Raw genomic sequence first — 216,384 nt, forward strand, 5'->3', positions numbered from 1 at the left:
ATAAAAATATTTGTAAAATTAAATAAGTTTTTTTTTTATTTGAATTTATATAATAGAAATATGCTTATAAATGTATACAAATAAAAGTATTAAAATCAAAATTACAAAATTTCAAACATCATAGAAAACGTATCCAATACATAGTATTCCCAAAATAGTTTTGACAAATTTTAAAAACGTTTTTCAATAATTCTTTAACAAAAAAAGAGCGCAAAAAGTGTTTTCAATAATTCTTTAAAAAAATGTTATCTGAGTCGACTTTGCTGAAGATCTCCATTAAGTTATTTTCCTGGTAGTGTTTCAGCCAGATCTGCTCAAAGTCCTCACAGCCTGTCAGTGTGTAAGGTTTTTGACATGTTATACAAATTGGTGCTGCTTCTTTCAGTAAATATAAGTGGATGGAATGTGCCTTATTCAGTGTCTAGTTATTACCAATTCGTTTGTTCGAAATCCTTTTATTCTAATGGTTAATGTCGCTTTGTATAATTTATTGTTTTATACAGGAGTTGTGATTATCGCCACCTTTTTTTAGAATGGATTTTATATATATATATATATACATATAAATAATGGTTTTATAGTTTTTTCCTAGATGTCAATCCACAGAAACTCCTGTGTTTAAGGACAGAGCAAGCATATATAATATGTTTCTTATACAAACATTATTGGTTGCATATGTTTCAGTAGAACCTCTACTTAGAGGGACTACTTCATCAGACCGAAGGAAGGGATAATATTATGGAACTGGTGCACTAGTGTGAAGGTACAAGTAACCAATAATGTTTGTATAATAAACATACCGTATATATAAATAATAATTATTCTTTTACATCTACAGACACTTATGCAATCATCAGTGTAGGATGACAATTTCTGCCAGTCGAGAGATCCGAATTCAGCCAGGAAGCCACCGTTGACTCCATTTGCTAAGCCTCTACCTCCGGGTCACCAAATAATTGCTACGAGAATAAAGGGAATTAATAACTAATAAACTCTCAATTCAGCTGCAGACAGATAATTCATGTTCGAACGGCAGGAAGTCATGAACATCGCATAAACGCAAGTTGATTGCCTCTTAGTTCATACTTCAGACAGTACCCATCCTTAAGTATTCTTGATAATTATAATTAAATGATAATTACCTACAGATAGTAGTGTTTCATGTTTACGCAATCATCAGTGCAAGAAGAGTAATGTACAAAGCCAAAAAAGAGGCTGAGCAATCCAGGTTTTCAGAGATACTACAAAGGGATGATCAAAAGAACAAAGTAACCAGAATAGCTAAATCAATAGCAAAGACAAATATGGATATTGTTATCGAGAAATGCAAATCTCAATTGTTCTACACATTTCCTGATACTGTGCAGATTTAATCTTCCTCTAAGGTCATCAGATCTAAGCCTGTCTTTAAAATTCACATTACACATCTATCATATTATTTCTTTTCATGCAACGCATTTCCTCAACTCTTTTTGAATAGGTTTCATTTCCATACATTATCACATTGCATGCACATTAGGGATGAGACGATTTCAAAATTTTTCCCTGATTCCGATACAATTACAGATTCTGTTTTAAATCCCCGATTCTGATACAATTACCAATTCCGATTCTTTGAAAAAAAATCACTAAATATTTAGCTGTAGAGTTGTTTTTCTTTAGATTACCATAAAAATAAACGTGATATATTTTTGTAAAATACATTTGTGTGGGTGATCTATAGATTTTTATTTTATTTGTAAGTAAACATTTATTGATTTTAATCAATAAATGTTTACCATTTTATCTTTAGTAGCAGTGATGGAAAATCAAGTTTTAAACAAATCCAAATCATAAACAATTTCAATAATCGTTTTTGGCATTGGAGAGTAGGCACAATTTTCTCTGATACAGATTCCAATATCTTAAAAAGTTTTCATTTTCTTGACTCCTGATTCTGATTAATCGTCCCAACACGAATACATATGCTTGGTAGACTCTTCCCTTGGTTGACAGTGGTAATACTCTGCCGATTAGTAATGGCAGAAGTTTCCTGAACTTATTCCATATACCCCTAAATCTTGCAATTACACTAGCACTTGCACAACCCTGTGCTCCAACGGTACCACCAACTAATGTACAACCTCAATATCTTCACCATTCAAATATACTTCGTCCACATCTGAATTCTAAACCATAGCCATTGTTTTATACTTCTTGCACACAAATTTATCATTTTTCAATTTACCCATAATTCATTGCACTTCTTATGCAGACAAAAATAAATCGGTTAAGTTAAAGAACTTATCGTTTTGACTTCTGCTTTCTGTTTACTGGAAGTCATGACGGGGTTTACTAAAAAAAAAAGTCTCTTGATTAATGTTTATGTAATTTCAGTTTAATTTTAAATATTCACACAAAAGTCATCACACACACAGTCATCATTTTGAAATACTTTTTCAGAATGATCATATTTTTAATAAAATATGTTATCAAAATATATATTTTTTAGTCTTTACTTTAAAATGGTTCCTTTTCAGAAGATATACAAATATATTTTTATAACACGATATTAAAAATACTTAAAAGTAAAGTCTATTTTTATGTAAACTTTTAAAATATATTTTATTATATAAAACAATTTTAGAAAAAAAAAAAAACATTCTAAAAAAGAAGCATTTCAAAATATTTTTTATATAAACTTTTAAAATTAAACTGAAATTACTCAAACATTAATCAGAAGAGATATAAACAGGTATGACTTCCACTACACAGAAAGCAGAATTAAAAATGACATAAGGTTTAACTTCACAAAAAAAATAAATAAATAAATAAAATGGATTTGAGAAATTACAAATTTTTTATTTCAAGACAAAATGGTTTTGAATCATTCATCAAAATATACTTTTGTGTTTTCTGTGTTGAGTTTTTCAATTTTTTCCATCAGCTGAAAAATAAAAATGAAGAGAAAATTTAGATAATTAAAACAAAGACAAAATTATAAAAAAAAAAAACAATAAAAAATAAAAATATAATTTCATGAATTAAGAACAAAATTTTAATTTGAATATACCACCTCAGCAGATAAGTTACACATGTATGCTATCAACACTTTTGTGCTTAAAGAGCATAAAATTAATTGTTGCATCTTCTTCAGCAGTTATTTTATTTTATTTTATTTTTTTTTTTTTTATTACATTTTCACCCCAAACAAGGCAAATTGCCACTTTGGTGTAGGGGGCTACTATCAGGGGCAACAACTACTGAGGTACTATGTAGGGATTTGGGCAGCAAGGTGTCGGTTCATGTTACACTTGAACTTCTGCATGTCAGTACTGTTGGGGAAGCAGGGACCTGGAATGGAATTCCAGAGTCTAGCGGTTCTGGGGAAGAAACTATTGGAGTAAAAAGATCTTTTACATCTAGGGATCTCTACAGTGTAGGGGTGGGATTTAGCAGCCTGTCGGGTTTGTCGAGGGTGCACACGTCGTGGGGGCACAAGTGATTGCAGTTCGTCAGAGCATTCACCATTAAAATACTTGTAGAAAAGGCAGAGGGATGCAACATTTTGTCGATGGGACAGAGGCTGAAGCTTAGATGCCAGTTCAGGGCCTATCAGGTTTGCGACTCTCTTTTGAACCTTGTCAAGGAGCGAGAGACTAGTAGCAGATGCACCAGCCCAGATATGGCAGCAATACTCCATACATGGGCGAATGGTGGCCTTATAGAGGTACAGGATACTTTCGGGTGTTAGTAGTTTTCTAGCACGGTAGAGAGAGCCCACGTTCTTGCAGCAGCCCTGGCAATGCCTTCAATGTAATTGTTCCAACTCATGTTTCCTGTGAACGTTAGGCCAAGGAGTTTGAAAGATGGACTCTCAGATAAAGAGTCGTTGGCCATTGCTATGGGTGGTAGAGAGGGTTTCTTGTAATTATTGAATGAAACTAGTTTAGTCTTGGCAGCATTGAACGCGACCAACCACTTTTGTCCCCATTCCACTACAGATTGGAGGTCTTCCTCTAGTGTTTCTGCCATTTCTTTAGAAATGTGTTCATTCGTCTTCCTGTCGTGCCTGCCATAGAGTGTAGTGTCATCAGCATATATACCCATCTCAGAGGCAATGTTGTCGGGGAGGTCATTTATGAATATCAGGAACAATAGAGATCCAAGGATAGAACCCTGGGGCACCCCCGCATTTATATCATATTGTTTAGATGTACGACCGTCGAGGACAACCTGGATTTTTCTCTTATCTTATACATGGTTTTCAAAATGCCATCTATTTTAAAATTATTTTTCAAGATTTCTGGAGTTCTCAAACTTTGTTCTTCAAAAGATCACTTTAATTAATCAATAGTTTATGTTTAACACTTCGTCAATGATTACATAAGAAAATTTTTAGTGTGCTGTGGAAGTCATTCACGGTTCGATCGTGTTCACAACATCAAATATGGTCCAATGCTACAATGATCACATGCATTCTGACTGGTTGCTTTGTAAATTTCTCATATGTTTAGACTTGGGTAATTGATTGGTCTGGTCAGAAACAAGAAAAACCTGCCATGAGAAATAGTAGATATTTATTGGATCACAACTGAGTCATCGTTTTAATGTTTGTTTTACATGCTGGCATGTGTTGGACAGTTTCTAGAAACTGACTTCCAAAATAATATATCCCTGCTTAGGTCTTTATTACTCTTTCTTTTAAGCTCATTCTTAGCATACCTTTCTCCCGAACACCATCACACTGCATATACATCCTTGATAAACTATTCCCTTAGTCAACAGTGGTAATGCTTTACTGGCAGACTTTCTCATGAATTGAACTACAACCAAAAGAAACGTTGTTATGAAGTGTAATCTTCCCTTTTGCACAACAAGAATGACACGTTTTTCGACCTGGTTGTAACTTGCGATGAAAAGTGGGTTTTTTACAACAACCGGCAATGCTCAGTTCAGTGGTTAGATGCTGATGAAACTCTACAACACTTCCTGAAACTAGTGTTGCACCAAAAGGTGGTCATGCTGACTGTTTGGTGGTTTGCGACTGGTCTCATCCATCAGTTTTTTTGAATGCAGGCGAAACCATTACAGCAGAAAAGTACTGTGAACAAATGGATGAAATGCATCAGAAACTTTGACAACAACACCCAGCATTAGTCAACAGAAAAGGACCAATTCTCCTCCATGACAATACCCGATCGCACTTTCCTAAATTGACCCTGCAGAAGTTGAATGAATTGGACTACTCTTATTCCATCCACTCCTAATTTTTGCAATTACACTATTCCTTTTTGTGCTCCAATGGTATCACCTCTTGAAAAATATTTGAGTAAAAATATTATGTACAAAGTTTTTTTTTCTTTTTGTACTTCTGTTCTTTGGATGAAGTTGTATTGAAGAAATTTTCTTCTTTATCTTTATATCTATTTTCAATCCATCACCGACTTCTGTTTCTCTAAAGAACCCCTAACAAGCTAGTTCTTTTATTGAGAACTTTTCCTTGAGGCGATTATTCTGATAGGTTCACAGATCACTTGGTCAATCAATGAAAGTCTTTGTTTCACACATGTAAGAGAAGCCTCCAGTAAAATAGGTAAATATATCATGTTGACAAGAAAGTTCTTGCAGTTTAAACTTTTAAATTCAGATGGACATATCTTAGCTCCAACAAAAATTTACTGATCGAAATAAGCACCATCAGAATCAACACTTTTGCTAACGCAAAACAAGTGTATTTCTGCCAGTAACGTAAAAATCTTGTGTTCTGATGGCAATGAAGTCACGGAGGTGTTTTTGGTATCACTTAGGTTTTTGAAGCATTTTTCATGCAGAAAGTTGTTGAAATGCTTGAAAAAGTGGTAGTTGTTAGGTGAGAGGTCTAGAGAGTATGGCAAATAAGGCAGAGTAGTCCAATTCATTCAACTTCTGCTGGGTCAATTTAGCAAAGTGCGATCGGGCATTGTCATGGAGGAGAATTGGACCTTTTCTGTTGACTAATGCTGGGTATTGTTGTCAAAGTTTCTGATGCATTTCATCCATTTGTTCACAGTACTTTTCTGCTGTAATGGTTTCGCCTGCATTCAAAAAAATATAATGGATGAGACCAGTTGCAAACCACCAAACAGTCAGCATGACCACCTTTTGGTGCAACACTAGTTTCAGGAAGTGTTGTAGAGTTTCATCAGCATCTAACCACTGAACTGAGCATCGTCGGTTGTTGTAAAAAATCCACTTTTCATCACAAGTTACAACCAGGTCGAAAAACGGGTCATTCTTGTTGTGCAAAAGGGAAGATTACACTTCATAGCAACGTTTCTTTTAGTTGTAGTTCAATTCATGAGGCGTTCATTTATCAAGATTTTTGTTTTTTCAATCTCTCTTAAGTGGTTGGAAATCATTGTATACATTACATCTAATTCAGAAGCAAGTTCTTAAACAGTTGTGCGTGGATTGGCTCCGACTAATTGATCGTTGTCAGCATCTTATAGCTAACCATTACATTCATCATCTTCAAGGCTCTCATCGCTCCAACGAAATTTCTTAAACCACCATGGGGACCGAGCGATGCCAAGTGACCTTGCTAGTCAACACGAATTCAGAGGAATTCGCATGGCTGAATTCTAATGATGATGATGATGATGGTTTGATGTTGTTTTAAACAGAAATGTCTATGAGATTTTGTCAGAAAGAGAAAAAACAAATAATTGTTTTTATCTCATTGTTGTTATATATCTGTTAACAACGAAAAGGTTGTTTTTAAAACCTCTGTTGAGCGATATGAAGAGACCCAGATATCTTAGCTGACAGCTTGGGGTGGGGGTCGGGGGTGAGGGTCGCCGCCGAGCATTGTTCGACCGGGGTGACTAATCACCCCTAATTTGATAAGTAGAAACACCTCAGTGCAAATGGGGGTTAAAAATTGGGTAGAGATAAGTTCAAGAGGAGGAGTAGAAATTTATAGGATAAAAAAAAGAGAGGGAGAGGAAAAGAAAGAATAACTCCAAAAAGGCAGAGGGAGGAATTACTGATTTGATAAAAACGAGACACTTGGCTAATCGGGGTCTTCTTTTCGCTCTGGCAGCTGATCCCTTCTCGTGGACTGACGGTAGATGAAGAACGGAGAACTTGGTAAAGGAAAGAAAACTGCCAGCCCCCTAAGTTGCATGACTAGGCCAGTGTGTAACTATTATTTGTAAAGTCGAAGACAATAATCAATTCTATGTTAAGGAAAACCAATTAAGTTTTGACTTTCTTTTCTTTAATTGGAAACGCTGTTGTGAATGCAATATATTTTTCCAATAGCCCAGGTGACGTTTGGAAGCTGATTTGAAAGCGGAACCGGAGAGCGACTGATGACGACGAAGACGAATTCGACCACTAGACGAAAACACGGGTGACGCCACAGGTATCGGCTACAGGTGCATCTCAACCTCGAGCTTATGCACCTGAGCTGCTCTGTAGGGGTTACAATTATTCTGTGTGTTCAAGTAAAGGTTCCCGGGTCCAAACGCTTTGCTGATATCACAAGCTGTTTCAGCAGCTTTTTGGCCTAGCTTTAATTGAAATAAGAAAATTGTGCAGAATTTGCTTTTTTTCTATCTTGTATTCAATGTTCTGAAAAGAAGACATAATTGTTTTAAAATGAATGTAATTTAAACAATTAGAGCAAAAACGCTCTTTAAAATGAGATATAAAATAAAGGTATTATAACAAAATCTTATTTGAAATCAAAATTAAAAATTCCGCAAGAACTTTCTCGTCAACCTAATATTATCAGACATTGGACAAGGGTACTCAGTAATCTTTTAAATCATAAATCATGCATGTACTATTTTTGTTAAGAATTTGGTATGACTCAACTGAGGATTGAATCCTGGTTTCTCAATCTATGAGTGAATACTTGTGTAATTTATTGTGGATGCGCATATGCAAATGTATGTGAAAGGATGTCATTGGTAGGAAAAAATAAAGACTTTAAAAACGAGATCATGTTAGACACGTGAATAACATTCGCGATCACATGTGAGGTGTGAATGACGCTAGAGAAGATGATTACGTGAGAGAGGTCACAGTGATAACGAGAGAATGAGGAAATAAATGTTGCTGTACAAACTAAAAAGTGAGTTGAAGTTCTTTCCTATTCTTGGTCTTCTTTGTGACAGAATATACTCGTTGGTCCTTGAACAACATAACACTTGTACCATTATGCCACATGGATTAGGTAAAGTAGTTACATATAATGTAACAAAATAAATAATGTATAAAAAAAATTAGAATTAGTAAATTTACATGTTAGTTAAATGGAATTTTCTAATTAGAATTCAAGTAAAGCTATGTGTCCCGGCAGTGATGTCACAGGAAGCAGATGGCCATACATGGTTAATGAGGAGGGAGAAAGTCTTTCTCTTTCGATGGAACAATTAAAGAGAACAGTCAGGCTTTTGGAGAGCAGCTGCTTCTTTTATTCATATACATCTATGCTATAAAGAGAGAATAAAACCCTAAAAAAATTTATAAAACCCAATTGCACTTGTGAATTTTTTAGATGAGGATTGATAATTTGTATTATTTGGACTCATGCATTCATCTTGAGTGTTATTTTCACAACATTTCCGTTGATGTAACCTCCAACCTGCTTCAGGTGTATCTTGTCAAACTCCGAAATCTGCAGAAAATTTTGAATGGAATGTTTTATTTAATTCATGGGGGTAGCCTGCTCTTATTCCATCAGCCATGACTGGGTAGAAGTGCTAAGTAATTCGCAATTGTATTTTGAGTGCAGTGAACACTTAACATTCAACCTCCAAAGGAATGTAACTTACAAATGAATTTTACAAAGTATGTTATCCGCTATGCCATCTTTGGTTAGATTAAATAAAGGATTCTATTTGAAATTCGTGGAGATTCCAGAGTTTGACAGAAACGTTTCAGAGTTTGACAGAAATGTTTCACAGTTTGACAAAATACACCAGAAGATGGTTGAAATGTTTTGAAAAATAACATTCAAGATGAGAACAGCAGTCTGGAAACTCTAAAGAATATGGAACCACATTTCATTACTCAATGTTTCTTTAATAACGTTTATGAAGAAGAAAAATAAAGAATTTACACAATGACAGAAAGAAGAAAAGATGAAAAGTTTGTCATATCACTGCAGTAACGTTTGTTTAGGCCTCTTGGTTCCTTGGAGAACATAGGGACGCAACAACGCTCCTCCAACGGACTCAGTTCTGGCTGGTCCTCTTCAGCTTGGCCCATGTCATTCTGACAGCCCTGGTCTCAGCCTCAATGCTTCTTTTCCATGTCTGATCACCACAGTAATATGACCAACTTATTCTGCCAATGAATCAAACACACTGTGAGGTTCGAGGAACATTCCATTACACTATAATCTATTTTTATAATTAGGATTTTTTTTGTTTATGAATGTTATCACATTTCTTTATATGCTTTCTATTTTTAATATTATATCCCAATTCCCATGAATGTTTGTGTGTTGATCAGAATTGCAGAGAAATGCATGATCAAATAAAAAAAAAAAAACGTTACCTTTGAAGTGCCTCGCTTCTTTAAACGATGTTTCGAGTTCATTTTCATATCTCTGTCAGCTTTTAATTTCTCCCAGTACCATTTTTCTTCTTCACCTGAAAGTAAATAAGTTTCAGAAAATGTTTTTAAAATAAATTAAAAAAAATAAAAATTGAACAATTTAAAAAAGAAAATTGAAAGAAAAAAAAATTTATTTGTTTAAGTTAACAAAAAAATAAACTGAAGGAAAAAAAATGAGAAATTGAAAAAATTGGAAGGAAAAACATTATTTTCAATTTTTAGCACTTACGTTGACATAGGTGATTATCTAGGCGGAAAACTAGCTTTTACTAAGCAAAAATAAGCAAATTTTGCAGAAGATAATTTGGGACGCTAAAATAATCCATTGAACATTAAAACAATTTTAAATAAAAAAAGACCTTGTCTCCACAAGAGACTAATCCCAGAAATTGTCAAGGTAGTTTACAAAAAGGAAAAGTGTTTAAAAAATTCACTAAAGAATAAACTGAAAAATAAATCAGCAATCATAATTTCAATAATAACAAAAATGAATACGCGCAAAATACACCTGAATAATGATTTCCATAAGAGTTGTTAGTCCTGCAAATTCCCAAAAGAGTTTACAAAAAGGAAACAAATTAATTCACAATCTAAAAATGAAAAATAATAATACACAAATACTATACCCGAACAATTAATCAATCGAAAAAGAAAACAAGTTAATTAACAAACTAAGAATGAAACAATATTAAATAACAAAATAATTAAACTTGTTAACGTACACAAAACCAAAAGTAAATAAACAATGGGCTTGACCTTTACTCCTGATCTGAAATGGAACACATACATCAAATCCGTTGCCAAGGTTGCTGGAAAAATGGTAGGATCCTTCTACCACTCCAGTAGATATTTCACTCCTGATGCAATTCTCTACCTATATAAAAGCCAGGTACGGCCAATGATGGAGTACTGTTGCCACATCTGGGCAGAATCTACTAGAAGCAGCTTATCCTGCCTTGACAGAGTTCAAAATAGACTTTGTAGCTTAGTGGGGGATGCCCTTTTCTCTTCCCTGCAACCTCTTTCCCACAGAAGAGACATTGCAAGCCTGTCTCTGCTTTATCGTTATTTTGATGGCAAATGCTCGTCTGAGCTTCAATCTATGGCCCCCCTCACCAAACTTTCACAAAAAACACTTGTCTAGCCAAAACCACTATCAATAATTTCCCACACTCTTTATCTGTGCCTAAACTTAAACGTAGATTCCATGAACAAAGCTTCTTTCTTAGAACTGCATGTCTGTGGAACTTTCTTCTATTTGCCTGCTTTCCAGCTGACTACAATTTGAATGTCTTCAAGTCCACGTAAACAAGTTCTTGATGAACCGCCCCCCCCCTCCAAGCAAATCCAATTTACAAAATTTCCACTACTTATGATTACAACGTAATAATCCCATTGACTAACGGATACTCATTAACCCTTATCCTCGAGTGGCCTCAAGGTCTTGATAAGTGGTGACTCCTTTGTAAAGAAAAAAAAACAATGTTAAATCTACAAAAATGAAATAAACTTGTTAATGAAAAAAAATCATACCACATATTGATCCCTGATCGCAAGAATTTGTGGAGATCATTGTTTATGTATTCATTTTTGTTATTTAAGTTCCTAATAATTAGAATTGCTAATTTATTTTCAGTTTAATCTTTAGTGAATTTTTCAAACTTTTTCCTTTTTGTAAACTGACTCTGTAATTTTCAGGACTATGCTCTAGTAAAGACAAGGTCATTTTTTTTTTTTTTTTACTTAAAATCGTTTTATTGTTCGATGGATTATTTTAGCAGCCCAAATTGTCTCTAGCAAAATATACTTATTTTTGCTTAGTTAATGCCCGCTGGATAATCGTTTATGTCAACATAAGCACCCAATTTTTTTTCTTCTTCTTTAAATTAGAAAATAAATATTTAAAGGAAAAAATATAAAAAGAAAAATATTTTGAGAAAAATTCTTTTATAATTATTTAAATCCAAATTGACTGAATCATATGCCATGTACACTGCTCCCAAATAATAAAATAAAAATAATAGTGAGAGAGAGAAAGAAAGACTTACCTTGTAAGAGAGAAAACTTGTAATGAGGAAAAATAGAATCACAAATTGTGCGTGCACTTTCCTGATCCTTACATCGAACATAAGCTTGCATATCAACTTCTTTCAGATCAATGTAGGCAATTTTGGCAATTGGATTGAGTTTCTCCTGGAATTAAATTAAATAAAAATAAAATTCAACTTTCACGAAAAAATTCTCTTTAAGTTACATCAAAAGAAATAATTTTTTTTAATTGTTAAAAGTCTACACCGTTCATTTATATTAGATATACCAAACTAGACTACTTATCCTGTAAAAATGGATAAAGAGTAAAATTTTCATAAAATTTAACTTACAACATTTTGGCTATTTTTGGGGTTATATCTATAGAATTAGCATGTAAATAAAATTTATTCTTTTCTCTTTCTAATTATCTTTTTTACTTGTACAATAATAATTTTTATTTGCAGGTTGAATTATGTAACAATTTTAATTTCTATCCTTAGGTAGCCCATTGGCCTTTATAAGCAGCGATTAAAACTAAAAAAACAATTTGTATTTAGTTATCTTTTTCCTTTAACTTCTGTTTAGTTAGACATCATTGAAGATTGACTACAACTTGATGATGTCAGACCAAAGAATATGCTATTTCAAACTTGATTATGACAGATCAAAGAATATGCTATTTTAAACATGATCACAACAGATTCAAAAATCATTTGACGACTTAACCATAATGGCAAAATTAACATTTTCAGTTTTTAGGGTGAATTGACTAAAGATGTAAAAGAAAAGCAAGACAAGACCAAGAGGGGAAAAACAGGAAAAGAGAAAGAAAGATAAAGTGAGAGAGAAGAAAGGGAACAAAAAATAAAATCCAGCTAAATAGCGACAAAAATATAAGGAGGTAAGGCTTTAGTAATTTGGCAGAAATCAGCCTTTTCTTATTAAATAAAATGATGTCAGCTAAAAAGCAGAGAACTTAATAGGAAGAGGCTTAAATGATTTCTGGATAAAAAAGAAAAGCAGAATTTTGCTAAAAAGTGGGAAATCCACATCTTTGCCTACAAATGAATGCAGTTTCAAAAGTTTTACACTCACCTTTAATTCTATCACGCGTAATAACAAATGAATCAGGAGAGACAATTGTTTGTTGCTAAGCCAATTTCAGTTGTGTATTAGAAAATACTCCTGTTTCAACTTCTCACTTGATCACGGTATTTATTTCTCAGCCACAGTTAGAAATGTGACACAAGAGTCAGAAAGTGGGATTGAAAAGTCGGTCTCCCAGGAGAAATACTCTGACCTGCAAAAAGTACTTGAGCAGCCCCGTCGACATTCCTTACATGATTAGCTATAAAGCACATTTTTAAAGAGAGAAGGCAAAGCCTGAGAGGGTGAATCTCCTAGAACTGCACCGGACCTGCATTTCTCCACAATCAACAGAGAAAAGGTCATTACAAAAATAATCTAGACCAGTGTTTCTCAACTACTATGCTGCAGAACAATTACTGGAGTGCCACAAAGTTATAGATAGAAATTACAAGTTGTTATCGGTGAAAAACAGCTTTCATTTTGCCCGTAATCACTTGTATTAATAAATAATTACACATTATTACTTACATAATACTGATGTTTAAATATAACAATGAAATAAAATGGATAATTGTTTGTTTAAATTGTTAGATACTGTGAACTTAGCAATCTTGTTTATAATATTAACATGTTCTTTATAGGTATTTTTTATGTAATATTATATTAATATTATGTATTGAGAATTTAGATTTCAACCAGAAAAAATTGGATTATGGGAAAATACTGAATAACTGATGATTTATTCATATGAATAAAAAATTTTCCTTATATAATCTTTATTTTTTATTATTTCATTGCAAAAAGACTTTCAATAGAATATATTCATTTTTTTGTGATAGGTGTACTGCAAAAATTTAAAGAGCTCAATCATGTGCAGCCATATAAAAAAGGTTGGGAATCACTGGTCTAGATTGTTGATTGTGGTGCTGAGGTAAAAACTCCAGCAGCACAAATTATCTTTTAAAATAACTTATGGCAAGGGAGATAATACCTTCCATTAAACAGATTTTCTAGATGGATTCAATTATCCATATAACAATATATATATATATATATATATATATAACAAACGAAAAGACTATTGTAATCTTAAGCTTGACCGATTAACAAGCTTCACAGAGATGCTAGTATGCATCAACAAATAAGAAGAATTCAGTTTTACAAGTTTTAAGCTTACCTTTAATTCTTTCACGTTTAATAATAAATCAGATTTAACGTTGATGATTACATTTGGAATAAATTCATAATTCTCTCTCGTCTGATTCAGCTGAGGTTTTGGCTCTAAAAAAGCAAAGAGGATGAACTGACATCAAAACAAAATTAAAAAGAAAATAAATTAAAATTAAGAGATTAGTAAATCGTAAAGATTTTGAAAATTGAAACTATTAAAAAAATAATATAGGAAAATATAGAAATAAATTTTTTGAATGCTAAAATTAAAACTTTAAAAAAATATATAAATAAAAAATAATAAAACAAGAATGTAAGTTATGAGATTGCATACCTCCACATGACAATGTAAAGATTGTAAAAGGTCTTATCTATGAAGTATTCATAAAGTTATGCTATAAAAACGTTGATAACTCAAAACTATTTATTCAATCAGGCCGAGATTTTACATGGTGGTTACTGTTATCCAAGAAAATCAAATCCATACTTCACATTTGAGAAAATCAGAAGTTAAAATTCTGTCCAAATTTTGATTGTGAACAAACTTGTCAAGATTAGACGAAAGAATTCATTGGCTACAATACGAGACAAGCAACTAGACTTTACGATTAACAGAACTGAAGTTATACATTATTTTCATTATTTTTTTATTGGAATCCTTTGATATGAGTAATTTGTGTATTTATTCTTTTCTTTTTTTGCAGACTGTTAAAATAAAAAAAATAAAAAATACACAAATTATTCATCTCAAAGGATTCTATTGAAAAATAATATATAATACCATTTTGTACAGACCCGACAATGAAAGAGCAGACAAGAACGAAAACTTGGGATTTATAAGGCCAAAAAATCCAACCATGATCGTCCTTCGGGGCTCGTGACGCAGTGAATAGAGAGGCATTATCTGTACAGTTCCAGGTGAGTATTGTTTGAAGATAGTGGTTTCAATCCTACTCAAAGCAGGCCAGGGGATAAGTTGGTCAAAAACATGGTGAGACAACAACTATGGAAGTACTGGGGATACAGTTACAAAACTCAGTATTCCTATTCCATCATGGTAAATCACCTGAAGAAGGCCAAAGTTGGCTGAAATGTGGTAAAACAACAACTACAAAAATGAGGATAACAATCCGCTAAAAAAAAGAAAAAAAAAAAAGGAAGAACTGAAGTTATTGTCAAAAATATAATTTGCACCTTTTCTGTTACTTTGACCATTAATTAATATATTCTAAAATATATTCAGTTCAAAGTTAGAGTGTGATCGATATTCTGAACATGTTTGGTGACGATTGGTCAAGCAATGGGGGTACTGGGTTGTACTAGTGTTAGGAGGATTCATCGGAATCAGAATTGGGAATCGAAATAAAAAGATCAGAACTTTTTGAGATATCGAAATCGGAAAAATTTTAGCCTAATTTTAAATTATAAAACAATTCTTTTATTCGTATTCTTTTATTTTTTTGTTAAAAACTTAAATTTCTAAATCATAAATAAAAAATTATAACTCATAATAATGCACTTATGTAAAAATGGTACCAGAAAATAACCCAGTGAATATGGCATAGATAAAAATGTCACAAGTGAAAAATTAAGATGAAAATGTCACAATGAGTTTATTAAAATTTTAGCAGCAATAAATGAGAGGAAAACATTAAAATGTTTGTCAAACTAAATAAAAATTTATAAATCACATTTAAAAATTTATAAATCATAAATAAAAATTTATAAATCACATTTAAAAGTAGATGAGAATTCTCCACTAAATTCCTCCTCCTCAAACAATAAAATTCTACGTTTTAGGTGACGATGCGATTTTAAAATCGCAATAATTGTATCAGAATCAGGAATTTAGAACAGACTCAGAAACTGTATTGGAATCGAGAAAAATATCATTAGGCTGTAGAGACCCAAATATAATGACAAACCAATAAACTAGACTGAAAAGATAACCTTGAAAGAGCTAAAAAATTGAAACAAATTAAATTTTTAAGATCTAAATTGTTTTTATTAAATTAATGTCATTTTGCTCTAATGTAATATTTTGTGATTTGCAAAAACAAAGAGAAAAAGAAAACAAATGTTTTTTTTTTGTTTTTTTTACCATGGAGGCAGCAGAATAAATGAATAAGAATGATTAAAATTTAAAAAGAAGACAGGCAGAAAAAATGAAAAGTTTTAAATTATAATTTTAACATTCTATGAAGTGTATTATTTGAATTATTCAGACTACTATTCTCATCTTGAGTGTTATTTTCACAATGTTTCAGCCAATGTAACTTCCAATCTTAACTTTCTTCAGACGCATCTTGTTGAATTCAGGAATCTATACAGAATTTCAAACTGAACCCTTTATTTAATCTTTGGTGGTAGATTGTTTTCATCCTGTCAGCCATGATCAGGTAGAAATCTTAAACAATTTTATTCTTAAACTAATATATAAAAGGCTATATGTCTGCCTCTCTGTCTCCATATTTTCAAATTCTATCTCTTCCAAAAATAAAAGTTGCAGAGCAACGTTAGGGGCCTCAAATGATTGGATTTTTTATAGACTGTTATGGGTTTTTAGCCAGTTAAAATAGTTTTTTTAAGGAGTCAAAATTGAAAAAAAATTGTTATACATTTTGTACATTAATCTTAGTTTATTTTTTGATCAGTTCATATGCATGTCATGTTGGTACAGTGGTAACGTCACCAGTTTTAAATGATACAGTTTTGCTATTTTAATTCTAGCTGATGGCAGCCAAATACTTTTTTTTACTTTTGAAATCATGACTATATAATAATATACACGAAATCTGGACAAATTAAAATATCATATTTAAGCGTATTTTACAACTGGGCGACCCCCCCTCCCCCACTAGTACCACCTATAGCGAGGATTGAACTCTCAACCTCAAGAAAACTGTCACTCAGCGCTGATCAATGCAACTTAACACCTTTAGCCGTTGTGCCACATATTTACGCGGACATGTGGCAAAATATAAAAATAACATCCAAGATGAGAACAATAATCCAAATTATCAATCCTCATCTCAAAACTTATTTCACTTTCTCAGCCATCATTCATAAAGAATGACACATACACTTATTCTCAATATTTCCTACACATATAACAGTTTGAAAGACTTACCAAAAACTTTGTTTTTTTCATGCAACATTTTCTTCAATGTTGCCATGTTAGACCTCTGTGTATTCAAGTAATCAGTCTTGTACTGGAGCCATTCGTTTCTGGTTTAAAAGAAAAAAAAAACGATAAGATCACAATACATTTTTTTAAGGTGGTATAATAAATGGGTTATAGTCAGCTAACATACTTCCTAACTTCCGGTGTAGCACTATGGAAGCACTCTGACAAGGAAAATCAGTTCCTTCATTTTTATTATTCTTCAGTATTTCTATTGAAGAAATTTATTGAAATAAAATATAAGAAAAGGACATTATTGACAAGTATACAATAAAAATTAACAAAATTTTGCAGATAAAAATAACAGTATTTATTTGCACTTTTATTAACAAAATTAAAAAAAAATGAAAGTTTATTTTATTTGAAATCTTATAAGAAATAATATGTTTATGAAATTATAGAGATAAAAGGTTTGCTTTTTTAATTTTAAAAATAAGTTTCTTTATTTTAAAGTTGAATTTATATAATAAATATATGTAAATGAAAGTATAAAAATATCTGAAAAACATAATAAAAAAAAGAAAAAAAAAGAAAGAAAAAAAGAAGAAAAAAAAGAAAGAAAAAAAAGAAAGAAAAAAGAAGAAAAAAAAGAAAGAAAAAAAGAAGAAAAAAAAGAGTACATGCACAGGGGAGATAAAGGCATGAGAGAAAAGAGCGAAGGAACTGATTTTACTTGTCACCGCTTCCGTAGTGTTATGCTGGAAATTAGCTGACTATAACCAATAAATGCTTTCTCTTTTTTTCCATTTCATATGGAAATTCCATGAAGCGTTCTACATCAACTTGTATAATTTACTTCCAATAATAATATTCATTTGGAAATAATAGTATTGATCATGACAGACATTAAGACAAAAATTACTTTTTATGTTTGTAAACATTAACTGTCATTGTTGACTAAATATATTAATAATAATCTCCATATATAATATTTTGATTGCAGAAATTCCCCTCAGGACCAAAGTACATAGATATGCAACAACAGATGACACATACAAATTTATTAGGTCTAGACTATTAGCCACTATCTTATGTAACTTTAGAACACTATTTTAGACATATTTAGTCGTTATAATAAAATCCTACATTTCGTCCTAAGAGCAACATCACAATCGCAACCATCTTTAGAGGAAGTAGTTCTTATTTTTCTTTCTAAATATCAAGTCCTACACGAATTCTGCATTTTTGACAGTTATGGGGTTTCACCCTTCGTAACTGGATCATAAACTCAGACATAACATAATCTTTCCCTTTTCCAATTTGACACTTGTACAGTTCAATCAAGACATTAAAAAATGAAAATATCAAAAAAAAGGTTATATTGTACGTATCTGTTTTGAACTGAAGATCTCAGAAAAAAAATTTCACTTAATTTGATTGAGTAGTTTTTTTTTTTTACGCGGAAAAACATGTTTTTATGACAGCATGTTGAAGGTAGACATCTTTGAATTTTTTTAATTTTTGTTTGGATTTTTAGGACACGCCATAGGGAAATAACTCAATTTAAAGCACCGACACTTCCTCCCCATCTTTAATTCTAGCTTTTCTTCCTAAAAATTGAACCTTTTGCTCAATATCATAAATTGTTTTGTCCCTGTAAAAAAATAAAAAACTACTTGATGAAATTAAGTAAAAATTTTTTTCAGAGCACTTCATTCCATAACGGATACATACAATTTAAACTTTTTTCGATATTTTCATTTTTAATGTCTTGTTTAAACTGTACAAGTACCTCCAATTCAAATACATACACATACATATACATATACACACACACACACAACTGACCATGTTGATCTGTCTGTGTGGGGAATGGTCTCTACTAAACCATTTAGTCAATTTTTGGTCTACAGACTTGAAACTTGATATATAGGAGATTTGAATCTGCGGAACAAATTTGATTTGTTTTTTTGCTGGTAAAAATAGCTGCTACAGGATCAAAATTAAAAAGAATTGCAACTTGGCAAGTATAAGTCGATTAAATGTGTTACTTCAATACATGCACAAATATACATTTATATCTTTGACAACGTTTTTTTTTTTTTTAATTTTTTGTATGCGAATGGATTTAGTTCAGACGGTAATGAATAGAGCTGGAGAGCTTTATGTTTTGCTTTCAATTCTTACTGATGACCCCCAAGTCATTTTTTTCTAAAACTTTTGAAATCACTACTATATATTGGGTACAATATAATAACCAATAAAATATTGGCTCTATAATAATAAATATGAGATCTGCATAAATTAAAATATTATATTTAAGCATATTTTATGCCCAGGCCATGCTGGTGGGGGCAAAACCATATATTGGGTACAATATAATAATCAATACATTATTGGCTCTATAGTAATAATTATGAAATCTGCATAAATTAAAACTCCATATTTAAATATATTTTACGACCAGACAATGTCAGGTGGCCTGCTAGTATATATATAAAAGTGGCCTTGTCTGTCTGCTTGTGTGAGGAACAGTCTCTACCAAACTACTTTGTCAAATTTTGGTCTACAGACTTGAAACTTGAGATATATATATATATATATATATAGGGAATTCAAACTTGTGGAACAAATTTGATTTTGTTTTTAGCCAGTAAAAATAGCTGCTAAGGGGTCAAAATTGATCAAAGTTAAACTTCACAGGCGTAAGTTGATTTAAAATGCTTCTCTATGCATGCACAAATATATATACATTTTTATGAAAGGAGTTGTGTTTGAAGGCTATGCCAATGCAGTTTGTGGGGAATACTCTGGACACGAGTTAGTGTAGAAAAGAATAATGACAATATGAGGAGGAATTTCAACAATTTCCAATTATATTATGTTTATATACCAACATAATGTGTCGTACAGGATGGTTGGTAGTGATATCCCGAATTTTTGAGAATAAAATTTCTTTATCAGAGGAGAAAAGAAACGCCTGAAACTGTTCAGCAAGGCTTTCCTTTGTCCGTTTTATTTTTTATTTATTTCTTTATATCGGTGCCAGAAGTCAGTCACACAGTCGAACTGTCAAATCAATTTTAAGGACAAGAGTTGTAATGAATATTAAATATTGTCAGCAATTATTATAGCTTTTTTTTTCTTTTTTTTTATACATATAAATGATAAGTTGTTGTGCGTTACACTTACAAGTGTGTACTTGATAGTGTTAATGCCTGCTGTGTTTATGCAGCATTTATATACATCTTGGAGAATGCAAATGTTCTAAGGGAGATAACTACGAGTTAGTAGATTGGTTTCCTTTGCATGACAATGTTTTGGTCAGTCAATTACAAATAACTAATAATCTCATCAGGTGACTTTGAAAGGTTTTGTCTTTGAATGGAGACGAAAAACAACTAAATTACTTAAATATTACAATTAAAAGAGAAAGCCATGTGTTTACAAATCATAGAATGAAAAATACAGGGAAATCTAAATGGGAAAGGTAAAAAGAAAGAGGAAAAATGACAGAAAAGGTAGAGAGAAGGTGAAACAGAAGGAAAAGAAAAAAGAATAATGTAAATGTAAAATGTTTTTCTGAATAAAAGTAAAAGCATATCTTGCTCTTTTTTATTGAGCACTATTAATAACCTCATTAAAATTATTAATAACCTCATTAAAATTATTAATAACCTCATTAAAATTATTAATAACCTCATTAAAATTATTGGTTTTCATCTTTGAATATCTTTAACCTGGAAAAATATAGAAATGTGTTTGAATTAATGTTTTCAAAACATGATGTAACATTAAAGCTATAAGTATTTTGTCAATGTAATGTTTTAAGATCTATGTATACGAAAATCTAAATAGCTCAGTTCATAGAACATCAAACTGAAGATCTCAAGGTTTCGGTTTTGATTTCTGGTCATGGCATCCACTTTATTTAAGAATTTATTTACTATTAATACAATATTTTCCATTTCTAAAAGATATTTGTTTTAAAACATTGTGACTGATGAACACATACAGAGAGAAAATGTTCCTTATATTATGAGTGGATGAGGAATTGGCTAGTCTCGATCAAACCAAATTTTATAAAACAATCCAAATTAACATACAAATAATAATTTTTACCATAACACTTATAAGCTCCAAAGTTAGAATTGCATCAAATTTTGCATAAAGAGCCCTTGCGATGCCAAATATAATAAAACTAAGAATACTAATTATGATTTTTAAATAAAACTTTAATAATCTTCTGCAGGTGTTAGATTAAACCTGTTCCTAAAGTGGTGTTGGTAGTGTATCTGTATAATTTCCATCTTTATTTTGCCTCTATTTTCTAGTGCTTATAAAAAAAAAATATTTGTGAAATTTTGCAGATAAAAATACGCCACTTAGATGAGGGAGTAAGTAACTATGATGAATATATATTTACATATTGTTTTTATTGATTAAAAAAAATTTGTTTCATACATGTGCCAAATACCTTTCATGTTTACTTAGGTATGGATTATCAAACAATAAAGTTACTTAGTTTTTAAATAAAACATTTATGTTTTATTTTATGTAAATTTCTTTAAATTTATAAAAATCGGGTATCCAGTTAAAAAAGAACATCCTTTAGAGTTATGTGAGATTTTAAGTTTGGTATTTAAATCATAAAAACTACTGCCTTAGTAATCTGCACTCTGCCTATTTCTTTTGTGTCAACCAATCACATATTTCTATTAAGGTTTTAATTTAAAAAAATATTTTTTAATATTATAAATTGATAAATTACTTACTTTGAAATTACTCTCAGGTGTGGAATTGGCTTTTTAGGTTTCCTGTGTTGGTGTCGTCGTTTTTTTAAATCTTTCTTTTTCCCCTCTTTTTCTGGGACATCATTATGGACTTTTTGATGTTTTGGTACATTTTCGAGATCACTGCTAACACCGTCAAGACTCTCTTTCTTGCGCTTACACTTGAGCCGTCTGCTTTCTGTTTCGGAATCAGCTTCTGCCTTGCAATCGAGGTCCGGCTTCTCTTCCTCGACAGCCTGAGCATTGGAGGGATCGTCAGTCTTTCCTGGTTCTTCCTTTGCTGGTTCCTTTTCCAAATCTACTTGCTCTCCAGTTTCAGGCTTAAACTCAGGCTCTGTCTTTGATTCTGGACTTGTCTTTGATTCTGGACTTGTCTTTGATTCAGGTTCAATCTTTGGATCAGTATCTTTAGCTGCCAATTCTGTATCAGTCAGTTTCGAACAACTGTATGCCCTACGTCTATACTTGCTCTTAGTGCTGGCTTCTGTGTCATGTAATTTACTGAAACTGTCAGATCTAGGCCGGGATTTATCTGATGCCTCATCTTCCTGGGATTTTGTCTCAGATGACTCAGATTGTTGGCGTTGTTTCCTCTTCTTTTTCTTCTTGCTGCTTCCACTGGAGATCTTGTCCTCATCTTCAGATTTGGCACTCTCAACTACAGACTCGTTCTGGTGTTCAGTCAATATTTTAGTACTGCCTTCCTCCAATGATGCTCCACCTAGAGAATCTAATCGGGACCTCTTGACAGCATGGGGATCTTTGACATCTTTACCGTCTGCACTGCAGCCGCTTATTTTTCTCTTCCGCCTCGGTCGGTGTGCCTTGCCTTTCTCGCTGTTAGATAAGTCACATTCTTTCGCGTCGTTTACATGAAGGCCAACTTTAAAATATAAGAAAGTTTAGAAAAGAGATAATGCATTAATGAAACCAATGGGAATTCCTTGATTAATTAAAGTGGAATCAAGTTTCAACATTATTTTTATGTACTACTAGATGTACCCATGACCCAACAGGTCATAACCACTATCACTATATATTCTATTTTGATTTCATTTGAAAATTTATAAACTTTTACCAACAAATATATGCTCTTTCCTGGAAGGATAGTATCATAATTAATGAATATATACTACCAAAAGGAGGAGGTAATGACTGAGAGATGGGTATCATGACGAACTAGTATATACACCACTACCCACCCTCTCAAAAAAGGAGGATTGTATTATGACAATAGAACAGATACTATATTACTTTACCACCCCCCACCCAAAAAAAAAAGAGAAGGTAATACTGTGAAGATGATATTATGAGGAATGGAAAGGAAGTAATGCCTGGGAGGAATGTATCATGACATATGAAAACATTTTACACTATCATCCAAAGAAAGAGGTAAAATCTGGAAGGATCCATACCTCCTTCAAACAGAGGTGGCAATGTCTGGGGAGAGGTATCATGATAACATATTCTACACTATCCCTCAAAAGAGGATGTAATGCCTGGTAAAATGATATAATAGCAGAATAGATACTCCATTACCCACAACAAAAAACAGTCATATTTGAGAGGGTCCCCTGAAAAGGAGAAGGTAATGCTTGCAAGTATGTTATCATAAAAACTGAACAGATACTATACTCCCTATATAAAAAATAAGATAAAAATATAATAAGAAGGTTTATAACAACAGAACAGATAATACATTACCCCCTCCCCAGAAGAGGATGCAATCCCTGGGTTGGTTGGTTGGTTGGTTGGTTGGTTGGTTGGTTGGTTTTGTTTTACGGCATATCAACCCTTTTTGGGTTATTTAATGCAGAATCCAAAGATTTTGAAGAAAAAATATTTTTAATAGAATATATTTGTTGTTTTCACGTCGGTTTCTATTTAACCCATAGTTGGAACCCTAACAGGTACTACCACTCCGGGTCAGAGTGGACCTGGGAGCAATGGTAATTAAAGGGTGGCTCCACACTCCACAAAGCCCACAAGTTGGGGCCTCACCACTGGATATAGTTTAAGGTCATATCCAGGACCCCGATTGAGGGACTTTTACCCTCTGCAGGGGGGCAGTCAGCGTATTCTAATGCCCCACCGACAGGGCCGCAATCCCTGGGAGTATTTCTTTCAACCTCTTAAAATAAAAAAGGATAATTTCTGGAAAGACAACTTTATGACAACAGAACAGATACTACACTATTCACCCCTATTAAAATATATCTTGATTAAATTAGGTTTTTCCATTCATTTAAAAATGTCTAGTCATAAAACATTTTTTATGGTACATTGACCTCTTGGCTATGAGCAAAGTGTAGTATCCATTAGGTCAACGTGAGACAGAGACAAAAGGTGTTTTACATGATCTTGGCCATTATGTGAAAACGCGTATGGATGTCACGTCTGGAAGCAAACCAAGAGTTGAATCTTTTGCTGATCAGGATCTGATCACGTTCTTCAAGCAGCAACTGAAGATCAAGATTGATAGAAAAAGATTTCTTTCCTTCTCATTAAAGTATGAATGTCTTTCCTGCCTGAGCATAGTGCATGCGTTTTCCGGCCCTGTCAGATCCCAGCCCTTCAGGTAAGTTTAGCCTGTTAGTGAGCCTAGTGAATGAATTACTCCTTTCTCCCGATAATAGAAATCCCACGAGATACCTATTCCCCACTTTCATTTTCTTGTTCTCAGCTTTCCCAAAATTGTATCTATCTTGGAAAAACACCAACCATTTTCCATTTTTTTTAGATTTTTTATTTTGGATCCCACTTAGATTCCACTCCCATTTAGAGATCAACTTGCTTGTTTTCGGTTCTGGACAAACCAGAAAACTGTAGGTAGACTATAATTTAGAAAAAGTTGGAATTCTCTTACTAACCAAATTATTTTATTATTTGTTCTATCCTCACTCCCCATTTTATTCTAGTGAAATCTTTGTAATTATATATATTTATGAAAAATAAAATTTCCAACAAACTTAGGGTTATCATAAGTAGGATGGCTACGATGTAAATGTGGTATTGTGATGACTAAGATGATTCTAGTGTGGGATTGACATTTCTATCATTATAGATCAAGGATGACCAAAAACACCCATTTTTTCACACTTTTGATGGCCTTGTGCCTAATTTAATGCAAAAGTCAATTTTAAAAATGTTTTTTGCAAATCAATAATTCAAAATATAAGAGCTGTTCTCAACATCCCAGTGAAATCAAACGTTTTACTAATGCTGTGAAATTTAAAATGAAAGTTATAATACCTGGGAGGATTCTTCTCACTCCCTTAAAAAAAAAAAGGAGATAATTCCTGGGATGGACGATTTTACTGACACTTCACACTTCCATATTATTTAAAATATATATATATATATATATATATATATATATATATATATATATATAATTTTGTTATTGTTTTTTATTAGTAATAATAGTAGCATGGGAACACTGTTATTGTTTTTCAAATTCAATTACCTGGGTTTTTGCTCTCTTGTATGCAAATGCATAAATTAAGTTGCCACTCTTTGATGGAAAACATTTTATATAATTGTAATTCCAGGTTAAGAATATTCAAAGATAAAAACCAATGCTGCCAAGACTAAACTTGTTTCATTCAATAATTACAAGAAACCTTCTCTACCACCAATAGCAATGGCCAATGACTCTTTATCTGAAAGTACATCTTTTAAACTCCTCGGCCTAACATCCACATTAAACATGAGTTGGAACAATTACATTGAGAACATTGCCAGGACCGCTGCAAAGAAGGTAGGTTCTCTCTACCGTGCTAAAAAGCTACTAATGCCCGAAAGTATCCTGTACCTTTATAAGGCCACCATTCGCCCATGTATGGAGTATTGTTGTCATATTTGCGCTGATGCATCTGCTACTAGTCTCTCACTCCTAGACAAGGTTCAAAAGAGAGTCGCCAACCTGATAGGTCCTGAGCTGTCATCTAAGCTTCAGCCTCTGTCCCATCGACGAAATGTAGCATCCCTCTGCCTGTTCTACAAGTACTTTAACGGTGAATGCTCCAACGAACTGCAAACACTCGTACCCCCTCAACGTAAATACCCCCGACAAACCCGACAAGCAGCTAAATCCCACCCCTTCACAGTAGAGATCCCTAGATGTAAGAGAGCCTTCTACTCCAGTAGTTTCTTCCTTCGAACCACTAGACTTTGGAATTCCCTTCCGGGTTCCTGCTTCCCCAACTGTACTGACATGCAGAAGTTCAAGTGTAATGTGAACCGACATCTTGCTGCTCGACTCCCCACATAATACTCCTGTAGATTATGTCATTCATAGTTGCCCCCTACATCAAAGTGGCAATGTGCCTTGTTTGGGGTGAAAATGTAATAAAAAAATTTTTTTTTAATTAATTTAATGAGACATATAATAATGCTCAATAATCAAGGCGTACCTCTATTTATATTCAAATAAAAATTACTTCATAATGTCACTATACAATAAAAATTATATTTCAGTTCAATTAGTTATTGTTATAACCAATTGACTCATCAAGTGACAGAAAAAAGTTCTTATTCTTTCAAAAAGTCATTCTCAAACGAAGACAAAAACACTAATCATACAAAACATTGAGGCTGAGAAAGTCATGTGTTTAAACTATAAAGAAGATAAAACAGAGAGAAGAAGAGAATGGGAGGGGAGTGGGTCAGAAGACGTCACCTACTTCAACTGGCCAATTTTGGCAAATTAATCGATTTTAAGAGAAGTGGGGGTGCAATTATATTTATCAGTTTTATTGTTAATCATTTGTTTATTTATTTTTCTCTTTGGTAAGACAGCATTAAATATTTAATATGCTATATTTTATTTGTATTTCAACCAACTTTAATTTTATTTTCTTTCATTAGTTGAAAAATCTGAATTTAAAGGCTAATTACATCTGTAGTGAACTACTACTATGATGCTGCTACGGTATGCTTCCCTTATTTCTCTCTTTCTCCCTACTCTTCTACTTTTCCCTTCCTTTCTTCTCTCAATGTCACCAGAGGTTTCAGCCAATCGGAATAGAGGACTGTCTCGAAGGGAGATACAAAGAAGAAATCTCTCTCAAACATGCGGAAACGATAGAAGCATCAACATGCGACGGACCAGTTTCCCTGGGTAAAGACTTATCAAAGAAATGTACCATCCTCTTTGTACCCCTATATCTTGGAAACCTTTATAAAACATCATCAATCCTAAAGTCTCGTCGCACTTAATTATAACCCGATGTTTTCTTTTCCACAACCGTTCCTTTTCAGCACTCTTGTTCTCTCTCTAATGTCGGAGGTGCTCCAAAAAAGGGGACCGACCGAAATGGTGACCCTTTTTCAAACGTCGTTAAAATCTATGGTAACCGCCATACATCTAAGGAGTATCAAAAGTCATAGAGATTTAAAAAATAAGAAAGATCCAAACCATAAAAACTATTATATCAAAGAGGAATTAATATTAATTTTAACCTTAATCAAAACTGTAGTGATGATAAATCTATTTGTTCAAGGTGACAGGAGGTTAATAATATGATATAATAAAATACCAATAATAATATAATAATGTTTTAAATAGTAAAAGTAAGTAAGATATATAAATGAATAGATAAATAATAAAGAAATAAGGGATAATAAAGAAAGAAAATAAAAAATAATATGAAAATAAAGATAAAATAAATATCAATAAAAATTTAAAATACAGAAATATAAAATGTATATAAGAAAAATTAAGTCATTAAAAAATAGATAAGTAATATATAAAAAGGGGAAAAATAGGAATAAAGTGTTGATTTCTATAGTAAAAACGATAAAGTGCTGCTATATAAACAGAGCATGAAATTAGCAACATACAAAGTTAATGTTAGAGATAAAAATAGAAATATTAACAGTAAGATAAAAGTAAAAAATAAAGTATAAGATAAAAAAGTATGGTAAATAAGATAAAAATAATAGAAATAAAAATAAAAAATAAATATGAAAAATAATATAAAATATTACATTGATTAAACATTAAAAAACATAAGAACTCATGGAACAGTAAAATACAAAATGAAATTATTTCATCTATATATTAATACGATAGCGTGTGTGTTCTTTTGTGTGTCACGCTTACATCTTTTTTCCCTGAGCAACTGCGTTTAATTGTTATGACTCATTTCTTCTAATAAATAATTTCACCAAGAATTCTTAAAAAGTTTTGGTTCTGGTTTCGATTATAACTAAAAAAAAATCAAGTTTTATATTATATATGTATATATCTTCATAAATTTTAGTTTCAGTTTCGATTAAAGCTTATGCATCCAAGTCATATGGATATATATTTCTTTTGACATCGCAACTTAAAAATATATAAGAATCAATAGAAAATTGATTCTATAATAATATATACGAAATATGTATGAATTAGAATATAATACTTAAGCGTATTTTACGACCGTGCTACGCCGGGCATCCCTGCTAGATTAGATAAATACTTTTGCAGTTTTAACAAAAGCACTACAATAAAAGTAGGACATCTTCATTTATGCTGAACTTCCATAGAATGCCAATCTCTATATATTACATATAAAAGAGTCCGCTGTGGAATGTTCACAGGTCCCCCTAGTAGAGTATTAAAACCATAAGCTAATAGAGTACCATAATATTGATTAAGGTAGTTAAGTGACAAGGAGCTGTAAAGAAGCCTGGTATATAAAAATTTAATATGGACAAGTTAAGTGGAGGTAATTATAAAAATATAGTGGTATTACTAATAGTAATATTAGCAATAGACACAATGGAAGTACAGATTAACAAAATGAAAAAGCAAACAAAAATAAAGAAAAATTGTTAACTTTTAAAATATAAAAAAGTGGCAGAGAAAACAAAGATGTGAAAACAGAAATATTAGCTTCACCTTACTTTAGCCCTGGACGGTTTTATGTAGGATATTCACAGGAAGGCTCCCTGCAATGTTTATATATATTTAACACCAGAAGGTACAACATCAAATATTGCCTATCCAAGAAATTTATATAAATAACAAAGCCAAGGCTCCATTCAATTAACATATTTGCTTACAAAAACTCATTTAACTTTAAATTTCATATTTATATGTACTTATTGACTGAATATATAGATTTGACTTGAACGAACACAAACAATTGCTAGGCATGAATAGCCAACCCCGTTATTGATCAACTTTTTTTTTTTAACAAAAATGATCGGAACTACTATTCCAGAATACATTCTTAACGAACAACTCGTACTTTTAATAATATCAGATTCATAAATTTCTAATGAACACTATTCATTAATGATAATTATAAGGCAGTTTAAAATGTTTAAAAAGTCTTATCCCAGTCACCTAAACATTTTACTTCTTTACATATTACATTACTTTATACAATCAAAATTAAAAAAAATATATTTCGGTCACCTAAACTACAAAACAATTTTACTGGTAAGAATAACTTTCTTTCAAAAATACACATGTTTGTTTGAACCCAATAATCATATTTTCATTTGTTTTGGAAAAACAATTCCATTGATAACTTTCATTTACTTTTCAAAGATTACATGCTCCATGAGGTTTTGGGATTTGTGGAACAGGTCGGCATATTTGGTTAGAGCAGTATAGAGAGGGAAAGGAAGAGAGAAAAAGACAGGAAATTTTTTTTTTTTTGTAGCACACGAAAAGGTAAAGCCGTAACAATTACCCACTAACCTAACAGAATAATAGAGCTTCATCTTTATAATTAAAATCCAATAATTAACTTTTATCAATTTGTAAAGTCGGCTTAATATTAATTTACATTCGAGTTTAGATAATTATTCAAGGTTTTAATTTAGGAGGTTCGTTTTCATAGGTGACTTTTTCTTTACTAATGTCACTATTATATTTCGAATATAATAGAAAATAAGACTAACTATATTAGATGGTTTGATTGGCTAGCATGGAAGCAAGACTTTTCAATATAGGCAAGCTTGCAGTAATAATATATATTAAGTACATTACTTAAATAAAGTCCTAACTTTATCTACTCTAATAGAGAAAAATGCCCAAAAAACACAATCTCTGGCCAATTAGTGTTGCTGGTAGACCCAGTATGTGTTCCGATACTACACTTCATCTTTTCTGTCCTCAGTCAGTGAAGAAATCTTTCTAGACTGAAGCAATTTTTGCCACAATCTAGTATGCCAATTTTTAAGAACTGAATTTTTCCTGCATAAAAAACCCATCTGGTTTCCTTGGAAAGAAGCAAGTAAATAGCGATGTTATATAAATAAAAAAAACTTTTGTGGCATAAAGCTCCCATTATTATGTTTTAAATAAGCGGAATTTGTTTAAAGAATTACAATTGATAGAATTTTGTGCTGGTTGCTTAACTTGTGTCGGTGACTTAATTACTGCTTGTCACTTAAAACTTATGGTTTGATTTGGTTGTTTTACAGAATATCATCTCTTTTCCAATCCAGTTATTTTGGAAAAAGTGCTTCAAGTTTTATATATCTGTATATCAAGTTTTATATATCTGTATATCAAGTTTTATATATCTGTATATCAAGTTTTATATATCTGTATATCAAGTTTTATATATCTGTATATCAAGTTTTATATATCTGTATATCAAGTTTTATATATCTGTATATCAAGTTTTATATATCTGTATATCAAGTTTTATATATCTGTATATCAAGTTTTATATATCTGTATATCAAGTTTTATATATCTGTATATCAAGTTTTATATATCTGTATATCAAGTTTTATATATCTGTATATCAAGTTTTATATATCTGTATCTGATGTTTATCAATAAAGTTTGATTTGGTTGTTTTATGGCATATCAACTCTTATATTTAATGCAGAATCCAATAATTTTGGAAAAAGTTTTTATGTTTCAAGTTAAAATATTTATTCATAGTATTTGGTTTGGTTGTTTTTTTTATGGCATATCCACCCCTTTTGAGACTATTTAATACTGAATCTGATCATTTTGGTAAAAGTTTTTTTGTTTCAAATTTTTTATATCTTAAAATATGGCCAGTTTAGTTTAGTCATTTTGTAGATGAAAATTGTTTTTGACTTTGGAAGATATGATTGAGTTTTGCAAAGGGAAAGGAAAAAAAAACAAAACAATAACATCAATGTTTGGTGCATTATAGATCAGGAAACCAGTATCTTCAGATAACTTAACCTGGTAGCACAAAGACTTATGGTCCTGTACTTAAATCTTATTGAAATTGATGGTAAAAAAAATAAATGTTAGTTGGCAAAGGGCATGCATGCTCTCAAAGACTTTTTTAAAGATAAATAAAGTATCAGGTCTCAAAATACCTTGCAGCAATAAAAAAAGAATCGCTTTGACAAAAATATATATAAAATACAGCATTCATAAGTGGAGTTATGAGCTTAAAAAAAATCTTCATATGAATTCCCTATTCGAATGCTCAAAAGTTGTTCAAATTTTAAAAATGTGTTCATGTTAGTTTAATTATGGATAGATCTTATTAAAATAAGCTGTAAGGTGGTGGTGGGGGGGGGGGGCATTCTCCTTTGAAGATCTCTTTAAAGAAAGATGAGAGCCTGAAGACAGTTTGTCTAAGTCGGATATCAATTATCAAATTTCACATTTGTGGGTCTAATAACTAAAAAGTCATTACATTTATATTCATAGATGTGATACAGACCATTCATTTTCTTCTTTAATTGGATCATCGTTTTGTTATTTTTGGGAAATTTTCCAGGTTTCAGTTCAGTTTCGCTTGGTGGATTGTTTAAAACCTGGAAAAGAAATTGTACAAAACAAAACAAAAAATCGTTGGGTTATAATTAGCTAACTGAAAACCAGCATGGATCATCATGGGATGAGCAAAGAAATAGAGAGAAAAGGCTAAAAGATTCAGATGTAAGGATGTAGAATTAGGCATGAAGAGGTAGCTGGCTGAGACAGAGTCAAACATGACAAGGCAGTCAACTGAGATAAAGGCATGTGTGATGAAAGGGTAAATTGATACTAGGTATGAAAACCAGTTACAAGCTGGGTGCAGTTGAGGTGAATGTTGGGTAGATCATAAGGAGACAGAAATGGCCGATGCTTACAAACTAAAAAAAAAGGATATTAAAAGACAGACAAATCATAAATCCAATGTGAACTAATATATGTACAGATGTTATGTAGTGATCGGCACAAAACATGACATGGTTGCCAGTTGGGGTGAAAGTAGGTTATAGGTTAATAAGACTAAAACATATGGTAGACAAAGACAAATCATATATTTGATGTGAACTAATATGTACAAATGTTACATAGCAGTCGACATGAAAAGTTGTCACAAGTTGGGATGAGGGTAGGATATATCATAAGTAGATAGAAAATGCCAGATGCTAACTAACTAAAAAGCATGGAGGTCAATAGGCCAAAACAAATCATTGATAAACATTTTAAATCCAATTATTTAGGAGGTCTCACCGCGCAGGCTTTTTTGGCTCCTTCTATCGTTTCAAATTCAACAAATGCAAAGGATTTGGGGTCACCAGTTGATTTATATCTTGGAATGCTGATATATGAGATGGTCCCACAACGAGAGAAAACACGTTTGATCCAATCATGGTCAACATTTGATGGCAACAATTCCTACAAAATAAATAAATAAATAAATAAAATAAATAAATAAAATATGTCCATTCGATACAAGAATTTGCAAATGAAAATGCCGTTTCAAACTTCAATGTGACAGAATGAAAAAATCATATTTCATTTTTAAATAACTTAAAAGTTCTGAACTCAAATTTTAGAAACATAACACAGCACTCAATAATTCCTGGTCTTAATATACAGATAGCACCACTAATAAAAATAAAAAAATTATAAAAATTCATAAATTTTTATAAAGTACTAATCTTCAAATGGCATGTACTAAAATTTGAGCCCCATGAAGTAATTAGTTTATACATTACCATTCTTTAAGTGGCGTGACTGTTGCAAAAAACAAAGAATGAGGTATTTTTAAGATGTTTCCATTCGATATAAGCATTCATTGATGAAAATGTTATTTCAAACTTGTGTGACAAACCAAAAGAAAATCATTTTGGTGCTTGTGCATTTCAAAAAATACACTTTAAGTAAAAACACAATTACTGGACATATCATGTCGAAATTACAAAGCATTTGAAAAATGATTGAGTAGAAGATATGCTAGAACTATTTTTTTATAAAAGAACATAGATATTAGCAATCCACCATTTTCTACTTTGAAATGATGGATTTTCAAGAATTACAATTATTTTGTCAAAATCACAATTTGCAGTTATCTCCTGTGGATTTTAATAAGTCTTCAATATTAGCAAATATGAAAAAAACTTTATAATTTGGTAAGTTTTATTTTTACTTGTATTTATTTTTCTATTTGACCATTTTTTGTAATTTTTGCAATTTTTATTTCGACATGACATGTAAGTACATAATAGTGTTTTACTTAAAAAGCATTTTTTGAAATCAAATTATACGACACAATCATTATTTTTTTTCTTTTTTAACTCGAAAAAATGTGCTCTGGTGAACTTACTGTGCTTTTACCCCCTCAACAACAAAGCCGACAAGCAGCAAAATCCCACCCTTTCACTATAGAGGTCTCCCAGATGTTAGAAAACTTTCTACTCTAATAGTTTATTATTACCCTCACCTCCACCCATTTGACCCAAAAAATAATGGGTAACTCTTCTTTGATAAACACCATTTGTCAATTTCTAAAATGAAAAGACATCACCGTAGCTGTCTCTTTAACCAGCAAAAAAATACTATGGAGTCAATCCAACTCAAATTTAAACAAAAAAAAAAAAATGCAAACTGATCATCAAAATCAATAAACTTTTATTCATAAAAGCTTAACAGTGTAATTAAAAAAATTTAAAAAAAAGATTTATTAAATTACTATCTGTACCCTGATCTGAAATGGAACACGTACATTAACTCTGTTGCCAAGGTCGCTGGAAAGATAGTGGGATCCTTCTACCGCTCCAGAAGATATCTCACTACTGATGCAATTCTCTATCTATATAAAAGCCAAGTACGTCCAAGGATGGAATACTGCTACCATATCTGGGCAGGAGCTGCTAAAAACAACCTATCCTGCCTTGACAGAGTACAAAATAGACTTCGTGGCGGATGCCCTTTTCTCTACCCTGCAACCTCTCTCCCACAGAAGAGACGTTGCGAGCCTATCCTTGTTTTATCATTATTTCCATGGCAGGTGCTCGTCTGAACTCCAATCTCTGGTCCCCCCTCGCCAATCTTTCACGAAAAACACCAGTCTAGCTGAATCCACTGTGAAAAATTTTCCCCACTCTTTATCTGTGCCTAAATCAAAACGTGGATTCCATGAACAAAGCTTCTTTCTTAGAACTGCACGTTTGTGGAACTCTGTTCCGTCTGCCTGCTTCCCACCTGACTACAACTCGGATGTGTTCAAGTCCAACGTTAACAAATTCCTAATGAACTGCCCCCTTAAGTAAACACTTGATCAAATCTCCACACTAACGTAATGTACTTACAATAACCCTTATCCCTGAGTGGCTTCCAGGCCTTGATAAGTGGTGACCACTGTGTAAAAAAAAACCAAAAAAAAAACCAGCCACACGTTGCTGTGGTTCAGTTTGTTTAAATGGAAAACAAAAGACACAATGTATGTTTCTTATGTTTATGTTCTCAATACTTGTGGATACACAATGGTTTGAGATTTGTTAATGATTATTGCAAACACCAGCGAATTGTGAATTCTTAAATAAAAAAAGTGTATCTGTTGAAGTCATTCAATACACATTCGCTGCCCGTTATTTCTGAAGTTAACAGAGGGGAAAACATGAGGGTATAATTTTACTATGGGCATGTTTGTGAGCATGCACTCGTATGAATCTCGTAAATCCAAAAATTTAGCCGATTTTCTTTTTGTATAAAAGTATAGTTTTATCATAAATAAATTGATGGAAAAATTGAAAAGAAACCTTTTCAGAGATTAAACCAACAAAGAAGTGGGAGACTGATGCTTAATAAACTGGAAATGAAACATTAACAGAATAGAAGAGTCACCAAGCAGCAAATGAAGAAAAATGAAATTTTATGACAAATGATTTTTATACAAGAGATAAGAATATAAAAGTTACTTTTCAGTCATTTTCATACAAACACGTTTGGTGAAGAAAGTTGAACTAATCACAAGGCTTAGAAATGCGTAGGTCAATATGTCCATAGAGTAAATATGCATGTATAATAATATACGTATGTGCATATTTGGCAGTTTAGCATTGTGTATGTGTGTTTACCTTGTTCTCGTTAGTGTATGAAGGAGGGATTGAAGAGACATTTTTGTGTTCTTCTGTGCATGTGCGGCTGGTGAAGTCTGAAGAAAATTGATTTTGTTGATCAAGTCTTGTAGGATTTTCTAAATTAGCACTGGCTAATTTACTTTCACATTTTCACACTGACATGTTACGTTTGTGGTTTGGAATGATTTTCATTGGTTGAAAATAATTGAAGTTCACACATTCCTGTGAAAACTTCCTTGCTTTCTGAGTAAGGAGAAAACTTAATTCTAACAAGAAAAAGTATAGCAATTACGGCTATTTGCTTTTTAGTATTTGTAGAAATCACTTTGCAATTAAGTTGTCACACATTATTATCATGCCAATAACACAATACAACAGCAAAAAATAAGAAAGATAAAAGTTACCACCACCTATTTGTATTATTCGGATATGAAGGTGCATATCATCAGATGATGGCCATCATTATCTTTCATTTCACAACGGACAACAATGGCAGAACTTCTTAGATTCTTTTTTGGTGAAATATGCATATTTCATGCTGAGGCAGTTAAGATGTTAGATAAGCATCTCCATTTCAGTGTCCAATCATCGTCTGTTTTTAGCCAGCTATAGTAGCTCACCTTCTCAACAGTTTCTTGTAGTTATTTCTCATTACAGAAAATCCAGATTCTTATGTAATAATAAACATTATATGCAAATGAATCCTCTAGTTTCTATTTCAATTGGTAAATAGAACTGATAGAATGATTCAAATATTTTCCCAGATTCCGATACAATTACTGATTCTGTTTAAATTATAGACCACACATATTTATCCTTTCATCATTACTACAAACAATGGAAAATCAAGTTTTAAATAAAAACAAAAACAAAGAAAACAAGCTGCGCGTGCGTGGACCCCCTCTGGTGCTGCATATGAGATAACGCCACAAAAAATACTGAAGAAATGATGAATGTGAGAAGTGTGAAGAGCCAACATTGCCTTCACATTTTCACCAAGTTTCAGAAAAATCTAATAGAGCAAAAGTTAAGCGGTAAAAGTGTCATTTTTTGCGATTTTGGGGCATTTGTAACCCCTTTTGAACTCCTGGGAATGACAAATCCCAATGAAAATCAACTAATGGTGCAGTTTCACACCTTAAGACATGTATATTTTAATTCAGTACCATGGAAAACCTCTATATAGACATACATATCAAGTTTTTGAGTAATATGAAAAAAGAGCTCCAAAAAGGCATGTGTTTTTAGCCCTAAAAGTCCCAGAGGGATGCGAACCAGAATTTTGCCAGGTTCACCCATACTGAATTTATATTAAGAACAATGGGCTCCACATTTTGGCCAAGTTTCAGAAAAATCTAATGAATGGATCAAAAGTTATGGGGCAAAATGTGTAATTTTGGGGCATTTTGGGACATTTTTTGACCTCGTTTGAGTCCCTGGATTGCAACGGGAATTTTTGCAAAAAAAATCTTTTTACTGTGCACATCTATTTAATGAAATATAATTTGTGGCAAAATTTCAGGAAAAACTAATGGACAGTTATCTGGCAATCATCCGGACTAATGGACGCACGTATGGATGCCATTGAAAACATAGATCCCTCTCTGATAAATCAGGGAACCAATAATTGTTTCTAGCATTGAAAAATAGGCAAAATTTTTCTGATTCCAATATTCTAAAAAGTTCCAATTTTTCCAATTCCAATTAATTGTCCCAACACTAGCAAATAGTAAACAGTCCAGCCAGAATCATTGCATTACTCCACTAGTTTATAATATTCATCGTTTCTAATCCTCATGCTTTATCAAAGTTTGTCTCCCAAAGGATTGTAAACTCAATTCAATGAACTTCCATTTTTTTAACATGGCCATATTATTGAAGTCTCTTATTCTGAACATATTTTACTACATTGTCTAGATTTAATCTACATAATTTTTTTGCTTCTACAATTATTTTTTAAATATGACTAATTCTCTGCCTTCTCCCATTTTACAAACCAGTAATTAAAAATGGTCAAATAAATGTAGCAGATGGATTCAAAACTATTTTGGCAAAATATGATCAAGCATTTAAAGAGGATGATTCAAGGCACATTTTTGGAGGGGGGGGTGTAATGAATTAAGTAGCAATACCAGACCATTTTTTTCTTTACATCCAAGAAACTAAAATTAAGCATTATTGAAAAAAGCATTAAAACCAAAAAAATATGGTCTTTAGTTTTTTTTTTTTTCAAATCTGTCCATTAGAACTAGAGTTATGACCATTTAAATATTGGAAAAAGCATGGTTCACTAGACATTTTGTCTTAAGTCAGTTCTATTCAAATGTATATAAGCTTGTGACTAAAAAATGGTAGAAAATTTGCAGAATTTACAGAAATATCCAACTTTAAAAGGCTGTATCTTCAGATCTTTTTAAGATATGAAATTTTGAACACATTATTACATTTTGAAAGTTCAGATGGCTGTATTTACGACCATCTCACTTAGTAACTTATGGACTAATTAGCATATGTAAGTTTTATTTTAATAACTTTAAGAAATATCATAAAAACAGCTTAAAAGTGAAATATTCTTTTGCTGGACATTACCATTTGTCATCATCACACTGTGAAAAATCCAAGATGGCGACCAGGATATCCAAGATGGTCACCATGATAAGATTCATAGAAAGTATTAACAAAATATGGCTTGTAGTATATCAAATTAACGGAAGTTTTATATACATTACAATTATAATGTTTCCAACCACATTAAACTATATCTCATCATTAAAAATTGCAGTCCTGTAAGTATTTTTAGTTTTATATATGACTTTGAAGGAAACATCATGACTGACGAATAAAAGCTGTGAACCATTATCAAGCAGCTTGAGAGTTTGTAGCAAGCATAATCCAAAAGTACTAGGATTTGTAAAAGTCAGAGGTTTTGCAGCTCATTTTACAAGGAATTCCTATTTTTCTAGTCCCTCAATTTTGGCAAGATTTCTTAATTTTGCTCTTTTTTTTTTTTTTTTTTTTAAATCAGTCTATGAACTTTGACAATGTATCCAGTTGTTGAACAGAATATTGTGAAATTTCCAGCACATTGAAAATTTTGGAAACTGAATGATTTGTGACAAGAGAAAATGAAAGGTGCTAATGCAAGGAGGATAACATGCAGTTTTTTTAATAGTATTTTCAAGTTAAATTCAAATTGTACGGTAACTTGTTTATTAAATTGTTACATGACAGTACAGAATAGTTACAAGACACCCTCCTCTCTCCATTTTAAGAATGGGTTCTTAAATAATAACGTTATTATTTCAGCATGGTACCTTCTCTGCATAAGTATTGAAAAAAATACTTCAAACATTATAATTAAATATTGTTTTAATATTTCTAAAGTATGCCAGCAGATAATAATAATAATAATAATAATAATAAAAATAATAATAATAAAAGAACATAAAAGAATACTTCATTGTTGTAAGTCAGTTCGAACATACATCATCATTTTGTTTATGAATTTTTGTGCATGTGTCACGGCATACAAAATCATGTTATTGGCGCTCGTCACCATTTTTATCGATGCATACGTAAAAATTGTTCAACTAATTCTCTTCAAATTTTAAGACAAAAAAAATTAATATATTGGCTATTAAATACTGTTTGAATGAAGTTTCTATCTTGGCTTAACTTTGTCTTACAAAGTACTAATTTTGAGATGTTTCAACTTTTGACTGGAAGTCACCTGTGTTTCGTTCAAATTCTGTGGCAAAGACAATTCTTTTCCCTGATTGACTAAAAAAATATGAAACTTCAATTGGCAGAATTTCTGTATTGAGTGCATATGTGAAGAGACCCTGACCGTACGCAAAAAATCATCTACTGCTAGCAGGCATGCTATGCCGACATGTTTTGTTGTTAATAGTCAGATTTAAATACTGATTTCTTAGAATATACAAATCACAAAAATACTAAACTATCATTTTAAAGAAAAATTTATTGTGAATTGAGTTGTATAAGTTTTATTTTGATGGACGTGGGAGAAATTTACTAATTATTGATTTAAAGACTATGACTGTCAAATTAAGTAACAGTGTGTGTCTTGTCCAGCATGTTTTCTGGTATTGCTCATTTAAGGTGATTGGCGTGTTTTTGATGTTTACAGAATTCACTATTATTGATAGTGAGAAAAAGAGAAAAAAAGAAGAACTTACCACATAAACTGTTCGCTTATCTACATCTACAGGTTTTGAGTAAGGAGTAACTCTTCGGACAGACCCTTTATCTTCACTAAGCTACAAGAAAAATTTTTTCAGAATATTAACCATTAATATATATATACACACACACAAAAAAAAAAAATTATGGAAATAATATTCCGATATGATGGAAAAATAAAAAGTAAAATTATTTATATATTCATCAACGTTTCATCTTTAAGACATCCTCTTGACCGATTTCAAGAAATGAAATACAAGTACAATAGGTACTTGTACAGTTTAATCAAGACATTAAAAAATGAAAATATCAAAAAAAAAAAAAAAAAAAAAGGTTATATTGTATGTATCTGTTATGCAATGAAGTTCTCCGAAAAAAATTTCACTTAATTTCATCAAGTAGTTTGTTTTTTTTTTACAGCGAAAAAACAAGCAAGCAAAAGATTCGATTTTTAGGAAGAAAAGCTACTATTAAAGATGGGTAGGGAGTATTGGCGCTTTAAACTGAGTTATCTCCCTGTGGCGTGTTAAAAAGATTTCAGGGTGGCTACCTTCAATGCATTGTCATAAAAACGTGTTTTTCCACTGTAAAAAAAAAAAAAAAAAAACTACTCGATCAAATTAAGTGAAATTTTTTTCTGGAAATCTTCAGTTCGAAACGGATATGTATAATGTAACCTTTTTTCAATATTTTCATTTTTTAATGTCTTGATTAAATTGTACAAACACCATACAATATTTGAAAATGTCATGCAAAAGGGATGGGTTTTTTCGTTTTTTCTTTTGAATGAGACAGCTTAGAATTCAAAATATGTATGTTTACGATATGGAATGAATGTTTTTCTCAAATGACACAGCTTTTAAAATTAAAATTCTAATTCAGCATAAAGCCACTTGATGTATGGAGCTTAGGAAAAAAATAAAAGTATATATATATACTACTTCAAGATCAAAAACTACCTAATGATCAGCATTAGTTGGAATCGATTCCAACCAAGAAAACAGCAATTCACATGCCTCCTCGCAGTGACTTAGTCCACAATACATTGCACTGTAGAGAACTTTCTGTTGATTTTATAAAATTATCTTTGAATAATAGCTTGAATTAAAGTTTAAAATGCAAAAGTGAAGTATCATGGTTCAATAGTGCTCTAAACAGAAACATCAATTTTGAACATGCCCTGTCTTATCAAAGGAATAACTGTTGATTTTATGAAATTATTTTTACATAATCACTTGAATTAAAGTTAAATGTACAAAAGTATCATGGTTCAATCATGCTCTAAAAAGAAACCTTTATTTTGAATGCGCCTCTGTCTTATAAAAGAATCTACAGTAGATTTTATAGGCTGAGCCTTTCTACTTGCGTGGTGATAAAACGTCTCAAATGCACTTGTGATGTTAAGCTGTATAAAAGTGTTAACTTTGTTCGAAATTGGACTTTCTTTAATTGGGTTGTTTTGAATATCAATTTTCAATCCGTAAGAACACTCTCAGACACATCAAGTACATTCGTGTGAAATTAAAAAAAAAAATAATAATCCCAGCCATTTTGAAGCACATAGAGAACTCATTCACACACAAAGTTCCTTTTATATATAGTACAGATAGAGATTATATATTTTTTAGTTTATTAAAAACAAGAAATTGATTTCATAATTCATTTTTTTAATTAAACAGAAATTTTGTAGAGTTCTTAAAATAAGAGCACCAAGTAGTATATATGAAAAAATAGATAAAATTTTAACAAACAATTATTACAATGACTAACCTTATAAAATATTAATGTCCATTTTCTCTAACTGTAACTTCCCGGAGTTGTTGAGTAGTTTGGTTTTACTTTTAACTTCATGGTCTTAATATGACTTTAAAACAGCTTGTTTCAATTGTTTGTCTTCTTTTATTAGATCGGTGCAAAAGTTTTTGCCCGTCTGTAGAAAGGGCATTTTAAAACCATCGTAATTTATTTTATGCATATTGTTATTAATCATATCACCATTTTAATTTATAATTTTTTTTTTTTCACATTATTAAAGCATCTTTCATATTTTTCTGCAATATTCTCGCTTATGTTAATCAAAAAACAACCTTCTTTAGTCAACAGAAAGGAAGTCATCTTCATCATGATAATACTCATCCTCACACAGCATTACTGAGCAAAAGTCTAATAGAAGAATTTGGTTGCAAAATCTTACCCCATACTGCATATTTTCCTGACTTAGCTCCCACAGATTATCAGTTATTTCAAGGATTACAAAACCATTTAGAGGACCTCGAGTTAACATAACGAGAGAAGAGTGAATATGAATTAAATTCATATTTCACATCAAAACTGAAATGATTTTACAAGGCATTTAAAAGCTCATTGAAAGATGGAATCAAGTTATAGAAAGCAAAGATCATTATTGTTATGAGTAAAGATATTAAAAAACAGTTTTTAATTTTCAAAATGAAATTTTTAAAATTGCCAAAAACTTTTGCACTGACCCAATAGTTGAATATTATATGAAGATTTGTTTTCTGTGACAAAAGCATTAAGTATGAATTCAAAATGTAAGTCTAATAAGCCAATTCAATGCAGATTTTTTTTTTTAATAAACAAACATTTATTTGTTTGTAAATTGAACTTTTCAACACCATTACATATTCATCAGAATAAACAGTTTTTTTGTTAACATTAAATCAAGTTAAATATTAAACTATTTCTAGAGTTGTCTTTACAATAATACTGAATGACAATGAATGTCAGATAAACGTTTTGTTAAAAATGCATTTTAATGGATTTTTACACAATTATTTTTAAATGGGATTTTAAAATTTCATTTTAATTTACGCTATTGTATTTTTTTTTATTTCAATGATCAATTGATTAATAGTAAATAAAATGCGGTAGAAATTGTCATTTATATTATATTTCTCTTAGTTTGCATGTCTATTCCATTTATTTTTTTTGGAACTACTGAGCCAATCTGTCTGAAATTTTGTATGAACTTTTGTTATAATAAACTGCATCAAACTAAGTATCATGGTATCCATTTGATGCACAGTTAGGGATTAATGAAGATCAATCACCACAATACCACATTTACTCTAGAAGTTTGGCATGAAGCACTCATTCTAAGTAAATGGACTGTAGCATTTGTTCATTTTTAACAGGCTAAAAAGTCTAGTGCAATTTTATTAATATAGAGATCAAAGTCTCATTATTTATAGCGTTATAATACAGACAAAACAGAAAAAGGAGAAAAAAGAAAGTAGATTGTCTCACCTTGAGCATTGTCGATGTTGAAAGAGCTTTTTCCAATACTGTAATGTCTTCTGTTAATGACTTCACCCGATTAAAGGATAAAAGCAATGATAAAGCAATACCTGAAAACAAAGAATTAAATAAACAAAAAGTATTTTTATTAAGAAAAAATAATAAAAAAAATTTTAATTAAGGAATTTTTTTAAATGAAAAAAAAAAAAAAAAAAAAAAACTGAATTTATGTTTCTGAATTTTTAAATATATCTGTTATGAGTATTTGGTGTAATTGGTAAAATTCAGTTGTAAGTGAAACTCTTTTGGAGGTTGGAAGTTTAATCTCCAGCAATACTCAAAAAACAATTGTTAAATACAATTAAATACACTTCTATCCAGTCATGGTTCATGGAATTTGGATTAAATAAAGGGTTCCACTCAAAATTCCAAAGATTTCTGAGTTCAACAAAATACACTTGAGGGTTACATTAGATAAAATGTGTAAATAACACTCAAGATGAGAACAGCAGCCCAAATGATGTGAACCCTTATTTTATTCCCAGCATTTTAGATGAAAAATCATGTTTACGAAACAGTTTCTAACAGAAAACGTATTTCAGAATTTTTGAGATGAGGATTAAGAATTTGTATGATTTGGACTATTATTCTTGGTTGTTATTTTCATATTTTGGCTGATGTAACTAATATGGATAGATTGTTCTTATTCAGTCAACCATGAAAGGGTATATGTTAAGTAATTTTTTTATATTTTATTTTTAGCCTGTAGTGAGACTTGAACTTCCAACTTTCAGACAATTGTCATTTAGAACTGATTGTAACTCTACACCGTTAACCATTGTACCATGGGTCGGGAGTTACATCAACCAAAATGTTATAGAAGTTACAGCCAAGATGAGAATATGGATCCAAAAAATCTAAAAAAAATGTATAGTAGTCTTTTTTTGTTTTTGCTTATTATGTACTTATTATAAGATAAAAATATAGATTGACACCCCCACCAAGTTAATTTACCTCCTCTTTTGGAGGTTAGACACAAGATCAAGTGAGATTTCGAAAAACTAGCACACTAGGAGAAATGTACACTGGCCTACAAAAAATGCCCAAGCAGTCTTGTTGGCATTCTTCAGTAGGGACACCTCAAGTGATTGGCAATAAAAAAAACCTCTTCTCAATGAAAGAAGGTAAAGCCTGGGAGAGAGTACCTCCAAGTACTGAATAGAACCATACTTCAGCCCAACAGTAACAAAGCCACTGTCAGACTAATTGTCAAGGACATATCCTCAACTGATTTGAATAACATCAACTCAAGTCATGTCAGATAAAAAAATAAAAATATTTTATCTTAGTTTAACTTTTGTACAATAGAATTTTTTTGCACAAGAATTCCAATATTTATTAGTTTAGTTAAAAATAAATTTATGCTCTAGCAGGGAGACCTGACGCTGCCTAGGATTGAATAAGGATGAACAAATGTTCCACACTTCCAATACTTATATTGCCATTGAAATTGGTGAAATTACTCATTTTTCAATCAAATTAATTGATTGCCTGCTCTAATCAAGGATCCACCACGATGCAATGGGAAGAAGCTTCACATGCCCCCCCTCTTCGTAGCGACTTACTCCATAATACATTGTAGTGTACATTATACTATAGTAAACCTACTGTTAATTTTATAAAATTATTTTTATATAGTGAATTAAAATTTTAAATGCAAAAGGCAAATATCATGGTTCAGTTGTGCTCTAAACAGAAACATTTATTGTGAACACGCCCCTGTATTATCAACTCTTTTGAACTCTTCTGCTTCTGTAGTGATAAAACTTCTCAAAATGCACTTGTGATGTTGTCATATAAGTTGTTAAATTTGGTCAAAATCAGACTTCCTTCTTTAATCAAATTTTTTTGATTATTGATACTTATCGGAGGTATTCTAACACAGAACCTATCTAAGAACACTTCCAGACACATAACGTACATTTGTGCGAAATTACTAAAAATCGACTTAGTTTTTTCAGAGTCCATAGAAAACTCACATACAAAGTACCTTTTATATATAAGTTATAAGATGTATCAGAATTTTTGGTTTGTATTATTTAGCTTACTCAGACTACCATTCTCATTTTGGCTGTTTATATTCACAAGTTAACTTCTGGACTCCTTTAGGTGCATTTTTTCAAAATTAAGAATTCATATAGAATTTCAAATTATCTGATTTTCATTTTTACACAGGTCTTATTTAAAAATACACACGTGAAATCACATTGGACAGTGTTCTATGACAAAGAGATACAGGTGGGCAGATACATAAAAGACAAGGCCATCAAGCCAGACACTGTAATATAGAACAAGCCCGAAAGAACTGTGTTCATTATCATTGTCCCAAATGATTTTGGCCTTAATAGAGCTGAACGGGAAAAGATAGCAAAATATCAGGACCTAAAAAATGATCTAAGAACGACATGTTTTCTGAAAGAAATAAACATTATACCGATTATGATTAGAGCAACAGGCCTAATAAGAAAGAATCTTCTGGGATACTTTAAAGCAATCCCTGGAAGACCAAGCTTTAACGAAATATGGATAGTAGCCATAAAGGGAACAGCGTCTATTCTTAAAAGAGCCCTCGGATATAAATTTAAATCATAACAGAATCAAGTGTAAGCTTCAGGAGGGAGTCCCGTGATCTCTTACAACTAACTGAAGTAAATAAAAAATTTTAAAAAACTAGCAAATATACCCAGTGAACCAAGTGCAAGTGAGATACAAACACTTGCACTTAAAAAGAGGGTTAAAATCTTTAAAAAAATCTCTCAGTTAGAATGTATGAGATAGCAGGCTAATTTCTGTCACCCGGTAGGATGCTCCATCCAAGCTAGAACAAAATAACATTTTAAAAAGGGAGAGAATGCTTTATTTGATCGACAAGGCTAGATTGTTCTTGTTTTATCAGCCATGAGAGTAAAAGTATTAATTTATGTTATTCTTAGTTAGTATCACCTGTAGTAAGGATTGAACCTTCACCCCTCAGAAAACTCATTTAAAACTGATAGCTAACCAATGCTTTTAACTATTAGGCCATATATGGACAATACAAGTATAAATTTGAGAATCTTTAAACCTAATATTATCTAGATGTGTAATATGATTATCAGGTTTCTGGAAAGTTTATATTAAATTTTAAAGGAAATAAAAAATCCCGAAAATATATATGCCATGAAATAAGCCAATACTCATGAATGGTGGATTTTGATATGTTAAGCTTTTTTGCTATTTTTGTTTTTGCTAGTAATTTTGGTTATTCTCAATTAATGTCTAATTTAGAAATGTTAAGAAATGTATATTTTATTCTTAGCTTGAACTTTCAACCACTAGAGAACTGTTATTTAGAACTAATTCTTATTGAACACCTTTAACTATTGCACTGATATTCATAATTTTTTTTTTCCAAGTGAACAAAAATATTAGAAGATAATGTGCATGTAAACATGTTCTCTTCCTCCTCCTGTGCATAGTGTATGTAAACATAAGTTCTTTCATAACTTTCCCAATAATAGTAGTAACGGCAAGATATTTCCTCCTTTCTTTTACTTTCTCTTCTCCCATTTTTTTTTCGAAATAAATATTCATTTTATGCTACTTTCCATGTTTAGAAGAATTCTGTCCAACTTTTACTTTGAAAAATATTTCATTAAATTAGGTTCCCATTCTATATTTGATGATCCATGATCTTTTTCAACCAACCGATGGAAGGATATGACATATCCCTTATATATTGGCTATAAAAGAAGCATATAATCAAATTCAAGCAACATAAAATAAGTGAAATAGCCTGTAAAATCTTCCATTATGCAATAAGTATATTTTAACTTTACACATTATTTAGAATAAAAAAATCTTTTTTTAAATTTAAAGCTTTATAATAAGCTTTTGTTAAAAAATTAAAGGATTTCTTGGTACTTGTACAGTTTAATCAAGACATAAAAATATGAAAATATCAAAAAAAAAAAAAAAGGTTATATTGTACGTACATATCTGTTATGGAATGAAGTTGTCCAAAAAAAAAAAAATTTCACTTAATTTCATCAAGTAGCTTTTTTTTTTACAGCAAAAAAAAAAATTTGCTAAGCGTTTATTCAGTTCTAAAAAGAAAGTGTCAACATGATAAGTCACAGCTTTGAAGCCTAGGTAATCGGTCAAAAATATAAAATTAAATCAAATTGTCAACAGGAATAAAAAATGAAAAAAAGAAAAAAACAAACAAACACATATAGCATCATTAAAGTCTTGATAATCACTCAAAAAACAGAAAGTTAACTATTGGTACCTGTAAAAGAAATCTTTTTTAGGGCTGTTGGGGGGGGGGGAGTAGTGGTGTGTCGATATTTTATGCATATTTACATTCCCAAACCAATGCATTTTAAGAGTGTTCCATCTGTGCAAGGAAAGAGCAATATGTGCTTGTTTATATTTTATGGTAGTTAGTTCAGTCTGCGCAAAGAAAGAGTCAGCAATGCGTGTTAAAATGCCAATAATTCTCAAACATTTTGTTAGAGCTCACCGTAGTAAAATTTTAAGGGTTCCAGTATATAATTTTTATAATTTTGAGCGATTATCAAGACTTCAAAGATGCTATATAGGTTTTTAGCAGAATTGCATCACGTTTAGAAGTTGATTTAATTTATATGTTTGTGCGATTATTGAGTGTTAACAAGATGTTATGTATATTTTCTTTTTACTTATGCATATATGTTAACATGCTGAATTGTTAAAAAGTTTTTGTTTTTTTTAAAAGAAGTTACCAGCATTTATGAAACATTAGGATAATTTTAAGGTTACCAGTATTTAATTTTCTGTTTTTGAATGATTATTATGTTTGTATTTGTTTTTTTTAACACTTTTTATGTTAGAATGTATTCTCAGAATCCACTATACAATTATTTTACCGCAGTAATCATTAAAAAGTATATTTCAGTTAAATGTAAGCTTTACAACCTCTGTTATTAATTTGTTAGGTGAAAGTATGCAATTGTTTCAAAACACTATCCCCTCCTCACGTTTGTAATGGGTTTCTAAATAATCACATTATTATTTCAGTGAGCTTCAATAAATGCATAAGTGCAAAAAAATATAATGCATGTCAAAAAAGAAAAATGTGATATGTAAATGTATGCATCTATAAATAATTAAAAGATCAGGGAACATTATTCATCAAACCACAGCATATATGTTTTGTGCAAACATCATCCTCCACTTGTAGGCGATCAGAATGAGAAAAGAAAGTATTATCCTAACAAATTAGCTAATGTGTAAAATCAGATATGTAAAGGGAAAACATAAGCAAATATTCTTTATTAAACCACGACTGATATAATATCAGTCAACATTGTTCCTCGCTTCTAAACAGTTATGGCTGTCTTGATACTAATCATATTTTGTTTACATCTGACGGTGACGACCGCAAAGTAAGAAAGAAGAATGTAGAAGATACATATTGTATCTAGTAGTAAATGTATGTTTTAGTTTTCCCATAAAAGCTAAACAGTCATTAGTTACTTAAAAGGAGTGGACGATTCGTTTGTTGTTATATGTTGAAAATTAAGTGAAATTGAAGCCGTGCGAATAAGTATTTGTCCTAGCGATGCCATATTTTAATGTTCTGAAGTGTTCGCCTAGAATGATCTAATTCAGGAATAAAAGAATTAGCGGGCAACCAATCAGAAGCAGCAGACTTTCCCCGAGGGAGACTTTATTATTTTTTTTATTCTATTATGGGAAAGATAATGGTATATCTATGTATGTATGAGCCAGTTACGGCTGATGTAAGCACAGAATCTGTGGAACGTGTAGACTTCCTCCTGGTGTCGACTGGTTGCAGTGGTAGGTCTAAATATTTAGAGGGAAAAATAGGTACCCCTTCCTCTAACAATGTTGCGATTGTGATGGTGTTGCCCCTGGGATGTAATGTAGTATTTTATCATCACAATTGAATGTATTCGCAAAGGTGTTTGAAAGCTACATAAGATAGTAGTTATTAGCCTAGCTGTATTGAATTTGTATATGGCATCTGTTGTTGCAAACCTACAATACGTTTTTCCAGAGGGGAATTCCTGAGGCTACGTTATTAATATAGAGAAAATAAACAGTCACAAAACATCAGAACAACTGACCTCTGGTATATGTGTGAGAGATAGCTTGTCTCACTATACTCGACCACATTGCATGCTTTTCTTCATTAGGGACAGCACCAATAATATGTCTTTTCTGCTGGAAGTCTCATCAGTTAAAGAGAAAGAAAATCCCTGGGAGTAAGTTATACGGTTTCATTGACTTCCATTCCAAGGACCGTTGATCCTCAAGATGTCGCTCAAACTTTTCCATTCAAATCCAACCCTCATCATGTAATACGAGTGCTGAAGTACTAAACATTGCTAAGTAGAAACTAGTTTTGTTAATGTGTATAAAATTTTGATCTGAAATACACAATATCATGCCAACCTTTAATTTTCATTTATGTACTTAGTGTTTCATGAAATATCTTTAAAAAACGACCAGTGCTGTAGTAGCAGTGTCAGAAATTTCGTGAAAATAGTGAATAATTCCACCCCATCTTTCCAAGCTTATAACTCCTCGAAAAATGTAATTCAAGCCCTAATTTCTTTTTCAATTAAAGGAGCAAGGACCAAGGTTTTATTAAAAAAAAAAACAAAAAAAAAATAATGTGTTTTTTTTTTTTAAAAAGGTTTTAAACTTCGGACTTTACAGGTAAATTTCTAAAAAAGCAATTTTTTTTTTTTGTTTTAAATTTGAATATATTATTTATTGACCTTTTCTCTTCAATTTGTGATATATAAAACTCCCCGACATAAATTAATTATTTACTTTTTAATAGACATTTCAAAATGAGAGGCGTGAATTATTCGACCCCCTGTCATCCAAGCTTATAACTCCTCGAAAAATTTAATTCAAGCCCTAATTTTTTTTTCAATTAAAGGAGCAAGGACCAAGGTTTCATTAAAAAAAAAAAAAAAGACAAAAAAAAAACAATGTGTTCTTATAAAATAAGGTTTTAAACTTCGGACTTTACAGGTAAATTTCTAAAAAAGGGATTTTTTTTTTTTGTTTTAAATTTGAATATATTATTTATTGACCTTTTCTCTTCAATTTGTGATATATAAAACTATTCAACATAAATTAATTATTTACTTTTTAAGAGAAAGTTGAAAATGGGTGACACTTGGGGGGGGCGTGAATTTAAAAAAAAACGTTTGTCTAAAATATTATATTCGGTTTATTGGAAAGAACATAAAATTTCACATTGACCCTGAAAATATCGTAAAAATAGAATCAATAGAAAAATTTTGATAGATTTTTAAAGTTTAAAAATTGAAAAATATTGAGTTCGGAAAATTCATTACTGTTTTTAAAAAAAAAAAAAAAAATATTTCTGTTACTTTTAAAACAACTGTAATAGTTTATTTTGGAAGTATAATCCATAAAGAAAATAAATAACCCACTTTTAACAGAGAAATTACTAGATTTTTATATTGTATTCGCAGTTTCGTGTTAGGGGTGTCAAAAATTCCTACAAAAATTCTGATACTGCTAGTGCTGTAGTGCTAATAATTGATGGGCAAGTAGGCATACAAGTACTGTTAATGTGTGTACAATTTGAGTCAAAAATACCTATAAGGTTGAAATCATATTAAAAAAAAGATTTCCGTGTTGAAGTCTAACTAAGAATAAAAAAATAATTTCTTAATAGAACCTTGTGATATGTAAGGGGAAATATATACATTTTAATTATGCATAGTTTTTATTTAATTTTATGTACATATATGTTCTTTATGGAAAATGAAATATTGATACAGTTTGTAACCTATGCGAAAAGACATTTTTTATCATCTTATGGTTGCTTAAATAAACAGCCAGAAGATGAAACTCTTAGCTTATCAGATTGCGAGATAGCAGTCGACAATTTTCAAATCATAAAATTTGTCTGCACTAACTCCAATAGAAAATCTGCAAAATTTTGGAAAAAAAAAAAAAAAATTCTCTGAAACCCTAACCTTTAAAAAGTTAAATAAAAAAAAGTGTAAGAAATTCATTTTCTTCACCCTAATATTCTTCTGGATCAAAAGCTACAACAGTATAATTTTTTTTTTAAATAAATGAAATAATTAAACAAATCTTAACTTTCTTGTAAAAAAAAAAAAAAAAAACAGAAAAAATGATAACAGTTGTTTTATTATATTTTCTTTGTAAAAAAAATGACTTTTTTTTTTTTTACTTATAAAATATGGTGACTATTTTTTCTTGCTTAAAATGTTTCATTAATTTTTTTTTCCTGTTTGATAGTGTTGTCTTGTTTTGATTTTGATGCCAGGTCATTTTCATTCAGCATCATCTACTGTTTATAAAATGATGGTTTATTATGGATTAAAACTGTCCCAGTACCGAAAATGAAAGAATGACACAACAAATGAGTGTGAGTTCATCTCTTTAACCCACACCCACGGGAACAGCTAAAGCCAAATAATATATCTATTGTTTCTTGTATTTTGTTGTGTCATATTTTTAGAATTTTGGAAACTTCACCTGAAACATTTTTCTTATTTGTCATGATAATTTTCATTTTTTTTTATCTGGGTCTCATACTGAGGTTAGATGTTCAGTAGATGACTTCCAACTCCTGTCAATTGCCATTTTCGTATGCGTCATCTGCTAGAATCAGGCCATCATCTAGTGATCACTCTAATTCTTAAGTGGCCTACTGTGCAGCTTTGGGCTATCGACATTGATGAAGAATGCATTTTGAAGTGTTTGGGGTAACTGACAGAAGATTAATTACTCATATGAAAATAAGAATTTTGTTCCTCAATTTAAAGAAGTAAGATTTTGATCTCTCCTAAAAACAAAAACATCCAATATTTTAAAATAAAAAAATAAGCCAAAGAGAAATTAAATCTGTTATTAAAAAAATTGCTGCATACTTTTAATTTATTGATTCCAGGCAACACCTGGTTACCATGTTAGTAATGAAGAAAACATGAAAAAAATAGAAACGAGGAAAGAAAATTACTTACTTCCATCTTTGGATTTATCAATCTGTTTCTTAAAGAATCGATCCTTGTCTAAATTTGAATCACCAAAATAAAATTCCACCTGAAATCAAATAAAATATATAAATTTCAACAGATGTAGAAATAGAAAAACCAAAATTGCCAATTTCCAGTGTGGCTGCTGTTTGGATATTTTTACTATATTTACTTCGTCAAGGAATCTGTTTGTTGACGACTTCTGCAGGAACTACAACTGCAAATAAAGGATAGAATGAAGGTGGCTAATTGGCTGAAACTGGAAAATTTTGACAATAGCTGCCTCTGTGGTATCTCGCATTGCTAGTAAATTGACAGTGTTTCTCAACTGCTTGTCCTCTGCTAACACCGCAATCTATAGTCTCTGTCATCTCTCCAATATCTAAATTGGGATACAATGCTGAATCATCCTCTCAACCAAACTATTTTAAAGAGGAGACTTTGCTGGTTCAGCCATGCTGTGCACCACAATCCATGAAAGTTCATTCAGAAAGCAATAGTTCCAGAACCATTCCAAGGTTGAAGAAGACATTCGGGAGTCCAGTTGAAAATGTGGTTACACACCATTAAAGCCATTGTTAAAACTAACTCCAATGCACAAGTCTACAGTGTTCACTGCTGATACTGGGACTAATTGTCCATCACTATCTTGGTCGCTGTGGACCGTCGTGTGTAGTCTGTGTTCATCCATGTGTTCTATGGGAGGAGCCAACAACCCATCCTGAGTGAATGTCGCCTAAAGTTATTTCAGCTGCAGCAACATTTTTGATGGTTCAGGCAAGCTGCTTGTCATCATGAGAGAGAGCTAATTTTCAATGTAATCCTCTCTGCCTCAGTAACACAGCTATGTTACTGGACAACAAATCAAGTAGGACTTAGCTATGCTCTCAGATCCATAGTTCCTATTTACTTTGCCTCCCCATGAGGGCAGAGTTAGACACCAAGGTCGTTTTTTAATGTGGATAAAGGAACAAAAATAAAAAACTGTCTCAGTCATGAATGATTTCTCCTCCACTTACTGAGAACAAAAAATGGTAGTGTAGCATCATAACAGATACTACATTTTGATCTTAACCAGATCCATAGTTATTCAACCTTCAACAATAGAATCGCAATTGACTAGCCATCTTGTGCAAGATTGCTTAGGACCACCATATATTACACCCCCTCTCACTTTCCCATGATTTGGGATGTAGTGCAGGCCAGGGAAGAAGCGTACTTAACAACATCTCCAAAGTGCTGTTCTCTGCCAACATGTTTTTGATTTGCAGATTGTTGCCAAGAGGGAAAATTAATTTGTGATATAATGCTCCCTACTTCACTGCTTAATATGTATAGTGTATTCTTCGTGGAGAGCTGAAGACCCAGACAATAACCATGAAGCATGACTTGGTTGAGCTCATAGATTCACAATTGGTCAATCTTTAATAGTGGAATTGTGATTGTTTAGCCATTTCGTACAACCTTGCTCAAAACCACCGTGTATGGGCCGTCATGATCTGGGATATGGTACAGACTAGAGAAGAAACAGGCACCTACCAAACCAAGGTGAACATCATTGCAACATATTAATGAAAATCATACTTTTTATGAATGGACCAACTGCCTTCATAATCTAAATTTTTATCTGTTTCTCCTAAACTCTCATCAATCTAATCCACAAATGCATTTAATTATAAACCTCAAACTTTTATATTTACAAAGATAAATACCAAATGTAAGGTGCTTTATGGCAGTTCTTGCAAAATGCAATCTTCCAAAAAGTATAAAAATCTTGAAACCAAAATATCAAGAATGCATTGCATAAAAAATAATTCAGCCATTATGATATTGGTTTTAATCAAACAAGTGAAGCATGCATAGTCCCCCATGAGTGTACAGTGAACGAGGCATTAAAAAAATGACTAAGTTCAGCATTTGCCTCCCCCCCCCAATGCTCCAGGGGACGTCAAATCAAGGTGAAAATGAAAAAACAGTGCAGTTTTAGGCCTTAACATATGAAAATTTGTGTTCTGCACCATGCAAAAAAGAAAAAAAAAATGACTAAGTCCATCATTTGCACCCCTTTTTAACCCCGAAAGTCCCCAAGGTCTTAACATATTTAAATTTGAGTTCAGCACCATGCAAAACTGCTAAATAGACATACACAGAAAATTTTGGACAAATATGATAAAATAGTCCCAAAAATGGAGTGTTTTTATTAGCCCTAAAAAAGCCCTTGGAGCACACCCAAGAGTTATCGTGAAGTATAGACAAACAAAATTATATAGAAATCAGTTAGTTACAACTTTTCAGAAAGTTTTATAAAAATCCAAGGCATCAATTTTTTTTAATAAGCACAAAAGTGTCAATTTTAGCCATTTTAACCCGAAAGACACCTGGTAGGTACTCCACTGAACTTCCAGCTCTGCTCTTTTCCAAAAATCCTTCTCAGTAAGAACCTGTCTTCCTACTAAAATTGCAAATAAAGCTTTCACCATCTGTGTACATAAAATAAAACAGAAATTCCATGAACAGTTTCTTTCCAAAAACTTCACTACCTACGAAACACATCATCATGGGAATATTTCCCTACAGACTACAACATGGTCATTTTCGAGTTCAATATCAATAAATACTTCATAACAAGGGAAGTGCATAACCTTTTAACACGCAAATGCGTACTCGCTACACTTATGAGGTTTTGCAAGTCAGTGGTCAAGAATCAAATTTATTAATAAAAGTCTTTCTACATAGATGAATATTCTGGTTTTCATTCTTTGATCGTCACTTCTCCATGTGTGCCATTGCTTGCTTGGTTGCATCATCTGGTGGCTGTTAATCGGCTCTAACTTAAGTGAATAAAACTCATGCATGGAAACACAAAAGAAACTTGTTGAGGTTTTAAAGGTTTTATTGGGGAGAGAAGTTTGCTCACAAGAGGAGACTAAAATTAATTTCTTATTACTTAACTTTCTTACTTAGTCTTAAAAATAGTCGATGAACAAATAGTTTCAGGGAAACATTCATTTAGATTCCTACATTGTTGGGCAAGTCTGGTCTGTCGGCTTCCACAGCTCAAATTGTCTCGAAACTGTGTCCAGAACATGTGACGTAATAATTCAACACCTGATTCTTATGTATTTTGTCTAGGGAGCTAATCTCTTACACCTCCTGCATCACTCACAATAGATGTGCTGGGTCTATTTCTGTTTGCCACTAAGTTATCCTGAAATGTGCTTAATGTAACACTCTTGAAATTCATACTAGTCAACATAATCTCTACTTACTGACGTAGGGTCCCAATATATAACAAATCTAGTCAACCTGTAAATTAATCATAGTTTTCAACCCTTTCACAGTACTATTCCATCATCAAATTGAAAATCTTACTGACATTTATCCTTGAGTGGTTTTTAACCTTAGTAAATTAGGAAACCTTAGTTTGTAGAAACATAAAATAAAAACTTACAATAAAAATAAAATAAATGGAGTTACCATAGTTAAGAGCAACCTAAAGGTTCCCTTTTCATTGGCTACTACACCAAAATATATGAGAAGGTGCCATGCTACTCCTTTTCATGAAATGCTCCGCTTATCCTTGACCCTCACCTTATAATGCTGAGTGTTTATACAACGAAACATGGAGTACCAGTTATTGCATCTTTGTTATAACTCGGTTGAGAATTAACTCTGGTCCATTAGTGAACCTGTGAAATGGGCCAATACATACCAGAAAGGTGTTGTCACACACACACACACATATATATATATATATAGTGTGTGTGTGTGTGTGCGCGCACATTGAAAATATAGCAAGATTTCTGACCTTAGAAAGCTGAGCAAAAATGAGTTTACAGCAACGATCAAAAGAAAAATCGAAATAAATAATAATAAAAGACGGTGAAATAAATACCTGTTCCTTTATTTTGGCATACAATGCTTTGACCCTTTTTTTGGCTGGTTTCCAATCCTGTGGAGATTCCATTTCTGGTGAAATAAACAAAAAAATGTTTATTAGTTGGTATCACAAACCAACCTAGAGTTTAGTGCATGAAAATGGGTAAAAATAGTGAAACTAGATTTGTTAAATGGGTAAAATTTATGGGGAAGCGAACAGGAGGTCGTGAACGAACGGTCATACTTTTTTTTAAATTTCCCAAAATACAAGACAATTCGACTACAGAGATTTTGTTTTTATTAAAAATAATTAAAACTTTTTAATCGCTAAAAATCGTAAAATTTGATTTTTTTTTTTTTTTAATTTAAAAAACCTACTTGATCCATTTACGTGATTTTTAGAATATGACATCTTCGTTCCATGACGAGTACGTACAACAATTTTCTGTATATATTTTTAAATTCTAAGCAGCAAAATTGTTTTTCTAGTTATCTCCCTTGTTTGTAATTTTTTTTTTTTTTTATATAATATAAAACAATGTTTTTAACGAAAACATTAAACTTAAACAAGTTTGTAAACAAAAAAAAAAAACACTGTAGCAGATTGTTTTTCTTTTAAAAATTATAACATGTGATTATAGTATGCATTTTGTCATAAAAAAAAAACATACCGGCTTTTTTCTTCTTTTCTCAGTTCGGCTAAAAAAAAACTTAATAAAACAAAGTAACGAGGTGAGAAAATCAAGAAAAAAATAAAACGAATAACACGAATAATTCGTACACCGCCGGAAGTTGTTCATAATCAGACGAACCTAAGTAAACTTAATTCTGATTGGCTGTTTTATAAATCATTAACCAATAAGAAACCAACTAGTAAAGTAATTTCGGTAAATGTTACTTTTAACGATAACAGAACGTTGACCATTCTAGTTTTTGTTTTTAGGTTTTTTGTTGGGGGCCCGCTGAAAACGAATCTAACATTTGAACCCGTCGCAAATTTATAATTCTGTTGTTTTTAAGACCTATTTCTAGAGAATATTTTCTTAAAGATAACTTATTTTGGTACTTGTACAGTTTAATCAAGATATTAAAAAATGAAAATATCGGAAAAAGTTTTAATTGTACGTATCCGTTATGGAATGAATGAAGTTCCCCGAAAAAAAAATTCACTTAATTTCATCTAGTAGTTTTTGTTTTACAGCGAAAAAACAATTTGTTATGATACCGAGCAAAAGGTTCGATTTTTAGGAAGAAAAGATAGGGAGGGAGCGAGTGTTGGCGATTTAACTGGAGTTATCTCCCCGTGACGTTTCTAAACTCAAAACAAAAATTAAGAACAAATCCAGATGTCTGCCTTCAACGCGCTCTCATAAAAAAACGTGTTTTTCCGCTGTAAAAAAAAAAAAATACTCGATGAAATTAAGGGAATTTTTTTTTTTTCGGACATCTTCAGTTCAAAACGGATACGTACAATATAACCTTTTTTTCGATATTTCCATTTTTTTAATGTCTCGATTGAACTGTACAGGTACCCTTATTTCATAGCTGTTGTGCATGCACCCCTCTCCCCATAAAAAACGGAGACGGAAAACTGCCATTTCGTCAATATCTCCCCGCCCCCCACCACCACCGCGTAAGTACATAAAAACAAAACAAAAAAAGGTGAAAGCGCAGCATCTTTCCACCCTTAAAGAACCTGGGTGATCACTTTTCTGTAGTAATTTAAAGTAAAATGAGCATTCACTTTTTGGCCACCTTTTGTTGAGGGGCTGGTCAACGTAAAATGGGTAAAATATGCGCGCTTGCATGTACAACAATGACCACCACTTATGATATAAAGAATTGCATTGCTTAATATCCAGAAAACCATTTATTTGCAGAAATTTAAATGTATTCGTTTTCAGCACACCCGAAATCTCCTTGAAAACAAGTTTTTTAAGGTTTGTGTTGGTCTACCAGGCCACAATTTTACCCATTTTACCCCCTCCCCAACAAAAAGTGAGTGCTCAGAGAAGATTAGAAAGAAAGATGTCATGACAGCAGGAGATGGTCAAGCCGATCAATTCAGATCCTGCAGTTCTTTATGCTCTGGCGATCTGCGATGAAAGCTAGATCTACTGCTATGATCCAGAGACCAGGGAGACAGAGTTCCCAGTGGAAGGATGCTGGCTCTCCCAGATCCAATAATGCCAGAAAATCAAATCAATCCAGAAACTTATAATGATCCCTTTTTTGACACCATGGACATAATCTACATGCACTGGGTTCCCACTGGACCCAACAACAAGAAATACTATGCTGAGGTTTTAAGAAAGTTCAGGAAGAGATTCCGTTGAAAAAGGCCAGCACTCTTCAAATGGGGTCAGTGGCATTTTTACCAGGACAATGCAGCAACCCTCAACTCTATCCTTGTCACAAACTATTTGACTAAGATGGGTATCAAGGCAGTTCCTCACCCTCCCTATGGTCCAAACCTTGCTCTCTGTGACTTTTGGCTATTTCTTAAGGTTAAGGATACTATAGAGGCTGTTATTACGAGACAATTGAGAAGATGAAAGAAGCTGTGATGAGGATCATTGATATGCTCACACAAGAAGACTTCCATGGAGCCTTTTTTTTTTTTTTTTACAAAAGCATCACCACATTATCAAGGCCAAGAGGTCACTCAAGGATAAGGGTTAAAGAGTGTACAGTAGAAATTGGAGAATATAGTAATCATTAGTAATGAAAATTTGGTAAATTTGATAACTTATATGGAACGGCTCATCAAGAACTTATTTACGTTAGACTTGAAGACAACCATATTGTAGTCAGCTGGAAAGCAGGAAAACGGAAGACAATTCCACAGGTGTACAGTTCTAAGAAAGAAACTTTGTTCATGGAATCTACGTTTAGGTTTAGGCACAGATAAAGAGTTGGGGAATTATTGATAGTGTTTACAGCTAGACGAGTGTTTCTTGTGAAAGTTTGGCGAGGGGGGACCATAGATTGAAGCTCAGTCGAACACTTTCCATGAAAATAACGATACATCAGAGACAAACTCGCAACATCTCTTCTGTGAGATAGAGGTTGCAAGGAAGAGAAAAGTACATCTCCTACGAGGCTACGAAGTCTATTTTGAACTCTATCAAGGCAGGCCAAGTCCTTTCTAGCAGCTCCTGCCCAGATGTGGAGTTGTTGGAATGGTACAAGTGCATTGCAGCCAGAGGAGATTGCTTCGAAGGGGACTAGAGTTTCATGTGTGTACTATCAATGAAAATGCTCATACAAAAAAAATCTGGAAACTTACTGAAGACACTTTGTTGTTTAGTCAGACCATTAACTTGTTCGTATTTGGCTAAACTTAGATAGTCCTAAGCCTAAGTTGGCCAGTTACTCATTGGTTGATGTGCAGGGCTACTGTGAAAGGTTACTACTAATCCTATAGTGGAAATTGACAGGGACTATAATTGGGAATAAGTGATGATGGGTCAAACATGAGGATATCATTAGGTGCTTTTCTGTCAACTTTAGCTGAATCTCAACCAATAATCTTGGGCAACTAAAGTAACAGTAAAGTCGTGTTTAAATTGGGTGGGGGAGGAGGGAGATAGTGCTAATGTGAATATAATTAAGGCTCAGTTTGCCTCTTGGACAGAAAAGGAGCATCAATTTCTAGCGATTAGAGCTAGGTTAAAAAGAATGCACTCAAAAGGCGACAAGCATGGCCACGGAATTATGTGCAGAGGAGTTTCGACAAACAGCCAATCAACACATCGCACATGTCATGTTGTCGGATGGATGTACCGTGACCACAAATGAAGACATTCTGGTCTCACTTTCAGTAGCTTTTTTCCAGGAAACATGGTCTGTCATTTGGACAGCTCGACACCTATTTGGCTGACTTTCCTCACTTTTCAGAGACCGAAACAGCTAGATGCGAAGGTAGTATAATGGAGGATGAAGTCATCAAAGCCTTAAAGCAGGTCAACCTTAATAAGTCTCCAGGGATCAGTAGTTTGCCTTACAAAGTATATTTGCAGATGTCACACATCTTTGTTCCTTTGCTGACTGTTTTATTTAACTCATGGTCCTGAAAGTGGTGCGGCCTACTGCTAATCTATTATCTCAACCCTTCTGAGGGTGATCTGAATATACCAAATGTGGAGATTCACCTACACACACTTTGGCTGTACTTCCTAGATTCAATGTATACATAAGTTGAGGGAAACGGTGACTTGTGGAAAGAAGACACTAAAAAGCCTTCTCGGATGATGGAGAGGCACACAGGTTGTCCCAAGTGTCACCACGCTTTGAAACTCCTTCTAAGGGTGAAAGAATACCTCTCTGACACCCTGTTGTTTTTCCAAAAAGCATTATCTCGGGTATTATTCAGAGGATTCATTTGGAATGATATGATTGAGGGTCTCACTTTGACAAGGTGGCAGCGTAGCTCAATCTGGCTTTGGGCACCCAGGTCGAGGTGTCTCACTAACAACGAGGCATCTTTGGCCTGACTGGTAATCCAAAATGCACTCTGGGTCGGTAAGAGACTTCACTCAGCTGGCTTGATAAGTTCACTTGTTTGTAAATGGTGCAGTGACAAGGACAAGACTTTAAGTTATGCCTTCTGCTGCAGCCTCATTGTTGTTCTGCTGATTGAGTTTGTTGCAGGTCTCATGGCTTGTATTCTGAATGTGTCGTCTTTCAATCTGGAACCCATCAATGTTTGTAGCAACTAGGTACTGGCAACTGATGAGCTTGAAAAGCAATTATGTCTGATCTTGTTAGCGGTGATGAGGGGCATATTCTGGAGGATTCACATGAAAGTGGTCTATGGAGTTGAGGACTTTGCTCCTCTCGATATTGTTTGAATCTTCCATTTCTATCTGAAGATTCATATTAGGATAGAGTAGGTTAGACTCTCTTCATCTGTGGTGAAAAACTTGAGTGGTATTTGTACATGCCTTAGGCAAGAGGATTTTGAGTTCCAAAAACAAATATCAGCCTTGATTCATTTCCCCAGAGGCAAGTCTAACATTTAGTTGAGGGTTCATTTTTAGATATTCCAGGTTCATAACTTAGTGTTTGAGATGTGCAATTAGGCCCCATTGTTTTGTTTTTTTTGTCTCCAACTAGGTGACAGATCGCTTGATTTGTCAGAGATGTGGTTTCTCTTAGGAGGTTTGCATAAGTGGTGTTGGTGTTAAAGCAAATGGGCCCGCATCACCCTTTTCAGTTGGTAAATTAGTGTATCTGACACAATTTAAAAAGTGAGGTCTTCATACTAACACCTTTGACGTTCTTGTTATTGTAAATATCAATTTTTTTTTCATCTTCAATTCCTCTGGATGTATAGTATAAATGCAGTATTGTCGTAAAAGTAGAGTGAAAGCAGGACCTAGTTAAATTAGCTTAGGTAGCTTTAGTTAGTTATGACCAACGATTTCACACTATAATTTTTCTTTCTATATAAAACATCATAGACATGCAATATTGAATTTTCAATCTTGGCTTGGGGTAGTTGCTAGTCTAATTGCACTGAAGAGTTATGATACAGCAAAACAGTCTGTCTGTGGATGACTATAAATGCTCCCTATTTTGGGTTAAGCATATCAGGGAGTGTAATAACAAACTGCCACTAGTATATAAAGCAATGCTCTTTGTGTAAACAAATAGAGCTTAGGCATTTGAACAGTGTTTGAACATTGTAATTTCACATACCCACCTTAGCAGCAGCCAAATAGTGTAATGGTTAGAAGCGCTGAGTGCTGTCTAGCAGTAGTCGATTTTCAATCCTGGCTTAATGAGTTGCTAGTCTAGCTATATTGAAGAGCTGTTGTACAGTGAAACAGTCTGTGGATGATTATATATATATATATATATATATATATATATATATTGCAGTATAGGTTTACCGCTCCTTTTGTTTACATTAGAATGTTACAGATTAAAGCAAACCTTTTTCCAAAAACACATGAATTTTAAACTGGGATCTGTTTTTACATAAATCACTGTAATAGGAAATATAATATCAAGAAGTAAAAAGTATGAATAACAATTAATAACAAACAATTGTCTTTACACTCAATGAATGCCAGTCTGCTAATCTGTTATTCCATCAACCAAGAATGTAAAAGAAAGTCATTGGAATATCTAATTAAAAAACCAAAAAATAAAATGTAAGTACATGGAGCATCACGTGTTTAGCTAGAAAATAGAGAGTAGCTAACAAACAATAGCAAGATGGAAAATATGAAATAATAATAGTGTTACAAAGGTATTTGTATACTATGAAGATATCTTCCAGATGTGAGTGGGTGGACATTTTCCAACTGCAGTATAATAAGACTATTTCTCCTTCAGTCAACTAATCATCTTGACTGTAATTCAACTGCAGTATTACAGAACTATTTTGTTTGCCGTTCACTGAATAGTTTTTTATCCTCAGTAAGATGGGCCCATTTCTCTTTTCAGTTTGTTCAGCTGTCATGGTGCAATGTTAACTCTCCAATCATCATTGATGAAGAAGCAAGCCGAAAAGGCAACCAAAATCAATGTTGTGCAACACTGGCAATTGAACTAATACTATGTTGCTGTATAGTCCTTATACACTTGATCTCTACTCTTTATTGCTCCCAGGGTCCTGGATATGACCTTAAAACTATATCCGTTGGTGAGGCCCAAGCTTGCGGGCTCTGGGGAATGTGGAGCCACTCTTTAATTGCCATTGCTCCCAGGTCCACCATGACCCGGAGTGGTAGTACCTGTTAGGGTTCCAACTATGGGTTAAATAGAAACTGATTTGCCAAATAACAAATATATTCCATTAAAAAAATTTTCTTCAAAATCACCGGATTCGGCATTAAATAACCTGAAAAGGGTTGATATGCCGTAAAACAAAAACAACCAACCAAAATTTATTGCTCCCAGAATGAAGGAGTTATTATCTTAAAAAGAATCTAAAAAAAATGTAACAAGATAACAATGGAAAAAAATCCTTTAATTTCTCCCCCAAATTTGGCCAGCATTATGTGGAATTTCCATGAATAAAGCTTCTTTGCAAGGGCTGACGTGCATTGGACAGCTTTTAGAAATTGACTTCCAAAATTAACTTTCAAAATTGACTTCCAAACTAATTTATCTTTGGTCAAGTCTTTATTTATTCACTTATTCTTTCAAGTCCATTCTTATCACTTCTTCCCATGTTTTCCTTGGCCTTCCCCTTTAAACTGAATCTGCTCCCTCAACTGTTCTACATCTTTTAACCTAAAAACTCTCACACATTCTTTCAACATGACCATACCATCAAAGTCTCCTGTTCTGCACATATCTCCCTATACTGTCCATTTTTAATCTTTCTTTGAAGATATCAGATTTCAGTCTAGCTTCAACATTCACATTACACATCTATCATATCATTCTCGTATCATTTTTCTTTAACTAGCCAGGTTTCACTTCCACACTTGCATATATCAGCATGTGAGTATGTGAATAAGTTCTTACTAACCAGTAAAATGTTACCACTATTAATAAAAGGAAGACTCTATCAAGCACGTGTATACAGTGTGGTGATGCTTGGAAGTGAGGACGTGTGTTAAGGATTGAGGACATGTGTTGCATGGAGAGAAATGATATGAGAATAATATGGTCATTGTGTAATGTGAATGGTAAAGACTGGCTTAGTTTTGATGACCCCAGAGAAAGAGTAAATCTAGATGAGTGCAGAAAGGAAACTTTGAAGGCCTTGTTATGTTCCGATAATAGATAAGAGTTTTGGGGTTAATAGATGTAGAACCGTTTAGACAGCAGAGTCAGTTGGCAGAAGAAGGCCCAGGAAAACACAGAAGGAACATACAGAAGGATTTAAGAGGAAGAAGGATAAATGAAAACCCAGTCAGAGATAAATTTTGTTTCTGAATTTTTTTAGATGTGGATTGATAACACTGGGGAACACTATTTTTTTAACTTTCTGTTGCATTTGATTTTTTAACTGATTCTGCAGGATTTTTAGGCACTGATTTCAAATCTGAAATTAGTTTTTCTCCATAAGCTCTAGTTTTCATGCAATTTGAGATAGATGAAATAGTCTAAATATGAACTTACGTAACCCAAATTTTGAGATTATATACATAGATAGATTCTAATATTTTTATCTGCCTTCTTTTTTCCAGATCAAACATGGCTTCCTCACCGAGACATCACTGTAGATGCCTTCTGTTACATCTGTGGTTGCTACACACTCCATCATCAGAGATGTAACATATCCTTGTTTGTGAAGCGAGCCTACAAGGCTTATTTTGAAGTTCATCTTGGTGACCAAGACAAGCAATGGGCTCCTCATGTTGTGCGCCACAATTGTGAGGAAATGCTCCGAAGCTGGACCAAAGGAAAACGCAATGGTCTGCCTTTTGGAGTTCCAATGATTTGGCAAGAACCCACCAACCATGTAACTGATTGCTACTTCTGCATGGTAAACACAGCGGGTGTGGGCAAGAAAAACAGACATAAGATCGTATATCCGAACATTTCCGCAGCTATTCGGCCTGCTCCGCACTCTGAAGAAGTTCCTGTTCCAGTTTTCAAAGGTTTGCCTTCATTAAACGATAAAGACATTGGACATGACACGGACGAGGAAGACAGTTGTGACAATGAATTACCAGAAACTGAGTGGGAACAACCCGAGGAATGTTCTTCAGAGACTGAATCTCCCCCAGTCCCCAAGCCTCTTCACCAGACTGAACTGAATGACTTAGTTCGGGATTTAGGTCTTTCAAAGAAAGCAGCTGAGCTTTTGGTATCAAGATTACAAGGCAAAAATTTTGTTGATCACACTGTTAAAGTATCATATTACAGAAAGCGTGACCAGCTTTTTGTGACCTTCTTTTCAGAAGACAGACAGTTTGTTTACTGTCATGATATCCCAGGTCTTCTCAAAGAACTGGGTGTTCCTCACTATGATCCAACTGAATGGTGGCTCTTCTTAGACAGTTCTAAGCGCAGTCTCAAGTGTGTTCTTTTGCATAATGGCAATATTTACGGGGCAGTGCCTGTCGGTCATTCAGTTCATCTGCGGGAAGACTATGATGACATCAGAATGGTCATGGACTTCTTAAAATATTGTGAGCACAACTGGATCATTTGTGTAGACTTGAAAATGGTAAACTTCCTTCTTGGTCAACAGAAAGGTTTCCATGTTACCTCTGCATGTGGGACAGTCGAGCACGAGATAGACACTGGGGCCAGAAGGACTGGCCTATTCATGAAACCCTTGAAGCAGGCATGCCAAATATCACACATGGCCCAATTGTTAACAGAGATAGGATCGTCTTTTCTCTTCTGCGCATCAAATTAGGTTTGATGAAACAATTTGTCAAGGTACCGAAGGTGAATGTTTCCAACACATCATCACAGCTATACCAGGGTTGTCGTTCGAGAAGATCAAAGCAGGTGTTTTTGATGGCCCACAGATTCGAACCCTCATTTGTGATGATCAGTTTGTTGCCAAGATGACCACCTTGGAGAAGGCAGCATGGTTATCCTTTGTGGCAGTCGTTCAGAACTTCCATGGAAACAACAAGGCAGAAAACTACAATGAACTTGTGAACAGAATGCTCCTCGCTTTTCATGCTCTCAGGTGCAACATGAGCATCAAGCTTCATTTTTTGAACAGCCATCTTGACCAGTTCCTTGAAAACCTGGGGGCTGTGAGTGACGAACAAGGAGAGCGGTTCCACCAAGACCTAAAGATCATGGAAGAACGCTACCAAGGTCGCTGGGACAAAAGTATGATGGCCGACTACTGCTGGAGTATTAAACGAGATTGCCCAGATGAAGTGTACAAACACAAAAGTTACAAATGCAAATTCCTGCCTGACTAAAATACTGTTCAGACAGAAAGTGATAAGCATTATTAGATGTGATTGACTCTTATCTGAAGAACGTTGTGAATGATGCTTATCTCACGTTGCGATAAAGACTGTTTTCTGATAAAGACTGTTATTTGAAGAATATTGTGAATGACGCTTATCTCACGTTGCAATAAAGACTGTTTTCTGAGAACTTTTCCAGAAAAACATATGGCACTTCTAACAATGGTGTACTTTAATCTAAAATCACATTTTATTGTTCTGTTTCTTTTGCCTTGTTAAATATACTGTTTTGTGGCTGACATTGCAATATCCTATAATAATGCTCGTTTTTTTTTTCTTTTTTAATAAAAATCAAAGATTGCATAAAATCTGTAGCTTGCAGAATAAAACTAACTTCAGATTTGAACTCAGCTTAAATTGACTAAAAAAAAGTCTTTCTTTAAATGCAACATATTGAGTGTTCCCTTGTGTAATTTGTATTATTTGAATTAATTATTTGAGTGTTCCCTTGTGTAATTTGTATTATTTGAATTAATTATTTGAACTACTGTTCTCATCTTAAGTATTTTTTTTTTCACAATGTTTCTATCGATGTAACCTCCTACCTTCTTGAGGTATATCTTGTCAAACTTGGGAATCTTTCTCTCAAACTCAGGAATCTGTATGGAATTTCAAGTAGAAAGTTTTATTTAATCCATCGCGGAAGCATGCTCTTGTCCTATCAGCCATCTTCAGGTAGATGTTCTACATAATTTGCAATTGTATTTTAAGTATTGCCCGCATTGAGGATTGAACCTTCAACCTCCAGAAGAGTGTAACTTACAACTAAATTATACCAAGTAATGTAACTGTTATACTACGGGTCTGTTCAGGCGATACTCAGAATACAATTGTAAATTACTTAGAACTTCTACCCAGTCATGGCTGACGAAATGAGAGCATGTTACTCCTGTAAATTAAATAAAGGGTTCTGTTTGAAATTCTGTACAGATTCCCGAGTCTGACAGAAAGATTACTGAGTTCAACAGAGATAAATTAGTTTGAAAGTAGATTTCTAAAAGCTATTTAACACATGACAGCCAGCAAAATGTGTGTGTGTGGGGGGGAAGAATGCTAAATCGATGATGATGATGATGATGATGACGACGACGACGATGATGATGACGATTGCCCTTCTACTCTTCAGTCGAAAGCTGATGAGCCCGATTCCATTGTTGACAGTAACCATGTCAATAGTTTGCTTTTGTCATCACTAACACTTTTTGGGCTAGATATGGTGCCAGAGCAACCGGAATTGAAATGCACCATTTCATTTTTTTTTTTTTTTTTTGCATACATATATTCTCATGGTTGACAGTTTCTTAACTGACACATAATTATCATTCCCTGACTCTGATTCCAGACAATCCTGAGATTTATAGCATATCAATCCTTTTTGAGTTATTTAATGTTGAATCCAGTAATTTTGGTAAAAGTTTTATGCTTCAAGTTCTTTATACCTTCAAATATTTATTCATGGCGGTTGGTTTGGTTGTTTTGTAGAGGAAAATTGTTGTTTTTAGTTTTAATTTTGCAAAGGGAAAGAAAAAACAATGACAGAGAGACTACTCTCATACTGTACAAAATCTTAGAAATCATAAACAATCATTAATTATTATAAGACCAAATCTTACAAAATTATACAAAATCTTAGAAATCATAAACAATCATTATGATACGACTAGATCTTACAAAATTATACAAAATCTGAAGATCTATTAAAATTTGCATTGATCAAACTTTTTGTTTTTTACTTGTGAATCATTACTTATCAAAGCCAAGAGCCACTCGAGGATAAGGGTTAATGAAATAGAAATGATTGCCAACGAAAAGATGAGGAACATTATAGGAGTATAAACATTGATCAATGAATTTTTATTTGTTGGACAAGAATTTGTTGATATTGAAGACAAACAAGTTTTAATCAGCAGGTAAGCAGTCCCACAGCAATGTGTTTTGGAAATTCTTGCGAAATATTCTGATCATGAATATTCTGCTTGATAATAGACACATGAGAGTTGGTAAAGAAAAGTATTTTTCATTATGATAGGAAACAAGTTCTTGGTGCAAATGTCTTAGTTTAAAAGAAGTAGTCAAAAATAAAAATGAGTTAGTTTTCTTTTTTTTAGTTCAAAACTTTTATGAACATGTCATCAAAAATTTTATTGGCAGGTAAAAAGAGGTCATAGGAAACGTTGGTGACTACATTAACTATTAAATCAATCTGATGTTTTTTTTTATATTTTTTGTTTGGTTTTGATTCTTTTATTGTTCCTAAAAAAAAAAGCAGGAGACTTTTAAGCATTAGATTTTTAGACCATTAAACACTGGCAAAAGTTATAGCACATTGACTTAAAATGAGTGCTTTATGCCAAATTGATGGGTGAATATGGCTAAATTGTGCTCATTTTTGCATCAAATGCTAATCCCTAGCAATCCCTAGTTGTGCATCTAGCAGATACCATAATACTACAGAATTGCTGCACCTTATCATAACAAAAGTTCAAAAACATTTCAGCCAGATCAGCCCATTGGTTTCTGAGAACATTTTCAAGAATAACTGTGATATTGTGGTGACTAATGCCTATTAGTCTCTATTAATCCCTAACTGTGCATCGAATGAATACTATGATACTTAGTTTGCTGCACCTTATCATATAATAGATGTCTATAAAAAATTTCAGCCAGATCGGCCCAGCAGTTTATGAGAAAACTTCTAGAGTAAATGTGGTATTGTAGTGCTTAATCTCTATTAATCCCTATTAATCCATAACTGTGCATCGAACAAATACCATAATACTTAGTTCGCTGTACATTATCATAACAAAGAGCCATGCAAAATGTCAGCCAGATTGGTCCAGTAGTTTCAGAGAAAACTGGAAAAGACAGACAGACAGACAGACAGACAAACTAAAAGAAATATAATATAGATGCTTGAGTATAATATTCAAATTTTATACACATTTTACTATCGATTATTTGGACTACTATTCTTATCGTGGTTGTTATTTTCATAACATTTTGGCCAGTGTAACTACTGAACTTTTTCAGATGCACCCAGACCTGTCGTGTAGCGAATAAAGATACCAAGTAACAATAAGTGTAACAGAACACAGATGTATGCAAATGACTGAGCTGTGTGCTAGGTGATGTCGCAACAAGAAAGAAAAAAAAAAGGTTATAAAAAGAATGTGTGCACACGTTAGAGACACATGGGTAACATCACAGCCTAGATGAAAAGTCATGTGTAGCTCACAGAAGAGGGAATAAAGGTCTTTTGTTAAAACCTGAAACAGCTAGTTGAATATCTTTCTTCTTCCTGTCTTATGGTCTTTGCGACAGAGTCTATAACGTGTTGGGTCCTGAGTGCCTATATGTTAACGTGTGTAAACATGTAAAATTACATTAGTTCTAAGTAACAATCTTTAAAACGTTGAAAGTTTAATTATAAATTTCTTACATTTGGAACTTGTAAAAAAAAAATAACTCATTTTTGGCTTCTTTTCTTGCAGAAAATCTTAATCCATTCAATTGAAGCGCAGTGATAGATCCATGATTAGGTGTATCTGCTTTGTGAAATTTTACCAAATCCAGCACTTCAGTTCATAAGACTTGCTGAATGCAGTACATTTATCCAGCATAGAGGTTATCCTCAAGACTGATATACTTATGTGGAGCGTTTATTCTCCTGGATAAACCTTTGCAGAAGCATGGATGTCTTGAATCACAAAAATATTGCCCTCCCTCCGTCATCATCATCGTCATCATCATCATCATCATTTTACATGCTGGTATGTGTGACAAATTGACTTCCAAACAAGCCAACTCTGACCAGGTCTTTATTTATCCCACTTTCCCTCAAACTCATCTTTCCTCCTACGTTTTCTTGAGCTTTCTCTTGTAGGTTGACCCTGCTACCTCGACTGTTCTACATCTACTAATTCAGAGACTCTCATCCATTCTTTTCAATATTGCTATACTATTGAAGCCTCCTATTCTGTACATGTCTCCCGATACTGTTCAGATTTAATCTTCCTCTTAGCTCATCAGATCAGAGTCTGTCTTTAAGATTTGCATCACGCAACCATCATATTATTATATCACTTCTCTCCATGCAACGTATGTCCTCAACCCTCTTTGGCCAGATTTCACTTCCATATATCATCATTAGGGCTATGACAACAGCATATTCTTTTCATAGTTTTGACTCTTGAGTATATATCCAACACAGACACAGTTAATCAACCGAGAATCACATCACTCTATATAAAAGCATATAAGATATCACTGGATACACACTTGAGAGTCAAAACAATGAAAAGAATATGCTGTTGTCCTAGCCCTAATCATCACACTGTGTACGCAAGCCTGATAGCCAAGTGAATAGACAAGACTACACAGAGTGGAATTTGAAGACAGTTTATCTGCTGGTCTATGAGAACTGGAAAGTGTACTTGCGAAATATCAGAAAGCATCTGGTCCCTGAAATAAAGATGTTAAATGAATAAAAGAAAAAGAAGAAGAAAAAGAAGAAGAAGAAGAAGAAGAAGAAGAAGATTTGAATTTTAGAAGAAGAAGAAGGAGAAGAAGAATTGATTTTAGAAAAAGAAGTAAAAGCAGAAGAGTCACTTGATTTTTCAGTATTTCCATGATAAGTGCATCACTGAACTTTAAGCTCAACTGAGTTTCAAGTTCTGATTATCCTCAATAAAACCTTCTCAGCAAAACACTGCAAAGAACACTTCTTTTTTTCTCTGTGTTCCTTAAATCCAACTAAACTTCCATGAACAGAGTTTCTTTCCCAAAACTTCTCACCCATGGAATATATTACCAAGGGAATATTTCTCTACAGACTATAGCATGTTTTGTATTATTTTGAGCTACTGTTCTCATCTTCAATTTTCACAATGCTCCAATCAATGTAATCTCCAACCTTCTTCTGATGTATTTTGTCGAACTTGAGAATCTTTCAGTCAAACTTGAGAATCAATATGGAATTTTGAACAAAAATCTTCATTTAATCAGCAGGGGTAGTATGACAGTGTAGAAAACTTAAGTAATTCACAATTGTATTCTTAGTATTGCCCGCACTGAGGATTGAACCGTTAACCATCAAAAGAGCGTCAATTACAACTGAATTTTACTTACTACTTTATTTGTTACACCACGGGTCTTTGCATCATGAAAATAAGACTCAAGATGAGAACAGTTGTTTGAAGAATCCAAATAATACAACTTATCAATCTTCGTCTCAAAAATTCAGAAACATACAGGGTGTTTGGGATAAATTTGACAGTTTTATCAGAATAAAGAAAAGGTGCTTGGTACCTATGAAATTTAATTGATTTCAAAGAAATTCAATAGGCAAGGAAATTAGACTATTTTTGAAAAGTTTTACTCAAAATAACCACCATAAGCATGTATTGCAGCATCAATCCAGGCCTGGAACCTGGAGCAAGCTGATTTTACACTTTTTCTTGGAAACCCCTCAAAAAATATTTTAATTCTGTTGATTATCTGGTCTCTTGTAGTACTGTAGGCAAATCTTTTCCAACAGAGCCCTATACATAATAACCTAGCAGATTAAAATCAACGGAGTTTGAAGACCAAACATTTGGATTTGTGTAGTCATAAAAATTGGCTGATAATTATTTTTTTTACTTTTCTCCAGGGTGTGGTAGGGGGGCCGAATCCTGCTGCCATACATATGGCCTAGTTTGCATGACGTTAAGATTGTATACAAGCCATCTGTTATTCTGTGTGTTGTGCTTTTGATTGGAAAAGAACCAGCTTGTTGGTGGTTCTGCAACGTTTTTACGAGTAGTAGCAAAATGTAAGCTTTACGATAGAGGGTGAAACATTCAATTCACAAGATAAAGCTTGAATTCCAATGCCAGGCTCCTCCAACAGTTTTTCTACAGATTTTTGAGGAATTCTGCTGTGCGAAAGCAATCATATTTTTTGTTATGTTGCTTTATTTTAGCTACAGTCTCGTTGTCTCCATTGCAATTTTCTAGTTCATATTGGATTGTTTTAGAGTGTTTAGGGAGCATTGAGCAGTGACCATAATATATTTTTTTTCATGGCTGGCGCGAATCATCATGATACAAGTTACTCTCTTCCACGATTCAGATGGTTTCCAGTCATCCCTTCTTGCTGTCATCCAGTATATGAATGAAGGAGAGTTTAAACTTTAAAATCAAGCCTAGTTAGTATGAATAAAGTTTTATAAAACTGAAAAGAAACAAATGTTAGTTCGTCAAATTTATCCCAAACACCCTATAAAATACAACATTGTCATTTTTAAATCCAATGTCAACAAACATTTATTGATTCATCCTGTGAATTAAGCATAGTTTGTAATCTTTTCATTGTACTATTCCATTGTCCACCTGAAAAGTTCACTAACCCTTATCCTCAAGTGGCGTCTGGTCTTGGTTAGTAGTGAACCATTAGTATAAAAAAAAATTTTGAAGTGGTTTAATTGAGAGAAATTGAAATGGGTTTGGTTTTTAACTGAAAATAGATTTAATGAAGAAGAAAAAGAACTGAGTTCATAAACTTATAAAGATATGGTGATATGACATTTTTAAAATGTGATTGGTGATGAATAATTTCCAGGCATATTTTTCTATAGAATGTTTTATCTATTTGTACATCATGAGCATGGTGTTATCATGATGAATGGATGATATTAAACCTTACAATGCGCTAAAGAATAAGAATCGAGAAAAGAAATTTTACAATAGCAACCATATTCTCCAAATCTCACACCAACAGATTATCATCCCTTTAGAAGTTTGCAGAATCATTTGCATTTGCAGTAAGGTAAATTTAAATGAAGAGAGAGAGAAAGAAAGAAAGAGAGAGAAAGAAAGAGAGAGAGAGAGTGTGCTTTAGCATAAAATGACCTCAATCTATTGCTACGCAAATAAATTGGCTAGTTCAATATTGTTGAAGAAGGGGACTATTGGTGTAAGGTAAAAGGGTGTTTCTCTGCATATTACATCCTTCTACAGTAGTGACTGCATGTCAATTGGATATAAATTGGTTTATTAAGATTCTAGCTTTCTCTCTCAACTGTGTCGTTACTCTGTTCATTCTTTCCCTTCTTTCTTTACTTTTTCTTCCTTGTGAGAAACGAGAAACATTGGAAAAGTACCTCAGCAGTTAAGTGCAGTTTGACTAAAATCGAAATTCAAATATTTGAATTTTGATTCTGTTATATCGTAGATTAATGAATAACAAGTCATTACTGGGGTTGTACAGAAAGGGTTTATTTAGGTAAAAAGGTACACACATTTCTAAGCATCCATTGACAGCTTAGTACTAAATTCTGTCTCCCACGTGAGGAGAGTTTGCTTGTCTTTTTATAGACGTAACAGTCCATTCATTTGAGTGGTGTTGGATCAGTCCATTATATCACCTTCCTCCCAAGCTAAATTCTTCCCTAGAATTTCGCTTCACCATTTTTTTCTTTTTTGACTTTGTCCAAAAAATTCAGTTCTTTTTCTTTTTCTTTCACTTCTCCTTAAAATTTGCGTTTGCGAATTTTTTGATTTTGGAGAGTGACTTGTATTTTCAGTTACTGGTGCTTCCTTTTTTGGAGGCTCTATGTGAAAAATGTCATACAGTACTTCCATCGGTACTTCATTGTTTTTAACTATTTCAATATATCGGGGTCTGAGTTGGTTTATATGTTTTTTGTGGGAAAATGTCTGACCTTTTATAATGTAGACCATTCTTCCAATTCTTTTTGAGATTATGCCTTCTTCCCAAAAACTCTTCCCTGCCCGATAATTGTTGAAAAAAACTTTATCCCCGTCCTTGTATATCTTGTATCGTACATTATCTTTTACACTTTTTTTTACTTTTTTACTCGGAATTAACCGGTCGAACACAGAGCGCACTTTTCTGGCAAACATTATTTCCGCTGGGGATAAATTTGCATTTGTATTCAGATTAGGCGTTATCCTGTACACTGCTAAAAATTTCTGAAGACTTTTTTCTTCAGTGTCGATGTTATCGTTCTTTTTTAACGCTCGTTAAAAAGTATCGACAAATCTTTCAGCTTGTCCGTTAGATCGAGGGCTAAAAGTTGGTGTTGTGATATGCTCTATGGCCAGTGACTCACAGAAGATCTTAAATTCTTGACCTTTGAACATGGTGCCATTATCACTAACAATTGTTTTTGGTACGCCAAAACGCCCAAATACCTCGTCCAACGCCTTTATTGTGTTTGCCGCTGTAGGATGTTTGAATTTAAAAATTTCTGGCCATTTCAACATGCTATCTACTATTACCAGGTAATAATATCCTTTTAGAGGTCCTGCGTAATCTATATGGATCCACGTCCATGGTATATCTGTTTTAGGCCAAGGTTGCGTCTTAGTGGGCGGCGCTTTTGCTGCTAGTTGGCAACCCTTACATAATTTTATCATTTTTTCTATGTCCTGATCCATTCCAGGCCAGTACGTATATGCTCTCATTAGTGCTTTCATTCTGGAGATTCCAGGATGTCCCATGTGGAATTCTTTTAAAATTCTCTTCTGTAATACTTGAGGTATTATCACTCTATCTGCGTACATTAGAGTTTCATCGCACTTTGAAAATGGAAAAACTGTTAATCCTTTCCTCTTCTTTTCTTTTTGTCCCACTTGTTTTTTTATCTTGTTAATGTATTCATCTGTTCTTGCTGCTTTCTTTATTTCCTCAAGTGTTACCGGAAGTTTCCTAACAGTATTTATTAATATATCTGTTAGTTCATTTTCTTCTTTTAGTGAAGCTATAACAGTTTCTTCAAGTAATTCAGTTTTATTTGGGATGAACCTGGACAAACCATCTGCGTGTGCAATTTTGCTGGATGCTAGGTGTTTCATTTTAAAATTGTAGTTTAACAGAATCATGCTCTATCTTTGTAACCTATTAGCCGTATGAGTAGGAACTCCTTTTTGGAACCAAAAATCGATAACAAAGGTTTGTGGTCCGTTTCCAAGATAAAAAATCTTCCATGGATGAACCTATGAAATTTCCTCATGGTGTATACAATTGCCAGACCTTCTTTTTCTATCTGACTATAATTTTTTTCTGCAGGTAGCAAAACCGTTGAGGCATGAATAATTGGTTTAGTCGATCCATCTTTGAGTCTGTGTAGTAGCACAGCACCTAAACCGTATTCGCTTGCATCTGCTGCTACAATTAATTCTTTTTTCGGATTGTAGTGAGCTAGTGCTAAATCCGATGACAGACATTTTTTAATCTTTAGGAATGCTTCATCACATTCTTTTGTCCAGAGCCATTTTTTATTCTTTTTCAATAATTCGTTTAAAGGTGCTCTTAGTTCATGCATATTTGGGGTATAAGAATTATAATAATTTGCTAGTCCCAAAAATGACTGTAGCTGCACTATATCTTCTGGTCTAGGCATGTTTTTGATTGCTTCAGTCCTATTAGGATTAGGTTTTCTACCATTTCGATCAATCACTTGTCCCAAATATTCAATTTTGTCCATCCTAAAATTACATTTTTCGAGAGTCACTTTCAATCCATAGTTTGATATTCTCTCGAATACTTTGCCAATGTGGATTTTATGCTCTTCCACATTTTTACTTCTTATAAGGATGTCATCTAGATAAGCCATAGCAAAATCCAAACCTGCTAGCATTGTATCCATAATTTGCTGGAACAAATTTGGGGCTACTTTTAAATCAAAAGGCAAACGTTTTAGTGAAAATAGTCCTTTATGGGTATTTAATGTCAGGTACTTAGCACAATCTTCCTGGACTTTTACTTGCCAATATGCTTCAGACAAATCAATTTTTGTAAAAATTTTTCCTCCGCTTAACTTCGAAAAAATTTCCTCTGGGGTAGGAAGCGGGTAGTTATGCTCCTTTAGACAATCATTTAGACCTGTCGAAAAGTCCGCGCATACCCTGATTTTATTATTTTTCTTCTTAACGTAAACCGTGGGTGAAGCCCATTCAGAGTAGTCCACTTTTTCTATTACTCCAATATCTTGAAGTCTCTTTAATTCTTTCTCTATAGTTTCTAATGCTGAATATGGAACCTTTCTTTTGGGTTTGAAAACTGGTTTAGCTTCGTCCTTTAGTTCAAATTTCACCTCCGTTTTCGTGCAGCAACCCAAACCTTCAGAGAATACCTCTTTAAAGTCTTTTTTTAATTCGTCAATAAACTTTCCTGGTAGTTTAGAATTTTTTAAACCCACCAGACTTACTTTATTGCAAAATGAGCTTATGGGTTGTCCCCATAAATTAAAAAGAATCATTAAGTCTATACCGAACAAATTAGAATTTTTCCACGGTACGACATATAACTTGGTTTTCACCGCATTCTCCTTTAGAGACACATTGGTAAAAAATTCACCCTTAAATTTTAGTTTATTTCCAGACACACTTCTGGCAGTTTTTTTTTGTATTTTGTAACTTTGGAAACCCAATTTTCTTCCAAGTTACTTCGTCAATTATACTTATGTCGCTTCCCGTATCTAGAACACAGTTCACATTACAGCCATTAATTTTAATTTCAATATATTTTCTTTTATCACACCTAGACTCATTTTTAGAACCAATGGTCTTTACTTCTGCTTTTCGGTATTTTCCTTTCCTGCATACCGTTGATTTATGGCCTTTTTTATTACATTTGTTACATATTTTGTATTTAAAGTAACAATCTTTAGTGAAGTGGTTTTTCCCCCCACATGTCTTACAGGATTTTTCGTGTGCACATTTCATCACCCTTTCCATTTTTTTTTCCATATTTTTTTCTTCAAAATTTTTTCCTTCGATGCTTGTATTGTCCTGCTTTAAATTTAACAGTTTCTGACACTCTTCCGTAACTTTTTGTAACGTTATTTCTGTGTCTTGGTTCATAACGGATAATATCCTTGAACGAATATCCTTATGTTTAGAGGCTGTTAAACCTTGCACAAAGATTAGACTTTTAAACATATCCTCTTTGAGGTCTTTTAATTTAAAGGATTCACAATAAGCATTCACTTTCCCTGCATAAGTAATAAAATCTTCGTCCTCCTGCTTCGTGATATTTAAACATTTATAACGTGTATAGAATAGACTATCTCGTTCACTGAAAATGTTTGACAATATTTTTATTATTTCACTAAAAGAAATCTCTTCAGGTTTCTTTGGCAGGATAAAATTCGTATACTTTGTATTTTCTTGAGATCCAAGTTTTTGAAGAAGAAGGATAATCTTCTCTTCGTCTGTCCAAGACTGACATCTCTTAGCAAAAATATTTTCGTATCTCCGAAAATATGCCAGAAAAGTTAACCCATTTGTCGGCTCGTATACAAATTCGGATAAAGAATTTGCTATTCCTTCAGGAGTGAAACGACAGTCTTTCTGCTGCGTTAAAATACTCTGTAGTATTCCGCTTTGCTTCAATTGTTGTTGCTGAAGTAATTCCATTTGCTTTTGTTGTGCAAACAATGCCGATTGCATAGTTCTAGTGAATTCCGCTAATTGCTCCATGTTAAAAAAAAATTTTTTTTTTTACAAAACCACACAATTAAACAAAAGATTAACTCAAATGTCCTATAAATTCAATGAATTAAAAGCACAATTTCCTTCCGAAGAGAAAAAAAAAAAAATACTTCCAGCCGAATAAAACTTGAAATGGACACTTCTTTTTTTTTTTAAATGTTCTTTTCAAAAAAATGTTCGCTTCAAAATGTCAATTTCTCTTTTTTTTTTTTAGGATCGTAACAAACTTGAACACTTACTTTTTAAATGTTGACTCTGTCGAAGTTTTTTTTTTCTTCTTCCTTCTTTGGATTTCTTTTGTTTTCTGCTCGTTAATCTTCTTGTGTGCTTTTTCCTTCGCTTTGTTTTTTTTAGTGAGTTTCGTTCAAATTCTTCGTCGCCAGTTGTTATATCGTAGATTATATGAATAACAAGTCATTACTGGGGTTGTACAGAAAGGGTTTATTTAGGTAAAAAGGTACACACATTTCTAAGCGTCTATTGACAGCTTAGTACTAAATTCTGTCTCCCACGTGAGGAGAGTTTGCTTGTCTTTTTATAGACGTAACAGTCCATTCATTTGAGTGGTGATGGATCAGTCCATTATATCAGATTCATATACCAATCAAAGAACAAGTATTTTTGATATTATTTAATTGGAATTCATTATGTAGATGAGTATTATTTATTAATTTATTTATTGCGGACTATTATCCTCATTTTTCTTAGATATTGTTTCACAACGTTTCAGCCAACTATTCCTCTGGCCTTCGTCAGAATTAAATTTAATAAAAAGATTAATAAAATAATACTCATCTCAATAATGAATTCCAATTAACTAATATATATACCATTCGACGACCATGGATGATCAGATAATAAATAAATGTTGGTTTATAAGACCAAAAAATCCAACCTTGACCGCCATTTGAGGCCCGTGCCACAGTAGATAGAGATGTTAAATCACTATGGTTCCAGGTGAGAATTGTCTGAAGATAGTGGTTTCAATCCTACCCAATTTTACTTGGCCAAAACGTGGTGAGATGACAACAACTATGGATGGCAGTAATTGCTGAGAATGCAGTTAGGAGATTTGGAGTTCCTATCCCATCGCGGTTACCACCTGACAAAGGCCAGAGGAATAGTTGGCCAAAACGTTGTGAAACAACTAAGAAACATGAGGTAATAGTCCGCAATAAATAAATTAAGTGTTTTTGAATCGCTCACATGATCAACAGGTCTGTAAAAAGTACATAAAAAGTAAAAGTGAAGAAGAAGAACAAGAAGAAGAAGAAGAAGAAGAACAAGAAGAAGAATTGCGTTTGCAAATTTATAAAATAAAGGGATGATAATATAATGTCTGGAATACATGGTTGGTGATGTATAATATCTTAGGTATATCTTTCTTTAGAATCTTTAATTTTTTTTTTTTATAACACGAGCATGGTGTTATCATTATGAAGCATGATGATAAACCTTACACTGCATTAATGACCAAGAATCTAGAAAAGTAGTCTGAAGAAATTTTGCAATGCCCTCCATATTCTCCAAGCACCAACAGATTATCATCTCTTTAGAAGTTTTCAGAAGAATAAGAGTTAATTAATACTTACAACAAGGAAGTCAAAATGAGTTAATTTTGGAACTGAAAATGGATTTTATGAATGCGTCATCCAAAATTTTATTGGTAAATGAAAGAAGTTATAAATAATGGTTAATGACTGCATTAACGATTGGATAAATCGGATATTGCGTTGTTTTTGTTTTTAATTATTTTATTCAACTTTAAAAAAGTGGACAAAACTTTCGTTACAGCTTGAAATTTTTGCACTTATTAGATCTTTCATCATATAAGACATTCCAGCAATATGTCCGTTTTTTTTTGTTTTGTTTTTTTGTGTTTTATATTCGTTTTGTTTCTAAATAATAACATTGATATTTCCGCACGGTGTATATTTTGCATAAATACTCCCCCCCCCACACACACAAAATGATAGTTATAGAGAGAAGATATGTGAAGAAATAGAACATGGATACACATAAGAAGCAGAGCAGCAAACTGGGTGAAAGCTTAACAAGAAGGAGGGTTGACTTATGTGGTGTGCAAGACCATAGATTGGCTGGCAGACGAATGCCAAATTATACACGGCTTTTGGATGGCAATGCCTCCAGTTACAAAATTCTTCTGGTGTGGGAACAAAGTTGTTCAAGTTGGTGCTGATGTGCAACCGGCCAAATGTTTAATGGGCGAGGTTTTTGAATCCAATGTGTCTTCAATATGATTTTTCTTCTAAAGTTAGTGATCAGTAAGATTATTTTCATCTTCCTGTCTAGGCACCACACTCCCTGAAGATAAAAAAGAGCACTTCTATAACCAGTTGCAAAGCACAGTTTCCAAAATACCTGCTACTGAAATTCTTATTCTTGTGGATGACTGAAATGGTAATGTTGGCACTGCCACTGAAGCTTTCAGCATGGTGCAAAGTGACCACAGTTTTGAGAGCCGTAATATTAATCAGGAGAGAATCCTAGAATTTGCTGTTTCCAATGACCTCCTCATTGGCAACACTCTTAAGAAAATACCTCTAGTTTGGTAAGTTATTATCCTGAAAACCACTAACTCCAAACAGATACAGAACAATAACCATAAAACAGAGACTAACTCAAAGAATATGGAAATATCTACGCAGTCATTAACTTTTCTCTTTTCTTTTCTAAACAACAACCAAGATGCCTGAAGACGGTTGAAGGTCAATCTAACCGAAACATTGCACAAATAACACTCAAGATGAGAACAATAGTTCAATCAATACAAGTAATATAAACAATTAGCCCTCATCTAAAAAATTCAGAACTTTAAGATTACATCTTGTTCCAAAAAAATTATAAACTAGTAGTAAACAGGATTAAAGTCATCCCAACAGAAGAATGCATCCAATAGCATCAATTTGTGGTTTGTGACGTTTTGGTTCCCCCACCCCACCCAAAGTGTTAGGAAGTTAAAAAAAAAAAAAAGAGAAAAAACTATAACAAAAAGAGGAAATAAATTGATCAACAAATACGAAATAAGGCTAGTAGATAGACAATGGTGGGGGGACTGGTACATCAAGGCACACAAAGGGCATCCGAAATAAAATTGTTAATCAAGGTGTGGTGGTAACTGAGACAAAAGACTGGACATAGAGGATAATGTATTTAAAGTTATTTTATCAACAGTTTTAGGAGAGGGAATGAGTTTTGCGACATAATTAATGGATAGTTTTGAGTTTGCGACCATTGAATCAGTTGACAGTTGAGGACAGTTGATGGTAAGTTGCAGTTTGGGAGAGCTTTAAGAGGTTGAAAAGAGGAGATGAATTGATCAACCGATTGATGAACATGGTCTTGAGAGAAAACTAAGATGTGGACGTTAGTGTTTAGAGAGTTGCATTGTGTGTGAACCTTTTTGGACTAATACTGCACCACTTTCAAATTCTTTTAAAACCCTTTCGATATGCATGAATACACATTTTATGCACAAGGAGCACTGATACACTACTCTTCTATGAGGATTTCTTTATTCAAGAACCCAGATTTGAATTATTTCTTTGAATTACTTTTTCAGTGCCTTTTAAGACTCATTTTTTCTGGATAATTCTGCATGCGAGTATATGATATTAACTTTCATTTCATTTCATCCTGAAGTATACCTAATTCCTGATGGATTATCTGCCAAGATTTTGAGTTATTTTATTTATATTTTATAATTTAATTTTTTTGTCAGAAATATATAAAATATATATTTGAAATTTTAAAAAATTTTAAATATTTTTTAAATAAAAATTTATTTTTTTTAAGTTTTACAAATTTTTTATATTTTTTACAAATTTAAAAAATTTTTTCTTATTATTTTATTTTCTTATATATATATATATATATATATATATATTATATTATTTTTTTAACCTTTATTGTTTTTATTCTTCTCTCTTTTATCCCCATCATATTACTCCCACCCATAAAATTTTTTCCATTTCTAATCTCAGAAATTTTTCTATTTCTAATTTGAATGTTTTCAAGGTTGGTGTTGTCTTTTTACCTTTACATTTGTTTAATGCTGGCTCTTTCTACTCTTCTGACGAGAAGCATTTAGCTTTGAAATGCCATTGTCAAAAGAGGTTTTTCCCTTATTCCTATTTCTGTAACCCTTATTGACGTGATAATATATAAACTTTACTCTTTATCTTAATTTATTATCTCTCTCTCTTTATATATATATATATATATATATATATATATATATATATATATACATATATATTGGAAACTTAATTGCCTGAATCAGAATCTGACAGGGTGTGTGTGTGTATAATATATATATATATATATATATATATATATATATATATAGAATAGGTCGCACCAGAATGCTTTCTTTGTGGACTTTTGGCAAACCATACATCCTAGGACGTTGGGAGCCTACGGGTCGGATTTTATCATAAGTTTCTTTTGTCAACCAACCCGCTTTTCGAAATTTTCTTTCAATGGTAGGTTCTGCCCAACACAAATTAGCTAAATTGTTAGCTGATATTCTTACGTCTGTTCTGGGGATATACTCGGGACTCTGCATTTCCGACTCGTTTCGTTTTGCAGGATTTATTCATGAATTTAAGGTTACGTTAAATACTAGATATTTATGTTCTTATGACATATCCAGCTTGTTCACAAATGTGCCTCTCGATGAAACTATCGGGATTTGTGCCGATAGTCTTTATCGCAGTTCCCTAGCTAAGCCCTCATTTCCTGAGCATATATTTTTAGAGCTCATGAACTTAGCCACTAAATCTGTTGAATTTAGTTTTAATGGGAGCATGTATCGGCAAATTGATGGGGTAGCAATGGGAAGCCCCCTGGGTCCAATATTGGCCAATATATTTGTTGGATTTCAGGAGCAACTGTTCTTTGAACAATGGGCAAAACCGATGTGCTATTTCCGTTATGTAGATGACATTTTTGCTATTTGCTCATCCTCTATGGAAGCTGAAGGGTTGCTACGGCATTTAAATTCACTTCACCCTTCTTTGAATTTCACCATTGAAAGGGAGGTTAATGATTCATTGCCGTTCTTAGACGTTCTGGTTGAAAGATCTGGCATGGGTTTTCTAACCAGCGTTTATAGAAAACCCACTTTTACTGGGCAATACCTCAGCTGGGATTCGTTCTCTCCTAGAACCAGAAAGATAAATCTGGCTAAAACTCTAGTGCATCGTGCTTTGAAAATATGTTCCACGATAAAATTAGATACGGAACTTCAAAGCCTAACCGAAACCTTATTGGCCAATGGTTATCCTCTATATATCATTCAAAAGTGTATAAAGGAGAAAACTCTTGCATTTAAAGGTGGAACATTTTTGGACCCTCAAAAATGTCCCATATATGTGAAACTCCCATGGATTGGCACTAAAAGCCAAGAGTTTTTACAGAGAATTAGTACAGCTGTTTCTCGTTGCTATTTTGCAACGAACAGTGTTTGGGACTAGAAGTGCTTTCCACTCCTTTCGAAAAGATAGTATTCCCACCACAGAATATAATATGGTAGTATACAAATTTCATGGTCAGTGTGAGGCTGACTATGTGGGACATACTATTCAGCGATTGGAGGTGAGAATTTCCCAACATGTCCCCCCTTCGATACGTAGGCACAAACAATGGCCAACATCCGGGCGTTTACATACTCATAGTTCGGCCATTGGTGAACACTTATTAAAGTGTCAAGTCTGCACTGGAGGTTACATGGATGGAGCATTCTCCATTTTACACAGAGCCCGCTCGAGAATACATTTGAAAATTCTCGAAGCGGTCACGATTATTTTACGAAAACCAATTCTGTGTAAGCAAAAAGAACACACCCATAATCTAGAACTTATGGATGTAGTTTGAGAATGCTTCCCCGTCTCTCCAAACTTCATTTATTAATTCCCCCCCTCATTCGTTAATTTTGGTCTTTAGACCTCAATATTATTTTTTTTTTTATCTCTTAAATCCGCCGATGTTACAGTTTAAAAGAATCGGCCGAAAGATATCTTCGTTAATTTAATTCTTTTTATTTCCCCTTTTTCATACGTTTTTCCCCCTTCATTCGGTTCAAATAATTTGAACTACATACTGGTTTTGGAGATTAGATTTTCAGACTTTGTAGTATTTCTTATCGATTAAACGATTTAAAAAAAAAAAAAGGTCCTCAATTTCAATAATGGCATTTCCCCCAGTGCTATTAAAAGCCTTCATATATATATATATATATATATATATATATATATATATATATATATATATATATATATATATATATATATATATATATATTATGTGTGTTTATAATATATATATATATATATATATATATATATACACACACACACACACACACACACACACACACACACACACACCCTGCCAAATTCTGATTCAGAACTCTACACAGATGATTTTTTTTGCTTTGTGTACGACCATCCACACGTTTTTGGAACCACTGTTTATCACAATCGATGCGAATTATTGCCACAAGACAGAGCAGACAGTAGACCCCAGGTTTTACCTTAGAGTTTTCCTTCTGCTAGACGAATGTCTTAATGAAGACAGGGAGTGCATCTCTCTGAGTAGTTATGAACGTGTCCCCAGATATTAACCTGGAAATTTTTACATTTCAGTGCAATGCATACAGCGCCTAGTGTTTTCAAATATCACCCATCTTGTGCTGGTCAGGCTCATCATTGCTTAATGAGAATCAGTGTGTCAATTTGATTATGCCATCTAATATGTAATATACCATAATATGTGTGTGTATATGTGTGTGTGGGAGGGGGGGGGAGAATCACGGTTAAAGAGAGAAGGGATGGATTACAGTTACTATTTTTCTTCCTCTCTATATAAAAATTTATCATTTCCTCTAGACTTATCAGTCACTCTTTATTTACGTTATTTGCCCTTCCCTTCACGTAGAAAAGTGTGAACCGCGACAAGCAAGCAAAATAGCAATATAGAAAGAAGCAGAGAGAGAGAGAGAGAGAGAGAGAGAGAGAGAGAGAGAGAGAGAGAGAGAGAGAGAGAGAGAGAGAGAATCAGAAAGGGAGATTCGGAGAAAGAAAAGGAATCAGAGAAAGAAAAAGCACAGAGAGAGAGAGGGAGAGGGAGAGAGAGAGAGAGAGAGAGAGAGAGAGAGAAAAGCAGAATAATAATAATAATAATAATAAGAAGAAGAAGAAGAAGAAGAAGAAGAAGAAGAATAAAAGGTTTATAGTTCTTATTTTCCTCCTATTTCTCATCTCCTCTCTATATGGAAAGGAAGAACGAGTAATATTTATATAGAGATGAGAAAAGAAAAGAAAAAAGATAATTAAAAGAGTAGAAGGGAAATGGTATAACTATTTATCCTTCTCTTCTCTTTATAATTATTACTATTTCCCTCTTTACATAATCAAGAAAAAGAAATGGTAATATTTATATAGAGAGGAACAGGAAAGAGATCGATAGGCAGTACTAAGTGAGTGGAGGGAGGACTTAGAAAGCGTTGTTTGTTATTAACGGGTTCGAAAGAGGAATACAAGTTCGTTCTCACCTCCATTCGATTTCTTAATAGCTTTCCGTAATTTTATTTTTATTAGCCGCTAAATATTAACCCCATTAATTTAATATTTGATGATGTCACATGGAAATTGCCGTATTTTTTTCAAAGTAGATGCTATACATTCGCCATGGCGAACTACTGGCTCTTGTTGAGATCGACGAAGGAGAACGTTTTTGTTTAATTAAACGGACTTGTAACAATTTTTTAAAAGGTTGATAATATTAACAACAAAAGCTGGAAAGGGAATATTTTATTGTTTTGTTACGAAAACCTGTTGAAATGATGGCCGAAACGGAGGATATGGAGGTGGTTTCAGATGATACTAGTTTGTCTTTGGGCGGAGGCAATAACGTCTCGGCTGAATATTCCATGTTGATGCATGGAATAAACACATGTGCTGCCCCTCTTGTCCATCAGATTGTCAGGCAGAACCCTCAATTGGTCCACCACAAAGGTCAGTAGACTGTCAAAAAAAAAAAAAAAAAAAAAAAAAGCTAATTTTCCTCATTTCCACTTCACACCAGGTGCGTAGTCGAAAAATACTGGTGTTTTTGTTGTTTTTTTTTGTTGTTTTTTTTTTTCTGTATATATCGGCCCGCGGCGCATGGGTGGCTGCCCGATATTTTCTTGGTAAAATCCATCAACGAGTTATGAAAGATGACCACATAAAATTAAACTCTAGTTTTTGAAACAAACAAAAAAAAGCCATCGATTTATTTACATTCAATTTTATGCCCTGATACTTTGTTGCAATGTACTTTCGCTTTTTGTAATTGCTTTTTTAGTCACGCGGGCGGTTTGTATGTTTCTTTTTTAATTGGATGCTTATATAGATCAATCCCCATGGCTGCCAGTGCCAATATAGGTTCAATAAAATCCTTTAACGAGTTACGAGCCGAAACGTGGTCACACACAAATAAGCTCTGGTTCATGGGGGGGGGGATTCCTCGATTTGTTTACATAGCATTTTTTGGGGACTTGTACAGAATTTGAATCGAACTTTTTTCTTTTTTAAACCTTAATATCTAACCCTGACTTGAAGTTTAACAAAAATTGATACGATTCTGTTAAAATTCCATGGACGCACTTATTTCAACTGTGTAAATTCATTCCAAAAACTAAGTTGAAATATACTTTTGGTATTTTACGACCTGCCCCAGCGTAGTATAACCACCCCCAACCATCTCATGTTAAGAACGGCTTTCGGAATACCCCCTCCCCCAACTTCCCCATGTTAAGAACGGCTTTCGAGGTGGGGGTGTTTATTCCGAAAGCCGTTCTTAACATGGGGAGGTTGGGGTGTTTATAATACGCTGGGGCAGTGGGCCAGGGCCACGTCGTAAAAAATTACCATACTTTTTTTTATTTTTATAATTATTGCTTTCAAGTATATTTTGGTATATATTTTTTTCAATCGCGTATAATTTATTTGTTTTTGTAAACTGGCGATTGAAAAAAAAAAAACACTAGAAAATAATTAAAAAAATAAAAAGCAACAATTTATTAAAGTATGCAACCAGTAAAAATAATAATTAATAAAAAAAAAAGGTATTAGTGCATTTATTGATCCGTGCTGAAATAACGTTATTATATTTAAAAAGCCATTCTTAAGATGGGGGGGGGGATGTTTTGTACATATTACAATTGAATAAAACAAACATAGCATAACACTTTAATTAAACTTAGAAATACGATTAAAAAAATAGCGCGGATCAAGTGCATTAGCACCAAAAAAAAAAAAAAAAAGATTGAATGTAAATAAATTGAAGTTTTTTTTTGTTGTTTTTTTTCCGTTTCAGGAATACAAGTTTCATTTTCTGTGATATTTTTCACAAGTTATTGCTGGCCAGATTTTTATCAATATCGACAACCTTGCTGACTGCACTGTATAAGCACACATACTGTAATTCGAGTCATAAATTACTTTTTAAACTACATACAATATATTAAATGACAATATTGAATTCAATTTTAGAAAAAGAACGATCGTGTTGCTTACGCTTTCAGCGTCTCAATAAAAACAAAATAAAAACCTTAAGTTTAAAACGATCGTAGTTTAAAAATTACATTATAATTCATGCTGTTAGTAATGATATTCTAGAACTAATATTCATAAATATTTAATTCAGTATCAGGTTATATTGAAGCGGTTGGCTCCCAAATGGGCTGGCTGCCAAATTTTATCAATTAGTTTTGTTTGCTTTTACTCGCGGTATTAATTTGTTGTTAATATTCGGACATTATAGATTGAACAGTAAGAACACCCTCGCCTAAATTATCACTCACAATGCGATATTTCCTTCTCTTTAAGTGATTATATGTGAACACCATAAAAAACATGGAAAGTTTTTTTAAAAGATGATACTTTATTTCCGGACAATTCTAGCGTTTTCAAAGCATATTACAAAAGTTGGTACTCCTGCAGTATTTTACCCACCGATTTCACGATGTTAGCCGAGCGTTGACGAACGCTTTCGGCGTTAACGCCGACGAAAGCCGAGAATTCGGAGCTACTACGGTGCAAGAACGCTAAAAGTATGTGAATAGCAACAACATTACAAGGAAAATATATTACACACACACACAACAAAATGGATAAAATTAATACAAAAAATTTGGATAAAATAAATCACAAACACTTACCGTAAGTTTTTTTAAAGTAAAATAAATTTATTTTGTTGAATATTTTTTTTTTTTGGTTCATTTTGTTTTCCGATAGCTTTTTTTTTGGGGGGGGGGTAAGCAACAGTAATAAACACTTCAATGTTTTTTTTTTGTGTGTGTTTTTAACAAAACGTTATTAAATAGTAACAACAATGTTTTTTTTGTTTGTTTTTTTTTCAGTAATGTTTGTAGGGGGGGGGGCAACAATTACTGTTTATCTTTAGTTCCGACTGGAAGATTTTCTACTGACTGTAGAGAGGCAAAGTAGGGAGCAAAGGGTTTTCAGAGGATGTGGAAAGAAGCTCCTTCCCAAACCTGGTAGCCTTCCGCGATTTGATTTATTATGGAGACAAAAGAAGGGTTGTGTCCAAATTTTTGTCTCCACATAAATTCGCATAAATATGTTTCCAACAGCTCCCGGTTTTTTTTTTTTTATCGCTAAATTAAATAGCTGAAATGAAAGGCTGTGTATTTTTACTTTGAACAATAAAATAACTGAAATGAAACGCTATGTGTGTAATTTCAATGAAAATTATTCGTCTGCTGCGCGTTCGTTTGAAGCGCCCTGATTGGCTGATAGAGTATCGTACCGCTCGCCATGTTCCGGCGTTTTCCGACGGATGTCGATCAACGCTCGGCTAAGATCGTGAAATCGGTGGGTAAAATACTGCAGGAGTACCCAAAAGTTTATTAGGTGCTAGTGCACTTACTGATCCGCGCTATTTTTTAAATCGTATTTCCACGTTTAATTAAAGTTTTATGTTTTTTTTTTATTATTCAATTGTAAGGTTAAAGTATAGAATAGGTACAAAACACCCTCCCCATGTTAAGAATGGCTTTTTAAATAATAACGTTATTATTTCAGCACGGATCAATAAGTGCACTACTGCAGTACCGTTTATTATTATGCTCCGAGGGATATGTATATATATATTGGTTACGTATACTCTTACGACCTTGCAACTCGAACCTATGGTTAGTGTCAAGAAAAACAAACTTGTTCACTGCTTTAAAAAGTTGGAATCCAATGATAATTTTACGTTAAATTTGGTGCTTAAGATATTAGGTCGATTTATTTATTTATTTTAGTATGTTGTTTTAAGCAGAAACAACAATACCCCCCCCCCCCCTTTAGCTACTTTAATGGCAACGTTCTGCTTACTAAAACATAATAGCAGTTGTTCTATTCCATGAATGTTCGTAATTTTTGGATATATTACTATTTTCGACATGACAATTAAGTACTGTTATTTTAGCTTAAAACCACATATTTAAAAAAATATGTTCAGTCTAACTTAATAAGTGTTTTAAAATTCTTTTTCATGAGTCCAGTTGTGTGCTTACTGCACACAACCCTATTCAGGGTTTAACCGTGACCATCGTCATAGATGGCCTGTCAGCTGAAAAATGACGTCATCGCCATAGGTCCTAGCAAGCAAGATAAGTGAAACACACTGTCGATAATGAGCAGACATTTTTTTACAGAAAGCGTTAGAAAACTTCAAAATTGGATTAAAAAAGATAAACATGATACTTTATACTGAAACTCATCCAATATTAATAATAAAAATAATAATAAAAAACGAATTGAAAGGGAGAAAAGTTGTTAAAAAGTTTAAAAAGAAAAGGAATACGATTTGATTTGTATGAAACTGAAGTTTATTCAATAGAAATAAATAAAAATGAACAATAAATATTTTTTAAATCAAAAAAACAATATTTTAAAAATCAAAACTGAAAAACAAACGATAAGTTAGTTTAACTGAATAACGAACAATAAATTAGTTTAACTGAATAACAAACAATAAGTTAAAAATTAAGTTCAAACAAATATTAGTATAAACAAAGTTACTAAGGCAGAAATATTTCAAACATTGAATATTAAAACTTTTCAAAAATCTGTTGTAGAATTTAATTAAAAGTTTGAATTTTTCCTTTTCTGATATTTTTTTTTTTTTTACTAATATTGTCATTCTCTTTGTGACAAAAATTGTTTATAAGGGAATTCGATGAACTCCATAGCATTTTTTCAATTTGCTGAATAGTGTGACTCTCATCACAAGAGTCAACATGAAATAATCGATTTTGATCAGCCAAAATATTTAAAGTTATGTACATGGCTAATTTTCTCTGAATTGAATGTAAAAAAGAATCGCATTTTGTAAGTTTGTTTATAACTATATAATTATATAAGACAAAATTATTAGTTATATCATTTGGGTATAGCAGAGAACCTCCGTTAATACCCTGAAAGTAGCTGTTTAATTCAGCTATTTCTTCAACAGCCTCTCTCCCGGATATAAAATTTTTTGCAGCTATTGCATTTCAGTTTTTTGAAAACTGCATGACAGCAATAACCTGATAAGTATAATATAACAGGAAGTACTTCCTTACATTGATTAACATCATCTTCTGTTACATCTATGTTAAATTTATAAATATGTAACTCTTCCTCCCTTGTCCTTTCATCCCAGTTAGTTTCTTTTACATTTTTCAATTCAATAGTTTGATTATTAATTGGTAAGCTCAATTTTAAAACTGACAACATTCTGAGTTTTTTTTCACATTCATATACCTGACGTATTGATATATTATACTGATCTCCACTAAGTTGTCGATACTGGATAAACCTTGCCTTAAGGTGATATTTTAAGTTCAAACAAATGTTAGTATAATAATTTAAGTTCAAACAAATGTTAGTATAATAATTCCTGGTAATATGTACACCATGTTCAGTACATTTATACAATATTTAGTCAATTCTAAAATTTTGTAAGTAGTATGGTACAAAGCAGTATATGTTTCCTTTGTTAACTTACCAATTCTTCCAGGAATGCTATTCCAAGTTTCTAACCAGTCACAGAACACATTTAGGAAACTATAATTATCACTATTTAATGTAAGTGGATTAGCATATTTATTACGAAGTCGACAACCTTTATATGGTGTTTTCACATTCAGTATTGTCCACCAAATATAAAATACTTGAATGTATTCTGCAATTTTTGCATAATTTGGCAAGCATTCCTGTTTTCCTAAGGTTAGCAAACCTTGAATAGTATATTTGTTGAAAATTTGCAAAACCAAATTAACATTTTGCCTTTCAAAAGTAGTCGGAGAAAGAGCTTTTGAAGTCAACTTATAGCAATATTTCACAAGTGATTGAGATTCTAGGGCATAAAGTTTATGTAAACTAGAAAATGGAGCACTTTGGATGTTATCTTATTCATGATTTCCATTATAACAAAACTTTGGGAACATCATGTATTTACATTCATCTTTTTGGCCAAGCCAATTGTTTCTAATGCATTTTAATATATGCACTGAGTCGAATAAGAAGAAAAGAGGGCTAGACGTTCTAACTGGATGGGGATATACAATTGAAAGCTTTAATGGGCTACAAAAGAAAGACATAGTTTTTTTTATTTATTGCATTATTATGTTATAACAGATAATACCTTAAACCCTATATCTTTTAAGCCAATTATTACACATTTAATTATGTCAAATAAGTTCTCAGCTAGAAGACATTTAGTTGGCATAACATGCACAACATCTTTATATTGTGAGAATACACTGCTAAGCATAAAAGCAAATGCACTTGTGGCAGGTTCATTGCTGTTGTTAGCTAAGCCAACAATATTACCACCTTTATAATCAAGATAAGGTTTGAGATGTATTTCATCAACAAGTAAAGATACTGTGATGTCATTCTGCATTAGTAACTTGGACTTACTTTTAATATATATGAGAAAATTGTTATCGTGTTGTTCAATGACAGGATTCATAGAAGTTGATAAGGTTATAACATGGTAAAATTACATTTTTAGTGTCTTTTAACAGTCTGTACCCTCTAGGGGAGCAGTTATATAACAAGGAAGAAAATACCATCATTTCACTCGCATAATTAACCTTATTCATTATGTTAATTTGTTCATATATGAACTTAATGGCATTAAAATATTTAAATGATTCATCTTGCACTAATAGCAAAAATGATAAGATTAATTTTAATAAAAAACTTATATTAGAAGTTTTCATTTCCTGTTCTTCGATGTCCACTTTTTTCATGTTTTCCATCAAAATCTGCAGAGTATTTTCCTCTGTTACATGTTTAGGAATTCTATACTCCCCTATAGCACTTATTTTCACATCACTACAGAATACTCTAACGGCCAAGTCCGGTTCAATCACCATAGACATTTTTATTTTGGGGCATGGGCATCCCTTTATATGGCATATAATGATGGTATTGTCTTGCCTAATAGAAGTCCAATAATTTTTATCTATAAACGTTAATTTTTTTTCTAAATCATCAATATTATGGAAAGTTTTACGTTTCCGTAACTCTAACTCGTCAGCAACACTTTCACATAATGCACGCTTAAGAGCAGAATTTTCTAAACGCATTTTCTTTGCATTAGGAGACTCTCTAAAAGTGGTTGATGATGATAAATAGGAGGGACAGTTTGGTAATATTCGAGGAATAGCACATATAGGGATATTTTAATTTTTTAATTTAACACTAATTGTCTTTCCAGACCTTTCATCAAATGCTGATGCCTCTCGCTGTATGTCTTCAGGTCGAAAATGAAGTTCACATGCCTAAAGAAATAATTTAAAAGAAAATCGTACCATGTTTGACTTAATACAAAAAAAAAAAAAGAAAGAAAATTACATGATAAAAAAACGATAAAATAAAAAAATAAGGTAAATGTGCAGAATTAGTCCATCTTCGAAAATCCTTTTAAATTACCACTTTTACAGGTTTTGGGGGTGCTGAAAATGAAAATAACGTTTAAAATTATGGCAAACTAGTAGTTTCAAAGATATAAAGAAATGTTAGTTAAAAAAGGGGGGGGGGATAATGTAACCTAAAACGACCACCCACTTTATGGCCAATTTTTTTTTTTTTTTTTTTTTTTTTTTTTTACATGGGCAATGAGCAATTTTTTTAAAAAATTACATTTTCACCTCAAACAAGGCGAAGTGCCTCTTTGATGTAGGAATGAACACAACTAAACGTAAAATGAGCACTTACAGTTGACCCCCTCTCCCCGACAAAAATTCTGTTTGCACTTTTTGAAAGGGGGTGCTCATTTTACGTTAAACTGTGTTCATTGTACATTGACTTCCAACCCCCAACATAAAGGTGGCCATACTCATTTTTCTTCGCTTTTATTTTGTTAAAAAGAAAGTGCCCTAAAAAAAAAACGATGGCCATAAAGTAGGTGCTCATTTTACATTAAATTTGTATAGAAAAGTGATCCCCCATTTTTTAAAACTAACATTTCTTCATATCTTGGAAACTACTGGTTTGCCGTAATTTTAAACGCTATTTTCGTTTACAGCGCCACTAGCAGTATCAGAATTTTGGGGGAATTTTTGACAACCCTAACACAAAACTGCGAATAACATATACAAAACTCGTAATTTCTCCATTTAAAATGGGTTGTTTATTTTCTTTATGGAATATACTTCCAAAATAAACTATTAAAATTGTTTAAAAAATAATAGAAATATTTTTTTATTGCCGGCATTTTGTAAAAAATTTTTTTAAAATAATAAAAAATAATATTTCTATTTTTTTAAACAATTTTAATAGTTTATTTTGGAAGTATATTCTCCAAAATTCTGACACTTACAGGGCCACGACATTTACCACAAATAATTATTAATAAGCTTTTGGGATAACAAAAACGGTCATAAACTTAAAAAAAAGTTTAATCTATTTCACACTGATATAAATATAGCACAGTAAAATAGTTGATCTAAAAAGATAAATGGTTTTTCTTATTTAGAATTATTTTAAACAAGGAATTCCGTTTTTATGATATCGCTTTTAGAAATTGTTAGGTGAAAGTACATAATATTTTCACCATACTCCCCATTTTAAATAAGTTTCTAAATAATTTATTATTTCAGCACATAACTTAAATTACATGTAAAATTCATTTTTTATATACATACTTTCATTTTTATTTTAAAATATGTTCTAAAAAAATAAATTAATAAAAAAGGCGCATTTTTTTTTTTTTTTTTTTTTTTTTAAATATCTCAAACATTTTAAGACTTACTCTGCTATATTTAGATGGAGTAAAATCCTTTCTTTTTATTGCATTAATCAACTGGTAAATTATTTTCTTTTGGGGGGGGGAAATGAAAACACGGTAACTTTTGGTCCATTTTCGTAGTTATCTCTGCATTTTGGAACTATACATCTCGACGGCATGTTTAAATTTATTTAACCCTCCAAAACTTTAAACCAACTTCCGGTTTAGTCATGAGACATGTGACCAAATTTCAACAGACCGATCTTTATGACATCACCAGACTAAATTATAGTCGTCGCTAGGCCATCATATTACGGTAGCCACGGTTTAACTGGCTTCCTCCGAATGAGAAAGTTTCATGGGAGTATGAAATTCACAAGCAGTCCCCAGTCGCATGTATATCCCCACTAGGGGAGATGATGACGTTAGGTTTTTGCAACTTTTTGCAGGGGGGTGTTGACGTCCTCCTACATACAGCACCTGGACTTCCCAAATTGGTCACCCATTTTAGTAATGACCAGGCTGAATGTTGCTTAACTTCGGTGATCTGACGTGAACCAGTGTGTCAATGTGATTATGCCGTATATATGAGTCCAGTTGCTCTCGTCAGATCACCGAAGTTAAGCAATGTTGAGCCTGGCCAGTACCAGATGGGTGACCATTTGGGAATTCTAGGTGCTGTATGTGCTTTCCGCTTATCTCGACATTACTGGAATGAGTTTTTTTTTTTTTTTTTTTTTTTTAATAACCTTTTCACTCCAAACAAGGCACATTGCCACTTTGATGTAGGGGCTACTATGAATGACATAATCTACAGGGGTACTATGTGGGGAGTTGGGCAGCAAGATGTCGGTTCATGTTACAGTTGAACTTCTGCATGTCAGTACAGTTGGGAAAGCAAGAACCTAGAAGGGAATTCCAAAGTCTAGCGGTCTGGGGAAGAAACTACTGGAGTAGAAGGCTCTCTTACATTTAGGGATCTCTACTGTGAAGGGGTGGGATTTAGCTGCTTGTCGAGTTTGTCAGGGGTATTTACGTTGAGAGCGGGGTACGAGTGCTTGCAGTTCGTTGGAGCACTCACTATTAAAGTACTTGTAGAACAGGCAGAGGGATGCTACATTTCGTTGATGGGACAGAGGCTGAAGCTTAGATGATAGTTCAGGACCTATCAGGTTGGCGACTCTCTTTTGAACCTTGCCTAGGAGCGAGAGACTAGTAGCAGATGCACCAGCCCAAATATGACAACAATACTTCATACATGGGCAAATGGTGGCCTTATAGAGGTACAGGATACTTCCAGGAGTTAGTAGCTTTCTAGCATGGTAGAGAGAACCTACCTTCTTCGCAGCGGTCCTGGCAATACTCTTAATGTAATTGTTCAACTCCTGTTTCCTGTGAAGGTTAGGCCGTGGAGTTTAAAAGATGTACTCTCAGGTAAAGACTCTTTGGCAATTGCTATTGGTGGTAGAGAAGGTTTCTTGTAATTATTGAAGGAAACAAGTTTAGTCTTAGCAGAATTTAATGTGACCATCTATTTTTGTCCCCATTCTACTACAGATTGGAGGTCATCCTCTAGTGTTTCTGCCATTTCTTTAGATATGTGTTCATTTCTTTTCCTGTCGTGTCTATTATAGAGCGTGGCGTCATCAGCATATATACCCATCTCACAGACTATTTTGTCAGGGAGGTCATTTATGAATATTAGGAATAATAGAGGTCCAAAGATAGACCTTTGAGGCACTCCTGCATTTATATCATATTGTTTAGATGTGCAACCGTTGAGGACAACCTGGATTTTTCTCTTATCTAAGAAGGATTAAATTATGTTAAGTATTCTTCCAGTGATATGATCTGATTTTCCTAAGAAGACCTTCATGCCATACCCTGTCAAAAGCCTTAGATATATCTAGAGCTACTGCTCTACCCTCCCCTGCTTTGTCCAGTGAATGGTATATACGTTCAGAGATTAGTTAGGATGTCTGCTGTGGAACAGGCTTGCCTAAATCCGTATTGTTGGTCGGTCAGAAGTTTAGCATCTGTAAGGTGATGGACTAGAGCTTGGTTAATTATGGACTGAAATATTTTGGTGAAAAGTGGAAGGAGGCTAATGGGGCGATAATTTACTGGGTCAGTTCTCTCTTCATAATTTTTAAAAACTGGTACCACACAAGCAGTTTTCCAGCAGGCAGGAAAGCAAGATTCATTAAGGCATTTGTTGTAAGGTTTGGAGAGAACTGGAGCTACTTCGGCGGAGCACTTTTTTAATCGCATAGCCGGGATGAGATCAGGTCCACATGCTTTTGAAGTGTCAAGATTTTTTACGATAGCATGCATCTGAGAAGGGGTGATTTTCAGATCTTCTAGTGTGGCATCTGTCCACAAAGGAAAGTCTGGGAGGGGGTGGTTAGTAGTGTGGAGTTTGAGGCAAACCGACTGGCAAGCATGTTAGCCTTTTTTTCTTTTTTACATGGAGGTCACCACTTAACAAGGCCCGGAAGCCACTTGGGGATAAGGGTTATTGCGTGTACAGTAATCAATGGGATAGTGTTGTAGTAATCGTTAATATTGGAGATTTGATAAATTGTTTTACTTAAGGGGGCAGTTCATCAGGAATTTGTTTATGTTGGACTTGAAGACATCCAAGTTGCAGTCAGGTGGGAAACAGGCAAGCAGAAGAAAGTTCCACAGGCATGCACTTCTAAGAAAGAAGCTTTGTTCATGGAATATACGTTTTCATTTAGGCACAGTGGGGAAAATTATTGACAGTGGTTTCAGCTAGACTGGTGTTTATCGTAAAAGGTTGGCAAGGGGAACCAGAGATTGGAGCTCAGACGAGCACCTACCATTGAAATAACGATAAAACGACAGGCTCGCAATGTCCCTTCTGTGGGAGAGAGGTTGCAGGGAAGAGAAAAGGGCATCTCCCCACTAAGCCATGAAGTCTATTTTGTAATAGGCAGGATAGGCTGTTTTAGCAGCTCCTGCTCAGATGTGGCAGCAGTACTCCATCCTTGGACGTACTTGGTTTTTATATAGATAGAGAATTGCATCAGTAGTGAAATATCTTCTGGAGCGGTAGAAGGATCCCATCATTTTCCCAGCGACCTTGGCAACAGAGTTGATGTACGTGTTCCATTTCAGATCAGAAGTAAAGGTCAAACCCTGAAACTTGTCAAAACATGGAGCCTCCCCAAGACGAGAGCCATCCATTTCAATTGATACCAGATGGGGATCAGAGCGTTGATAATGTAAAGATAGAAGCTTGGTTTTAGATGCATTAAAAGTAACCAGCCACCTCTTCCCCCACTGTACCATGCGCTCAAGATCAGAGGAGAGAGAATCAGAAAGAACTTTGTCATTTACGGCCATAGATGGTTGTGTCATCAGCATAGATGTCAACGAATGATTTAAGTACGTGTTTTGGGAGATCATTGATGGAGATCAGGAAGAGAGTTGGGCCCAGGATGGACCCCCTGAGGAACTCCAGCATTAATACTGTAAGCCTCTGATTTCTGCCCATCAACCACTACTCTTATGAGCCTATCAGAGAGAAATGATTTAATAATTGAGAAAACATTTCTAGCTATACCGTAGCTGGAAATCTTGTGAAGTAGGCTTTTATGCCATACCTTATCGAAGGCCTTTAATATGTCAAGAGCAATTGCCCTAGAAAGGAAGCCTTTGTCGAGAGATTCACTAATCCTATGAGATATAATCATTAGCACATCTGCTGTAGATCTAGCAGAACGGAAACCATATTGCATGTCACTAAGAAGGTTATTTCTGCCGAGGTGGTTGACTACTTCTCTATTTAATATGGATTCCAGCAGCTTACTCACAGGAGGCTTATTGGTCTGTACTGAGAGGGAGATGACTTATCACCTGAATTCTTAAATACAGGGCATACTGACGAGGTTTTCTAGAGTGTTGGAAAGCACTTCTCCCTAAGGCAACACTTAAACAGTTTTGTAAGTATGGGGGCAAGTTCTGGTTGAAGCTTTTTCAACACTATAATTGGAATGCCGTCAAGGCCAGTTGCTTTACTAGAGTCAAGGTTCTTGATTAGCTTGGCGACTTCATGCACAGATATTTGTATGTTGCATAGTGTATTGTCTGTTATCGGTGGAAATACGGGGAGTTGATGGCCTTTGTCGCATAGGGTAGAATTAGCTGCAAAGTTCTTTGCAAATAGTTTGGTCTTGTCTGATGCTGACGAGATGACCTCCGGTCCATTGATGATGGTTGGGATAGAACGCACGCTTCTGTTCAGGATCCTATTTGCAATTTGCCAAAACTGGTGGGAACCAAGCCGCTGCTCAGCTACTTTGGATTTAACGGACTGAGCATATAGCTCTCTTGCATGTTTTATTACTCTTTTACATTCGTTGCTGGCAGTCCTGAAAGCAGCTTTAGTCTCAGTACATCTATTATGTTGGTAGCAATGGAAAAAGTGATTTCTGTGTGCGATGGCAGCAGCACAATCTGGGGAGAACCATGGCTGGCTTTTAGGTTTTTGTTGAAAATTTTTAGATTGTATGAATCGGTCTATGCCTATAATTAACCATTCGGTCAGGTCTGATACTATAGAGGAGACATTCTTTTTAAACATGGAATGCAGATGTAGATCAGATATGAATGTGCGGAACCTATCCCAGTCAGTAATAGAGTATCGATATACAGTATGGTGAAGAGGTACGTCTGAAGACTTATCACATTTCATTTTTTTCTTAACTGATACAACGGTGTGGTCAGAGGAGATAGTGGAACATGAACATAGCTCAGGGGAAGTTGTGAGAAAAAGGTCTAGAAGGCTTGCATACTGACCGGTAGTATTGGGCACACGGGTGAGTTTGTGAACAATCTGAGTGAGGTCATAGGCAATAGCAAAATCATGACCCCCCCCCCCCCATCATCTGTTTTATTTGAGTGGGTCAACCATTGTCAAATATACTCATCTGGGAAACCAGTGATCTTGGTCAGATAACCAATGTGCTTTTTTTCTGTTCAGGGAGGTTTGGTTTCTTTTATTTTTTCGGTCAGGATTTGTTTTGTTTTGCTCCGCTTTTTCACTTAACTAGTGCGCGTGTGTGTGTGTGTGTGCGTGTGCATGCACATATATCCTTACTAGTATATAAAAGGAACTTTGTGTAAGTGAGTTCATTTCCTATGGACTCTAAAATAGCTGGGCCGATTTTTATAAATTTTCACATGAAGGTACTTTATGTGCCTGATAGTGTTCTTAGATATGGTTTGCATCAAAATGTTTTCAATAAGTATCGATAATCAAAAAAATCCAATGAAAGTGTTATATCGTAGATTATATGGATAACAAGTCATTACTGGGGTTGTACAGAAAGGGTTTATTTAGTTAAAAAGGTACACACATTTCTAAGCGTCCATTGACAGCTTAGTACTAAATTCTGTCTCCCAGGTGAGGAGAGTTTGCTTGTCTTTTTATAGACGTAACAGTCCATTCATTTGAGGGGTGTTGGATCAGTCCATTATATCACCTTCCTCCCAAGCTAAATTCTTCCCTAGAATTTCGCTTCACCATTTTTTTCTTTTTTGACTTTGTCCAAAAAATTCAGTTCTTTTTCTTTTTCTTTCACTTCTCCTTAAAATTTGCGTTTGCGAATTTTTTGATTTTGGAGAGTGACATGTATTTTCAGTTACTGGTGCTTCCTTTTTTGGGGGCTCTATGTGAAAAATGTCATACAGTACTTCCATCGGTACTTCATTGTTTTTAACTATTTCAATATATCGGGGTCTGAGTTGGTTTATATGTTTTTTGTGGGAAAATGTCTGACCTTTTATAATGTAGACCATTCTTCCAATTCTTTTTGAGATTATGCCTTCTTCCCAAAAACTCTTCCCTGCCCGATAATTGTTGAAAAAAACTTTATCCTCGTCCTTGTATATCTTGTATCGTACATTCTTTTACACTTTTTTTTTACTTTTTTACTCGGAATTAACCGGTCGAACACAGAGCGCACTTTTCTGGCAAACATTATTTCCGCTGGGGATAAATTTGCATTTGTATTCGGATTAGGCGTTATCCTGTACACTGCTAAAAATTTCTGAAGACTTTTTTCTTCAGTGTCGATGTTATCGTTCTTTTTTAACGCTCGTTTAAACGTATCGACAAATCTTTCAGCTTGTCCGTTAGATCGAGGGCTAAAAGTTGGTGTTGTGATATGCTCTATGGCCAGTGACTCACAGTAGATTTTAAATTCTTGACCTTTGAACATGGTGCCATTATCACTAACAATTGTTTTTGGTACGCTAAAACACCCAAACACCTCGTCCAACGCCTTTGTGTTTGCCGCTGTAGGATGTTTGAATTTAAAAATTTCTGGCCATTTCGACATGCTATCTACTATTACCAGGTAATAATATCCTTTTAGAGGTCCTGCGTAATCTATATGGATCCGCGTCCATGGTATATCTGTTTTAGGCCAAGGTTGCATCTTAGTGGGCGGCGCTTTTGCTGCTAGTTGGCAACCCTTACATAATTTTATCATTTTTTCTATGTCCTGATCCATTCCAGGCCAGTACGTATATGCTCTCATTAGTGCTTTCATTCTGGAGATTCCAGGATGTCCCATGTGGAATTCTTTTAAAATTCTCTTCTGTAATACTTGAGGTATTATCACTCTATCTGCGTACATTAGAGTTTCATCGCACTTTGAAAATGGAAAAACTGTTAATCCTTTCCTCTTCTTTTCTTTTTGTCCCACTTGTTTTTTTATCTTGTTAATGTATTCATCTGTTCTTGCTGCTTTCTTTATTTTCTCAAGTGTTACCGGAAGTTCCCTAACAGTATTTATTAATATATCTGTTAGTTCATTTTCTTCTTTTAGTGCAGCTATAACAGTTTCTTCAAGTAATTCAGTTTTATTTGGGATCAACCTGGACAAACCATCTGCGTGTGCAATTTTGCTGGATGTTAGGTGTTTCATTTTAAAATTGTAGTTTAACAGAATCATGCTTCATCTTTGTAACCTATTAGCCGTATGAGTAGGAACTCCTTTTTTGGAACCAAAAATCAATAACAAAGGTTTGTGGTCCATTTCCAAGATAAAAAATCTTCCATGGATGAACCTATGAAATTTCCTCATGGCGTATACAATTACCAGACCTTCTTTTTCTATCTGACTATAATTTTTTTCTGCGGGTAGCAAAACCGTTGAGGCATGAATAATTGGTTTAGTCGATCCATCTTTGAGTCTGTGTAGTAGCACAGCACCTAAACCGTATTCACTCGCATACAATTAATTCTTTTTTCGGATCATAGTGAGCTAGTGCTAAATCCAATAACAGACATTTTTTAATCTTTAGGAATGCTTCATCACATTCTTTTGTCCAGAGCCATTTTTTATTCTTTTTCAATAATTCGTTTAAAGGTGCTCTTAGTTCATGCATATTTGGGATATAAGAATTATAATAATTTGCTAGTCCCAAAAATGACTGTAGCTGCACTATATTTTCTGGTCTAGGCATGTTTTTGATTGTTTCAGTCCTATTAGGATTAGGTTTTCTACCATTTCGATCAATCACTTGTCCCAAATATTCAATTTTGTCCATCTCAAAATTACATTTTTCGAGAGCCACTTTCAATCCATAGTTTGATATTCTCTCGAATACTTTGCCAATGTGGATTTTATGCTCTTCCACATTTTTACTTCTTATAAGGATGTCATCTAGATAAGCCATAGCAAAATCCAAACCTGCTAGCATTGTATCCATAATTTGCTGGAACAAATTTGGGGCTACTTTTAAACCAAAAGGCAAACATTTTAGTGAAAATAGTCCTTTATGGGTATTTAATGTCAGGTACTTAGCACAATCTTCTTGGACTTTTACTTGCCAATACGCTTCAGACAAATCAATTTTTGTAAAAGTTTTTCCTCCGCTTAACTTCGAAAAAATTTCCTCTGGGGTAGGAAGCGGGTAGTTATGCTCCTTGAGACAATCATTTAGACCTGTCAAAAAGTCCGCGCATACCCTGATTTTATTATTTTTCTTCTTAACATAAACCGTGGGTGAAGCCCATTCAGAGTAGTCCACTTTTTCTATTACTCCAGTATCTTGAAGTCTCTTTAATTCTTTCTCTATAGTTTCTAATGCTGAATATGGAACCTTTCTTTTGGGTTTGAAAACTGGTTTAGCTTCGTCCTTTAGTTCAAATTTCACCTCCGTTTTCGTGCAGCAACCCAAACCTTCAGAGAATACCTCTTTAAAGTCTTTTTTTAATTCGTCAATAAACTTTCCTGGTAGTTTAGAATTTTCTAAACCCGCCAGACTTACTTTATTGCAAAATGAGCTTATGGGTTTTCCCCATAAATTAAAAAGAATCATTAAGTCTATACCAAACAAATTAGGATTTTCCCCCGGTACGACATATAACTTGGTTTTCACCGCATTCTCCTTTAGAGACACATTGGTAAAAAATTCACCCTTAAATTTTAATTTATTTCCAGACACACTTCTGGCAATTTTTTTTGTATTTTGTAACTTTGGAAACCCAATTTTCTTCCAAGTTACTTCGTCAATTATACTTATGTCGCTTCTCGTATCTAGAAGACAGTTCACATTGCAGCCATTAATTTTAATTTCAATATATTTTCTTTTATCACACCTAGACTCATTTTTAGAACCAATGGTCTTTATTTCTGCTTTTCGGTATTTTCCTTTCCTGCATACCGTTGATTTATGGCCTTTTTTTATTACATTTGTTACATATTTTGTATTTAAAGTAACAATCTTTAGTGAAGTGGGTTTTTTTCCCCACATGTCTTACAGGATTTTTCGTGTGCACATTTCATCACCCTTTCCATTTTTTTTTCCATATTTTTTTCTTCAAAATTTTTTCCTTCGATGCTTGTATTGTCCTGCTTTAAATTTAACAGTTTCTGACACTCTTCCGTAACTTTTTGTAACGTTATTTCTGTGTCTTGGTTCATAATGGATAATATCCTTGAACGAATATCCTTATCTTTAGAGGCTGTTAAACCTTGCACAAAGATTAGACTTTTAAACATATCCTATTTGAGGTCTTTTAATTTAAAGGATTCACAATGAGCATTCACTTTCCCTGCATAAGTAATAAAATCTTCGTCCTCCTGCTTCGTGATATTTATAACGTGTATAGAATAGACTATCTCGTTCACTGAAAATTTTTGACAATATTTTTATTGTTTCACTAAAAGAAATCTCTTCAGGTTTCTTTGGCAGGATAAAATTCGTATACTTTGTATTTTCCTGAGATCCAAGTTTTTGAAGAAGAAGGATAATCTTCTCTTCGTCTGTCCAAGACTGACATCTCTTAGCAAAAATATTTTCGTATCTCCGAAAATATGCCAGAAAAGTTAACCCATTTGTCGGCTCGTATACAAATTCGGATAAAGAATTTGCTATTCCTTCAGGAGTGAAACGACAGTCTTTCTGCTGCATTAAAATACTCTGTAGTATTTCGCTTTGCTTCAATTGTTGTTGCTGAAGTAATTCCATTTGCTTTTGTTGTGCAAACAATGCAGATTGCATAGTTCTAGTGAATTCCGCTAATTGCTCCATGTTAAAAAACATTTTTTTTTTTTACACAATTAAACAAAAGATTAACTCAAATGTCCTATAAATTCAATGAATTAAAAGCACAATTTCCTTCCGAAAAGGAAAAAAAAAATACTTCCAGCCGAATAAAACTTGAAATGGACACTTCTTTTTTTTTTTTTTTAAATGTTCTTTTCAAAAAAACGTTCGCTTCAAAATGTCAATTTCTCTTTTTTTTTTTTTTTTTTTTTTTTTTTTTTTTTTTTTTTTTTTTAGGACCGCAACAGACTGAAACACTTACTTTTTAAATGTTGGCTCTGTCAAAGTTTTTTTTCTTCTTCCTTCTTTGGATTTCTTTTGTTTTCTGCTCGTTAATCTTCTTGTGTGCTTTTTCCTTCGCTTTGTTTTTTTTTTAGTGAGTTCCGTTCGAATTCTTCGTCGCCAGTTGTTATATCGTAGATTATATGAATAACAAGTCATTACTGGGGTTGTACAGAAAGGGTTTATTTAGGTAAAAAGGTACACACATTTCTAAGCGTCCATTGACAGCTTAGTACTAAATTCTGTCTCCCACGTGAGGAGAGTTTGCTTGTCTTTTTATAGACATAACAGTCCATTCATTTGAGGGATGTTGGATCAGTCCATTATATCAGAAAGAAAGAACAAGCGATTTTGACAAAAGTTAAAACCTTAAACAGCCTAACGTCACAAGTGCATTTGAGGAGTTTTATTACTACAAGAACCAAAAGGTTCAACATATAAAATCAATAGTGCAATGTAGACGACAATGTATTGTGAACCAAGTCACTGTGGAGAAGCATGTGAAGCTTCCTCCTGGTGCACCACAATGGGTCCCCAACTAGAGCTGGCAATCAATTCATTTGATTGAAAAATAGGCGATTTCACCAATTTTGATGACAATAAAAAATATGGGAGTTTGAAACATACATTTATTGATCATCATTCAACTCTGGGCAACCTTGTCTCCTTGGTAGTTATATATATATATATATATATATATATATATATATATATATAAGAACAAGTAGTTAATAAAACGTGTTAAAAAACACTTTGAAAAAGAGTTAAAAACATATTTAATTTTAAAAAGGAAGCACAAAATAAGTGGATAGTCCTTAATCCGCGGAGTTTCGAAGAAATACTTTCCTTCTCATCAGAGGGTAGGATATTACAAAATGCAGGATCAGATTTTGCTTGCAGAAGTATTTGATGAAGCTACAAGTAAGTCATAGATCTTACTTGATAACAAATAGTGAAGCAGAGGGAATATGGTGAAGAAAAAGATAATTTCACGTGAATGGATAGTCTGGTGAAGGGTAAAATATCCAATGACGGTAAAATCCAAAAATCCCAAATCCAAAAAAAGTTTGTTAAATTTCCATTTCCACAATTAAATCCAATATATCTAAAATCTAATATATTTTATATACTAGCATTAAAATGTGCTCTTGGAAACCAAGATGAATTCTGCAATTCCTACCAAATTTCAACAAGAAGTGAGATGCACAATCTCTGGCAGATTTCTTCTGTCTAAAGCTAGTTTGATGAACATGTGAAATCACACAATGTTAAACATGACTTACAATTTTATGAGGATGTGCTGCCACCCACACCATCTAAGTATTGGTGTAATATTTGTGGGTTTGTCTCTAAATCAACAAGCTGTTTGACAAGGCATTAAAAGGTGCATGATGAAGAAACTAACATAGTTATATGGAATAAGTCAGAAAGAGTGGCAACCTTGGTTAAAGTGAGTGTTCCTAATGATGGAGGTCTGAACAGAGCTAAAAAAGAGAAACAGACCAAATACCAAGGTCTCATGTATGATATGAAAAGAAACTGGAATTTTAGTGAGATATCAATCATACCAGTTATTATAGATGCCACAGGGCTTATGAAGAAGAACCTGAAGTCCTACCTAACTAATATTCCTGGTGAACCAAGTGCAAAATAGATCCAGACAATTGCACTTAAGGGAACGAGGATACAAAAAAGAGCTCTTGGTTGGTTTCAATAAAAAGCAGGTGAATATTAGCAATTGGTTTAGCTGCCCCATACCCAGCGTTACAATCTTCAAAGGAAGAAAATTAAAAAAAAAAAAAGACCCTTCACAAGCACCACCAAATATTGGCAAATTCCTCTGCCACATCTGTGAACGATTATGAAAGAGTGAAGCTAAGTTCCCATTATGTGCATGAGGCCGCTCGACATCAATCTGAAAAGATGCTAAGCTTCTCTTAAGAAGTGGCACTCTCTCTCTCTATATATATATATATATATATATATATATATATATATATATGTGTGTGTGTGTGTGAGTTTGTTCTCTATGCAATCCAAATCAGCTGGGACCAGTTTTTTGGATGTTTATTTCGGTACTTTGTGTCTGGAGGTGTTCTTAGATTTTGTTTTAGAATGCTTTTGGTAAGTATCGATAATCGAAAAAATCCAATTAAAAGAGACGGTTTAATTTTGACCAAAGTTATACTGCCTAATATCACAAGTACATTTGAGAAGTTTTATCACCGCATAACATGAGGGTTCGGCATATAACATCAACAGAATATTCTTAGATAAGACAGGGACGCATACAAATTGAATGTTTTTGTTTAGACCACAATTGAATCATGACACTTGACTTTTGCATTTTAAATTTAATTCAAGCTACTATATGAAGATAATTTTATAAAATCAACAGTAGGTTCTCTACAGTGCAATGCAGGTGGGTTCTCAACTATCAATCAATTTAATTGAAAAATGGGCGATTTCACCGATTTTGATGACAATAAAAGTATTGGAAGTGTGGAACGTTTGTTGATCTTCATTCAATCCCAGGCAACATCGGACCTCTCTGCCAATATATATATATATATATATATATATATATATATATATATATATATATATATATATATATATAATGTGTGTGTGTGTGTTACTAAATAGGAGTTAAATGAAATTAATGAATTAATACAAGTTCATTTACATACGTTCCAAGAATTCAAAGCAATAACAACTTAGAATTGTATACGATCGTTTCAGAGACGATATCAAGTTATATATTTAAATCTTCATCAGCAACAAGGGTGGATAAAGTAGGGCTGAAACCAAGTTAACAATTAAATAACAACACTATATGTATAACGACGTCGTGGTGTTCCTCGTAACTACATTTTACATTAATTTAAAATTGACAAATAGGAAGTAATTTTTTCTTAGAACTAAAGTTTATGTGCGAAAATCAAGTATTATTCCAAAGCTAAAAAAATGCACTTGAAGAAAGTCAAAGGTTACGTTGTGAGAATAACATCCAAGATGATAACAGTAGTCTAAATAAACGGTTATAAATTGTCAATTCTCATCCCAAAAAAAATTTCCCAAAATGTACTTTAACTTTCACCTTAAAAAAGACAAACTTAGAAATTAGATTTATATTGAAGTATAACAGAATATTAAAATTTATTTGTTTTCAGAACATATTTAGCTGAGGATTGAGAATTTAGATTATTTGGGCTATTATTCTCATCTTAGAATCTATATATGAAAGTCGGGTCCCGAATGTTACATCGACCGAAACGTTGCGATAATAACACTAGCGATAAGAACAGTAGTCAGAATAATCCAAGCAACATTTATCTGACAAAAGTATTGGCGGGGCTCTCAAATTTATCCACTTTTTAAAAAGCAAATAGTATTTAATAATTGTAAAAATATAATTAAAATAATACTAATAAAAAAACATTTGAAAATTTGCCGTCAAAATTACAGGCATGCATGATAATTACTACGTGGCCGTGCGAAATTTTAAAGTGATTTTGAAGCTTTTAAACTGTTGATTTTTAGAAACTCAATACTTATCGTAAATTATTAAAGAATATTTCGAATGTTTTTTTTTTTTAATTTTTAATTTTGCAATTATTAATTACGAATGGTTATCTTTACGCTTACTGTTTCTACTTCACTTCCGGTTGGCTCTCCCATGTTAAGAATGATTTTCCTAAATAATAACGTTATTTCTTAACATGGGGAAGGAGGCGTTTCCTTTACCAATTTTGTGCTTTCACCTAACAATTTAATAAACAAAAGGTACCTTAAATCAATTGAAGACGAAGGAACAACCGATGTGAAGTGAAAACAGTAATCGTCAAGATAACCAACTTAATTAATCTATAACATTTGTTTTTAAAAACAAATGATAAATTTGTAGATCTGCACCTTTTGAGATTGGAGTTAATTGGGGGGGGGGCATTTTCTTTCCATCCAATTTTTTATCGCACGTGATCGTCTGAAAGGGAAAATAGAATTTGGAGGGGTGTTATTTCTAAATATAAAACACTTTTTAAAATTCTCAACAAGAAACAATTTCTGTTTTATAAAATAAAATATATTTATTTTATTTATTCAAACTAATTCATTTTCTAGTCACGTTTTGTTGTTTGTTGTTCAGATTGAGTTTACCGGTGACCGCGGTTTAACTCTACGAGTTTCATTCTTAAATTCTATACATATCTATAATAATTACATCATTTGTATTGACTTTTCTTAATAGATATGCAACATTACAACACCTTCAAAATGTGGTTATGCCAAGAATCGATCATTTTAAATTATTCATGAGTTTAAAAATATAATTATCGCTCAAACAAGGGGGGGGGGAGAAAATGTCAGTTGTTAACAATTTCGGTATTTATTTAGAATTAAACATTTTTAAAAAACTAAACTGCAGAAAAATCTTTGTACGTACGCATCATGGAATTCCAAGATCACGTAAATTGATCAGGTAGTTATTTTATTTATTTATTTTTTTTTTAAAAGAAAATAATTTTGACTATTTTTTTAACGATTTTAGGTAATATCCCTTGAGAGCGTATGGTGGTTATATGAGAAAATAAAGCTGTGTAGGCATTATAAATGTTTTTTTCTATACCTTATGTTATACATTAGTACATTTTTAACTCTTGCTTAAAAAAAAAAAAAAACTTGATCACGGAGTCAAAATACGAAAAACGAAACCAAATATTTATTTAAAAAAATACTCTAGTTTTAACACTTTTTGTGTCATTACGAAACAAAATAAAGAAAGAAAACGCGTATTATCAAAGAAAGCAATTATTTTATTTAGAAGAATTAATTCAGTTTAATAAAACAACAAAAAAGAAAACACGGTCTTATGTAATTTTGGTACCGCGCTGAAATAATAACGTTATTATTTCGAACGCCATTCTTAACATGGGGAGGGTATCGTTGAAAAGTCATTTCGGGGGGTACTTGCGCAGTACTTAAAAATATACAAATTTATTTTATTTTGGGGAGGCTCGTTTTAAAACTATATCTACCTCAGTATTTTCTTTGATTTTCAGACTTTTTTTCTTAAAAATTATTTACGAAGTAATGTTGAGTGCGACATTACTTGTTATTTCTTTTTAACTAAATAAACTCTTTAAAATAAGTTTAAACACCAAAAACTTATAAAGCTAGGTAGAAAACGAAAACTTCGAAAAATCAATTTAATTTTTTTTAAACAATAAACATGTAAAAATAGTTTTTAAAATATTATGGGATGTGCATTTGCATTATTATTACCTAAAAATATACAAATGTATTTTCTTTTGGAGGTGGGGCTCGTTTTAAAACTATATCTACCTTAATGTTTCTTTAATTTTCTATTTTTAAGCAATTATCCCCCTAAAACGTGATCCTCTTATGTTGGACATTTTTTGTTCATAAGTAATACTCGACATTTTTTTTTATTTTTTTATTTTTTTTTAAAATTAAATAAACGTTTAAAATAAGTTGAAAGACCAAAATCTTTCAAAGCTAGGTAGAAAACGAAAACTTAGAAAAATTAATTAAATTTTTTTTTAAACAAGAGTAAACAAGTAAAAATATTTTTTAAAAATATTATCGGGTGTATTCTCTTTAAAGACAATATCTTCTTCTAGAACGGTAATAAAATGTTTTTTCAATCGATATTTATTCAATAAGGGACCCGTTTTCCTACCTAGCAAAAGAGGACGAGTTTTCCGGAGACGAGTTTTCCGTCTGATTTTACCCATTTAACAACTGAAAAATCGAACCTCATATAAAACTGTGACTTTCAACTTTTTAACTGATCTGTATACTTTTCTTGGCTGTATTTTTTTTTTTTTTTTTTTTTTTTTACTTTTCAATGTTTAAGTTGTTCTACAACATTGCGGTTTCAGTAAAATCTGACGCCATCTTGAATACGTCTGATTTACAAGGTTCAGAAGGCAACGAGAAAATGTAAAAGCATCTTAAAATACTTTAAAACACAAGATTAGGTAAAGTAACATTTTATTGCCTTTGGTAACAATTATTTGACTTTTTTTTATTCTCACTCCCTCTTTTCGGTAAATCTTACCTTACGCTACAACAGAACACCAACTGCTCTAATTTGTTTTTGTATGAGTATACGAGGTCGCTGACAACTAATCAGATAATCAAACCCGTCGCAAATTTACCGTTGGCATGGTATGAACCCCTAGATCCTGGGACTATTCTGCATTATTTCACCGCCTTCAGCAATGTTTTAGATGATGCATGCGCACGTGTGTAATGAAGTGACTTATCACATCACGGATGAATCTTTAGCGGACATTTGAAATAACAAGAAAATTAAAAATAAAATGTAGTTCATATTTTTTTGTGTTACATAGTTTTTAATGCTTTTTAATAGATCTAAAAGAAAGTTTTCATGAGTTTACAAAACATTGTTTTTAGTTCGTTTTTGGGGTGGGTGGGTATTCAATTATAGAACTTGTGTAGTTTTACAGGTGCTTCTGCAGTTTAATTAACCATTTTTCCGTTTACATTAGTGGAGGGGTAGGTGTGGTGTTGTGCCCCCCCCTCTCCCAATGTTTACAGAATTTTTGTGAAATGTTAAACGGTATTCTACTCGGTAAATGTTGGCGCGTTACTTACGAAAAAAGAATTAATTAAACTGCAGAAGCACATGTTAAATTACACAAGTTCTATGATTGAATACCCCCCACACCAAAAACAGAACGAAAAACATAAAAATGTTTTCGTAAACCGCTCGTGAGAACTTGCTTTTTTTTTTTTTTTTTTCTTAGATCAATTTAAAAAGCATTAAAAACTACATAACACACACACACACACACACACACACACACACACACACACACACACACACAATTTTTTTGGTAAATGTTACCTTAAGCAACAACAGAACACCGACCACTCTAATTTGTTTTTTTAGGGGTAATCTAGGTTGCTGACAACGAATCTGATAATCAAACCCGCCGCAAATTTACCGTTTGTATGGTATGAACCCCTGGACCTTGGGATTATTTTGTGCCATTTCACCGCCTTCGGTAGTGTTTTTCTTACATGTATGTTCGCATGCGAACGGGCGTAGTGAAATGTCTTATCACATCGCGTAGGAATCTTGGCATGCCGGAATCTTCAAGCGGTCATTTCAAATAAAGTTTAAAAAAAAAAAGAAAAAAAAAGTGGTTTATTTATTTATTTTGTCTTACGTAGTTTTAATACTTTTTAATTGATCTAAAAAAAAGTTTTCGCGAGAGGTTTACAAAAACATAACCACCAAACATTTTTATATTTTTTGTTCTTTTTTTGAAGTGGGGGTATTCAATTATAGGACTTGTGTATTTTAACAGGTGCTTCTGCAGTTTAATTAACCATTTTTCTGTAAGTAACACGGCGACATTTACCATTTCACAAAAATTTTATTTACGTTGGAATTCCCCCCCCCCCAAAAAAAAAAAAGAATGAAAAACATAAAAATGTGTTTGGTCCAGTCCGCTTGTGAAAACTTTATTTTTTTGATCTATTAAAAAAGTATTAAAAACTACGTAAGATGAAAAAAAAAAATAAAATAATAAACCATATTTAAAAAAAAATTTTTTTTTAAATTTTCTTATTTGAAAGATTCCTACGCGATGTGATAAGACATTTCACTACGCCCGTTTGCACGCGAACATACGTGTAAGAAAAACACTACCGAAGGCGGTGAAATGGCACAAAATAGTCATAAGGTCCAGGGGTTCATAGCATACAAACGGTAAATTTGTGGTGGGTTTGATTATCAAATTTGTTGTCAGCGACCTCGATTACCCCTAAAAAAACAAATTAGAGTGGTCGGTGTTCTGTTGTTGCGTAAGGTAACATTTACCTTTTTTTTTTTTTTTACTTTCTTGTTGTTTCAAATGTCTGCTAAAGATTCCTCCGCGATGTGATAAGTCCCTTCATTGTAAGAAAACAACTACTAAAGGCGGTGAAATGGTGCAAAATAGTCCCAGGGTCCAGGGGTTCATGCTATGCAAAAGGTAAATTTGCGATGAGTTTGAGTATCTTGTTTTGGGTGAAAATTGAATAATAATAAAAAAAAAAAAGATTTGTCAGCAACTTCGAATACCGCTATAAAACCAAATTAGAGTGGTCGGTGTTCTATTGTAGCGTAAAGTAACATTTACCCCCTTTTCTTTCTCTCTTTAGGAAATTACCTATCACCAAAAATGCATATCGGGTAAAAATATTTTATTTTTAATTTAAAAAAAAATTTATGTGTGTGTGTGTGTGTGCGTAATTATTTATTTGGAATAACTTAAAACAACTTTTTAAAAAAATCTGGTGATGGAGTCTGTTTCATTTATCGAAATCGGTTAAATTTTAATTTAAAACTTCAATTAAAAAGTATGACTTGTATTAAAACTTTCAAACAAGATCTCGCATGTCCGTGTCTTACGTAACTTTGATAAATACAGATTGAATTATTTTTTTGTTTATCTCTACTATTAAACTAATTATTGATGTGAAAAAGTTAAAATGATGAAAAAGAAAGCTAAAGTGTGTAGTGGTACTCAGGTCTCATAAGATCCCTTTTCCCACGACAAATAAAATAAAACATGTGAAATAATCGGTGTTTATTCACACAAATAACAAGTAACAAGCGAATCATTTTTTTAGTATCCAAAAGGCGTGTCTGGATAGACAGTTCTTGCAAATTGTTATTGAGACTGTTCTTTGTTTTGACAAGAAAAAGCAGAGAGTGTCCTTTGTTTTCTCAGCGAGAAAACCGGCTTAATTTTTATGTGTGCTAGGAGAAATAAAGAAGGTAAATGTCCTTGCGTGCGGCTGAATATCTGCATTATTCACGGTGTGTGTGCATGCGTATGGATAATCGTGTTTTGTCATGGTGGTGGAAAAATATGTAGCAACGGAGTCGTTGATGTGAATAGAGAAGTGAGTGAAGAGTGAGGAACGCGGAGCGCTGAGTGAGTGAGTAAATTTGTTTAAGTATTTGTCGATCGGCTCCCAGGTGATGTGAGAAAAAAGGGTTTGAAAATTAAATCCTTCTTTGAGCGTTGATTGGCTGAGAAGTGCACTCTTTTGTCACATGGTATGCTTTCAACTACGTCTGCCGAACAAAACACATTTTAAGTTTTGTTCCCCGCAGAATTTGTGTGGGCGTATTCTTTAAAATCTTTCCGCCTCTGAAATTTTTTTTTTTTTTTTTTTTTTTTTTGCGTGCGTAATTAGGTTTTTATTTATTTGTTATTTTTAGAACAAGAAATGAATGCATTTTTTAAATTTTTTTAGGTGTGTTTAACTGCACAAATATACTTAAACAAAATGAGGAAACAAAATTGTTAATGTACTATTTGGTTTCATTGGACTACTGTTCTCATCTTGAGTGTGGTTTTCACAATGTTTTGGTTGATGTAACCTCTGACCTCCTTCAGGTGTATCTTGTTGAACTCAGGAATGTTTCTGTCAAACTCTGGAGCTTGGATGGAATTTTGAACAGAACCCTTTTACTTTATGGGGGTAACATGCTCTTGTTCCATCAGCCATGACTGGATAGAGGTCCTTAGTTATTCGTAATTGTATTTTTCAGTCGCCCCACTGTGGATTAAACTTTCAACCTTCAGGAGAATATCACTTTTACAATTGGTTTTTCCAAGTACTCTAACCACTGCGGCATTAGGGCGGGTCGATTTGCAACTTTTTTCAGAAAATCAACATGGCACTGGTGATGATAGTTGGGATTTGATGTGATAAGAACATATACCAAAAATTAGATTCTTATTTTGAACAGAAAATTGAGCATTTAATTTTAAAAATCGTGTAGAAAAATGCTGAAAAATCCTTCATTTTCATAGCATTTTTCACAACACTGACTTTGAAATTTCACTATTTTTATGAAATATTCAATTAAAATTGATATATTTATATGAAATACATTGAAAGAAAAGTATATACATGAATTATAATTTTAATTATGTGAACCACACCTAGCAAAATATCTCAACTTTTACTGCATTGATTAAACAAAAATTGTAAAAAAAGCTAATTAGCAACTAAGTTTTTTAAATTTCACAATTCAAAAAGATATGTATTACACAATATAACAACTTAATACAAGTTACAGAACCATGTATTTTAATTTTTTATTAAATGCAATAATATAAACTGTTATAATAGACCTAAATTGTTCTGTATACTTTCCTTTCGAGGAAAATGAAGGTCTAATTTGCTGGCACAATGACTTTGTAATAATGTGTCTATGTCTTGCTTCCTGCCCATATACAACTTTTTGAGAAAAATCAATCAAATTTGACCAGTGTGTGGCTGCAAAATTGATAGCAGTAATCTTTTCATTTAAAAAAATTTATTTTTTATTTATTTATTTTTTTTTTAGTTCACTATTTCTGGAAAAAAATAACACAAAAATAAAAACAAAATTATTTGAAAACACTTATTTTTAAAAAATATTTTTGCGATGTAATATGAATAAAACTAACTATTGTTTGGGTAAATTAAGAAAACTAATAAAATTTAATGGATAAATATTTATTTACCTAATGGACAAAATTGTTTGAATGCCCTCTTCTCTCACATCCAATTCATCTGAGTTTATTATCGATATTATATTTTCCGGAAGTAGTGCAAAAGCACTATATTTTGAACTGTTTTAAACAGTAATTTGGATTTCAGTTAACTGTTTTGTTCTCTGAATCATATTAAAATATACTGTTGTTGGTTAAAAAAAAATATTGTCGGTTTTGATCTCAAACCAACTAACTGCATACACTTGGATGATAAATTTGACCAAAAGTTTTAATTTATCAGTGTTTGAGGATAGACAACTCTAGTCCATAAACACATTAATCTTGTGGTTTATGTTAGCCATCTTCCTTGATTCAAGGGCCCAATTTTCAAAGTTAACTTCTCCACAAGATATGCCAACAGCATACTCAAAAAGTAGCCTCTGAATTATTTGTTTCTTAAATAGCCTCTAAATTATTTGTTTCTTCTGCTGTCAGATAATGATGATCGGGAGGCCCACTAATTTTTTAGAATTCTACTTGAGGCAAATCTTGATAATTATTGATACAAAGTTTCTCCAAAGGACCAGTAAATGTTGTTAGGCTTTTTGTTGTTCCATCAATTAATTTAAAAATTGCTGTAAATGGCAGTTCTACAGGAACCTGAAAATTGGAAAATTTGCATGTTTAATAACAGAGCCAGATTACATAATAAAATACCAATATATTTTATTTTCCACAAAAAAAGGAACATAATTGCAGGTGAATCTATAGAATTAATTTTACCTCCTTTTTAGAAGGACAAGTGCAGATTATGTGCCTTGTTTGACAATTTTCTGTCTTGCACTTTACTGCAAAGTCATCACATCTCAAGACAGAAAGTTTACAGCTACAAAAAATATATCAAATAGTCTGTCTAGCTGTTCCTTCATTCTTTTCACTTTGATTGCTGCAAGAGATTTCCTGTCAATTAGTTTGACCCTCTTATAGCAAAATATATTAACCTTCTGTCCTATGTAACGTTCCCTTAACAAGGGCAATTGTGGATTGACTACTTGCCAAATACTAATTATTTCCTTGGCAATTAACTTAGAAATCTCACTATTTTTTAAGTGGGAATAACTGTTTTCAAGGAAGTAACTAAACTGGATGACTTGTTGTGAAGTTGGGGGTGCTGTTTCATCCAAATGACAAGGTGGACCAGCAAATTTTGTGAACCACGGGTTAACGTCATGCTTTTACTGACATTCTAATCTGTAAAGTAAAATAAATAAATGGATTATAACTGAAGGAAACTGTATTAGGCTATCTTCCAGTTTCATATGTAAAAAAATAAGTGCCAGTTATAAGAAATAATGAAAAACTTTTGTGACGTGCTCCAGATCTAGCCTAGGGGTTAGGAATTTCGCAAGAAATTCTATACCCAAATACATGTTGTAAGAAAAAGAAAAAGTGTGGAATTTTGCCGTAATAATATCACAACCGCATGGCATTTCCCAAGTTTTGAATCAGTGGAATCGTCATGGACTACCCGATAACATTCACGTTTAATAATAAAGATGGCGGGGAATGAAAAAGGTTGGACACCAAATGAATAACGTTAAAATATATAAATTTATTATTCAAACAAAAAAAACAAATGAAGGAAATAAAAATAATAAAACAGTCATAATGAGAGTCCAGTCACAGACAACATCAGATCAGGATGGGAGGGGGGGGTCATTGGTGGAGATATATTATTTTTTTCTCTTCCTTTTCTCTCCTTTTATTTCTTTTTTGATAAAACACAGAGTCACAGTTAAAACAAAATATTAGAATATTCAAAATGAAAGTCGGGTCACAGACTTTGGCAAAACATAAAGACACAGGCCAAACAAAATATTAGGATAATCAAAATGAAAGTTGGGTCGCAGACAATATCAGGTTGGGATGGGGTTATGATTTCTCTTTTCTTTTGATAATGCATAAAGTCACAGTTGAAACAAACATTAGAACAATCAAAATGAAAGTTAAGTAACAATGTTCTTTCTGTCTTTCGCTCTTCTTTTTTTCCAATTCTTTCACCTTTATGCTTGGTGAGGAAAGAAATTATTTCACGGAAAGAACTCGACTGTCACTGAGCGGGCTGAGGGGGAGGTGAAATATGAGAGAATGGATATCGAATGATACTTTTTTTTGGTGGGAATTTCTCCCCTGACGTGCGCATTTTGATGACATGATAATGTCCTTAGTTTTTCTTTATCACTTCTTTTTCTTTCTTCGTCATCTTCGATATGCGGTTTGTCCTGACAAAGTTCTCGGGTAGAACGGCTCTCGTTAAATTATGTTGACCAAGGTAATTCCATGTTGGGGTAAATGTCCCTTTTTGGTCTCATGGCCGTCCGCCAAGTTGAGTTGAGCTGATCATTTGTCGGTCACCATGCGTCATCCACGCGGGTGCATATTCCTGCTTTTTGGGGAGCAGAAAATATTGCTGTCGTTTCACAACGGTTGTCAGCTTGAAAACTAAACTTTTTCACATGTTTTCTTTCTGCGCTTAACGTCACGATCGCCTGATGTCGGTTGTCATGGTTACCTATGTTTGCGTGGGTGTTTGACTGCTGCTTATAGTTGATCAGTGAGGGAGGGAGGGAGAGGTTGTGTCGTTCGATTGTTCGCTGTTCAACTTAGGAAGGGGAGGTCTGCTGCTTGACTTGGAAGGGGAGGTCTGTCTGGCTCATATCTATATATCCATTATGATATAAGGAGGGGGGGTATATATGTTTCTCCTAACACTTTGTAGAGTTGAATTAGATGTATTGAAGAGAGAGGACCAAACCAAATCAGAGGCATAGTAGTGTTTAATTTAGACATTTTTAGCAGATTTTAGCTCTGCCTTCGATAACATGAATTTATCCATAAAGAGATTCATTCTTGCTGTAGCTGTGCCATTTTAAATGAGTTTAGTGTTTAGAGTTTGAAAAACCAGTGCTTGTGCATCTGTTACTATACTATTTTTAATAGTATTTTCAAGTTAAATTTAATTTTTATGATATTTTTGTTTAAATTTTTAGGTGAAAGTACAGAATAGTTACAATACAACCTCCTTCCCATATTAAGAATGCCTTTCTAAATAACAAAGTTATTTTAGCACAATAACATAGATGCACACATAGCGAAAAACCTTTAAAGGAGTTTCCTTATTTACATGTATTAATCTTTGTGGGTTATCTGATTTTAAAACTATAATTTTAGAAGAAAAACACTGCTTAGAAACAATTATTCCCTAAAAATAAAAGAAATTAAAATTTGACACTAATTTTCTGCAAAGTATTTTTTATTAAGTAGAAAAACTTGAAAATTTACGTGGTTATGTTTCGTAAAGAATGTGTAGAATAAAATTGTATGGACTATATTTTTGTTGTTGTTTTAATATAAAACTGGAGTATTACCATATTTTAATAAAAATTTCAAATAGAATTTGATGTGAAATATTAGGTTGGTGCAAAAATAATGCTTTTGACGTTCATTTGAACGTCAAAAAATGACATTTGTGTCAACCTAATAGAAAAACAAATTAAAAAAATAAAACAAATATGTTTAAATTCACTGCAGACACTTGAAATATAATAATATGTATTTTAAACAAGTCTTTTACGTTTTTCCTTTCAAAATAATTAAGCCTAAATTGTAATGTTTTCAAATTAAATAATAAACAAACGTTAATTTTCAATATCAATAACAAGCATGTTTTGTGACGGTGAAATCTAAAATGTTTCCACCAAAAAAAAGTTCCTGAAATGAAGAAGTGAACTTTGGTCATTATTATTCAAAAAACATAATTTTGCCTTTACACTTAATATTTATTTTATCAATTCATTATCCTCACTCATTTTATTTAAAAATGTAGTTAAAAAATTATTCTAAATAATGATTCTATTTTCTTAACAGTACGGATTGTTTTGATGACTGGACGTTCTTGACAATTCACCGAAAAAATTTTAATTACTTCAATTTTTCAACTTTTAAAGTCATTTCCTCAAGCAAAGATAACGATTTTGAGAAAAATATTTTGTGTAGGTCTTTTCTTATGTCAAACCCCAACTATCATCACCATTGCCTCACCGGGTTCCAAAATCGACCTGCCCTACTGTGGCATTGGTTCTTGCGGTCCGTGGTACACTCCTTATCTCAAAAATTCAGAATCGCCAAAGTTCATGATGTTGACCATCTTACAATTTATTCCTTTTATTCATTTGACATTTACAATTCTTGACAATATCTGTTTTGTACCACAAGATCAATCACTTAATTATTACATCAATAAGTGAATCTATCTAGTCCTGTTAATGAGCCATGAACTTTGAAATATAGACTTTTGTCATTCATTCACTATATTGCTCTGTAATTACATTGAGCTTCTTAAATAAGAATTGGTATATATTATAAGGAAATAAAGTATATTTTGTCATTCATTCACTCATATATATATATATATATATATATATATATATATAAGCTGTGTGTGTGTGTGTGTCTGGTCACGAATAGGCTCCTATATGGTTGATTATTTTAAAAAACTGATTAAATATAATGATAGATGTATCGAGACACAGGAATGGGTATGTTTGATCTGATAGAACAGTGGTTCATTAAAATTGTGGGGTCTGCATTCGCGCCTGGTCCACAAAGTATGGAAATAAAAAATTAAAAAAAACATACATAATGTACATAAAAATACTTTGATAAGTATGTTTTAACTTAAATAGGGATGGTATAATAAAATTGTGGGGTCTGCGTTCGCACCTGGCCTCCATAGAATGGAAATAGGCACAAACTTTAATAAAGACTTTTCATATCTATCTGCATAAGTATACTTTGATAATTATGTTTCAGTTTGAAGAAATATGGTATAATAAAATTATGGGGTGTTCGTTCGCACCTGACCTCCATAGAATGGAAATATGTCACAAAGTTTAACAAAGTTTAACAAAGTTTTTTAATATAGATCCACAGAATATTGTGATAAGTGTTTCAGTGTGAACAGGTATGGTATAATAAATTATGGGGATTATCTATTTTATTTTTACTTTCATCATATTTTGCTTTGGTTTTGATACCCCCAAATTGGAAGCTATCTCTTTACAACCCTTCCTTTTCATAACCTATCATACTTTCATAAATCAGAGTCCATTTCCTGTGGGTTGTTTTTGAACCCAGTCAACGACGGGTACTTTTGCTAGTATATATATATATATATATATATATATATATATACTCATCCACATACAGTACTGTTTTGCTGTATCACAGCTCATCAGTGCGGCTATACAAGCAACTACCTCAAGCCAGGATGGAAACTCGACTGCCCAAACGACAGTCGCAGCTTCTAGCTATTGCATTATCTGGCTGCTATGCGGCTAGTGAATTAACAATGTTTTGATATTGTTCAAATTTGTTTACACAAAGAGCATCGCTTAATATGCTAATGGCAGTTTGTATATCACTTCCCAATATCCTCAACCCAAGATAGGGAGCATTAATATATATGAAGGACATTCCAAAAGTAATGCCTCCTATTTTTATTCTGCCTGAATGAATTGGAGAGGATTGCAAAGTGCATTGCTATGACTGAATTTATGCATTCATGTCCTGAAAGTTTTATCTGTGTTGCAGATATTGACAGTGTAAGACTCTAAGAAAGTAATTTGTCATGGATGTGTGTCAGCAGAAATGCACCATTGAATTTATCTATGCAGAAAAAATTAACCGATCAACATTCACTGGCGCCTGTTGAATGTTTACGAAGCTGATGCAGTTGATGTCAATAGTTAGGAGATGGGTTTGTCAATTTCAGAGTGGCGAAAGATGTGAGTCATAAAGCATGCTCCAGACAACCATGCACACCCATCACCCCATCACTGGCAAAAGTGCATAGAGAATGATGATAACTTGGTAAAAAATAAATTCTGGAGTACAAAAAATCTCGTTTGAATGGTACCATTCGCATCTTCATAGCTCTTAAACCTTTTTTTATAATTACAAAAAAATGGGATGCATTACTTTTGAAATGACCCTCGTATATTTTATTTATTTATTTTTTTATTGCAATAGATGTAAACATTAATTTATTAGATTATCTTTTTTGTTCTTGTAAAGTGAATTTTTCCCGTATTTGTTTGATTGGTATAGCTCTCTAAACAGCAGATTCTGTATCTCTTTCCCTCTGATCTATTTTTATCAGATCTCCTGTGGTACTTTCTCTTCCTCCCATGTTGTCCTTAGACTTCCTCTATGAAATGGACCTACTTCCTTAACTGTGCTACATTTACTAACCCTAAAACTCTCATCCACTCTTTCAATATGGACATATTATCAGTCTCCTGTACTGGACACATCTACCTCTCATTAGAACTGAGCCTTTCTTTAAGACTCTCATTACACATTCAATCCATTGTATCATTCTGAATTTTCTTCATGCAAACTATATTTTCAACACTCACTATCCAAGTTTGATTTGCATACATCATCACACTGTGTACACATATCTGATAGACTTCTTTCTTGGTCAACAGTGCTAATGCTTTGTTAGTAATGATAGAAGTTACTCCTAACTATATCAAATATACGAGCACCTGCTCTTCCTGTTCTGTAATAGTATCATTAAGGTAACAAACTTTCTAGAAAACCTTTGTAGCTTCGTCATCCAAATATACTTTTTCCACATCTGAGTTCTCATCCATCTCTATTACCTTAAACTTCTTGCACACAAATTGATTATCTTCTCTCAATCTAACAGTAATTCCACTGCTTACAGGTACTACAAAAAATTGAATTACATCTGACTCCCTAAGCTAAGTGTCGTATTTATTATTCATTATTGATTGTTTAACTTAAACACTGCTTTGAAATGGCTGTAAATAGCTATAGTACCTTGTGTATGCTCTTTATTTGAAATTTGATTTGAAAAATTAATTTAAAATAATGTTAGGTATGTCTAATATATATATATATATATATATATATATATATATATATATATATATATATATATATATATATATGAACAATAGAAAACTTTTGCTGTCAGATGTATCATAATATAATGATACATTTAACCTTGTAGGGAAATGTTCATTTCCCTGATTCCGTGTTTGTTTTATTTCTATTTAAACCTAGTATGTCTGTGAATGACTTTAGACTAAGTTTGTAACTTGTTTTTTTTTTGTTTTTTTTATTATTATTATTATTATTATTCAATTTTCACCTCAAAGTGCCACTTTGAAGTAGGGGGCTACTATCGAGGACATGAGTTGCAGGGATATTATGAAGGGAAATGAACAGCAAATGTCTGTTCACATTACACTTGAACTTCTGCATCTCAGTTCAGTTGGGAAAGCAGAATCCCGGAAGGGAGTTCCAAAGTCTAGCAATTCTGGGGAAGAAACTATTAGAGTAGAAAGCTTTCTTACACCTAGGGATCTCTACTGTGTATGCGTGGGATTTAGCTGCTTGTCGGGTTTGTCAGGGGTATTTATGTCGAGGGGGGGCATACAAGTGCTTGTAGTTCATCAGAGCAACACCATTAAAACTAGAACAGGCAGAGGGATGCAGCATTTCGTTGATGGGACAGTGCCACTTTTATAAATATCTTTGATTACATATTCATATCCTATCTGTTGAAATCTTCTGGTCTTCTCTCTCTCTCTTAGCATAGCTATTTCCTTGGGCAATGTGTTTTGTCCAATAATTTTGCTATAATGAACTGTGTATTGTAGTGGAAGGATGGGTAAAAAAGGATAGTTTTTAACAACTTAATGCATCATTTACAATCAATCGAATATTGTAGTTATGCACCAGTTAGTGCCATTATTGTTTATGAATCGACATTGTCATATCAGTGGCTGCTCCTGATGTTTGGGTGTCTCCACTCCTGCTGATGCAATCTGTTTTGTTTACATGTAGCTATAGGCTTGATGGAGATCTTATATTTCACAATATAACATAGTGTTTTTAATATTTATTAAAAATATCTTTTAATTGTGAGTGAGGTTGTGAAACTATATTTGGATAAGACAGTGTAAAGATTGTTGTACATATTAATAGGAAGTGTCTGGGGATTGAAGTGGTGAGGTTTTGCGAAAACTAATGAACTTTTCACGCCATCACAACAATAAGAATAGGCCTCATAATAAGTATATATCTTAACGCCTTTAGAATTTGCATCCCATAATATCTATCAGATGAATACAACATAATATAATCCTTCATGAAAACTTTAAAATACCCCAAAACTTTCATTTTAAATGCTAGAAGAACGACACTCGATATACTCCACAAAATAAAAATGAATTCTACAAATTTTACTTGTACTACTCTTCAAACCTATCACCTTCAACAATCTTTACCTTATCCAAACATAATGTATACATTAGTGTTATGCTTTATCTTCTTTAAATATAGAAACAGGTCTTATCTGTAATTTCAGATTTTCGTGAAAGAAAATCTACAATTACAGAGAAAAAAATAGAAAGATTTAGAAAAATTCAGAAGGTCCCAGAACTTTCCAGGATTTTCAAGAAAGATTGAGAGGATTCTAAAATATTCTAATACTAAGTGACGTTCTTTATAAAAGAGGTTCTCGTGCTAACTTAGCAGTTGGTTTGTCAACATGAATTCAATTTCAGTTCCTGTGTGATTCCAGGGTTATAAATCCAGTCAAAAGAATCCTCTTTAAAATCTTCTGGCAACAAAAGATAATTTCTTTTGAAATATTTCTCTGACTAAGGATATCATAAATTAAAAATTTTGAGTCTTTGTGTGAGTAATTAAACTTTTTTTCTTCTTTATTCACTTTTAACCATGTAATATCGGTGAAACTTAATACCCCCCCCAAAAAAAAAAGAATTTACTATCACAAGAGATCCATAGAATTAGGCAACGCTAAAAACATTAGTCATGCAAGTTTCTTTAAAATGTTTCATTTTAGCTTCATATACAGGGTACAACAATAAAATTGTCACCCTAGAAGAGACAACATGATTCCATTTCTGTTTGATGAAAAAGTTTTTTCTTTTGTTGCAGACTATCTACTAGTTGGGCAGTTCTGTACAATTCACAAGATCGATAGGAGCCTTTTATCATGTCTGAAAGTGATACAATGTTCAACGAATGAGATCTGAGATGTGCTGTTGTACAACTCCTGCTCTCTACAAATTCGGATGGTTCAGCGCTTGATGAAAACAGTTTCCAGCCATGGTTATGATCTTTGGTGTGGTTTCAAGTGAGGGCTACATCATGCCACCTAACATCTTCAAAGTTGGCTTGAAAGTCAACACCAAAGTATACCTAGATGTGCTGAAGAGTGTGATGATCTGGTGCAATCAGGTGACCGCTGGCAGACCCTAGGTGCGGCCGCAGAACTTGGCGCTGGCCTACAAGTACAAAGAGACCCAGGCTTGGCTTTAGGAGTGCTACAACTTTGTACCCTTTTCTCACTGGACCCCTTCCCTCCCGACCTGAACCTGCTAGACTACTTCGTTTGGTCATATGTTGAGAACATCACCAACATGACCTCCCACACCACCAAAGCCAGCCTGATCGCCAAGTATTCGCTGAGCTCCTGCTGGCACTTGTGGAAAAGGCATGCTTCCAGTTCTGGACCCGTATCGAGGTGATGATTGAGGCTGAAGGTGGCTACAATGAATAGATGTCAGCTCTACTACATAATCAGGCTACCTGAATTGAGTTTTTCAATTAAAGTTTTAAAATAAAACTGTAATGTTGTTTTCTTTAAGGCGACAATTTAATCATTCTACTATGTATAACAAAATATCTTGGGATATTTGACACCTGGGCAACACTGTGCATATCTGATAGTCCTTTATAAAGTCAATTATATCATTACTAACAGGGCTACCCAGATTTGCCTAGGGCCATACAAAACTAAATGGAAGGCTAAATAGTATTAAGTTGTAATCCCTCTAGAAAAGAAATTCCTTTTTTTGTAAGGAGTGGAAAAAATAACTTATAAGGCCTTCAGAAAGTACCAAATAAAATTAAGGATCCCTCTAGAGCACTACTAAGACTAAATTTTTCTCACCTATTTTTTTTTTTGTAGAGAAATGGCAATATTCAAAAAACAATAAATCTTGAGTTAGCATCTTTCAATTTAAAATAATGTTGACTCCTTTCTTAGAGAATAATAGATGATAACATTAGAAATTGTGTGTAATTCTTGATAACATTCAATAATGCAAATAGCCATTTGACCCTGAAAGAATTAATCTTTTTTTCTAAATTTTAGAAATTATTTTTCTGGGATTATGCTGATTAAAAAATGTACCAACTTTGTAGATGTTTGTTATGTATTTTTGAAGTTTTAGCTGGACATACAAATGCACAGACAACTCCCCTTTATATAATAGAAGATGTAATGTAGTTACCTTGTCCCAAATATGCTCAACTGTAAGTCCTTGTTTTACTTATGTTTCAGGTTGGCATCTACAAACGCCATTACATAAGGCATGTCTGGGTGGAGACTGGACAATTATCTATTTGCTGCTGGAAGCAGGTGCGGATTCAAATGTCTGCAATTTCTTTGATGAGACTCCATTGCATTATGCGTGTAAAAGAGGAATGGTGTCCAATGTACATTTGCTGCTACAACATAATGCCAACATTAATGCAGTTGATAAGCAGGGAAGATCCATGGTGCACCATGCTGCACACAGCGGAAGTGTGTAAGTATTGCCTTTCAGTTTATGTCAATGACCATACTCTACAACACCACTGACTCCAACATTATTATTATGGATTTCATGTTCATCTTTTCTTCTCGTTCTGACCTTGTCATCTCATCATCTCCCATGCATTAATGACTGCAGAATGGTTGCATTGGCTCACAAGTATAAAAATAAAATAAAACAACTTTAAAGGAAAACAGATTCTGACAATTTCTGTAAATATTAGTGTGTGTGTGTGTGTGTGTGTGTGTGTGTGTGTGTGTGTGTGTGTGTGTGTGTGTGTGACATCATCAACCCTGTACACATTAAGGTTCACATCTATATTCTGGTGAGGCCAAGTTCATCAGTTAATATCAGTTCATCTTGATCTCCCAAGGCTATCCTGATCTGTACAAGTCATAATCTACTTTTGACTGTGTAAAACTCGCAACTAACACCAACTGGCTGTCATAAAACATCACCAACACTAGACTCTACAAACTGCTCCCAACCGTTGTAGAGCCAATCCTAAATATATCTCTCGTTCTTTTGTTTCTGTCAACTGCCACACCTTGATTTTGTAACATTTCGTCAATGGGACAGAGGTTGAAGCCTAGCTGACAGCACGGTTGGCGACTCTCTTTTGAACTTTGTTTAACAGTGAGACTAGCACCAAATGTGGCAACAATGCTCCATACATGAGCAAATGGTGGCCTTATAGAGTTACAGGATACTCTCAGGCATAAGTAACTTTTTAGCATGGTAGAGAGCCCACCTTCTTTGCAGCAGCCTTGGCAATACCCCCAATGTATCTGTTCCAATTCTTGTTCCCTGTGAATGTTAAGCTGAGGAGTTTGAACAAAGTACTTTCAGGTAATGTATCATTAGCCATCAGTAGTTGAGAAGGTTTCTTGTAATTATTAAAGGAAAGAAGCTTAGTCTTGGCAGCATTGAATGTTACCATCCATTTATGTCCCCATTTCACTACAGATTGGAGGTCTTATTCTAGTGTTTCCATCATTGCCTTAGATATGTGTTCATTTGTTTCCCTTCGTGTCTGTTGTAGAATATGGTGTCATCAGCAAATATACCCATCAATTTTATCAGAGAGGTCATTTGTGAATATCAGGAATAATAAAAGTCCAGGATCAATCCTTAAGGCACACCTGCATTTATATCATGTTTTAAACACTGTATATCTATATACCTATAAAGTTGAATTTTTTTTTTCTCGCTCTGACATTGATATTAAAAGTTTACTTTTTCTATTTAAAAATTATTAAAATAAACTTGATATACTCAGTCATGGATACATAATGGTTAACTAATTTGCATCTTCCTTTGAAAAATGAGTTAATTAATTACTTATTCATTTTTTTTTGGTTTCTTATTAGAGCATTGGTATCATTTCACTATTATACAGAATTCTATTTATGCATAGTTTTTACATTCTGCATAATTGTGTAGAATTTAAGATGAAAATGTTCTAGCACACAAATATATATATAAAAATGTGAGTACAACTCAACCTATATAGTCAACAAATTTTTTATCTACAAACTTGCAATTTGGTATATAGAGTATTCAGACACGTGAAAAATTTTTTAATCGGTTTTCATCGGGGGAAAATTTTTTTATTTATTTGTCAACTGTTTTATGACTGCGCATGCATGGATCATTCACATGACAGTTTCCTTTAGTTAAGAATAAGTAGGTTTGAAGACATTTTTTAAAGATTGTGGTAAACTCTCCTAATGGTTATCGTACTTGACTGTCTTTAGGTTTTGGTTTCGATTTCAGCTCAAGTATTTTTTTTTTTTTGTACTTGCAAGAAGTGAACTGTTTAGAAAAAAAAAAAAAACGATACTCACATGCACATGTCTCCGTTTCTTTCTGGTTTTTTTTTTTTTTACTTAAGGAATTTAATATTACTTTTAATACCGGTACATCTGCTAGTATATAATAAGTGATCTTTTTGGTGTGTATAGTATGTGTGTATGCAAAAAGTCTCTACTAAACTCCTCTCTACAGAATTGAAATTTGATATATTTGGACCTGTGGCACACCTTTGATTTGTTTTTTAGCCCCCCCCCAAATTGTTGCTAAGGGGTCAAAATTGAAAACAAAACGGTTCAACTTAGCAGGTTAAGTTGAATAAAACATTACTCCTGCTGTTAATTTTGCATATGCACAAAATTAAACATTCATAGCTCAAAATCGTTTAATTTTTAACCTTTCGTATCTGTCCGTCAATTGCTCAGTGCCCCCTCCCCCACCAAAGCCTTTGGCGGACATATGAAAAAAATGCACATACACACAAACACACACACATTTTCATTTTTATATTATAGACTAGCGGGGTGCCCAGCATTGCCCAGGTGTTTGGAAGTGTGTGCATGTGTTGGGGGGGGGGGGTAGATCAAAACAAAATGGGCCAAGTAATAACCCTATTTAGATATTATAAAATAAAAATAAAAAGTTGCCTGGGTGTTTGGAGGTGTAAAATAAAAATAAAAAAGAAGTTTTGGTAGGGAGGTAGGCTTGAACCCGAAGCCTTGAGGTTAAGGCAGAAAAAACAGTCTGACAAGTTACCCCGACGCTGAAGAGACAGAGAAAACAGTGTGTTGGGGGTGGGGGGGGTAGATAAAAACAAAATGGGCAAAGTAATAATCCTGTTTAAAAATTATAAAATAAAAAAAAAAAACGTTGCCTGGGTGTTTGGAGGTGTAAAAGAAAAAAAAAATGTTTTGGTAGGGAGGTAGGCTCAAATCTGAAGCCTTGAGGCTAAGGCGGGATTAAACAGTCTGACATGTTGCCCCGATGCTAAAGAGACAGAACTGAGAAGTGACGAAATTAAACGTTTAAAAAAAACGGTAGGTGGTTAAACTAATGTCAACGTTTTGTAGGTAAAATATCATGCCATAGTCGTAGTAGTAGTAGTAGAAAAGTAAAATGGGTCCATCACTATGATCTAGAGACCAAAGCCCAGTCAATGCAGTGGAAAGAAAAGCGACCTGTTGAAAGTGAAGGAATTAATGTTTTTAACCAATTTTTCGATATTTGTCTTCCAAAGGTTTGAGCTTCAAAATGATAGGGATCTGGCGAAAATCCATAGCCTGTGTGGAAAGTTGCGAAACATACAAACACACACACACATTTTTACTTAATCAATAGAGAATTGGCTCTATAATAAATCTGCATGAATTGAAATATATTTATGCGTATTTTGTGACTGGGCAACACTGGGTAGTCTGCTAGTATAATAAACAACAAAGAGCTAAAACACAGTTATTTGTATATGAGGGGCGTGCAATAAGTAATACCCCTGACCCACTTCCAGTTGTCTGATCTAGCTGAAATTTTGCATGTGCAATGATTTATATCTCTATGGGTTATGTGGCGAATTAAAGCTCTGAACTAATTGTGGTTTCTGTTTTACAGGTGTTTGAACTGAGTCAGGTGTGAAATCGAGCCTGTTGAATGTCGAGCAGTGATCCGGTTTTTGTATTTGAAAGGACGCACACCACAGGAGACTTTTGATGAAGTGAAAGAAACTTATGATGATAATTCCCCATCATATGACCTTGTAAAACGCTGGCATTGTGAATTCAAATATGGCCGGAAGTCTGTGGAAACAGCTCCCAGACCTAGTCGCCCCCCCCTTTTGCCATTGATGAGGCATCTGTGTGCCAAGTTGAGGCTGCCATTTCTGAAGATCGGTGCATTACTATTCGCCAAATAGCCCAAGATGTCAAGATTAGTACAGGGTTTGTGGAAACTATAATTCATGACCATTTGCATATGCATGAGGTGTCTGCCAGATGGATTCACAGGTTGTTCACACCATTCCAGAAGCGAGAACGTGTCGAGTACTTGAGGATGAATTTGGAGATGTGCCAAGAAGATGAGTCAAAGTTTTTCAAAAGACTGATTACACAGGATGAAACCTGGGTCCATCATTATGATCCAGAGACCAAAGCCCAGTCAATGCAGTGGAAACACTTGGACTCACCACCTCCAAAGAAGGCAAGGGTGCAGCCCTCCGCTGGCAAGGTCATGCTCACAGTCTTCTGGGACCAAGACAGAGTACTGATGACAGATTTCCTGGCAAAGAGTATCACAATCACAGGAGCCTATTATGCTTCACTTTTGAGGAAATTAAGGGAAGCTATCAAAATCAAGAGGCGGGGCAAGATCAGCAAAGGTACCCTCCTCCTGCAGGACAATGCTCCGGTCCACAAGTCGCATGTCGCCAGATCAGAAGCACGGGCATGTGGTTATGAAATCCTCTCCCATCCTCCCTACTCTCCTGACCTTGCACCCTCTGACTTTCACCTCTTCCCAGCCATGAAGTTGTTTTTGAAAGGAAAGTGTTTCCCAGATGATGCAGCCTTGATTTCTGAAGTCAGGTTGTGGTTGGATAACCAACCTGGGGTGTTTTACAAAAACAGTCTCCAGAGCTGCATCAAACGATGGGAGAAATGCATAACTCTGGGTGGTTCCTATGTAGAGAAAGACTAATAATTGTGCCAAGTTTCGTTGCTCTACTGCTATGAGAAGTGGGCCAGGGGCATTACTTATTGCACGCCCCTCGTACCTAATTTGCATAACTATTTCTTAAACAGTTTATAAATTATTAGTTGGTGTTGTTCATTTGTAATTTTATTGTCCTATTGTTATCTTTATACAGTTAGGTGTTGATGTATTTGTATGTTAAGATTCACCCTTAAACTAATCAACCAATTATCATTAATTTTCGAATACAAATGTTAGACGTAAGGGGTCCAAATGTGGGCTATACTTAGTTTTAGCTTATGACAAGGGTAAAAATGGCATAGAAGCCCTTTGTGAAAATTCAGATATCTGATTTTTCTGAAATTTAATATGCATTAGATATCGCTTCTCGCCTCTGTTGTTTCCCCTGTCCCATTTCCACTTTTCTCCCCCTTCCATTTCCTCTCCCCCTTCCGTTTCCTCTCCCCCTTCCGTTTCCTCTCCCCCTTCCGTTTCCTCTCCCCCTTGTGTTTCCTCTCCCCCTTTTGTTTCCTGTTCTCTCTCCCCCTTCCGCTTCCTCTGTTCTCTCTCCCCCTTCCGCTTCCTCTGTTCTCTCTCTCCCTCCCGCTTCCTCTCCCCCTTCCGTTCCCTCTCCCCCTTCCGTTTCCTCTCCCCCTTCCGTTTCCTCTCCCCCTTCTGTTTCCTCTCCCCCTTCCGTTTCCTCTTTTCTCTCCCCCTTCCGTTTCCTCTTTTCTCTCCCCCTTCCGCTTCCTCTGTTCTCTCTCCCCCTCCCGCTTCCTCTGTTCTCTCTCTCCCTCCCGCTTCCTCTGTTCTCTCTCTCCCTCCCGCTTCCTCTGTTCTCTCTCTCCCTCCCGCTTCCTCTGTTCTCTCTCTCCCTCCCGCTTCCTCTGTTCTCTCTCTCCCTCCCGCTTCCTCTGTTCTCTCTCTCCCTCCTGCTTCCTCTGTTCTCTCTCTCCCTCCCGCTTCCTCTGTTCTCTCTCTCCCTCCCGCCCCCTCTGTTCTCTCTCTCCCTCCCGCCCCCTCTGTTCTCTCTCTCCCTCCCGCCCCCTCTGTTCTCTCTCTCCCTCCCGCCCCCTCTGTTCTCTCTCTCCCTCCCGCCCCCTCTGTTCTCTCTCTCCCTCCCGCCCCCTCTGTTCTCTCTCTCCCTCCCGCCCCCTCTGTTCTCTCTCTCCCTCCCGCCCCCTCTGTTCTCTCTCTCCCTCCCGCCCCCTCTGTTCTCTCTCTCCCTCCCGCCCCCTCTGTTCTCTCCCCCCCTCTGTTCTCTCCCTTCCCTCCCGCCCCCTCTGTTCTCTCCCTTCCTTCCCGCCCCCTCTGTTCTCTCTCTCCCTCCAGCCCCCTCTGTTCTCTCTCTCCCTCCAGCCCCCTCTGTTCTCTCTCTCCCTTCCGCCCCCTCTGTTCTCTCTCTCCCTCCCGCCCCCTCTGTTCTCTCTCTCCCTCCCGCCCCCTCTGTTCTCTCTCTCCCTCCCGCCCCCTCTGTTCTCTCTCTCCCTCCCGCCCCCTCTGTTCTCTCTCTCCCTCCCGCCCCCTCTGTTCTCTCTCTCCCTCCCGCCCCCTCTGTTCTCTCTCTCCCTCCCGCCCCCTCTGTTCTCTCTCTCCCTCCAGCCCCCTCTGTTCTCTTTCTCCCTCCAGCCCCCTCTGTTCTCTTTCTCCCTCCAGCCCCCTCTGTTCTCTTTCTCCCTCCAGCCCCCTCTGTTCTCCCTCTCCCTCCTGCCCCTCCCGCTTACTCTGTTCTCTCTCTCCCTCCCGCTTCCTCTGTTCTCTCTTCTCTCCCGCTTCCTCTGTTCTCTCTCTCCCTCCCACTTCCTCTGTTCTCTCTCTCCCTCCCGCTTCCTCTGTTCTCTCTCTCCCTCCCGCTTCCTCTGTTCTCTCTCTCCCTCCCGCTTCCTCTGTTCTCTCTCTCCCTCCCGCTTCCTCTGTTCTCTCTCTCCCTCCCGCTTCCTCTGTTCTCTCTCTCCCTCCCGCTTCCTCTGTTCTCTCTCTCCCTTCCGCCCCCACTGTTCTCTCTCTCTCCCTCCCGCCTCCTCTGTTCTCTCTCTCTCCCTCCCGCCCCCTCTGTTCTCTCTCTCTCCCTCCCGCCCCCTCTGTTCTCTCTCTCCCTCCCGCCCCTTCCGCTTCCTCTGTTCTCTCTCTCCCTTCCGCTTCCTCTGTTCTCTCTCTCCCTCCCGCTTCCTTTGTTCTCTCTCTCCCTCCCGCTTCCTCTGTTCTCTCTCTCTCCCTCCCGCCATCTCTGTTCTCTCTCTCCCTCCCGCCCCCTCTGTTCTCTCTCTCCCTCCCGCCCCCTGTTCTCTCTCTCCCTCCCGCCCCCTCTGTTCTCTCTCTCCCTCCCGCCCCCTCTGTTCTCTCTCTCCCTCCCGCCCCTTCCGCTTCCTCTGTTCTCTCCCTCCCGCCCCTTCCGCTTCCTCTGTTCTCTCTCTCCGCCCCTTCCGCTTCCTCTGTTCTCTCTCTCCCTTCCGCTTCCTCTGTTCTCTCTATCCCTCCCGCCCCTTCCGCTTCCTCTGTTCTCTCTCTCACTCACGCCCCTTCCGCTTCCTCTGTTCTCTCTCTCACTCACGCCCCTTCCGCTTCCTCTGTTCTCTCTCTCTCTTCCGCTTCCTCTGTTCTCTCTCTCCCTCCCGCTTTCTTTGTTCTCTCTCTCTCTCCCGCTTCCTCTGTTCTCTCTCTCCCTCCCGCTTCCTCTGTTCTCTCTCTCCCTCCCGCTTCCTCTGTTCTCTCTCTCCCTCCCGCTTCCTCTGTTCTCTCTCTCCCTCCCGCCTCCTCTGTTCTCTCTCTCTCCCTCCCGCCTCCTCTGTTCTCTCTCTCTCCCTCCCGCCCCCTCTGTTCTCTCTCTCTCCCTCCCGCCCCCTCTGTTCTCTCTCTCTCCCTCCCGCCCCCTCTGTTCTCTCTCTCTCCCTCCCGCCCCCTATGTTCTCTCTCTCCCTCCCGCCCCCTATGTTCTCTCTCTCCCTCCCGCCCCTTCCGCTTCCTCTGTTCTCTCTCTCCGCCCCTTCCGCTTCCTCTGTTCTCTCTCTCCCTCCCGCCCCTTCCGCTTCCTCTGTTCTCTCTCTCACTCACGCCCCTTTCGCTTCCTCTGTTCTCTCTCTCCCTTTCGCTTCCTCTGTTCTCTCTCTCCCTTTCGCTTCCTCTGTTCTCTCTCTCCCTTTCGCTTCCTCTGTTCTCTCTCTCCCTCCCGCTTCCTTTGTTCTCTCTCTCCCTCCCGCTTCCTCTGTTCTCTCTCTCTCCCTCCCGCCATCTCTGTTCTCTCTCTCCCTCCCGCCCCCTCTGTTCTCTCTCTCCCTCCCGCCCCCTCTGTTCTCTCTCTCCCTCCCGCCCCCTGTTCTCTCTCTCCCTGCCGCCCCCTCTGTTCTCTCTCTCCCTCCCGCCCCCTCTGTTCTCTCTCTCCCTCCCGCCCCCTCTGTTCTCTCTCTCCCTCCCGCCCCCTCTGTTCTCTCTCTCCCTCCCGCCCCTTCCGCTTCCTCTGTTCTCTCTCTCCCTTCCGCTTCCTCTGTTCTCTCTCTCCCTTCCGCTTCCTCTGTTCTCTCTCTCCCTCCCGCCCCTTCCGCTTCCTCTGTTCTCCCTCTCACTCACGCCCCTTCCGCTTCCTCTGTTCTCTCTCTCACTCACGCCCCTTCCGCTTCCTCTGTTCTCTCTCTCACTCACGCCCCTTCCGCTTCCTCTGTTCTCTCTCTCCCTTCCGCTTCCTCTGTTCTCTCTCTCCCTTCCGCTTCCTCTGTTCTCTCTCTCCCTTCCGCTTCCTCTGTTCTCTCTCTCCCTTCCGCTTCCTCTGTTCTCTCTCTCCCTCCCGCTTCCTCTGTTCTCTCTCTCCCTCCCGCTTCCTCTGTTCTCTCTCTCCCTCCCGCTTCCTCTGTTCTCTCTCTCTCCCTCCCGCCATCTCTGTTCTCTCTCTCTCCCTCCCGCCATCTCTGTTCTCTCTCTCCCTCCCGCCCCCTCTGTTCTCTCTCTCCCTCCCGCCCCCTCTGTTCTCTCTCTCCCTCCCGCCCCCTCTGTTCTCTCTCTCCCTCCCGCCCCCTCTGTTCTCTCTCTCCCTCCCGCCCCCTCTGTTCTCTCTCTCCCTCCCGCCCCCTCTGTTCTCTCTCTCCCTCCCGCCCCTTCCGCTTCCTCTGTTCTCTCTCTCCCTTCCGCTTCCTCTGTTCTCTCTCTCCCTTCCGCTTCCTCTGTTCTCTCTCTCCCTCCCGCCCCTTCCGCTTCCTCTGTTCTCCCTCTCACTCACGCCCCTTCCGCTTCCTCTGTTCTCTCTCTCACTCACGCCCCTTCCGCTTCCTCTGTTCTCTCTCTCCCTTCCGCTTCCTCTGTTCTCTCTCTCCCTTCCGCCCCCTCTGTTCTCTCTCTCCCTTCCGCTTCCTCTGTTCTCTCTCTCCCTTCCGCTTCCTCTGTTCTCTCTCTCCCTCCCGCTTCCTCTGTTCTCTCTCTCCCTCCCGCTTCCTCTGTTCTCTCTCTCTCCCTCCCGCCATCTCTGTTCTCTCTCTCTCCCTCCCGCCATCTCTGTTTTCTCTCTCCCTCCCGCCCCCTCTGTTCTCTCTCTCCCTCCCGCCCCCTCTGTTCTCTCTCTCCCCCCCGCCCCCTCTGTTCTCTCTCTCCCTCCCGCCCCCTCTGTTCTCTCTCTCCCTCCCGCCCCCTCTGTTCTCTCTCTCCCTCCCGCCCCCTCTGTTCTCTCTCTCCCTCCCGCCGCCTCTGTTCTCTCTCTCCCTCCCGCTCCCTCTGTTCTCTCTCTCCCTCCCGCCCCTTCCACTTCCTCTGTTCTCTCCCTCTAAACAGTCAGTATAAGAATTAGACCGTAAATGTGTGATAACAAGGCTGCTGCAAAGAAGGTGGGCTCCTGCCCTGCTAGAAAATTACTCACACCAAAGAATATCCTATGTCTTTACAAAGCTACAGTTTTCCCATGCATGGAGTATAGTTGCCACATCTGAGCTGCTGTATCTACCACTCTTAGACAGTCCATAAAAAGTCCCAAATCAACTAAGCTTCAACCTTTGTCGTATCATTGCAATTTCGCATCCCTGTGCATGTTTTACAAATATTTTAATGGAAATTTGTGCTCCTTCAATGTACGTACCTCGACTAACCTGACAAGCAGCAAAATTCCACCTTTTCACTGTTCAGGCCTCTAAATGCTGGAAAGCCTTCTACTTTAATAGTTTTTTTTCCTCAGACTGCTAAGAATTCCTTCCCTGTTTCCTGCTTCTCTGGCTGTACTAACCTGTAGAAGTTTAAATGTGGTGTGAATTGCTCAATTTTCCACAGTCTCTTGTTACACAGGATCCCAAGTGACAATATAATTTGTTTAGGATGAAAAAGAGTAAAATAAATAAATGTCATATTAGTTTGTTTCAGTTTTCACAGAAATGTTTTCCTTTTCTTTTTTTTTTTCTTTTTTTTTTTTTTTTTGTTCTTGCTGCAACATCCGGATCTGTTAAGTGGACCCAAATTCTGGGGAAGGGCGGAGTGGGGCAGATTTAATGGCACCATTAGTTTCATCATAAAAATTCTGCCTGATTGGTTCTCAAGGGATGATTTAACTACCACCATATTGATTTACATAATAGAGAAACAAATTTCCGCTTTTATAAAAAAGAAATAATAAACTAATTACATAAATTATGCTGGTAATTTGGTTTAGTCATTTCTTCCATCTCATTACTCTTTCTTTCTTCATCCTAAACTTCTGTAATGTTTTTCCTTTATTGATTAGTGTCCATTCAGCCATATTGTCTACGAAAAATGTCAAATTGGGCAGAATAAACCCTTCTGATTTCTCTTTTAAAATAATTTTTTGTCATACTCCTTGAATCATTTTTATGTGATTTTTTTTTTTTTCACTTTTTACTTACTTTTCCTGTTTTTTTGTTTTTTTTACAATTATTTATTTCTTACTTTCTGATACCCGGTATTGTTCGCTTATTCTTTCTCCCTCTCGATATATGTTACTTTCTCTTTCACACTCCACACTCCGCACGGGACTTTATCACTTTCTCTATTTTTCTCTCACTCACCCCAGTCTCTGTCACTCTCCCGTTTCTCCCACCTCGGTCTCTCTCCCGTCCCTGGCTATTTCTTTTCTGTTTTCACTCTGCCAGTATCTGTCTCTCTCAGCTTGTCTCTCTCTCTCTCTCTCTCTCTCTCTCTCTCTCTCTCTCTCTACCTATCTCTGCTTGTCTCTCTCTGCCTGTCTTTCTCTGCTTGTCTGTGTCTGTCTCTCTGCTTGTCTGTGTCTGTCTCTCTGCTTGTCTGTGTCTGTCTCTCTGCATGTCTTTCTCTCTGCATGTCTTTCTCTCTGCATGTCTTTCTCTCTGCCTCTCTCTGTTTCTCTCTCTGTGTGTTTCTCTCTCTCTGTTTCTCTCTCTCTGCTTGTCTCTCTCTCTATATATCTCTCTCTATATCTCTCTCTCTATTTCCCTCTCTCTGTCTCTCTCTCTCTCTGTCTCTCACTCTCTCTGCTTGTCTCCCTCTCTCTCTCCTTGTCTAATTTTGCTTGTCTCCCTCTCTCTCTCTCCTTGTCTAATTTTGCTTGTCTCTCTCTCTCTCCTTGTCTAATTTTGCTTGTCTCCCTCTCTCTCTCTTTTTCTAATTTTGCTTGTCTCCCTCTCTCTCTCTCCTTGTCTAATTTTGCTTGTCTCCCTCTCTCTCTCTCTCCTTGTCTAATTTTGCTTGTCTCCCTCTCTCTCTCTTTTTCTAATTTTACTTGTCTCCCTCTCTCTCCTTGTCTAATTTTACTTGTCTCCCTCTCTCTCCTTGTCTAATTTTACTTGTCTCCCTCTCTCTCCTTGTCTAATTTTACTTGTCTCCCTCTCTCTCCTTGTCTAATTTTGCTTGTCTCCCTCTCTCTCTCCTTGTCTAATTTTGCTTGTCTCCCTCTCTCTCCTTGTCTAATTTTGCTTGTCTCCCTCTCTCTCTCTTTTTCTAATTTTGCTTGTCTCCCTCTCTCTCTCCTTGTCTAATTTTGCTTGTCTCCCTCTCTCTCCTTGTCTAATTTTGCTTGTCTCCCTCTCTCTCCTTGTCTAATTTTGCTTGTCTCCCTCTCTCTCCTTGTCTAATTTTGCTTGTCTCCCTCTCTCTCCTTGTCTAATTTTGCTTGTTGTCTCCCTCTCTCTCCCTGTCTAATTTTGCTTGTCTCCCTCTCTCTCCTTGTCTAATTTTGCTTGTCGTCTCCCTCTCTCTCCTTGTCTAATTTTGCTTGTCTCCCTCTCTCTCCTTGTCTAATTTTACTTGTCTCCCTCTCTCTCCTTGTCTAATTTTGCTTGTCTCCTTCTCTCTCCTTGTCTAATTTTGCTTGTCTCCTTCTCTCTCTTTGTCTAATTTTTCTTGTCTCCCTCTCTCTCCTTGTCTAATTTTGCTTGTCGTCTCCTTCTCTCTCCTTGTCTAATTTTGCTTGTCTCCCTCTCTCTCCTTGTCTAATTTTTCTTGTCTCCTTCTCTCTCCTTGTCTAATTTTTCTTGTCTCCTTCTCTCTCCTTGTCTAATTTTGCTTGTCTCCCTCTCTCTCCTTGTCTAATTTTGCTTGTCTCCTTCTCTCTCCTTGTCTAATTTTGCTTGTCTCCTTCTCTCTCCTTGTCTAATTTTTCTTGTCTCCCTCTCTCTCCTTGTCTAATTTTGCTTGTCGTCTCCCTCTCTCTCCTTGTCTAATTTTTCTTGTCTCCTTCTCTCTCCTTGTCTAATTTTGCTTGTCTCCTTCTCTCTCCTTGTCTAATTTTGCTTGTCTCCTTCTCTCTCCTTGTCTAATTTTGCTTGTCTCCCTCTCTCTCCTTGTCTAATTTTGCTTGTCTCCCTCTCTCTCCTTGTCTAATTTTGCTTGTCTCCCTCTCTCTCCTTGTCTAATTTTACTTGTCTCCCTCTCTCTCCTTGTCTAATTTTGCTTGTCTCCTTCTCTCTCCTTGTCTAATTTTGCTTGTCTCCTTCTCTCTCCTTGTCTAATTTTGCTTGTCTCCTTCTCTCTCCTTGTCTAATTTTTCTTGTCTCCCTCTCTCTCCTTGTCTAATTTTGCTTGTCTCCTTCTCTCTCCTTGTCTAATTTTGCTTGTCTCCCTCTCTCTCCTTGTCTAATTTTGCTTGTCTCCCTCTCTCTCCTTGTCTAATTTTGCTTGTTGTCTCCCTCTCTCTCCCTGTCTAATTTTGCTTGTCTCCCTCTCTCTCCTTGTCTAATTTTGCTTGTCGTCTCCTTCTCTCTCCTTGTCTAATTTTGCTTGTCTCCTTCTCTCTCCTTGTCTAATTTTGCTTGTCTCCTTCTCTCTCCTTGTCTAATTTTGCTTGTCTCCTTCTCTCTCCTTGTCTAATTTTTCTTGTCTCCCTCTCTCTCCTTGTCTAATTTTGCTTGTCGTCTCCCTCTCTCTCCTTGTCTAATTTTTCTTGTCTCCTTCTCTCTCCTTGTCTAATTTTGCTTGTCTCCTTCTCTCTCCTTGTCTAATTTTGCTTGTCTCCTTCTCTCTCCTTGTCTAATTTTGCTTGTCTCCCTCTCTCTCCTTGTCTAATTTTGCTTGTCTCCCTCTCTCTCCTTGTCTAATTTTGCTTGTCTCCCTCTCTCTCCTTGTCTAATTTTACTTGTCTCCCTCTCTCTCCTTGTCTAATTTTACTTGTCTCCCTCTCTCTCCTTGTTTAATTTTGCTTGTCGTCTCCTTCTCTCTCCTTGTCTAATTTTGCTTGTCTCCCTCTCTCTCCTTGTCTAATTTTACTTGTCTCCCTCTCTCTCCTTGTCTAATTTTGCTTGTCGTCTCCTTCTCTCTCCTTGTCTAATTTTGCTTGTCTCCCTCTCTCTCCTTGTCTAATTTTACTTGTCTCCCTCTCTCTCCTTGTCTAATTTTGCTTGTCGTCTCCTTCTCTCTCCTTGTCTAATTTTGCTTGTCTCCCTCTCTCTCCTTGTCTAATTTTACTTGTCTCCCTCTCTCTCCTTGTCTAATTTTGCTTGTCGTCTCCTTCTCTCTCCTTGTCTAATTTTGCTTGTCTCCCTCTCTCTCCTTGTCTAATTTTACTTGTCTCCCTCTCTCTCCTTGTCTAATTTTGCTTGTCGTCTCCTTCTCTCTCCTTGTCTAATTTTGCTTGTCTCCCTCTCTCTCCTTGTCTAATTTTACTTGTCTCCCTCTCTCTCCTTGTCTAATTTTGCTTGTCGTCTCCTTCTCTCTCCTTGTCTAATTTTGCTTGTCTCCCTCTCTCTCCTTGTCTAATTTTGCTTGTCGTCTCCTTCTCTCTCCTTGTCTAATTTTGCTTGTCTCCCTCTCTCTCCTTGTCTAATTTTACTTGTCTCCCTCTCTCTCCTTGTCTAATTTTGCTTGTCGTCTCCTTCTCTCTCCTTGTCTAATTTTGCTTGTCTCCCTCTCTCTCCTTGTCTAATTTTGCTTGTCTCCCTCTCTCTCCTTGTCTAATTTTGCTTGTTGTCTCCCTCTCTCTCCCTGTCTAATTTTGCTTGTCTCCCTCTCTCTCCTTGTCTAATTTTGCTTGTCGTCTCCCTCTCTCTCCTTGTCTAATTTTGCTTGTCTCCCTCTCTCTCCTTGTCTAATTTTACTTGTCTCCCTCTCTCTCCTTGTCTAATTTTGCTTGTCTCCTTCTCTCTCCTTGTCTAATTTTGCTTGTCTCCTTCTCTCTCCTTGTCTAATTTTTCTTGTCTCCCTCTCTCTCCTTGTCTAATTTTGCTTGTCGTCTCCTTCTCTCTCCTTGTCTAATTTTGCTTGTCTCCCTCTCTCTCCTTGTCTAATTTTTCTTGTCTCCTTCTCTCTCCTTGTCTAATTTTGCTTGTCTCCTTCTCTCTCCTTGTCTAATTTTGCTTGTCTCCTTCTCTCTCCTTGTCTAATTTTGCTTGTCTCCTTCTCTCTCCTTGTCTAATTTTTCTTGTCTCCCTCTCTCTCCTTGTCTAATTTTGCTTGTCGTCTCCCTCTCTCTCCTTGTCTAATTTTTCTTGTCTCCTTCTCTCTCCTTGTCTAATTTTGCTTGTCTCCTTCTCTCTCCTTGTCTAATTTTGCTTGTCTCCTTCTCTCTCCTTGTCTAATTTTGCTTGTCTCCCTCTCTCTCCTTGTCTAATTTTGCTTGTCTCCCTCTCTCTCCTTGTCTAATTTTGCTTGTCTCCGTCTCTCTCCTTGACTAATTTTACTTGTCTCCCTCTCTCTCCTTGTCTAATTTTGCTTGTCTCCTTCTCTCTCCTTGTCTAATTTTGCTTGTCTCCTTCTCTCTCCTTGTCTAATTTTGCTTGTCTCCTTCTCTCTCCTTGTCTAATTTTTCTTGTCTCCCTCTCTCTCCTTGTCTAATTTTGCTTGTCTCCTTCTCTCTCCTTGTCTAATTTTGCTTGTCTCCCTCTCTCTCCTTGTCTAATTTTGCTTGTCTCCCTCTCTCTCCTTGTCTAATTTTGCTTGTTGTCTCCCTCTCTCTCCCTGTCTAATTTTGCTTGTCTCCCTCTCTCTCCTTGTCTAATTTTGCTTGTCGTCTCCTTCTCTCTCCTTGTCTAATTTTGCTTGTCTCCTTCTCTCTCCTTGTCTAATTTTGCTTGTCTCCTTCTCTCTCCTTGTCTAATTTTGCTTGTCTCCTTCTCTCTCCTTGTCTAATTTTTCTTGTCTCCCTCTCTCTCCTTGTCTAATTTTGCTTGTCGTCTCCCTCTCTCTCCTTGTCTAATTTTTCTTGTCTCCTTCTCTCTCCTTGTCTAATTTTGCTTGTCTCCTTCTCTCTCCTTGTCTAATTTTGCTTGTCTCCTTCTCTCTCCTTGTCTAATTTTGCTTGTCTCCCTCTCTCTCCTTGTCTAATTTTGCTTGTCTCCCTCTCTCTCCTTGTCTAATTTTGCTTGTCTCCCTCTCTCTCCTTGTCTAATTTTACTTGTCTCCCTCTCTCTCCTTGTCTAATTTTACTTGTCTCCCTCTCTCTCCTTGTTTAATTTTGCTTGTCGTCTCCTTCTCTCTCCTTGTCTAATTTTGCTTGTCTCCCTCTCTCTCCTTGTCTAATTTTACTTGTCTCCCTCTCTCTCCTTGTCTAATTTTGCTTGTCGTCTCCTTCTCTCTCCTTGTCTAATTTTGCTTGTCTCCCTCTCTCTCCTTGTCTAATTTTGCTTGTCTCCCTCTCTCTCCTTGTCTAATTTTGCTTGTCGTCTCCTTCTCTCTCCTTGTCTAATTTTGCTTGTCTCCCTCTCTCTCCTTGTCTAATTTTACTTGTCTCCCTCTCTCTCCTTGTCTAATTTTGCTTGTCATCTCCTTCTCTCTCCTTGTCTAATTTTGCTTGTCTCCCTCTCTCTCCTTGTCTAATTTTACTTGTCTCCCTCTCTCTCCTTGTCTAATTTTGCTTGTCTCCCTCTCTCTCCTTCTCTAATTTTGCTTGTCTCCCTCTCTCTCCTTGTCTAATTTTGCTTGTCTCCCTCTCTCTCCTTGTCTAATTTTACTTGTCTCCCTCTCTCTCCTTGTCTAATTTTGCTTGTCGTCTCCTTCTCTCTCCTTGTCTAATTTTGCTTGTCTCCCTCTCTCTCCTTGTCTAATTTTGCTTGTCTCCTTCTCTCTCCTTGTCTAATTTTTCTTGTCTCCCTCTCTCTCCTTGTCTAATTTTACTTGTCTCCCTCTCTCTCCTTGTCTAATTTTGCTTGTCGTCTCCTTCTCTCTCCTTGTCTAATTTTGCTTGTCTCCCTCTCTCTCCTTGTCTAATTTTACTTGTCTCCCTCTCTCTCCTTGTCTAATTTTGCTTGTCGTCTCCTTCTCTCTCCTTGTCTAATTTTGCTTGTCTCCCTCTCTCTCCTTGTCTAATTTTGCTTGTCTCCCTCTCTCTCCTTGTCTAATTTTGCTTGTCGTCTCCTTCTCTCTTTTTGTCTAATTTTGCTTGTCTCCCTCTCTCTCCTTGTCTAATTTTACTTGTCTCCCTCTCTCTCCTTGTCTAATTTTGCTTGTCGTCTCCTTCTCTCTCCTTGTCTAATTTTGCTTGTCTCCCTCTCTCTCCTTGTCTAATTTTGCTTGTCTCCCTCTCTCTCCTTGTCTAATTTTACTTGTCTCCCTCTCTCTCCTTGTCTAATTTTGCTTGTCGTCTCCCTCTCTCTCCTTGTCTAATTTTGCTTGTCGTCTCCTTCTCTCTCCTTGTCTAATTTTGCTTGTCTCCCTCTCTCTCCTTGTCTAATTTTACTTGTCTCCCTCTCTCTCCTTGTCTAATTTTGCTTGTCGTCTCCTTCTCTCTCCTTGTCTAATTTTGCTTGTCTCCCTCTCTCTCCTTGTCTAATTTTGCTTGTCTCCCTCTCTCTCCTTGTCTAATTTTGCTTGTCGTCTCCTTCTCTCTCCTTGTCTAATTTTGCTTGTCTCCCTCTCTCTCCTTGTCTAATTTTACTTGTCTCCCTCTCTCTCCTTGTCTAATTTTGCTTGTCGTCTCCTTCTCTCTCCTTGTCTAATTTTGCTTGTCTCCCTCTCTCTCCTTGTCTAATTTTGCTTGTCTCCCTCTCTCTCCTTGTCTAATTTTGCTTGTCGTCTCCTTCTCTCTCCTTGTCTAATTTTGCTTGTCTCCCTCTCTCTCCTTGTCTAATTTTACTTGTCTCCCTCTCTCTCCTTGTCTAATTTTGCTTGTCGTCTCCTTCTCTCTCCTTGTCTAATTTTGCTTGTCGTCTCCTTCTCTCTCCTTGTCTAATTTTGCTTGTCTCCCTCTCTCTCCTTGTCTAATTTTGCTTGTCTCCTTCTCTCTCCTTGTCTAATTTTGCTTGTCTCCTTCTCTCTCCTTGTCTAATTTTACTTGTCTCCCTCTCTCTCCTTGTCTAATTTTGCTTGTCGTCTCCTTCTCTCTCCTTGTCTAATTTTGCTTGTCTCCCTCTCTCTCCTTGTCTAATTTTACTTGTCTCCCTCTCTCTCCTTGTCTAATTTTGCTTGTCGTCTCCTTCTCTCTCCTTGTCTAATTTTGCTTGTCTCCCTCTCTCTCCTTGTCTAATTTTACTTGTCTCCCTCTCTCTCCTTGTCTAATTTTGCTTGTCGTCTCCTTCTCTCTCCTTGTCTAATTTTGCTTGTCTCCCTATCTCTCCTTCTCTAATTTTGCTTGTCTCCCTCTCTCTCCTTGTCTAATTTTGCTTGTCTCCCTCTCTCTCCTTGTCTAATTTTACTTGTCTCCCTCTCTCTCCTTGTCTAATTTTGCTTGTCGTCTCCTTCTCTCTCCTTGTCTAATTTTGCTTGTCTCCCTCTCTCTCCTTGTCTAATTTTGCTTGTCGTCTCCTTCTCTCTCCTTGTCTAATTTTGCTTGTCTCCCTCTCTCTCCTTGTCTAATTTTACTTGTCTCCCTCTCTCTCCTTGTCTAATTTTGCTTGTCGTCTCCTTCTCTCTCCTTGTCTTATTTTGCTTGTCTCCCTCTCTCTCCTTGTCTAATTTTGCTTGTCTCCCTCTCTCTCCTTGTCTAATTTTGCTTGTTGTCTCCCTCTCTCTCCCTGTCTAATTTTGCTTGTCTCCCTCTCTCTCCTTGTCTAATTTTGCTTGTCGTCTCCCTCTCTCTCCTTGTCTAATTTTGCTTGTCTCCCTCTCTCTCCTTGTCTAATTTTACTTGTCTCCCTCTCTCTCCTTGTCTAATTTTGCTTGTCTCCTTCTCTCTCCTTGTCTAATTTTGCTTGTCTCCTTCTCTCTCCTTGTCTAATTTTTCTTGTCTCCCTCTCTCTCCTTGTCTAATTTTGCTTGTCGTCTCCTTCTCTCTCCTTGTCTAATTTTGCTTGTCTCCCTCTCTCTCCTTGTCTAATTTTTCTTGTCTCCTTCTCTCTCCTTGTCTAATTTTGCTTGTCTCCTTCTCTCTCCTTGTCTAATTTTGCTTGTCTCCTTCTCTCTCCTTGTCTAATTTTGCTTGTCTCCTTCTCTCTCCTTGTCTAATTTTTCTTGTCTCCCTCTCTCTCCTTGTCTAATTTTGCTTGTCGTCTCCCTCTCTCTCCTTGTCTAATTTTTCTTGTCTCCTTCTCTCTCCTTGTCTAATTTTGCTTGTCTCCTTCTCTCTCCTTGTCTAATTTTGCTTGTCTCCTTCTCTCTCCTTGTCTAATTTTGCTTGTCTCCCTCTCTCTCCTTGTCTAATTTTGCTTGTCTCCCTCTCTCTCCTTGTCTAATTTTGCTTGTCTCCCTCTCTCTCCTTGACTAATTTTACTTGTCTCCCTCTCTCTCCTTGTCTAATTTTGCTTGTCTCCTTCTTTCTCCTTGTCTAATTTTGCTTGTCTCCTTCTCTCTCCTTGTCTAATTTTGCTTGTCTCCTTCTCTCTCCTTGTCTAATTTTTCTTGTCTCCCTCTCTCTCCTTGTCTAATTTTGCTTGTCTCCTTCTCTCTCCTTGTCTAATTTTGCTTGTCTCCCTCTCTCTCCTTGTCTAATTTTGCTTGTCTCCCTCTCTCTCCTTGTCTAATTTTGCTTGTTGTCTCCCTCTCTCTCCCTGTCTAATTTTGCTTGTCTCCCTCTCTCTCCTTGTCTAATTTTGCTTGTCGTCTCCTTCTCTCTCCTTGTCTAATTTTGCTTGTCTCCTTCTCTCTCCTTGTCTAATTTTGCTTGTCTCCTTCTCTCTCCTTGTCTAATTTTGCTTGTCTCCTTCTCTCTCCTTGTCTAATTTTTCTTGTCTCCCTCTCTCTCCTTGTCTAATTTTGCTTGTCGTCTCCCTCTCTCTCCTTGTCTAATTTTTCTTGTCTCCTTCTCTCTCCTTGTCTAATTTTGCTTGTCTCCTTCTCTCTCCTTGTCTAATTTTGCTTGTCTCCTTCTCTCTCCTTGTCTAATTTTGCTTGTCTCCCTCTCTCTCCTTGTCTAATTTTGCTTGTCTCCCTCTCTCTCCTTGTCTAATTTTGCTTGTCTCCCTCTCTCTCCTTGTCTAATTTTACTTGTCTCCCTCCCTCTCCTTGTCTAATTTTACTTGTCTCCCTCTCTCTCCTTGTTTAATTTTGCTTGTCGTCTCCTTCTCTCTCCTTGTCTAATTTTGCTTGTCTCCCTCTCTCTCCTTGTCTAATTTTACTTGTCTCCCTCTCTCTCCTTGTCTAATTTTGCTTGTCGTCTCCTTCTCTCTCCTTGTCTAATTTTGCTTGTCTCCCTCTCTCTCCTTGTCTAATTTTGCTTGTCTCCCTCTCTCTCCTTGTCTAATTTTGCTTGTCGTCTCCTTCTCTCTCCTTGTCTAATTTTGCTTGTCTCCCTCTCTCTCCTTGTCTAATTTTGCTTGTCGTCTCCTTCTCTCTCCTTGTCTAATTTTGCTTGTCTCCCTCTCTCTCCTTGTCTAATTTTACTTGTCTCCCTCTCTCTCCTTGTCTAATTTTGCTTGTCGTCTCCTTCTCTCTACTTGTCTAATTTTGCTTGTCTCCCTCTCTCTCCTTGTCTAATTTTACTTGTCTCCCTCTCTCTCCTTGTCTAATTTTGCTTGTCGTCTCCTTCTCTCTCCTTGTCTAATTTTGCTTGTCTCCCTCTCTCTCCTTGTCTAATTTTACTTGTCTCCCTCTCTCTCCTTGTCTAATTTTGCTTGTCGTCTCCTTCTCTCTCCTTGTCTAATTTTGCTTGTCTCCCTCTCTCTCCTTCTCTAATTTTGCTTGTCTCCCTCTCTCTCCTTGTCTAATTTTGCTTGTCTCCCTCTCTCTCCTTGTCTAATTTTACTTGTCTCCCTCTCTCTCCTTGTCTAATTTTGCTTGTCGTCTCCTTCTCTCTCCTTGTCTAATTTTGCTTGTCTCCCTCTCTCTCCTTGTCTAATTTTGCTTGTCGTCTCCTTCTCTCTCCTTGTCTAATTTTGCTTGTCTCCCTCTCTCTCCTTGTCTAATTTTACTTGTCTCCCTCTCTCTCCTTGTCTAATTTTGCTTGTCGTCTCCTTCTCTCTCCTTGTCTAATTTTGCTTGTCTCCCTCTCTCTCCTTGTCTAATTTTACTTGTCTCCCTCTCTCTCCTTGTCTAATTTTGCTTGTCGTCTCCTTCTCTCTCCTTGTCTAATTTTGCTTGTCTCCCTCTCTCTCCTTGTCTAATTTTGCTTGTCTCCCTCTCTCTCCTTGTCTAATTTTGCTTGTCGTCTCCTTCTCTCTTTTTGTCTAATTTTGCTTGTCTCCCTCTCTCTCCTTGTCTAATTTTACTTGTCTCCCTCTCTCTCCTTGTCTAATTTTGCTTGTCGTCTCCTTCTCTCTCCTTGTCTAATTTTGCTTGTCTCCCTCTCTCTCCTTGTCTAATTTTGCTTGTCTCCCTCTCTCTCCTTGTCTAATTTTACTTGTCTCCCTCTCTCTCCTTGTCTAATTTTGCTTGTCGTCTCCCTCTCTCTCCTTGTCTAATTTTGCTTGTCGTCTCCTTCTCTCTCCTTGTCTAATTTTGCTTGTCTCCCTCTCTCTCCTTGTCTAATTTTACTTGTCTCCCTCTCTCTCCTTGTCTAATTTTGCTTGTCGTCTCCTTCTCTCTCCTTGTCTAATTTTGCTTGTCTCCCTCTCTCTCCTTGTCTAATTTTACTTGTCTCCCTCTCTCTCCTTGTCTAATTTTGCTTGTCGTCTCCTTCTCTCTCCTTGTCTAATTTTGCTTGTCTCCCTCTCTCTCCTTGTCTAATTTTACTTGTCTCCCTCTCTCTCCTTGTCTAATTTTGCTTGTCGTCTCCTTCTCTCTCCTTGTCTAATTTTGCTTGTCTCCCTCTCTCTCCTTGTCTAATTTTGCTTGTCTCCCTCTCTCTCCTTGTCTAATTTTGCTTGTCGTCTCCTTCTCTCTCCTTGTCTAATTTTGCTTGTCTCCCTCTCTCTCCTTGTCTAATTTTACTTGTCTCCCTCTCTCTCCTTGTCTAATTTTGCTTGTCGTCTCCTTCTCTCTCCTTGTCTAATTTTGCTTGTCGTCTCCTTCTCTCTCCTTGTCTAATTTTGCTTGTCTCCCTCTCTCTCCTTGTCTAATTTTGCTTGTCTCCTTCTCTCTCCTTGTCTAATTTTGCTTGTCTCCTTCTCTCTCCTTGTCTAATTTTGCTTGTCTCCTTCTCTCTCCTTGTCTAATTTTACTTGTCTCCCTCTCTCTCCTTGTCTAATTTTGCTTGTCTCCTTCTCTCTCCTTGTCTAATTTTGCTTGTCTCCTTCTCTCTCCTTGTCTAATTTTTCTTGTCTCCCTCTCTCTCCTTGTCTAATTTTGCTTGTCTCCTTCTCTCTCCTTGTCTAATTTTGCTTGTCTCCCTCTCTCTCCTTGTCTAATTTTTCTTGTCTCCTTCTCTCTCCTTGTCTAATTTTGCTTGTCTCCTTCTCTCTCCTTGTCTAATTTTGCTTGTCTCATTCTCTCTCCTTGTCTAATTTTGCTTGTCTCCTTCTCTCTCCTTGTCTAATTTTGCTTGTCTCCCTCTCTCTCCTTGTCTAATTTTGCTTGTCGTCTCCCTCTCTCTCCTTGTCTAATTTTTCTTGTCTCCTTCTCTCTCCTTGTCTAATTTTTCTTGTCTCCTTCTCTCTCCTTGTCTAATTTTGCTTGTCTCCTTCTCTCTCCTTGTCTAATTTTGCTTGTCTCCTTCTCTCTCCTTGTCTAATTTTGCTTGTCTCCTTCTCTCTCCTTGTCTAATTTTGCTTGTCTCCTTCTCTCTCCTTGTCTAATTTTGCTTGTCTCCTTCTCTCTCCTTGTCTAATTTTGCTTGTCTCCTTCTCTCTCCTTGTCTAATTTTGCTTGTCTCCCTCTCTCTCCTTGTCTAATTTTGCTTGTCTCCCTCTCTCTACTTGTCTAATTTTGCTTGTCTCCCTCTCTCTCCTTGTCTAATTTTGCTTGTCTCCCTCTCTCTCCTTGTCTAATTTTGCTTGTCTCCTTCTCTCTCCTTGTCTAATTTTGCTTGTCTCCCTCTCTCTCCTTGTCTAATTTTGCTTGTCTCCCTCTCTCTCCTTGTCTAATTTTACTTGTCTCCCTCTCTCTCCTTGTCTTAATTTGCTTGTCTCCCTCTCTCTCCTTGTCTAATTTTACTTGTCTCCCTCTCTCTCCTTGTCTAATTTTACTTGTCTCCCTCTCTCTCCTTGTCTAATTTTGCTTGTCTCCTTCTCTCTCCTTGTCTAATTTTGCTTGTCTCCTTCTCTCTCCTTGTCTAATTTTGCTTGTCTCCCTCTCTCTCCTTGTCTAATTTTGCTTGTCTCCTTCTCTCTCCTTGTCTAATTTTTCTTGTCTCCTTCTCTCTCCTTGTCTAATTTTGCTTGACTCTGTCTCTCTCTCTGCTTGTCTCTCTCTGCTTCTCTCTCTCTCTCTCTCTCTCTGCGTCTCTCTCTCTGCTTCTCTCTCTCTCTCTCTCTCTCTCTGTCTGGTCTCTCTCTGCATGTCTCTCTCTCTCTGCTTGTCTCCCTCGGTGTCTCTCTGTTTTTCTTCTCTGTTTTTCTCTCTCTCTCTCTGTGTCTCTGTCTCTCTCTCTCTCCGTGTCTCTGTCTCTCTCTCTGCTTGTCTCTCTCTCTCTGCTTGTCTCTTTCTCTCTCTGCCTGTCTCTCTCTGCCTGTCTCTCCTTGTCTCTCTCTCTCCTTGTCTAATTTTGCTGTTCTCTCTCTCTCTCTCTCTCTCTCTCTCTCTCTCTCTCTCTCCCTCCCTCCTTTGGCTTGTCTCTCTCCCTCTGTCTCCTTTGGCTTGTCTCTCTCCCTCTGTCTCCTTTGGCTTGTCTCTCTCTCTCTGTCTCCTTTGGCTTGTCTCTCTCTCTCTGTCTCCTTTGGCTTGTCTCTCTCCCTCTGTCTCCTTTGGCTTGTCTCTCACTCTGTCTCCTTTGGCTTGTCTCTCTCCCTCTGTCTCCTTTGGCTTGTCTCTCTCTCCCTCTGTCTCCTTTGGCTTGTCTCTCTCTCCCTCTGTCTTCTTTGGCTTGTCTCTCTCTCCCTCTGTCTCCTTTGGCTTGTCTCTCTCTCCCTCTGTCTCCTTTGGCTTGTCTCTCTCTCCCTCTGTCTCCTTTGGCTTGTCTCTCTCTCCCTCTGTCTCCTTTGGCTTGTCTCTCTCTCCCTCTGTCTCCTTTGGCTTGTCTCTCTCTCCCTCTGTCTCCTTTGGCTTGTCTCTCTCTCCCTCTGTCTCCTTTGGCTTGTCTCTCTCTCCCTCTGTCTCCTTTGGCTTGTCTCTCTCTCCCTCTGTCTCCTTTGGCTTGTCTCTCTCTCCCTCTGTCTCCTTTGGCTTGTCTCTCTCTCTCTGTCTCCTTTGGCTTGTCTCTCTCTCTCTCTGTCTCCTTTGGCTTGTCTCTCTGTCTCTCTCTCTGTCTCCTTTGGCTTGTCTCTCTCTCTCTCTCTCTCTCTCTGTCTCCTTTGGCTTGTCTCTCTCTCTCTCTCTCTCTCTGTCTCCTTTGGCTTGTCTCTCTCTCTCTCTCTCTCTCTGTCTCCTTTGGCTTGTCTCTCTCTCTCTCTCTCTCTGTCTCCTTTGGCTTGTCTCTCTCTCTCTCTCTCTGTCTCCTTTGGCTTGTCTCTCTCTCTCTCTCTGTCTCCTTTGGCTTGTCTCTCTCTCTCTCTCTGTCTCCTTTGGCTTGTCTCTCTCTCTCTCTCTGTCTCCTTTGGCTTGTCTCTCTCTCTCTCTCTGTTTCTCTATTTGCTTGCCTTTCACTTGCTGTCTTTTTCTCCTTTTTTCTTTCCTCTCTCTCACTCTCTTATTGTTTCCTTTTTGCTTTATCTCATTTTGCTTGTTTTTCTCTCTCTCTCTCTCTCTTTGTCTCATTTTGCTTGTTTTTCTCTCTCTCTCTCTTTGTCTCATTTTGCTTGTTTTTCTCTCTCTCTCTCTCTCTCTCTCTTTGTCTCATTTTGCTTGTTTTTCTCTCTCTCTCTCTTTGTCTCATTTTGCTTGTTTTTCTCTCTCTCTCTCTCTCTCTCTCTTTGTCTCATTGTGCTTGTTTTTCTCTCTCTCTCTCTCTTTGTCTCATTGTGCTTGTTTTTCTCTCTCTCTCTCTCTCTCTCTCTCTCTCTCTCTTTGTCTCATTTTGCTTGTTTCTCTTTCTCTCCTGTTCTGTATCTCTTTACTTACTTTTTCTTTATCCAACATGAACGATGACATCTGTAAGTGCCAATCACATCGTTTCATCCACTTAACCTTTTTAGCTACTAATACAATATAAAGGTTGAGTGTTTTTGTTGTCAATGTTGAGTAATTGGATGAATCGGGGTGGGGGGGGGGGGAGGATATCCATTAATTAATTTTAGGTGCATCCATTGCATTACAGAGACACCTTAATTTGTTCCCCTGTTACAGGTTTTTTTTTTTTTTTTTTTTTGTAGGAGGACAGAGCTTGTTTATAATATGTAATATTTTAAGTGACACAAGTCATGATTTATAGAAATTGATGTTTTTTTAGCAATCACCCAGCATACATCTCTAGAATTCTCAAGTTTGGTATACACTATTCTTTAATCTGTCACACTCAAGTTGTAAATGCTATTTTCTTTGTGCATTTTCTTTGTTACATTTACAGATTGAATTACTTTTACAAATGCATGTTCTTGTTGATACTCTTTCTATATTGGAAAAAATATGGCGGCCACAAGTGAGTCTTTGTATCTCTCTTACTCTTGGCTTATTTAAATTAATAAACTTATGAACTATAACATCAGAGTTTTAATGGTTTTGTCTATAGACTACTAAGAACCTGGGCTCTCAAACAGAGACAGATGTATAGGTTCATACATACCATGGACAACTAAAGATATTCTGTGACAATATTATTAGATCGAAAAGGGTTGATGTGAAATGGGTTTTCTGAAAAGAGAAAATCTTGCAATTTTATTAAAAAATCTGGTGAGAAGAGAATTGTTTTTGTCGGTGTAAATAGGAATTTCTGTTAACAAACAGATCAAATGGCTTTATAACCAGTGCAGGTCAACTAAGGTCAGTGGACACCGATGACTGACCATTTTCCCAGAATGCTAAGTCTATAATTTGCTAAGATAATGTTTTAAGGTCTATAATTTGGTCAGATAGTATTTGAAGGTCTATAAATTGCTCAGATAGTATTTGAAGGTCTATAAATTGCTCAGATAGTATTTGAAGGTCTATAAATTGCTCAGATAGTATTTGAAGGTCTATAAATTGCTCAGATAGTATTTGAAGGTCTATTTATTAGAAAGTCCAAATAGATCTGTTGCTAGAACATCAAACTGAAAACCTGAATGTTTTGGTTTCAATTTTTGGTTATAGCATCTGCTTTATTTATTGGAGATTTATTTTCGACTAGCGGGGGGTACCTGGCGTTGCCCGGGTGTTTGGAGGTGTGTGTGGTTTTGGGTAAATCAAAACACCCGGGTGCTTGTGTCGGGGGGGGGGGTAAAAATAAAAAAGTGTTGGTAAGTAAGTATGAAGGATCGAACCCGAACCCTTGAGTCGAAGTTGGAAATTAAAGTGTGAAAATGTGCGACGTTAACCACTGGGCCACCACGAAATAGTAACGGAAACATGTTTGAATTTGTTTAAGTATTAAAACTTGGCAAGTGCCCGTACTTAATGAGGTCAACTTTGACTGCAGGGCAGTATTTTATTTACTGCAGGGCAGGATTTTTATTTTTGTTTCCCCAAGATGTTGTGGGGAAAATCAGGTGTGGGAGCCTTTCCTAGTCTCACACAAAAACATGCATTCACATCTCAAGCCATATTTCTTGTCATATACATACGCACACACAAACATACGCGTACATACACTCACATTCACGTGTATACACACACCCGCTAAAGTACGCACATGTACGCACAGATGGACAACGTCACTTCCCTTTCAAAGGAAATCCACACATGCGCAAAAGACCACCGGAAACAATTATAAAAGCAAGAGCAATAAGCAGTATCTTCCTTTTTCGGACCAGCTCTCGAGCTGAGAGGTTCGGCGAACCAGCCGCCTCCCGAAAGGGAGGCGCACACTCGCGCGCGTCATGTCCCCTGCTACTATGTATGGGGCACGAGCTAACAGACAGTATGTACACTTTATACGTTTTCTCTCTCCATGGCCTGGATTGACTTTTTCTCATTTTCTCTCTCTCCCTATACCACAATAGACTTTCCTTCTCACCAGCTAACAGCGAGAGACGCACACCAAACTGGATTGACTTTCTTAATTTCTCTCTCTACAACAATAGACTTTCTCCTTCTCACCAGTAAACAGCGAGAGACGAACGCGGACATGAACATGTGTTGTACCCTTTCACTTGTTTCTTCATGAAATAAATCCTAGTTCGTTTAAATCAAGTAAACGCGTTGTTCGTTCCTTCCTCAAAGCAATTCATTTTTCCTTACTCAATGTAATTCATTTTTCCTATTTTGTACGACTGGGGGATATGTATAATATATCCACCAGTCTACCACAAATTGGTGACACCCGAACGCGAGAGGAACATGCATTTCCTTCTATACTCTAGACCGCTACAGGGGATTGTCCAAATTGAATAGCAATTGTCTGATATAAGGAGAAACTCCACATTGGTCAAAGCTGATTGCTTTTGGACATTTCCGGCGATCGCGACCGAAAAAATGCCGCCAGAATTAGTTTCGCTTTTATTATATGAAAAAGCTTAGTGCACATGTGGTGATCGAAAAATGTTGAATATTTATCTTTTCAAAGTCGAGCAAATTAAATAGACAGGCGACCCCCATTGTTAACTCGTAGATATTATCATTTAAACATGATTTAAAAAGTTTTAAGAAGTGAGTCGACCGATTGCTTCTTGGAAAAAAGCCTTTCTCGGTCATACACAAAAAGCGAACATACATACACGCACACATTTTCGCTTTTATATATGTAGACTAGCAGGGGGTACTCGGCGTTGCCCGGGTGCTTGTAGGTGTGTGTATTGGGGTGGGGGTAAAGAAGAACAAAAAGGAAACTTAACCCTGTTTAAATATTTAAAAAAAACGATAAAAAACAGCGATTTTAAAAATGGAAAAAACTAGGAGGGGGGGGCATGGTGACAGGTAGGCTCTAACCTGGAGCCTTGAAGCCCATAGGCTGAGCCTGAACACCTGCGCTAAGGCAAAATTAGCAATGTAAGAGCAATTAAAAAGTGAATGTCAAACCTCTGCAGTTTTTAATGAGATCAAGTCATTTACTGCGGGATAGTTGACTGCGACGTTTACATCCGGTTTGAATCATACTGAAAAGTGAAAGCAACACACAACGATCGAAAAATGTTGAATATTTAGCTTCTGAAAGTCGGGCAAATTAAATAGATGGGCGACCCCCGTTGTTAACTCGTACATATTATGATGTAGATGCGATATAAAAAGTTTTAAAAAGGAACAAGCGCCGCGAGAAGGCGTCGGAAAAAAGCCTTTCACAGACATACAGAAAAAGTGAACACACGTACATACACACATTTTCGCTTTTATATTTATAGATTATTCATGCAATTTGTAAAAGTAGTTAACATCTCTGATATTTTGAACTGAAACAAATTCTGCAATGTATTTTATTTTTAAACCATTGTGATGGATAGACAAAATCTTTTTATAAGATTCTTCCATAGTCGTTTATTTTTACAGTTTACAAATTGTCCGCATCTTATTAAAGTTTTTCATTTGATCTCTTATAATCTGATGTGTTCTGAATATTAAAAAATCGTTTTCCATTTCTTTCTAGTTCTGTTCTTCATTATCTAACCAGTTTATATGGACTAAATCTACAGCAAATGGACAACAACTTGCAGACTCCACTCCACATTGTCTGTGAAATGGGCCACTTAGAAGCCTTAAAATACCTAACAAAACACCAGGTTTGTTTATTTCCTTTCTTTTTTGTTTCTGTAATATAAAACCACATATTTGGCCTGAGGCATCAACCACTAGTCTCTGCTAGTCTCTAAAAAAGAATACCTTGCCTAATAGATTCCACACTGTCTACTAAGTTTCAGCTCCTGTCTCATTGCTATGTTGCATCCCCGTGCAAGTACTTCCATAGAATGTGTGCCGAAAAACTTGCTGCATTTATACCCCATCAACGTAAATATCCTCAACCAACCCAATTAGCAGCAAAATCTCCCCCCTTCACTTTAAAGATCCTTAAATTAGGAAAATTTTCTACTCTAATAGCTTTTTTCTTCATACCATTTGTCTTTGAAATTCTCTCCCTGCTTCTTGTTTCCCAAAATTGTGCTAACCTGCAATTAATTTAAATGTAATTTGAACAAACCTCTTGCTGCGCAACTTTCACTTTGTGATACTTCCTATAATTCTGGCTTCTAATCACATTAGTTCTTGTATCTCTGTGACACTATCTTCTTCGGTGTGAAGTATCCCTTCCTACCCGTCTCCCCATCCACAAATCACAAAACGTACAGATTCAATATATGTGTCTTAACAATGGATTTGTTCTTTGTTTAAATTTTTGGTCAAACTAAAAATACATGTTTAGTGTTTCCTAATTGCAGTGCATGCAAACGGCGGGCTTGTATGAACTAGTAGGGAAAATCGTAACTTACCTGAGTAGCGCGTGTGTGTGAGGTTTGCTTTACAAGAAAAAAATGGCAACTTGCAGTTGTTTCTGTACTTGACAATCATACGTGAGTAATGCAGACTCTCACCATTTCTATGCAAATGAGACAAAACCGGTAACATAAGAGTATATGTGGAGAGAACAGGAGGTTGAGCTGGAAAAAGGTGTGTTACAGAGATGGACACATGCAACAGGCTGTTTCAGTTAATTAAAAAATTTGTGAGTGGAAAACATCACGCAATTCCATTGAAACAAACTTTCAAACTAAAGAACTTTTGAAATATTAACATCTTTTTGGATATGAGGTTCCATGCTGTGATTATGAACCATTCATGTAGTAATACACACGGACGAAAAAATGCTTTGGATAATCACAGATTTCAAGGTAGTTCTACTAAAATAGCCATATTTTTTAAACCAAAGCATTTCAAGTCTTCAAATTACTACTGTTTTGTTCGGAAATGAATATACTTTCAAATGAATTAATAAATATGAATGTACATTATATATTTCAAGAGTTTTGAGCAAATAAAGTGATAAAAATGTGAACGTCATAAAATGGCGTTTTCGGTAAGGTTTTGTAATGACCCCCCCTGTTTTCTAAAGGTCCGTACCGTGATTGTATGAAGAATTTCGTCATGAAATTTGGGAATCAATAAGAAGAGGTGTTAATCTTAATACTGTCAAGTGTCCGAAATATTTTTGACCATTTCTTTTTTTGTCATGTTAAAAATAAGACTTTAATATGCCGAGTATCGAACATTTTGAAAAAAAAATTCTTCAGACACTCAGTAGTAAGTAAATCAATCTTTTTACTATCTTTATCAATTAAAAGTATTATTTTATGTTGAGTAGGACCACGGTAATTGATAATTTAAAAAGACCTACCCGAAAAAAAAAATTGTTTCTATTTCTCGAATTTGGTCAAATGAAGTAATATTACTAGAAGCAGCAGCAGCAGCTCCAGCCTGTAGAATCAGCCATAGCACAGTATATATAAACAAACACGCGTTCTTTAATTTTTATTCAAGAACGAATTAAGAAAAACATGAAAATATGAATATAAATGTTCTTATGTTTAATTAGAGCTATTTTGTTATCAGAATAACATTAGTTTAGAACTATTCGGTTTTCAGAATGTATAATAACAACAATCCCAACCAATTCGGCATTATGAATCTGTTGCAATTTCTCACATTTTTCGTCAAATTTAAAAACATGGTTAAAAAAACAAAATAAACTTTTGTAGATATATAGCTTGCATGCACTTTTATTCTTTAAATTAGTTTTGAACAGCGAATTAAAACAATGTTTTACTGCGAACAGCCACAAATGTTTTTTTTCAAAATCAAAATAAGTATCAAAATCTCGTTTATACATAGATTCGAAAAAGTTGTCAAAAAACAAATATATAACAAATAAATGTTATCAAAGGCAAGATAAGTTACTTTTCTACCTAACTGGATAATTTTCTAGTGTTTTTATTTAATGTAACATGTTTATTCAGCTCGAAAAACGTACAGTGTTTACCGATGTATTGGAAAATTAAAAATGGCGCCCGGCCCGACTCTCTTTGACACTGTAAGTTTGAGAAAAGGAGTAAAAATTAAAAAAAAAACTATACAAAATACTGTTAAAAACTCACCGAATATATGTCAGCCTATGTCACGGTAACATATATTGAGCGAGTTTCTAGCAGTATTTTGTCTACTTTTTTATTTTTAACTCTTTTCCCCAAACTTACCGTTTCAAGAGAGTCGGGCGGCGGGCGCCATTTAAAATTTTCCAAAACATCGGTAAACACTGTTTTCAAGCTGAATAAACATGTTACATTAAATAAAAACACTAAAAAAATATCCAGTTAGGTAGAAAAGTAACTTGCTTTTGATAACATTTATTTGTTATATATTTGTTTTTTTTTGACAACTTTTTCGAATCTATGTGTATAGTAATACAAACCCTCAAAATCTATATCAATATTCTTGAAATTTTAAAAGCAGTTAGAAAACACATCAAACTACAATTAGGAAGCTTTTTATTTTGTTAATTTTTTTTTCTACTTATTAAGCGAAAGATATTTTTATAACCTACTCCAGCGTAGTATAAATGGCCTATGGAATTAACACCTTCAACCTGGAATTTTCTTTGAAATTTCGCAACGCAGTTTCTTATTAAATTAAAACTAAATATATAATATAAAGCCAATAATTATGAACCGCTAACAGTAAATATGAGTGATGAACGCTCTCTTTGAAAAAAAGCTCTCTTAACTTCACTTCTAATCCAAATTATGTGTGGCAAGTCTCCTCCTAAAACGCTCTTTAACCCTAGCAATAACACTAAGTTCGAGTGGCAAGCCCCCCCCCCTCCCCCCCAACAAAATACCTCTGTAAGCCACATACAAGCATCTAAAACAAACAAACAAAAAATAGATCCTTCCTTAAAGAAAATACACATAAAAATAAATTGGTTAACTGTCCTAAAATGCTAGAATGGCCAGGAAATGGTGAATTATTTTACATTAAATTTTTGTGAAACTAACCGCTCCCCCCTCTAATATTGTTTTTGTTAGCTTTGTCTCTGTCAAGTTTTCAGTATGTTCACACATAATTTTCCTTAGCCCTACAATTAATTCAAAGTCCGAATGGCAACCCTCCACATATTCTCATTGCATAGAAACCCTCTTAAAACTACACATAATCATCTTAAAAAAAAAAAAAAAAGCATGCATATTTTCCCATAGAAAAAAAAAAAACAGTTAACTGCCCTAAAATGCTAGAATGATCTGTAATAGGAAATTATTTTACATTCAATTCTAAAATAATTTGTTTATCTTTCATTAAAGTTTTTCATGGCATTTTATACATAATTTCCTAAAAAGTTAGAATCACATTTTGGAGGGGTGGTCAAAAGGAGTTGAGTGGGGTTAAACAGAAGGTGTTAATCTACAATAATACCAAAGAAATATTGCAATATATTCATTTTTAAATGGTCTTATGTTTAGATTTAAGTTTTTTGTACATAAAGCACATTACAATTCAACTTTGAGTTCTCCAACTTCTTTTCTGTTTATGGATACATGGCATTTTTAAGGAATTGCTGCATATTTATGCACATTTACTGCAGATTATTTGGAAACCATAAACTTTGGGAGATTTTCAGTTGCATATTCTGATTCCTTGTACAAAAATACACTTATACAGTAAATTTCATTTTTTAGTCTTGTGTTTTAACAAAGATATGACATTTTTACTGAAAAAGTAGTGTAAAAAATGTGACGAAACGCATATGGTCTTAAAGAGGGGAAAATATCCAAACGTGTGAGACACAAAAATAGCCATAACTTCCTTAATTTTAATCAGATTTTAAAAATTTAAAAAGATTCTTTCTTAGCTCATCAAGCTCTTTCTATGCATACCAATATTGAAATATTTCAAGCTATTTCAATTTTTTCATGTGTATTGCTATGTCTTAAAAAAATTAATACTTCTTCAGATATAAGACTGTCTGAGCAGTAAGTATTTTATGTCCATAAATGAGATGCCTCATGATTTTTAAGTTGGTGGGTGAGTTACCACAAATCTCTTTCTCTGAAGTTCAAATCCCTTGACCAGCAGTAATTATCATTTTTTACACTGGTTGCATAAGCATGAAGCAGTAGTGTCCAGGTATAAAAACAATTGTTAATATTTATTTAAAATTATAGTTATAAACCCCTTTTAAGAAATTAAAGTTGATTCTTCTTTATAATATTGAGAAAAAGCAATCAATTTTAGTGCAAATGCAACGTTCCGACTTCTTGTTATTGAATACTCTCTGACTGTTTACTATGTATGCCCATTGATTTGGAATTCATAGGTTCTTAATTTTCCTAAATTCTTATGTTAATTGCTAGTGGTCTTGAGGTAGAATGCTCACTTACGAACTCAAGGACGACTTTCTGATTGGGTTTGAATCTCTCTCGCAGCAGTAATTATCATTATCTACACTGATAATTGCATAAGCATAAAACACTATTTTCTGTAGGTATAAAAATAATTAATATTTGCAGGATGTTTAAAGAGGTTCAGTTGGGTTTCTGTAGTTTTCAGAGACAAATGAGGTTTTGGGCTTCAAGCTACTGTACTGTGTGTGCTCTGTTGGACTGGCGTTTTGATTTAGTTAAGAGTTCTAATTGCAAGTCTGTCATTGGTGGAAAAGTGTCATTTAACCTCTAAAAATAAAAAAAACGTTTTAAACTGGAGTTGTCGTGTTTGGAGAGAGGATCATTTTGTTACAGTATATGATTGTTATTGCAGTCAGTGTCTCATTCAAACATCAGATTCAGATGAAGACAACAAGTGGACGATTGCAGCCTGTGCAATGAATCCACACACGTTCACAGGACAATTTAAACAGGTTTTGTATATGAGGGTCAGATACAAAAATGGGAGTAGTTAAAATGAATAACCTTTTGTGCTCTAGACTTTATTTTTCTACATAGTTACCATCATTATCAATGCACTTTTGCCTGGAATTCATTGATGTTTCTGATGCACATCCATGACAGGAGTTGATTTCTTAGTCTCACACCATCAATATCTGCAACAGAGAGATTAAACTTTCAGGTCATAAATGCATAACGATGCAATATGTAATCCTCTCTGATCCATTCAGGAAGAATTTAAAAAAAAATAGGAGGCATTACTTTTGGAATACTTCTGATATTTAGAAAATGCTGTGGAGGAATTTTTTAAATTATATTCAAGATAAAACAATTCACTTGCATTAAGTATTCAGGTCTGGTGTACAAATGTACAAAAAAGATCATATGAAAGAAGTAGGTGCACTTGGAATGGACACCTACCTGACTAAAAGAAAGCATAACATGATTGTCAAAAACAAAATAATTGTTGGTTAAATAAGTCAGGCATTTGGCACAGAAAAACAAATATGGTGAATTGTCAAAAATGAAATAATTGTTGATTGGAATCATCTGCATAAAGTTGGTATCAGAAGGAAACTCCCTGTTGCTGAATAAAATACACTGGTGTTGGTACATTGACAGTGAAGTCCTATAGTGAACATTTGTAGAAGGTTACAATTTGAAATTAAAAAAAGGTTAAATAATTTGGCACAGTTATTGTTGCAGTCTAAAATATAATGCAACCTGCAATCAGTGGATGTTGTCTTTCCCACATATGTAACCTCTCTTTTTACAGGCATGCATTCCTCCTTCTCCCGTTGGCATAATTTGGCTTGATTTTATAGTCTCTTGCATCACATGTATGCAAATCAAATAACATTCAACAACTTGGCACCTTGAGATTTCATTCACAAAAAATTCTCTCTCTCTCTCTCTCTCTCTCTCTATATATATATATATATATATATATATATATATATATATATAAAAAGGAAGAAACTGAGTTATGTGTTCATCAATGTTTCGTCTTTATTTTGAGACTTCCTCTGGATGAATGGGATTAAGAAAAACACCAGTACAAATATTTGAAAATGTTTCATGTTTTATTTGTACTGGCATTTTTCTTAATCTCGTTCATTCAGAAGAAGTCTCGAAATAAAGACAAAACGTTGATGAACATATAACTTGGTTTTATTTTTCTATTTTGTCGGAATACTATTTAATTTATTCTCATCATATATATGGGATGATTCCATTGTTTCCTGATTCTGATTCAATTACTGATTCTGTACTAAATTCCCAATTACTGACTTCAATTTATTTATAAATATCGAAATATTTAATTATGGAGTTATTTTTTTCCTGATTATCATAAAATAACAAGTTAAACGTCTTTCTCTGCATCACAAGAAAAAGAGAAAAAAATCGACCATGTGGTCAAGAAAGAAACAAAGTGTGTCCCAGGAAGATGGACATGTAAAGTTGAGAACGAGAAAGTGCTGGCTGACAGATGGCATAATTTGTATTTTCCAAAATGTAAAAACATACTTGCATGGGGTGATCTATAGATTTTAGCTTTACTGGTACTTTAAAATCAATAAATATTTATTATTTTATTATTACTACCAGTAGTGGAATATTTTGTTTTAAACAAAATCAAATAAAAAACGTAATTAAAAGAATCGTTTTTGGCATCGGAAAATAGGCACGTTTTTCAATACCAATTCTGATACCTTCAAAAGATCCGATTAATCACCCCAACAACAATATATACACATATATTCTGCAACTCTACTGCTAGCCATCATCTCAAGGCCTGGGATTGAATAGCACCATAGCTGGGTCTACCTATGCCCACACGTGATGCATATTTCCATGCAAATTCTTTTCATGACTGGCAAACAAGATGATGTACTAGTAATTTAACTGTAAATAACAATCTGAAATTGATATCAGAAGTTGGTTGGCGTTTTGAGTCCATGAAAAAACGCATGTCAAATTCTTCCTTCCTTCATGAGCATCACTCTTTCACCAACACTGACAATAAACACGGTATGTTGTCATTCTTCTAAGCTCACAGCTTTCAGTTAAATTCTAACTAAAGATTTTGAGTTTTTTACAATTTTAGTTAATTGACAGATGATACTCCCACCTTATTATTCTCAATCCAAATAGGAAATAAGGATTTGCCACTCCAAAAAAATAAGTATGAAAATGTTCAGAAACTAATAGATTTTTTGAGAAGGATGTTGTAGTTTGCTTGAAGCATTGTGCCTAGTGTGTAAGGAGTTAATTGAAGGCCATGACAATGCAATCATATTATTAGGTATGTGATAGTGTAAAAATAATGACAATATTTAAATAGTTTTCTATTATAAATTTGTAATCTAATAATATAAATAAATGCCAACCCATACTTCAAAAGTAATTGAAGAGCTCCTATGGACCTACTCTACTGCAGCCAACTTCTGGCATAAACATGTCTCCGTGGTTGTACATATTTTTAATTTTTCTGAAGATGAAGTATACCTCGAAAATTTAGAGAATATAACTTCATGATAGCATCCAGGTTTGATACATTACATTGGTAAATAAATACTTTACAATTGAAATTATTGAAATATTTCAATATTGTCATTCTTTTTGCTTCTTTTGTTTTTATAGAAAACTGCATTGTCATGGCCTCCAACCACAACTCCATAATAGATTTTTATCATAAAATGAATCTTTAAATTTAATCTTTTTTTCTATATCTCTTTATTAAAATTGTTACCATATATGAGCTTACTCAGTATTTTTGGATTTACAATTAATAGATTATTTATTAAAATAAAAAAACTCAATAGTGTAAAGTACTAAATTCGTTTTAAAAAATCCTATTAAAAATTAATTTTACTACAAAATTAAATTCTTCAAGATATTTCAATTTCTTCATAAACAAGCTGAACATTTTAGACTTTCGTTAATAATTCAAAACAAGAATGAATTATCTTGTGACCATTTAAAATTTTAACAAAATTTTCAAGCATTTAAACAGCTGAATTGTAGGCGATGACATGTGCTGAAAAAGCCATAAATATAGGCTTCGTCCTGGACGTTTAAAAATAAGAAAAATCAAAGTAAAGTTTTAAAGACACAAATGATGTTTTTGCATAAGTAATCAATGTAAGTAATATAAAGATAAATTAATGTTTCAATTGAATGTATAATAATTTTTAGTATTATTGTAACAGAACACAAGAATCACCATCAGCCAGGGGATGGCTACCTATCAAAGGTATTAGCAATAGCAGCTATTAAAGCACTTATGCAAATTAGCAAGTGTACGAGAGCTTGCATCACAAGAAAAAGAGAAAAAAATTGACCATATGGTCAAGAAAGAAACAAAGTGTGTGCTAGGAAGATGGACATGTAAAGTTGAGAGCGAGAAAATGCTGGCTGACAGCCAGTGCAATGTGGAGAGGAGAAAGACTTTTAAAAAGCAAATGTGTGTGCAAAAGGACTTTTGCAAGATAGTGATGTGCGTTGTTTTGGAGGAACCACAAATAAATGCATTTCATTTGCACTTGAAAAAATGTTGGGTCAGATTTTTATTTCTCTCCTTTGTTCCTGCAACATTACATTATTGAGGGAATTTTTTAGTCTTCTAAATAATATTAGTTGTTTTTAAATATTTATCTTCTGCTTTTTTTTTCTTGTTTTCAAGATTTTTTTTGTTGTAAATGATTTTGTAGTTTGTTTTTTTTTGTTTTAGTAAATGAAGTAAATAGGTAAAAATGAGATTATTATCAGATAATTGATAAATTATTGCGATACATAACACCAAAGTTAACTACACATTTATACTACTGAAATAAAAATGAGTTATAAATAAACAATTGTTATGTACTATTGAGATATTACTACTTGTAAGAGATAAATTGTTTAATCTCAGTAGTAAGAAATCTATATAATAAAGTAGAGCCAATTTGTTCACCATTTCTTTGTGATTAATAGCATTTTTTTATACAATAAAGGTTTGATTTTGGTTCCTCAATTTATTTTGTGAAAGGTTGGTGCATGTTAACAAGAAAAATGTATTTCAATTCAAATTTTTGTTTTGTTTTCTAAAAAATAATTATATCAAAGGTGTGCAATTATATTTATAACTATTTAAATTGGTTGAGAATAAACAATTCCAATTTTGTTTATACCATAATAAATTGTATGTGTGTGTGCATGTGTGTGTGTGTGTATGTATATATATATATATATATATATATATATATATATATATATATATATATATATATATATATATATTAGCTTTTTGTTAATTTAAAAAAAAAATTGCTTAAAAGGAGAGATCTGATATTATCATGGACTCAGTCCAAAATAGCTCAGACCCCCCCACACACACACTTCAACCCAATTTGATTAACACAAATCCAACATTTCCTCAGTATTTTAAGCTTTATCAATTTACTATTTGTTAGTTATTGAATAAATATTTTACAGATTTATTAAACAATATCTTTTGAACAAATTGTTCAGTGAATCTGTTAAACAAATGCAATTGTTTATATGAAAGCAAACATAGATAAAGAAATGCAAAAACATGTTCTTTTGTTAATATCATAAGCACCAACAGTTTTCTTAATCATAAAGAGTAATTGCTGAAAGAAAGTAAATTGAAAGACATTCTTTTGGACAAAACATGTTGGAAAGAAAGAAAAAGAAAAACGTTAGTCAGAATCAAATATTGATTTGCCAGATGCATTGCTATCAAGGTTTAATTTAGAGAATCTGACAATTTTATGCATTAGACTGGTTGTAACCGATCTGGTGTTTCCCTGGATCCATTAGATTAAAATTTTGGGAACACTCGTGTTCTTTTTGTTATCTAACCCTGCATGTTTTGTTCAGTATATATGTTACAAGTGAACCTATTTTTGCGTGTATGAAAATGAAGGAAGACCATTTGACAATAAAAAAAACGAAAAATATAAAAACAAATCAAGAATCTATTAAGAACTAATGAATTAACACTTGCTTGTGTCTATAAAGGAAACTATGCAACTTTTAACAATGCTATTTTTAAGTAATCTTTTAAAAAGGAATTAATGTATAAACTATAAGTTATTTAATTCAACCAAAATTTGATTGAATGTCCTTCTTCAGAAGAGTTGTTTGACTGAGGACATTTTCGAAAGAATTCATTGTATTGAGATATATTTCCAGTCAGCGTAAAGTAAAATTAAAAAAAAAAAAAAAAAAAAATAGCATGTAAGTACTGTTCAGAAACAAAAGCGATATTGAATGTAATAGAACTCTATTAGAAGCATCGGATAATGAAAAATGGAAATTAGATGAAAACCAAACAATTTTTTTTTCTCAAATAAATGAAAACATTTATTTCACTCCAAAATTATTTGGCTTAACAAACATTAGTGATATACAATTTTTTTAATCTTACAATGTCAACACCTAAGATACCTGATTTCATCCAGTGTTGTTGAAAATAGTTTTTTGTTTTTTTCCAGTCCAGTTATGTATAGTAAGAATGCTGGCACCTGTGTATGAATATTGGATGTAATAGGACTACATTAGAAGTATTGGTTAATGAAAAATATATACCACTGAAAAAGGCTATTTAAGCCAAAAATTTTGGAATTAAATAAAGGTTTTCATTTATTTAATAAAAAAAAAAAAGTTTCTCATGTTTATATAATTTCTAGTTGATTTTTCAATTATATTTGATGTTTTTATACACATTTCAACCCTCTCTACATCTGGACAAAAAAAAATAGTTTTCTCAATGATGTCAGGAGAAAATGTGTATCTTTGGTGGCATAAGATCTCTACAATAACAAAAAGAAAAATTGTTAGTATACCACTGAAGTCTTAAGCCGACAAATTTTGGATTTCAATGTTTTCATTTCTTTGAAAAAAAAAAGTCTCACAAATGGTGCTATGTGGTTTTTAACTAATTTTTAAACAAAACGATATTTAAAATATTATTCTGAAGTAACACTGTTTTTATCTTGGCAGCGTACAGATGTGTTCCTCAAAGATGTTGATGGCAACACAGTTTTGCACATAGCGGCCAAGGAGGGCTTCAGCCACATCTGTTGGCTTTTGTTAAATGCAGGCGACTGCAGTTTGCTGCACATCCGAAACAAACACAACCATACTCCCTTGGATTTGGCTCAGAATAGCCCCAAGCAGAAGCCCGGGTGAGTGTTGATCAATTTTTGGCCGAGATGGGAAGTTTGAGCCTACTATTTTGATAGGAATCGAGTTTCTATTTTAATGTTTTAATTTTTTTACTATAGATGATTCCTCAATTCTGGAAATATTTATAGGATTCATAACTTTAGGAGTTTATGATCCCATAAAAGTTTAAAGAACCACTCTCCTGGTAATAATATTTAGATGTGTGTAAAGATGTTAGTAGTATGGTAAATTTCTGCATAAGGTAAAAAAACTAGGTAATGGATTTTACAATTAGGATGCAAGTAGGGCAATATGTTCTGGCAATGGTGTCACAGATAGGAATCTGGCAGTCTTGCATGGTGAATTAATAGGGAAAATACTTCCTTTGATTGAACCAGCTGAGAGAGAGGAAAAATTGTTAAAATATCAGTTCTAAAAAAAAAAACTTAGAAAAGATCCTATGTTTTTAGTTAAGTAAATAAAAGTGAAGTGTCTAAATGTAACTCTAATACGAAGTCTTGCAGATAAATTGGAACTTTTTCATTTCTTTTGAAATTCCCTGATTTAAAGGATAAAAGAGGTGTTTTAATATTTATTTCTGTAATCTTTACAATCTATTTCATATGATCTCCCTTTGTTACAATAATTTTGAAGATCCTCTGGTGAAACGTTGAACAACTTGCTTTTACTTCATCGGGATCTACATACCAGAATGCTCTTTGCTTTCAGAGAGTTAACATTAGGATGTTGATTAACATTTGATTTTCTTCCAATCATGCTAAATAGCCAATAGTCACAAACATTCAGATCTGGAGAGCTTCTGAATCAAATGTCCTTCAGGGCAAACAAGGGAAGATTCTCTTTCAGGTAAGCCTCAACCTGTTTGGGGAAAAGCTTTGAACAAGCATTACTTTGATAGCATCGAGTATCTATAAATCCAAGGCAGCAAAACAGCATTCAGAATCTTCAAATACTTTGCTGTGTTGATTTTAAGTCTCATTTCTATGAAATGAGGGAGTATCATCTGTCTATTCCACAGCTGCAAAAACCATCACAGAACCAAGATTCTTACCATGCATCACAGGACCAAGATTCTTACTCTGCATCACAGGACCAACATCTGATGTGTGACTGGTAATAACTTGTAGGTGGTATCTTCATCCACAATAAACTCTTTCTCATCAACAAAAATGCAAACATGTCCTTTATTCTTGAGATAATTGAGAAGCTTTAGACATCTTTCAACCCTGATGGCTCTTGGATAGGCAATGAGGAGGTTGCGGCATCTTCTCATGTAAGAGCTCATCCCAAGGTTTCATTGACTGCCCTGCTGATGGTTCTGTGGCTAACATTGTGTTTTTCAGTTTTGACATTGAGTTGGGTCTGCCTTTATCAACTTTTTCAATTCTGCCAGAAAAGTTTTGGTTTATTTTCAAACATTGCGAGGTCTGTGACGACTTCATTGAACTTTACCCTCAGCATCAAACTTAGCCAGAACTCAAACTATTGCTTTTGCGTAGCCAGTGTTCTTAATTATGTCTGAAGGATAGTTCCCAGCATTTATCCATTCACATATGGTCATGCATCATGCTAATTCCACCATGTTTAAGGAAACCTCTCTAAATCTTATTGAAATATCTTCAAGAATGTTTCAAGAGTATCTGAAAAAAACATCATCATTAGAAAAATAGTTAGAAAGTTATGCAAATTACAAAATGGTACCAATTTTCCTGCAGGACCCTATCTCACTCATTAACAGTGTTTGCAAACAAATAAAATCGATAAATTATATTAAGTAGCTGTAATAAAGAAATAATTAAAAAAGATTACCAATGCAGACATCTAAAATCTGTGGACATTGTTTTTCTCTCAGGAATTTAAATGTGTGAAATCCATGTTCTAACTAAATCTGTAAGCGTTTAATTTCTCTGGAGAGCCTGTATACTGTTATTTTCTTTATTAGATGAATTGTATAATGTATAAACCGGGATGTAGACTTAAAAAGGAAGCAGTCACTATGTATATAGCCTCCATTCTGCTTTAAGAGACAATAGATACTCTCTGTAAGAGTGCCTGTGAAGCAAAGTGAAGTAATAGCCCTGCTTAAATATTATAAAAAATGTTAAAACTTCTAAAAAGAAATCTGGAAAAAAAAAAAAAACAGCGAACGTGATGGAAAAAAAACATTAAAAAACGAACATGATACAATACGAACGGTCCGGCATTGCCCAGGTGTTTGAAAAAAAAAAGTTTTGGGGAGGAAGATAGCTCAAAACCTTGAGGTAAAAGCAAAAATAAAAAAAAATAAGCGTTGATGCTACGAAGGTAGGGAATGAGGATAGATGAAATTTAATGATTAAAAAAAGAATTGACATGTGCGTAAATTTAATGAGGTCAAACATCAATCCCACAGTTAAGTTTGGCTGCGAGGCAGTTTTTTGGTTTTGTTTCCCCAAGATGTTGGGTTGGGGGGAAAAACCAGCTCTCCATAAAAAATGGGGGTGTCCCAATGAAAAGCAATAGTCTGATATGACCGCATTGATCAAAGCTTATTTACTTTCTGGACGTTCCCGGTGTGAAAGCTGAGAAACACACACCGTTTGAATTTAGCATTTTCGCTTTTATACTGAAAAGCCAAAGAAACATGCGTAGACCAAGAAATATCGCGAAAATAGCATGTAAAAGTTGCCAAAATTAAAGATACACGCGAGTTTGTTTCGTAAATCATACATATTATAATCTATATAGCATATAAAAGATTTTAAGAAACAGTAACTGCTCTGAGCGCCCCCTGAAAAAAAGTCTTAGGTGGTCATACACAAAAAATGCATATACTAACACACAATTTGGCTTTTCATATGTATAGATAATTTATGGTTTCCATCAATCCTTATCTCAAAAAATCTCATAGAACCACTTTTATTTATTTAAATAAGCATTTCATGAGGGAAATTTTTGAAATTAAAGATTAAATAAACCTGCCAAGAGCAAAAGTTAGATTAACTGAAGAAAAAAGCAAACAATGTCAAAATGCATGTTTCCTCGCGTAATATTTCTTTTTCTCTAAAAGAAAACTTATAAGGATTTGGAAATTAAATTTCTTGACATTTTTTTCTTTCAGGCACCGTGAGTTAATTCCATTCCTGTCTTATTTGTCTCAAAAGAATGTAAATCAGAAGCCGAGCAGTCCATACTTGATTTGGTGCTTCCAATTGTTGCAACCATGTCTTGTCTACACAGCCATGATAATCATTGCCAAGATGACAGGTGACCAGTATCAAGGAGTAGTGGCCGCAGCGGCACTCCTCCTTATTTTTTGTTTGTTCCGAGATAAAACACATAGAATGAAACATATCTGCAGGTAATAATCATGAAAATGATTCCATTTTTAATCTTCATTTATTGACAATTAGTTATATCTATATTGCATTTTCCATGAATCTTCTTACATTATTTCACTTTTTTTTCTTTTTTTATGTTTTTTTTTTCTCATTTTTTTTTTTTTTTTCTACCATAGACAGTAGATGTGTCCGTATGTCCACATCTTCTGGAGATTGTAATCCTGCTATGAAAATGAGGCATTTGAATTGATCCTCTGTCAGCGATTTCAGCCAAAAATTTTCGCATTGTAGATTGACAATTCCGGCATATTTAATAAAATCGTCTGTAACATTTTTTAATTTTAAACAATTGTAATGGATATTAAATAATGGATGCGAACTTGTGTTGAAACGTATCCTTCCATCAGCCATACCAATCAGTAAAAGTTTGTTTTAAATCCGGATTGATGAAAAATCCATTATTGTGCTTGCTATGGTGTCCAGACAAAATTGATTTTGGTGTTTCCATCAATTGTTTGTGAAATTGTGCCGTCAAAGTTTCCATTAAATTGTTTTGAGTCTTTAAAAATTCTTCTTGCTGGTTTCGCAATATTTTTCCCAATAAATTTGGATTTGTGACGTAAATAATTCTGATTTTTCTTTTCATTTGTGCACAAAAGTTCCTTTTTTTTCTTGTTTTAAAAAAGGTTTTTTTTTTTTTTGTCTATTCACAAAAAAAAATTGTGAAAAAAGTTGTTTTTTATTTTTGTGTGTGTATTTACCAAAAAACTTATTGTGCAGAAGATTTGTTTTTTCCGTTTGTGCAGAAACAAATTTTTTTAAAACCATGTGTGTTTTTTGTTTTTGAGATGTGGTACTATATCCAATCTCGTCCTTGTCACCAAATTTTGTTGTGTTTGGAGAAATGGGATGTCAGAATCATTGGATATTCTAATAATAAATAAACCAACTCCTTGTATTTTTAGAAACTTTAAATTATTTACGGAATGATTATTCAGTGTTCAGCAAAGCTGCCATCTTGCTTTTCTCTCCTCCTGGAACTCTCTAGTCTTTTCAAAGATCTATGAGGGGTGATAACTCTTACTTTCTTTAGTTATTCCCTCTTTTATCGCTATAACTATAGTAATAAGTAATAAATTCCTCATTAAAAATGAAAATTGACGTAAAATTCCTAAAATTCATACAAAAATTGTCTGCAAAAACTAGTGGCGCAATGGGTAAAAGTGCTAAGTATAATCAATTCTAAGTGAAGGATTACTCTTCAATATGGCCACTACTAAGTAGAAGATTATGAATTATTTATAACTTCTACTCGGTCATAGCTGATAGAATGAGAGCAAGCTACTGCTATGGAATAAATAAAGGGTTCCGTTGAAAATTCTATAAAGGTTGCGGAGTTTATAAAGATGCGTCCAAAGAAGATCGGAGACTACATCAGCCGAAATGCTGTAAGAATAACTTTCAATATGTTGTTTTTTTTATATTTTTTTTGCTTTTTAATTTATTATTTTATTTATCATTTTTCTTTTCTTTCACTTCCTTCTTTCTAGATGGCCAAATCCAATGTTTGCGGGTATGTTTTCAGCTGGTATTGTCTATTCATTCGTCACATACTATTTGATACTTTTACCTCGTATCCTTTTGTGTCATGGAAAATCAAGATATATGTATTTTTTATTTATTTTTTTTTATTATTACATTTTCACCCCCAAACAAGGCACGTTGCCACTTTGATGTAGGGGGCTACTATCAGGGACACAAGCTACAGGGGTACTGTGTAGAGAGTTGGGCAGCAAGATGTTGGTTCACATTACACTTGAACTTCTGTATGTCAGTACAGTTGAGGAAGCAGGGACCCGGAAGGGAATTCCAAAGTCTAGCGGTTCTGGGGAAGAAACTACTGGAGTAGAAGGCTCTTTTACATCTAGGGATCTCTACTGTGAAGGAGTGGGATTTAGCTGCTTGTTGGGGGTATTTACATGGAGGGGATACAAGTGCTTGCAGTTCATCAGAGCAAGCATTGTTAAAGTACTTGTAGAACAGGCAGAGGAATGCAACATTTCGTCGATGGGGCAGAGGCTGAAGTTTAGATGACAGTTCAGGACCTATCAGATTGGCGGTTCTCTTTTGAACCTTGTCTAGGAGTGAGAGACTAGTAGCAGATGCACCAGCCCAAATATGACAACAATACTCCATACATGGGCAAATGGTGGCCTTATAGAGGTACAGGATACTTTCGGGCGTTAGTAGCTTTCCAGCACGGTAGAGAAAACCTACCTTCTTCGCAGCGGTCCTCGCAATACTCTCAATATAATTGTTCCACCTCATGTTTCCTGTGAACGTTAGGCCGAGGAGTTTAAAGAATGTACTTTCAGATAAAGAGTCATTGGCCATTGCTATTGGTGGTAGAGAACGCTTCTTGTAATTGTTGAAGGAAACGAATTTAGTCTTGGCAGCATTGAATGTGACCATCCATTTTTGTCCCCATTGTACTAAAGATCGGCGGTCATCCTCTAGTGTTTCTGCCATTTCTTTAGATATGAGTTCATTTGTTTTCCTGTTGTGTCTGTTATAGAGCATGGTGTCATCAGCATATATACCCATCTCACAGACAATTTTGTCAGGGAGGTCATTTATAAATATTAGGAATAATAGAGCTCCAAGGATAGATCCTTGAGGCAGTCCCGCATTTATATCATATTGTTTAGATGTACGACCGTCGAGGACAATCTGGATTTTTTTCTCTTATCTTAGAAGGATTTAATTATGTTAAGTATTCTTCCAGTGATACCGTATGATCTGATTTTCCTGAGAAGACCTTCATGCCATACCCTATCAAAAGCCTTAGATATATCTAGAGCTACCACTCTACCCTCCCCTGCTTTGTCCAGTGAATGGTATATACATTCAGAGATTACAGTTAGGATGTCTGCTGTGGAACGCGCTTGCCTCAATCCATATTGTTTGTCAGTCAGAAGTTTAGCATCTGTAAGGTTAATTACGGTCTCAAATATTTTGGTGAAAAGTGGGAGGAGGCTCATGGGGCAATAATTTACTGGGTCAGTTCTTTCGCCAGAATTCTTGAAAACTGGTACCACAACTGGTGTATATATATATATATATATATATATATGTATGTATGTATGTATAAACAATTATTTTTATATCTATAGATACTAGTGTTTCATGCTTTTTTTTTTTTTTTTTTACAAAGGCATCACCACATTATCAAGGCCCAGAGGCCACTCAAGGATAAGGGTTAAAGAGTGTACAGTAGAAGTTGGTCAATATAGTAATCATTAGTAATGAAAATTTGGTAAATTTGATAACTTATATGGAACGGCTCATCAAGAACTTATTTACCTTAGACTTGAACACAACCATATTGTAGTCAGCCGGAAAGCAGGAAAACGGAAGACAATTCCACAGGCGTGCAGTTCTAAGAAAGAAGCTTTGTTCATGGAATCTATGTTTAGGTTTAGGCACAGATAAAGAGTGGGGGAAATTATTGATAGTGTTTACAGCTAGACGAGTGTTTCTTGTGAAAGTTTGGCGAGGGGGGACCATAGATTGAAGCTCAGTTGAACACTTTCCATGAAAATAACGATACATCAGAGACAAACTCGCAACATCTCTTCTGTGAGATAGAGGTTGTAAGGAGGAGAAAAGGACATCTCCTATGAGGCTACGAAGTCTATTTTGAACTCTATCAAGGCAGGACAAGTCCTTTCTAGCAGCTCCTGCCCAGATGTGGCAACAGTATTCCATCCTTGGACGTACCTGGCTCTTATATAGATAGAGAATAGCATCAGCAGTGAGATATCTACTGGATCGATAGAAAGATCCCACCATTTTTCCAGCGGCCTTGGCAACAGATTTGATATACGTGTTCCATTTAAGATCAGGAGTAATGGTCAAGCCCAGAAGCTTGTCAAAACTTGAGGCCTCCTGAAGACGAGAGCCATTCATTTCAATTGATGACAAATGTGGATTAAAATGTTGATGATGTAAAGAGAGAAGCTTGGTTTTAGATGCATTAAAAGTAACCAGCCACTCCTTTCCCCATTGTACTACATGCTCAAGATCAGAGGAGAGAGAATTGGAGAGTACTTGCTCGTTTACTGTCTTAGATGTGGTACCATAAATGGTAGTGTCGTCAGCATAAATGTCTACAAATGATGTAAGGATATGATTTGGAAGATCATTAATGTAGATCAGGAAAAGAGTTGGGCCCAGGATGGATCCCTGAGGGACACCGGCATTAATACTGTGAGCTTCTGATTTTTGCCCCTCAACTACTACTCTTATGAACCTATCAGAAAGAAATGATTTAATAATTGAGAAGACTTTTCCAGCTATACCATAGCTAGCGATCTTATGAAGTAAACCTTTATGCCATACCCTATCAAAGGCTTTAGATATGTCAAGAGCAATTGCCCTAGAAAGATTGCCACCGTCGAGAGATTTGCTAATCCTATGCGATATAACTGTAAGGACATCTGCTGTAGATCTAGCAGAACGGAAACCATATTGAGTGTCACTAAGAAGGTTATTTTTGTTGAGATGTTTGATTACTTCTGTATTTAGCACAGATTCTAGCAACTTACTCATGACGCACAGGAGACTTATTGGCCTGTACTGAGAGGGGGATGAGCGATCACCTGAATTCTTAAATACAGGGCATACTGATGAGATTTTCCAGGGAGATGGGAAACTATTCTCCTTAAGACAACGTTTAAACAGTTTTGTAAGTATGGGCGCTAGTTCAGGTTGAAGTTTTTTGAGTACTATAATTGGAATACCATCAGGGCCAGTTGCTTTACTGGAATCAAGGTTTTTGATTAGCTTGGCAACATCACGTACAGATATACGTATATCACATAGCGTGTTTTCTGATACAGGAGGAAATATTGGGGGTTGGCGGTCTTGGTCGCAAAGGGTAGAATTAGCTGCAAAGTTCTTGACAAAGAGTTTGGCTTTGTCTGATGCTGACGAGATTACCTCAGGTCCATTGATAATAGTTGGGATGGAGCACACGTTTCTGTTCAGGATTCTGTTTGCTATTTGCCAAAACTGGTGGGAACCAAGCCGCTGCTCAGCTACTTTGGACTTAACAGATTGAGCATACAACTCTCTTGCGTTCCTTATTACTTTCTTTCGCAATCATCAGTGCAGGAAGTGACAATTGCTACTGGTCGGGAGATTTGAACACAGCTACAAAGTCAACTTTGACCCCATTTGCTAAGACTTTACCTCTAGGCCACTAACAATTGCCATGAGAAATGTTAAATGAGGGTACAACAGTAAATGGCCGAGAGGGTTCAAACAAGCAGAAATCATACAAGCTGCAGTATACTAGTTAACTGCTTTTTTGTTTGTATTTTTCAGACAATGCTCAACTTTAATACTCTTAAAGGGGTTAATAATTATATATATATATATGTGCACACACACACTCACACAGATGTTGCTGCAAAATCCGACACTTCACAAAATGAAATAAGCAATAAAAACATAGGTTATTATATATATATATATATATATATATATATATATATATATGTGTGTGTGTATATAATTAAATGTAACCACCACCAGTGGAGACTACCAAATCAAAACTGGTGTGAAATGAATTGCACGCTGTGTCATTGGCTATAGCAGTAAATGCCTCTGTGATGGTAGCCTTTTAAAGAGTTGACTTGCTGGTCCTGGCCTCTATTGTATTGTGAGCATGATTGCTAGTATTGACCTCTATTATGCCCTGGAAGAAGTAGTCAAGGTGGTTACAGTTAGGTGAAGAGGAGAGGGGCACATGCTTGGTGACCCATGCTGAGGAATATTCTGGGTTGTCTTAGTCTTGTGTGCTGGAGCAGAGTCCTGCTGAAAGATGTAGGGGCATCCATTGGTGATCTCATTCAGGGATTCGCCATGTTCTTCAACATTCAGCACAGATAATCTATATTTCCAAATATTTTAATTAATCACCAAAAAATTCACTTCAACAAAGGAGAATATGTATTTTGAATTAAATAATATAAAAAAGATGATTTTCCTTATAACTAAAATTTTAATGCCTTTTTCTGTATAAGTTTAAAAAATATGCAAACAAATTAAAAACTAAAATGATTTCATTGCATACCAAGTGGGTACAGCTCATAATTCATAGATAAATGAACAGTCTGTTGTGGTGCCCCTTTTACAGGTAATAAACACTACAGCTTATGTACATGTTGGCATTATACACAAGTTACACACACTTGGTAGTTGGATTGATGTATAACTACTTTTCTTTTTGTTGTATTTGTTTTTCTGTTCAATATATTTTGTTTCTAATAAATATAGAGTTGTGTTTTTTATACGCTCACAACACACTCTGAATCTCAATGCAAAATTTTGATTTGATCTTTTTTTCTTTCCTGCATAGAATATTTTGAACATTTCTTAACTTGTTTTTGCCAGATACGCGAGAATACATATTTTTACACTGCTTTTCTCCATTTCTCACCGTTCTACAATCATATTTATTTTGGAAAATCCTGCGAGCCGATCCAGGTAAGTTCATAAAAAGAACAATTAATGTTAATATGATTTGAAAAAGAAAAACTATCACTTACTTTAACAATGGAGACAGAAATGAAGGCTTAATCCTTGTCTCTAGATAAAAATAGTTCTATCCTTTAAGTTCTTAGAATGATCTCCCTTGCTTTTTGTTGTAGATCCATTGACTGGAAAACCAAGAACGCGATTTTATTAACGACCGGGTGTCTGTGAAAGGAGTTATGTGAAGAGTAAGCATGTTGGCTGTTTTGCATAATCAGTGAAAAATGAACTTGTGTTCCTACCTTGAATTTTTTTTTATAGGTGGCATTAATTAGCATATGTGGAGAAAGAAAAGAACAAATTAGAAAACCCTATTCAATTTTGCAAAAGAGGACATTTTTTTTTTTTTCATTACAAATGTCCTTTTTGAGTTTCCTTTTTTAAGCAGTTATAGACTTAGAGCAAAAGTATAAACAAACGAAATTGAACAGGGTAAAAAAGATAATTTATTAATATAATATTAATTATTTTGTAAAAGAAAAGGTCCTTGTGTGCTTTTTGTCTCCCTGTTTCTACTCGTTTTTTCTTGCTTACATGCCCCTATTCTGGTAGTGGGTCATTAACAATGTTTTTTTAAGTATAACTGATAGAAATTATTGCACAATAAAAATAATTAAATTTAAACAAAAGTCATTTTTCTTATTTCAAATTATTTAATCAAGTAAAAGTCCCATGCAAAGCTAAATGAGAATGATCAAATTTGCTGGAATAAATTTTTAAATTTAGTAATCAAGTAGAATTTTTACTTAAATAGAAAATTATTTTTAATTTAATTATTTTTACTATGCAATAATTTATCAGTATTAAATAGGTTAAATTAAAAAAAAAAAATTCTTGTTGTGTCCAGAGAAATGGTTTGTCAGAAGAATGGAATATTAGGTAGACAAGGTCATTGTAAGTTAATTACAATTTATTCTTGGCCGAAACATTAATTATTTAGAGAACGATATACATGTGTTAGCCTAGCTGCCATATTTTTCCCCTTTTGCTCTTCTTCAAACTCTCCAGCCTTTCTCTAAAATCTATAAGGGTGATAACTCTTACTTTCTTTATTAGTTATTTCCCCTTTTGATTGCTATAACAAATCTGTTTTGGTAAAAAGAAAAAAGTTCACTGATGCCAGCCCACTGCTACATATGTAAGTGAAATCTCAATCTAATGTCAATGTAAACCTTGTCAATTACAGGAGAACTCTAATTGTTTTTACAATGTTTAGCAATGCCTTAATAGCTAGTGGCAGTTGACAGTTTCCATACAAGAGCTCTACCGAGTTATTCACAGACAGATTATTTTGCTGTATTACAATTCTTAAAGGCAGCTATATATATATATATATATATATATATATATTTTCCAGGTTAAAAATATTCAAAAGATTAGAATAATTGAATTCCAACAAGAGTCATTGATAGTGCTCAATCAAAGAGAGCAAATTTACAATTTTTATTTTCTTTATGTAAATATAATCATGTCTTGCTGTCTTCTCTTGCCTGATGAGATCAACAATGATCGAAACAGTCTGCACATCGTACCTAGATATAATTATATTTACATAAAGAAAATAAAGATTATATATATATATATATATACATACATATATTGCAGTGATTTGGGGTAGGCAACATGTCCAGTCTTCTTGAAAATTATGGGCTGTTTTATCGTTGACAAAAAAACTTGCTAGCTAGGGGTCTATTAACTAAAGTGATCATTAATTCTGTAAGATTTCAAGTGATCTGATTTCTCGGATTGTATCTCCATTTTCAAAACTATTATTTTTTCAAAGAGCCCAACTAATTTCTTGAGTGGTCTCCAAGTGAAATATTTTCTGACTACAGACTTGCGATTTTGTAACCTGCACCTATGAACTTCTCTAAACATGCAGCACTGCACATGTTTACAGTATAAATAAGAATAATTTCTTGAGAATTGAACCGGTTTTGAATTCTTGAATAACTATTCTAAAGAATTACTGTAGGCATTGCATTGAAAAGATTTTGAATTCTTTGATTTATATTTTTTTGTTTCTTGGCAGGTGCTGTTCGGTATTCTATGTCCAAAAATGGGAATAATATGCCTTACACGCTGAAAGATCTGTGTGTTCCTCCTTTAAAGGTTGAAGCCTTTTGTGCTGAATGTGAAGTAAGTTTTGACATTTGTTTTTGTTATCTATATATACTAGTAGAATACTGGTCCCAGGATGGGACAAAAAACAAAAGCAGAATATACAAAGAGCAACATTCTGCCATTGTTTGGCAGGTATAAGCAATATATATATAGCATTAGTTTTAAATTTTAATTCTTTTTTCTTTCTTTATGATATAGGTTCAGTGCCCCCCTCCCGTACTGTTGTTACGTTGCGCAGGACCCCAGGTTGGGAACGGTCGTAGTTCGTAAGTTCCCCGCTGCAACAAAACTTAGCAGCCGACTTTTACTGATCGTCTAGTTTGTTTAGGACTTTGGTCGTCATGGCAACTGCTAAGGCAGCAGAGTTATTTCCCCCTTGACCGTGCATTTTTTCCTCTTACTTGCCGTCAGCTGTCAACTGCTTGTCATAACAACGTTGCCGGCTGAAACAAAATTAACATGCACACAAAAATCAGACGTAACTCAGCACCCCAATTAAGACGTAAGACACGCTGGCTTTTTGTATAAAAATATATTTTGTGTTAGAAATATTTTTCTCATTCTGTACATAAAGATTTTTAACAGTTCACAGTTTAACGATGCGGCTTACTTCTCTGTCATTCAGTGACGGAGAGGGGGGGGGGAAGACGTTATGCTCTCGACAACGCATGTCTCCGCTCCTTTCTTCTCCTTCTTCTCTCCTTTCTCTCCTGGACTCCAAAAATCACCTCCTTATATTGGCATGAGTTTTTGCTCAGTAATTTTCCATTCCCCTGGTCGATCAACTCTGTTATCGATAATGGATCATGCATTTCCTGGTCACGTTTTCAGTTTTTGTTGACAAATGCATTGCTGCATCTGACCCAGAGACATTGTAACCCATTTCTCTTCAGCTGACCGACTACTGAATTTGTTTATACACGTGCGTTGCCAACTCGTGCCAGCATCATATGACCTTCTGATCTTACATTGCAGTGCAAGGAATGTCACGTTTCAGCCAAAAATGCGTCTCCCCCACAAACCTTCACTTTTGTAAACAAAAACATTGTCGTCCGATTTCTCTGTTTACGATGTAATTATTTTTGCCGCTTCGACTGGTGGACAATCGATATTCGATGGCCACCTTTCAAATCTTTTATTATTTTTTTTAAAGAATTTTTTTTTCACCGTTATGTATCGGATGGTCCCAGCCATCCATTACATAACACTGTCTAAATGGTAAAGTTTATAAAAAAAATAAATATATAACATAAATATGTATCATCCTTACATCATTCATAGACATTTATGCTGATGACACTACTATCTATGGTAGCACATCTAGGACCGTAAACCACCAAGTTCTCTCTGATTCTCTCTCCTCTGATCTTGAGCAAGTGGTGCAATGGGGAAAGAGGTGGCTTGTTACTTTTAATGCATCTAAAACCAAGCTTATATCTTTACATCATCAATGCTCTGATCCCCATCTGGCATGAATTGAAATGAATGGCTCTCGTCTTGGGGAGGCCTCATGTTTTGACAAGCTTCTGGGCTTGAGCTTTACTCCTGATCTTAAATGGAACACATACATTATATCTGTTGCCAAGGCCGCTGGAAAAATGGTGAAATCCTTCTATCAATCCAGTAGATATCTCACTGCTGATGCAATTCTCTATCTATATAAGAGCCAGGTACGTCCAAGGATGGAATACTGTTGCCACATCTGGGCAGGAGCTGCTAGAAAGGACTTATCCTGCCTTGATAGAGTTCAAAATAGACTTTGTAGCCTTGTGGGGGATGTCCTTCCTCTCTTCCCTGCAACCTCTTTCTCACAGAAGAGATGTTGCGAGTTTGTCTCTGCTTTATCGTTTATTTTCATGGCAAGTGCTCGGCTGAGCTCCATTCTATGGTCTCCTCTCGCCAAACTTTCACAAGAAACACCCGTCTAGTAAAACACTATCACTAGTTTCCCCCACTCTTTATCTGTGCCTAAATCTAAACGTAGATTCCATGAACAAAGCTTCTTTCTTAGAACTGCACGCCTATGGAATTGTCTTCCGTTTTTCTGCTTTCCTGCTGACTACAATATGGTTTTCTTCAAGTCTAACATAAACAAGTTCTTGATGAGCCGTTCCATAAAGTTAAACAAATTTACCGAATCTCCATTACTAACAGGTTACTATATTGTCCAATTTCTACTGTACACTCTTTAACCCTTATCCTCAAGTGGCCTCTTGGCCTTGATAAGTGGTGATGCCTATTTATAAAAAAATAAATAAAAATGACAATAAAATATGTGCTTCTGTTACTACTCTAGAATACATCTTCCACATTTCATAAGTTCAATACATTCAGATTTTCTGAAGCACATTGACATTCATGCACGTGTACCAATCCTTTTAAAAATGTGTATTTTTTGTCTCCCTGTTTCTACTCTAACTTAAAATTTGATATCAAACAATTTTTTCTTTATTAATTTTTTTGTATCCAATTCATATAAATTTTTTTTTTTTGAGGGGGGCACAAATTTATTGTGGTGTACTCTATAAATGGCAAAGTTTACAAAATGTGTCTATGACACTCACCGTCTTGCCTATAATAGATTTCAAAATTATTGAAAGCTTAGATTTTATGTGAGGACTCACTCACGCACAAGATGAACTCTTCCGAACCGTAGAAATAAGCGAAGAGGAACGACTCAGTATGGTCCGCGTACTTTGTAGTACGTTGTCTTGGCAGAATGTTGCTCTTTGTATATTCTGGTTTTTCAATATATTTTACCTTTCTAACCCATATTTATGTCCGTGTTTTTTTCCTTTAGAGACCCTTCCGGGGGTCGCAACAAAAATAAATTCTATTTTAACAAACACATTATTATGGTTTTCTAATAAAAAAGAATATTCTTACAAAACAATTTTTCAAAAATACCTACATTTCTCTGTTGACCTGTTCCACAAATCCCAATGCTCAACATGAAATACCTCCAGAAAAATAACACATGTAAACCTAGAACCCCATCCTCCAATGTAGACCCCTACTACCATGTCTCCTTCTCTAACATCAGGGGTCTCTGTTCCAACCTTCCAGAGGTTGAAGCCCAATTACAGGAGACAAAACCAGACATATTCTTCCTAAGTGAAACTGGCATTAGGCCGACCGCTTCCCTTGACGAATTCATAATTAAAGGATACTCTAACTTAACATCTAAATTTAACCCCCAAGATCGCCATGGACAGGGAATATGTGCCTACAACAGCGGAGTTATTATCCTTAAGAGCATATCTGAAAAAATTGACCACATCCTGTCTGCTCACCTTTCAGCTAACATCCACATTTGTGGTAACTTCAATGTCCACAATGCGGAATGGCTGACCCACTCTAACAAGACAGATGATGAGGGGAGGTTCTGTCATGATTATGCGTTGCCTATGACCTCACCCAGATTGTCCATGAACCCACCCGAGTGCCCGATACTTCCGGTCAGTATGCTAGCCATCCAGACCTTTTTCTCACAACTTCACCTCAGCTATGTTCAAGTTCCGTTCTGTCTCCTTTGGGATCTTCCGACCACGTGCTTGTATCAGTTAAGATAAAAACAAAATGCAATAAGTCTGGAGATGTACCTCTCCACCGTATATCGGTACTCTACCACTGACTGGTATAGCTTCCGTACACTTATATCCGATCTAGCGCTGCATTCCATGTTTAAAAAAGATGTCCTCCATAGTATCAGACCTGACCGAATGGCTAATTGTAGGCATAGACCGATTCATACCATCCAAAAATTCCAACAAAAACCTAACAGCCAGCCATGGTTCTCCCCAGAATGTGCTGCTGCCATTGCGCACAGAAATCACTTTTCCATAGCTACCAACGTAATAGATGCACTGAGACTAAAGCTGCCTTCAGGACTGCCAGTAACCACTGTAAAAGAGTAATAAAAAATGCAAGAGAACTATATGCTCAGTCCGTTAAATCCAAAGTAGCTGATCAGAGGCTTGGTTCCCACCAGTTTTGGCAAATAGCAAACAGGATCCTGAACAGAAGCTTGCGTTCTATCCCAACCATCATCAATGGACCGGAGGTCATCTCGTCAGCATCAGACAAGACCAAACTATTTGCCAAGAACTTTGCAGCTAACGACGAAGGCCATCAACTCCCTGTATTGCGACGAAGGCCATCAACTCCCCGTATTTCCTTCTATAAAGCAACTGGCCCTGACGGCATTCCAATCATTGTGATGAAAAAGCTTCAACTAGAACTTGTCCCCATACTTACAAAACTCTTTAAGCATTGCCTTAAAGAGAAGTGCTTTCCAACACCCTGGAAAACCTCATTAGTATGCCCTGTATTTAAGAACTCAGGTGATAAGTCCTCTCCCTCTCAGTACAGACCAATAAGCCTCCTGTGTGTCATGAGTAAGCTGCTGGAATCCATATTAAATAGAGAAGTAGTCAACCACCTCAGCAGAAATAACCTTCTTAGTGACATGCAATATTGTTTCCGTTCTGGCAGATCTACAGCAGATGTGCTAACTGTTATGTCTCATAGGATTAGCGAATCTCTTGACAAAGGCTTCCTCTCTAGGGCATTTGCTCTTGACATATTAAAGGCCTTCGATAAGGTATGGCATAAGGGCCTACTTCACAAGATTTCCAGCTACGGTATAACTGGAAATGTTTTCTCGATCATAAAATCATTTGTCTCTGATAGGCTCATAAGAGTAGTAGTTGATGGGCAGAAATCAGAGGCCATCAATATTAATGCTGGAGTCCCTCAGGGGTCCATCCTAGGCCCAACTCTCTTCCTGATATACATTAATGATCTCCAAAAACACATACTTAAATCATTCGTTGACATCTATGCTGATGACACGACCATCTATGGCAACACATCAAAGGCTGTAAATGACAAAGTTCTCTCAGATTCTCTCTCTTCTGATCTTGAACGCGTGGTACAGTGGGGGAGGAGGTGGCTGGTTACTTTTAATGCATCTAAAACCAAGCTCCTATCATCAACGCTCTGATCCCCATCTGGCATCAATTGATATGGATGGCTCTCGTCTAGGGGAAGTTCCATGTTTTGATAAGCTTCTGGGCTTGAACTTTACCCCTGACTTGAAATGGAATATGTACATCAAGTCAGTTGCCAAGATCGCTGGAAAAATGGTAGGATCCTTCTACTGCTCCAGAAGATATCTCACCCCTGATGCAATTCTCTATCTGTATAAAAGCCAAGTACGTCCAAGGATGGAGTACTGCTGCCACATCTGGGCAGGAGCTGCTAAAAATAGCCTATCCTGCCTTGACAGAGTACAAAATAGACTTTGTGGCCTAGTGGGTGATGCCCTTTTCTCTTCCCTGCAACCTCTCTCCCACAGGAGAGACGTTGCGAGCCTGTCTTTGTTTTATCGTTACTACCATGGTAGGTGCTCATCTGAATCCAATCTCTGGTCCTTCCTCGCTAATCTTTCATGATAAACACCCGCCTAGCTGAAGCCACTGTCAAAAATTTTCCCCACTCCTTATCTGTGCCAAAATCAAAACGTAGATTCCATGAACAAAGCTTCTTTCTTAGAAGTGCACGCCTGTGGAACTCTGTTCCGCTTGCCTGTTTCCCACCTGACTACAACCTGGATATCTTCAAGTCTAAAGTGAACAAATTCCTGATGAACAACCTCCTTAAGTAAGACACTTTATCAAATCTCCAACACTCATTGATTGCCCAGTGTTTATTACCCTTGTCCCTTTAAAAATTGCACTGAATGGCCAACAGTTTCATTAATCACTGATTTCTCAGAACCTGTGAGTCAACCAATAGAAAGTTAAATACTCTGGAATCCGGCCTCTTTTTCACTCTTATTAGTGCATACATTGGTTGATTTAATTGCAACAAACCCTATAGAAGCTATTCACTAATTCTCTACTTTTCTTATATCTTCAACTAGTAAAAGTTAAAATTTTTCACGACTAAGCCTACTACTTTTTTCTAGTTTTTTAATTTTTTTTTTTTTTGACATCGGCCTGGCTGCATTTTTCAACAAAAATCAGCATTTAGGCAAACACCATTTCTCCCACCAGAAAAGAGCTTAAGTTGACCCAAGCTTGCAAGCCGTTACACACACAAAAATGTGGAGTGGTAAAAAATTAAAGGTTGAGCTATTGAATTTTGGATGAAAAATCAAGAGTCTATTGGGTAGAAAAAAGGGGTCTATATGGAGTATTGGTGAGATAAGTATAAGGGGGAGCATAAAATTGTTTAAAAAAAGCATGTCAAATTATTATTGGGGTTTATAATGGAGTAGAGTTAGAAGTTATTTGGAATGAAATATAAAACGTTTAATCTATATGATATTCTACTTGTTCCTTTAGTTGATCTGTAAGTTATGCTTTAAAAAAGGCCAATCTGGCAACCCTGGACTATAATATGAGAGTGACCTCCCTTTGATATAGCCTTGTTTTCGAATATCATTATAATAATTCTATATGATCATTGTTGTAATGGTATGAGATAGAAACTCATAATTTTGATGTGCAGTGGTTCTTCACTGAAGGAAAAAGTCTGTAAAACTTAACATAAAAAAAATATTTGAAACAGGGGGAGGGACATCCTGCCAAGAGGTGCTGAACTGAAGGAGTAAATTAAAGATTCTCTTGCAATGTGATTTTATTTGTATTGAACTATGTAGCACAATATTACTTTCTGAGTATTTATTAGTGCTTATTAATTTATCCTGTTTGGGTCAGATCTATATTTAAAATACAATATACACTATTTTCATAAAAATAGTAATAAACTCATATTTGTTGTGTCATTGGGTTTTCCTTCCAAAAAGCTCATTTTTTTTGTATTATTCAGAAAAATATCAGTTTTATCAAAACATATTTGTTGATTAAATATATTTATCGTTTCCTAGAATTTCTACTAGTCCTGCTAGTCTATATACACCAAGGCAATTTCATTTTATGTATGTTATCACCATCTACCTCTTTTTTAAAAGATAAAATCACTTGATCTTCTAAGAGCTAATGCAAAAAAGTGATTTTAAATATTTCATCTGATATCACTGTTGTGCTGATCATGAAACTCAGACTAAAAATATACTTTTTTTGACCTATCCAAAGGTGGTACAATGATATTGTGGGCTTTGTGTTCATGCTGGACATTCATAGAATGGAAATATCACAAACTCCTACAAGGTTTTTGGAAATAAGTCCTAACTATAACCAAATATATATGATGGAACCCAACTTGAGCTTCCATACATCTTGCTAGAAATATTCAATTTAATAAATAAAATAATATTCACAGAATGAATTAGACCAGAGTTTAGTATATACAAATAAACATTTGTTTCTGAAATTTAATGGTTTCTTCAACATTGAATTTAGATTATTTGAATTGGGTTTCTGAATTTTTGAGATGAGGATTGGTTATTTGTATTTGAATTTTTCGGACTACCGTTCTCATCTTGAGTGTGATTTTCACAACATTTCAGTCAGTATATAACCTCCGACCGTCTTCAGGTGTAATTTGTTGAACTCTGGAATTTGGATGGAATTTCAACTGGAAGTCTTTATTTACTTCATGGGGGTAGCATGCTCTCGTTCTGTCTGCCATGACTGGATAAAGGTTCTATGTAATTCACAATTGTATCTTTTGATTGTCCACACCTTCGCAAGGACCCGTAACGCAATGGTTAGAGTACGTGGAAAATACAATTGTTATAGTGACCTTCTCCTAAAGGTTGAAGGTTCAATTCTCAGTGCGGGGTGACCAAAAAAAAAAATACAATTGCGAATTAATTAGGATCTCTATCCAGTAATGGCTACCCTTGTGAAGTAAATAAATGGTTCTGTTCGAAATTCCATCAGTTTGGTAGAAACATTTTCATGTTACACCTGAAGAAGGTCAGAAATTACATCAACCGAAACATTGTGAAAATGGCACTCAAAATCAGTAGTCAGATGATTATTTTCACGCTGTTTCAGTTGATGTAGCCTCTTACCTTCTTCATATGCATCTTGTTGAACTCGTGAACCTACACAGAATTTCAAATCAAATCCTTTATTCAATCCATGGGGATAGATTGGTTTCATTTATGAATTTTAAAGATGATTGATAATTAATATTATTTTGATTATTTGAATGACTGTTTGGGATTATTTTCACAATGTTTCGACTGATATAATCTCCAACCTTTTTAGGTCGGAAATTATATCAATAGTATTTTGTTAAAGTCTGGAATCTTTCTGTATTTAATTTACACAGGTAGCATGTTCTCATTCCATCATCCATGATTGGGTAAAAGTCGTATGTAATTCGCAATTGTATTTTGAGTATCACTCACACTGAGGATTAAACCTTCAACCTCCAGAAGAGTGTCAGTTGCAACTGAATTTTATCAAGGACTTTATCTGTTCTACCATATGTCCATGCAAAGTCCCAAGCTCAACAGAAAGATTTCAGAATTTGACAAGATATATGTGAAGATCGAAGGTAACATTGGCTGAAACGTGAAAATAACATTCCAGATCAAAACAGTAGTCTGAAAAATCCAAATATGATGTAGATTGTTTTTTCTTTGCCAACCATGATCAGCTAGAAATGTTAAGTTTTATGGTAAGGAAAAACAAGGTTTTGACAAACATGGTTCCCTCCCCCAGAAAGTGGCTGCACATTTAAAAAATTTTTTCTTTTTTTTTTTTTTGTAAAATGCAAAGTAGTGAAGAAAAAAAGTCAGTAAATGTTATGCTCAGTTATTACTACCTTTAGTAAGGATTTAATCTTCAACCTTCAAAATAATGTCACTTAGAACTAATTGTTAACCAATACCTTTAACCATGGATTCATATGACAATGATCAGGTAGAAATGTTAATTATTATATTCTGTTATTCTTAGTTTTTATGAACCCGAGTCATAATACATAAAGACTTTGATTAGCAATCCATTCAAAATGACAGTTTTCTGGAGGTTAATGGGTCAGTCTTTACTACAGGTGATACTAAGAATAATATAATTAATACTTCTACCTGGTCGTGGCTAATGGAATAACAACAATTTACTCCTGTGGGTTAAATAAAAGGTTCAGTTTGAAATTCCATATATGTTTGGAATTTGACACAGATTTCCAAGTTCACCAATATGAACCTAAAGAAAGTCAGAGGTTCCATTGGCTGAAAAAATGTTAGAATGACAACCAACAAAAGATCGGTAATCCCTATTTATTCGCCTCTGCACGAAGGAATGGTTAGGCATAAGGTCAGTTTTTAATGTGAGGAAAATTTAGATCCCACAAAAAGGGCACTCTTGATTGGGATAAGAATTTAAATTGCTTCAGTCTAGAAGGATTTCTCCTTCACTAACTGAGGACAGAAGATGCGACACTGTTTTTCAGTCTTTAACTCAGGTTCGATGAGAGTATTCTACGCAAAAACGCCAATTCATTTTATACACGAATTTACTAGACATAAAGCAACAGTCAGAAAATCAGAAAAAGAAATTAACACTTCAAAACAATGGGTTACTTGAGATATATATATATATATATATATATATATATATAAGATGACTGTGCTATACACTTAATCCCTCCCGTTGTCCTCAATGAGACTAAAACAGGGGCTGACAACTTTCATGCATGCTCTACTCCATGTATTACCTAAAAGCAGAAGAATTCTTTTCCCTCTCCTCCAGTCCTAACTTGATTTTGCAGATTTCCATTTTACTAAAGTCACCTATAACCCTTAGGTGTCAATCAAAATTTTTTATAAAAAATAATGGCTTCTGTTATGTAACCTCAGGGCTAATAATACATTTGGCTTCTAGATAAAAAAGTAGTCCAGTTAATTCAAATGATAATAAAAAAAATATCAATCCCCATCTCAGAAATTCTAAAATCTATAAATCACAATATCTCTTCTCCAAAATATTGTGGACTTATGAGTTTTGATTTGTTTTGTAGATTGTTCGTGGGCCCAAAGTGAAACACTGTCGCCTGTGCAACTGCTGTTACCAGGACATGGATCATCACTGCCTCTTCTTGCTGAAATGCATTGCAAAGGACAACCATGCCATGTTTGTCTGGTTCTTAATCTGCTGTGCTCTCTGCCTCATCTTCTTTCTCTTCACCTGCATTCTCTATTGCAAGAATGTCTACCGCGGCTACACTGCACTTGAAGTCGGCATGATAATGCTGCGGGGTGACATCTGGGTCCTTACCCTTTCCCTCATGAACTTCTTCTCTCTTGCCTGGATCACGACTCTAATCCGTTTCCAGCTCATTGTCATCTCCCAAGGGAACACCACGTACTTCAACAAATCAGACAGCGTCTTGTCGCCCACAGAGAAACTCCTCAATATTGCATACTTTTTACAGGGCAAGAAACCATTTGCTACGGATCCATTTTCCACGTAAACGAAAATTTGGTTATATGGAGGCCATTTTGTTTTTCACATTTAAAATAAGCAAAACAAAATCTAAATTCATTCCCTCCCCGTCCCTAAATGAAAAAAAATTGAAAATATATATATATATATATATATATATATATATATATATATATATAAAATGAAAGAAAAGAAAAAAATATTCCTTTGTTTTTACTCTTTTTATTTTCTACTTTTTTATTTTATTTTTTTTGTTTTATAAATATTTTTTACATTAAAATGTTTTACAAATTAATTTTTTTTTTCTTTTTTTACAAATTATTTATTAAAACATTTGGTGCTTTATGATCGGCATGAAAAAAGTGATACCTCATACTACAATCGTCATAAGCAAATAGTTTTCACATTATCTACATGATACACTGAAGCAATTTTACGTTTGTACGTTTGTTATCACTCTCCACTGTTTTCTAAAAAAAAAAAGTTGGATTACCTGATCGCCAAAGATTCAATGCAAAAAAATATTTTTTAAATTTCATTTGATGCTGCTGTTATGTCTAATATGAAGCTCAAACTAAAATACACTTTCTTCCATGTTTTAGTACTTTAGGCTAGGATGAAAGTGTAGTATCTGTATCGATGGATTAGAGTAGCAATCTTGTGGGTACATAGAAGTTTGAAATTTGAGTACGCGTTCCATACTTGAGCATGGCGCACACGTTCTGTTTAACCCTAGACTCCTTAAGGTTAGCCTTTGTTTTGTCTAGTTCAGTTTCTTAGCTAGTCGAGTGAATCCCCCCAGCCCCCACCCTCCTTATAGGAAACCTCCAAGATGCCTGCATCCCAGTTTTTCTTTTTTTTCCTGGCCCTCCACTAATTGCTTCCATCTTGGAGTGACATCACATACTCCTCCAACTTCCCACCCTATTTTTTTCTTTTTTCCCCATCTAAATTTTAACTCAGTTTAGAGATTGACCTGCGATCCTCATCAAGCCAAAAAACAATAGGTGGTCTACCATCTAGAAAGGGTTGGGAGGTCCTTACTAACCACTTTTTTCTTTCTAATTTTTCCCCCTCACCCCCATGCCAATGAAATCATGTTTTATTTAATAAAACTGGTTTTACAAAATTTTATTTTCCCAAACATTTTACAAATTTTATTTTCCCAAACATTAAAAAAACAAAAAAACAAAAAAAGTGTGTGTGTGTGGGGGGGGGCTTGATTTGGGAATCTTAAGTAGGACAACCCCTGGTGTCATTGTGTAGAACTGAGAACTCTAGCCAGGAATATCTTAGAAAAGCTCAATGGTACAGTGACAAGAATGTCCATAGATCCCCTCTCCTCTCCCAACTCTTTTGATTTGCCTTGTGCCTAATTTTGTTTTGTTAACTTCTGTTTTCAAAATAAAATAATCAAAGTGTAGCATCTGTTTTGTTCAAAGTATAATACTATTGAGTTTTCATTTTCACAGGAAGTTCATAGAATGGAAATGTCATGTCTCCAACAAGAGTTTTGGAAATAGACTACCGTATGGAAAATATAAAGTGGATGTTGAGTTTACTTTGTCGGCAGCTTCATAACTCTTGTTTCCCTTATTTTGTCCTTTAATTCTCACATACCAAGAGCAATGTATCTGACATAGAAGGGAGACGTGCTGTTTTCTGGATTGGAATTCATTCATATAATGTTTATCTTTGGCTAGTTTTTAACCTTGAAGTGTTGTTTGTTTGTTATTTTTAGCTTCTTACATTAGGTGGTTTCATGCCTTGTCTGAAGCAGTTTCCATAAAAGAATAACCAAATATGTTCTGAAACTACATGAACCAGAGTAATTAGATGAGTAGGTTTTATTTTGAACAAAAAGTAGTGCAATAATATTGTGGGTCTACATTTGAACCTGATTTTCCATAGAATGGAAATTTTTGAAAATGCTGCAGTAATGTACAACAGATACAACTTTGAATTTCCATGTGTCCTGATAGTCTATATAATGATATACTGATGGCATTTCATGTTCGTACATGTCTTATCACTTTTCATACAATAAAAAAATGAGATTGTTTAATCAAGAAAGTGATGATTAATCTAATGTTGCTAAATTAAAAATTTGGTACTTCTATATTATACAAATGAAAAAAGAAATTCAATTTCAACTGAAACAAATGTCATTTACATAATTGTCAGGTCTCAAGTAGTAACATATCCAAAAATTTATAAAAAACGATAAGGTAGAAAAGTAATTATTAATGAAAAAAGAAATTTATGAAAGGAAGTGAAATCACTTATTACACTTACTTTAAAAAGAGATCAGTTGACAGGGGGGATAATTAAGTTCTGTTGCTTACATCACATGACAAATGTAATTCAAAACATCAGACAAAATTTATTCTCCATATAAACTTTATTGAAAACAGTTTTTCATCAATAATTATTTTTCTACCATATCATTTTTTGTAATTTTTGGATATGTTACTATTTGTGACATGACAATTACGTAGGTACCATTTGTTTTACTAGAAATTCAATGTTTTTTTTTTTTCATTTGTATAATATAGAAGCAAAAAACTTTACTCAGAATATATCTATCATCTCTTGCATGTTGTTGACATGCTTGAAAATATTTCCGTTATCTAGATGTTTGGCACAAACGCTGGCCCAACAATGTTATCGTACTACTGTCATTAAAGCTAAACCATACTTGGCTAAATATTAAAATTGATATAGTCTCAATATATTTATAGGTGTCTATCTCTATTGTAAAAATTTGACATATTTTCATTCTATGGATGTCTTGAGTGAACAAAGATCTCAGGATATTGTCATTTTTGTACAAAACACAATATGCTTTGATTCGAATCAAGAGTCTGAAAAGTGTATGTTTTTGTTCGTTCTACACTATGTCATCATATGTAATTTATGGAAAAAAATTTTTCTTTTTTGAAAAGGCGTTAGTCACATATTTGGAAGCATTATTTTGTAAGCATAAATTTGAGCATTTTAGAAAACAACTTCTATGCCATACATTACGACCACATAATCCCTACCTTGAAAATGCTCCTGTGAAATCTTACCTCGTTATATGAAGTAAGTCAGAGAGAGTAGCAACCTGATGATGGAGGTCTGAACAGAGCTGAAAGAGAGAAACAGACCAAATATGAAGGTCCCATGTATGATATGAAAAGAAACTGGAATCAGTCATCCTATTTATTATAGGTGCAACATGGCTTATGAAGAAAAACCTGTCCTACCTAACTAATATTCCTGGTGAACCATGTTCAAGAGAAATCCAGACAATTGCACTTAAGAGAACAGCGAGGATACTAAAAAGAGCTCTCGGTTGGTTTCAATAAAAAGCAGGGCAATGTTGGCAGCTGTTTTGGTTGCCCCATGCCCAGTATTACAATCTTCAAAGAAAGAAAATGAAAAAAAAAAAAAAAAATAGAAAACGAGTAATGCTTATATTTTTTTTTATTAAATGAAGAATACATTTTTTAAATTATTTTGTTTCTGAGATTTTTGGTGGCAACCATCCTTATCAGATAAGAAGACTTTATGACCACATCCAGACTTAGCAACATTAACAAAATGAGGAGAAAATTTTCTTCTCTGAATATTAACAAAGTCTCAAAAAAAAAAAAGTTTTTCAAATTGATGCTTCATTTAATAAAAAAAATTATACAACATTACTTGGTTTTTCTAAAATTTTCAATTTTTTTTTGCATTACATTGCATTGCGTCTTAAGCGATTGGGCAGTCTCACCTTTTTAAAAATGGATGAATTGTGATAATGTACATATGAACAGAAAATTGCTTTAGCATATTATTATAGAGATGAGTATAATAATCTTTCTCAATGCAAAAAAAATTTCCAGTTAAATATTCTTTAAAGAAATGAATATCACTTTTAAGTTGATGGTTAGGACAGAATTTATTCATGATGGTTTATTTGATTTTGGAAAAATTCATTTTAAAATTGGCAAATTCAAAATATTTGCTATTCAACAACACCAGATACTCAACAATTATTTTTTTTTATCTTTGCTGATTTCATCTTTGATCAAATAGTCTCATTCTTTGTAAATGGGTTTGGGATGTTATAACCTTTGTACAAATGAATGTACTAGTGGATTGTCAAGTGATCATAAATATGCTTGACCTATCTAGTTAACAACTAGATAAGACACCAACACACTATTCTGTGTGTTGGTGTCTTACTTTGTGTCTGTCTGAAAACTCTGTCTAATCTATGAACCCTGTCTCTGAATTGAGTTATAAAAAGGCACAGTAAAAATTGCTATTCTGTATATTCTGTTCTCATCTCAATTGTTATTTGCATATTTTGGTTGATGTAACCTTCAATTTTCTTTAGGTGTATCTTGTTGAACTCTAGAATATTTCTGTCGAACTCAAGGAATCTGCACAGAAAGTTGAACAGAACCACGGGGGTAGCATGTTCGTATTTCATCAGCCATGACGGAGTAGAAGTTCTTAGTAATTCACAATTGTATTTTTTGGGTTACCTCCACTGAGGATTGAACCTTCAATCTCGAGGAATGTAATTTTTTACATCCGAATTTTACCAAGTACTCTATCCACTGTGCCATGGGTCCTTGTGGCTAATTCAAGTACAAATTTTAGGAGCCTTAAACTCATTTTTCTTTTTAGATATAAATATCACTATTATTACATAGGTTTGGTAGAAACTTAATACCCTGATTGATCATCATATGACCAAACAACTTTATTAGCGTTATTCTCTGCCAGAGAAAATAGATACAAATGTATATCACTACTACAAACCAGGGAGAGTGGATGTATAACTCCTTAACATCACTCATGCTATGACAGGGAAATTTGGCACAAATATAGAACATCCATAGACAAACAAAATGAAAAACATGTTAACATCAGTATTCTTTTGATGACGTCACCATATGTACATTAGTGACTAAAAATTTTAGAATCTTTCTGAAACCACCAACGCTATAGTCTTGAAACTTTGCAAGCATACAGGTAGTAGATAGATAAAACGAAATAATACTTTAAAACAAATACTCAACATACTTGATTAGCAGCAAAATCCCACCTCATTATTGTAGAGTTCTTTAGATAATGGAAGATTTTCTACTTTAATAGCTTCTTCCCTTGGATTGCTTCTGGACCTTGGAATAAACTTCCAGGATATGTTGTTGTAAATGTGCCAACAATGCAGCTATTCAAATTAGACATGTACTGCATTCTCTTCTGCATAAATCTCACCCCACCCACACACACACATCCACTTTTACCACATAGTAACTGAAGTATGTTGCTTGTTTTTTTTAAATTTACTAAATTCAAATTCCCTCCATTTCCTTAACTGTACTAACACACAGAAATGTAATGTGAACAAACACCTTGCTGCTCAATTCCTCACCCAGTTGCAACTAACTCCCTATAAATATTGTCCCTATCACAGTAGCCTCTTACGTTTAAGGTACAATATCCCCGATTTGGGTTGAGCAAATGTTTAAAAAAAAAAAAAATTTTTTAAGACAGCAATTTAGTTTAATTTTTAGGAATTTGTAGAAAAAAGAATGTTAATAACCATTTATTTGTGAAAAGATGAGGCAGATATTTTTTCAAACCACATGAACTGCCAACATTTTAAAATTGAAAACAAAAACACAATCTCTTAAGATACACACCAGAAACTATATATATATATATTTAATTGCAATTTAAGGTGTTGCTAAACCATACATTTTTAAGGTTGCAAAATTAGGGTCTCAATTTTATGTTTAGTGTTGGAGTTGTAACATTAACCACGTTTACACATGTAGACCAAGCACATTGTATGTAGTCTACATCACAAAGGAGACAAAAACAAAGCACTTTTTCATGTTGTAACGGCATACTTTCCTGAATAAAACCGGATTGTCTTTAAAGTGCTCCCTCTCCTGTTTATATTAGTTTTCCTTACAGTGATGTCTTTTTGTATGCATTTGCATATGCACGTCTGTGCTCTGTTACAGAGGTTGATGAAGAGTATCATCACGTAAATAACATTAATGAAAAAATCATCTGCATCTCAATTCAGTTACATGATTTGTTTGCCCTTATTTTTGATATTATTGATAATGCAATCATGATTCCCATAGGTTAAGTATAAAAAGATGAGAATCCTGTGTTGACTTAGACTATTTTTAAATAGAGTTTATCATTATATTCATGGTAGGTGCTTGACTGAGCTCTAACTCCTGCCCCTCTAAATATTCACAGCAAGAACGCCTCTGGCTTCAACTTCCCTTTCTTTCTCTCTCTTTACCCAAAACCAAATGGAACTTTTATGAACAAAATTTCTTAAAACCTCCATCTGCGGAGCAAGATACCAGGAATCTGCTTCCCAATTGACTACTTGATGTCTAATGTAAACAAATATTTGTTGAGTTGTCCACTTGGATAATCACGTTTGCACATTCCACCTATTGTTTCTAATCCTTTTTTGACAGTGATCATCGTCTAACCAGCAATCATCTTAACTCTTATCATTGAGTGGTCTCTAGGCTTTCAAAAGCTGGAACCCATTAGTATGAAAAAATTATTGAATTTGTTGATAGAATATTTGCTGTTTCAGAAGTTATAATAATTTTACATTAAATTTAAACAGCACTGCCTCCCCAAATTACAAAATAACATCAATCTCTATCTGATTGTTAATATTCTGCTAAACAAGTAAATCTTATCTGGAAAAGGCCTTCAATACAGAAAGTCTGGTTACTGGAATAATTTTCGTTTGTTGACTAGCAAGAAAACCTAATGTTTCCCGGGATTGAATGAGGATCAACAAAAGTTTCACACTTTCATATTTTATTGTCATTGAAATCAGTGAAATCGACCATTTTTCAATCAAATGGATTGATTGCCTGCTGTAGTTGGAGACCTACCACGGCGCACCAGTAGGAAGATTTACATCCCTCCCAACAGTAACTTAGTCTACATTGCACTGTAGAGAACCTGCTGTTGATTTTATAAAATTATTTTTATATAATGGCTTGAATTAAAGTTTAAAATGCAAATATTTAGTGTCATGGATCAATTGTGGTCCAAACAGAAACATTCATTTTGAATGTACCTCTGTCATATCAAAGAAGCTACTGTTGATTTTAAATGCCAGGCCTTTCTGCTAGTGTGGTAATAAAACTTCTCAAATGCACTTGTGATGTTAGGCCGTAAAAGGCATTAACCTTAGTCAAAATCGCCTGTTCCTTCTTTCATCAAATTTCTTTGATTATCGATACTTATTAAAGGCATTCTGATACAAAATCTATTTAAGAAGACTGTCAGGCACATAAGGGTACATTTGTGTGAAATTTAAAAAAAAAAAATCGGTCCAGCTATTAAGCGAATACACAGACACCGACTAAGTTCTTTTTATATAATAGTAGAGATACTGAGCATCTATGTCATAGACATTTTTTTTTATACCAGCCATTTAGTTTACAGTGTTTATTTTTGCTTTTTTTTTTTTTTCAAATACTGTGTGGCAATGCTTATCAAAGCTCAAAAGCTACTTGAGGATAAGGTTGTCAGTTGGTAGTGAACAACTTGTTAAAAGGATTACAAAGAATGTGTTAGAACTTTATTACTTAGATCAGCAGCTTGACAAGAATGTGTTAACATTGGACTTAAAAACAATCATGTTGTATTCAGCTGGAAAGCAACCTCATGGTATTGAATTCCACAGATGGGAAGTTCTTGTGAAGGAACTTTATTCATGATAATTCCATTTAGTTTTAGGTACAAAGGAAGAAAGTAAAATTCTTTACAGTGATTGATGTCAGACAGGTTTTTGCTGTGGAGGAGGAAACAAAGATTGGAACTCAGTTAAGCACGTTCTATGAAAATAACTATAAAGCAGAGAAAGACTAGCAATGTCTCTTAGGGCTTATAAGGAAGAAAAAAAAGATCATTTTCTATTAGATTGTGAAGTTGATTCTGTACTCGTTCAAGACAAAATATACTACAACATCGCATTCAAGGTGGAGGCATTTTTCTTTTGAGAGATGCTTAGGTTGTTGGTGGATGAGTCTGATGGTTTAAAATCTGAAATCTGCAGCAAAAGCAGTTTATCATTGATGACCAACCTTGCAGGGAGGACTTGACTGAGCTCTGTGGATTACAAGTGGTTAATCTTCAATGGTAAACTGTGATTGATTAAACATTTTGATTTTGCAACCTTCCATGATTCAAAACATGGTGCAGACCCAGAAAGAAAACAACTGAACCTGAGCAGGGTGAACATCATTGCAATCTCTACAACGACCATCCTAGGAGCAACTGCAATATGTATTTTACAATTAAAATGGAGACAAATTAATTAATTAGTAAAAACTTACTTTTTTTTGGTTTGTTTTATTTTTAATCAATTTCTCTTCCATAAATTTATTTTGCTATATCCGGGGCAGGGGGAGGGATTATAATTAATATTGGTTTATTTTTAATTTAGAGAAAAATGGAAAAGAAAAAAAGATTTTCATAAATTAAATTTTTTAAAAGATCCACTATTTCAAATTTATATTTACAAATTATTTTTTTGCAAAACTTTTATACAAACGATTCTTTTACAAATTGTTTTTGTTTTATTTTTATGGACATTTGTTTGTTTTATTTTTTTATTTATTTTATTTTTAAAAACTTTTTGTATTTTAATATTTGTTTTTTGCAAAATTTGTTTTACACAGATTACCTTTTAGAAATATTTTGCTTTTTATTCCTTCCTGTATATAAAAAAAAATTTCAACTTGTTTTTTACAAACATTTCAGAAATATTTATTTGTTTTGTATTTCTTTTCTTTAATTATGATTTAAAAATATTTTGTTCGCTTTTTTTTTTTTTTAAATTGTTTTCCTTTTAACAAACTTTGCCTGCTGCTGTATTACAGCAGCACAAAATGCTCACTACCATATTTTTTTTTTACTAATATTTTTAATTTAAAAATTTTTCTTAAATTTGATCATGAAAATTTTCATTGTTTAAGAAATTATAAAAAAATATTTTTACAAATTTTTTTTTTCTTTTCTACAAAATTTCTTTGGCAATTTTTTCTTTTGATTTTATACAAATGTATTTTTCCTAAAAATTGATTTACTTTTATTTTTTTTCTAATGTTTATCACCATCCTTCCTCCATAAAAAAAAAAAAAATTACGAGTTTTAAAAGGGACAAACAGATTATTTGTATTATTTGGATTCTTTGAACTACTGTTCTCATCTTGAGTGTTATTTTCACAACGTTTTGATCGATGTAGCCTCTGACTTTCTTCAGGTTTATTTTGTTGAATTCTTGAATCCTAAATTGGACAGAAAGATTCTCGAGTTCAACAAGATACAACTGAAGAAGGTCGGAGATTACATCAACCAAATTGTTGTGAAAATAACACTTCAGGTGAGAACAGTAGTTTGAATAATCTATTCCCATCTCAAAAATTCAGAAATGACAAACAGATGTTACAAAAGAAAATTTTGTTAATTTTTTAAATCTTTCTAATGGGTTAATTTCTCTCTCTCTCTCTCTCTCTCTCTCTCTCTTCTTTTAAATTTGACTTCCATATTGTCAATCATGTCTTGTTAAAAAGTCTGTACAAAACCTGAAAACGAAATGTAATGGCAAAAGACAATTTTTAATTCCACATTTTAGACCAAATGTATTTTCGGCAACACCATTATGTTAGCAGTTGAAAAGAACATGTTTTGCATGACACCATATCTGACCTCCCTCAAACCTTTTTCAAACGCATAAACAATCTTCGTCTCTGAATTTTATTTTTTCATTTAAAATCCAGCCCTTTAAAAAAGGAGCACCCTGGATTGGGACCAAAATAAAAATCGCCTCAGTCTAAAAGGATTTCTTGTCCATTGACCAAGAACAGAACGCTACACTTTGAAATATTTATTTGGAAAAATATAAAATAATTTACAATTACAACAAATTAGGCACAAGGCCATTCAAAAGTGTTGGAAAAAAGGTGCCGTGGGTCATTCTTTGTCACCATTACTAAAAAAATGTCTATCCCATTCTTAATCATCAATTACCATAATACCGCATTTACTCCAAGGGCCGACCTATTTAAAATTTTCAAATCATCAAAAATTTTATTTTATTGAAAATAAATAAAAACGTTTATGCGCAACCATTTCATTGGTGAGAATCATGGAGTGGGGGGGAACATAAAATTTTAAAAATTTGGTTAGTAAAGCCCTTCAAACCCTTTCCAAATAATAAACTGTTCACTGTTTTCCAGTTTGTTTGGACTGAAAAGAATCAGGCCAACCTCTAAGTGGGGGTGAGAGTTATTAGGTTGGTGCAAAAATGTTTTTTGACTGATATATATCTCAATTTGATAAAAAACTACATTATTTTTGCACCAGCCTAATAAATAGGAAAAAAAGAAAAAAAAACTGGATGGCGGAGTTTGGAGAGTGGGTGACGTTCTATCAAAATGAATGCAATTTGGGAGAAGCTGGGGAATGAAAAATCTTAAAATTATGGAGTGGGCATCTTGAGGGTTTTTCTATTGGAAGAGGGGTTAATTTACTCGATTAGCTAAGAGGCTAATTTAGCATTAGAAAAGATACATTTTGATCTGCTGTGTATATATTCTTATTGAAGTCTCTCCTAAATTCTGATGCAAGCTACTTCTTGACATAAGCTTGCCATCTCTTCAGGTTGATGTAGAGCGTCCATGTGCATGTACATAATCATTTGCAGATGTGGCAGGAGAACTTGCCAGTATTTGCTGGTTCTTGTAGAAAGACTATATTATGCACCTTTGAGTGTCATATCAAACCGTTTGCAGATTCACATACCAGTTCAGATATTACAACAATACTTGGGTGGTCTGGGTGGTAGCACATCATCATAAAATTGTTCTGAATACTGGAAGCTCATGAACAAACAAACAGGGAGGAACTGCAACTGTATAGATTTATTTCTTGAAAAAAAAAATGAGTACTTGTTTATTTTGAATTTGAAAAATTACCAGAACATATGAGGCGTCATCCCTTCCTTTGGTAGAAGTTATTTTGGAGCATCATAGCCAAGAATGACACCAATTTTCTGCCTCCTTTGACCAAAGGCCCAGAAGGTAGTGTTAAGCAGTCATTATGGAGTCCTTTAGTATTGCTATTGGTTCGAGAATTCTTTCTTGATTTTGCCAGTTTGATTTATAGAAGTGTTTAACTTTATACTGGCTTACTACATACACATATATATGTTACTTTTTGAAGTTTGGAACGATTTTCATTGATTGAAAATATTTTGACTTCACACGTTCCTGAAGAAAGCGAATCTCAACAAAGCAAAGACAGAAAAAGGGTAACAATTAAAGCCATTTAGTATTTAGCATTCGTTTGAATCACTTAGTGGTTTTGTCAACATGCATAAATAATTTTTCACCCTGACTCATAATATAGCAGCATATGCAAATTGATTTACAAATAATTTATTACATTTGGAATTGGGAGGATGATATATATTGTAGAAAAACTTATTTTTATTCAAATATGTTTTGTTTCTATAGGTATGAATTTTTAAAAAGAAAAGTAGATGCTTCTGAAGAACAGGATCCATGTTGAGACAAATGTTTCAATTACAATTTACAAAACAGATCACAAATGGTTGTTTGCAATTTGAAAGCCATAAAAAATGTAAATCAGCAGAAGATGCTAAGCATACAAATACAAAATAAGTTTTTGTTTGTTTGTTTGTTTGTTTTTTTTGTTGTTGTTTTAAACCTTAAGGTTAAAAAAAAAAAAATTGATCCCATAAAAAACTTTAGTTGAAAAAACGGTTCTACTTTGGTTTGATATTTACAAAGAAAAAATATCTACAACATAAAACTTTATTTTCCCAATATAAAAATCTTTGCTGTGGTAATCTAATTCCTTGTGTATGTGTTCCGGTGTTGAAATTAAAAAAAAAAATTGCTGATTAACGTAAAATGACAAAATTCAAATTAACTTGAGCTTCACATCTGTTGCAATAAAGTACTGAGCCTTCTCATTGAATAATTGATTCAAGTGTCACACGGTCTTATCTTTGATTGTTAGGAGTTAGAATTAGTAACTTAACATTCTTTAAAAACTAGAAGTGTTGATGCTTATGCAAAATAGTATATTTTGAAACCAACGCTTTTCAGGTGAAAACACTATTACATACTTACGTGCCATGTTGAAATTAGTATAAATTTAAAAAATTAGGAAAACTGACTTAGAAAAATAATTACAAGTAAAGATACATTTTATCAAATTATCGCGTTTTATCGTTTGTTTAAATGAGGAATAGTTCTTGTATACACTGGATCATTTTTTTGTAACTTTTGGAATTTATACTAATTTTGACATGTAATAGTGTTTTCATCTGAAATGTACTTGTTTAAAAATCAACTATTCTGCACAAGTACTAAAGTGTTTTTCTTGCTCTTGAACTGTTACTATGTAGATTGTATAATAAAATATAGATATGATACCAATGTAAATTCATGATTTATGTAGATAACAAGCCAAAGCTGCAAAAAAAAAAAAAAACTTCTCCAAAAAGGAAAAAAAAAAAAAAAAAAAAACTTGATTAACTTAATGGCTTGAAGACAATCATTAAACCTATTCTTAACACGTCTGTAGGTGGGGAGTAATTAGCCCTAACCATGTTGGGGGAAAAATGAAAAATCTGTTTTATTTAATGTTAGTACTAAATGATTATTCGGTGACTGACGACTTGATGGTTTCCTGTTTGTTCCATAAATCGCCCTAATAGATTTATTTCTGGTGCTAAGGTACTAATATTAAGTATTAATTAGTTCATATAAAAGAAACAAGGCTGATAGTCGCATGCTCTCGTGTAATGAATGAATGCGTGAATGTAGGATTGACATGAAATTCTTAAAGATAAACTAAAATGACCGAAAAATGGGTTGAAATGACTTAAATAAATAAAAAGTAAATGACTTAGAATGACTTTAATGAAGTTAAGGATGAATTGAATTACCTTAAGAATGACTTGAATGCTTACAAAAATAACTGGAATCCTTCAAAAACAACTTGAATGATCTGGAGAATGACTTGAATGGCTTTGACTGACTGGTTATAAAGTGGGTGACCATTTTACATTAAATTAATACAGAAAAGTGATCACCCACTTTATATCACAAAGTTACAAACATAAGTACAGCATGTAGTAAGAACAGATATTACACTTTGATCTTGGCCAGAAGGTCAAGAAAAGCGGTATTTATTTGCTCTCTCACTAAGCAAATTAGGCACAAGGCCGATTTTTAATGTGAGGAGTGATGGGGAAATGGGGATCAACTCCCCAGGGAGTAGGAGAGCTGGATAGTGACAATTGGTATGAAGGGTTGCCCTACATTGACCAAGGTCCTATATGTGGGGGGAACCCCACATATGGTCTTTGCTTGCAGTATCTGCCAGAACAGATACTACACTTTGAGATATTAAATCTTTTATTTATGTTAAAAATACATTGAAAATCAACAATGAACAAAAAACTTAGGCACATGGCCAACTCTTGGCCAAAAGGCCAAGAAAAGCTTAAAAAGCTAAGAACAGCATGTATTAACAACAGACCTTTAATCTTAACCAAAAAGGCCAAGCACAAAAGTGTTACGGACAGACCGACTGATTGACCGATGGAGTGACTTATAGAGTCGCTTGCATGCGACTAAAAATGGTTTATTATTCTGGAAGATTTTTCCATAGTCATCTGGTTTGATTAAATTGATTTTGTAATGTTACTTTCAGCATACATGACTAGCTCCGTTTTTGTAAGTCAAGGGAGATAATTCTTTAATCTAGGCCGAGTTATTTCCCGTATTCTGCTGCAAAATTGAAACTTTATTTTCTTCAAGGGAAACAACTCTTTACAAATGAAGGAATTATCTCCCTTTTTGCTACGAACTATAACTATATATAAGGTGAAATATAAATATATAAGTTCCTATTTACTTAGCTCTCCAGGAGGGCGGTTAGACACAAGGTTGTTTTTATTTATTTTTTATTATTAAATTTTCACCCGAAACAAGGCACATTGCCATTTTGATGTAGGGGACTACTATCAGTGACATAAGTTGCAGGGATACTATGTAGAGAGTTGAATAGCAAGATATCAGTTCACATTACACTTGAACTTCTGCATGTCAGTAGAGTTGGGGAAGCAGGAACCTGGAAAGGAATTCCAAAGTCTAGCAGTTCTGGGGAATAAACTATCAGAGTAGAAGGTTTTCTTACATCTAGCGATCTCTACTGTGTAGGGGTGGGACTCTGCTGCTTGTTGGGTTTGTCGGTGGGAGGTTATTTACGTCAAGGGGGTACAAGGGCTTGTAGTTTGACGGGACTTGTAAAACAAAGGGATGCAACAATTCATCGATAGGACAGAGGTTAAAGCTTAGATGACAGTTCAGGACCTATTAGGTTGGCGACTCTTTTGAACCCTGTCCAGGAGTGAGTAACTAGTAGCAGATGCACCAGCCCAAATGTGACAACAATACTCCATACATGGGAGAATGGTGGCCTTATAGAGGTACAGGATACTATCTAGCATGGTAGAGAGAACCCACCTTCTTCTAGCTTCTATAAAATTTTGTCTGTTTGTACTGGACTTATGTCTGATCAATCTGCGGTATGCATGCTGCCTCTGAGCAATGGCAGCTGCACAAGTAGAAGTAAACCACTGGCGAAAGTAGGGTTTGCTATAGAACTTCTGTGTGGAAACATGTGCTTCAATTGCTGCTTTGAACCATTCAGTGGTCTTATTTGTGCACTGTTCTGCAGGAAGAAAAAGATATTTTCCCATGAGGCATCTCTGATGAGATCCCTAGTGGCTGCTTAGTCAGCCTTCTCATAATACCTTGTCGTCTTGAGCAATGGCTCTTCAGCTTTAGGTCGAGAATTTAGGGTGATTTCTACTATCAACACAGCGTTATCAGCATTCCATAATATGTGAGATATGGAACTGTGGTCAGAAATAGATCTAGAAATGAGGCTTTTTGATCTTGCTGATCTGAAAAATGTGGTGGAACCTTAACTGTCTGTCGTAGGGGATGAGATATTGAGAAGCTACGTGTTATGCTACTAGCTACTACCAGCTGCATCTGTAAGTAGAGAAATGAAGTCAATTACTGTGGTGGACATTAAAGTCACCAAATACATGTACTTGTGTGCTAGTATCAAGGGAGAGTGCTGTATCTATGCTGTCAGAGACTTGGTTGATTAGGGTACAGTCAAGGGAGAGCGGTAGAAAAAATACAAGTAGCTAATGCTATGTTATGGTTAAGCCTAAAACGCATAATGGCCTGGCTGTCTGATTCTAGTTTTGATTCACTAGTCAAGGGGTGGGTGTTTTAAATATAGACTCCAAGTCTGTATATATGTCTGTCAGAGTCCTTACAGCAAAGTGGGAGATAACCAGGCATGTTAAAGTGGTTAGAGAGGATGAAGGCATGAAGGTTAGTTTATTTGGTGCTAAGATATTCGGGGTGTTTGCTAGGAGAAATGATTCAACATCATCTAAATTAGTTCTAAGCGGATATTCATGAATGCAAACCTCAAGGGAGGAGGCAAACCGATTTTGTTTAAATTTATGCTTGGTTTGATCATAATTTTTGATTGAACTGCCATTTTATTTTATTTAAAAGTATCAGTTTAAATGTGAGAGGTGCTGGACAAAGTGGTTGTGTAGAATACCAGACAGGCAACACAAGTAGACCATCAGCCAACTCTTTATCTACAGGATTGTGGCCTTGGGAAACCCCACCGGAGATGGGTGCAGGGTCCCTTTCCATGCATGACATGGCACTGCAACCATCCCAATATTATACAACTGATGATGAAGCAGCTGCTCTAAGTGCTACCAAACCATCAAACTGGTATCCTCAACCCGTCAGACAAAAATCAATCCAATCCAATTGCATGACATATGACACCCAAGCACCCCCAAAGTGCCCAGTTTTAGGGGATGGGAATGTGGTGGGAGTGGAGGAACGGTGTTCATTGCCTTAGTCAGGAAACAAGATCAACTGTTGGGTGTTTCTGTTGAGTCCCTGTGATCACACCTCTGCACCTGGCTAATAGGCAAAGGAGTATTAAAGCTAGTTGATAGACAGAGCCTATCTACTCCTTAAGCAGTTTAGGTTTGCAAACCGGTAATTTGTGCAAGTCATCAGGTCGTCGATCAGGACGGAAAAGGCCTCCCTCCCTTTATATGTTACCAACATGTATGAGGTCAGTAGCACAGGTTTAACTTCAGAGTTTTTCTTCTCTTAGACAGATGACCTGAGAAGATCTATGGGTCCATCAGCACTGAGAGGGTTAGCTTCATGCCTGGGTCCTAAACCAGGTATTTCTGTGACCCCGCATGGATAGTTAATATTTATGGGTTAATTACTAAAGGTTACATATCTACTGAAAAGTTACACTCCTTAAAGATAATTGGAAAGGATATTACTATGCTTTCCATTTCATTTATACTGGAAAAGGGGTAAATAAAAACTTATGCGATGGAAGCAACTAAATTTGCAACTGGTTGGTTTGAAAGAGAGGAGTTAATGTATGGTTAAAATTTTGTTCATATGTTAGTTTAGGAATGTTAAAGTATGATTCAATTGATATTAGGAATAAAAATAAAATTGGGTGCACAAACTCTGAATATTTAAGACGATAAGAGGGATAATAAAATGTATCTATTCAATATAGTCAAATAGCGATATATCTATGATTTAAAGCACAATTCAGTACAAGTATAACTGGAAGTAAAGTATGTATAATTAAGTATAAATAGAAACATGGACATATTTACAGTAGATACGAACATATAGAAATTGTAGATATTAAGTATTATTTAAATAAAGTTCTGATTTCTAACAAAGAAAGATAAATCTGCCTTTTATTAAAGTTCAGAATTTATTTTGCATAACAAAGAGTATCGTCTTAATTTTTGTATTAGTTCGTATCCATCTCTTCAAATTAAGGCTAAAGTACAATATTAAGACTCAAAAGTTAGTGTTTAGGCAAGATGAAAGACTTTAAAACGAGTGAAGACAAAGTCTAAAAGTGTAAAACATATGCAGTGACTCGGAGTCAGATCAAATTTCTATTTACAAAATAGCAAATATTTTACCTGTTTTAGCGGGGACAGAATTCAATCGCAGGCATTTAGACAAAAGAAAATGGGTGGAAAAAACAATAAAGGAAGAAAGAAGACATGAAATTTTGGATAGCTTTTTTATAGAGCACATTTTGACAAAGGAAACACAAGCGACAGAAATTGATTCAAACTTGGAGAAATTTTAAACATTTTTTATTTATTTTTTTTTAGTATAAATGGTATCATGTTTATAATGCTTAGAAATCAAATGATTACTGGAGAATAAAAGAAAACAAAAAACTTGAAATAAAGTAAAATAAAATAAAATACATAAAAACTTATTACTAAGCCACACAGCGACATTGTTTCTATGCATTACTCCTTCAGATCTTAGTACCCAAAAAGAATGAGACTACACGGGGCAGCACTAACCAGACCTCCTACTTTTAATATAGATAAAATCCAGCTCTCCCAAAAGTGGTCGGTCTGGGTTAAGGAAAAAATGCTTCAGTCTAGAAGGAGTTCTCCTTCACTGATTAAGAGCAGACTGTCATGGGACAACTTTTTTGGTTTCAGTTTGGAGAGTGCACAGCAGGGGCAGACAAATGCAATTTCAGGACTGAATAAAAAATCTCGGCAAATGCCAACAGCAATGCGAAAGAAAATATTAATTATCTGAACAATTTCTTGAATTAAAATAAAATGAAGAAAATGGAAGTTTTATTTTGTGCACAAAATATATGAAAGTTAAAATTTAAAGTTATAAACAGTCTTTAATGGAAGGTGTTTTTTTTTTATTTATTGAATTAAAATAAAAATTTAAAAAAAGCACAAAATAGTTTTTTAACACCAAGTAGTTTTCAATTTTTTTTATTTAGTTATTATTATTATTATTATTATTATTATTATTTAGTTATTTTTATTTGTAAAGTACCAAATCGCGCATATTGAAACTGTTAACATTCAATATATTTATGGCCATTTTCAGAGAAATCCTTAAGGAATTCTTGAATTGCGTTTGTCTGCCCCTACTGTGCACTCTCCAAACTGAAACCCAAAAAGTTGTCCCATGACAGCAGTGCACAAGCGCCCAGAATAGACTAAGTGCCACTAAGTGGAGTACTGTTGTATTGATCCAACATAGCTTGGATAGATCGGTTAAGAAAAAGGTAATGATTATAAATACAATCATATCTAAATTTTAAATATATTTTTGTAATAGAATTTTTGATATTGTACATTTGAACCCTATGTTAGTTCACCCCAAAAAGAAAAATAAGATCTTTTGCAAGTGGGTATAAACACCATGAAAAACTTGTCAGTAGAAAAAAAAACGACATAATTTTCAAATATTAGATTTCAGAGTAGGGTATCAGTTTAGCATGTAAATTTAATGTAAAATGATCACCCACTTTTTGATCAGATAGCATTTGAAAGATATATAGTAATTTTTTAGTTTTAGTTAAATCTTAGTTATTTTTGGCAATGTTGGGGTCTGTTGCCGCTTACTAATCCATAAATACTGACACAATTGTACAACCGTCTTGTGGGCAGAAGTTCTGTTCATTATGATGTGATGATGGTCTTCAGAGTGAAGGATCAGTTTAGCATATAAATTCACCATAAAATGATCACCCACTTTCTGACCAGATAGTGTTTGAAAGACATGCAACCATTTTCTAGTTTTAGTGAAATCTTAGGTTTTGTTTTGTTTTATTTTTTTTATTTATTTATTTATTTATTATTTTTTAGAGGGATGTTGCCACCTGGACTTATAGTTAGTAGTAGAATGAAGGGCGACATGTAATATTGTTTTCATTGTCATTAATTAGAAATTAGTCATGCATATCAGTTGATTTCATTGTGCATGCATTCAATATTCTTTGAATGCTATGCGATTAAAACACCTTTTCTTCTTCTCTGCAATCTCTCTCACAGACGTGATGTTGCTAATTTCGGTCTTTTCTATAAATACTCTTATGGCATATGTTCTTCAGAATTGTCTGATCTATTTCCTGCTTCCTTTGCTCCAACTTGTTTGACTCGTTGGTCTAGTGGTTTCCATCAATTCGGTGTTTTGATACATCATTGTAATACGTCTTTCTATTCCAGTAGTTTCTTTCCAAGAACTGTAGACTTGTGCAACTCCTTTCCTACGGACTGTTGTCCTTCTACCATAACCTTGGTCTTTTCAGGATTAAGGCTAATAGGTATCTCATCTTTTTGCGATAATCGTGGTTCATTTTTGTTGACTCCTAACATCAGATGGCTTTATACCTTGTCTGGAAAGATGTTCATAAGAGAATAATTACAGACTTTTTGTAAGGAAGAAATGAACATTTTTGAAGTTTTTTGTTTTGATAAAAAGATGTTATTCTTAGTCACTTTAAAAATGTTTGGAGTCATGTCAGACTTGATGAAATGCTAAAGCTGTTCCTTATAACTGCTACCGTAATTGAGGTGTTGCAAGTACATTTAGGCCTGCAAGTTTATATGAAAACAAGTTCTATTTAATTGTTCACTGATTTCTTTATTTTTTTATCGTGTTAAATATTTCTCTCTATATATATATGAATCTATTTGCCTTCAGTTTTGTCTCCCAAAATATTTATTTACAGTTTTTTTTAACAAATGTATTTACCTAAAAAATATTTATCAAATTAAAGATTGTTTTTATCCTCAAATATTCGTTTAAAGATGGCTTCACATTATTTCCTTTATACATTTGAAAAATATGAGAGTCGTTCCAAAAGTAAAGCTTCCTATTTTTTAATTAAAAGACTAAAACATTGAAAAGCTATGAAAATGGGAATGGTACCATTCAAACAAGCCACTTTTTGTGCTCCAGAATTTTTTTGCATCGTCACCACCATTCTCAATGCATTTTTGTCAGCCTCTTTTGATGGCCTGGTCATAGAAGTGCAGAGCATGCTTTGCCACTTTGAAATCGATGAACCCATCTCCTCACTGTGCTGACATCAACTGCATCAGCTTCACAAATGTTCAACAGGCGCCGGTGAATGTTGATCAGTGCAATTTATTTTTGCATAGAAGAATTCAATGATGCATCTCTGTTTATGAAGGTTTTTTTTTTTTTTTTCTAAGTCTCATGTCATCAATATCTGAAACGGAGAGGTGAAACTTTCAGGTTATGAATTCATAAGTTCAGTCAACATAACAATGCAATTTGCAATCCCCGCTGATCCATTCTAGCGAAATAAAAAAAATAGGAGGCATAACCTTTGGAACGTTCCTTGTATGCATGCATATTTAATTTATTTATACCACAGGCAAAATAAATTGGAACAAATACATTGAATTTTCCATGAATGCACACCTTCAAATACTTTGGTACGACACTTAGTGATGACAGCAACATCCTCAGTGACATGGCACTTCACCACTGGTGTCCTCTGTGACTGCCTAAAGTTAAAGAAAGACTATTATTTTATTTTTACTTTTGGAATCCTTTGAGATGAGGTCTTCATAATTTGTGTATTCATTTTTTTTTTTTTTTCGGATTATCATTATCATCATCATCATCATCATCTTCATAGTTGTTGTTTCACCACGTTTCAGCCAACTTATCCTCTGGCTTTCTTCAGCTGGATAACCGCGATGGAGACCCCATCTCAAAGGATCCCCAAGAATAAAAATAATATATAATACCATTCGGTACAAACCCGAAAATGGAAGACCAGATAAGATCTCAAAATTGGATTTATAAGACCATAAAATCCAATTTTGTTCGCCCTTCAGGGCCTGTGGCATAGTGGATAGAAGCACTGAGTTTCTGTGCTTCCAGGTGAGCATTGTCTGAAGATAGCAATTTCAATCCTACCCAAAGCCGGCCAGAGGATTAGTTGACCAAATGGTTGTGAGACAATAACAACAGCAACTATGGAAGGCAGTAGTTACTGGGGATACAGTTACAAGACTCAGCATTCCTACCCATTGCAGAGGTTAAGGAGGCACTATACGTGGCCTATGCTATGGACCCTTTTATTGCTTGGAGGCAGTTCACCAAATGGCGGCTTGAGTTGGATGAGACGATGGACGTCTACCTGACGGATTTAAAGAGATTACACATAAACCTGGCAGAATCCGATGCAGTGATCAAGGGAATGAACTTGGCAATCCTTTGGAAGACAACCACCCTGCGACTATTCACAGATTCTGCTTGCATCCATAAGTGGATTTCGAGATGCTCATCCGTCGGCGGCTTGACACGATCATGAGCCTAGTGAACGAATATGCATTATCAATGAAGGTGTCCCTGGTCAGATCCAGCATAGATTGTTTAACAAGGGTACCTCAAAGATGGCTTGATGCCATAAAAAGAACTGTTGAACCTATGCAACCTCCTTGTGCCGCATCTATGAACACTGGTCAATCTAATTGGATTAAGAAAATTCACAAACAAAGCGGGCATCCTGAAGTCAAGCAGACCCTACATTTCACTAAGTTGGTTGAACCAGGAGTGCAAAGGACAGACATCATGGAAGTAGTCAAAAACTGCATGGAATGCCAGTCCATTGACCCGGCACTCGTTTGCTGGGAAAAGGGGAAGTAAGAAGTTAGGAGCCACTGGAGCCGGGTAGCGATAGATATTACTCACCACAATGGTGAGGATTTCCTGACTCTCAAGGTTTGCCATATGGCGTATGCTGTGTCGACAAGATACAGTCATTATTGTCCGTCAACTAAACAATATTTTCCTTGAACGTGGACCTCCAACAAAGATATTGCTTGACAATGGTGCTGCATTTACCAGTGAGCAGTTTAGAAAGTTTACTGACAGCTGGGATGTATATCTGAGGTTTCGATGCAGCCATGTACCTAGTGGAAATGGGATCATTGAACAGAATCATCGAACTGTCAAAACAATCGTGGCTAGATCAGGTTGCACAGTGTTTAAGGCAGTTTATTTGTACAATGTGAAACAAAAATGTAGTAGGCAAAACAAACAAACAAAAAAATACAACTAAAAACAGATGTAACAAAAACTCGCTTCTCGCAGACACGTGGGTCATAACAAGCACAATCTACTTGCCAGAATCACATACACACAATCTGCAGAACGCTTACTCGCCTTTCCAGTGTCCTGCCTTTATAGCGGCCGGGAACGACGTATTTGCATAATCGCACGAGAGCAGACGTGATTCAACGATAATTACATTGGATAAACGCTAATAAAAGCCCATGGACATCATCTTGGAACTCTCTCTTCCGCTCCGCCCAAAACAGATGTATCCGAGGTAAGCTCTCTATTTCTCATTTTGGTTACTGCTAATTCTGCTACACTCCCCTCTGATCTCATGATCACAAATGGGGCAGGGGGGCAGTCGTCTTTGTCGGGTACTTCTTCGAAGAACCGGAGGCAACACTTCCTCCTTGTCATCTTCCTCATTACCACCGTTATTGCCGCCAGTCTGTTCCATAGGCGGTGTTTCACAATCAGGGCAGGGACAGGGGGGGGGGCAGTATCCGTCTTTGTCGGGTACTCCTTCGTAAAGGCAAGACGGGTGGTCCCTCTTCCGCTTCTTCAGTATGTGCATTATATGGCTCTCCATCGTCCTGCATTATACTCTCTGCTCGTTCAGAAGACATTGTACTGTCTTCCTCTTCCTCCGATGTAACAACATAATGGCGAGGGCGCAGATCTTTCACGTGGCGAGGCACACCGTCCACCAAAATTGATTGAGGGCTGATTACCTTAGTCACCTCACCCTTGCCGAACCTTGTGGTACATCGATTTTGCAGTGTTTTGACCCACACGCGATCTCCAACCTGGTAAGAGCTGTCCTTGGGATCTACGGACGCAGTTGCGAGATTGGTTTCCTTTACTCAAACTTCGTATCGATAAATCCTGTTGGCAGGCGCAGTGAAGGGAGATGTGTCGTCTCTTGGTGTGATGTTATACCAGTAGACAGCTTCCTGTATGGGACAGCGCATTCTAGCCGCTATTCGTTTCACTGGATGGTGACATCACTCCGCTATGCCATTCCTGGCTGGAGCATATGCACAACGGAATCGCAAGTGAACTCCCCATTTATGTGCAAATGCTTGGAATGCATTGCTGCAGAAAGCCGTGTCATTGTCTAAAAGGATTTCATGCGGTGAGCCACGCTCGAGGAACACTGTTTCCAACTGATGGATCACTCTTGCCGAGTCCTGCCTTGCCAATTTCCTCCAAATGGAGAAACGCGATGGACCACAGTCTGTTAGAGTTAAAAAATGGAAGGTGCTATAATGCGTGATATCCATTCCAATTCTTTGCCAATTCTCGTTAACTTCCAGCTTTCCCTTTTCCCACTTGACTGGTGCTGGGTCAATGGACTGACATTCCTCACATTTCCGTATGACCGTCTTAACAGTTGCTTTTGTCATGGTTGGGCAACTTCTCCTGACAAAGTAGGTAGTGCGTCGCACCCCCGGATGTCCACTACCTTTGTGAATAGCCATGATTTGACTCTCATCCAGCTCGTCTGTGTGAACCGCGCCTGTCACCGGGTCAAGCCCGTTTTTCTTTTTCATTGCCTCAAACCACGTCTGTGGTACTCGTGTCAATCGGTCAGCAATGTTTCGTGCTGATGGAACCAGTGTCACGTCCACTGTCAGCCCGTACTCTTTCACAAGCTCCTTTAGAGTGCTTAGTCACCTCCTAATAAGCATCTCGCTTGCTGCTTTGGTGCGCACTCACGCCTTTCCAGTTAGCGTGTCCGAGACCCAATGTTAAACGCAGACAGAATCTGTCTTTATGTGTAGCACTTTGCTCTGCCACTGTAGAGCCAAATTGATACCTTTCAATACGGCATCCAGCTCGGCTAAATTGATATGTTGAGAGTCACCTTCAGGTCGCAGCCAACATTGCATCCTCCAACATAGTTTTGCGCATCTCCAAGGCTGCACCAATTGCTAGGGAGCTAGCATCGACCCATACATTCAGCTCTTTGCCATCCACACACCAATTTCCCCGGACCACATCGTTCCGCTGCACAGATTCCAAGGTTTCGAACATCATACGATGCAGTACGGCATCCCTTGCTTCATCATCCCAGCCCTTCGTTACCGAACTTACTCTCCTTCTAAGTATTCCACAAGCCACACGAAGCCAACCGCACACCGGAAAGTGCCCGACAAGTCGACCACACAGGGAAAACATTGTACGTCGCGTAACAATGCTGGGAGCCTCTGGAATTGAATTTCCTCGCTTCCACCATAGTTCACTGTGTTCCATCCAGAACACCAATCCCAGCACCCGTGCACCGTCCTTCAACCGCTCCGGGTTCTTGCACTCCAACCCGAACTGCGCAAGGTGTTCTCTTACATGGGTCGCAGGCACCACGTCCTCGTTGACAAAAATGTCATCGATGTAAGCAGATGCTGCGCGGCTTACAACTTCTTCCTGAGACAATACTTCACTGACAATTGCTCTCATGATCAGGGGAGCCACATTCAAACCGAACCCCAGACGGGTCAGGCAATTTTTTTTCCCATCGATTTCCACAGTCATGGACCCGGACTTGTAGGTATGCTCTCATGAGGTCCAGTAGAGAGACGTTAGCACATTTTTGTCTCCATTCGCGCAGCTTAGCCGCACAAACATCTGCGTTGGCCGTAAACGCGTCTACGTAATGATTTAGCTCCCGGTAGTCTAGTACTGGACGCACTTTGGCTTTGTTCTGCTGCATCACAGCCATCAGGGGAATTAGGCCTTTGGGAGGTCCCAATTTATCCTCTGGGTACGGCACGAGCCAACCATTATCTATCCAGGTGCGGAGCTCCTGTGTGTATTCTTCATGGATTTCTGCCGGCACTGGGTATTCTGACACTCGATTGTGTAGTCTTTCAGGGGGGTGGTCCTCAGACCACTTCCACGATGCGGTCCACGTTCGGTTTTGATGATCAAAGGTGGCGGTGAAATCCGGATCATTAATAGAAATGGCTGCGCATTTGATATTTTTCCTGTCGCCCAGCCGCACTGATCCTGTAGGGTTGACAACGACACCGCCCAGAGCTTTTATGGCGTCGATCCCTAGAAGTAAGTCAAACCGCAGTGGTTTGCCACGCACCACCAACACATCGATTCTGGCAGACACACTTTCGTCAGTGGACACAGAGATCGCTCCAACACCGCAGCACGCATGGGACATTCCACCAATCGTTTTGACATTTACGTTCGTTTTTCTCCAAGACCGACACCGGTCTGCATGTAAAATAGTCCTAGAGCATCCTGTATCAATAAGCACCAAACATCGCATCCCGTCAACATGGATGCTTATCACCGGGAGCGTCGTGTTTGCATCTTGGTGGGGAAGGAGACTGGCGCTTATGCGTCCTCCCCGTGCTCGTTTTCCGAGCAATTCCGAGCCCAGTGTCCACTCTCACTGCAACGATAACACCATGTTCCACGTTTTCGACAGTCCTTTGCAAAGTAGCCTTTTGTATTGCACTTGAAACAGGTCACACTAACAGGAATATTCTGGGCCCTGTGGTTGTTGGGTGAGCGTGTGACCGCAACCACGTCCTGATTGTGTTCCCCAGTCATCGTCAAAATTCTTGCTCTCGACATTAGTTCCCCCATGGTCAGGACTTTGATATTCGGCACCTGTTGAAGAGCAATTGAGATAGTGTCAGGAAACCCAGTGACGAAAGTCATTTTTGTGAGTCTCTCTAAGCCATCTCCTGTGAATTCGGCCAATCCAACCAACTGCCTGATTTTGTTGGCGTAAACATCCACACGTTCGCCAGCCCATCTAACCATAGTTATTTTTCTGTATGCTGCAAATGCGTCGTCGGTAAATGCCTCCTTTAATCAGGCCTCAATCTGATCTATTTCTCTTTGATCGTCCTCCTCTATTTCCATGTAGAGGGCCAGTGCATCACCTTCCAGATATAAAGGTAGCAGACTCGCTACATCATCCACCTGCTGAAGTTGTGCGACAAGTCTCACTTTTTTCAGCCACGCTACAACGTCTCCCTCACCAGAGAACAGCTTGATAATATCGCTGCTTATCCGCACCTTCGCCATAGTCGTGCCGAAATAGCTTGAAACAAAAATGTAGTAGGCAAAACAAACAAAAAAAAAATACAACTAAAAACAGACGGAACAAAAACTCGCTTCTCACAGACACGTGGGTCGTAACAAACACAATCTACTTGCCAGAATCACCTACACACAATCTGCAGAATGCTCACTCTCCTTTCCAGTGTCCTGCCTTTATAGCGACCGGGAACGACGTATTTGCATAATTGTGCGAGAGCAGACGTGATTCAACGATAATTACATTGGGTAAACGCTAATAAAAGCCCATGGACACCATCTTGGAACTCTCTCTTCCGCTCAGCCCAAAACAGACGTATCCGAGGTAAGCTCTCTATTTCTCATTTTGGTTACTGCTAATTCTGCTACACAATGTAACCCCGAAATATGATGATTCGCCCTCTACGGCGCCGGCTGATACATTGCATAGGTATCATGTCAGGCTGAAGGGTATAAAGACAAACCCACTGCCTGAACTGGAGTAGCCGGAGAGAGAGTGAGGAAAGGGGATGTTGTGTAGATCAAGAACCCGCGAGGCAAATGCACGACAAGGTATCGAGTCGGGTGAGTCACTGAAATAATCAGCTCACAAGCGGTGCGGGTCGACGGTGCGCTCCGTCATGTTAAAGACATACAGTTAGTAACGCAACCATCACTAGACGACATGAGCGAATCAGAGTCAGAATCTAGCGAGGCATCGCTCCGGATTGCAGCACCACCATCAGACAGTGACTCGGAGATTAGTAGCCTCCCAGAAGACACAGAGATGCACGACCCTCAGACCGCAGACGAAAGCACAAGTGAAGATGAGGTGTGTGTCGTCCCCCCTCGACCCCCTTGTCATCTCTGTGATCAGGTAGGAGTGTGGGGAAAATGGCTTACTATACCAACATACTCGTGTCTGTCCTGCGAGTCACGCCTGTCGAAAAAGAAAGAAAGAAAGAGTCCATCATGGAAGCCGTGACGTTTTGTAGTGAATGAAGTCTCACAAGATCATGTGCGTGTGCCTTATTGGTCACTTGTTGGTGGGAGAGGATCGAGAAATCATTTGACGTTTGAGAAGTGGCAAAATCAGTTGGGAGAATTTGTGTGAGCAGTGATTTTTGCCTGTTGATCGACCACAAAGAACTCAAGCCACAGCATCTGACAACAAATGACCATCCATCGTGCTATTGCCACATGGACATAGGGTCATGCACTTTTATGCCCCTGAGCACCAGAGCAGTAGTTCCAGTGACAAGTAAGTTCCTGGTTACATTTGGAAGGGTTCAACTTTAGATGAAGATAAAAATGTGCCCATTGGCTAGGGCACGTGTCAATGTGTTTATAGAATAACCCAAGGTTCCGGGTTATAATGAGATAGGCAGACACCCTGCACAAAACTGGCTTTCATCTAGACCAAACCTGTGATCAAGTCAATTGAAGACAAAAATCCATCAATACTGATTTCATTGTAGCTTAAGATTAACACAAAAGAAAAAGATTTGTAATATATATACATATATATATATATATATATATATATATATATATATATATATATATATATATATATATATATATATATATATTATGTCCTCCAGCATTAAGTGTCTATATTTAGGTCAGTTTTATGCAACGGGACAGAATCTCTTTTGAAAGTACATGTACCTCTGGATTAAAAAATACTAGCGATATCTTTTTGAAATTTAAAGATAATAGACTCCGTTTCATAAAAGGATGTGACGATCCAAGATCGTTATCACCCAAAATAGGTAACAGCAGTGCATTCTAATGAAGGAAGGCCGTTGGCCAATTAGGTTGGATAAAAAAAAATTAACTAAAGATAAAAGCAACCATTATTTTGGGCATTACTTAGTCAGTCAGTGGTTGTTAAGATTCCATCTAGTCCACCTCTGTTGAATGATTTTAGGACTCCGTTATCAACAAGCAAGTGGTAACATAGAAAAAAGAAGAAAAATTACGAAACTCCTTGAATGGATCGGCTTTGGTGTGCTCGTACATCTTCATTACATGAACCATCTTGAAAGAAATTGTCAACTGCTTCATTTTCTTTTTTTCTATTGCTTGACTTTGGAATTTAAATTGTCATCGACTCGTACATATTATCAGTTTTTCAAAAAAAAAGAAAGATTATTTTAACGTTTTTTTTTTTTAACCAAAGGTTACGTCTTTACCTTTTTCTAGTTAGACATTGTTATGCAATCTCTGTTTAAATGCATCGATAATTGACATAACCCCTCTGAAGCTTACAGGCAGCATTTCTAAGTTAAAATCGTGATAACTTATATATTATTAAAATTTTGACAGCGAGGGAGGTTGAAATGTTGTCTCATGCATGTGCCTGATGATGACCCTCTCGACAAACGAATAATTTTTGATTTCCGGAAATATTTAGAAATAAGACCTCAAGGGAGGATGTAACAAAGGCAATCAATTGAGTTATGTTCAATTTATTTTTAAAAGGATCAAAGGGGACATAATCCACTAATCCTGAAAATAAATGTCATCTTTTCAACTTTCTTACTGTAAAGTTGCACTTTCTTATGGCAAATAAACTAAAATTATATAATTTGTCAGAGGGCCAGCTGAAGGAATGCTGGCATTAGAAGAAGGAATATGGATTATTTGGATCAAATCAAATCTACAGAAGAAACATTGCAAGCCTGTCTCTGTTCTAGTATTATTTTCATGGCAACTGCTCATTTGAGCTTCAATCTATGGTCCACTCTCTGCCAAACTTTCACAAAAAAGCATGTGTCTACCTACAACCATTATCAAGAATTTTCTCCGCTCCCTATATGTGCCTAGATCTAAGCACAAATTCGTAAACAAAACTTTTTATATAGAATTGCTTGCCTATGGAACTCTGTTCTGCAAGCCTGCTTTCCAGCTGACTATAACATGATCGTTTAAAATCAAATATAAACAATTTGTTGTTGAGCTGTCTCCTTAAATAATCAATTTCTACTCAATTTCCGCCAATAACGACCACTATCCTGTTGTCTCAATGACCACCGTACACTCAGTAATCATTATCCTTAAGTGGCCTTTGGGCCTTGATAAGTGGTGATTCCCTTTGTGACATCTGACCTTTTTCAGGTGTATTTTGTCGGATTTTTCTGTTGAATTTTGGAATTTACATGAAATTTTGAAAGGTTGGTTGGTTGGTTGTTTTTGTTTTACGGCATATCAACCCTTTTCAGGTTATTTAATGCCGAATCCAAAGATTTTGAAGAAAATTTTTTTTAATAGAATATATTTGTTGTTTTCACGTCGGTTTCTATTTAACCCATAGTTGGGACCCTAACAGGTACTACCACTCCGGGTCAGAGTGGACCTGGGAGCAATGGTAATTAAAGGGTGACTCCACACTCCCCAAAGCCCATAAGCTGGGGCTCTCACCACTGGATATAGTTTAAGGTCATATCCAGGACCCCCATTGAGGGACTTTTACCCTCTGCAGGGGGGCAGTCGGCGTATTCTAATGCCCCACCGACAGGGCCGAAATTTTGAAAGGAACCATTTATATAATCCGTTGGTGTAATGCTACATTATTGAATGCATATATAATTTTCTAGCTTGCACTTTTAAAATACTCACTAAAATCATATATACACCTGACAATTCTTTTGTTATTGTTCTCAAAGTCAACACTGATGAATTTATCAAATTTATCAAGTTTCATTTACAATTAAGCTTTTTCCCATTGACAAAGAGAGAGACGTTTAGTTGTAGGGATTGATTTGTGTGTGGTAGTAACACACAGAGATGTCAATTACACTCAATGGTTATCGGTCTTCTGTATTCTCTCTACCTCTCCTCTTCAGTTGTTTGTGTTCTATCTTATATAAACATCAGCCCACATTCCTGGAATGTAAATATTAAGATATATTCTTTTTTATTTTGTGTTGCGCAATTCCTAACCTCCTGACCTGGCATGGAAACATTTCTTTGTTTTCATGATAACTAGCCTGGATGCCCGGTGTTGCCCAAGTGTTTGGAGGTGTGTGTTGAGCAAAAAAAAAAATGTTGTAGTAGGCAGGCAGGCAGGCTCAAGCCCGTGAC

General features: G+C 35.0%; 3 protein-coding genes across 5 annotated transcripts; 2 read left to right on the forward strand and 1 right to left on the reverse strand.

The window, feature by feature from the left end:
* Positions 1-2,820: 2,820 nt before the first annotated feature.
* On the reverse strand, positions 2,821-56,352 carry LOC145258246 (la-related protein 7-like). 2 transcript variants are annotated; one of them, XM_080116221.1, is made up of 13 exons: positions 56,210-56,352; positions 55,555-55,628; positions 51,648-51,726; positions 42,568-42,668; positions 39,297-39,377; positions 32,246-32,410; positions 31,464-31,557; positions 21,781-22,681; positions 17,012-17,109; positions 13,889-13,992; positions 11,640-11,784; positions 9,532-9,626; positions 2,821-2,926 (listed from the first exon to the last, which is right to left on the reverse strand). In XM_080116221.1, exons 2-13 carry the CDS (start codon positions 55,624-55,626, stop codon positions 2,867-2,869), a joined length of 1,995 nt encoding a protein of 664 aa, XP_079972347.1. In that variant the 5' UTR covers positions 55,627-55,628; positions 56,210-56,352; the 3' UTR covers positions 2,821-2,866. The 2 variants fall into 2 exon arrangements, with proteins under 2 accessions (XP_079972347.1, XP_079972346.1); XM_080116220.1 differs by lacking the exon at positions 56,210-56,352 and adding an exon at positions 55,917-56,039.
* A 23,048-nt stretch (positions 56,353-79,400) lies between these two features.
* Positions 79,401-82,445, forward strand: LOC145258050 (uncharacterized). Its single transcript, XM_080115774.1, has 2 exons — positions 79,401-79,519; positions 81,623-82,445. The coding sequence occupies exons 1-2, from the start codon at positions 79,401-79,403 to the stop codon at positions 82,443-82,445; spliced, it is 942 nt and encodes a 313-aa protein (XP_079971900.1).
* A 1,977-nt stretch (positions 82,446-84,422) lies between these two features.
* Positions 84,423-186,297, forward strand: LOC145258247 (uncharacterized). 2 transcript variants are annotated; one of them, XM_080116222.1, is made up of 9 exons: positions 84,423-84,986; positions 124,126-124,372; positions 152,250-152,382; positions 163,537-163,721; positions 166,823-167,062; positions 168,593-168,675; positions 173,502-173,594; positions 175,675-175,781; positions 185,712-186,297. In XM_080116222.1, the coding sequence occupies exons 1-9, from the start codon at positions 84,812-84,814 to the stop codon at positions 186,162-186,164; spliced, it is 1,716 nt and encodes a 571-aa protein (XP_079972348.1). In that variant the 5' UTR covers positions 84,423-84,811; the 3' UTR covers positions 186,165-186,297. The 2 variants fall into 2 exon arrangements, with proteins under 2 accessions (XP_079972348.1, XP_079972349.1); XM_080116223.1 differs by lacking the exon at positions 84,423-84,986 and adding an exon at positions 109,006-109,121.
* The last annotated feature ends 30,087 nt before the right edge of the window (positions 186,298-216,384 follow it).

Source organism: Euprymna scolopes, chromosome 33 (genome assembly GCF_053919585.1).
Source record: "Euprymna scolopes isolate OS-2025 chromosome 33, ASM5391958v1, whole genome shotgun sequence".
Classification (NCBI taxonomy): Eukaryota; Metazoa; Mollusca; class Cephalopoda; order Sepiida; family Sepiolidae; genus Euprymna; species Euprymna scolopes.

What these genes read in the sequence shown, in the direction of transcription:
- LOC145258246 (XM_080116220.1), bottom strand. Translation starts at nt 55,950, where the DNA reads ATGTCATATTCTAAAAATCACGTAAATGGATCAA. An exon ending in ATGCCAAAATAAAGGAACAG is followed by an intron (nt 51,727 to 55,554) that starts GTATTTATTTCA and finishes ATTTGATTTCAG; the next exon opens with GTGGAATTTTATTTTGGTGA. An exon ending in ATAAGCGAACAGTTTATGTG is followed by an intron (nt 32,411 to 39,296) that starts GTAAGTTCTTCT and finishes TTTATTTTGTAG; the next exon opens with GAATTGTTGCCATCAAATGT.
- LOC145258050 (XM_080115774.1), top strand. Translation starts at nt 79,401, where the DNA reads ATGGTGCAAAGTGACCACAGTTTTGAGAGCCGTAATATTAATCAGGAG. An exon ending in AAGAAAATACCTCTAGTTTG is followed by an intron (nt 79,520 to 81,622) that starts GTAAGTTATTAT and finishes TGACATATCCAG; the next exon opens with CTTGTTCACAAATGTGCCTC.
- LOC145258247 (XM_080116222.1), top strand. Translation starts at nt 84,812, where the DNA reads ATGATGGCCGAAACGGAGGATATGGAGGTGGTTTCAGATGATACTAGT. An exon ending in AATACCTAACAAAACACCAG is followed by an intron (nt 152,383 to 163,536) that starts GTTTGTTTATTT and finishes TTATCTTGGCAG; the next exon opens with CGTACAGATGTGTTCCTCAA. An exon ending in AGAATGAAACATATCTGCAG is followed by an intron (nt 167,063 to 168,592) that starts GTAATAATCATG and finishes CCTTCTTTCTAG; the next exon opens with ATGGCCAAATCCAATGTTTG.